Raw genomic sequence first — 248934 nt, 5'->3', positions numbered from 1 at the left:
GGGAAGTTCAAGAAAGTTTTTTTGTTTTGTTTTGTTTTCCTTTTTTGCATCCTGTCCTGTGGAACACAGCAGTGTGTAGTAGAAAGAACCAAATGGGCCTGTATTTATTTTTTTGCTGATTTGGTTTTTGGTGCTGGGATTGAACCCAGGGCCTTGTGCATGCTGCATAGGGCTGTACCATTGAGCTACACACAGACCTGGATCTGTATTTGAAGTGCAGCACTACTAGTTGTGCCACGTGATAGGCAACTGTGCACCTGTTTCAGGCACAACCTGACCACAGTTCAGAAGCACAGGCCAAGATGGGCAAAAAGAACCTGTCCTCTAAATATCAGCGATCTCTGCTGTGACAGCTAATTGTGCATCATCTGATCACAGGGATATAGAGCAGCATTCATTTTTGCACCTCCACTCTTTTGTTTCCATTGCAATGGCAATTGCACGAATGACTTTATTTTTTGGCAGCACTGGGATTTGAACTCAGGGTCTCACACTTGCTAGGCAGGTGCTGTTACCACTTGAGCCACTGTGCTAGCCTCTACTCACTCTTGCAACAACCTTCCATGCCAGCTAAAGTGACTTCCAGAGGATATGGAGTGCTAGTGCCCTTTGCTCCCCTTTCATTTTCTTTTCCTCTTTTTTGGGACTCAATAAATATTAAGAACATTCAAAAACAAATGCATATGTAGGGAATGTTAGAAACTGACTATGCATGCCCAGGGAAAGGCTCAAAGATGATACAAGGCCTTAAGTTTATACCTCAGAATGATTCTTGGCACACCTATGGGATCTCACTGTGTTGCCCAGTCTACTCTTGAACTTCTGGACTAGAGTGATCCTCCAGCCTTAGCCTTATAAGTAGCTAGAACTAGAAATGTATACCAATGCACTTGACTAAGCTATGTACTTTCTTCTGTCTTTTTTGGTGATACTGGTGTTTGAACTCAGGGTCTTGTACTTGCTAGGTAGGTACTCTACCACTGAGCCATGGCCCCCACCCTCCCTACAATTTTAAAAATAACGAACAGCATAACAGCAAAACTCTAAGGAAAGGAGAGACTCTAATTTTGAGAGTTACCACATTATTAGTTTCAAATGTCCAGTTTTCAACAAAAAGAATCACAAGTCGTGCCGGGGGCCGGTGGCTCACACCTGTAATCCTAGCTACTCAGGAGGCAGAGATCAGGAGGATCACAGTTTGAAGCCAACCCAGGCTGGTTCTGCGAGACCATATCTCAGAAAAACCCTTCACAAAAATATGGCTGGTGGAGTGACTCAAGATAAGGCCTTAGTTCAAGCCCCAGTATCAAAAAAAAAAAAAAAAAATCACAAGTCATACAAAGAAGGGAAGGGAAGGGAAGCTTGTTCCAAGGAAAAATAAAAAAAATATACTGAGGTTGTCCCTAAAAAAGACGACATGGCAGATCTACTAGACAAAGACTTTAAAATGTCTTTTTGTTGTACTGGGATTGAACTCAGGGCCTACACCTTGAGCCACTCCACCGGCCCTATTTTTCCGACGGGTCTTTTCAAGATACAGTCTCACAAACTGTTTGCCTGGGCTGACTTCAAACCTCAATCCTCCTGATCTTTGTCTCCTGAGTAGCTAGGATTACAGGTGTGAGCATCCCGCGCCTGGCTAAAAATGAGTGTCTTAAAGACAGCTCAAAAAACTAAAGGAAGATGTGAAGTCAAGAAAATGGTGTATGAATGGTGGTTATATCGATAAGGAAATAAACCAGGTAATTAAAATTAAAAAAAAAAGAAACACCTGTGAGAGTTGGCAGAGGCAGCCTGGACTGTACCCCGTGGTGTGGAGGTAAGTAGTAGCTCAGCACAATGATTGCAGCGTGCTCTTGCTGGGCACCTGTAGGCGATGCTGACATTGTGAATGGCTTCCCCTCTGGTCTGAAGTGAGTCTGGACCCCCACAGTTCCAATGTGTACCTGGGCCCCTTTTGACATGGAGCAGGAGGTTGAGTTGCTGAGCCAATGGCAGCCCACTGTGGATAATAAACCCATGTCCATCTTCGTTATGTCTCTGCTGTCGGGAAGCTGGGAATGCACACCTCCACCAGGCATTTAACACTTTCCCCAGAGCACAGATATGTTGAAGACCCATTTAGTCTCTGCAGAGGCACCCAGACAGAATGTGGTGAAGTGGGTTCACAGTTCAGTAATGTCTCGACCTGAGCCTGGTGGAGCTACTATCCCCAAGCAACTCCCACATCTTCCCAGATTTACTGTCGGGTGTCTCCCTCCCAACCAAAGATGATGACTTCCGAGAGCCCCAGATTATGCCCTTAGGAGAGCCTGATATTCCAGGAGTGAGAATCAAAGGATACTGCTCAGTGGACCACCAGTCTCAGCTTCCAGAGGAATCTTAATGATGCCCCACACTAGTGCCCCAACAGTGCCTTACCCTGTCCCTCAACAGTACCTTCCACTAGAGCAGCAACAATGCCTTCCACTGAGGCCCAGGCTATGCTCTCCTCTTTGGCTCAGCTGTTGCCTCCCCTCCTCCCAAGATCCCTATGACCTTGGGATGCTTTTAGTTGGTTCCCAGATACTGCTGACATTAGAATCCTAGAACTTATAAACCAGTCAGACTCCCAGGTATGCTCCTTCATACCTGTGCGGCTCACACCTGCTCTGCAGAGAACAAAAAATTCTAGGTCCTGGGAAAGGGGCACAGAAGAAGGAATGCCCAGTTTCAATGCCTTTTTTCTGCCAGTATAACTGGGAAAGCTTACACCAAGCATTTCCACCCTGTGAGTCACCAGAGCAAACACATAGGTGTGAAGTCCTATAGATGCTGGTATCTGTAGATACACACCAGATATCGACCACATAGGTGTGATGTGTGCAGCTGACAGTTCATGAGCTCTGACCATCTCAGGCAACACCAGTGGGTGTCAGTATCCCCAGAGCCTTACATCAGCATTGGACAGATGGATGGTCCTCTTGCCCCTCGCCTTTAGGTCCATCTCCTCTTACTCTCATTTTGGCTTCTCCACCCAGATCCTGGCTGCCTCTGACCAGTAGGTCTCTTTGGTAGGTGTCAGTTTAGATAGAGACAGGAAGATTAGGAAGCAGTGTTGAAGCCCAAATGAAGTTCTTAACACCATCATGGATTCCTCAAAACTCTCAAAAACTATCTCAGATGCCCTCCCTCTCTGGGGCTACCTACTACTGTCTCCCAGATGGGAGGATGGAACACAGAGACTGAGAGCTTTAAAAAAGTACTTTACTCTTGTCACTCTCCAGCTTCACCCTTTAGTGGGACTCCTTTGCTTGCCACATAAAATCCATGTCCTTGCCAGGCACCAGTGGCTCATGTCAGTAATCCTAGCTACTCAGTACTGAGATCAGGAGGATCATGGTTTGAAGCCAGCCCAGGCAAATAGTTGTTGAGGCCCTATCTTGAAAATACCCAACACCAAAAAAATAGGGGCTAGTGGAGTGGCTCAAGTGGTAAGAGTGCCTGCCTACCAAGCACAAGGCCCTGAATTCAAACCCCATTACTGAAAAAAAAAAAAAAAAAAAAGGAAACATTAGAGTTTTAGTAGAAGAATGACATTATAAATTTACATTGTTATTTATTTATTAGTGGTACTGGAGTTTGAGCTCAGGGCCTCATGTTTCCTAGGTAGGCACTCTACCACTTAAGCCACTTCACCAGCCCTTTTTTGTGTTGAGTATTTTCAAGATAGGGTCTGAAGAACTATTCGCCTAGGTTGGCTTCAGCCTGGTATCCTGATTTCTGCCTCCCAAGTAGCTAGGATTACAGGTATGAGTCACTGGTGCCCAACTTAAAAATTTACATTTTTTAAGGACTGTTTTGGAGTTTCTCAAAAAAGTTAAACAGAATTACCATATGACTCAACAAGTCTATTCATAGGTGTACACTAAAAAAAAAGTAAAACAGGTTCAGATAGTTGTATGCGAACGTTCATCCTTGTTCACAGTTGCCAAAAGTGCAAACAACTTAAATGTTCATCAACAGAACATCACGAATAAAAGGGAATAAAGTTCTGATATATGCTGTAATAGGGATGAACTTTACAGGCATTATGGTAAGTCAAAAGAGCCAGAAACAAAAGGACAAACATTATAATGAGTCTACTTATCCTGAAGTAGCTATAGTAGGCAAATTCATCTAGACAGAAACTAGATTAAAGGTTAAGAAGCCAGAAGGAAAGTGCAATTGGCAGTTGTTGCTTAATGGGTACAGAATTTCTTTTGGGGTGATGAAAAAGTTTTGAAAATAAGATAGTGGGCTGGTGGAATGACTCAAGTGGTAGAGTGCCTGCCTAGCAAGCATGAAGCCCTGAGTTCAAAGCCTAGTACTGCCAAATTAATCAATTAATTAATTAAATTTAAAAAAGAAAATAGTGATGATTGCAAAACACTGAGAATGTGGGTTGGGATATAGCTAAGTGTAGAGCATTTGCCTGGCACGTGCAAGATCCTGGGTTCAATCCCTAGCACTGAAGAAAAAAGCCAGGCTAAGTGGTGCACACCTATAATCCCATCCCTCAGGAGGCTAAGGCAAGAGAATTGAGAGTTTGACACCAACCTTGACTGCATAGTGAGACCCTATCAAAAAGAAAGAAAAGAAAGAAGAAAGGAAGGGATAGAGAAAGAAAAGAAAAACGAAATGAGATGAAACCAGAAAAAATTCAAGTTAAAAATCCTAAGGCCTGGTATGGTGGTGCACATCTGTAATCACATCCTTGAGAGGCGGAAGCAGAAAGGTCTTCAGTTTGACCCTGTCTCAAAAATCCAAAAAACAAACAAAATGAGGATCTTCCATTTGCCATCTGTGCACTCCATCCATAAGTCTGCTGACTTATGTTAACTGATTAACCGATTCCTAAGCCCTGTAGCTTCTGGCTAATGTGGCAATTACTCAGAGACTAAGAGAAGAGTGAGATCAGTATATTCCCCTGGCTTCCAACCTTCAGGTTGTGAGGGCTGCTGTATCCCTCGACAGGTCACAGCTGTGAGGCGACCCTCCCCACCAAGGTCTTCCTGGCTCTGTATTCTGGTAATGGCTCCCTTCCTCCACTCTTTCTCAGGGTAAAGTGGGCCTCTTAGGAGATGCATTTGCCTCTCCCTATACTAGTTTATTAATTTAATAGTTAAAGCTTTCCTCAAATTACCCAGTATGAGTGTGCTATCAGTTTCCTGCCTTAGACCATGGTGGTATGTGGGGCATAGTGGAGAGAGCAATGGAGGTAGGGTTTTGAAGTTTTGATAGATTAGATGGTGTGGCAGCCATAGTCCCTGGCTCTCAGGAAGGGGTTCTAATAAATTAAGGGACAGAAAACACACAGCCTAGAAAAAAACCACAAAATTCAGACTCAAGAATTACTAATCGTAGTAAAGATCAGCTACAGAATCAAGTTCCAAATCCATGAGAGGCAGGGAGGTCTGGGATGTAGCTTGGTGGTGAAGCTCTTGCCTAGCATGTGCACAGCCCTGGGTTTGATCCCAGCACCAAAAAAGAAAAGACAAAAAAAAAAAATAGAATCCATGAGCAGCAGGTAGATTCAAGGCATTAACCCATCTATTTTCCTGTCTTGGGGACAGAATGGACTCTCATAAGCTTTCATATATACAGGGGGAAGACTGGAGGAAACTGGCTAGTTTCCAATGAGAAATCAGAAACAGGTGTCCCAAAAAAGCAGTACAAATAGAGGTTCTTGAAAATGATCCCAGAAAACAGATCTAAAAAACTGGGCGAAGTGTCACAATTCACATAGTGACTTGCAATGCCTCAGTCTCCCAACCTGGTAATCTGGAGATACATAAGAACAGCAGGTCATGGAGGCATTCAGACCTCAGGGTTTATGAAGCAACAATGCCCTGTTACATCAGCAGCTGTCCTCCTGTACCCCCTTGTCTGAAGCCATAGACATAGCAGAAGCAGAGAGCGTTCTCTAGCACAGACTTATCCCATACATACCCCCAACTAGCACCCCATGTTCCCTCTTGTTGCTGAAGGCTCCCCTCCTACTGCTGAAAGACACACCCACTCACACATACACACACACACACACATCAAACTTAAATCTTTGAGAGGCAGCATCAGTAGTGGAGGTGTTGCCACACTTAGGGCTTTCTGAGTCACACTGAAAACGCTTGGAGTCCTGCCTGTCTGATTTCCCTTTGATTCAACCCAGAAAACTCTGATGAGGGTGTTTACTTCCATAAAATGATAGGTGCTCGGCCCCGGCCTGTCCTCTGGGGCCCACTAGTCACTTCAGCCTAGCCTTTCAGACTAAGGTCCCTTGAATAGGTGTGACCAGTACATTGTGTTTCTCATCATGCTGACTTAGTCTCACAGAGGCACGCACCTGCTCATCTGCCCTGTCTTATTTCCTTCTATTCTGTAAGGACCCAGACATTCATAGCTCTGGCTAGCCATATTATCTGGGACAGATAGCTTAACTTCTTTTTTTTTCTTTTGGCTGTACTGGGGCTTGAACTCAGGGCCTTCACCTTGAGCCACTCCACCAGCACTTTTTTGTGATGGGTATTTTCAAGATAGGGTCTTGTGAACTATTTGCCATGTCTGGCTTAGAACCACAATCCTCTTGATCTCTGCCTCCTGAGTAGCTAGGATTACAGGCAAGAGCCACCATTGCCCAGCTAGCTTAACTTCTTTATGCTTTGACTCATGAAATTCTTAGTCAATGCCTGGCACACAGCCAAACTCAGTAAGTAATCGATGTTATCATCATTCCTATTACATATATTATTTAACATGCCTGTGTGTGTGTGTGTGTGTGTGTGTGTGTGTAGTCCTGAGGATGGAACCCAGGGCCTGACACATGGTAGGCAAATGTTCTTCCACTGAGCTATACCACTGGTCCACTCCTAGATTTTTTCTTTTTTGTGGTACTGGGGCTTTAACTCAGGACCTACACCTTGAGCCACTCCACCAGTCCTTTTTTTGTGTGTACGTGATGGGTTGTTTGAGATAGGTTCTCACAAAGTATTTGCCTACCTACGATGGCTTCAAACTGCAGTCCTCCTGATCTCTGCCTCCTGAGTCACTGGGATTATAAGCGTGAGCCACTGGCGCCCAACCCCACTACTAGATTTAAAAAATACCAGTATGTTGATGTGCTTGGTACAACCCACTGTACTGAATGAGTCTAAGAAATGCCATTTCTCTTTCTCTTTTAAAAATTCTGGTTCTAAATAAAGGAAATACAAATTAAAACCACACTAAGATTCCACCTCACCCCTGTTAGAATAGCCATGATTAGCAACACCACCAACAGTAGGTGTTGGCGAGGATTCGGGGGGAAACAGGAACCCTCTTACACTGTTGGTGGGAATGTAAATTAGTACAACCACTCTGAAAAAAAATTTGGAGACTACTTAAAAAGCTAAACATTGATCTACCATTTGATCCAGCAATACCACTCTTGGGGATATACCCAGGTTACTCCAGAGGCACCTGCACACCCATGTTTATTGCGGCACTATTCGCAATAGCCAAGTTATGGAAACAGCCAAGATTCCCCACTACTGACGAATGGATTAAGAAAATGTGATAATAAAATGGAATTTTATGCAGCCATAAAGATGAACGAAATGTTATCATTCGCTGGTAAATGGATGGAATTGGAGAACATCATTCTGAGTGAGGTTAGCCTGGCCCAAAAGACCAAAAATCGTACATTATCCCTCATATGCGGACATTAGATCAAGGGCAAACACAACAAGGTGATTGAACTTTGATCACAACATTAAAGCGAGAACATACAAGGGAGATATGAGGATAGGTAAGACACCTAAAACAAATAGATAACATTTGTTGCCCTCAACTCAGAGAAACTAAAGCAGATACCTTAAAAGCAACTGAGACCAACAGGAGAAGGGGACCAGGAACTAGAGAAAAGGTTAGATCAAGAAGAATTAACCTAGAAGGTAACACACATGCACAGGAAATTAATGTGAGTCAACTCCCTGTATAGCTATCCTTATCTCAACCAGCAAAAACCCTTGTTCCTTCCTATTATTGCTTATACTCTCTCTTCAACAAAATTAGAGATAAGGGCAAAATAGTTTCTGCCGGGTAGCGAGGGGGTGGGGGGGAGAGGGAGGGAGTCGGGTGGGTAGTAAGGGAGGGGGTGGGGGCAAGGGGGAGAAATGACCCAAGCATTGTATGCACATATGAATAATAATAAAATAATAAAATAATAAAAAAAGTATGTAATAAAATAAAAAATAAATAAAAAAAATTCTGGTTCTAAATTCGGTTTATTTTATGCCAGTTTTATTTTAGTTATTTATATTTAAATAGGTAATATGTGTACCTAGAAAAATTCTATGACTTTTAAAAGGCCCACTCCTTTTCTCAAACACACAGCCCTCTTACCACTTTATTGCCATAGACTTCAAGAGTCTGCCTATCATGCGGTTATTCATGTTGCTCTTACTCTGACTGGCTCATTAGTTCTTTATGTGTGTGGGTTTTTTTCATTTATTTTGATGTGAATTCTTTTAGACCTGTTCATTTTTATCTTCCTTTCCCTTACTAAGGCTGTGATGAAATAAAAATTGCTCAATAAAAAAATTATGTTGCAAAAAAAAGAGACAGCCTATACAATAGATGCCCAATAATAGTTTTGTTTGGTTTTGTTTCTGTAAATATAATAGCTACTACAATATATCTTGGTGGGTTTTCAGGTCAGTTCTAATAGAGTTGCCAAATTTTTCCTCTTTTAAAAAAAATTCCCCTTCACCAGGCACTGGTGGCTCATGCCTGTAATCCTGGTTAGTTGGAAAGCCGAGATCAGGAGGACTGAAGTTCGAGTCTAGACCAGACAAATAGTCTGCAAGACCACAGCTCCAAAATAAACCTCCAGTTAAGTGAAATGAACTGGAGGTTGTGGCTCAAGTGGCCTGCTTTGCATGTAAGCCCGAGGTCAAACCCCAATCCTACCAAAAAAAAATTCCCCTTAAATCTATTGAGGTATAATTTTCATAAAATAAAATTCATCCTTCTTTTTTGGTGGTACTGGGGATTGAAGATAGAGTCTTGCTTTATGCTGGCCTGGACCATGATCCTCCCAGTCACACTTTCCAAACAGCTGGGATGACAGATGCAGGCCACTGTAGCCAGATAGTGTTTGAGATGGGGTCCCTCCAATTTTTTGCCCTCACTGGCCTCAAACAACAATTCTCCCAATTTCCACCTCCTGAGTAGCTAGGATTACAGATGTGAGCCATGATGCCTTGCTAAATTCATCTATTTTAGCTATTCATTTTAATAAACTTAGGTAATTGTATACTATCATGTAACCCTCACCACAATTAAGATATAAAATATTTCCACTGAATGTGGTGACATACGCCTATAACCCAGTACTAGCAAAACTAAGGTGAGAGGATTGAGAGTTCAAGGCCACCCTGGTTATATAATGAGACTTTAAATCAATCAGTCAATAATGTTTGCAATGTTCTAAAATGTTTCCTCTTGCCCCACTGAGGTCCAACCCCTCACCGACACCTAACTCTAAGCAGCCATTGACCTACATTTGCTTTTTCTAGAATTTCATATAAATGGAGTCATACAATGTATAGTCTTTTCTGTTCAATTCCTTTCACAGAAACCTTTAGGTTAAGGTTTTTGAGATTCATCCAGGTCTCATTTTTTTTATGCAGAGTAGTATTCTGTAGCAAAAATATTGTTCATTAATTTACCAATTACAGTAAATTTTGGGTTGTTTCCAGTTTGGGCCAGTTATAAATAATGCTACCATGAATATTTGCATATTGGTCTTTCTGTTTCTCTGTTGTCATTTGTTCTTAGGTAGATGTGCAAGAGTGGGATGCTAGTTAGACAGTAAATGCATGTTACCGTTGAGACACTACCAAGCTCCTCCTCAGCAATCCATATAATTTTTGCAATCTCTCCTACAATGTATTGGAATTCCAGTTTGCCTTATTCTTTTTTTTTAGGCAGTACTGGGTTTAAACACTGGGCTTTATCCTTGCTAGGCAGGCACTCTACTGCTTGAGCCATGCTTCCAGTCCCGTTATTCTTTTTAACAACTGGAATGTAACTTCTGGTTCAAAAGAACAAACAAACATGGCAAATGTTTAAATGTTAACAATTGGTGAATATGGATAAAGAGTAGATGGCCAGGTGCCAGTGACTCATGCTTGTAATTCTTGCTACTTGGGAGGCTGAGATCAGGAGGATCAAGTTTCGAGGCCAGCCTGGGCAACTGGTTCCCAAGACCCTATCTCCAAAATAACAAGAGCAAAATGGATTGGAGGTGTGGAGTATATGGATGTTCATTTCACTTTTTTTTTTCCAATTGACCGGGGTTTGAGCTCAGGGCTTTGCACTTGCAAAGCAGGCTCTCTACCATTTGAACTGTACCTCCAGACCATTTTGCTGTGGTTACTTTATTTTATTTACTTTTTTTGGTTTTTTGGCAGTACTGGAGTTTGAACTCAGAGCCTCATGTTTACTAGGCAGGTGTTTTAACCACTTGAGCTACTCTGCCAGCCCTTTTTTGTTATTTTCAAGATAGGGTCTCAAGAACTATTTGTGTGGGACTGGCTTCAAACCATGAAGTAACCATGATTTCTGCCTCCTTAGTAGCTAGGATTATAGGCATGAGTTTTCCAGTGCCAGCTTTTTATTTTTCTTTAAGTTAAAACTATTTCAAAATGCCAGGTGCTGGTGGCTGGAGACTATAATCTTAACTACTCAGGAGGCAGCGATTAGGAGCATTGCAGTTCAAAGCCTGCCCAGGCAAATAGTTCCTTGAGACCCTATCCCTGAAAAACCCTTCACAAAAATAGGTCTGGTGGAGTGGCTCAAGGTGTAGGCACTGAGTTCAAGCCCCAGTACCACAAATAAATAAATAAAATAATAAAATAGATTTCTTTTTTTTAAGGACCTTTGAATGAGATTTACTTATTTTGTGGTACTGGGCCTCATGCTTGCATGGCAGGCGCTCTACCACTTAAGCCCTTCACCAGCCCATAAAATAGATTTCTTTTTCTTTTTTTTGCAATATTAGGGTTTGAACTCAGGGCCTCACCTTGCGCCCCTCCACCAGCCCTATTTTTGTGAAGGGTTTTTCCGAGTTAGGGTATTAAGAACTATTTGCCTGGGCTGGCTTCGAAATGCAATGCTCCTAATCACTGCCTCCTGAGTAGCTAGGATTGTAGGTAGGCATGAACCATTGGTACCCAGCTAAAATAAATTTCTTATAAACAGCACGTAGTTAAGTTAGTTATATCTTGTTTTTTGATCCACTCTGACAGTCTCTTTCTTTAACTGGTACATTTAGACCATTGATTTTCAAAGTGATTATTGATATAGTTAAATTAATATCTACCATACTTGTTAGTGTTTTTATAGTAACATGCATGTAATATGTAACAAATATGTATCTTTTTTTTTGTGGTACTGGGGTTTAAACTCAGGGCCTACACCTTAGGCCACATTACCAGCCCTTTTTTGTGATTTTTTTTTTTTTTTTTGAGATAGGGTCTTGCACACTATTTCCCCAGGCTGGCTTTGAACCGAGATCCTCCTAATCTCTCCTCCTGAGTAGCTAGGATTACAGACATGAGCCACCAGCATCCAACAATGAGCAGTTTCTATGATTCAATTTTTCCTTCTTCCTAAACATTTCAGTGTTATATTTTTCTTTTTGGCAGGCTGGGGTTTGAACTCAGGGCTTTGTGCTTGCAGAGTAAGTGCTCTACCACTTAAGCCATACCTCCAGTGCATTTTGCGTTGTTACTTTAGAGATGAGGTCTCATCAGCTGAGCTCCTCCCAGTCTCTGCCTTCTAAGCTGCTAGAATTATAGGCATGAGCCACTGGCTCCCAGAAATCATACTTTTTTTTACTATTTTAGTGGTTGTCCTAGAATTTACAATGTATATTTATAACTAATCCAAGCCCAATTTCAAATAACAGTATACTGTTTCACAATTAGTGTACCTTATAATAACAAAACAATCATAATTATTCTTTCCCATCCCTATATCATTTATCATTCATTTACTTGTATATAAGCATACATAAGAATACAAATATGCTTATGTATATATACATACATGTAATCAAATACATTGTTCCTATTATTTTTTCTTTTTTCATTTTTATTAGTATATATATATGTATGTATACATATATGGCAGTACTGGAGTTTGATATTAGCATATATTAATTATACCAAAAAAGGGTTTCATTATGCTTTTTTTTTTTTTTGCAGTACTGGGGTTTAACCTCCTGTTTGCTAGGCAGGTACTCCACACTTGAGCCACTCCACCAGCCCCCATTATGATATTTTCATACATGTATATACCTATATTACTTTGAGCAAACTTATGTATTAGATCAAGAATAAAGAAAATTAAAAAAAAGAGAATAGGAATAAGAAAAGTAAAGCTTTCCACCACCTTCTAATAGTGACAAGCTGATGACTAAGCTTTTAACATATGGGTCTTTGAGGGATGTTTAAGATCCAAACTAAGCTGGGCGCTGGTGAATCAAGCCTGTGATTTCAGGCTACTTGGGAGACTGATATCAGGAGAATCATTGTTTGAGGCCAGCCTGACCAAATAGCTCCTGAGACCCCATCTCCAAAATAAGCAGAGCAAAACGGACTGGAGATGTGCCTGTTTTGCAAGCACCTGCTTTGCAAGTGCCTGTTTTGCAAGCATCTGCTTTGCAAGTGTGAAGCCCATTCAAACCCCAGTCCCACCAAAAGAAAAAAAGATCCCAACTCTAGTAGGCTCTTTTTCCCCCTCTCTCTTCCAAGAACGCAGTGGAAGTTTTCTTTGATCTGTACTGTAAGACTCTGGCTATAGGTAAAACTCACAAAAGCAAGAGGAATCATCTATGACCAGGTCCTCCTTGGATTTTTTTACTCTTATAGTTGTCCATGCCTAGCCTTGAGTTCAGGTATTCCTACCCTAGCAATGATTCTGACAAAGGTTTTTGCTCTGATGTACTGTGATTTTCTCTATTTCCCTGTCTGTCTCTACTTTTGGAGGATAGCAGTTTGCCTTTATGACCTCACTCCTGGTTTGTTTGTTTTTTTGCCATATGGGGTTTGAACTCAGGACCTTATGCTTGTCAGGCAGGTGCTCTACTACTAGAGCCTTACCCCCAATCCTTTTTGCTTTAGGTATTTTTAAAATTTGTCTTGCCTTTATGCCTGGGCAGACCTGGACTATAATCCTATTTAAGCTTCCCATGTAGCTGGGATGACAGGCGCACACCAATACACCCAGCTTTTTTTTTTTTTTTTAATTTGTTGAGAAGGTGACTTGTGAAATTTTTGCCTGGGCCAGACTCAAACCACATTCCTCCAAATCTCTGCCTCCTAAGTAGCTAGGATTACATGCATGAGCTATTGCTTCTGGTGTGAGCGATTCCTTCTTTCTCAGATCTAATAAGAGTTGGCTTGCTGGGAGCTGGTGACTCATGCCTGTAATCCTAGCTATGCAGAAGGCAGAGATCAGGAAGATCATGGTTTGAAGCCAGTCTGGGCAAATAGTTCCATGAGACCCTGTCTCAAAAAAACCCTTCACAAAAAATGGCTGGTGGAGTGGTTCAAGGTAGAGGCCCCAAGTTCAAGCCCCAGTACTGCAAAAAAAACAAAACAAAACAAAAAAACAGTTGACTTGATATTCTACTGTTGTTAAAGTTCTCAATAATTTTTGAACAAAAGGATTTCAATTTTAATTGTGCATGGATACCACAAATGATGTAGCCCATACATCATGGCCAGGAAGAAGCATAGGAACTTGATGGTAGCTTTAATACAAAGAGAAGTCAGTAAAAAGATGGAGAAAGAAAATGAGCCAGATTTTGCTACACTGAGTGTGAGCTGTCTGTAACTCGGTCAGCCAGGTAGAGAAGCCTAATGGGCAACTGGAAGTGTGAACAATATTGAAGGGAGCTGGGTGCTGGTGGTTCACACCTGTAATCCTAGCTACTCAAGAGGCAGAGATCAGGAGGATCACAGTTTGGGGTTCGAAGATAGCACAGGCAAATAGTCGCAAGAGCCTATCTCAAAAAATCCCTTCACAATAAAAAAAAAGAGCTGGTGGAGTGGCTCAAGGTGAAGTCCCTGAGTTCAAACCCCTGTACTACAAAAGAAAAAAAAATATATATATATATCGAAGGGAGTCAATATAGAAGAGGAATTAGTGAAAGTGACAGGGACAGTCATGAAAGTGAGAGAGAGCCAGAAGAGAGAGGAAGGGACAGGGACAGGACTTTAAAAGAATGTAAAGAACCAACAAAGGCCCAGGCAGAAATCTTGAAGAGAAACTGAGATGGCAAAAATATTGGTGAAAAGATGAATTTGAGTGTCAGAGTGATGGAGTTTCACTTTTGATATGAGAAAGTTAAACATATTGAAAAATAGATAGGCGACAACAAAATTCTAAGTACTCCCTATAGTACCATCTATCAATTCAAAAAGAACCACTCCACCAGCCCTTTATTGTGATGTGTTTTTTCGAAATAGAGTCTCATGAACTATTTGTCTGGGCTGGCTTCGAACTGCGATCCTCCTGATCTCTGCCTCCTGAGTAGTTAAGATTATAGGCATGAGCCACCAGTGCCCAACTTGACCCAGTCTCTTACCTAGTAATTTAACCCAGTGAAAAAACCCCTCAAAACATCTGTATGTATGAAAATACTTATGTCAGTGGACCTTAACATAATAAAGAAGTAGAATCAACACATTAACAGATGATTAAATTACTGAATGCCAGTATCATGAAAGAGTTTGTATTCACCAGAATATGAGGAAACATGAAACCATGCTTATGAAATAATATGAAAGAAAAGCAATATTCAAAACTATATCTACCCTATTACCTCTACTATCAAAAAACAATAATGTTCCTAAAGACTGAAGTAGAAAAGAAATACTATAATGTGAAATCAGTTGACCAGATGGGTGAGATTACAGGCAAAAACTTAGAAGTACGTTAAGTTTTCTCTCGTGAGGTCTTAAATTGAGGTCATAATATTTTGGATTGTCAGGCATCCAAATAATAATGTTTATTTATTTTGTTATTTTTTATTTTGTTTGTCTATTTACTTATTATTTATTTACTGCACTGATGTTTGAACTCAGGGCCTCTGTAAAGCCTCTACCACTTTATCTATGCCCAGTCCTTTTGCTTTTAGTTTTTCTTTCAGATAAACTTTTCTGGGACTACCCTGGAATGATGATGCTCCTACCTTGCCTCCCAAGTAGCTAGAATTACAGGCATGCATCCACACTTCTTCCTTCCTTCCTTCCTTCCTTTTCCTTTTTTTAATACTGGGGAATTGAACCCAAGGCCTCATGCATGCTAGGCAAGCTTGCTATCACTTGAGTCATGTTCCCGTTCCTTTTGTCTATTTTTATTTTTGAGATAAGGTCTCACTATGTTATTTAAGTTGGCCCTAAACTCCTGGGTTCAAGAGATCCCTCTTCCTCAGTCTTCCAAATACCTGTCATTACAGGTGCACACCACCACACCTGGCAATAATGCTTTTAATAACATAGGAAATACTCAAAATAAAATGTTAAGTTTTCAAATGTCGCATATGGAACTGTATGATCCCTTAAATGGAAAGAATATTTGTAAAGTTTTTGTAGAGAAAAAAATATGGACAAAAGTTATGTAGAAAAAGAAGATTGGATAGAGATGCATCAGAATGATAATTGTTTCTGGATGGTGGAATTTAAAAATTACTATTATTATTATTGTGAGGCTCGGGTTTGAACATAAGGCTTTCAACTTATAAAGCAGGCACTTGCAAAGCAGACAAATAGTTCGTGAGACTCTATTTCGAAAAAACACATCACAATAAAGAGCTGGTGGAGTGGTTCAGGGTATAGGCCCTGAGTTCAAACCCCAGTACTGAAAATAAAATAAAATACCCAAGTGTTACACTGAAACACATGTAGTATATAAGCTAGCCAAATTTAGAAATAAATTATTTTTCCAGGCATGGTAGCACACAACTGTCATCCCAACTACACAGGAAGTGTAGAGAAGGATTGTAGTTCAAGACTGGCCCTAGACTACTCAAGAGGCAGAGATCAGAGGGATCGTGGTTCGAAGCTAACCCTGGGCAACAAAAAAAAAAGGTCAAGTGGCTTAAGTGGTAAGAGAGCCTGCCTAGCAAGCATGAGACCCTGAGTTCAAACCCCAGTGTTGCCTTCAAAAAAAAAAGGACTGAGTCAAAACCAGTTGGCTCTTATTATGTATTAACTAAGTATGTCCATTTTCCTGGCCACTAGCCAAGTGTGAATGTGCCTGTTCCCTAAAGCTTTGACCAGCGTTAGGTATTTAATTTTTGCTTGGCTTAATAGCTGTTAATCAGGACCATACTATACATAGTCTTTAATTTGTGCTCCCTTAATTACTAAGGAAGTTGAGTCTTTAAAAAATATAAATGTTTATTGTTTGTATTTTTACTTAGGTGCCTGTTCAATCCAAGGCAACAAATATTTTTCGTGCCTACCATGTACCAAGTGGTGTGTTGGCCTGAAGGATGAGTGATATAATGAAAATGACTGCTTGGGATAAGATGGGAGAGCCAAGATAATATAGAAAATACATACTTTTATTTATTTATTTATTTTAGTGGTACTGGGTTTGAACTCAGGGCCTCATGCTTGCGATGCTCATTAGGTCAGTGTTCTATCCTTTGAGCCAACTCTGCCAGCCCTAATACATGGCTGTTGTACTACATAAGTGCAAGCACAATACTCACAGGCAGTTTGGGCAAAGTCCTCTCTTTGGGTGAAAGAAAAGGACAAGATGACCCTTCCCAAATGACTAAGCCTTTGTAGGACAATAGGCTTTAAAGACAACCAATGGGTAAGGTATGTCCAGGTGAGAAAAGTGATGTATGAGGAGAGGGAAGCAGATGTAGAGAGGAATATAGAATTAGGTATATAAAAGGTATAGAAGAATTGTATATAGAATTGTGAGTCTTCCATTATGGCTAATATGTGGAGTCAGAGGATTGAGGGATTGTAGAATGTTGTCTAGCAAAGAATGGTTGGAGCTAAACCGAGGAATCTGAACTTTCTGCTGAGAATTTGTTATCCTTAAAGAATGACATGATTAGGCTGGAGGCTTTGCCCAAGCAGAAGAGTGCCTACCTGGCAAGAGCAAAGCCCTAACTTCAAAACTCAGTACAACCAAAACAACAACAATAAAGGAATGTGAATTTTGTTCTTGATATTGTGTTTGAGACTGGTGGTAGCCCAGGTTGGCCTTGAACTCACCATCTTCCCATCTCAGGCTCCCAAGTACTAGGATTACAGGTATGCACCATGGTGCCTGACCTGATATGTGTATTTATTTACTTATTTACTGGTGGAACTGGGGTTTGAACTCAGGGTTTTAGGCCTGCTAGGCAGACACTCTTACCGTTTGAGTCACAATGTGTTTTAGAAAGACCTTTCTAGCTAGCCAGGAGTGGTGAGACCTTGTCAAAAAAAGAAAGGAAGGAAGGAAGAGAGAGAGAGAGAAAGAGAGAGAGAGAGAGAGAAAGAGAGAGAGAGAGAGAGAGAGAGAGAGAGAGAGAGAAGGGAGGAGGAAAGGGGAAAAAAATACCCAAAAGACCTTTCTGGCAACAGAGAGATAGATTTGGAGGCACTGGAACATATAAAATGAGCCATATTTGGGTTATCAAGTGTCAGAGATAGGACTCTGAATAAACTTTTTTTTTTTTTTTTTGTGGTACTGGAGTTCAAACTCAGGGCCTTCATCTTGAGCCATTCCACCAGCCCTATTTTTGTAATGGGTCTTTTTGAGATAGCGTCTCTTGAACTATCTGCCTGGGCTGGCTTTGAACTGTGATCCCCTGATCTCTGCCTCCTGAGTAGCTAGGATTACAGATGTGAGCACCAGTGCCCAGCAAATACACTTTTAATGTAATCTTCATATTAATCTTTTATCTGTCCTACTTAAAATTATATGCCCATTTCATGACTCTCCTTTAAAATTTTTTTAATTGTTGCAAAATATATATAATATAAAATTTCCCAACTTAACCACTTTTAAATATTCAGTTCAATAGTGCTAGGCACATCCACAGTGTTTTGCAACCATTCTCTAGATCATGGCTTTCCTTTTAACTTAATTGTGTTTTACTTAAAAGAAGTTGAAATTTGGGACTGGAGGTGAGGCTCAAGTAGTACAGCACCTGCTTTGCAAGTGCAAAGCCTTGAGTTCAAACCCCAGTACCATCAAAAAAAAAAAAGCTGAAATTTTAAAGTCACTTTTTGTTAATAATTACTGATGTTTGCTCAACACTTTATAATGTACAAAGCTCTTTAACATAAATGATTTCATTTGATCCTCATAAGCACCCTTCTGAGGTGGATATTATCTCTATTTTATAGGTGAGAAAGCCAAGGCCAAGAGATATTTAATGATGTCTTATCCAAGGTTACCTAGCTAGTAAGAGATAGAATGTTAATAGAGGCATTCTGATGACCATGTTGCTTTTAGAAGAAATACTAGTACTTTGTATTTTATAGAAGAATAAAATATGATTTCTAGGAGATTAGTTAAATGATGACTGGGAAGGACAGCCTATTTTTGAAGAAAATAATAAATTGTTTGGCATGTGTTTTGTTGAGGATGCTACCAGAATATATTGGTGGAGATGTCAATAGGCAGCTAAAACTGGGAGTCAAGCTGGGTATGGGGTTCACTCCTATAATCCTAGCTACTCAGGAGGTAGAGATCAGGAGGATCATGGTTCAAAGCCAGTCCGGGAAAATAGTTCATGAGACCCTACCTTGAAAAAAATCATCATACATACAAAAAAGGGCTGGTGTAGTAATTCAAGGTGTAGGCCCTGAGTTCAAATCCCAGTATCACAAAAAAAACCAAAAACCATAAAAAAAAACTTGGGAGACAGCTTGGGAGACAGAAGTGGACTGAGAAGGCACAGACATGGTAGGCAGCTACTTGGCACCAACAAATATAAGTAGCTAGCATTATATAAACTTCTAAAGCCAGGCCCTAAATTTCCCATCTTGCTCACGCCACCTCATGGTTACCATTTCTTCTTCTAGGCTGAGGCTTTCAGGAGAGCTAACTACCAGTAGAAAAAACCTGACAAAACAAAAGATTAAGTTTGCAATCATTTCCTTGGAGAAACAGAGTGTTACCCAGGTTTACAGTCTGAAGATTTCATCCGTTCAGTCATTCATGCAATGAATATTACCTGAGACCCACACTGTGCCCAGTGTTAGAAGACTGACATTGAACAAAGTAGACATATTCCATGCATTCATGGAGGTCAAGGATGAGAAGGGAAATTAGGCACTGATCAAAAAATAATCACAAAAACTACTAAGCAATTACAAACTCTCATTGGAGAAAGAAATACCATGCTATAAGAGCAGTTTATATACAACAGGGGCACCAGAACAAGTCTAAAGATTAAGGAAAGTTCCCTTTAGGAAATAATTCCTGGAGATTTTCCTTCTTCTTTCCCTCTTCCACACATACTTCCCCTAAGCCTCATCATTAAATTTCACAGGAAAGTCAATGCACTGTATCATATTTTCATTTGAGAGAAATTAAGACTGAGTACATTTTCTGTGTGCATTTCCCAACCTCCCATAATGATTCTATGTATCTAGTCTACAGTATCTGGTCATTGACATTATCTGACTTGAATACTGATCCCAATCTTGTTAGGTAGACGAGTATAACTACTTGTATTTTGCTGTTGAAGAGTGGGAGTCTCAGAGAGGTTAGGCTACTTGCTTAAAATTTCATGGTTAGTTAATGGGAGGGCTGGAACTTGAACTCAAGTCTCGTAGCACCTATATGGTTGTTATGGTTTGGATACTGCTTGAGTGTGTCCTCCAAAGGTTCATGTACTTGAAACTTTATCCCCAATGTAATGGTATCGAGGTGGTGGGGGCTTTAAAAGATGATTAGATAATGGGGCACCATCCTTGGAAGGAATTAATGTAGTTCTTATTATCATTAATGTGGTTCTAATGCAGGCCCCATAAAAGTGGGCTGTTATAAAAGAATGAAGCTGACCCCTTCCCCTTCTCTTGCTTCCTCCCTCATGGTATGATCACTCTAGATGTATTTAGGTCATGTGATGCCACCTACCATGTTATAGCACAACCAGGAGGCTCTAACCATAGGCCAACCAGATATGGTGGCCAGATCTTGGACTTTCTGCTTCCAAATCTGTGAGCTGAATAAGTCTTTTTTATTTATAAAGCACCCAGTCTCGGGCATTTTTTTATAGCAATAAAAATTCTGTGTAATACTCATTCTTTCACTTGTTCATTCACCCATCAAATGTGGTGATCAAGCTGGACACGGGCGGCTCACTCCTGGAATCCTAGCTACTCAGGAGGCAGAGATCAGGAGGATCGCAGTTCTAAGCCAGCATGGACAAACAGCTCATGAGACCCTATCTCAAAAATACCCATCACAGCTGGTGGAGTGGCTCAAGTGGTGGAGCACCTGCCTAGCAAGTGTGAGGCCCTGAGTTCAAACCCCAGTGCTGCCAAAAATAACAACAACAACAACAAAATACCCATCACAAAAAGGGCTGGCAGTGGCTCAAGGTGAAGGCACCAGTACCCCCCCCACACACACACACAAAACGTGGTGATTAGTGTAATGAGTGTCAGGTCATGGATGGAGCAGTCAGGAGTCACTGAAGGGTTTTAAGCAGGATAGCAGCAAAATCCAATTCAGGTTTTAGACAAAACCACCTTTTGGATGGTAGGAGAGGAAGTGTTAGTTTTCAAAGTATGGCCTGGGATTACCTAAGGGGCCCAAACCTCTGGACTTGATACTCATAAATCTAGTGATAAGCCAGATTTGGTAACTTTTTTTCTGATTCCCACAATAGAGAGAGGCACTGTGTTAAAGAAGGTGGCAGTACAGCTGTAGTAACCAGGTGAGAGGTAATCAGGTGCAGAAACTAAGGGATATACCTTAGCCATTTAAATGGCACAGATAGGACTGCCTACTCTACTCTTCCATTGACAGTTGACTGAAGTTCAGGAAATGGAGCTGGGATTCCTACCTGGATCCTCTGGCTCCAGAGACTGGGTTTTACTTATACATATATCTTGATTTAAATATTTTCTACTTGTTCTTCTTAGCACTTGTATTGCAAATTTCTACCTTATTTCAAACTGCCCTCAAGCCTTCTAGTTCTCCTTAACTTTCAGAAAGCCCTAGGAGAGAATAAGGGACAGCGAAGCAAGGTCTTAAAAGTTTTTAAACATTTCTTTCATTGGAACGAGATACACAGTTGAAGTAGATTTGATCAGCCAAGCATGCTTCGGGGAGCTGCACTGGATCTTCTGCTCTCCAAACCCTAGGTAGGAGGCCCCCAGGAAACCTTAGGACAATTAATTCCAGAAGCCCTGAGGGTGACCCCATTTTCCCTTGCAATGTTATTACGGGGCGCCAGACAGGGGCAGTTCAGGGATTCAGGAAACTATAAAGAAACTACAGCAACCACCTCCTCAAACATTTAACAACAACTTCAACAATAAAATTCATTCAAATTGATCTCCCTTCGCCCACAAGCACTGGCCCGAAGCTAGGAGGCAGAAGGGACTACAGGAGAAGCTCTTCATTGCCCAGCTTGGTTCTTCCTCAGCCCAGGCCTGGGTTTCCAAGGCCTCCGGAGACCTGGAAACTGACGCCCCCACCTCTGGATGTCCTTGGCACTAGGGGCCAAGTACTCCTCCACTTTTTCTTCATTGCCAGACAGGTGGAGATTAAAGCAATCTGAGGCAAAGGCTACGGCTGACAGTGCAGGGGAAGACTGACCGGCCAGGATACTGTGGAGCGAGAAGGGATTAAGGCAAGCAGGTGGCCGTGCAGGGGATTTAGGGGGCGTGGAATTGGGAAAGTGGGGCAGGGCGTGAGAGGCGCTTGGGGGAGGTGCCCCTGAAGATGATCAATCAGAGAGAAGAACGCGGCCCAGGGACAGGACAGAGGCGGATCTTAGCCAAGATTGGATAACAGCTGAGCACTGGGCGGGGGGCAGTGAGCTGTCTGAGCCCGTGTCTCAGGGATCCGCGTTATATACCGCAGTTGTGGGGCAGTGCGAGCCGGCGGGACTGCAGCGCACGTGATTGGATCCGAGGTCCTTCTGTCTTCCCAGGAGTTCTGTCTGTACTGGCTCTTTTCCGTCCCGTCCTGTGGGTCACTCCATCCTCGGTCCCCCAGCCTGTCGCCTAGCCCCTCCCAAACTCTGAACCTCGTCGTCTGCAGAAGGAAATGGTCACAGCCATGAATGCCTCAATCGAAATAGGGCATCTGGTCCAGCCATATAGCTTCGAGATGTTCCAGGACTTAAGGCCCTTTTTGGAGGAGTACTGGTGAGACCTGGTGAGGGGTGAAGGGTCCTGTCAAGAGCCAGACGCTGCCAACTGTTTTGTGGGAAGAGGGAAAAGGAGACAGAATGCCCCCATGATTTTCTTAAAGACAAAGGTACCGAGCTCCCCTGTACTGGCTCCACCTTACGTTGTCCAAGGTGCAGGTAGCGTGGCACCGCAAAGAGATCAGAGCAGGAAGAAAGAATGCAGAAATGAGAATATGGGGATATGTAGGGCGGGGGAGACAGAAGCAAAGGAAAAAAAGTGTAGAGAGAACTGATCACTGAGGAATGAGATTGATCTATTCCTAATTAGATAGCTCATCCCTGTCCTTTGTGGCTGTGTAAGCCTGCCTGCATGTGTACTCCTGCCTAGGAACAGCCTACTCTACACAGTTATCACGTTCCCTAAATGCCTCCATCGTCCCTGCTATGGAGAAGGAAACAGAAAGCAAGTTTTACCAAGCTTTCTGGAGACTTTCTGGCTTAGTCCTAAAACTCCTCAGAGGTGTTTGTGGGCTGACTTTGTGTTCCGATCAATTTGCTGTAACCCGAGCGGGCAGAGGCTGTTGCTACATTCCTCTTACACCATGGTTCTGATTAGTGTGGGCCAGATAATTGTCATCCACCCCCAACCTCACTGGAACGCAATCATCACAGAAATCTTAGCTCTAGCTTCTGCCTTGGGCTAGGTACTTTATACAGATTCACATTACCAGGAATATTGCTCCCTGCCACATACAAGGAAGGAAACTGAAATGTCACACAGGTAGTAAGTGGCAGAGCTGGAACTCCAACTTAGAGCATTCAGGTGGAGAAATGAGTGGGACATTTCTTTAAGCAGCACCCACCCATAAGTCCATCCTCTCTGCCTTCTCCCTGCCAGGGTAACCTCATTCCTCATAGTTCTGATCTACTTGCTGCTCATCATTGTGGGGCAGAACTACATGAAAGCACGGAAAGGCTTCAACCTACAGAGGCCTCTCACCCTCTGGTCCTTCGGCCTTGCAGTTTTCAGGTAAGACTTCCCCTGCCCTCCCTGTTCTTTAGTCCTTAGACTTCCACTTTATCCATTATAGTTTTCCAAAAACCTCAGCTGCATTGACTTCCAGCTTCTATCCTCTTCCATCTTACTGTTTCTGAGATCCCAGGCTGACCGTCTCTGCTCCATCTTTCTTGCACCCATGGAATCTGTACTTCAATAAATTTCTCCAGCATCTCATACTCTGGGCTCCTAATTCTTTTCGCCAAGACTGTCCAATGGCTTTCCAGTTGCTCATACACAGGTTTTCGTTCCCAAAATCTTTTGTTCTTCTCTATCCTCCCACTCATTTCTTCTCAGACTTTCACTTCATCCCAAGAATCCTGTTTTCAACTTTCAGTCCCACCTCCCTACAGTCTTTGATCTTTTCTCAACACTCCTCTCCTATAGAATACTGGTTGGATTTACCACACTGACCCCAGGGTCTTGGAAGCTGTGACCCATTCCCCTGGAAGGATGAGGAGGGAATGGAGTTCGAGACTTAACAACCTGGTCAGGCCAGAGGGAAGGATGGATTGGTGCCTGGGAATGACCTTACATCTTTCTCTGTCCCATTTCAGTATCCTGGGGACAGTGAGGATGTGGAGCTATATGGGAACCTTGCTACTAAGGGGGGGCCTGAAGCCAACTGTGTGCTTCACCACCTATGTCGATGATGCCATAGTTAAATTCTGGTCCTGTGTCTTTCTTCTCAGCAAGATCATTGAACTCGGTGAGTGATAAGGCTTTATCTCTCTGGTGCCCAGTGTATTGATCCCTTCTCATAGTCCTCCCCTCACCTATCACATGGAGAGTTCCTTTCCCACCCCTGGGTCCTTAACAACACATCTCACCCAAGTCCCTCTTCAAATTTTCTGCCAAAAATATTCCTCTCCCCACCATGAGAATTTCTCCTATGTCCCCCCCAAGTGCAGAGGGTGGTCCCAGCATATTGGGTGGTATGCCAGCTATGACTCCCCATCTCCCAGGAGACACGGTCTTCATCATCCTGCGTAAGCGGCCACTCATCTTTGTGCACTGGTATCACCACAGCACAGTGCTAGTGTTCACAAGCTTTGGATACAAGAACAAAGTGGCTTCAGGCGGCTGGTTCATGACCATGAACTTTGGTGTGCATTCCATCATGTACACCTACTACGCTCTGAAGGCTGCCAAAGTGAGGTGCCCCAGCATGCTCCCCATGCTCATCACCAGTCTGCAGATCCTGCAGATGGTTATGGGAACCATCTTTGGCATCCTCAGTTACATCTGGAGGCAGGAAAAAGGATGTCACACCACAATGGAACAGTTCTTCTGGTCATTTGTCTTGTATGCATCCTATTTCATCCTTTTTGCCCACTTCTTTCGCCAAACCTACATCAGGCCTAAGGTCAAAGCCAAGACCAAAAGCCAGTGAAGGGTTGGAGAGAAAGAAAGAGCCTTAGGCTCTCTCTTCCCCAAATCACTAAGGGACTACGCTTAGGTTTGGGAGAATGATTAGGGTCCCTTCCCTGTATGGTTTCCCCCATGGGAATGTGGCAGGAAGTTATGACAAAGAAGAAGTGTCACCCCTGGAAATGGGGATGTGGTCTGATACTTTGATGTTTCTGTCTCTGATGTGAAGACCAAGCAGGAGGTGGGAAGAGGGTAGGACTGAGGAGGGTTCCAAAGATATTTATATTTCTATCCAGAAATCTTTCTTCTTCTTGCTCTATTTTTAAAATTAAAGATGTCAACAAGATTTAGGGGACTTGGGGGTAGAGAGACAAGGGAGCTTCTGTGATGGGAGAAGGCTGCTGACTGTGGGGGTGCTGAGGGTGTGTGGAAGGATAGAGGCACACACAGACACTCAATAAGAATCCTAGGTCTGATAGGCACTTAATAAATGTCTGTTACAGATCAGAATTTTATTGCTGTTAGAGGCCCACGCGCCTCATAGAAACAATGAGAAACAGGTGCAGAAAGGCGGAGTAACTTAGCTAAAGTTATAGGCTTCCTAAGTTGCAAAATTGGTCCCTGCAAGTAAGGATTCGAGACGAGAACCTACCAGCTGTCCTCCCTGAGACCACCAGGTGGCGCCGCAGCACCAGCTTTGGCCGATGCAGTCAAGTAGCTGGTTCCCCAAGCTCCACGCCTTCGTGCACCCTTTTGCTTCAGGACTCCTGGCTTCCCCATCTTGGAGGATGGGAGTGAGTGGAACTGAGCCCTAGAAGCCTGGACCCTCACCTCGTGGCTGTACATCCAGCTTTCCTTTAGACAATGGGGGGAGAAGAATGAAAGAGGGTTCAACCGCAACTCTCAATCATCAGGCCTTTGACAGTCCGCGCATGTTTATTTCATTGATCTTTGAAAACCGGCTAAGGGGGTCTGGGGAAGGTGGGATGGGCCGAGGGTGAGTTGGCCCCCGGGGAGCTGGTCCCTGTTCCTGGCCTTAATCCCAGGGGGCCGGTCTGGGTGTAGGGCTCATGCCACCTCTCAGGGATGGGAAGGGAAGGCCGTCTTCTAAGCCTGCCGCCCCCCCAGCTGCCCAAACACCCCTCTCAGACCCTGGGGTGAGGGCAAGCCAGTCAAGACGACCCCAGTCCGGGGAGGTTGTGAAGTATTGCCCCGCCCTCGGGGATGATCCACGGGCCCGCCTCTCATACCGGCCGTTCCACAGCGTACTGGCAGGGACTCAGGTTGGCGGCCGGGGGTGGCCCGGGAACCGCAGGGTAGCTGAAAGAGGCGTGCTGTTTGGCTTTGAGCCGCAGGCTGGCCAGGCTCGAGTTACATGGGTCCCGATATACATAGGGGGACGAGGCGGCTGCAGCGGCTGCTGCGGCCGCCGAGGCGTAAGGGCAGGACACTGCCCCAGAGGACACGGCGGCCGGAGCCAGCCCCGGGGGTGCCCCTCCCAGGCCTTGTAAGGCCCCGGGCCCCGGCACAGTGCCCGGGGCAGCGGCGGCCGAGGGCACCATGGAGGCAGCGATGGAGCTGGGTGGCGAGAAGACGGGCTGCGAAGCTAAAGGCCCCACGTTGACCGAGTTGAAGGCGAACGGGAAGGTCTTGGCGGCGAGCGGCGGGGCGAGCGCCTTGGGTGGCCAGTTGCCATATGAGTATCCGGGGTACACCTCCTCGTAGGGCGGCACCAGCCCCCCGAGCGGCGCTGCGAAGCCGCCCTTGCACAGCTCAGCCTGCTGGCTGCGCTCGCGCTTCCGCCACTTGGCGCGCCGGTTCTTGAACCACACCTGCGGGCGTGGGAGAAAGGCGGTCAGGGCCCTGGGCAGGGCCCCGCGGGTTTGGGGACCTGTCAAAAGGCTAGTGATTGGGTCACCCAGACAGGAGTTCCAGCCCGGATCTGTACCATGCGGAGGATAAACGGTGTCTGGAGACAGGGGCCTGAGAACAGAAGCTTTGGGCGTCAGGTTGGAGTTGTCCACAAGGTGGGAGGTGACAGAGGGAGGGAGGGAGGGGCAGTAGCAAGGGGTCAAAGAGAAGTGAGGAGCGGAGTAAGAGACCAGGTCAGGGGCAAAGAATCACGAGCCGGGGACCAGAAGTTGGACGACACGGGGCTGCCCAGGAGTCAAGGGAGGCAGGTGTTGGGTCCGGGGTAGGGCAGACAGAGCAGAAGCGGGAGCTGCTGAGGGGCCCGGGGATGGAACCCCGGGCGCTTGAGGGCTGCGGGCTGGTCAAGGCCGTACCCGCACACGGGCCTCCGTGAGGTTGGTCCACACGGCGATCTCTTCGCGCGTGCTCATGTCAGGGTAGCGGTTCCTCTGGAAGGTTGCCTCCAATTCCTGCAGCTGTTGGCTGGTGAAGTGAGTGCGCTGCCGCCGCTGCTTCTTCTTCAGCGAGCCGTCCTCGGGGGAGCCACCCGGCAGCGAGGCCGAAGCCTTCTCTGAGTCTGGGGGCCAGGGTGAGGCAGGTCACAGAGCGCCCAGGCCTGTGCGGATTCTCCAGTTCAGGGGCCTCCTCAACATGCTCGGGCTCCCACCCACGTTGTATTCCCGGTCCCATCCCGGTTAGGGGCTGAACTGTTATCTCCTCCACCCCCAGAAGGGGACGCGCTCACCACTATGCTCTTGGCCCTTGCAGCCGTGATCTGGCAGCGGAGGGTGTGGGGTGCCTGCGTCTGACAGCGACAGGGCAGGGCTCCGGGCCTCTGCCTCGCTGAGCAGCCCGAACTCCATGGAGGGAGGGCTCTGGAGGGAAGGGAAGACGCAGACCGGGTTAATGCGGGTAAAATCACGGGATTATCCAGTCTCTAGTAGGATTTCCCCACAAATTCTCTGCCCCCTTTCTCAGTCACCGACATAAAGCTACCCGAAATGGGGGTGCCCTAGGATGGAACAGAGAAATAGCAGCCTAAGCGAAAGGTGTATTCTGCGAGGTATTTATATATATATATATATATAAAATTTAAAATTTATATATATATATATAAATACATATACATATACATATATACAAATATATACACACGACTTTGTTAACTGCTGGGCACCTAGAACTATGCCTGGAGCACAGTCGGTTTTGCACATTTATTGAATTAATTTTTAAAAGGCACACTACTGCCCAACTACATCACCTATACTACATCATAAAAACCTTGATTTCTCCTCACCTGAATGCTCAATATTCCCACGTGATCGTGTCTGTCAGTCAACCACACTGGAGACACAACCTCTGTTATTCATACCTTCCATGAGACACATGTTATTTTAAACCAGGTCTGATATTTCTCTCATAATCACTGCTAGCTGGGTGACGGTGGCTCACGCCTGTAATCTTAGCTATTTTCGGGAGGCTGAGATCAGGAGGATCAAGGTTCTAGGCCAGCTGGGGCAAATAGTTGGAGAGACCCCATCTCCAAAAACTAATCAGAGCAAAATGGACTGGAGGTGTGACTCAAGAGGTAGAGTGCCTTCTTTGCAAGCACAAAGTCCTGAGTTCAAACCCCAGTCCCACCAAAAAAAAAAAAAAATCACTATAATCACTGCTATCCCTTTCAGGTACTATGAACCTTAACCTCATTATTTCTCCCTTCATAGAATACATCAAGGTTAAATAAGTAATACAGGTTGAGTATCCTTTATCTGAAATGCTTGGAGCCAGAGTTGAGATTTCAATGTCTTGGACTTGGAAATATTTGCACTGATTCAGCAGCTGACACAGTCCTAATCTGAAAAATCTGAAACTCACAATACACAGAAAAAGGTTTTGAATTTCAGAGTATTTCAGATTTTGAACCTTGGGATTAGAGATGCTCAACCTGTATCACCCTTCTTCAGATGAGGAAACTGAATGAGATATGAAGTAATTGGTTAAAGTCATAGAGCTTGTAAGTGGTGAAACTAGGACCTGAGCTAGGTCTGTGGGATTCCTGAATGTGTTCTTTGGGACCCTCCTCAGAATCCCTCAGGGGATTCAGCTTGAACTCCAGCCTAGCCTTGCTTGGGTCTGCTTCAACTAAGGCAGTTCTGCTTTTGTCTGTTTTGTTTATAATTTCTGCAGAGATTTTGTTTGAATAAAGGGTTCCAGTATCAAAACCAAGTTTGAAAACCACAGGGCACCTTGGGCCCTATCTTACTCTCTTGTCCACCCAAAACACATCTCAAAATTCTATCAGTCACCCCTCCATCTATCTCATGCTTAGTTTTTATCAACCCATTCCAGGCAATAGGCTGGCCTGCCCTCCTTAATACTCCCTTCCTGTCAGTCCTCCCTGTCCCAAACTTAGCCTGACAGTGCCCAGGAGCCCATTTGGTCCCTCTTCAGGTTTCCCCTGCAGAGTCCTTTTCTGTTGGCTCTCCTGCAACTCTTCTGGTGGGAAGAAGGAAAGAGACACTACTGGGGCTCAAGACTCAGGATGTCTCTTGGTCAGAGAACAGAAGGAGGCTGGGGATAAAAGGATGGGTTAGGGAATTAGATAGGAGGGGTCTCTCTACCCCCAATAACCCCTCCCCATTAATGGGGACTTTAATGAAGGCTGCATGAAGTGGCATTAATGTAGTAGATTAACCTAGATTGAGATGTGTGTCACTTGGTTGCTCTGAATTTATTAGGAGCCTTTCTCAAGGAGGTGCAGATGGACAGGAGCCTCTGTTTGCACATAGTAATGCCCCTCCAACCAGCTCTGAGATCACAGCTGTGCCCTACCCTGAGCCGACTTGACAGAAGTCGAGGCAGGGGGTTAAGAAACAGTTCCCGCTCTCAAGGCAGAAGGGTCTCAACTTTGGACCTTTTACTGGGATTGGAGAGGCATGGCTGGAGGGAACCCAGGAAGGAAGGAGAGAAGTCAGGTCAGGACTTCTTTTTCTAGGTCTGAAGTCAGGAGCCAGGGCTTGGAGCTGGGAAACTTGGGCCCAACAATTCTCCACTGGAAGGGAGATGCCCTTGGGAAGGACCTGTGGCAGCCTTGACCAGCAGTTCTTCCCAAATAGCTGGGAAGATGAGGGAGGCTTAGAACTAAAAGATAGAAAAGAGGGTGCTCTGAAGTCTGCCCTTCAGACCTAAGATGACCTTGAAATTCAAACCATGCTTCTGACTTTTCCAGGGGCCACAGGAGCAATACAGAGGTGGGGAAAAGGGATAGTGGGAGTTGCCTGTGGGAAAAGCTAAGTCCCACCATTGCCATTCATCATTCAGTCTGTTTTGGCTCCAGACATCTAGTTTTCCAAACTCCCCTTGTCCCCCCCGCCCCAACATTCCATACTTGGGTCTTGATTTCATTCTCTATTTCAGCAGAGGAAGGCAGGGTGAGGAAGTTAAGGGCCAGGGTAAATGGCAAGGCTGAGAAAGCAGAGTTCAAGCTATGTGTTCTCAGAGACAGACAGACACAAGTGCAGACACACACATAGGCCCCCACTCAGACACAATGAGCACTTGGACTTGGAGCTAGAGGCACATAAATACACAACAAATACATACTCTCCCACACATATGCTTCTACATTCAGGCAGACAGACACATGCGGTCATACAGTCTCCTTTGTGACAGGGACAGCTGCCTGGGCTGTTTTGGAGCTAGCTGTTACCCCCTTCCTGTCCTCCATGGCCCCTCTGAACCTCTAGCTCTCAGTCTCAGGAGCTAAGAACTCTTCTGTGGGGGAGGAAGAGGCTGAGGGGGCCAGGGAATGTTCTACACTTAGTGGCTGTATATCCTGCTTGGCTGAGTGAGGAGAAGGCATGAGAATGCTGGATCTATAGTGGAGGTAACGAACAAGAATAGAAAGTGCCCAGGCTGTTCTTAGGACAATCATCTAGTATCGGCCAAAGGAATTAGGTTTGGAGTCAAAAGATCTAGGTACATGTCCTGGCTCCCCCACTTACTACCTGTGTGTCTTTGCCAAGTTACTTTCCCTCTCTGGGCATATTTCATATTTCCTCATCTCTAAAACAGAGATCATGATCCCTTCCTTACCCACCGTTAGTGTTTTTTTGTTTGTTTGTTATTGTTGTTTTTGAGATAAGGTCACATTATGTAGCCCAAGCTGACCTCAAATTCTTGATCTTCTTCCTTAGACTCCTGAATGCTGGAATGACAGGTGTGTACTATGACACCTGGCTCTGCCTTCAGAATTGTTACAAGGTTTGGATGCTACATAACATGTAAAAGTGAGTAGGGATAAAACTCCAAGTATGTGTTTTTAGTACTTTCTAGGAGCTGGACATTGAGTTAGGCACTGAGAATATAGTGGGGACCAAGTTCACCCTCACCCCTGCCCTTAATTGAGTGGTTCACCTCCCCAGGCTCTGTGTCTACCAGTGAAAAATTTCTTTGATGAATAAAGGTGAGCATGCTGTATTTCAGAGACAGATACAACACTGGTTTGAACAGTGGTCCCAGTCAATGTGGGAACAGCAAAATGGATATAGTAACCCTAGCTGGGAACCACTTTAGGGATCGGGTCTGATAAAAAGAAGACTGAAGCCTTGGGGCTTTTGGATGGAGTAGTAACAGCAGCGAGAGAAGGGCTCTGACTCCAAAACTTCAGAGAGAAGGAATGAGCAGTAAAGGCAGACAAGCAATGGAATAATGTAAGGGTGGGCATAGGTTTCCAGCCGCCTCTCTTCTCATCAGACTGGGCTAGTAAGGCAAAAGCTGGGGGCACCAAGCTGTTGTCTGAGCTGGAGACAGGCTGGCTGAGCATTAAGCTCCCCCAAAACTGCTGGAGGTCAGAAAGCTGGGGAGTTGGGACTGAGGCCAGGGACTTCATCTCACTCAGTGGACAGGGAGGGACAAGCAGTAGTGTGGAGGCTGCAGGATTGGTTAGTGTTGTTAGGAAACACCAGGCAGGCCCAAAACGCAACGTGATGGTGAATCTGGCTCTGAAAAGGGCTGCCTTTCTGATGTGCCCTGCTGAGGATGGGAGGCCCCACTGGTATCATGGTTTCAAGCCCAAGCCTAGGGAGAATAGAAAGCCTGCAGGTATTCTGTAATTCCAAAGTATAGGCTAGAATTAGAGTAAACCTATCATGGACCAGCAAGAACAAAATGTCCAGGACACATTAAAGCAGAGAACAGATCACAGGCCAGAGAGGGCACACTGGGGAGGCCATGGTTTCCAAGGACTACAACCTCATGGCAAGAAGAAAACTGGGGTCATGGGTCCCCAGTGAAATCCTAAAGCCAGAGAAATAGACCAAGGCCACAATGAGAGAATGTACAATAATTTGTGATGATAATACCTGAGGCAGGAAACACAACCTGGAATTTAAATGAGAGGAAACCTTTCTCTTGCAGGGGTTGAGTGCATAGGAAGCAAAGAGGGCTGGAGTTGTGATGTTGTGGCTCAGCTGCAGGCAACAAAGTTGGGAACAGGTAAAAATCAAGGCTCTAAACTAGTATGGAACCACCTTATAAACCTGAGATGGAAGTGAGACCTTTGGATAGACATAGCCTTCTATTCATCCAGGAAATTGAGCATCCAGGTCTCTGGTCTACTGAACTGTAGTGTGTGAATGGAAGCAAAAGAAGACACATTTGTCCATAGCACTAGGATAAAACCCCAAGACTGAGATGGAGGTAGCTATGATCTGATGTACTCAAGTTATCAAGGGGTGAATGAGGAGTCAGAAATAATTCTACATGCTTCTCAGGATCCCTCCCTGACTTCCTTCCTTCTTCAGGTATTAGGCACAAGATCCCAAAGAATGTTAAGGCATTAACTTGCCTATAATCTAGGGAGGCAAACAGAACATGGGATGGAAAAATGGAGTGCGTGGATCTGACTCTCAGATTGTAGGAAATCAGAGATGGGAGTCCATATAAGGTGGTGTCAAGTGTTGGGGCTCAGAGAATGTAAGTGCATGGCTGAAATAGGAGTTGAGGAGGCAGAGAAGGGGTGGGCATTCTAAATAATGCTGCAGTCTTGGGAGTGTTCAGAGGGAATGAGGAGCCTCACTTGGTCCATGTCTCAGCATGGGCAATGGGAGACCAGCAGAGAAAAATAGCTCAGACTGAGAGGGCCTCTGATGAAAGACAAGTGCAGGTTTGAATTTGATATTAGAATATCAATAGTCTGTATTAGAATGTCTATATTAGACTATATTAGAATGTCTTCAACTTTTCCATCAAAAATTTTCTAAGTGCAGGGCATGGTGGGGCACACCGGTAATCCCAGGTATATGGGAGGCTAAGGTAGAATAGCAAGTTTGAAGCCAGTTTGGGTTACATAGCAAGTTCCAGGTCAGTCTGGGTAACATAGTAAGACTCTGTCTCAACAGCAACAACAACAAATCCCTAAGATCAGTAAAAGAAAACTAGAGGCATGACCTGAAATGGTGACCATTAGTGTGAAATTTCTTTGAGATCTCTAGCTTAATTTTACTATTTATTTTTATTTTGTAGTGCTAGGAGTTAAACCCAAGGCCTATATGCTAGGAATCACTCTATCACTGAATTACATCTCCAGCCTCTCTAGCTTGATTTTAAAAAGTTAAGCAAATTTTGCAGCTCATTCTAGACTTTGGTTGCGCTAATTTTAACATAAAAGTGGACAGAGAGTGTGTGTGTGTGTGTGTGTGTGTGTGTGTGTGTGTGTGTGCATCCCCTCCCCTAGTCTTCATATAACATCCCCACACAGGGAAGATTGGCCCTGTTCAGTCAAATGGGTCATGCCCCTCACACTTCTATACTGCCCCCTCCCTCCCACACACACTGTGAGAAGCATTGCTCCAAACTGGAGGAGCAACCTGTTCACTATCTTCTTTTCCTTTTCCTTCCTATCACTCTTCTTATGGGTCTCATGAGTGTCAATGACCATGGACACTCTAGGCACCCTAAAGCTTGTAGGTAGGAGAGTGACCATAAAAAGTGGCATCTTTGTAAACTATTTGGCAGGAAAGGGGAAACTACAAATGAACTGGCAAGTATAAAGAAGACCCCTGGGCCAGGGTTGGTGGTACATGCCTATAATTCCAGCACTCAGATGGCTAAAGCAGGAGAATTTTTAGTTCAAGGTCAGCCTGGGCTATACAGTGAGACTCCCTGTCACAAACAAACAAATAACAAAAAGAAGGTTCTGGGAAAGGAAAGTAGGAAAGGAGAGGTGGAGAGAGTTTGTAAACCATTTATCTCTGTCTTTCCATAACTCTTTCACCTCACTATCTTCTTTTCCTTTTCCTTCCTATCACTATTCTTATGGGTCTCATGAGTGTCAATGACCATGGACACTCTAGGCACCCTAAAGCTCAGGCCCTAATGATCCGTTAGGTTATCTGCCATCTGCCTTCCCTGGACTCTAGCAGGTCTCATTGGGTAGAGTGAATGAAGAAGAAAAGATTAGACCTGGCCCCATCCATTCCTCTCTCACCAAACTCAGCTCCAGCCCCTCCCCTGCCCTCCTGAGCTCATATTCACATCCTTGAGTAGGAGGCAGGCAGAGTTCAGTTTGGAATATTTGGCCTGGTGGAGAAGTTTAGCACTTGGGGGAACTTCCTGAGTTTTTGGAGAGGGACAGGGGTAACGGCTAGAACCTGGAGCCTAGGGTAGGTGACCCATCTGTCCTTAAGAACCTTCTTGTGGCTGTGCACCAGTGGCTCATGCCTGTAATCCTAGCTACTCAGGAGGCAGATATCAGGAGAATCGTGGTTCAAAGCCAGCCTGGGTAATAGTTCGTGAGACCCTGTCTTGGAAAACCAAAAAACTCATTATAAAAATAGGGCTGGTAGAGTGGCTCAAGGTGTAGGCCCTGAGTTCAAACCCCAGATCCACACACACACACACCAAAAAAAAAAAAAAAAAAAAAAAGAAAAAACAACCTTCCTGTAGCTAGGTCAGAGATGTGATCAGGTTGCTCAAGATCAAACAGTGAGGACCTGCAGTTTGGGTAGAATAATAGCAATAAAGTTCTTCTGGGGCTTCTCCATTTGCAGAGGGCTTTCCTATACATGATTTCATTTAATTCACAACGACCTGCATAGCAGGAATGCCCTTCCCCACTTTATCTCTAAGAAGGCAGGAAATTGTCCAAAGTTACAAAGAATGAAGAGGTTCCAACCTGGTTCTGCTCTTTCCATGCCTGGCCCCCCTCCATCCCACACCCATTTGTGACTGGCATGCACTGATCTCTTGAGGCTTGAAAGATTCTGTTTCTACTTCCAGCCTCTACCACCCACCCTCTGGAAATGAGTTCTAGAAATTGTCTGCCCACTGTGTGCCAAAGAATGTTTCCCTGTTTATTCCATGCTTGCATTACTTCAGTTCTAAGAGGCCCCCTCATCTCAGGTTTCAGGATTTGGGGAGCAAGCAAGTCCTCACCTTATTTATGTCTTTCATTGTGTTGTAGATTTCCATCCTGTCCTTCCTGCTAAACTTTGAATTGCTCTACTCTGGCTCCTCCCCATTCTATCAACTATTCTCTGACCTTTTTTTTTTTTTTTTTTTGAGATAGGGTCTGTGTATATAGCCAGGCTGGCCTCTAACTTGAGATGCTTTTGCCTCAGCCTCCCAAGTGCTGGGATTACAGGTATGCCACACCTGGCTTTCTTTCTTCTTTCTGTGGTGTGGGGTATCAAATTTAGGGCCTTGCCAAGTGTTTTACAACTGAGCTTCACTCCCAACCCCACTCTCTGACCCTTCTGTAGGTCTATAGCATTCTCCTTAAGAGTCAGTGACCAGACATGCACTCAGCTACATGGCTTTATACAAGAGTAAAAGAAGGTTCTGGCTTTTGTTTCCAGTCATCTTTGTTATGATGCCATCCCTTTTCTGCCTTTTTGGCAGAAGCAGAACTTTTGGGTCCTCAGGGAACCATCTGTGATGCTTATTCCTTTCCTGACTCAGAATCCTTCATTTCATCCATAATTTCAGTGATTTTTCAAAGACAATGGGAGCACAAACCCTTAAAATGTATATTAAAATGTGATTAGGGGTGTTTGGGGGTGTGACTCTGTTTATCAAAACAGGGCAAAGGACAAATAAGGTTGAAAAACAATAATTTCCCAGCCTTTATCTAAACCAACCTTAGGATTGAGGAGTGGAGGTAGAAATGTGTATTGTATGTCACTCATGGGTGGGGGGTGAGAAAAGCTGAGACCCACTTGTTTAGATTACTCATGGCTGAGCACAATGCCTTGCATTTGCCCTCATGAAAACTCAGTCCCTGTTGGGTTGTCTTGTTCACTTGCACAGATTCAGAGTTCTCTCTCCTCTCTCATCTTCTGCTTAACTGGGCTCTAATTAGGGTTGGGGTCAGGGTGGGTGGTCATTGTATGGGCTCAGAGGAGTCAGGGCCCTCCCATAGCTACAGAGAAAGTAAACAGAGCAGTTGAGACATTCTCAACTAGATTTAGAGGACTATATAGGTGACATGTTGGACCCTAGAGTTCGGATTCCATGTGTCTCCTTTCCACCTTCTGTTAGCCACCAGATAGGGTGTTTGGAGGTGTGACTCTGTTTATCAAAACAGGGCAAAGGACAAATAAGGTTGAAAAACAATAATTTCCCAGCCTTTATCTAAACCAACCTTAGAATTGAGGAGTGGAGGTAGAAATGTGTATTGTATGTCACTCATGGGTGGGGGGTGAGAAAAGCTGAGACCCACTTGTTTAGATCACTCATGGCTGAGCACAATGCCTTGCATTTGTCCTCATGAAAATTCAGTCCCTGTTGGGTTGTCTTGTTCACTTGCACAGATTCAGAGTTCTCTCTCCTCTCTCATCTTTTGCTTAACTGGGTTCTAATTAGGGTTGGGGTCAGGGTGGGTGGTCATTGTATGGGCTCAGAGGAGTCAGGGCCCTCCCATAGCTACAGAGAAAGTAAACAGAGCAGCTGAGACATTCTCAACTAGATTTAGAGGACTATATAGGTGACATGTTGGACCCTAGAGTTCAGATTCCATGTGTCTCCTTTCCACCTTCTGTTAGCCACCAGGACCAAGCTGGGACTGGTGGGACCAAGGGAGCAAAAGAAAAAAAAAAAAAAAAGTAATGTATGTTTTGCTTTGCTAAGGGGCTGCAGTTTTCTTTTCTGGCAGGCTCCTGTCCCCTCAAGGAGCCTTGAGTCACCTGTCACCTAAACAAGGAGTCTTGGGGTGTCTGGCCAACAGTATTGGAATTAGGGGTTGACTGAGTTTGTGAGAGAACTGAGACTGTCAGGGCCGGTTCCGGCTCCTCAATGCCTCCCCTTTGCCCTTTGCTTTCTTTCCTGATCTTGATTCACTAGCAGTCAGCCTTCTCTCCTTAGATTTGGATTCTGGAAGTCCAGAGTGATGCTCTGATCTATTTTGATGAGAGGGGATGTCTCCCAGGGACACCCAGCCGCCAAGGCCAGTCTGCATCCTTTACTCTCACTCCTTGCTAGTACCCTCCCCCCCTCCCCGCAAGCAGGAGGAGCAGAAAACAAGTTTGCAAAGTGTGAGCTGGGATTTCAGGTGACCCACCGCAGCCGACCCCATCGCATACGCAGAAGCTGGGCAGGCGCTCTCGGGTAGATGGACATGCCACCCAGGCCAGGGACATTCTGTCCACCACTGCCGGAAACAGTGCCTGCTCCGGAGAGACCCGCTTTGCCACCCCGGACATTCTGTCCGCTCCAAGCCCCACAAAGCCGAGGACATTCTGTCCGATTCTGAGGCGGCCCCAGGTCGGATCCATCTAGACCCTGACACCCCAAGTAATACCCGCCTGCCTGTCCTGCCGCGCTGGGCTTCCAACCTTGGCCCTGGCACTCTCACAGCGGCCATCTGACCCAGTAGTTGCCGGGCTCTCACAACACAGGTCCTTTTCCAACCGCGGAGCAGCTGAGAAGAGAAGCGTGAGCGACCAGACGCACCCCTGCTCCCAGTCCCTGGAGTCGGCCTGAGCTCGGGCCGACTCGGGCATTGACAACTGCCCCCATGCTGGGCATGCAACCCCTTTTACTCCCTGGGCGCAGACCCTGTGCCCCCTGGATTCCAGGTCGCTTTCTGGTAATGGTTTCCTGTCCTGGTTTCATGTCTCTGGCTTCGCTCCGGATCCCCTGAGTTTTCCCTTCCGAGTCCCCCGGGTCCTTACCCTGAGTTTTCCTTTGCCCAAGTCATGGCTCCCGTGGGGTCTGTAGTACGCCCTTTCAGCCTCGACCTGTTCCCCAAGCACCGGAGTTCAACCACCCCAGGTTCCCTTTTAGGAGTCCCGGGACCAGCCATGGTCTCTTGGCCCCTTGAGCTCCTGTACCCCTCATGGTCAAGCACTCACAGTGCGTCCCGCAGCAGGCAGACTCCGGGTGGCGACGGCGGCAGTGGCTGTTTGGAGCGCAGGCAGGGGCCAGGGGCCAGGCACCCGGCCGGGGAGGGGGGCCACCCCCCTGCTCCCGGGCGGCCGCTCAGCTCTTGCGCTCCCAGACTCGCGGAGGGAGTGAGCCTCACCGTAGACTGCCACCCCCCAGCAGCTCCCATTCACTTTATGGCAGCCCAGGGCGCCCCCAGCCCGCAGCAGCCAGCCGAGCTCCTCAGGCCCCACCCCTTTCCAGCTGCGCTCCCCGGGCTCCTCCCTTTCCAGCTGTGAATTTTCAGGCTCCGCCTTCGGGGGTGGGGTCCAGAAGGCGGAACGCCAAAAACCCCGCCCACTAGCCAATTGGAAACGCTCCTCCAAAACTGGGCCACGCCCCTCCCCACGTGGCGAAGGCCGCGCTACTGCAAGAACATTTTAGCAGTGCAAAGCCAGCCAAAGTAAAGTGGTCGGCGTTAGCTCCAGAGAATCAAGGCCGGCCGACGCTTGTAGGGGCCGAGCCCTTATTCTGAGCAAAGTGGAGTAATACAAGGGGACAGGGGCTGCCTGGGCGCCAGGTGGGAAACGCGCACCCGGCAGCCGGGTTTTAGCGCTCAGACTTCGCTGCCGCTCAAGTTTCGCCAATTTTCCCCACTTGTCGCTGTCTGTCTCTCTGCCCTTTTGTCTTTGTTCCAATTCTACTACGTCTCGACTTTCTTCCTTCTTCCCTGCCGCTTCTGTTGTTTGCCACTCCTACATCCCCTACCCCCTGCCGCCACTTTGAAAAACTTTTTTCTCTTTCTCTGTACCCCCTTTTCCTCACATCTTTCTCTTCTCAGTTATCTACCCCTCACCCACATTTTCCTCCTCTTCTCCAAGGAAGGTAACTTCTTGGAGAGGGCAGAGTTTGGAATGAGACAAACCATAGTATTCTAACCCCACCCTCACTGAGTGACCGTGGACAAATAACTTACCTATCACATCTCTCCACACCCCAAATTAAAAAGGGATCTCCCGCTGGCTCTTTGGGTCGGGCTGGCTGTTTTACAAAAGCATGGGCCCATGACCTCTCATCTTATACCCTCAGTTTGCTCAGACTGTGCTCTTCCAGTTTCTGCAGGACTAGTTTCCCATAACAGATTCAGTCCTGTGGGCAAGTGTGACTTTGGTGCTTGCTGGTTAGGAATTTGCAAGGGGTAGTTCAGATGTCCAAGGAATACATAGAGTTAGGCTGGGTTGCTTGGGTGCCCTTGAGAGCCCTAAGCCCAGTCGCATAATATGCTTGTAAAGGCAAATCTGATCACTCACATCTTTGCTTAAAACTCTCAGGTCAACCTCCCTACTCAGGCATACTAGACTTTCAGGGCCTAACCTCGTTTTCATTTCTAATCTCCTAGTGTTTTCATAAACATTTCTGGCCTTTCCTGACAATAACCAATCTTTTTCTTGCCAACACCTACTCATCCTCCTAAGTTTCACTCAGTTCTTGTTCTCTGAGAAGCATTTCATGAACTCCTAGTTTAACAGATGTCTAGACTCTTGCTCCCCTGATCTCCTTGGGCATACCCTCTATTACTCACCCACCATATTAAAGAGATAAGTTTATATTTTGTACCCTATGACACTAAGATTTAGGAGAACAAGGACCATGTCTTCATTTTTTTGTTCCCAGGCAAAATGTAGAAATTCAGTATGTCATACTGAAATCTAAAAGCAAAGTGCTTTAAACTGGTAAGTTGGTTAGTAGTAATGCACAATTACAAGCTTTTAGGATGATGAATTTCTGGAGATATGTAGAAGTAGAGAAGGGAGAATAGGTAGTTTTGGCTGAGGATTTTCCAGTTAGCTGCCCAAGACCTCCCTGTCTGAGACAGGCCCAGAATACCAAACCCCAGTTTTCAAATGAAGAGAGAAATGGCTCAGAGGTACTATGGAAAGAGGTGCTATGGTAGAATATCTTCTTACTCGATTAAGACCAACAAGGACCCCAATGTGCAGGTGCAGATTGCTCTTGAGGGGTTCTTCAGGTTTGATGTTAGGTTGAGGAGTTCTTCAAATTAGAGGATTATAATATATGGAGGGCCTTTGGATGCTTTTTTTTTTTTTTTTTTGGTATTGGGGTTTGAACTCAAGGTGAATGCCTCACCTTGAGGCATTCCACCAGCCCTTTTCTGTGTTGGGTATTTTCGAGATAGGTTCTCATGGACTATTTGCCTGGGGCTGGCTTTGAACTGAGATCCTCCTGATCTCTGTCTCCTGAGTAGGTAGGATTACAGGCATGAGCCAACAGTGCCTAGCTGGATGCCTGGTTTTGAGATCACATTTCTATGAAGTTAGGTATGGAGCTTTTCTGGACCTGAGTCATCCATAAGTGGGAGGAAGTGTGGAGACTATTGGTATCTTTTCTCACTGCCTCCCAGCAGCCTCATTCCAGGTCTGCAGGGGATACTTGGGTTCTATTCAGCAGACAGGCTGGGAATTCCACTCAACCTGCAAGCAGAAAATCCATTCTCCAGTCCTTTTCCTACACACTGTCGCTTCTAGATAATGCTGAGTATCTTAGCAACCTCTGTCATCACTTATAAGGGAAAAAGTCAACTAGGTTTGGGGATAGCAGAGTGAAAACTGATGGGTATTCAACACTGAGTCCTCTTAGCATTTCTCAGGTAAACAGGAAAAGCGTCAGTTTCCTGTCAATGGTGATATGGACTAACCGTTGTGATTAGCTTTTTCCCTGATTGGTAAGGCGTGTCCAAGTTTTGATTATGAGGAGCAGAGCTGGGAATCATAGCCTGATAGACTAAGTATGAGAGGGAGTTAGAGTGAAAAAAAGAACTGAAATGTGTGTTTGTGTTTGTGTGTGTGTGTGTGTGTGTGTGTGTGTATACACACGTCTGTATTTGTTTCTCTCTGCTCTGCTATTAACTAGCTCTGCGAGCATGAGACCAGCTCAACTCTCCGCTCTAGCATTCAGTTTCCTGCTCTGTAAAATGGAGAGACTTTAATTAGATATCCAAGGATTTTGCCACCTCCCATTTTCCCTATTTCTGAATGGTAGGAATGGGGTAGAAGACACAGAAACGAGCCAGACACACCACAAACGAGGAAGACCGATTGGAGGGCGTGGAATAAGTTGCCTGACAGTTTTTAGAATGAAGGGGCTGTAGCACTTTCTCGAAAGGGAGTGATTCCTTAACTTGAATAGTCTTGGCCCAGGTGACTTTGATAGGATGTAGTCAGGGGAGTAGGGTCGCCCGCTCAAGCTCTCAAAACGGGCCCCGCCCCCTTTCCAGCAAATCGTAGTGTTTCTCCCCATAATGCTTAGCAGCCACTGCCAAACTGCGCGCTGCAACCGAACTCTATCTAATTCCACCTCTCCAACCGCACAGCACAACTTTTTATTTTTATTGGCTTTTATATCTGTCACTCAGAAAACCCTCGTATCCGTTGGTTGTCTCCAAACCTTTTCTTTCCCTAGTAATCTCGCCTCTTTAAATCCTACCCTCCTCCTAGAGCCAAGTCTCTTTCTTCGATTGGATATCTGGAATGCCACTTCTCGTGGTACCAAGCTATGATTGGCTCTGCGCGGCAGGGCTCGCGCAGTTACCAGGCAGCGGGCTAGACTGAGGCTAGTTACCACGTCAGTGAGCTGACAGGGAAGGTAGCCGGCTCCACCGCGTTTCCCGGTCTACTCATCCCAGCCAACTGTGCGGCCCCACCCTGACTTCAGCGTCAACTTCCAGAAAACAGGCTCCTTCCCTACTCCCACCTGCCACCAAAGCCGGGAGAACCGCTGGGAGACGCCTTCGGGGCCCAGGTTGGACATGAGCAGCGGCTGCCGGTCCTGGGACTAGGCCCCGCCATTTTGAATCCGCTGACAGGTCAGCGAAGGCTCTTCCTAGAGTTCCAGCGTCGTGAAAGCTGCCCTGACATCGCGATAGGGAATAAAGGGGAAGAGTCCTTAAGTTGGGCGACGCGGGGTGGGCTAAGGGCTCAGGGCGCTGGAATCAGAAGAGGGAAGTGCGAGAGGGAACTGGGAGGCGTGCAGGGGGCAAAGGTCGGGCCCCTGTCGCAGAAGGGGCGATTTTAGCTCTGACTTGGGATCCTTGGCGGGTGCTTGAATCCTTCTTCCTGTTCTCCCAGGCCTAATCTAGCCTTCAGCAAATCTTTTCCAGAGCTTTCTGCATCCTAAAGGGTGCAGTCCTCAAAAGCTGAAAGCAAAGCTAAGGAGCGTTTTGTGTACTTTTAAAGGTTGTTTTTCAGACCTTAGATACGAATCTCTCCAGATTCTGTAAAGTTCCACTTGTATGTGAGTAGCTCGTAATACAGCTGAACTGCTTAGCAAATCCTGAAGGTTGAAAACAGTGCAACCTAGACTCAGGTAGTCATCAGATGGAAGAGTTGAGGCCTCAGCCTGGGGAACTGCGTTATAGAAGACTTTCCTTGTTCAGGGCAACTCAGCTGCCACTCTGGGTCTACGTGTAAACACTGCACTCATCTTTCTGGCCAGTTTCTTCCTTTACGTAGTCTTTTTACAGGTACTCCCTTCTAGTGTATGTTTTGGGTTGGCATTTTCCTCTAAGTCTTTTCACTCACTTAAAGAGATTAGGCTCAATCACAAGGAAGCCACTCTATTATGAAACATTTGACTGAGAGCAAAGAGGTATTTAAATACCAGGAAGTTTGGTACTGGTGGCCTATTATTTTTAGTAGGTTAAAAAAAAAAAAAAGTCAGGACTGATGTTCTGCCCAGTTGTGGTAGGGTCAGGGTAGCAGAGTGAATGATGGAGCATCACCCCAAAGAATGTATGGTTATGGCACAGTGATAACCTTTGATAAATTGCTGTGTTGTAAAACCATAAAAGTCCATGCAAGGTAAAGGGTACTTTTAGAAATGAGGAGTGGTGTAGTGATTTTTAATACACAACACAGAAACTTGTATGTCTTTATTTCAAGCACTAGGCCTTGTGGAAGATATAAATGGATAGGTCTGCTTTGGAACCTCTCACTTTATTTTTTGTTGTTGTTAGAGTTTGTGTGTGTGTGTGTGTGTGTGTGTGGTACTGGTTGAACTCAGAGCCTACCTTGAGCCGCTCCACAAACCCTTTTTTGTGATGGGTTTTTTTGAGATAGGGCCTGTTTGCCCAGGTTGGCTTTGAACTGCTATCCTCCTGATTTCTGCCTCCAGAATAGCTGGGATTACAGGTGTAAACCATCAGTGCCTGGTGGTGGTTTTTTTTTTTTTTTTGTAGTACTGGGGCTTGAACTCAGGACCTTCACCTTGAGCCACTACACCAGCCCTACTTTTTTGTGAAGGGTTTTTGAACCACAATCCTCCTGATCTCTACCTCCTGATTAGCTAGGATTACATTCTTGTTTTTTAAGACAAGGACTCACTATGTTGCTCAGGCTGGCCTCAAATATGTAGCTCTGGCTGACTTCAAAACTTGAGATCTTCCTGCTTCAGCTTCCCTAATAATGGGATTACAGTGTGCAGCACCACATTCTGCTCTGTACTTCTTAAAAGTAGCCGCATATGCAATGCATGGTGATAAACACCTTTAGTCCCTCACTCAGGAGGATCCTGAGTTCAAGACCAGCCTGGTCTTGAAGCAAGACCCTGAAGAAAAAAAAAAAGTAGGAAGTAGTAGCATATGTGTGTAGCATCCTAGTTAGAACCTGTAATAGGTTTAAAAGCAAGATGAGCCTCATGCCTTTCAGCAGGTATTGGGCACTAAATAAATGTTATTGTACCTAGAATTAATTTTAGTATGTGATCAGGCCTTTTGAACCTAATTCTGGCCCTGGCAGTCAGGAACACTTTGCGCTTTTGCATGATGAAGTACTAACAAGGAGGATCCATAGCTACTAGTGTTGGGAGGGGAAAATTATGTAGGATGATAGAATGTTTGAACTTAGTTTCTCCTACCTAATTCTCTTTGTCCTCCTGAAGATGTATTTGTATATGCATATATTTATATTGGGAGAAGGGGTAAATCAATGGTTAACTTTATTGATTTAAAATAAGTTGGATTGGAATGGTACAAAAACTGCATTTTTTAACTTGCTTATCTAAGTTGCAGAATTTCCAAAAAGATAGCTGAAATTGGCAAATGAAATGACATAGTTAGTGCAGAAAATTCCCAGGTTTGATGGGCCTGATTATACATCTAGGCCATTGCCCTGTTGAGTTGCTATACTTTGCATAATAAGCAATTGGGGCATCTAAGAAAATCCCTTTCTTACTTAAAAATCCCTTTCTTACTTACTTTGGGGCTGGAGGTATAGCTTAGTGATGGAGTGTTTGATTAGCATATGCTAGGCCCTGGGTTTGATCCCCAGCACTGGGGGAAGAGGGGGGAGTCTTTTTTTAGATAGGAATAATTTTCTAGAGAGGAATAATTCCCATCCACTAACAAATGAGAAAATTTGTCTTTCCTTTAAGACTTGTCAAGTTTGTTTTTAATGGTGGCCGTAGGCATGCTGTGCATTCCTATCTTGATAGTGGTGCTTGTTGGCACAGTGAGGGAACTCAGGTTGTAGAAACATCTTCTCAGTATCTGGGCATAAGTCCCAGTTTCAGCTCCAGTTCTTAGAGTTCCACTACTATTTCACTTCCCTATGTTCCAGAAGTCAGGGGTGACTGCCACTTTTAAATAATAACTTCATTGATAGACTATTTATACTGGCTTCTGTGGGCAGCTTGAGAGGAGACACTTTTATTTATAGGGTACTCTCTGGAATGATCATCCTAGTCTTTGTATGACACTTCTAATTGATTGATCACACTCTTTCCCTGTGTTTCAGTGTGACTGATTAGAATGATTCTGCTGTTAGGGTCATAGTGGCATTGAGTTAAAGCGAGGAGAGATTCTTTTTACTTCAGGTTGGAAGAGTTGTGTAAATGTAATAGACTGTTGTTCATCTTTATTCCTCTTTTTCTACATTTACGTATATTCAACTGCAGTATTTATTTATTTGAGACAGGGTCTTGCTAGGTAGGTTAGACTCCCTTATCCTCCTGTCTTAGTCCCCCAAATGCTAAGATTACAGGTGTATATCACCATACCTGGCAGTTATTTAATTAAATGAAAGCATAATAGAGCAGTGTGCTGCTTTGGAGCCCCAATAGTAGTGGAAGTGATCATAGAAGTTTTAATGATTTATTCCAATAGTAATGGAAGTGATCATAGAAGCAATAATAGTACAAATGACCATAGAAGTATGATGACAAATTGCATAAACAAGTGTTACAAATTCAGATAGTAAGTTTCAGGCAGGTAATGTAAATAAGTGAAGTGAGTCAGCTGGGAATGTATAGGATACAGTGGAGTCTGGGTATACTGGAGAACCCGTCTTCTTTTTAAAGGGGGCAGCTGCTCCTTATTTAGCAGATTGTTACTGTTTGAGAATGTGAGTACAGTAAGACCAGTCTTCCTAGTTTTCAGTAGATGACCCCTGGTAAGATGGACAGGCTTTGAGATTTAAACACATGCATAACCACATTGACTTTATTTTTTGTCCTACTCTGCCAACTGTCACCCTATACCTTGGGTGCTCTGAGTGGTTGAAAGATGAGTGAGAGAGAAGCTTTGTTTCATTTTTCATCTGTAAGCTGACAAAGGGACTGTATAGTTCTGGATAGTTTCAGAATCTCCATGGAGGAAAGAGATGGCATGGCAGAGCTTTGGTATACTGGTCACCTGAGTAGCAGGTTTGGGAGGATTTTCTAGTTGTGCCTTGTTAGGACACCAGCTTTTTTCCTTGTTTGACCTACTCCACCCTTTGAGTAAATTTCTTGTGTGTGGTAAGTTTAATAGTTCAGTAATTCTTTGTCACTCACAGTAGAGATCAAAACTATGTTTTTTTTTTTTTTTTTTGTCTGCTCTGGAAATGTTATAATCTTTGCATCTTTTTTGTGTCTCTGGGTTATTCAAGGGATTGAGTAAATTTAAACCTTGGAAGAGTTTATTGAGGCCATTCAGTTCCCTGGTACCATCTACCCTCTTAGAAATCCCATCAGAGTTTACTTGGTTTGTACAACTCTATACCGGACACAAAAGCATTATGAAAAAGAAAAAAACAAAAACCAAAAACACCCTGAGGCTTTATCTTTGGAGAAACTTTGTCAGACAAGAAGGTTTTTGCTTTTTTTGTGGTGTTGGGGATGTAACCCAGGGCCTTACTGCATGCTAGACAAGCACATTAAGCTATGTCCCCAACCTTGGAGACATCTATTTGCTAGTTGAGTAAGGACAACTTTTTTTTTTTTAATGGTGGGGCTGGAGTTTGAACTCAGGGCTTTGCTAGGCAGGCTCTCTTACCACTTGAGCTACTCTGTCAACCCTTGAACTCAAGGCTTTGTACTTGCAAAGCAGATGCTCTAACACTTAAGCCACATTTCCAGTCTATGTTAGTCTTAATGTTAGTTAATTCTTTTGTACATTCGGTATTTATTGATAATTTTTCTTACTGTGTCTCAGGTATTGGGTATAAAAAGGTAAATGGCCTCTTTCCTTGGGATGCTCATAAACTTGTGGTAGAGATAGACTAAAAAAATAAATAAATTGGCATAAAATTTTTTTTGAGACAAGATCTCAATATATGTAGCCCAGGCTGTCCTTGAATCCATGATTCTCCTAACTCAGCCTCCTGAATGCTTGCATTATAGATTTGTACCACCATGCTCAGCTGAGATGTGTTTAAATAGAGCTATGTACAAGTGTTTAGGGTTAATGAAAAAGGGATGCTAATATGGTGTGGGAAAATGAGTTAGCTAAGGAAGACTTTAGAGAGCAAGTGTTACCCTAAAAACAGCTAACATTGAATAGGTTTTAATAATATGCCAGGGGCCATGCAAGGTGCTTTGCAGGCTTTTTATTTAGGCCTCACAACTAACTGATGAGCTACTATCTTCATTTTACAATGGAGAACTATAAACCAAGATTCATATAGGTTAAGAAACTGGCTAAGTGATAGAGTGCTCACCTAGCATATGGGAGGCCCTGGTTTAGAGTCCTGGTTTTGGAAAAAAAAAAACCAAACAAACCCAAAAAAACTTCCTATGGTTATATAGATAGAAACAGGACTGGAAATCAGGTCTGTCTTGACTCAAACCTGGTCCTTTTTTTTTTTTTTTAATGAGACTGGGGTTTGAATTTAGAGCTTTGTACTTGCAAAAGCAGGTACTCTACCACTTGAGCCATACTTCCAGTTTATTTTGCTCTGGTTACTTTAGAAGAGTTTTGAAAACTGTTTGCCCAGGCTGGCCTCAAACCTCGATCCTCTCAATCTTAGATCTCAGCCTCCCCAGGAGTTAGGATTACAGGTGTCAACTACAGCAGCTGGCTCAAAAAGAAAATTTTCAGCTGGACATGGTGGTACAGTCTGTAAATCCCCTACACTAGGAAACTGAGGCACCAGGATAGAAAATTCAAGGTCTACCTGGGCTGAGGGGTGAGACCCTATCTCTAAAAACAAACAAAAAATCAAAACAGAACATGACCAAAACTGAGGCTGCACGTAAGTATGCTCTTCCCTCTGGCCTCAGACTGTGAACTTCCTACCTATAGCCTCTGGAGTAGCTGGAATCACAGGCATGGACCACTGCACCTGACCCTCTTCTTATATTTCTGACTATTTGAATCCTGTCATCGGTTGCCTTTCTAGATCCTTTGACAGAAGTAATTTTCTTTACTTCACTATTGCAATGCTGTATACCACACTCTTATTAGAGATTTTTATGTGTTGGTGTGCATATGTCTGTGTTTTTATCTAATGCTAGATTAAAATTCCTTTTGGAATTCTAGTGGGTAGGTAGGGATAATTCTGTATGATTCTGCCTAGTTTGTGTAACATATGCTAAGTAATGTCTGATTAAAGTGAAGTTTGTCAATGGCTTGAATTACTGCTTTTAATCATTGGCACACAGATGATACAGCTATTTTTTTAAAGAGCATATTCATTTAAAAAAATCAGTTAATTAAAATTTAAAAAATAGGTAATAGATAATACATGGTTGTGACACAAAATTCAAAAGGTACAAAAGAATATGCAGAGAAAGTAAGTCTTCTACTGTCCCCTGTTCTCAGTCACCTCGTTCCCCAGTCATCCAGTTTCTTTCCCTGGAGGCAAACTCTGTTAGCAGTTTTTTGTTTTGTTTTGTTTTGTTTTTTTGGTGGGACTGGAGTTTGAACTCAGAGCTTTGCACTTGCAAAGCAGGCACTCTATTGCTTGAACCACACCTCCAGTTTTTTTTGCAGTACTGGGGCTTGAACTCAGGGCCTTCACTTGAGCCACTCCACCAGCCCTTTTTTGTGAAGGGTTTTCGAGATAGGGTCTCTTGGAACTATTTGCCTGGGCTGGTTTCAAACTGAGATCTTCCTGATTTCTGTCCCCTGAATAGCTGGTATTACAGGTGTGAGCCACCAGTCCCTGGCTCTAGCAGTTTTTGACACAGGTTCTTTCTGTGTAGCTCAGGCTGGTCTTGAACTTGAAATCCTCATGCTTCAGCCAATTGAGTGCCGGAATCATAACTACGTACCAACATGCCAGGCTTTATTAATAACTTCTTACAAATCATTCCAGAAGCCTACGTAATTCTTGCCTATATAATTTAAGAAAGGAGAGATACAATGACAGATTTTATCTTTTCTGATGCTTTTAAAATTTATTTTCTAATTTTTGATCTCCTCTTCCTCAGAAGAGAATACTGTCGTACTTTCTCATTATTGAACATTCTCAGAAGGGAACATTGTTGTGTTTCTAGAGTGTTTGGAGAACATAATCTTTTGGTGAACTTAGTCTGTTCTTTTAAATTGTTACTAATATAAATGTTGTCTTGTGTGGAATTCCCTTGTGAATTGGGGGGAGATGTGGGCCTGCACAAAATTTATAGCAGTTCTTTTTTTTTTTATTGTAGTGTTTCATACTTTATACTTTCTAGAGGGTTCCATCTTAAGCAAAATATGCAAATTGAGCTATTTTTAGGGTACTCCCCCCCCATCTCCAGCTGGATGTGTTTGTTTCTTTTAGACCCCACTAACCTGTATAAATGCCTCAAGGGTAGAAATTATATCTTATCGCTTATCATTACTAATGTTTAATTATGTTAATAATACAGTAATACATTCTCTTTAAAAAAATAAAAACATTACAGATAAGGCTAAAGTATCCTCTGACTAAATCCTGATTTCATAGCACCTTCTCTGGAGAGAACTATAATTATGAGTTTGGGTACATCTTCTCAGACTCTTTATTTAATATTTACTTGTCTATATATGTATTTGTATAAATGTACTTATCAACATGGGTGACTCATGCAGTTTCTCAAGGAAAAGGCCAAATTACACAAGAATATATACAATATGAGTTACATATAAAAACATAGAGGATAATACTAGATATTGTGTAAAGATATATATATATGTACATTTATATGAAATAAAAGTATAAAGAAACATCAGATTTAATAAACATCAGATTTACAATAGTAGGAATTATGGGTGGAAGGGGAGAATGTGATTGGGAAGCATACACAGAGCATCTTCAGTTGTACCATTAATCTGGGTACTGGCTATTATATTACTCTATATCTTCTTATATCTTAAGTATTATATATTTAAAGAACAAATTTAATATTTTGTGTAGTGAGGGTTGGTTTGTTTTTACATAAAAGATAACATTTATTCATATACTATAATTTTTTCATTCTGCAGTATCTGAAAGATGCCTTGTGCATAGTAGGTACTTAATTAGTAAATATTTCTGGAGTTTTTTTCTTCCATGTCCTCCTGATGGCTTCCTTTTTTTTTTTCCGGTACTGGGGTTTGACCTCAGGGCCTACATGTTAAGCCACTTCACCAGCCCTTTTTTTTTTGCAATGGGTTCTTTGAGATAGGGTCTCTCAGACTTTGTCTGGGCTGGCTTCAAACTGAGATCCTCCTGATCTCTGCCTTCCGAGTAGCTAGGTGCCACAAGTGCCCAGCTCTGATAGCTTTCTTGTTTTTACTTTCCTTGAGCCTGTTTGTCTTACTATGTGTCCCTCCTTACTTTCCCCCCCTTTCTATTTTAACAAGTTTTGCCTTTCTGAGGAGTGTTTCTGAATAATGAAAAGTGATAAGGTTGGTATTATGTACGCCAAGGATTTTATCTCTGCCAAGAAGAAATTCTATTTTTTACTGTTTTCACCTGAGGAAATAAAAGTGCTGTTCTAGGCAGCAGAGAAAATTCTGTAGTCATTCATTTGGGAGCACTTAAAATACCAAAATAGTATTTTATCTTCATTTCAGAGATTCACAGAGCAGCTTTAAGAAACATCTACTTTGCTGGGCATGGTGACCACACCTGTAATTCCAGCTACGTGGGAGGTGGAGATAGGAGGATTGCTGTTGGAGACTAGCTAGGCAAAATGTTATGGAGACCCTATCTCAAAAGCAAGCTGGAGACTGCATGGTTCAAGAGGTCGTATGTTTGCCTAGCAAGCTGGAGGCCTTGAGTTCAACCCTAGTAACTGCCAAAAGAAAAAAAAAAAACCCATCAACTTTTAGTTTTCCAGTCTTCTTAGTAGAGATTTCCTGCTATAAATAAGTAAAACGGGCTGGAGGTGTGGCTGGAGCAGTAGAGTGTCTGCTTTGTGACTGCTTGCTTTGCAAGTGTGTAAGCCATTAGTTCAAAGCCCATTCTCCCTTCCCCCCCCAAAAAAAAGGTGAGCATGAGTTTTTAGAACTTTACAAAGGTTGTATCATTGTCATTGTCCAGTTTTTCTGGAGCTGACTTGGCAGAATGGATGAAGTCTTTAAGTTGACATTGAAACTGGTTCTGAACCCAGGTTTTTTTTTTTTTTTGGTGATCCTGGGAATTGAGTGTAGAGAAATCACTTGCTAGCCAAGCATTCTAGCATCTGAACTATGTCCTCCAGCCTTTTCTTTTTTTCCTTCGGTATTGGTGTTTGAACTCAGGGCCTTACGCTTCCTAGGCAGGCGTGCTACCACTTAAGCCACTCTGCCTTTTTTTATTTTGTTTTTAAGATAGGGTCTTGCTAACTTTGAAAGGCCTGGACTGGCCTTCAAATCAAGGGCCTCCAACTGGAGGTACTGCCTCTGCCTCCTGAGGAGCTGGGACTACAAGTACAAACCACCACACTTGGCTGAGGGGCTGTTTTTCTTAATAACCTTTATTCTTTTATTTTAACTTGACCCGTCATTATTACTTTACTGAGTAGATTTTTTCAAAAGGAAGATTTGAAATACTGTTTTTAAGTCTTTTTTTTTTTTTTTTTTTTTGTGGCAGTACTGGGGTTTGAACTCAGGGCTTCATGCTTGAGCCATTCCACCTGCCCCTGAGATACTGTTTTTAACAAACTATTATCACAAATATATCTTTCATTAGTTACTTTTACACTGCTAGGACAAAATACCTGGTAGATACTTAAAAGGAGGAAAGATTTAATTAACTCATGGTTTAGAGGTGTCAGTCCATAGTCCTTGACTCTGCTGATTCTGGGCCCATGGTGAGGCCCATGATAGTGATGGGAGTATGTGGCATTGGCTATTCACCTCATGGAGGACAGGAAGCAGAGAGAAGGAATATAGGAAGGGGCCAGGCAAGCTGCAGCCCCCAAGATACATCCCCAGTGACCTACTTCCTACAACTAGGCTCTACCTCCTACCTTTCACCACTTCCCAATAATGCCAGCATATGAATCCGTCAAGGTATTAATCCATTGGTCAGTTCAGAGCCCTCAGGATCCAAAAACTTCTCTAAGCCCATCTGCTGGCAACCAAGCCCCCAGTATATGAGCCTGCGGGGAACATTTCATATTCAGGCCATAAACTACCTATAAACCTAAAAGCATTGTAAGTTCAATTGACTTTGAAGCATCTGTCATGCTTGCCCAAGAGTTTTGAGGTGCCTTTGAGATATTTTCTGGATTGTTGAGTTTTGAGTTTTATTTTTTATTTATTTTATTTTTTTTGGTGGTGGGACTGGGGTTTTGAGCTCAGTGTTTTGTACTTGCAAAGCAGGCACTCTACCGCTTGAGCCATACTTCCAGCCCATTTTGCTCTGGTTATTTTGGAAGTGGAATCTCTCTAACTATTCATCTGGGCTAGCCTTGAACTGTGATCCTCCTGATCTCAGTGTGTAAGCTGTAACTCATCTGGCAAGTTTTATCTTGAGTTACTCCAGAGACTTCTAGGGGAGCCAGGTAGTTTGGATTCATAATATAAGATGTACTCTATCATCAAGATGGAAAAATCTTGGTACTGAAAAGTAACTTTTCTAACCTTAGATTAAGCATGGGTTATGCTGTGGATAACCAAATAGTAACCAGTCTTTTAACTGTCTTGATAGGTTTGCCAAGATGATAGATAAGAATATTTACATCATTCAAGGGGAGATTAACATTGTGGTTGGAGCTATCAAACGAAATGCCCGATGGAGTACCCATATACCACAGGTAAGTGGGGAATGGGAGGATAGCCCAGTTTCTGAGTTGTAATAGCTGTTCTTGTTATTTGGTTAAAACAGTAATCAAGATTCCAGTGATAATGGGAATAGAAATTCATAGTCATTGCTGGTATCAAGCATACTTCTGTTTTATTCTAACTAACATCAAATTTATAAGCTTTTTCCCTGTGGGACCCAAAAGATGACACTGTTCTTGTCTACTTTATTATTATTATTTTTTTGTGGTACTGGAGTTTGAACTCAGAGCTTCACACTTGCTAGGCAGGTGCTCTACCACTTGAGCCACTCCTCCAGTCCTTTTTGCTTTATTTAGTTTTCAGATAGAGTCTTGTGTTTTTGTCTAGGCTGGCCTCAGACCCTGATCCTTCTACCTATACTTCTCATATAGTTGGAATTATAGGCATTTACTACCACACCCAACTTGTTTGTTGAGATTGGCCTCACCAATTTTTTGCTTCTGCTGGCCTCAAACAGTAATCTTTGTTTCCTTGTAGTCTTTGCTTCCAAGTAACTGGGATTACAGACATACACATCTTCTCCATATTTTTATAGACAACTTAAGCTGATACTTGGAACCACTTTAGTATGCCTAAAAATGTCAGAAAGATTCCTTATCTTCTGATTCCATAGGGCTGTATATAATTAGCTATCAAATTCATTTAAAGTAGTTATTGATTGGTAGACTATGGCTTGGTGATGGTACTCCTTATGGTGGGGGACTGCTAGTGTGGTTTCAGCAAACATGTACATATAGAGGTCATATTTTTTTTGGCAGCACTGGGGTTTGAACTCAGGGCCTACAACTTGAGCCACTCCACCAGCCCTTTTTTTTTGTAATGGGTTTTTTTGAGATAGGGTTTCTCGAACTATTTACCTGGGCTGGCTTTGAACCAATCTGCCTCCTGAGTAGCTAGGATTACAAGTGTGAGCCAGAGGTGCCTGGCTGAGCAGGCCATATCTTGCCAGTCAGATGAATAAGAAGTTACTGTACTCGCTTAGGCAGCACGTACACTAAAACTGGAATGATACAGAGAAGATTAGTATGGCCCCTGTGCAAAGACGACATGCAAATTCTTGAAGCGTTTCATATTTAAAAAGAAAAAACCTTACCTGTTAAAAAGTTGACTTTTTTGTTGCACTTGTATGTTCAAAGATTTTTTTTTTTGTAGATCTATGTAAACAGTTTTTGGCATATTTACAAAAATAAGTTTAGAACTTTCCAACTTAGTTTATGTATATAAATATACTTGGTGAGTTGTTTGAAATTTTCTCATGTTTGTAAAAATGGATTAAGGGGCTGGCTGGGTGGCTCCAGTGGTAGAGCACCTGCCTAACAAGAATGAGGCCCTGAGTATTGCCAAAAAAAGAAAAAAGAAATAAAAAATAAATGATCACATCATTATGTGATCACATATGTGTAATGAGAATGAAGGAGAGGAGACAGAATAATGCACATATAAAGGGCTGGCAATCTGTAGTAGCTTGAGTTTTGTGGTCATGATGTAGATTAGCACTAAAGGATTCACTATTTTGGCTAAGCCCAGAGACACTATGAAATAAGAGATTAAGGAACAAGAAAATATGAAGCATGGTTGAGTTTCCTTTCTTTGTAAGGAAGACTTACTGCATTTTCTGGTTGGATTCAAAAAAAGAGTCATTGATCTATCCTTTGTTCTGTTTTTTTAGTTTTGGCCCAATAATAATTTTTTTTTTTTTTTTTGGTGGCACTGGTTTTTGAACTCAGGGCCTCATACTTGATAAGCAGGTGCTTTTACCACCTGAGCTACTCTGCCAGCCCTTTTTTTGTGATGGGTTCTTTTGAGATAAGGTCTGGAGAACTGTTTGCCTGGGCTGGCTTGAAACCACAATTCTCCTGATCTCTGTCTCCTGAATAGCTAGGATTATAGACATGAACCATTGGTTCCTGGCTAATGATTTTTTTTTCCAGAACTGGAATTTGAACTCATTCTATACTTTGAGCTACACTGACAGCCCTTTTTTTGTGATGGGGTTTTTTGGAAATACGGTGTTGAACTATTTGTCCTTCTGATCTCTGCCTCCTGAGTAGCTAGTGTTATAGATGTGAATCACCAACACCCGGCTAATGATTTTTTTTTTTAACCTGTGTGTTGTATTCTATAGGATGAAGAACGGGACCCTCTGCTGCATAGTTTCAGTCATCTAAAGGAAGTTTTAAACAGTATAACAGGTAAGTCTCCATGTGTAGGTAGGGTTACTTATTTATCCTGGTTAAAAAAAAATATGTATTTGACTTATTGCAGGGGTAGGTAAACTTTTATGTAAAGAACCATATGGTAAATATTTTAGGTTCTGTGGATCATATGTAACTGTGCAATTACTCAACTCTGCCTTTGTTGCTCAAAAGCAGCCATAGGTAATACATAATGAAACAGCAATATATATATTTAAAAAAAAAAAAAATCTTCAAGCCAGATTTGGCCCGTGGTTGTAGTTTGTCAGTCCCTGGTTTATTGCATTGCTTTCTGTCTTACTAATCTTTCAATCTTCCTGTGTTCCCAGAATCTTTTATCCTTTTGTTTTCCTAATCATAATAACTTTATGTAATACTCACGTTTAGAATTTCCAAAAGCACTTTCGCATTTATTGCCCTTGATAAATTTTACACAAAAGTGTGAAGGAGGCATGGCAAGGATGAAAGAAAATGAGGCTCAGAAAGGTTTAAAGTGATTTAGCTGAGATCATACTGATCCTGAGAGGTGGAGTCAGAATTAGAATTCAGGCATCTGACTCCTGGTTTTAATAATATGCTTCCCCTGTTCTGTATTGCTTCTGTACACACAATTAGAAGAGAATGTATATGCAAAATTGTGTGTGTGTGTGTGTGTGTGTGTGTGTGTGTGTGTGTGTGTGAAGGAGGAAGATCTCAACGCCTTTGTTTTTCAAGTAGATGTAGACTGAAAGGGAAAGTCTCAGAGCTGTTTTCCTGTGTTGCCTATAAAGTGCTCTTGTGATGTAATCCTAGAATGCTGTAATCCTATGACATATCTCAGATAATAATTGAATGTTATTTAGGCTTCTACAAACTAAACAACAAGCAAAAAAGTTGTCTCCATTAATGATAAATGTGGAAGAAGATCTAGAGAAAGATTCTTTTTACTTTCCTAAACATGGAATGAAGGTATCTAAGGATTTCCTACATGTTTTCTGTAAAGGAACAAATTTCACTCAATTGAGAAAGTTTTGGAAATGTTAGCAGGAAGCATCATGTATAGAGGAGGTGATAGCTAGTTACCAGGGCTGATGCTGCTACTACCTGGAGTGTTTTAGTATCAGTGACTTGGCTGCTTCAGAAAGTTGGCTTACTTACACAGTTTTTTTTTTTTTTTGTTAATAGATAAAGCTTATATATCCTAATTAGAAAGAAAATACAGTGAATGGAGATTTATAATTCTTTTTGATGGGGTAGAGTGTAGAGAACTATCTTTATATGAGACATAAGAGGATTAAATGAGTTGTTTTTTTTTTTAAAGTTTATATAATTGGAAACACTTGGTAAATACTTTGTACACAGTGAGAGATTGTTATTGTAGGTACTTGTTAACACCTCAAAATGGCTGAGATTACTCTGGAGAAGTCTTTGTAGGCTTTTTGGGCACCCTACAGACCTTGAGAAGCTGAGATGGTGCTGCTGTCTTGACATAGTCAAATTTCCTGCCTGCTATCCAGTCTAAATTCCACTTCTGTTTCCTCTATCTTGACGTCCCAAAATTTCATCTGTGGTAAGTGATGTAGTCCAAGACGTGGAGTCTTTTTGGAACACACACTTTTAGTTAGTATTTGCTTTAACTACATGATGACTTTTAAGAGCTATATAGTTGAACCTGTTTCCTAATTTTCTTATGTCCTTGAATCCAGGCAGACTATCTGCTACCTGGAGTTAATAAACCAGAATGTGTTGAGAAGCCAGTTTTGTCAGTGATACTAGCAATTTAGCAGGGTATTGCTAAGCTTTTCCTCTGGAGTGAGAAAGAAGGTAGTATGTAGTGTTTTCTAAGGCCAACAGCTATGGCAGATATTGAAATGGTGCCTGCCAAGGTTGCCCCATTCTTCTTAAGTTTTAGCAGATTACCTGCCTTAGAATGACAGAGTGGACCCAATATAGAGCATTTCATGGTTTTCAGATTGGGTCTGACCCACCACAGTGCTGGCTCCCAGGAGCAGGTTTATGGGTCAGCTGCTCCTGTGGTCCTGGACTCTGCAGTCCATGACCAATTTTTTATTTCTTTTACAGAAACAAACAGATTTTTCTGATTGGCAGTGTCAGGAGGACTACTTTCTGGAAGCCTGTAGGCAGCTGGGAAAGGGTTTTGAACTTGAAGAGAAAAACTGAAGGGATTGTGTCTGTGTTATGGAACTAGTTATGGTGTACCACTTAGATTGGAAGGGGGAATAGCAGGAATTCTAGGACTTCTACCCAGGAAACTCATGAAACTGAGTTGGACTTGGTCCCTTTACTACAAAGACTGTGCATTTTTCTAGGCTATCTGCTGGCTTGGTTGGTAAGAACATTTTTGTTGGAAATGGGTAGCTGTTTGGATTTTGTCAGTAAACCAAAATGATTTATTTTCCTTTTCTCATAAATAGAGCATCTGCTGCATGTTAAGCACTACCTACTTCTTATACTAGGAGCATTATCTAATAAGTCCATTGTCTCTATAAGGTTGGCTAAATCCATACTAGTTATTCTTACAGATATGCCTTTGGAGCACACTTGCAATAGTATTTGCCCAAACTGCATGATGACTTCATGCCTTATAGCATTTAGAATAACAGAATATTCTAGTACCAATCTAAAGAGAAGGTTGCACTTGGAAGAAAAAAGGTGTCAAAGGTCAAAGTTTGGATCAGGTGTGATAGTACATGTCTGTAATCCCAGGTATTTGGGAGGTAGAGGTAGGAGGATCATGAATTTGAGTCCAGTCCTGACAAAGTTATTGGGAGCCTATCTTAAAAAAAAAAAAAAAAAATTAAAAACTCAAAGAAGGCTGGGGTGTAGCTCAAGAGATAGAGTGCTTGCCTAGTAAGTGTGAGATCATGGGTTCAATCCCCAGTACTGTAAAAAAAAAAAAAAGAGAGAGCAATCAATTCTCTTTTTTTTTGATTGCTCTCTCTCTCTCTCTCTTTTTTTTTTTTTGCAGTGCTTGGGTTTGGACTCAGGGCCTACACCTTGAGCTACTTCACCAGCCCTTTTTTGTGATGGGTTTTTTTTTTTTTTTTGAGATAGGGTATTGAAAATGATTTGCCCAGGCTGGCTTCGAACTGCAGTCCTCCTGATCTTTGTCCCCTGAGTAGCTAGGATTAATGGCATGAGCCACCAGTGTCTGGCTCCCCTCATTTGTTCTTTGGGTACTCTTAGGAATCCCTTTAGGAGGTTATTCTTAAGGAGTTAAAAAAGATGTGTGGTTTCTAGGGCTGTGAAGGGTACAGGATTTCTTTTGGGCGTAAGGAAAATGTTCTAGAATTAGTAGTGATGGTTGCACAACTTTGTAAATATACAAGAAAGCACTGAATTATATACCTTACAAGGGCAATTTTATGGTATATGAATTATAGTTCAAAATTTTTTTTTTTTTTTTAATGTGTCAGGGTCTCCCTGTGTTGCCTAGGCTGGCTTTGAGTTTCTGAATTCAAGGAATCCTCCTGTTTTACTTAGTTTCTTGAGTAGATGGGATGGCTATAGGTATGCACCACTGCACCCAGCTTTATAGTTCAATATTTTTTTGTTGTTTTTGTTTGTTTCTTTTGAGACAGGACCTCACTGTGTAACCCAGATGACTCTGATCCAGAATCCATAATGTAGCCCAGGCAGGCCTCCTTACAGTTCAGTTTTTTTAAAAAGCAAATGTGGGCTGCAAAATAATAGATTCATAGTTCTTTGGATTTAGAACTCTGGAGGGAAGTCTTTCAGTGCAGTTGCTGCTGAGCTTTGGACCCATTGCCCAGAAAAGGCAGCATAAGGCTCAGTTCAGCCTCTTGGCCTGGTTTGTTCTTTTATGTCTCTCTCATTAACTCAAGGAAGCACATGGCTTTTATATTTAAATTTATTCAAGCTGTAATCTTTGACATTTGAGTTAGCTTTTAGTACAGTTTTGCATTTATAGTAATATATATTATGTATTTTCTCTATCCCCAAAGAATCCGTTTTAATCTTTTCCGGATGCAAATTTCAGGCTGTCTTGTCCCATCTCCCCTCTCTTGCTCTCTTTCCCCTCCCCCTATGGAGTGTGTTTGATCAGGTGTGGCAGGAATATCCACTGTCAAGCTGCGCCCTTTATATTAGTCAATATTATCCTTCTCCCCCCTCCCTGTCTGTCTGCCCCTTTGGGCTTTCCCAGTTGATTTATAATTTTGGAATTCTCATCGGAGTCTGTAATACAGTTTGTTCATTATTTAACCAAAACCTGTTTAATGAGCAGAGAGAGGCAATGTAAATGTTAGGCATGTTGCAGTGATGTACCTTTGTGCTTCTCAGAACGGGTGGGTAGTTAACTCTGTGCTGCCTGCAGGATTGGGGTGTCCTGGGCTTAGGGGCAAAAGGGCCACTTCCTCTCCCTTACATCTGCCCAAGCCCTGCATGGCTTTAGATTACAAAGATACATTTCCTTTCATTCTTATAGTAATCTTGTGGGGCTCTTACATATTGGCATTATGTTCAGTCTCAAAAGAGACCCAGTGGTAAATGTCTGTGATATGGAATAGGGGCATAGAAGGGAAGGTAAAATATCAGAACACTTGATACTAGTCTTGTTTTAGGTTGAAAAGAGAACACAATTTAGAAAAATGATTCTAGCTGACATAGTGCATGGTTAGTTTGTTCCTAAATAGATAAGTCCTTGCAAGCCTTAGTACTTCCATTCAGTATAGCTTTATGGAATGGGCTTTAGCCAGTTGTGATTTGTGGTATTTGGTTGTACTCATTTGCTTCCAGATTTAGGCTGTCTTTGTCCTTGGTCTTTAAACTTAGATTTTCACAAAGAGACACTTCTAAAAATTTTTTTGGTTTATAGCAGGAAGAAAGGAACAGTCTAAAAGTATCACAGCCAAAATCTTCTGTTATTGGATCACCTTTTTTTTCCTTTTCATGGCCCTAGGGTTATGGCCTTGTTCCTGCTAGGAAACTGCTCTACCACTAAGCCACATCAGAATCAGAAGCCCTTTGTTTTTAAAGACAAAGTCTCACTATGTAACTCAGGCTGGCCTTGAACTTGCTAAATTGCTCAGGCTGGCTTGCACTCATGATCCTCTTGCCTGTACCTCTCAAGTGCTGAGATTACAGGTACATGCCACTTAACTGAGATCACTGTTTTTTTTTTTGGTGGAACTGGGGTTTGAACTCAGAGCCTCACACTTGCTAGGTAGGTGCTTTACCACTTGAGCCATTCTGCCAGTCCTGTTGTTTGTGTTGGGCATTTTTGAGATAGGGTCTCTCGAACTATTTGCCTGGGCTGGCTTTGAACCTTAATCCTCCTGATCTCTGCCTCCTGAGTAGCTAGGATTACAGGCATGAGCCACCATGGGCTTTTGAGGTAAGTACTCATATTAACTGTGGACCTGTTCTAGCTTTTTGGAACTCTTCTTCTTGGGATTCTCCAAGATTTGGATTTCTTCTGGTCTTGGGTTATTGAGTTTTGCTAACCAGTGTTTGTTGAATTTTTGCTGTGTGCTAGGCGTTTTCCTTATCAGGTATGGAATGGATAACAGTGAGTAAGACCAATCTGCTATGATCTTTTCTTAGTCCCACTCTTTCCTTTGCATTACAAAAAGCCAAGGAAATGAATAAAAATGATAACTTATATGTTTTTTGTTTTTTTCTTATGTAAAGCTGTTATAGCTAGAATTTAGATATTTCCAAAGACATCAGTGAGTTGCATAGAATAATTCTGAGGGATTGGATATTTCTTTACTGAGCTTATTGGGACAGTAAGAAATGATATGTTTGAGTTTAAGAGGGAGGAACAGGTGCCAGGAGAAAGTGAATGTGTTAGGAGTTTATTTAAATATAGTTTGTCTTGGACAAACACACCTGTAGGATACACAGTCTGTCTCAAGCTTTGTGAATTCAGAATCTGAGCTAGGAGGTTTGAGTCCATCTGACCTCCAGAGGTTTTCAGAGAACATTTATTTTTTTTTTTTTTTTTTTTTTTTTTTTTTTTTTTATTTTTATTTTATTATTCATATGTGCATACAAGGCTTGGTTCATTTCTCCCCCCTGCCCCCACCCCCTCCCTTACCACCCACTCCACCCCCTCCCGCTCCCCCCCTCAATACCCAGCAGAAACTATTTTGCCCTTATCTCTAATTTTGTTGTAGAGAGAGTATAAGCAATAATAGGAAGGAACAAGGGGTTTTGCTGGTTGAGATAAGGATAGCTATACAGGGCATTGACTCACATTGATTTCCTGTGTGTGGGTGTTACCTTCTAGGTTAATTCTTTTTGATCTAACCTTTTCTCTAGTTCCTGGTCCCCTTTTCCTATTGGCCTCAGTTGCTTTAAGGTATCTGCTTTAGTTTCTCTGCGTTAAGGGCAACTAATGCTAGCTAGTTTTTTAGGTGTCTTACCTATCCTCACCCCTCCCTTGTGTGCTCTCGCTTTTATCATGTGCTCATAGTCCAATCCCCTTGTTGTGTTTGCCCTTGATCTAATGTCCACATATGAGGGAGAACATACGATTTTTGGTCTTTTGAGCCAGGCTAACCTCACTCAGAATGATGTTCTCCAATTCCATCCATTTACCAGCGAATGATAACATTTCGTTCTTCTTCATGGCTGCATAAAATTCCATTGTGTATAGATACCACATTTTCTTAATCCATTCGTCAGTGCTGGGACATCTTGGCTGTTTCCATAACTTGGCTATTGTGAATAGTGCCGCAATAAACATGGATGTGCAGGTGCCTCTGGAGTAACAGTCTTTTGGGTATATCCCCAAGAGTGGTATTGCTGGATCAAATGGTAGATCGATGTCCATCTTTTTAAGTAGCCTCCAAATTTTTTTCCAGAGTGGTTGTACTAGTCTACATTCCCACCAACAGTGTAAGAGGGTTCCTTTTTCCCCGCATCCTCGCCAACACCTGTTGTTGGTGGTGTTGCTGATGATGGCTATTCTAACAGGGGTGAGGTGGAATCTTAGTGTGGTTTTAATTTGCATTTCCTTTATTGCTAGAGATGGTGAGCATTTTTTCATGTGCTTTTTGGCCATTTGAATTTCTTCTTTTGAGAAAGTTCTGTTTAGTTCACATGCCCATTTCTTTATTGGTTCATTAGTTTTGGGAGAATTTAGTTTTTTAAGTTCCCTGTATATTCTGGTTATCAGTCCTTTGTCTGATGTATAATTGGCAAATATTTTCTCCCACTCTGTGGGTGTTCTTCAGAGAACATTTAAACAGCGTCTGGAAGGCAACCTGGGAAGAACTATGACTTAACAACTGTCTGGCCTAGGCCTCTTTGAAATAGCTGCCTAAATAGAATCAAAACGAATGCCTCAGATTTCAAGCTTCATTTGGAATATGGGGGAGGTGTAGGAAAGGAGATTTTAGGAGTCACTGTCAGGAAAGATTGAGTAGGAGGACATTATATACCTGTAGCCCCAGCACTTGGGAGACTGAGGAAGGAGGATCACAAGTTCAAAGCTAGGATGAGCTATATAGTAAGGTGGAGGCCAGCCTGGGATACATAGTAAGACCCTGTTTCAAACAAAAAAGAAAGAGTACATTATATTAAAAATTTTTGCTGTAGTCATAATCTCTTATATTGATTAAATGCATATTTTCACTTTTTCTATAGGAGTCTATTTTTTGGGGAGTAGTAAAAGTAATATTATTAATTAGCATGTGAAGAAAGATGAATCTTAGTTTTATTATAATTCAAAAAAAGTAAAAAAGGACATAGAAAATAGACACCTCTATAAATTGGTTCAGCCTTTCCTTTCCCAACATTTAGCCCTTTACATGAATTTGTCTGCCAAAATTTGTCATACTTGGTTCTTTTGGTCTTCTCTTTGGCCTTAAATAATTCACAAGTTCAATTCCAAGTGGGGCCTTCACCAATGATCTCTAAACCCTCTTTATTTGACAATTCTAAATCAGAAAATGTTTTCCAAGCATTTTTTTTTTTTTTGTATTCAAGATTAGAAAATGAAGACTCTTTAGAGTCTCAGCAAAGGGTCAGGGGCAGTGTAGCAGTGTGGTCTGTGGTAGGTGTTTAGAGTTTCTAGTGTTTCTGTCATTGCCTTTGTCCTTGTTAGTACAGTTAACCTCTTGTGGCTTGAAACTTCTCTCTGGGTATATGCCCAACTTGCTATGACAGCAATCAGTTGAGTAAAAAGAGGGAAAGCCAGCTGCTGTTTTGTTTTTAACAAGGAGGCAGGAAGAGTCCCTTTCTTCTTTTACACCCACTCAAACTCAGGGTAAATGCCAAAAAGGTTTCAGAGGAAGCCAAATGCTTGAAATCCAGTATGTAGTTTTGAGTAGGAAAGATAGTGAAGTTTGTCTCAGCCTTGCTACTCATTAGCTACCTCTCTATGCTCATAGATGCTTAATTACTCCAGTTTCTGAAGTGATACTGGACGAATACGTGTGTGTGTGTGTGTGTGTGTGTGTGTGTGTGTGTGTGTGTGTGTGTTTCTTCCTGGCATCCATTAGAAGATAGTCAGATATAGAGCAAAATGCAAATTAGGTCATTTCAGCTTAGATCACCTCATTAAGAAAATGTAGTAGATGGAGAACAGAGACTACCTTATGTTCTCAGTTTTGCTTCAGGAAATTAGGAGATAAAATGCCTGTTATCAGTTTTGGGACATTTGTTCTTTTCCTTTGTTCTTTGTAGATATTTTAGGACTTAGATGGACAAGCACTCCTGGTCTCCTCTTAGCTGGCTTCTTATTGCATGTCACTTCTGTAACACCAGCCTTCTATTACTATTGTTACCACTGTATGTTGAGTTATGAAGAACTGCCACATGTGCACAGATCACAACTGACCTTTCCTTGTTCCACGCTTATTGAGCAATTACTTGCTGGTTTGTGGAACTCACATTATTGACTTGAGTTTCTGGCCCATTATTTAGTGGGGGCATCCAGGAAGTGGCCTAATAGACTGTACATCAGAGGGCAATAAATTGGCATTTGATTTGGTGGAAAGGCAGAGCCAGATGTAGTGTGGGAGCAAGTTTTCTGTAGTCAGCCATGCAGCTTGCTTCCAGGTGTCCTGGAAAGCAGCTTGAGAACTGGAGGCAAAGGGTAGTTGGGGATATTAATTGGTGAGGAAAAGGATCAAAAGGACTTCGTTGTTATCTGTGTTGGGCCCTGGATTAGGAAAAATCCTTTAGAAGTAGAGACAAATAAAATTTCCCTTATATCGGTGGGAATTTTTCCACCGATTATCTTTTTGTTTGTTTGTTTTAAAGTAAAGTAATTAATTGGCAAAAAAGTATAAAACTTGGGAGACTTTTTTTAGTGGGACTGGGATTTGAACTCAGAGCTTCATGCTTGCAAAGCAGGTGCTCTATCACTTGAGCCACACCCTCAGTCCATTTTGCTCTGGTTATTTTGGAGATGGGGTCTTGCGAACTACTTGCCTGGGCTGTCCTAGAAAAGTGATCCAAACTTGGGAGATTCTTAACAAGTGGTGTGGAATAAAAATAAAAAAATCTCATTTCACATGAGTTTTTCATGAAGGTTTATTTTATTTTTTATTTTTATTTTTGGTGGGACTGGGGTTTGAATATAGATCTTCACATTTGCAAAGCAGGCACTTTACTGCTTGAGTAACACATTCAGTCCATTTCACCCTGGTTATTTTTGAGATGGGGTCTCTCGAGAACTATTTCCTCGGGCTGATCTTGAATGGTGATCCTCTCAATCTCAGCTTTTCAAGTAGCTAGGATTACAGATGTGAGCTACTGGTGCTCGGTTGAAGGTTCATTTTTCTCTTTGGGTACACAATAGGTTTAAGAACATTCGCAACAGATTGACTAAATAGAGACTTGAGATGGTATGTCACTGTAATCCCCACTGTGACTAGAGTGATATTTTTCAAATTTCAGGTTGCTTTCCTTTAGTGAATTATATCACATTAATGGGTTATGTGGTATCTCCCCCCTCCTCTAATTTTTTTTATGAAAAGTTTCAAATGTTTCAGAAATTGAAAGAATACCAGTGACTAGCCACATTCCACACTTGGAGTAAAAATTATTTACATGTTGCCATATTTGCTTTATCTATATGTATGTACTATGTTTTTCATGATCTGTTTGAAAATAAGTTGCAGACATATTGACATTTTACCCCTAGAAAATTCAGCATTTGTCCTAAATGAGGATGGGCTCCTAATAATTATTGTACCATGTATTATATCTAAGAAGCTTACCACTAAGTTGCCAATATTAGTCCATGTCAGAAGCTTCCCATTTGTCCCTCAAGTGTATTTTATAGCTATACTTAGTTTTGCAAACTGAAATCTAAGCAAAATTTTTATTGCATTAGGTCATATGTTTCTTTAGACTTTTAAAATCCATCACAACTTTCTCTATCCTTTTTTTCTCCTGGCTTAACTTTTTGCAGTGCTGGGGTTTGAACTCAGAGCCTCATGCTTGCTGAGCAGGTGTTCTATCACTTGAGCCTCACCCCGAGCCAGGTATTGACTTTTTGAAGAGAATAGGCATTTATCTTTAGAATGTTCTACATTCTAGGTTTTTCTGTTTTCTTGTGGTATCATTTAACTTGTTCCTCCATTCCACATATTTCTATATACTAGAAGTTAGGATTAAAGGCTTAATTCTATTCAGATTAAACATTTTTGCCAAGAGTACTTTCATAGGTTACATTGTGTACCCATTTCTCCACACAAGGCACATTCTGTCAGGTTGTTCAGTTATTGGTGATGTTGTTTCATTGTTAAATTTCATTTACTTGCTTCTGGTAGTGCTGTTGTATTTTCTCATTTTCAAATACATTAATTTTCCTCTTTTTAATTAGTAAGTAATACATAAAGTAATAATATGAATATCCTTTTCTCTAATAGGCTTTTGCATAATGGTCATCCACTAAAAAACCTTTGTCTGAATCATTTATTTCACCAGGCATCACAGAATGATGATTTTCTAATTCTGTGATTCACTGTAAATTTACTAGCTGACATACTCTGAAAAGAACTGCTTTCTCTCTCTTTTTTCTTTTGGCAGTACTGGAATTTGAACTCAAGGCCTCATATTTGCTAGGCAGGTGCTCTACCATTTGAGCCACTCTGCCAGCTCTTTTTTGTATTGGGTTTTTTCAAGATAGGAGCTCATGAACTGTTTGCCCAGGCTGGCTTTGAACTACTATTCTCCTAATCTCTGCCTCCTGAGTAGCTAGGATTACAGGTGTGAGCCATTGGTGCCTGCCTTACTTTTTCTCTTCAGCAGGAGGATAAACCACACTTTCTCCTGAAAGTCATGGTAAACACTTAACTCTTTTCCTTTAATTGTAAATTTTCAGAGTAGGAAGTTGTTGTTAATGACCATTAGTGGTGGCAACTATGTATTGCTCCCCTATTTGTGGATTGATACATATTTATACATATGTAAGTATTCAAGGTTTTACAATTAATTACATAAATTGTCATTATTACTTTTAGTGGTCAAATTGTTCTAAGTTTGGCCAGTGAGAGTGCCTTCAAATTTTGTTCTTTTCATACGACCCTTTGAGTACTTCATTGCTTTCTGGTAGAAGCAACCAGCATTGAGGGGAGGAGGGGGGCGCAGAATAAAATGGGAGATACTAGTGCATCACACATAGTAAGTAGTGTTTTGTGACACTTTTGTTTCAGTTAGAAGCTTATAAACTGTCTTTCTGTTGGTCATGGTAAAAAAAAGTTTGAAAGCCTGGTAGAGAGAGCTTGTGATTTACTCCTATACCAACACTGACTTGAATTTGTCTCTCTGCAGTGTTATTTCTTGGGCAGGGAATCAAAAAGAGTGTTAATTCAGGGTGCCTCTCCTACCATTTTCTTGGCATTCTGTGAAGGACTCTGTGAGGTGCCATAGCCCCTTGACTTCTGGGAACCAGTGGGGTATTATATCTGAGTTTCATGTCTATCAACTTTGCTTTCAGTAAAGCAGTTCTATATAAATGGTTTCTAGATAATGGAGTTTTGTAAGAAGAGATTAATTTGAACCTATTTAAGTCATTGCAATTCTAGAGAATGTTAGCATAAATATTCTTCCCCAAGGAAATAAATATTGTGGATGTAATTATGACTGATTAGTCATTTTATACCTTATACCTCATTCCTTTTTTGTGACGTTAAACTAGATGCCTAACATGTCATGTTAGACATGCCATCTTTTTGAGTCTTTTTGGTGGGTTGAAGAAAGAATCACTTGTAATGGGAAAAGTACAAAATAACATCTTCTCTAGGAACTTTTCTCTTAGCAGAAGTTGATTGTGTGTGTGTGTGTTGTATATATTACATGTATATTAACTCAACAAATACTTCTTGAGTATTAACTATGTGCTAGAAATTGAGCTAGGTACTAGGGATCTGGTTTTCAAGGGGATTGACACATTTCCTGTTCTCATAAAGTTTATGGTCTAGTGGGTTGGTGATTTGAGAAGCTCTGGAATTTGAGTGGACAACTGGGCACTGGTTTGAAGTCTGCCCAGCTTCCACATTTGACCCCAGGAAATTGTAAATCCTGGTTTGTGGAAAGAGGTTTTAGTATGGTTAGGAAAAAAGAAGTGGTGGTGTCTGAATAGCTGTGGTGATGGGATGCATTTGTGTTATGAATCCCTCTATTCTAGCCCTAACAGACTGGCAGTGACCACAGAAATACTGTTTGTATGACATCTTCGTCAGCTGCTTTAGGACCTTTGATGTCTTAGAGTTGATTAATCTTAGAGTTGATTAATCCTTTTATATTGGCCTTTGATTAATCAGTCTGTGTATCTCAGAACTGAACTAACTATAATTGTACCATAGGATAAGTTATCTATGTCTAATTATCTTTTCTAATAAAATTCAACTTTGCATTTGGGTCTCTCAGCCTTGGACTTCTGACACAGTTGTTATGATTTTGAAGTCTAGGTCACAAAACAAAGATTTTAGGAACTATTTAGTTAAGGTGCTAAAACAATGAGGAAAGCCTTTTTCTCCAGTCAGGGTCTAATAGTTCCAGCTACAAAATAGCATGTGTTTTTTAGTAGCAACATATTGTTGTTACTAAAAAGGGTCTCAAGTGAGGAAAGCCCAAGGGTCTTACAAAACCCCTGTAATGTTTGACAGGATTTGACTCCATATTTAGCAGAAGAACATTACATCATGTTTTTGTCTTTTGAATCCCAGAGAAAGCACATACAAATAGCCTTTGGGAATCTTGGATCTCAGAGAGGATGCCCCCTTCCTTAGAGAAAGTATTCTTAAGATTTTCAAGGTTAGAAAGGGGAAGCAAGATAGTAAAGTAGCTTAATAGTGGTTAAGCTTTTTCTAAAAGAGAAAGTTGTGCTGGACATGGTGGCACATACACCATAATCCCCAGCTCTTGGGGAGTGGAGGCAGGAGGATTGCAAGTTCAAGGTCAGGCTGGTCTACATAGTGAGACCCTGTCTCAGAAAAAAAATAAAATTGCTGGATGTAGTGGTTTATAATTCTAGCTACTTGGAAAGCAGAAATCAGGAGGATCATGTTTTGAGGCTAGCTGGGGCAAAAAGTTAGTGAGACTCCATCTCAACAAATAAGCCAGGTATAGTGATACACATGCACCTGTCATCCCAGCTACATGGGAAGCATAAATAGGAGGATTGCTTGCGGTTTAGGCTGCCCCTGAAGAAAACACGAGATCCTAGTCCCAAAATAAATAAAGCAAAAAAAGAGCTGGTGATATGGTTTAAGTGGTAGAGCCCCTAGCAAGTGTGAAAAATAAATGAATAAATAAATAAGAAAGTTGTAGCGGATGTTGGAGTAAAAATGTGTTCCACAAAATACATTTTGTGATCTGTCATTTGCTTAATAATTTATTGTGTTCTGAATTTAAACTGTAGTTCTTCTCCTTTGCCTTTTTTCTGACATGAGTCTACGTTCAGCGTGTATTATTAATACCTAATTTAGACAAATACTTTTTGTGATCAAGGCCTAGTGACTTTGGCAGAGAATTCTAGTTCCTTCTGGCCTGGGAAGAGGATTCTTGGTTCAGTCCACCTGGACAGGAGCATTATAGGTAAAGTTGTCAAGGGAAAATGGACTTCTGTTGTCAGAATCCAAATAGGGCTCATTAATCTTCCCAGTTGAGCCCCAAATTAGTATCTTAGCCAGTCTTATTTCAGGGGTTTTAAAGACTCATTCTGTTCTCTGGAAAATGAGCAGTGACTGCCTTTGGTAGAACTGTTTTGTATTTAGGAAATGGGGATGGAGAGGGGAGTGGGAAGGGTGGGGGTGAGGATTACCAGGGTCCTAAGTGATCCTAGATAGACTGCAGGCTCATTAGTCAGCAAAACAAAACTGGGTTTGTGCATGCACAACCCAGAAAGAGAATGGGAAGAATAATAGTCTTTCTCCAAAAGCTCCAAAGAGAAGTATATAATTGACTTGCTTCCCTACCAGAGGTTGTTGTCTAGAATGTAAATTCATCTCCATTTTCCTAATTATTGTCAGGACATTTAACCAGCTTGACTAATAGTGAATTTTTGTGTGTTTGTGGGACTGTGGTTTTGAACTCTGGGCTTTGCTGCTTGCAAAGCAGGTACTCTACCACTTGAGCCATACCTCCAGTCTGTTTTGCTGTGGCTATTTTTGCAGATGAGTCTTGTGAATGGTCTGCCTGTGCTGGCCTTGAATTGTGATCCTCCTGATCAGAGTCTCCCAGATAGGTATGATGACAGGCATGAGCCACCAGTGCCTGGCTATAGTGATTTTTTTTTTATTCTGAAATAAGTTCACTACAAAAAAGTTGCAAGTGGGCTGGAGGTGTGGCTCAAGTGGTAGAGTGCCTTCCTAACAAGCACGAAACCCTGAGTTCAAACCCCAATACTGCAAATAATAATAATAACAATTGCAAGAATAATACAGAGGTTCCCATATGCCCTTTTCTACTTGTTTTTATTATTCTCTTTTTCACTATGTGTATATTATATGTAATTATGCAGTATTTTTTTCTAAATCATTTGAGAATGTTACATGTATCACAAACTTTTATCCCTAATACTTTAGTGTACATTTCCTAAGAACAAGGATTCTTTTACATAATCTAAGTATAGTTATCAGAGTCAAGAAATTTAATATTGATATAGTAATTTCTCATTCATATTCTAATTTTATCACTTGTCCAAAAATAAAGATTTTAGTATCAGGTTTCTTTAGTCTTCTTTAATTGCCTTTCTTGTTCTTCATGACATTGGCATTTTTTTTTTGTAACTGTAGGCCAGTTTTTTCTGTCTATATATTCTAGTCTTCCTTTCTTCTTTCCTTCCCTCTTTTCTCTCTCTCTTTTTTTGGTGGGACTGGGGTTTGAACTCAGGGCTTCACGTTTGCAAAACAGGCCCTCTACTGCTTGAGACATATCTCCAGTCCTTCCTTTCTATCTGTCAGTCTGTCTGTCTATCTATCTATCTATCTATCTATCTATCTATCTATTTTCTTATTTGGGGCTTGTCCAGTATTCCTGTCTGGCATGAATCTACATGCCACTACTGATACACTGTCCTTCTCAGGGCATCATGACCATAGGTGCTGTTCATTTTGATCACCTGGACAAGTGTTATGTGGTTTCTTTACTACATAGATACTATTTTTCCCTAGTAAATTCCTCATTAAATCCCTCCCCCATTTATCATAATGTGTGTTTTTTTTTTTTTTTGGCAGTGCTGGGGTTTGAACTCAGGGCATGCAGTCTAATACTTGAGCCACACCCCCAGCCTCTTTTGCTTTAGTTATTTTTTGAATAGGATCTTGTGATTTTTCTTGGGTCATTATAGGTGCATTTCCCTCTATTTACGCCTTCCGTGTTGCTGGGAAGACAGTTATGTATCCCCAAACCCAGCTATTGGTCGTGATGGGGGAGGGAGGGTCTCACTTTTTGCTCAGGCTGACCTTGAACCTCAATCATCCTGATCTCTGCCTCCTGAGTAACTGGGATTACAGGCATGAGACACCATGCCCTGCCCATTGATGAGTCTTGCTTGAAAGAATTTCAGGTTGTAGTGCTGGTAAATTTTTTTTTTTTTTTTTTTTTTTTTTTTTTTGCAATCTACAAAGCAAGTGCTGGTAAATTTTGAGTGTTGCTTAAAATGTTTTTTCTTTATCCTCCTGCCTTAGCTTCCCAAGTCCTGAATTACAGACATATGCCACCATTCCTGGTTGTGATGCTGATTAAAAAAAAAAAAAAGTTTGAGCCAGGCATGAGATGGCTCATGCCTATAATCCTGGCTACTCAGGAGGTAGAGATCAGAGGATCGAGGTTCGAAGCCAGCCCAGGAAAAATATTCTTGAGACCCTATCTCAAAAAAAACCTATCACAAAAAAGGGCTGGTGGAGTGCATCAAGGTGTAGGCCCTGAGTTCAAACCCTAGTACTGCCAAAAAAAAAATCTAGTGACTAAAAAGAATTTTGAAAATTAGAAAAAAGATTGGCTCAATGAACCTTGACTAGAGGCTTGGTAGTTTCCTAGAACATGGTGGCATCACTCAGTAGGATTTATTCTTATCCAGCCAACAGCATGAGTGCTTTTACTGTAAGCTAGACTGACAATAGCTATATGAAACTGATTCTCTCTCTCTCCCCTTTTTTTTTTTTTTTTGTGGGGGGATGGTGCTGGATATTAAACCAAGGGCCTCACACACATGCTAAGGACACATGTGTTCTAGTGAGCTACATTCTTATGCATTTCTTTTAAAATTTGGGATTTGCTATGAATTCGTCATCCTATTTCACATTTTGTTCTCAATCATTTTAAAAGCTTAATTGAGTTCATTAAGAACTTCAGGCTTTTAAAAGTTTGTAAGGTTTGGAAATGCCCATTGTCCAGAAGCTTTAAGAGAAATAGAAAAACATTTCCCTATTCTCTCACTATCACCCTTTTCTCTCCTTCCTTCCATCCTGTTTCTTTTCATTTTTCCTTTTGCCTTTGCTTCTTTTCATGCCTTTGAAGGATCTGATCAATATGTATGACTAATCCTCTTTAGAAAAGACAGAGAAAAAGAAGTATTGCTCTTGAGTTTCAGGTTCTTTGCTGTTATTACTGTCTTTGCTGTTATTATATTGTTATTATCACTGGTTAGTGATATGACCACTACTAATATAGCATTACAGCTGTTGGTTATGTTTTGTTGATTGAGCCTTGCCCATGATCTAAAAACAGAGATAAGTGGAGCAAAGTAACTAGAGAGGCAGAATGGAATAACAATTAGAAAGGGAAGAAGAAAAGAACTTGGTATGGGAAGGTAGGAGGGAGAGAAGGACCAAGCATAGGAAAATAGGAGTCAGCTCTAAAATTTTCCTTTACCATGTCCAGTGTTTTGGTCTTCCCCTTCAGTAGAGAGTGCTATGAAGTAGAATGAGTGGGGTGAATGAAACAGTCCCATCCTTTACTGCTTGGATCTACATGCTTAGAATTGAAGGGTTTACCCTGCAATACAGGTGACTTGATAGACTGATCCTAGTAGGTTAGGATGGAAGATGATATTAAGTGATGTTTTTTGGCTGGCTAGGATTAACAGAATTATTTTTAACCCCCCATTTCAATCTCTTCATTGTTCAAGGCTTCTCTACCAGCTATCATGAGAGCATTCAAAATTAGCAGCTGTATAAAATGAAGTACCTCTTGTCTCCCCAGTCACTTCCAAAATAAACAGGGAGTAATACTGTCCATATTTTGTCTTATTTTAGTCTGAAGGCTAGCAGTAGAGGAAGCATGGATTAGTGTGTAGTGATTTCTAGGCTCTGCCCTCTGGACAGATTCCCCTCTGAGTACTCCAGCTGAGTGACAGGACCATGTGGCAGGAGTGCAGCTGGAAGTATATCACTGGCAGATTTGGGCTGGGTAAATATAGCAGGAGCAGGATGTCAGTGTGGGAGATGGATTGTTCTGGGAAAGGAAGTGTTGTCTTTCGTCTGAGAAACAGTTTCCTGTACTTCTGGGACTTTTGCTTTCTTCTTCTTCTTTTTTTCTTTCTCCTCGCTCCCCCCAGCCCAAGGCAGAACAGGAGTTGGCAGGGATTGGGCATACTTGGTGAATTCTATCTCTGAGTGTCTGTTCCTACCTTTAAAGTTGGGAGTAGAAATCAGATCTATTTCAACCAGTTATATTCATTCTTTACATTTACTTTTTTGCAATGTCAAAGCACTTACCTGCTGAGAACCTCTTTTTAAAAAGTAACCATTCTTTAAGTAAAACTTAGGTTGAGAGGCAAAAATAATTGTACATAGAAAATTAACATTACTGAAAGTCAGACATGAGGCACCAGCTGGCAGGAAACAGCTGGGATGTTTCTGGGGGCTAGACTCTTCCACCTCAGAACTTAACTCTTCAATCTCTGTTTGTTATCTGACCTACTAAAATTGTTGCTTACCCACCAACACTCTGTATAAAAGATAAAATCTACTCAATTATCTGCTATTTATGACTGATTAGAATGTTAAAGTTTACAAAGTAGTTTTGCATTTTTAAAATTCTGTTTTTGGTACTGGGGTTTGAACTCAGGGTCTTGCATTTAAAATTTTTTAATAGACTTTTATTTTAGAATAGATTTAGACTTACAGAAAAATTGGAAAGTAATTCTCATAATGCCCCATACCCAGTTTCCCCTATTATTAACATCTCATATTAGTATGACACACTTGTCTATTTTTGAGATAGGATATTGCTTTGTGGCCTAATTTGGCGTTGTACTTGGTGTATAGCCCAGGCTGGCTTTGAACTTGCAATCCTCCTACCTCAGCCTCCTGTTGGAATTATGGACATTTGCCTCCATAGTTGGCTCATTTGTCACACTTAATGAAATAACTTTGATGCATTACTTTTTTTTTTTTTTTGTTACACTGGGTGGGGGTACATTGAGGCATTTACAAATGTTTTTACAGTATGTAAAATATATTATGCTTGAATTCACTCCCTCCACCATTCTCTTTTATCCTCCCCCATACATTGCTGTTAATTAAAGTCCATGCTTTATTTGCATTTCTTTGGCTTTAACCTAGTGCCCTTTTTCTCTTCTAGGATCCCATGTAACATTTGGTTGTCATATTTTCTTTGACTCCTCTTGGCTGCAACATTTTGCCTGTGTTTTTCCATTTAGATTTCACAATATCTACAAAGTAGACTTTTTTTTTTTTTTTTTTTTTACTTTTTTGGTGGTATTGGTAGTTGAACTTAGTCTCTTGCTTACTAAGCAACTTCTCTACCACTTGAGCCATACTCCTATTCCTTTTTAGTTTTGTTTAGTTTTCCTCTCCTCCCCTCCCCTCCCCTCCCGTCCCCTCCCTTCCCCTCTCCTCTTCTCTCCTCTCCTCTTGCCCAGGCCAGCCTTGGACTATGATCCTCCTACCTCCACCTCCCAAGAGGCTAGGATTACAGATGTGCACTACCATACTGACTTCTTTTACCCAGGCTGTCCTCAAACCACAATATTCCTATCTCTACCTCCCAAGTAGAGACTGTACCTTTTTGAGTATCCTCCTTTTACAGGTAAAAGTCAGGCTCCAAAAGGGTTAACTAACATGTTTAGTAAAATCTTCTGTTAAAATGTGGTAGTGATTTGGGTGTAAGCAATGTGATAACTTATTTGTTTACTTTTTATGTAGATGAGGGCAGAACTAGAACTGAGCTTCAGATGGGCTATTTGCAGAAGAACATGAGACAAGTTGAATATACCTTGTCCCTGGACCCTTCTGTATTACTAGATGCAAATTAATATTATTGGTTTAATCATAATTCTATAGGGAAGACTTTTTTTATTTGTGATTCTACTGCTTACAGAGAATCCTGGCTGACTGTCCATTTGACCTTGTTCTCTGACAACAGACTTCAGGCTACTTTCTGGTTCATGTTGGAGAGCAGCTTCAGTAGAGAGGCCTGCTGAGAGCATAGCATACACATTAACACAGTCAGACTGTTCCCAGCATGTGTGGATATAACTAGCTGGGAACAAGGCACATGAAATTGTAGTTTTAGTGTCAAATTGGGCAGGCTGAAGTTCTGGCTAGAGTTGGGAGACTCACTGAACTACAGTGCTGAGAGGTAGTAGAAAAAATTTAAAATCTAGAAGACATGGCAATAACTAACTATGAATACCCTAGCCAGAGGGATGAGTGAGGGGGGAGATGGAAAGAGAGGTAAAGTGGTATGTTACTGGTGATCTTACGTATTATTATTATTATTATTTTTATTTTTGAGACAGGATATTACTTTGTAGCCCAGGCTGGCCTCAAACTTGTGATTCTCCTGCCTCAGCCTCCTGAGTACTAGGATTACAGGTGTGTACCAATACACTTAGCAGTTCTACATATTAGTGAAACAGTATTTCAAGGTGATGGAAACTGATGGTACAAATCATTATATCTTAAGGGAAGGAATAGCACATCTTGCTAGAGAAGTAGTCATAAAGATTGTTCTTGTATCCTAAAAGGTAACTTGTAAAGTGCTCTCTCACAAGCTGACAGAGGGTAAGCAGTTTATTGATCTCATTAAAATCACTTTAAAACAGTGTATATTTTTAACTAAAAAATAAAAATGGTAAAGGGAATGATTCTTATTATATTAGCGCTATGAGCATTGATGCAGGTTTAGGACCTTTTGGTAGTGAGTTACTATTGCCCTTTTGATTAATTCTGAGACTGGGAGAGGCCTGACTTTTTCTCCAAAAGAAGGCTGTGGAAATAACAATAAATAAAATGATGAGAAAGAATTTCAGGAAACTTGTATATATTATGTATCTTCATGTCATCATGGAGTTGGGAGGGGAGATGGGGAGAAATTATAAACCACCAATTATAGGAGTCTTGAAGGGTATGGGTGAGTGAGGCTTTCTGCTCGTAGGTTATTGATGGGAGCAAAGGTGACAATAGATATTAAACACCACAGGATGGGCCTCCTACTCTGCAAATGCTTTTGCCTCAGCAATTTGAAAGAGAAAATGTGAAAGACAAAGTGTCAGTATAAAGAATGACTATTCAAAGTGCTCCTGTGGGAAAATCTTGTCTGTTAGTGTGATTTAATCTCTCCGTAGATAGGAGGAAAACTTGGGAGAGAATCTGTTTTTCAGAATATAATACAGGAGACAGTGAAATACTTGTATCTCCAGAGAATTCTGAATTGAGTCATAATGGAGGATGTGGAAATTCCTTACTAAGGTTTTGTATAATGTGAAATCTTTATGAGAAGTAGTCTCCAAGAGGAGTTTGAAGAAACTAAGATTCAGTAAGCCTCCAGGGGGAGTACTGACAGAGATGGTTCACAGACATGCTTCAGGGCAACCAGTTTGTTAAATTGAAAGCTACCAGGTATATTTCCCTTTGGCAAGAATCCAAAGTAGGGCTGGAGGTATATGTCGAGTAGTAGAGCCACCTGCCTTGCAGGCATAAAGCTCTGAGTGCAAACCCCAGTACCAGACACCCAAAAGTCTATGGTCTGGCAGAGTGCCTGAAGTGGTGGAGAGACTGCCTTGCAAGTGCAAAACCCTGAATTCAAACCCCAGTAATGCCCAAAAAAAAAAGAATCCAACATGGATTGAGGTGAGTGCTTATCTCTACACAAACTATAAAGGAGATAGTTCAGGCTTTAACTAGAACTTGTGCATGGTTTCCCAGAAGGGAAGCTCATATCCTTTAAAGTGTTTTAGAAATTATAGATAAGAAAATCTTTAATTTTCAGAAACTTTTTTTTTTTTACAGTATTGTGGTTTGAACTCAGGGACTACATCTTGAGCCACTCTGCCAGCCCATTTTTGTAAAGGGTTTTTTCAAGATAGGGTTTCACAAACTATTTGCCCAGACTGGCTTCGAACCTCCATCCTCCTGGTCTCTGCATCCTGAGTAGCTAGGATTACAGGTGTGAGCCACTGGCGGTTCCACAAACTTTTTAAAGAAATTGAGGTGAGGGTTGAGGGCATGGTTCAAGTGATAAAGGGCCTGCCTAGCAAGTGCAAGGCCCAGAGTTCAAGGGAAATTAATTTATTTATTTTTGCAGTGCTGGGGATCAAACCCAGGACCTTGTGCATGTTAGGCACTAGCTCTACCACTGAATCACATCCCCAGTTGAGGGTTTTTTTTTTTTCAGTTTTAAACATCAAAACCCAGGGCCTTATATACACCCTAAGGAAGCACTGTAACACCAAACTGTAACCCATCCCTGAGGTAAAATTGATAAAATGTAAAATTAATCATTTTAAAGTGACATTTAGTATATTCACAGTGTTGTACAACCACCATTTCTATCTAGGTCTAAAATATTTTTATTACCCCAAAAGGAAATCCTGTGCCATTAAGTGGTTGCTCCCCAGTTTCCCTCTCCTGCAACTTCTGGTAACCACTAATCTATACTTTTATCTCTGTGGATTTATGTATTTTGGGTATTTGTGTCTGGCTTCTTTCATTTAACGTAATGTTTTTTAGGCTCTTCCATGCTATAACATAAATCAGTATTTAATTCTTTTTTTTGTTTGGCAATACTGGGGGGGATTGAACTCAGGACACGTGTGTGTTTGTGTTACCTGTTTTCAGTTCTTTTGGATATATACTTAGGAATAGAATTGCTGGGTCACATGATAATTGTATGTTAAACTCCTCAAGGAACTGCCAAATGGCTTTCTTTGGCAGCTGAGACATTTTACATTCACATAAGCAACAAACAAGGATTCCATTTCTCCACATTCTCACCAATACTTGTTTTTCCTTCCTTCCTTCCTTCCTTTCTTCCTTCATTCCTCCCTCCCTCCCTCCCTCCCTCCCTCCCTTCCTTCCTTCCTTTCTTATCTCTTCAAAAGTTTTTGAGACTAGATGGGACTTTGGATAATAAAGCTCCGTCCAATTCTAATGGATCTCCTGGCGTGCATCTCTCCTGAAATAATTGGATGGCTCTTTGGGGCCAAGTAAGTTATTAAGGTTTTAGCTTTTGTGCCAAAGAAAGACTTTTCTTCCAAAATTTACAGCAAGTATTTTGATCATAGCTGATACGCATGCCTACACAGGATTGAATCTGATTTACCAAAAGAAGCTTGTCACATTGGGTTTTGGGAGTACATAGTATTTCTGGTTTCGTTTGCCATCAGAATCCTGGACCAGGCAATGAGTTAGGTCTTGCTGACTACATGGGAGACTCAGTTTGCTTACCAATTGCCAGTTTATTTGCCTGCTTGCAGAATAACCTTTCGAAGAGGGGTTAACTTTAATTCCTGATAAGTGACTGGTTCTTTTTAAGGTACTATATTTCAATTATTACTACTTTGCGTGTGTGTGTGTGTGTGTGTGTGTATGTGTGTGTGTGGTGTGTGTTGCTAGGAATTAAACCAGGGTTTAGCACTTCCAGTGCACTCACACTATCACCAATCTACACTCCCAGCCCTTTCACTACTACTTATAATGACATTATATAAAGATAGTAAAACTCTGATGTTTCCATTTCCTTGCTATGTGTCAGGGTGGTTTTTTATTTTGATGTCTTCTGCATCAAACTGCTAACTTCTCTTCTGTTCTTATCATTCTTTTTTTAGCCCATCAGTTTCTACTTCTTGCACTTATATATTTTGTGATTTGTCTTATAGTGGTCATGCAATTAATGTTTTAATGTCTTCTAAATTTATTTTTCTTTTGTGGAAATTATTTTATTCTTATGAAAGGAGAAGGTTGATTTTGGGAATCTAGGACACTGGAACTTCTAGTCCTCTTAATCTAGAAATACAGATTTCCTTTTTTTTCTTGACACTTTCTCCAGTTTATCTATTGAGTGATAGATTTTTCTAACTTCTGGAAAAATTAATGTATTTGTTGTGTAGTCTTCCTGAAAATATTGTAAATCAATATGTTTTAGTGTTTATTGCTACCATCAGTTGCTTTTTTGTTGTTAAATAAGTTTGACCAAGTTTCAAAGTAAACAGTTAATTGTAGTTTCTGCTGTGCCCTTCAACGTACCAGTCTGTACTGGTGTTGGGTTTGCACATGCATCCTAACCATTTAATCAAAGTCAGGTTTTGAATAAGGCTTTATAGTCAGGTGTGGTGAATGACAGGTATGTCTGGATTTGGTCTTGAGAGATTTGGGGATGGAAAAGCATGAGGTGTGTGGGTTTTGGTTTTTTTGTTTTTTTTTTTTTTTTTCTTTCTCCTTTCTCTTCCCATAATGTACTGTGGTCTGTGATAGGTTGAGTTGTAACATTCATTAAACCACTCCTCACATTCCCTGTTTTTAGAGCTTATTAGGATGACTTTGATTTAGTTATTTGAAACCAAAAAGGCAGTTTGTGGAGTCTGGTCTGGAGATATGTAGCAGTAATATATCAGAGATCAGACTTAGGTCCCAGTGGGATTATTCCTCGGGATTTATTTGCCTGGGAGTACACACAGGAGCCAAATGGTATGTATGGAAAGCTTTGCTGGAATGCAAATTGGACACATTTTGTTGGGACCTGTAGGGGATTTTCACTGCTTCATAATTTTTCAAAGGTTTGTTATATATCAGACAGTCACTGCCTCTTCTTTAAATCTTTAAATCCCCCCTCTTTTTCCTGTTGTAAAGGTCAGATTTTTTTTGACAACTGTGTGCAGGAACAAGATTTGCTAAATCCCTTCATTTTTATTCATACAAATATCGGAATTCAGTGAGCATCAGTTATCCCAGCATTTACAGGTAAGGAAAACTTAGGGAGAATCTTGTGAATCTCAGCTTAGTGCCAGGCATATATCTCTGGGGATAAATCTGCTGCCTCAATTTTAACTCTTAACTGCTCTAATAAGAGACAGCACAGTGACTTCCTTGCATGTGAAACCTATCCTAAACAAATCTCATGTCTTTGACTATAGAATAGGTAATATAATTAGTGTGAGGGGACTGTGTTGGACTCTTCTGATGGGGTCTTTTTGACTGTGACAATAAATATTGGAAGAGATGGACAATTCTTTCCTTCCAATGAAGCCACTTCTTGGGCCTTATTTAGCTTTTTGTGGTGTTCTTAGGCAAGAATCGCTTTTAATTTGAAGATGATTCTTTCTCATTCAATAATAGATGAAATAATAATATTATCATATGGTACAGATCCTATGAAACTTGTTTAGTTTGATATTATGTTGTCGTGTTATCTATTTCTTTGTAACAAACTGTCCCCAAATGTGGTAGCCTAATTTTTTAGGCTAATTTGTTTTGACCCACAGTTTCTGAGGGTCAAGGATCTGGGAGCTGCTTAGCTAGTGGTTTTTGCTTAGGATCTCTCAAGATGTCAGCCAGGGAAACAGTCATTTGAAGGCCTGACTGAGCTGGAGGATTCATTTTCAAGCTTACGCATATGGCTGTTCCTCACAGTGCCGACCTCTCAGTAAGGTTGCTTACAACACGGAAGCTGGTTTGCCCCTAAGCAAATGATCTAAAAAAGACAAAGACTCCTTCCTTCTTTTCTTTCCTTCATTCCTCCCTCCCTCCATCCCTCCCTCCCTCCTTCCTTCCTTCCTTCCTCCCTTCCTTATTTCCTTCTTTTTCCTTTCCTCCCTCCCTCCCTCCCTTCCCACTCCCTTTTCTCTTCTCTTCTCTTCTTTTTTTTTCTGGTGCTGGAGATTGAACCAAGGGCATTGTACATGCAAAATTCACTGAATTACATCCCCAGCCCAGAAGCCATATTTTCTTTCCTGACCCAACCTCAAGAGTAACATACCATCCCTTTTCACATACTATATGGGTCACACAGACCAACAATCTGGGAGGGGATTTCATAAAGTGGTTGGAAGTCATCTTGGAGGCTGGTCTTACAGGAAAATCAATGGAAATTTTCAGATGTTTCCTGGGATTTTTTTTTTGCATTACTGGGGTTTGAACTCAGAGCCTCGTACTTGTTAGGCAGTCACTCCACCACTTGAGCCACTCCACTAGTCCTGTTTTGTGTTGGTTTTTTTTTTTCCAGATAAGGGTATTGAGAACTATTTGCCTGGACTGGCTTTGAACCATAATCCTCCTGATCTCTGCCTCCCAAGTAACAAGGAGTACAGGCATGAACCGCCAGCACCTGACTTTACTGCAATTTTAAAGATTAATATATTTTTATGGATTATTTTTAATCTGAAATATTCTATTCTCATTCAGCCCTCTTTCCCTGCCTTCTCCCAAACTTTCATGTCTCTGAAATTTTCCAGGGTATATGTAGCAAATATGTGCATGAGTATTGCTTCATCATGTCAGTCTCTTCTTTTTCTCTCTTACAATCTCAGTCTCAAACACTAACAAAAACCCTTTTCAGAGCTGGTTGCCAGTGCCTCATGCCTGTAATCCAACTACTAGGGAGGCTAAGATCGAGAGGATCATGGCTGAAGGCCAGCCCTGGCAAATAGTTCTTGAGACCCCATCTTTAAAATAACCAGAACAAACTGGACTGGAGGTGTGGTTCATGTAGTAGAGCACCTACTTTGCAAATTCGAATCCAAGTTCAAACTCCAGGCCCACCAAAAAAAACAGTAAACCTTCAATTGGATTTAGATCACCCTTTATGTTTTCTCAACCCATTTCTCATTATTCGTCTAAAATTTGGTACTAATAAACTAACCTGAACAGAATTATGGGGCCACTATTGTTCTTTCAGATGAGATTATATAACAAATGAGTTCTTTTTAGCTATTACGCAGGAGCTCTAAAATGGAAATAAAGGCCTGATGTCAAGGTTTTTATTTTGGTGGTACTGGGAATTGAACTTAGTGCATCTTGTGCTGAGGAGGCACTTTACTACCTGAGTAAGTAAAGGCACGCACTTTATTGCCTGAGCCATTCTGCCAGCCTTTTTTGCATTGATTACTTTTGATATAGAATCTTGCTTTAAACTCATGCCTGCTTGAACCATTATCTTCCTATTTGTGCTTCCTGCATACCTGGGATAATAGATGTGTGCCACTGTGCCCTGCCATTGGCTGAGATGCTGACTCCTGAACTTTTTGCCCCGGGTGACCTGGAATCATGATCCTTTTGATCTTTGCCTCCCAAGTAGCTAGGATTACAGGCATGAGCTGTGGTGCCTGGCAAATTACCTTTTTAAAAATTTTTTTGAAGTACTGGAGTTTGAACTCAGGGCTTTGTGCTTGCTAGGTAGGTGCTCTACCATTTTAGCCAAATCTCCAGCCCTTTTGTTCTTGTTATTTTTTTGAGATAGAGTCTCACTTTTTGCCTGGGCCACCCTGGATATGATCTTCCTATTTTAGGTTTCCCACTATAGCTGAGATGACAGGTGCCTGCCACTGCACCCAGCTATTGGTTGAGATGGGGTCTTGCAAACTTTTTTGACCCAGGCTGGCCTGGAACCAATCTCAGCATCCTATCCAGTTGCTGTTCTTTTTTGGTGTGCATGTGTGTGTGTGTGTGTGTGTGTGTTTTCACGCTGGGTCTCGCTATGTAGCCCAGGCTAGCCTTGAACTTGCAATCCTCTTGCCTCAGTCTCCTGAGTGCTGGGTTTACTGCTGTGTACCATCACACCTAGCTTATTCTTCACTTTTCTAGGTCTAGCAGGTCACAGTGAGAAGGAATACACAGGTAGGTCATGAAGCTAACTTGAGGGACAGTGTCCTGCCTCTATATTGTTAATCATTCTAGCTATGCAGTTACATAAATGTCTTTTACTTTTTTCCTAGAACTTGGTACTTCCCTAACTCTGTGCCTAACAACAGAAATCCCTGTTGTGAGAATGAAGTTCTTCAGTTCTTGAGATAGAGAATCAATTTATCTTCTCAAAAATTCCAGAGCATCTTTGGCTTCTTAGGAAGTAGCCTAAAGCAGTGAACAAAGTTTGGCTTCATTCCTGTTGAACACTGACTGGCCCAGTAAAGAATTAATCCATACCTGGGAAAAAAATCACTGGGTGCTTCTTTTTCTTAGGCTGTACAGAACTAGAAGAGAGCCATAATTGTGCTGAACTCTATAGAATAAAAGTAACAAACTATTGCTATAAATAAAAAAAGCAAGCAAATGAACAAAAAATCTTTAGACCATAAAATCATTGTTGGATTTTTATCATATATAAACATTTTAATAGTTTAATCAATATACCATTTCTGTCTCTTTTATTTATTTAGCATATTTTCCTATGAATTTACCCATATATTTATCTTTAATGATAATATAAAACATATTGAATTAAAATATCACCTTAACTATTCTTTAAAAAATTTGTAATAGTGCAACTTTGTCTTTGAATTTATAACAGTGTTTTTATTTGTAATTATTTTCATGAACTAATAGTTCCACTTGTAGGATGACTGTATTTAAAGCTGTGCCACATCCTATATTGAGTTTTCTATTCAGTTTTGCTAATTTAATTCACAATATGATGCCTCTATAATTTGTTTTATATTTCTTTAATTACTAGCATCTTCTCAAGTGTTTTACTAGTTGGGCTTTTCCTATCCTATGTGACTTAGCTGTTCCTATCTCTTGATGACTAATTTGACAGACCCTAGATAGTATCCATTCAGATTTATATCTAGTCTTTTTTTTCTTTTTAAGGTTACTAGAGTTTGAACTTAGGACCTTGCACTTGCTAGGCAGGCACTCTGCCACTTGAGCCCTACTCCCAGCCCTGGGAGTTCTTTTTTATTAGGTTCTTTTTTATTTGGATAATGCTTTTTGTCTTTTCATACTTACTGACAATATTTTTTTTTCTATTACTTTGGGCTATTTCCGTCCTAGGTAGTTATTTTTGTTCCTTTCAGAGAGGTGCTTATGCACCTAGTTTATTGGTGTAAGAAGTATAGAAATGAGAGGTCCTAGATGAGTCTTTGGCTCACTGTATGCATGGGAGCAGTGAGTGTGGAGAGTAGGTAATCCAAGATGTAAGGAGGGGAGATGAGGACAAGGCTGACACCAGCCCTATAAATACCTTAAGGTCTAGCTTTGTACTTTGAAATAGGAATTAGGTCACTTTTATTGTCTTCTCCAAGTTATTTACTGGCTGTCCATGGTGAATAGGCATTACAACTTTTGGAGAAAATGTTACTGTTTTCAGTTCTCAGAAAAGTGAGAAGTGCTGATATTGATAAGCTTTGCCTCTTGTCATTTGTGTAACAGTGAGATGAGCAGGTGGAAAGTCTTGAGTGCAGGGACTTGTTTAACTAGAGATAATATCCTGCTTCCTGAATAAGAAGGTGGAATTCTAAATAGTGAAAGGACCTCCCTGCATCCCTTTGCCATGGCACCATGCCACAGATCAACTGACCACATGAAAGGGAAGCCTATGACCTAGGAATTGTTACTCTCCTTACCATTGACAAAGGTCCTCTCAAAGTGCTATTGTAGGCTGCCATGGCCATTTGTTATTGGACTTTGTGCTAAGAATTAGAGACCCAGCTTCCTAGAACCTCTCTAAGGTGCTAGGTTCTAATATTCTTTTTTTTTTTTGGGCTTTCTGTTTCCTTCTCTAAACAAAAAATTAAGAAAACTAAATAGGGCTGGTGGAGTAGTACAGCCCCTGCCTAGCAAGTGTGAGGCCGAGTTCAAACCCCAGTGCTGCCTTAAAAAAAAAACAACAAAAGACCTCATAAAGCTGAGCACTGGTGGCTCACACCTATAATCCTAGCTACTCAGGAGGCAGAGATCAGGAGGATCATAGTTCAGAGGCAGCCTGGGCAAATAGTTTGTGAGACCCTATCTTCAAAAAAAAAAAAACCAACTCATCACAAAAATAGGTCTAATGGAGTGGCTCAAGGTGTAGACCCTGAGTTCAAACTCCAGTACCTAAAAAAAAAAAAGAAAATTTAACCAAATGATTGTTAAAGTCTATAATGATCTGTTATGATATGTTATGTTAAAGTCTGTAGAGGTCTGTTGTCCTCTCACACAAGTTTGGAAATACTTTCAAAGGGATTCCATTCCATATGAGTGTCATTACAATTGTAAGGAAATTTTAATGCTGGCATATTACAGAACATGATTTAAAGAAAAGAATATACACAATCCTTCTGTGCATTTTGAGATACTCTACTTTCACAATTTCCCTTTGTCTTTCTGTTGTCCAGGTTGAGCATCGTGATTCGGAAAATCTGAAATCAAGAATGCTCTGAAACCCAAAAGTTTTTGAGTAATGTCACAAGTAGAAAGTTCCATATCTGACTTCATGTGATAGGTTACAGTCAAAATTTATAAAATTATTAAAAATATTGTATAAACTTGCCTTTAGTCTATGTATAGAAGGTATATATGAGACATAAAATGAATTTTGTGTTTAGATTTATATCCCATCCCTAAGAAACCTTATTGCATAAATGCATATATTCCAAAATCTGAAAAAATTTGTAACACTTCTGGCCTCAAACATTTTACTCAACCTGTAATAACATTTGTTTCAAAATATTCTTACAGTTACTCTTGAAAAACTAATTTATTGCTATAAAAATAAATAAAATACAGCATATATCAAGCAATATGCATCTATGGACCAGCCCAAAATTTTAGATTGATCTTCAGTTTGTGATTCCTGACTCTGTTCTAGACAACTTGTCTTACAGAAGAAACTAAAGCACTGAGAGCTCATGATTTTTTTTTTCTCCACTGTACTGGGGCTTGAACTCAAGGCCTTCATCTTAAGCCACTCTACCAGCCCTACTTTTGTGAAGGGTTTTTTTCAAGATAGGGTCTTGTGAACTTTTTGCCTGGGCTGGCTTCGAACCACAATCCTCCTGATCTCTGCCTCCTGGGTAGTTAGGATTACAGGCGTGAGCCACTGACACCTGGCGAGAGCTCATGATTTGACCAGGGTCATATAGTTTACTAGTTGGAAAAGCTAGAACTTAGGTCTCTTGATTCTCTATCCATTGCTGCTGTTTATGAGAAAATTGCTTATCTGACTTAAATAGAAAAAAAGATTATGGTTTTGCCTGGCAGTTTTCTTCTCTTTCCTAACCTTATTTTTAAAATTTTTATTTAGTTGGTGCTTGGGGTTAAACCCAAGGCCTTGTGAATGCCAAGCTTTTCCTGTACCATTGGATAGATATTTGGGTTCTCTCTTCTTGAAAGGTGATTAGGGATAAGAATTCAGCCTTAAAATCTGATGAAATCCAGGCTTTGGAATGGTTATATTTCTTTAGATGATAAGGAATTGTAGAGCTTAGATAAGTTAAAAGCATAAAACCTAAACTGAGAAAGTACTGGAAAAATGAATTACTTGGTTTTATTTGGTCCCCTAGTGAGATTTCACTGCTGTTAATTAAGTGTGTTGACTTAAACTTTTGTTTAACAATTTTCACAAGTTCAAAGCACTAAGCGAGTACAAACTTACCAACTGTGCAGAATGGTTGCTAAGTAGCTATAACAGAGCCTTTGTAAAATGCTTTCCTGTATAGCTGTTATTAGGTTTTGTTCCTAGGTCCAGACTGGGAAATAAGGATTTGACTAATTTTTTTTTTTAAACATTTGTTTTATTTGCATACTTAATTTAAAAGTCTAATGTGTTAGTCACTTTCTGTCACTGTGGCAAAATACCTGAGAGAAATAAAGAGGAAAGTTTAGCTTTCATTTTCACTATTCAGTCCATGGTTGCTTGGCTTTATTGTTTCATGGGGCAGGGTGGGGGTGAGTGGCAGGGACAGCTGCTTACCTCATGGCAGCCAGGAAGCAGAGTGAGGAAAGGGCTAGGGACAAGATGAACTCTCCCAGTGACCTCCTTTCTCCAAGTAGGCTTTAGCTCCGAATAGGCCGTTCAGTTCAGGACATTCCAGATCCTGAACTGACTTTCAAAGAGCTGTTTCTGTACTGGTAAAAGTGCACACAGTAGTATGAATGGGGGAGAGGATTTGTAGAAAGCACCAGAAGCATCTATTTTGCAGATAGATTTGAACATTTTTTCCATTATCATTATTCCAGTTTATTCTTTTCCTTTTTACCTTCCTGTCTTACTCCTATTTATTCATTTTTAAAAAATATTTTTCCAGTCAGACCAAAGAGAGGTAGAAGGGAAAGAAATGATTTTTCTTTCTCTCTGTCTCTCTCCCCTTCCTCCCTCTCTCTTTTTTTTTTTTTTTCTCTTTTGCAGTTCTGGGGTTTGAACTCAGGGCCTCATGCTTGCTGGGCAGGTGCTTTACCATTTGAGCCACATCTCCAGACCCCCCCCCTTTTGGGGCAGCTTGGGGTTTTGAACTCAGGGCTTCAGGCTTACTAGGCAGGCACTCTCACTACTTGAGCCACTCTGCGAGCTCTCCCTCTCTTTACCTCTTTCCTCTCTCCTTCTCTCTTTCTTTCTCTCCCTCTTCCTTTCTCTCTACAGGTTTTGGTTTTGTATTATGTTGCCTAGGCTGGTCTTGTACTCTTGATTCTCCTGCCTCAGCCTGCCAAGAAACAAATTACAGAGTGAGCCACCATGCCCATTGTTTTTGAATTTCTTTAGGCAGAGATTTGGAGTTCTTCTGGACTTTCATAATTCTTTTGAAGCATATCCTGTTTTCCTAAAGAACCCTGACTTATCAAATGGCACAGAAGTCAAGCCTCTTGTATCTTTCTTTCTCTCATATGTCAAAAATTATTAGAGCAGATACCATTTTGAAACTGATGTGGTTTCCTAGAATGGAAGAGTTGAAGCCAGTACTTCTAAAAATATATTCTAGGCCCAGTGTGGTGGCATATGCCTTTAATCTAAGCACTTGGGAGGCTGAGGCATGAGAATTCCAGAATATAAGGCCAGTCTGAGCTACACTGAGAAGCCCTGTCTCAAACAAAAAAAACAACAACAACAAAAAAACCCCAAGAAAACCATCATTTACAACAAACATTCTAGATGTTGACTAGTAAAGATTTTGCTCTTATTGATGCAGTGTTCTAGACTAGATACATAGGTTCCATTCCTAAGTCCTGATTTTGATTTTAAAAATTAAATAGAAAGTTAAAGCTATTAACTAAAATTGTGTTATTTTATTCCTGTATTTACTATCTATAGTTTATTTACAGATCCAGTCACACAGTTTAGCATCATGTTATATAATAATCTTGATGCTTTTTTTACGAAATTGTCTTTTCACTCATCAGGAATCAAACCTTCCAATATCTTTCAGAGTGTAATAAATACTAACTTGTCTATTTAGCAGGCATTTGGTTTTTGGCAAGACTTTATTGGTCTTATTCAATATAGATGGTAATAATATTATGTGTTAGGAACTTCATGTATGTATCTATCATCTTATTTCATTCTCCCAAGAATATTTTGAGATAATACTACCCACATTTTATAGAAGAGGAGTCTTTTTTTTTTGGTAGTACTGGGGTTTGAACTTAGGACCTCACATTTGCTAGGCAGGTGCTCTACCACTTGAGCCACTTTACCAGCCCATTTTATAGAAGAGGAAGCAGAGGTTCCAAAGAGTGACAAACTTGTATAAGATAACATACTTACTAAGTACAGAATGGCAATTCTAAATGCAGACCTGATTCAACAGTTATAGCTCTTGCTCTTGCCTCCATATCATATTCCCTTGAGAGCTTGGAATGACTGATAGGAAATTCATTTGTTCTGTTGTTCTAAAAGAGCTCTTAATGTTTAAATCAGACCTCTGTCCCTCTCTTCTAAGAGCAAGGATAATAAAAGCAGTATTGTGGGTTCTAAAATCATGCAGACCTTGTTTTCTTTTTTTTTTTTCATTTTTCTTTTATTATTCATATGTGCATACAAGGCTTGGTTCATTTCTCCCCCCTGCCCCCACCCCCTCCCTTACCACCCACTCCGCCCCCTCCCTCTCCCCCCCCTCAATACCCAGCAGAAATTATTTTGCCCTTATCTCTAATTTTGTTGTAGAGAGAGTATAAGCAATAATAGGAAGGAACAAGGGGTTTTGCTGGTTGAGATAAGGATAGCTATACAGGGCATTGACTCAGATTGATTTCCTGTGCGTGGGTGTTACCTTCTAGGTTAATTCTTTTTGATCTAACCTTTTCTCTAGTTCCTGGTCCCCTTTTCCTATTGGCCTCAGTTGCTTTAAGGTATCTGCTTTAGTTTCTCTGTGTTAAGGGCAACAAATGCTAGCTAGTTTTTTAGGTGTCTTACCTATCCTCACCCCTCCCTTGTGTGCTCTCGCTTTTATCATGTGCTCATAGTCCAATCCCCTTGTTGTGTTTGCCCTTGATCTAATGTCCACATATGAGGGAGAACATACGATTTTTTGTTTTTTGAGCCAGGCTAACCTCACTCAGAATGATGTTCTCCAATTCCATCCATTTACCAGCGAATGATAACATTTCGTTCTTCTTCATGGCTGCATAAAATTCCATTGTGTATAGATACCACATTTTCTTAATCCATTCGTCAGTGCTGGGGCATCTTGGCTGTTTCCATAACTTGGCTATTGTGAATAGTGCCACAATAAACATGGGTGTGCAGGTACCTCTGGAGTAACAGTCTTTTGGGTATATCCCCAAGAGTGGTATTGCTGGATCAAATGGTAGATCCATGTCTAGCTTTTTAAGTAGCCTCCAAATTTTTTTCCAGAGTGGTTGTACTAGTCTACATTCCCACTAACAGTGTAAGAGGGTTCCTTTTTCCCCACATCCTCGCCAACACCTGTTGTTGGTGGTGTTGCTGATGATGGCTATTCTAACAGGGGTGAGGTGGAAGCAGACCTTGTTTTCAATGCTGTTCCCAATTAAATGACCTCTGGCACGTTACTTAGCCTTTCTGAGTCTCAGGTACCTTATCTGTAAAACAGGGAATAATACTTAGCAATAAGAAGGAATGAACTGTTACTATAGCCTAAATGTGAATGGTTGTAGCTATATGGCATTTTGAAAAACTCAAAACTATAGAGACAGGGAACAGAGCATAACTGCTAGGAGTTAGAGGTAGAGAAAAGATGTGACTACCAAGGGACAGTATGAGGGAATTTTTGAAGTGATGAAACAGCTCTGTATCGTCATTATGGTGGTGGTGGTTATATGACTTTGTATATGTGTTAAAACTCATGGAAAATGTGCCCTACCCCCTCCCAATTTGCTGTATTTAATTTAAAAACGAAAGAAAGTCAGTGAGCACAATAGCTCATGCCTACAGTTCCAGCTACTTAGTAGCCTGAGGTAGGAGGATCATTTGAGCTCAGGAGTTTGAGAACAGCATGGGCAACATAGTGAGACCCTATCTATCTATCTAAATAAACAAACAAATAAATAAATAAAATGTCAAAATGGGGACACTCATGGTCACTTAGAAAATATGATAATGCAAATAGAATATTTATCATAGTTTCTATTTGGTATGTAGTACATAATAAATAAGTGATTGTTATTTTTATAATAATTTTGACATTGATATTAAAAGTATGAAATTAGATATAATTACATCCATTGAAAGGAAGATACAATAACTTTCACACTCATCTACATGGGTATAGTCAGTAAGCAGTGAAAAAAAAATGAATAACTGTGAGTCAGATGGAGTGTGTTTTCACATGACTTGGCAAAGGCCTTTTGAGGTCTTCTGGTAGATTATGCTTAGTATTTCTGGAGTATCTTGCAGTTGGTTTCTTGCCTGGATGCATATATAGTTCCTTTGATAATATTATCAACAAAATAGTTTTGGTCTCAGACACTGTAGCTTCTTTCATTGGCTTCAGATTAGATCTATAATTTGGACTGAGAAAATTGATCAAAGAGGGAGCTGGAAGTGGTTTTCATACTTGGATCATGGTAACCAGTCTGTATAACAGCTGTGGCTTCCAGAGCCATTTCTTTCTGCCAGCCATAGTCTCTTGATTAGACAGTGACAGCAGTAGGTCAAACATTATTCAAGAGCTAAAAAAAAAAAAAGTTAAGGTTAGAGTAGCATTGTAGTTGTACCAGCAATGAAAAAGAGACTCTAAGGTAAAACCTTGACCTTTCTGTCAAGTAGAGTGGTTGTCTTGTATGCAGTGTCAGAACCTGAATCAAAACAAGTTGAATTAAATGATAAAAATATTCTAACCTTACCATACCTACTATGCTAGCTGGCACTTACCAGTCTGTGAATTAGTTTTTTTTTTTTTGGCATTGGGTATTCAACTCATGAATTACTTTCATTTTAGCCAATGGCACTGGAATTTAGGAAGCAGGAAGAAAAAAAGAATACTTAAGAGTTCCTTGCAAGGAGCCTTAGTTTAGAAATGGCTTAAATTTTTCTCGATTTCTTTATAGTAATAACACTAAATTTCAAGCAAAGCTTTTGTTATTTGATTTGCATATTAGCTTGTCTTACTATACACAGAATGGCTAAGTCATTGATTACTATAAGAAATAGCATTTTTTTCTTGCTATGAGGAGATAATACCAAAATGACTAGCCTTTTGGTATTTTGACTTTGTTTTGTTTATTTAGTTCTCTGATAGTTATGCTAAGAGTAATTAGTTAAGAGACTATAAATGTATTCTTATATAAATATTTTAAAATATAAGATAATCGTATTATAAGTTATTATACTGGCTGGGTGAGGTGGCTCACTTCTGTAATCCCACCTACTTGGAAGGCAGAGATCGGGAGACTCTCAGTTTGAAGACAGCCCAGGCAAAAAGTTAGCGAGATCTTCATCACAATCAATAAGCTAGGCATGGTGGTATATGCCTATGATCCCAGCTACATAGGAGTTCATAGGTAGGTATGGGAAGCCATGGGTAGGAGGATCTCAGTCTGAGGCCAGCCCCAGGCCAAAAAAAAAAATTGAGAGACCCTACCTGAAAAATAACTAAAGCAAAATAGGCCTGGGGCCATGGCTAAAGTGTTAGAATACCTGTCTAGCAAGCATGAGATCCTGAGTTTAAACCCAGGTACCACCCCCCTCCCCCCGCCAGAAAAAAAAAAGAGTTCTTATACTTAGTTGTGGAACTCTAAGTATAGTTAAAAAATTAAGTTGTACATTTCAAAGGTATATGAATTATATCTCAATATTAGCAAAAATGCCATATCAAAAAATTATTCTGGGACTGGCAGAGTGGCTCAAGTAGTAAGAGCCCCAGCCTAGCAAACATAAGACCCTAAGTTCAAACCCCAGTACTGCCAAAAAAAAATTATTTTGATCTATAACCTTCTAATGGAAGGGTTGAACTAAGAACTTTTCAAAATGGTGCTACTGGCACTTAGGGCCTAAGATTATATTCAAATGATGGATTGTGGAGTAGTTAATGATGTTTCTGAGAATTCATCTGATAAGCAAATGACCATTTTTGTACTTAAGATGTAGACATTGGTAATTTTTGGAAGGTTAAAGGGCATCACTTAGTCTCAAACAGTGTTTACCTGCTGAGAAGATACTTAGCAGTATCTAGAGACAGTTTTGATTGTCACAACTCAGGGAGAGGTCAGGAAGTTTGCTGCTTTACCTCCTGTGACAAAGAATTATTTGGCTGAAACAATCATTAGTATCAAGACTATAAAGTTAAAACCTGTGTTTTGATTTTTTCTTTTTCTTTCTTTTTTCCTTCCTTCCTTCCTTAATTCCTTTCTCCCTCCCTTCTGCCTTTCTTTTTTTTTTTTTTTTAGAACTGGGGATTGAACCCAGAGCCTCAAACATGATAGGCAAGCATTCTTCCACTTGAGCCATGTGGAAGTATTAAAAGACATTTAATAAATTGAGCCATGCCCCCAGCCCTTTTTGTTTATATGTTTGCTTTTTGTTTTTGAGATAGGATCTTACTAACTATGCCTGGGTTGCTTCAAACCAGTGATCCTTCTGACTTCACCTTCCAAGTAGCTGGGATTAGAAACATGTGCCACCATACCTGGTACCTATGCTTCCTTTTAAGAGTTTGATAGTTTTAATTTTTCCATTTAGGTTTTAATCATTTTGAGTTAACTTTTATATATAGTATGAGATATGTCCAATTTTATTCTTTTGTGTGTGAATATCTAGTTGTCCCAGTGTCATTTGTTGAAAAAACTGTTCTGTTCTTTCCTTATTGAATAGTCTTGGTATCCTTGTCAAAATCAACTGTCCATAAATAACCCTGTGTGAAATTGATTTTGTCTATACAGACTTCTCCTAGAAAAGCCTTATACATCTTCCCTGAGGTCTTGGAAAATGTTGGTAACACTTTGTATCTACCTAAAGAATAACTCAGGTTGTTTCCACGTGGATACTACTATACCTGAATGAGAACAGGTTAAAGATTCGGGTATCTGTTTCTGTACCTCCTTCAGTTTTATACTTAGGCAGCTCACACCATGCAGTATTGGGTACCCAGGCATTAAAACTGTGAAAGCCCCCAATGATTAATTCATTCAGCTCTATACTGAGCATCTGAATTCTGTAGCATTATTATTGTTTCATGATACCTTTTTTTTAATCACAATACATTTTAATATACAAAGCAAATACTCTGATATTTAGCCTTTTTTCAAAAATTTTCTTAGCTATTCCTTAATGTTTTATATACATCATTTTATATAATTCTCAAAAAAGCTCTGAGGTGTAAGGTAGGATTTTTTTTCTTCATTTTACAGGTGTGGATACTGAGGCTTGAGAAGTTTATTTCCTGTGGTCATATTAGAACCGAGATATGAATTTAGGTCTATTTGACTTCAAAGCCACTGCATTTAGAGAGCACATAATGAGGTCTCCATTTTCATGTATAATTGAGTTCTTCTAATAGGAATAAAATAATTGCAAACTGTATCCAAACAGAAAAATGTTACATATGAGGTTTATATTTAAGCCAATGTATACTTAGGAGGAGAATCTTAAACTATATTTAAGATTCATTGATTTTCATACTGTACATTCTGATCTAGAAGGGGGATATAGGCTATTCTCTGAATGCTTACTTGCTTTATAGCTAAAGAAGTCCTCACACCTGTAATCCTAGCTACTCAGGAGGCATAGGTCAGGATGATATTGGTTTGAAGCTAGTCTGGGCAAATAGTTTGTGAGACCCTGTCTCAAAAAACTCATCACAAAAAGGGCTGGTGAGTGGCTCAAGTGGTAAGAGCCCCGGCCTGGCAAGCATGAGGCCCTGAGTTCAAACCTCATGTGACCAAAAAAAAAAAAGTCCCCACAATCATGGTCCTCATCCTACAGGACTTTTAGAAAACAAAATATAGCATGTCTAGACCTTAAATACTGTATGATTCTCGTTGTAGTCAGGATCTGTTTTTACTTTTAATTTTTTAACTTGAAAAATTTTAGGACTGGGGGTAGAGTGTTGTGAGCCCCTAGTTGATCACCAGTACTACAAAATTTAAAAAACTTGGGTTAGTAGAATGGCTCAAGTGGTAGAGTTCCTGCTTAGCAAGCTTGAAGCCCTGAGTTCAAACCCTAATACTGAAATAAATAAATAAAAGTTTAACAAAGCTGAAATTCATGGAGGGACGAAATAAAAAAGAGCTTTTCAGTCTTGGAATATTATAATTCACATTGGAATTAGGTGTAAGAAAAAATTCTCTATGTGATCATAAGTAAATTATAAAATTTTATATGAGACTAGTTCAAGAAGGATCAAGATCAGGCATTCTGATCTGGGAACAAATAAAGGACTTCAAGAGATTATTGAACCCCTGAAATTATATGCAGAATTATGTGTATATGTATACACACACAGATGTAGAGAAGATTCATATCTTAGCAGACTCTCAAAGGGAGCTATTATGTTGTAAATCTTTATAAGCTTGGGCAAGTAGCTTAAGCTTTCTGTGCTTCATTTTCTTTCACCTATGAAGTGATGCAGCTATCCTGTTACCTCTTGGGTTCCGTCTACCATTGGTGTTATGATTTCCCTTTCTCTATGAATTGGAGTTCTAGGTTCTGTATACCTGAGCAAGTGTTGGCTTGATACTTGGTACCTCAGGGAAGTAATATTGAGAGATACCACTCTACTTCCAATTCTGATCAAATATCTATCTTTATTATCTATAGAAATAGAAGTTCTTTCAACTGTGTATATCTCCTAGAGTCTTTTCAATAAAAATTTATTAAATGTCTTTTATATGCCAGACATTTTTGGGTGCTTTGTGGAATACAAATATATTCACATTTGATGAGTGTCAGATAGTGTTCTGAACAGGTAAAGGGAGAACATCTCTGTCAAAAGATAGAGGTAGGACAATCTAGGGTTTGGGGAAGACCAAGGAATTCAGTGAGAGAGAAAGGTAACTATGTAGGTTGGTTTCATATTTTGAAGGGCCTTAAACACCAACTGAGGAGGGTCACTAGGTATACTTAAAAGGTAACTAACAAGACATCTGAAGGATTGAAATATAGACTTGGCTTTGCCAAGGTAGATATGTAATTTAACCTCTCAAGTTCAGTTTCATTACATTACACTCAGCCCCCCACACACATACACAAACAAATGGAATGGGAAGTGGGCTGGATGAGCGTTTATTTCCTTGCAGCTCTAAATCATCAAAGATGTCTGAACATGGGATTTTCACCAGCACAGTTATTGTTGTAATGTTCTACCACTCAGATACTTATTAATGCTACTTCTTCCAATCCTTTGAGATTGATCTGAGAGTGACAGTGTCTTTAGATTGATTGTTCCTAATGTGACCGAGAAGTTAGCCATCATTATCATTAACTTAAGTTGTTGAGAATATGGGAGCTGCCAGATAGCTATTTTTAAATTAAATCTGAAGCTGGTTTTGTTTCCTCATGTTATGTCACTGACCTGCAAGCTGGGCCATGTGTCCAGAGTGTGGGCAACAGGTAAGTGCTGACATTTTGATGGCCACATCGTATTTCAGGGATGAGAAGGCCTGTAATGACCATGGAAGCTAGCCAAGAATCTCCTTGCCATGTACAAATGTTTAGCTAACATTAAGCTATAAATTATTCAAAAGGTAGAAAAGGATTCTATTCAAAGGCTATTTAGAATTTCCACTTGAGTCCTGTGTACTATATGGACTTTTGTCTCAGGGAAAGTACTGCCTTCTTTTTTCCTCTTTCTCTACACTCTTGTTTCTGTTATATTGGGAAGATAATTTTTAGCTCTTATTGGGATCTGGACTTGAGTGCTTCCTACTAGTCTTAGATGCCAAGGGCCTCAGAATGACAGAATCAGAAATTGAAACTGCTGTTTAAAAATCAGAATTCAAGCTTGATTTGATTTTTTTTTTATCCAGAGAATTATAGAGACATGTATGAAAACAGCAAACTTTTGATTTTTGAAAGGTTTAGAGGATCTAGGGGTGTAGCTTAGTATTAGAGGACTTGCCTAGGTTTGATCCCCAGCTGAAAAAAAGGAAAAAAAAAAAAAAAAAGCCAGGTGTGGTAGTATATGCCTGCAATTCCAACACTCAGGAGACTGAGGCAGGAAGATTGAGAGTTCAAGGCCAGCCAGGTCTACATAGTGTGACCCTGTCTCAAAAAAATAACAAAACAAAGCAGAATACTGTGTAGTATTTGATCTTACCAATTTAATATTTGAAATAGTCTTCATCTGAGAACAACATATTAAATGGAGTTTGGGAACTAGAACTAGGAGATAGAAGAGGAGCTTGCTCTGTGCTCTGTCCTTTCCATGCATTGACCTAGTATTATAGTACTTCCAGAAATAGTAGACCTCTTGGGGAAACTGAAAAAAAAAAAAAAAACAAAAGGTTCCTGTAAGAACTTACGTAAATCAATAGAAAAATTTGCAAAAGATTCGAATACCTCATAATAGAGGGTATTTAAATAATCAGTAAATATAAAAAAAGGTGCTTAACTTCATTAGTAATTATAGAAATTCAAAACCACTGTGGAATAGCACATGTAGAGCAGAATGACTAATATGAATAAGATATTACCAAATGAGAGCAAGATGTGGGTGGGGCAACTGAAACTCTTAGACCCTGAGAGTGAGTTTGTAAATTAGAAAACTGGCTACTTTTACTAGATTTGATATGCCTAAACCTTTTCAACCAGTAATTCTATATCTAGAGATATGTTCAATAGGAATTCATACATGTGTCCACCAAAAGTATGAAAATGTTTATCAGCAGTTCTGTTCATAGAAGCTGAAAGAGAGGAAACTACTAAAATTTCTATCAGAAGTAAAATAGATAAGTAAAATGCAGTTTAGTCTCAAAATGGAATACTGTACGGCAATGAGAATTAGTGAACTAAAACATGTTACACCATGGATAAATTTTTCCATTGAGTGAAAACAACCCAACACAAAGGTGCCCAAACTGTATGATACTATTTATATAAAGTTTGGAGGTGGGAATGTAGCTCAGTGGTAGAAGGCTTGCCTCACATGCTTAAGGCCCCAGGTTCAATCCCCAGCACTACAAAAGAAAAAAAAAAAAAAAAGTTGGGTGCAGTAGCTTATACCTGTAAATCCTAGCTACCTGGGAGGCAGAGATCAGGAAGATCACTGTTCAGGACCAGCCTGGGCAAAAAGTTAGCAAGACCCCCCCACCCCCCGCACCATCTTAATCAATAAAAACTGGGTATGGTGACATATACCTGTCATCACAGGTATTCAGGAAGCATAAATGGGAGAATGGCAGTCTAGGCCAGCCTGGGGATAAACACATGACTCTATTTGGGAGCTCAGGCATGGTGAAAGTGGTAGAGTGTCTGTATACCAAATTCAAGGCCTTGAGTTCAAGCCCTTCCCCTGAAAAATAACATTTATATATAAAGTTCAGTCAAACCTATTCAGTGGTATTAGAAGCCAGAATAATAATTTTCTTTGGAGGCATTACAACAGGAAGAAGTCATGATTGGGATCTAGATATATAGGTCCTGGATACATGGTAGTTAAATTTGTGAAAATTCATTGAGTGTATACTTAGGATGTTATATACTTCAACTTAAAAGTTACTAAAAATGATGAGGGAAAGGCTTAAATTTGTGGATGCTGAGCAATCAGTAAGGCTCAGTTACTAGCTAAATAACTTACTTTCCCTTAGAGCACTTCCTGTAATTTATCTACTTCCCATAACTGATGAACAGATCTTGTGTACTATATTTGTTCAGATGCTGGTTTTATGGGGTTTGTTTTTGTGTATTTGCTTTCATGTTTTTGAAATTTTGGGGTCTTCCTAGTTAAAATTTTTGTTTTTCCTTGTTTGTCCATCTGGAACTTAATTTTCATTATTAGTTGTGGGATGAAAAGCAAGATTTTGTTTTCCTGTTCTCCTGAATTTTCTCCTTATTCTGTATCTGTTCTTATAAAATTTTAATTCTCAGAAGCTAGTTCAGTGATGCTGAATTAGTCTTAGAAATTGTTTTTAATGCTAGTTTCATTTATTCTGTGTTTGTATGTTATAGAAAAATCTCATATTATGGTTCTTGGTTTATATTTGTATAATTTAGGAAAAATATGACCAACTGTATTTCACATTCCTATAGCCTCATCTTTTCAACTTGAGATGTACTAGATACTTGGAACTAGAAGAGACCTGTGGATAGTTGTGGGATTTACGTAGTTTGTAGTTAGTAGATGTGATGAATTGGAAATAGAATAGATAGTATACATATATTTCTCATTCAAATCTAGTCTGTTTTTATTGTTTGATGTCAAAGGACAATCAGTAGCTAGAAAGGCAAAACAATCTTGACAGGATGAAAAAAGTTGTACATTGTGTTTTTAATTGACTAAGAGGAGGTTATTTTTCAAACTAGCTTCCTGAGATGAAATTGAAGCTATATATCTGCTTGCTTGTTCTTAGGCCTTATTTGGTTTTCCAGATCTTTCCTATTAAGTTAATCTTTCCTATTAATTAGTTTTGCCTGTCTGCTATGTCTGTATTGCCTGAGATTCCTATGAATTTGTATTAGGTTTCTCTGTTAGATCATTCTACTATTGGCATCCCCCCAAGTAGAGGCATGAATATACACTAGTATTCCAGTGATTACAGTGAGTTTTAGCTGGGACTGTTAGAAGACCTAGCAGCATTAGCCTAGGAGAGATTTGAAATTTACACATAACTATGGGAAGTTGTTCAATTTGTGGCCTGTATACTAAGATTATTCTTTACCAACCCCAAGTCACATTTGTAGCAGAGATTGAGGAAGAGGTTGTTATTAGAGGTGACATGAGCAGTGGGGCAGTGGCAAAGAGGCCATGTTGCTTTTGCTAAATATACATCTCTGACAGTTGGATAATAGGTTCCAGGAAGTTCAATGGAAAATTAAAACAAAGCAACATTTATAGCTGATTGAACTTGAAAAGCCATTTTGGTATTGAATGGCAAATATGTGGACTTCAGCATTCCTGGAGCCTGATGCATCCTGCTGGATGGTCCTATCCTGTGTACATGATGGCCTGGGGATTCAGCAGTGTGTGGGATACTTTCCTTTAGAGGGTATGTTGAAGAAAGAAAGTTTGCTGCCAGAAGTCCCCTTCCCATACAGTTATATAACACAAGCTCTGCATATCCGGAGAGCATCTTCGCTCTTATGGTTTGAGAACTTAATTTGTTAGAAGGATGAGAATGTCTGGCAAGAGCTCTTAAGTACTATAAATACTTCTAGTCACTTTGTATTGGGGCTGAAACTCTAAGCAGATTTCTGGGGTATACACACATGATCTTAGCATGGTAACACTTCTGATTAATATCCAGAGTTGTCCTAAGGCTCCTGATTTGATCCTTAAGTTAGGACAAGTCTGCTATGATGAGAGGGAGTTGGACTCTACATGTGAGATGGTTAATTTCCTTAGAACCAGGAAAGATGCTTTGGAGGGTGGAGGTGGGGGACTGGCTGGAAGGGTAAGGAAGTGTCCAGGAGATGTAGGTAGAGAGAATTAAGTCTTTTCCAACTATCAAAAAAAAAAAAAAAAAAAGTGCTGCATGTTCCCATCTTTTCTCTCAAATATGCTACTATTTCTATGGTCTTGTGGGCATCTAGGCTCAGATGTCTGGTGGTACCTTAGGATTATGATTTGGTAAGGTGATGAGAAAGCCCTTTTTCCTAACCCCTCAGTCCCTTCAGGACTTCATGCAAACCAGCCTGTCAAGAAAACATGAATTGTGGTTATAGGCCTAATCTCTTCTGTTCTCACTCAAGTGAATTGCCTTTGTTAGCTGTAGAATCAGTCATTTCTGCACCCTATAAATTTTCCCACCATTGAAGTACTCCATTGGAACTGAGGGCATACAGATTTCCTGACTTCACCAAGCATTTCCCCAGAAAACATGAGAGGTTTTCTTCCTTTATCTCTTAGCCAAAAAACAAAGATCCAGCTTTGACAATTTATGCAGTTCTTTTTTTTTTACTTCAGAAGAACCATATGGGACTGGTGGAGTGGCTCAAGTTGTAGAGCGCCTGCCTGGCAAACACAAGGCCCTGAGTTCAAACCCCAGTACCACCAACAAAAGAAAAAAAAAAAAAAAAAGAACCATAGTATGGTGGAATGTTTATAACGAACAAAAATGTTAATTCTTTCTCTGCAATTGGGTTGAGGGATAATCTGCTTACTTCTCTTCTGTACATCTCTAGCTATGGCAGCTCTGTGCTTGGGTTGCTTGGCAAGCATCTATTAATTTTGGATAACCTGAAACTAGGCCCTTGGTTTGCTTATATTTTAATGCTAGAGAAATTTAGCTTTCAGTTCAAGAACTTTTGTTGGTAGATGCCTAACTGTTCTAGCAGACAGTCACATTTATTTCAAGGGAATCTTGATGCTCCCTGTTTAGGCTAAAGGGTCTTAGCTAGAAGAAACCCACACTTTGGTAGTCCTAAAACTAGTGCTACAGGTAAAAGCAGTATTTTTCAGTTTTCACTTCTCCAGTAGATACACTCTGCTCATGTATCTGTGTTCCTGGTATTTTCCTGAAGTGCCTGTGAGTCACTAGGAAGAAACACAGTCTTCTTGTGAATTGAGTTTAATTGTAGTTTATTGCTTTCTATGTCTGCATATTGTACTGACACTATGAGTTTGCTTCTAAACCAGTTAAGTCCAAGCTGTGCCTTGTTCTGTGAAATTAGGACCAAACTATTAGGAAAGGTTGGCTCCTGTGGTATCTTATATATCCAATTCTTTCTAGCATGTGCTCACTTTGGCAGGACCAAGAAAGTAGCTCTGAATGTGAATTCCAGAGAGGTCCAGTGCTGACTTAGTATCTTATGGGTGCTACTGAAGAGGAATTGTACAGTGAGCAAAGGTTTCTTTTTTTCTTTTTGGTGATACTGGTGTTTGAACTTAGGGCCTTTATGTTTGCTAGGCAGGCACTCTACCTCTTGAGCCATGCCTCCAGCCCAAGATTTCTTGACTTGAAAGCATATTCCATGTTGTATCTGGGAGACCAGGCTAATTTACCAACTTTAAGAAAGTAACAAGAAGCTTTATGTTCTTCTGAGTATACACAAGTTCATACTGCAATTAGTACTCTTCTTTTCCTGAAATAAGAAAATTATTTATGAGGTGAGGGTTCTTATGTGAAAGAAAACAAAACCAGCCATTGTGTGTGCCTGTAAAATTCCTGTGCCATCTTAGTGGTATGGGTTACAGGAGAAGATGGAGGGGTTAGCTGGCCCTCCCTTACCAGGGCTCAGCTGCCCCAAAATACTTGTGATATTGTGGGTTATTTATGAGCTTGTCTGGACTGGGATTCACTACCCTACATTCTGGTAAGTGAAGATTTGCAGGCAGAATGTAGAAGCCCTCATTAATCTTCCTGGTCTTGTTGAGGATTTCTTCCCGACTGGAGCTCCTGTTGGAGAATGGATTGGCCTTTTGCACTGAACTCCAATGGCTCAGATTAATATTAATCCCTTTAATGCTGCAGTTCATGATATAGTCATTAGGTGACTTGGAACTAATCCTATCCACCTAACTAGTGTGATTTATTAAATACACATAGAGATCCAGTCTGAATACAGCTAGGCAGAATCAGCAGCAAGTAAATACCTCTGTGTATTTGTATTAATGCTGGTTGATTGGGGCACAATTATAGGCTGGCTAGGGAGAAACAAGGGTAAAAGAAGGCTGAACTCTCTTAACGGTATTTGCCCACCCCTACCCTTTAATTTAGGTAGCAGAAACTATAAAAACTCTTGAGAGTTTGTATTAGGAATAAGGATTGTAAATAATTCAGTTCTGTGCATGAAAATTCAAAGAAGAAAAAAAAAAAGAAACTACATAAGCACTTGAAATTTTTAAGACATATGCCCAAATTAAGGAGGAAGAAATCCTTTAAGCATGCCAATTGTTTGAATGGCTTTCCTCCTATACTTTTTCTTCCTTTGAGGTATTTTGCTGTTGTTTGTTTTTTTGCTTTGTTTTTTGTTTTTTATGTTTTGTTTTTTGACACAGGGTTTTGCTACATAGCCCAGGCTGGCCTCAAACTTGTGATCCTCCCGACTCTGGCTCCTGAGTGTTAAGATTACAGACATGCTGCACCAAGCCCAGCCTTCCTTTAACTTTTTTTTTTTTTTTTTTTTTGGTACTGGGGTTTGAACTCAGGATGTCACACTTTCTAGGCAGGCGCTCTACCATTTGAGCTACTCTACCAGCCCCTTTTCTTTAACTTTTAAAGTAACTTAAAGCTGGGTTTGGTGATACATACCTGTAATCCCAGCATTTCCAGCACTCAAAAGGCTAAGGCAGAAGGATTATGAGTTCAAGGCCAGCCTACATAGGAAGACTGCCTCAAAAACCAAACCAAACCAAACCAAACAAAAAAACAACTTGAATAAACTTTTGTTTGGCGATCTTAGTCAGTAGACACCTTAGACCAGGGACTTGTCACAGTGGTCTTTCTCCTCTTCTGGTTTCAAGGACTAAATTTTCCTTTTTGAAAGAGGCCAGGAAGTAGAGCAACCAAGCCAGCATATAACAGTTCTCTTCTCTGATATCCTTGCCCAAGCCAGCAGAAGCATAATTTCTTTTGTAAATAATTGAGGTTTATCATTTTCCTTTCTCAAACCTCCTTTTCTTCCCCCTCTTTGCTCTTTCAGCAGAGATGGCATTAATATGGAAAACATCTACCTAGCTGGCTTCGTTTAATCAGGCAAGTCTGACATTTGTGAAACCTCTCATTAACATTTTCCCCAAAGAGCACAAAATGGCCTCCCCTCCAAATACAGCCACCTCAAAGTTTAGGCTGCTTTCCATCATCATTGGCAGGCAGTGCTTAGAGATGTTACTTCTCTAAACTCTCACTCCTGGCCAACAGCCACTGGTCACATATGCAGGGACCTTCTGTTCAGGTGCTGCCCTATTCCTTGTAAACATTGCTTTTTACCAATTTTTCTGGAAATGACAAGAAATCTTTTTTTTTTTTTTTTTTGACACAAAATCTTTGACAGGAATACTGGGGTGTAGATTTCTTCAGCACCTTCGCATGACCTTTTTCAACTAGTGCAGAAATATTAGTTGAGTGCAACCATATTCATGCTGTTCAACTAGATATTGACTATAACAGAAAAGCAAAGAAGCCTTGTCCCTCTCTGCCTTCCAAAAGCTTATAGATCACAATGAACTATAAACTAGAATATGCTATAACAATAGCATTTTATGGAAATACCAAGAAAGAAGAGATTAATTCTGATAGTAAGAAATCAAGGATGGGAGAAAGGGGGGAGAGGGTGGGGGAGGGGGGCAGGGGGTTGAAATGACCCAAATAATGTATGCACATGTGAATAAAAAAAACCAATAATAATAAAAAAATTTAAAAAAAAAGAATTCAAGGATAGATTTCTTTGTTGAATTGAAAAAGTGAGCAGTGGAAGAGCCAGGCCTAGACTTGGGAAATTCTTTATTTTTGATAATGCTTTCAAAGACCTGTATATCCTAAGCCAGTGGATAAGAACTAACCCAAAATAGGAATGTTGCCACATTATAGTGGCAATAGTGCTTCCTACTTTTACTACAAGGAGTGGTAATAATCTTCATTGGGAGTGGTAATCTTCATTGCTTTACTCCTCCATTTTCTTTTGATTCCTTTCATCTTCTTGTTTCAAAGTGACATACCAATTTCACATCAAGACAAGGACAATAGTTTGGTCCCTTTTCACTTCTGTGTTTAGATTATACTCAATATGAAATTCATCTCTATTCTCCTTCACTCTGGCCTTTGGCCTCTCTAGTTTTTTACTAAGTACCATTTAGGTAAAGATATGTCCTGCCTTTACTTCTTGGTAAATTCATTTGTTGTCTTTCTCTTACCCTTTCTTCATGCCCTCTCATCACAATATTAGTGGCTACTCAACAAGTATATTATGGACAGAACCAGCATTTAGGTCTCATGTGAGCCACAGACTTAAACTGTGAGGCTGGGCATGTAGCTTGGTGGTAGAGCAAGTGCTTAGCATATGTAAGGCCCTGGGTTCAATCCCTAGCATCACATCAAAACAAAAAACATCAAACTATAACAGTTTTAGCCAGGCATGGTGATGTGCCTATAGCCCGAGCTATTTGGAAGGCTGAGACAGAAGAAGTTGAGCTCAGAGTTCAGGGCCAGCCTGGGTGGACATAGTGAGACTATATCTTTTTTTTTTTTCCTCCAAAAAAAAAAGCAAAAAACATTATTTAACAAGTAGAAACTCTTGGTGTGCCTAATAGAAATGATAGTCACTGAATTTCAGAGCTATAAAATCATTTCCAGTCCTATTCTTTTAGATAATTTGAAATTTGACCATGCCATACAAGTTAGTGTAGTCTATAGGCAAGGGCTATGGGTTATTCATCTCTGTATCTCCAGTGGCTAGCATGGTGCCAGGCCCACTAGATATGCAAAGTAATGTTTGTTAAAGGAGAAAATGAGGGATTTCAGCCCAGAAAGGCAGTAGTGAATCAATGCATTTTTAGTGACTATTTTAAACTTTTTAATAGAAAATTATTATAAAAAAATCATTTTCCCTATTCAGCGATAGATTAAATATTCATATTAAATTTGTGGAAGTGAGTTTTATTAAAACTTAATGATAATATTCTGTCAGATTCTGACTTAGGCTGCCCAATGCCCTCTTTTTCTAACTAAAAAATATTTAAAGTAATATTAAATAAATATAATATTGAATATGGAAAATTTAGGAAAATACAGAAGAATGTAGAGATGGAAATAAAAAACACCATAGTCCAGTCACCTGGAGTTGAACTATTTTATCTTTTTTTATGCATGTAAACACAGCCAAATGGGGATTATAGTTTACACATTTTTCTTTTTTTTTTTTTGAGATAGGGTCTCACTATGTAGCCCTGGCTGGCTTCAAACTTGCAGTCTTGCCTCAGCCTCCCAAATGGTGGAATTACAGGCATGTATCACCCCACCTGGCTACATTTTTGACTTTTGCTTTTTTTATTTTATCATATGTTGTGGGCATTTTTCCACATTATTACACATTCTCAGAAAATAATATCTAAATATATCTAAAGGTAATACTTATTGCATGACTGTTTCAAAATTTATTTAGTTTTCTATAATTGGTTATTTGGACTATTTGCAGTTTTTCAATATTATACCAATATAGTATAAATATTTTTGTTCATACTTTTATTCTTTGAATAAATTCATTATTATTTATTATTATTAGTAGTAATATTAGTGATGGCAGTACTGGGGTATAAATTCAGGACTTCATGCTTGCTAAGCAGGCACTCTACCACTTGAGCCACACCTTTAGCCTTCCTTTTATTTTGTTTCTATTTAGTTAATACGTGTACATAATTTTAAAAAGTCAAATAGACAGGTGCTCTACCACTTGAGCCACTCTGCCAAGCCCAAAGCACTCTTGAACTCAAACCCCAGTACCACCAAAAAAACCCCAAACAAAAGAATAAAAACAAATAGTGCTGCAAAGCACCTCTCCCTCCTTTAAGGTCTTCCTCCTAAATTTTTTTTTTTTTTTTTTTGATGGTACCTGGGATTGAACCTGGGGCCTATAGGCAAATGCCCTACCACTTAAACTCTTTAAACTCTTTAAGCTATTTATTCAGTTTTTTACTTTTCTACTTTTAAATATTATGCTGTTGCTGTCTTTTTTAAAAATGGAATTTTTACACTTTAAGAATTATCATCTTTTGAACCTCACAGCCCCATTTCCTTCCCTTCCCCCTCCCAATATAATTATCTCCCATTTGGTTAAACTAGTTCTCAGCTTTTGTCTTAAGATTATTTATTTATTTATTATTTTAGAAACAAAAGATTGATTTGGAAGGCACATTACAACTTGAGAGGTAAGGTAAGTAGTTGGAATAAGGACCAATTGCCCAAACAGTTATAGTATGTACACCTCCAGGGGTGGGGTAGGCAGTTCAAGTAAAGATTGACTTCTGCCTTGTTAAGATCTTAAGTATTATTGCCAAGTCAAAATTTCCCCTCTCTTTAAAAATATGCTTAGTTTTCTATGTTACCATCAGGGAAAAGTACTTTTTCAAACTCTCTGCATACTATTTTTTCACATGATCAAACACATAGCTCTTCTATTCCATTTGTACCTCTTCCTTCTTAGGGCCTGCCGTCCTCTTATTCAATTCTGCATTGATTACTGTCTAGACTTCAGGTATAACTCATTCTAGAACTCCCTTCAATTTTTTTTTGGCTCTCAGTGGTTTACTCTCTCATCTTATGTTAAAAAACAAACAAAAAAAACCCATAAAATTCCAGTAGTTCCTGTGATATGATACCTGGGATATAAGTTTTTTAGACCCTGCATATTTGAAACTTTTTTTTTTGGTGGGACAGGTTTGAACTCAGAACTTCACACTTGCAAAGCAGGTGCTGTCCTGCTTGAGCCACACCATTTTACCCTGGTTATTTTGGAGATGGGATCTTATGAACTGTTTGCCTGGGCTGGCCTTAAACTGAGATTCTCCTCATCTCAAGCTCCCAAACAGATAATATTACAGTCATGAGCCACCCCACCCAGTTGAAGCTGTACACTATTCTGATTAAAGGTTTGATAGGATACAGAACTATAGTTTGGAAATAATTTTTATTCAGACTTTGATGACTTTTCTTTTTTGTCTTATTTCTATTCTTGGTCTTGAGAAGTTTGATGCCATATTGGATTTTAGGCCTTTGTGTTCATACTGTTCATACTTTGCAATCTCTAGTGTTCTAAAACACTTTGTATGGGTTTCTCTTTAGTAATTGTACTAGTTTTTAAGGTCCTTTTGATCTAAGAAAATCATAGTTTGACTTGGAGAAGTGATCTTATATTAGTTGTTTAATAATTTACCCCCTCCTGCATTTTTTTCCTATTCTCTTAACTAGTACCCCTGTTTTCTTTCCCATGTTTCACCCTCATCTTCTGCCTACATTTCAAGTTTATTTCTCACTGTTTTTCTCTCTGAAGGCACTTTAGAGAATCTAAATCTTGTCAGCTCTTCTCTGCCTTTTTAGCTCTGCTTGTATTTCTCTTGTCTTTTGCTAAGAACCTGTTGACGTCTCATTCACTGTTTTTTCTTCACCCCAGAACTTTGTGCTATATTCCAGTTTTTTCTTCCTTCCTTCCTTCCTTCCCCCTTCCTTCCTTCCTTCATTCTTTCTTTCCTCCCTCCCTCCCTCTCTCCCTCCTTCTCTCTCTCTCTCTTTCAATACTGGGTATTGAATTCAGGACCTTATGCTTACTAGGCAATCACTCTACTCCCAGCCCTTTTATTATGTATGTATGTATGTTCATATGTTTGCACTTGTTTATTTATTGGCAGTACTGGGCTTTGAACTCAGGGCTTCATGCTTGCTAGGTAGGCACTTGAGCCACTCCACCAGTCCTCATTTTGTTCTTGATATAGGGTCTTGCTAACTTTGCTCAGGCTGGCCTCCACCTGATAATCCTCCTTCCTCTGCCTTTTGAGTAGTCAAAATTATAGGTGTTATTATTACTCCTGGCTTGTATTTAACTCTTGAATGCACTTAGCACTTTGTACTTCTTCCTAACACTTGCCACAGTTATTATCAGTTAATTAGTTATATTTTTTCCCTTTCCAAATGACTTTCTGTCCCACTACACAGGAAACTCCATAAGGGCAGGGATTTTATTACATCATTCAACACATTTCTATTATCTAGCCTGGTGACTGGCACAAACTTGTTAACCATAAATATTTAGTGAGTGAATTAGTTAGCACCATCCTTTAACCAAGTAGAATTAAATAAGGATTTAACTTTTTCTCCTCATAATTAACGTATTTTTATTGAATAGGTTATTAACTATTGAATAGGTAATTAACCTATTGTTTTGAATACTCATATAGTCCTACCTATTCTCTTACTAGTAGTATATTAGTTTTATACCGTATTTTAAAATGATACTACATACTTTTCTGGCTATTCTCATCTTATTCTTTCACATGTAGTATGGTTAGTCAAGTTGTTTTTGAAAGTCCTATTGGGATTATGACTTGAAAACATAAAATATATATATATATATATGTAAATTTGATGTCTTTTTTTTTTTGGTGGGATTGATGTCTGAACTCAGGGCTTCATGCTTGCATAGCAGGCACTTTACTGCCTGAGCCAAACCTCCAGTCCATTTTGCTCTGGTTATTTTAGAGGTGGGATCTCATGATCTTTTTGTCCAGGCTGAGCTTGAAACATGATCCTCCCGATCTCAGCCTCCCAAGTAGCTAGGATTATAAGCATGAGCCACTGGTACCCAGCTAGGATTGATAACTTTATAATACATTTGGTCCCTTTATTCATGGCTTCTCCATTTAGTCAAAACTTCATTTGTGAAGTTTGTAAGTTCTTCCTTCCTGTTTATGTCCATTTCTTGTTAAGTTTATTCTTAGATATATTTTATTTTTTAATAGATAATGGAAATAGAATATACTCCATTACAAATTCTTTTTTTTTTTTTTTTTTTTTTGCAATACTGAGGCTTGAACTCAGGGCCTACACCTTGAGCCACTCCACCAGCCCTTTTTTTGTGATGGGGGTTTTCGAGATAGGGTCTTGATGGCTTCAAACCGTGAACTGCGATCCTCCTGATCTCTGCCTCCTGAGTAGCTAGGATTATAGGTGTGAGCCACTGACACCTGGCATAAATTATTTTTTTAAATCCTGGAGGTGTGGCTCAAGTAGAAAGGTGCCTGCTTTGCAAGTGTGAAGCCCTGAGTTCAAAAGCCAGTACCACCAAAAAAAAAATTCTCTTTTTTAATGAAAAAAATTTTTTGAGATGGGGTCTTGCTGTGTTGCCCAGGCTATTCTCAAACTGTGGGCTCAGATGATCCTTCTGCCTTGGCTTCCTGAGTAGCAGGGACTACAAGCCTGTGCCACTTGCACCCAGCCAAATTCCTTTTATCTTAACTAAAAATGGGTAGATTTTTCCTGTATTCCTTAATACAGTTTATTTATGCTCAGGAACAAAGACCTAGTAGGTTTGTTTTTAATAAAAATCAGCAGTTTCAGTTATCTATTACTACATAATATATCACTCCAAAACTTTGTGGCTTAAAACAACCATTTTATTATGTCTCACAATTCCCTTGATTTTGGAGGACTTAGCTGAGCAGTTCTTCTCATGGTCTCACTTGGGGTTTCTCTTGCAATTATAGCTAGCTTTTGCTATGGCTTTGATATCTGGTACCAAGTGGCTTCTTTTGACATGATGCCTCAGTCTCCAGAGGTTTTTCTTATACCCTCTGTCTCCTACAGTGTAGCTTAGACTTTGGACATGGCAATCTGCACCTCCAAAATTGAAAAACAGAAGCTTCAAGTCCTTTTTAGTGTCTCGGCATGAAATCCTATTTCCTCTACATTCTGCCTATCAAAATAGTCACAGGCTAGATTCAGGGGGAAGAGATAAAACTATCTCTTCGTGGAGAGGTAGGATATGTGAGGGGATGCATCACATGAGATTCTTTGATTGTATTTGTTGATTTGTCCTTGCCTTCTTCCTTTACTTCTTTCTTTTATTCCACGTAGCTACCTTAGACTCTCATATAGACTAACTTCCTACAAGCATTTTTTATCAGTCAACTTCTAGTATCAAATAGCTGTATTCATTGTCATGAACAAAAATTTGGTTGAAGAGGGTAACAAAAAAAAAATTAATGTTTCCTTCTTATTTGTTCTCCTGGGTGAGGCATAACTCTTATGGACAGAAATACAGAGTTCATGTGAGGATGAAATACCAGACAAGGAGACAGGTGTAAATGGCCCTTGTTCTGATTCTGCCTACTCTCCAGGAAGGTCAGCCTCCCCCTCTCATTCCCAGAAGTCCACCCTCTTTCTTTATTATGGTTGCAGGAAAAGCTTCCTCCTATACTAGTCCAAGTAGAAATGAAAGTGTATTATTCCTTTTCTTTTTTCACATAGTACATCTTTCTACTCTGGGTTTGCTAACCTCTGGGTTAAATGTGCACCAGGCAAAGATGTACAGTCTTCTTTCCTTCCTCTCCCTCAGTTTAGTCTGAAGGAAGGCAGCAGGTGCTGGAATGCATAAATGATGGGGGTAGCAGACTGGAGAGGGAATGAGTCTTTTCTCACACACTATGGATGTTGCTCAACCAAATGGGTGTGAAATTTAGTCAGAGCCACAGCATGTGTTTCAATTTTCCAAGGATTTTCCTCTTCCTAATGGTAGGTTTAACCCTTTCTTATATGTAATGAGAAGGGGTACCCAAGAACATGAAATGAGTAATGTGTAAGAAGGAGAAAATGCTAGAATTTAACAAGGCTCCTCCAACTTATTTCCTGCTAAATGGCAGTAGAAGAAGCATAGACTTTGGAATTTGGTAGACTGGGGTTCATATCCAATCGCTAGCAAACTTGGCTTATAGAGTTCTCATAAGGACTAAATTAGGTGATGTGTACAAGATGCCTAATACAGTGCATACCTTGCACATAAGTACATACTTGATTCATGTTTGTTTTCTTCTCCAATCTTTCCTCTGGATTTTGGGAATATCTATTTTTTAAATCCATGTTAATTGGATTTTCTGTGTTAGCAGCTTTTTATATCTTAGATTTGTTGCTTTTCTCCCTGAATCTAACTATAAGTGTGTTAGAAGAGAGGAATTACTTTACATGATATGCAGAATCCCTTTGGAAGTCCTTATTAAGTCAAATGACAGGTAGGTCTCGGTACAAGTACTGAGGAGGACCACAAGGCTTGCCTTCCCCATCCAATCCTGAAGGCCACATGAATGAATTCTAAAATCATGGAGTGTTAACAACTAAAGTGAGGGTAGGGTAGGCATGGTGGTACATGCCTGTAATCCCAGATACTCAGGAGAGGGAGGCAGGATGATCGTGGGTTGATACCAGCCTAGGCAAAGTTCGTGAAACCCTATCTCAAAAACAAAACGTAGCTATGTGCCAGTGGCTCACACCTGTAAATCCTACCTGCATGGAGAGCTAAGATCAGAAGGATTGCAGTTCCAGACCAGACCAGGCCAGGCAAAAAGTTAGCAAGACCCCCACCTCAACCAATAGCTTGGTGATGTGTGCCTGTCCTCCCAAGCTACTCGGGAGGCTGAGATTGGGAGGATTGTGGTTCCAGGCCAGCCCAGGCAAAAAATTTTGCAAGACCCCACCTCAACAGAAAAAAGCTGGGCATGGTGGTACATACCTGTTATTCCAGCTATAGTGGGAAGCATAAAATAGGATGATCTCCAAGGTAATCTATGCAGAAAGGTATGGAGCCATGGATCAAGTGAAAGAGTGTCTGCCTAGCAAGCATGAAGTGAAGCCCTGAGTTCAAACCCCAGTACCGACAAAAAAACAAAAACAAAACAAAAGGCTGGAGAGAGGTGTGGTTCAAGTGTTAGAGTAGAGCAAGCATGAAGCCCTGGATTCAATCACCAGCACTAGGGTAGAAACAAAGATCTAAAAAGAAGCATATAGGTCACCTTCTACATTTTATAGGGAAAGAACTGTGTGTCAGAGAATGTCATGTGTAAGGCCTTATGACAGAGTCATAGCAGCTCTAGAACTAGAGCTCTGATTTGTCTTTTACTGTGGTTATAATTTAGTTTTCTTCTGGACTCTTAAGTACTCTTCACCTATCTATTGTTACATATGAACATACTGGTAAGTAACGCTGTTGAAAATTTGTCAGTGCCACTTTTTTGAGGAACAAGGCCTCAGTAAGGTTATTATAAGTTACTCTTGAAAATCTCTTATTTCTCCAAAGGTTGTCCAAGGGACACTGAGATGTTTCTTTTGTTCTCTTTTTTTTTTTAATGCCAAGTAGGGGAGGCTCCCCCAAACCCCTCCCCCCGCCTTTTTTTTTGGTGGTGCTGAGAATTGAACTGAGGGCTTTATGCACACTAGACAAAAGTGTTCTACCACCTAGCTATCCCCAGCTCTCTTTTTGTTTTTTCTTGCAGTATGAATTTTATACAATGAAATGTATAAAATTGAGATGTTCTGTTGATAAATTTTGGTAATTGTATAAGCTATGCAACCACTATTTAAAAAAAAAAAAGATACAGTTGGGCATGCTGGTGTGGGCCTGTAATTTCAGCATTTGGGAGGCTGAGGCAGGAAGACTGCAAGTTCAGGGACAGCATAGGCTTCACAGGGCGTTGAAGACCAGTGTGTTTACATAGTGAGACCTCAAAAACATTCAAAAAAAGGTACAGATCATTTTCATCAACCTCAAAAGTTCCCTTATATCCCCTTTCGCTCACCCTCCAACACACACACAAAACCACTTTCTATCACCATAGATTAGTTTTGTTTCTAGGCTTTATATAAATGGAATCATACAGGATGTATTCTTTTGCGTACAACTTTTTTAAGCTTAGCGTATTTTTGGGATTCATCTATGCTGTGGCATGTATCAGTATTTTTTTCTGTTTTGTTTTTCTGAGCCATATTCAACTGTATGGATGTAACAAAAGAAAATGTATCAATTCTCTGATCGAAAGGCATTTGGATCGGTTCTAGTTTGTGGCCATTATTACTATAAATAGTCCTGATATGAGTCTTCTTATGAACTTATTTTAGTTTCTATTGGATAAATACCTAAGAGTAAAATTGGTGGGTCATAAGATAACATGTATTTAACTTTAAAAGAAATAGTTCTTCATTGTCACTATACCCCCCAGTTCTGTCTTTTCCTTCTGTAAAGGAGCTAGGCTCTTTAAGTTGAAGATTTGACAGGAAAGAAGAAACCATGTCATCAGGGTCCCTGTTGCCAGAGCACAGAGGCCTGAATTGGACACTTAAAAAGCTGAAACAGGTGTTTGAAACCCTACTCCAGCTTCTCTATTTGGTGCCAACCCCCTGAGAGGCTGAGGCTCAGCCAGGAGAATTCAGGGCTAATCAAGTGGGGCTGGATTAGAGACTTTTACAGTTCATAGCTATATAATAGTGTGTGTGTAGATACACACACACACACACACACACACACACACACAGTGGCCCATTATGTTTGAAGCAGGTAAGTGAACATTTTTATGCTTTTTTTTTTTTTCCTATACTGGAGATTGAACTCAGTGCCTTCACCTTGAGTTAGTCCACCAGCACTTTTTTGTGATTTTTTTTTTTTTCAGATAGGGTCTCACAAACTATTTGCCCAGGGTTGGCTTTGAACTGCAATCCTCCTGATCTGCTTCCTAAGTAGCTAGGATTACAGGCATGAGCCACCAGCACTGGGCTTTTTTTATGCTTCTTGAGTGTAGGGTAGTTAGGCTATGTGTCTCTACCCTTGTTTCATACTTGTGCCTTTCTTTTCTCCTCAAAGGTATGTACAGCCAGGCACAGTGGTGCACCCCTGTAATCCTAGCTGCTCAGGAGGTGGAGATCAGGAGGATTGCCATTTCAGGTTAGCCAGGGCAAAAAGTTCTAGAGACCACATCTCAAAAAATAAAAAGCTGAGCATGGTGGTGTGTGCCTGTCGTCCCAGCTATGCAAGTGTAAATAGGAGAATTGTGGATCAGGCCACCCAGGCATAAATGTGAGACCCTATCTAAAAAATGACAAAAGTAAAAAGAGCTGGGGGTGTGGCTCCAGTGATAGAGTGCATGACTAGCAAGCACAAGGCTTTAAGTTCAAACACCAGTACAAAAAAAAAAGCCAAAAACCTGTGTACAGAGGAGTCAGCACTCCTCTTAGTAAAGTTAATATTGCCAAGGGCCTTTAGCCAGGTAATATTTGGTATTCTGTGTATCAAATGTTATAAGTTATACTCTTGTAAATACTTTCTGCATATTTTTGATACCTCTATCTTTTTTTTTTTTTTTTTTTTGGTACTGGGGCTTGAACGTAGGGCCTTCACCTTGAGCCACTGCACCAGCCCTATTTTTGTGATGGGTTTTTCGAGATAGGATCTTGTGGAACTGTTTGCCTGGACTGACTTCGAACCACGATCCTCCTGATCTCTGCCTCCTCAGTAGCTAGAATTACAGGCGTGAGGCATGGGTGCCCAGCTGATACCTTTATCTTGTGTAGGCCTTAGGTAACTAATTCTTTTTGTGCCAGAGATTAAAGCAGGAAACTGAAGGTTATGGTGTGAGTTCCCAAAGCCAAATGACTTAATGTCCCACAGCAGTGGTTTCTCTAGTATGCTTAATGGAGTTGAAATTGATAGGACTTTTTTTTTTTTCTTTTGGTGGTACTGAGGTTTGAACTCAGGGTCTATACCTTAAGCCACTCCACGTGCCTTTTTTGTGAAGGATTTTTTTTTTTTTTTTTTTGAGATAGGGTCTCTCCAACTATTGGCCTGGGCTGGCTTCAAGATCCTCCTGATCTCCGCCTCCTGAGTAGCTGGTGGCATGAGCCACCAGTGCCCGGCTGATAAAAGGACTTTTAAAGGACTGCTTGAACTGAAGATTTAAAAACAATGGCTTCCAATTCCAAATTTTTTCTGATATTGATTAGAAGAGAGCAAAGAGAGAAGAAATAGGCATAGGCTCTTCATGCTAGGTTGGCTTTTCTACAAACTCTTGAGGAGAAAGGACATTTCTTTTTATCTTTGTTTTTTTCTTTTCTTTTTAGAGCGCTTGTGAGGCAGGCACTCTACCATTTGAGCCTCATCTTTAGTTGATAATTTCCACTTTTTTTCTTTTGGCAGTACTGGGATTTGAACCCAGGGCCTAGAGCTTGCTAGTAAGGCACTCTACCACTTCAACTTCATCCCCAGCCCTTTTTTGCTTTAGTTATTTTTCAGTGAGGGTCTTGTGCTTTTTGCCTGGGGCAGGCCTCAGACTGAGATCCTCCTACATAAGACTCCAGTTACACCTGACTTGTTCATTGAGATAAGTCTTCCTAATGTTTTGCCTGGGCTGGCCTCAAAATATGATCTTCCCAATCTCTGCCTCCCAAATACCAGTTAACTTGGAGAGATGGCCATTCTCTTAAATCTGCTCTGGATATCTTCAGACTTCAGTCTAGGGAAATAGGGCCTGATACTGATCTGCATCATGTGGATACTGTCCTGGTGGGAACTAGATTCAAAGAGATTCAAAGGCTAAGGTTCTATCACTTATCTTTTTTTCCCTTTAAAGTAAGATAGATTTTTTGATACACCTATCCATAAATTTGAACACATGTATGGATTTGTGCAACTACCACAAACAGAATATAGAATAGTTTCATCACCACCAGAAAACTCCCTCTGCCCTCCCCCATTTTGTTTTTAACTTTTTACTTTGGTGGGACTGGGGTTTGAACTCAGGACTTCACACTGGCAAAGCAGGTACTCTACTGATTGAGCCACACCTCTGGTCCATTTTGCTCTGGTTATTTTGGAGATGGAGGTCTTGAGGAACTATGTGCTTTGGCTGACTTTGAACCAAGATCCTCCCAATCTCAGTTTCCCAAATAACTAAGAGCCACTGGTGCCCAGCTGCCCTCACATTATTGTCATGCCCTTCTCCCACTGTTAATCCCTGTCAGCTACTGATCTATCCTCCTTCGCGATGGTTTTATCAAGAAGCTCATGTGGGGCCTGGAGGTGTGGCTCAAGTGGCAGAGGGGCCTGCTTTGCAAGCATGAAGCCCTAAGTTCAAAGTCCAGTCCCACCCCCACTCCCCACAAAAAAAGATACTAAGAAACTTACGTGAAAAGAATCATATAGTGGGTAACCTTCTGAGACTGGCTTCTTTTACTCAACATGAAGCCTTTAAGGTTTGCCCTAGTGGCCAGGCACCAGTGGTTCATGCCTATAACCCTCGCTATTCAGGAGGCAGAGATCAGGAGGATCTATCTCAAGACCCTATCTCAAACAAAACAAAACAAAACAAAACAAAACAAAAAATCACAAAAAAAGGGTTGTCATGGCTCAAGTGGTAAGAGCACCTTCCTAGCAAGTGTGAGGTCCTGAGTTCAAACCCCAGTGCTGCCAAAAAAAAAGATTTGTTCAAGCAGAGCTGGGTGCCAGTGGCCTAATGCCTGTAATCCTAGCTACTAGGGAGGATAGAGGTCCCAAGCCAGCCCAGAAAAATAGTCCCAAGACCTATCTCCCAAACAAACAGAGCAAAATGGACCAGGGGTGTGGCTCAATCAGTAGAGTACCTGCTTTGCTAGTGTGAAGTCCTGAGTTCAAACACCAGTCCTACCCAAAAAAAAAAAAAAAAATTTGTCCAAGCTTTTGCTTATATTTATACCATGGTTTATCTGTTCACTGCTTGAAGGACATTGGGTTCTCTAGTTTGGGATGGTTATGAATAGACCTAGTTGAATTGTTTTCTAACTGTTTAAAAACTTTTTTAAAAATTTAATTAATTTATTTTTTGTGGTACTGGTGTTTGAACTCAAGGCCTACACTTTGAGTCACTCCACTAGCCCTTTTTTGTGATTTTTTTTTTTTTTTAGATAGGGTTTGGAGAACTCTTTGCCCAGGACTGGCTTTGAACCATATCCTTCTGATCTCTGACTCCTGAATAGCTAGTATTACAAGCATTAGCCCCTGGTGCCTAGCTAAAAATGACTATAATCACATCTATTCTTTATTCAAGTACTCTGACTGGTGCTTTACCCCTTGAACCATACCTCCAGCCCTGTTTTTTTTATTTTTTTGAGTCAAGGTCTCACCATTTGGCCCAGTCTGGCCTCAAACTTATGATCTACCTTCCTTCGTTTTCTGCTTATGCTGGGATTACAGGTATGAGCATCATCTGGCCTTTTCAGACATTTTTATTTTTGGTGAAGTCCAATTATGTTTAGGTAAAATGTCTAAATTCACTTTGCCTAATACCACAATAATTTTCCCTGATATTTTCTTCTAAAAGATTTATAGATTTATGTTTTTCATCTATGATGTATCTTGAATTAATGCCGATGAAAGTGTGAGGTTCAGATGAAGTTTCTTTTTGTATATGATGTCCTACTTGTCAACATTTCTCATTGAGTTATCTTTGTACTTTTGTCAAAAATTATTTGGTCATATTTGTGTGAGTCTCTTCTAAGTTCTTGATTTTTTTCTATATGTCTACTACTCTGGAGGAGTTTGAACTCAGGGCTTTGTGCTTACTAAGCAGGCTCTCTACTGTTTGAGCCAAGACCTTTTTGCTCTGGTTATTTTTTTAGGTAGGATCTCATGTTTTGTTTATTTTTTTTTTGTTTTTCTTTTTGTGGTACTGATGTTTGAACTCAGGGCCTACACCTTGAGCCACTCCACCAGTCCTTTTTTGCGAAGGATTTTTTCGAGATAGAGTCTCTTGAACTATTTGCCCAGGGCTGACTTGGAACCACAATCCTCCTGATCTCTGCCTCCTGAGTAGGTAGGATTACAGGCATGAGCCACCGGTGCTCAGTTTAGGATCTCGTTTTTGCCCAAACTGACCTGGACTGCAGTCCTCCTGTTCATGCTTCCCAAGGTAGCTGGGATGACAGGCACATGCCACCACACTTGGCATTTTCTGTTGAGATGGATTCTCACAAATTCTGGGCTGTCCTCGAACCGAGATCCTCTGTATCTCAGCCTCCCAAGCAGCTAGAATTATAGGCATGAGCCTTTGGCACCCGGCTCCACACTGTTTTTTATTAATACAGATATATGTCTTTTTGTTTTGTTCTGTGGGACTGGAATTTGAACTCAGGGTCTTGTGCTTGCTAGGCAAGTACTCTACCACTTAAACCACACCTCCAGCCCTTTTTGTTTTTAATTATTTTTTTAATAGGGTCTTATGCTTTTTTCTCGGGCTGGCCTTGGTTTGTAATCTTCCCTATTTATGCCTTCTTCATAGCTGAGATTACAGGCATGTACCATCACACTTGGCTTGTTTATGAGATAGCATCTCTATAATTTTTTTGCTCAAGCTGTCCTTGAATTACTATCCTCCTAGCTCCACCTTCCAAGTAGCTTGAATTATAGGTGTAAGCCACTGCATCCAACTTTCCCTCTTTCCTTCCTTCCTTTCTTTTCTTTCTTTCTTATTAGTGTGTTTTCCCCAACTTTATTTTTCTTTTCCAGTATCTGTGTTCAAGTTCTTTTGCCTTTCTGTTTCAATATTAAGATAACCTTATCTATATTTCAAATAATATTGTTGGTAGTTGAAAGGAATTGCTTTGAGTTTGTGGATGAGTTTGGGGAGAAATGGCATTTTTGCTATGTTGTACCTACTGATCTATGAGCATGGCAGGTTTCTCCATGTTGTATCTTCTTGATTTCTTTTTTCAACATATTACAGTGTTCATCAGACAGGTTCTATGTATATTTTCTTAGATTTATACTTAAGTGTATAATTTTATTTAGAGGGTTTATAATTGGTATTGTGTTTTAATTTCCATTTCCGTGTATTCATTATTAGCATACAGAGACAAAACTGGTTTTTGTGTGTTGACCTTGTACCCTGTGATCATACTAAATTTATTCTGAGAGTTTTTTGTCCTTAGGTTCTTTGGGGATATGTGTGTGTGCATGCATGCATATATATGTATATGGAAATCTGCAAAAAGTTTTCTTTCTTTCTAATTTACATGCCTTTTATTTCCTTTTGTTTTTATAAAATTGGCTAGGATTGTAGTTTTATGAAAGGTGGACATTTTGCCTTGTTCCCAATTTTAGGTTGAATAGACTCAGTGTTTCATACTATAAAGTATGATGCTAGCCATCAATTTTTTTTGGCAGATATTCATTATCATGAACGAATGTTATCAAATACCTTTTCTACATCAATTGATATGAACGTGTGGTTTGATCATGTTGATATGTTAGAATGATTGGTTTTAGATAATGAATCAGTCTTGTTTTCCTGAGAAAACTAAGCCTCATGTATACTGTTTTTATACATTGCTAGATTTGATTTGCTAATGTGCCTTTTAATTGAAAAAGCCCAGTGTGGCATTGAGAGGCTTTGCTGTGGCAAGAGTGATATCATACAGAGGCTTAGACAAACTTCCATAAGGAATTCTCTAGAAGGTCTTAATATAGCCCTCATATAGTATACAATTGAGTCAATAGATGAGAGATAGTCTCACTCCTACCAATAGCCAGACATATGATACACAAACTTCTCATCTGTCAAATTAGGAAGTTGGAACCTATGGCTGTTAAGATAATTCATTCCAGTGATTCCATGAGTCAAGGCTTTGTAGAAACTTACTAGTAGAAAACTAGAAGGTATAGATATTTTAAATGAGGAACCTTCACTGTCATCTTCACTCCCTCACTCCTCAAGAAAAGGGATCATAGTATATACAACTAACTTTCCCAAGACAATTTCTTCTAGGCAGAAATAGAGGTTTACTCTCTAGGTTCAACTGCTGATTGCCAAAAGCATTAGAGAAGCTCTGACAGTAACACCTCTTACAGCTGCAACCTGTGCTCCTAGTAGGGAATCAGAAAGAACAGTTATGATTTAAGGGGTACCTCTTTGAACACGTGCAATTTTTTTTTCTTTCCTTTCCTGTGTGTGTGTGTGTGTGTGTGTGGTACTGGGGTTTGAACTCAGCCTACACCTTGAACCACTACACCAGCCCTTTTTTGTGATAGGTTTTTTTCAGCATAGGGTCTCGCAAACTATTTGCCTGGGCAGCTTTGAACCGAGATCCTCCTGATCTCTGCCTCCTGAGTAGCTAGGATTATAGGTGTGAGCCATCAACACCTGCTTAGACACATACAATTAAAAAACAAACAAACTGGAATTTCAGTTCATAATCCGGGTGAGATACTCAGATGGACCTTTAAACTAGTACTTCTCAAACTATGGTAAAAGGTCAGTTCTTTTTTTTTTTTTTTTCTTTATGCCAGTCCATTGTAGATCCATTATTTTAAATAATGCAATAAAATTAAATACTAGAAAAAATTAATTAAAAAGATAAGTAATTTTTTTTTACTAGAACCAACATACATGATATTACTCTATCAAGAGGTATTAGTTGGCTTTCTTGAAATTTCTCTATATATATCTCATTGTATATCAAGCAATAATTTGTGTACTGCACTGGTTTGTTTATTATACTTTGAACAATAGTACTCTAGAATAAATAAAAAAATAAATAAGTGATTTTTGACTGACCATTCCAGAAAGTACTCCAGATCCTAAGATATTATAGCCAAAATAGGCCTCCTTAAAAATAATTTATGAATGAAGTAACTGAGATTTAGGGAGATTATATAATTTGTATGACATGAAGCCAGTTAGTGGTGCCAGGATTAGAAATTTAGGATACTAGGTAAAATCACGGGCTTTATTTTTTTTGTTGTTGTTGTTTTTGTTTTTTCCAATCACAGGCTTTAGAGTAGGATTTAAATCCCATTTCAGCAACTTACTAGCCTTGTAATTTTTTTACTTAACTTCTCTAAGACTCCTTTTTATCACCTATAAGATGAGTGTTAGAGAATTAAAATAAGCCGAGTATGGTAGTACATGCCTATAATCCTAGCACTGGGGAGGCTGAGGCAAAAGGATCTCAAGTCAAGGCCAGCCTGGACTACATAGTAAGACTCTGTCTCAAAAGAAAAGAAATGACAACAGCTAACAGTAATTAAACATATACTATATAACAGGCTCCATGTTAAGCAATTTACATATATTATTTCATTTAATATATGAAATAAAGTGTACAATAAGTATAATTAAGATATTATTCTGGGGGGGTGGAGGTGAGGTAGCACAAACAAAAAGATAAAATAAAAGGAGAAAGAAAAAAAAATTATTCTAGCCAGGAACGGGTGGCTCACACCCGTAATCCTAGCTACTCAGGAGACAGAGATCAGGAGGATTGTGGTTCAAAGCCAGCCTGGGCAAATAGTTCTCAAGACCCTATCTCAAAAAAAATACATCACAAAAAAAGAGCTGGGTGGAGTGGCTCAAGGTGTAGGCCCTGAGTTCAAGCCCCAGTACCACAAAAAAGGAAAAAAAATTATATTCTAGTTTTTAGCTCTGTAGACCCTTAGTCCAGTGTTCTTTATATTGTTAAACAGTTTATTATTTATTTATTTATTTATTTATTTTTTTTTTTGGTGTCACTGGGGTTTGAACTCAGGACTTTGTGCTTGCTAAGCAGGCGCCCCAACACTTCAACTATTCCTCCAGTCCAACAGTTTATTTCTTTCTTTTTTTTTTAATTTTTATTTTTTTATTATTCACATGTGCATACAATGCTTGGGTCATTTCTCCCCGCTGTCCCCACCCTCTCCCTTACCACCCACTCCACCCCCCCCCTCAATACCCGGCAAAAACTATTTTGCCCTTATCTCTCATTTTGTTGAAGAGACAGTATAAGCAATAATAGGAAGGAACAAGGGTTTTTGCTAGTTGAGATAAGGATACCTATACAGGGAGCTGACTCACATTAATTTCCTGGGAATGTGTGTTACCTTCTAGGTTAATTCTTTTTGATCTAACCTTTTTCTAGTTCTGGTCCCCTTCTGCTATTGGCCTCAGTTGCTTTTAAGGTAGCTGCTTTAGTTTCTTTGCGTTGAGGGCAACAAATGCTAGCTAATTTTTTAGGTGTCTTACCTATCCTCATATCTCCCTTGTGTGCACTCGCTTTTATCTTGTGATCAAAGTTCAGTCCCCTTGTTGTGTTTGCCCTTGATCTAATGTCCACATATGAGGGAGAACATACAATTTTTGGTCTTTTGGGCCAGGCTAACCTCACTCAGAATGATGTTCCCCAATTCCATCCATTTACCAGTGAATGATAACATTTTGTTCTTCTTCATGGCTGCATAAAATTCCATTGTGTATAGATACCACATTTTCTTGATGCATTCATCAGTAGTGGGGCATCTTGGCTGTTTCCATAACTTGGCTATTGTGAATAGTGTTGCAATAAACATGGGTGTGCAGGTGCCTCTGGAGTAACCTGTGTCACATTCTTTTGGGTATATCCCCAAGAGTGGTATTGCTGGATCAAATGGTAGATCAATGTTTAGCTTTTTAAGTAGCCTGCAAATTTTTTTCCAGAGTGGTTGTACTAGTTTACATTCCCACCAACAGTGTAAGAGGGTTCCTGTTTCCCTGCATCCTCGCCAACACTGTTGTTGGTGGTGTTGCTAATGATGGCTATTCTAACAGAGGTGAGGTGGAATCTTAGTGTAGTTTTAATTTGCATTTCCTTTATTGCTAGAGATGGTGAACATTTTTTCATGTGTTTTTTGGCCATTTGAATTTCTTCTTTTGAGAAAGTTCTGTTTAGTTCACTTGCCCATTTCTTTATTGGTTCATTAGTTTTGGGAGAATTTAGTTTTTTAAGTTCCCTATATATTCTGGTTATCAGTCCTTTGTCTGATGTGTAGCTGGCAAATATTTTCTCCCACTCTGTGGGTGTTCTCTTCAGTTTAGAGACCAGTTCTTTTTTTTTTTCTTTTATTATTCATATGTGCATACAAGGCTTGGTTCATTTCTCCCCCCTGCTCCCACCCCCTCCCTTACCACCCACTCCACCCCCTCTCTCTCGCCCCCACCCCCTCAATACCCAGCAGAAACTATTTTGCCCTTATTTCTAATTTTGTTGTAGAGAGAGTATAAGCAATAACAGGAAGGGACAAGGGTTTTTGCTGGTTGAGATAAGCATAGCTATACAGGGTATTGACTCACATTGATTTCCTGTGCGTGGGTGTTACCTTCTAGGTTAATTCTTTTTGATCTAACCTTTTCTCTATTACCTGTTCCCCTTTTCCTTTTGGCCTCAGTTGCATTTAAGGTATCTGCTTTAGTTTCTCTGCGTTAAGGGCAACAAATGTTAGCTAATTTTTTAGGTGTCTTACCTATCCTCACCCCTCCCTTGTGTGCTCTCGCTTTTATCATGTGCTCATAGTCTAATCCCATTGTTGTGTTTGCCCTTGATCTAATGTCCACATATAAGGGAGAACATATGATTTTTGGTCTTTTGGGCCAGGCTAACCTCACTCAGAATGATGTTCTCCAATTCCATCCATTTACCAGCGAATGATAACATTTCGTTCTTCTTCATGGCTGCATAAAATTCCATTGTGTATAGATACCACATTTTCTTAATCTATTCATCTGTGGTAGGGCATCTTGGCTGTTTCCATAACTTGGCTATTGTGAATAGTGCCGCAATAAACATGGGTGTGCAGGTGCCTCTGGAGTAACCTGTGTCACAGTCTTTTGGGTATATCCCCAAGAGTGGTATTGCTGGATCACATGGTAGATCGATGTAGAGACCAGTTCTTTTGATGAGCAGAAGCTTTTTAGTTTTATGAGGTTCCATTTATCTATGCTATCTCTTAGTTGCTGTGCTGCTGGGGTTTCGTTGAGAAAGTTCTTACCTATACCTACTAACTCCAGAGTATTTCCTCCTCTTTCCTATATCAACTTTAGAGTTTGTGGTCTGATATTAAGATCCTTGATCCATTTTGAGTTAATATTGGTGTAGGGTGATATACATGGATCTAGTTTCAGTTTTTTTCAGACTGCTAACCAGTTTTCCCAGCAGTTTTTGTTGAAGAGGCTGCTTTTTCTCCATCGTATATTTTTAGTGCCTTTGTCAAAGACAAGTTGGTTATAGTTGTGTGGCTTTATATATGGGTCCTCTATTCTGATGCTGCTCATAGTAAGCAGGCTGAGTAGTTTCACAACCAAGGAGACATCTGACACCCCAGCCAAGCAGCCAGAATTCCCATTCTGGAAGGCACAAACAGTCCAGTAAACAAAGAGTACAGATTAGGTAGAGGGGTGCTTGAAGGTGACAGGTTCATGTTGTAGGATTGGGTTAAAAACAAATACAAGGAGGGGAAATGCAACCCTCACTGGAGAATCAACCCTTGTTGGAGGGGAGGGGGGAGTCTTCCTAAAATCCAGGGCCAATTTCTGGTCAGTCAGTGCCAAATTACAACAGTTACAATTAGAATTAATACTATTTCTGAAGAATCTTAAATATGTCTTCAACCCAAGGTAAAGTGAGTCCCACTGGAGATGTTTTGGTGGTATTCTGCTCATCGCTTGCTCGATACCAGTGGGCAGGGAGCTCAACTCCCTATATTATGACAAGAAAACAGAGAAGTTCCAAATTGGCCCAACATCAATCTGAGAATCTTCCAAAGTCCCCCAAGTCTCCTGCCTTCTCAAATAATGAATGACCTGACCACAGGTGGAGGATGAATCCTGACACTGTTTTGTCTTTTCATGTCAAAGCTGTCACCCTTTTCAAATAATCAGTCAAAGGCCTTAACGTGTGGCCTCAAGCATTGCCTTTGGACAAAAGAAAACACTCTCAGCTTTCTGTCCTAGCAGCCACTGTCCTCCCTGGAGTCTATGTTCTCCAGCCTGCAGCAGCCTTTTCTCATTTGGCTAGCATTGGGCTGGCACATTCCTGATCCAAAATGCACACATAAGCTGCTTTCTCTGGTAGTGAAACTCTTCACTCCTGAGTGACTCTTATCAGGGGCAGTTGGGCATTCTCAATTGGATTACGCTGACAAGGAAAAAGTACTGTGATATATTATTTCAACACCATTTGGCTTTAGAAATGCCTGTCTCGACCCTTTTGCCCTCAGACTTGGCTTCTATACCCTTCTTGCTTCCTAGAGGGTCACCATCCTGCTCTTCAGTCTAACTCTTCATCCTGCAAATATTGGCCTGTGTTCCTGGAGACAGACTATCATCATTCACAAAATGGATCACATATAACAAACTAATAAATCTGAGCATGATAAAAACAGAAGTCTGGATCATTTATCCTTCTTGATTTGTATCCAGAGGTATGAGGCAAAATTTTTTGGACACAAAACCCTTTTGGTTTTTCTGTCTATACTAGCACATCCTATTTTAGGAGAAAGTTTTAGGCACTCATTCTTTTCTGACTATGCTATATCCAGGAATATATTTCTTGTAAAAGTCAGAGATTGAGAACAATCTACAAGTGGAATTTCTGAAATACTGTAAGTTCAGTAGGAAGGAGCTGTGGTTTTTTTGGTCACTAGATAATATCAAATAGTGGTCCAAAGGATAAGAAAAACTACGTGAAACTTGGTAGAGCAAGTGCAAGACTGAGTTAAAACCCCAGTACCGCAAAAAAAAAAAAGAAAAAAACTCATTCTCCCTAGATATCTGATAAAAAAAGGTTCAAGATGATCAAGAAAGAAAATGGTGTCTGGCATGCATATGTGCTCTTGAATTACTTGTCAAGGACCTTGATCATTTCTCTGTCCTTATAGCAGCTCAGTTACTCCGAAGAGGGAAAATAGTAGGATGATGTATTTTTCGAGGTTTGAAATCCCTGACAGCGTATGGAGTCAATAACAGGCTGCTTTCAGTAAATGTTTGGTCCAAAAGTACTCATTTTTTTTTTACTCTCTCTTCCTTGTTAAGTGGGGCCACCCTGGTTTGCCTGAAGGCAGATTTAGCCTCTACTTTAAAAAGTATGTGCTTAAAGATAACATACCCATAGAAAAATAGTTTCTTACATGACTTTGTTCAATATGATACATGAATCCTTATCCAGACAGGAATGAGGGTCCTACCTTGAACATTCCTGCTAAACAATCTGTTTATCTTGCTGCTAGGAGCTTCTATCTAATCCTATTTCATTGCCCAGGAAAACAACCTTAATTTGCCCCAGACATCAGCAACAGCTACCTAAATTATTAAACATAATTATCAAGCCAGGTGCATTTGTACACACCTATAATCACAGCAACTCAGGGTGAGGTGGAAGGATCCATTCAGCCCAGGAGTTTGAGGCTAGCAACATAGTAAAACCCCATCTCAAAACTAAACCAATGTAATTATCATATGTACATTATTTTATTCTCCCAAAACTCTGAAAAATGTTATCACTGTCTCCATTTTTACAAGTAAGGAAACCAAGACTCTGAAAGGATAAGTGACTTTACCTAAGGTCATATAGTAAGTGGAAGAGATAGAATTTGAACCAGATCTTGTTAAATTCAAACCCAAAGCTGACTTTTTGTTTGTTTTTTGTGGTGGTTGTTCTGGGGGTTTGAACTTAGGTCTTCGAGACTGCAAAGCAGACACTCTACCACTTGAACTACACCTCCAATCCAAAGCCTGATGCTCTTAAACATTGAATTATACTCTTACATCTTACATGCTATACCAAGCTTTTGCCATAACTGTATGGCTAAAATGTCAAATAAGAATTTTAAACTTGACTATCCTAGAATTTAAGTTTCTTCACCTTTCCTACCCCTAACTAGTGACTTAATCACTAGTTGGTTATTAATATTGTTGGCTACTGATTGTGGTACTACCACTCGAATTCAGTTAGGTTTGCCTAGTTTTGCTCCTAATCCAAGAGGGAGAGTGAGGCCCCTTTAACAAGGGCAGCAGGGTTAAATGAGGTCCATAGGGACTGGCCTCAAACATGCACAGAAGCCTAAGGACAGAGTGATCCATCTGTTTTACAGAAAGTTTGATGCATATCAACATTAGTTCTCTTGCTTCTAGAGGAAATTGGCACATATTGAAAAGAAAGCAATTAGGTTATTACATACAGGCAAACCAGAGCTGCTATAGTCCTTCAGTGTGCCTTACTGTTTTCTATATGCACTATACATGCACTATACATGACCAAGCTCAAACTTAAGCAGGCAGTTTGAAAGCCCAGGAGAAATTAAAAACTTTTGCTGCTGTGCTTTACAACAGAATAATTCATCCTAGCTCTATACATCCATTATACTTAGCGCAGCTTTTTCAATCCAAATTCCTTTTATAGTCTAATAAAAATTTTTCATTGTCCAATGGCAACAAGAAGAGAAGATAATTATAGGTTTATTATCAATTACCACTCCATCAGGTCTTCTCTAGGGGCCTTGATGGGGAAAAAGAGGAAATATAAAAGAAAATTACAAATTGACATTAGCAAAGGCTATAGATGATGAACAAGCCTGAAAGGTCAGTAGCGAAAGCTACTGAAGAAGAATGAGAGGATACCCAAACAGATTCAATTACAGAACTGCTAAGTGACCTCTTCCTTAAGCTTGTACAACCCTACTTATTCACTTTTCTTCAACAGCCAGAAATGGTTACTACAATAGCATATCCTAAATTCTTAGTGACACCAAGACTGCGGAATCTTTTTGTTTTTGTTTTTTCTTTTATGTGTGTGAGGAGTCTTAATTCTGCTTCAGCCACCCTTATGCTAATAGACTCAAGAACTTTATGATAAGGGATACTTCCCATTTTACCTGTGGGGGGAAAAAAGACATAAAAATGTAACAAATGGGGCTGGGGTGTAACTAAAGCAGTAGAGTGTCTACCTAGCAAGTACGAAGCCCTTGAGTGCAAACTCCCAGTATCACCAAAAAAAAAAAAAAAAAGTAAGAGGTGGAGCTAACACAAGTACTCTAACCACTTGCAACTGCTGTTTCTAAAGACATGTCTATTAGGTAAAAGTAAATAGAGTTCATACAGTGTTTGTATACTGAGAAGTCACACCTTATATACTCTGAAAAGTGCCCAGAAATCAAGGAAGCTGAATCTGAACCCAATCCTGAATTGGTTGGGAAAAACAACTCCACAAAACAAGTAACAGAAGCTGGATCCAGTCAACATCTGTTGTCCCAGCAATAGCTGCCTATCTGTCTGCCTCGTTTTATCCCAACTATACACTTAATACAAAAGTTGCATTATTCTGGGAAAGCTGCGTTCCAACCCAGAGTATAGAGTTAATGTTTTTTATAGCCACATGCCTTCTTGCGATGACAGTGATTTTATAATAAAATACTTTATGTTCAATCAACTTACAAATAATGGATGTTCCCATTACATGGGATTTAAAGCATACACAATTTAGAAAGACCCAAGCTGGGCACCAGTGGCTCACATTTGTAATCCTAGCTACTCAAGAGGCAGAGATCAAGATTGCTGTTAGAAGCCAGCCTGAGGCAAGTAGTTTGAGAGAACCTATCTCGAAAAAACCTTTCACAAAAAAGGACTGGTGGAGTGGCTCAAGGTGTAAGCCCTGAGCTCAAGCCCCAGTAGGGCAAAAAAAAAAAAAAAGGACCCAGAAAGTAACAAGGGTGATTCCTAGATTCATAGAAAGGAGAGACCCAATGAAGAATCCTCTTTCACTCCTAAAGAAGTTCTACGGAAGCCAGGCATTGTGGTTCATGCCTTTAATCCCAGCAGTCAGGAGGCTGAGGCAGGAGGATCATGTGTTCTAGGCTACCCTGGGCTACACAGTGAGACCTTAACTCAAAAAAAACCAAAGAGAAGTTCTAATGAAAATAACGTATCTAAATAAACATTGATTTCAACAAATGGTATTAGAACAATATGATATCCATATGTAAATAAATGAACCTTAATCTAATACAAAAATTAAAATGGATTATAGATCTAAATGGAAAAAAAATGTAAAACTGTAAACCTTTGAGAAGAAAACAGGCTAGGTGCTGGTGGCTCATGCCTGTTATCCTAGTAACTCAGGAGGCAAAGATCAGGAGGATCATAGTTTGAAGCCAGCCAGGGCAAATAGTTTGTGAGACCCTGTTTCAAAAATACCCAACACAAAAAAGGGCTAATGGAATGGCTCAAGTGGTAGAGCACCTGCCTAAAAAGCATGAGGCTCTGAGTTCAAACCCCTATACCACCAAAAACGAAAAGGAGGAGGAAGAAGAACAAAAAAACAGGGAAAAAAATATAATTGCTGCCAGTCATGGTACTGCATGCTTATAATCTGGGCTACATAGTGGGACCCTGTCATTAAAAAAACAACAAAAAATTACTGTGTCCTGTGATAGGCAGAGTGCAAGAGTGATTTTAAACATTACACTAAAATACAATTCACAAAATAAATATTGGTAAATTGGACTTAATCAAAAGCAAAAATGTCTGCTCTATGGAAGACACTGTTAAAAGAATGAAAAGGCTAAGCTTCAGGTTGGGAGAAATATCTGTAAATAATTGTATCACCAGTAAAGGACTTGAATGCAGGATAGATTAAAAAGTCTTTAAACTCAACAGTAAGAAAACAAGCAATTCAATTAAAAACTGGACAAAAAGACTTGGACAGACACATTACCCAAAAGGATGTGTAGATGGCAGATAAGTACATGAAAAAATGTTCAGCATCATTAGCCATATGGAAATGCACATTTAAACCACATGGAGATACCATTATCTACCTCCTTGAATGGCTTATATTAAAATACTGAAAACACCAAGGACTGGAGATGATGTGGAGAAACTAGAATTCTTATTTCTAAATTTCTGGGAATGCAAAATGGTATATCCAGAAAATAGTTTAGCAGTAAAGCCATAAATGCCACTCCTGGGTACATACCCTAGAGAAATGAAAACCTGTGTTCACTCAAAAACCCATATCAAATGTTTATAATAGTCTATTCATAATTGTTTCAAACTGGAGAATCCAAATGTCCTTCAGCCACTGAATGGATAAAGAAACTATGGTGAATACAAGCAATGGAATGCTACTCAGCAGTAAAAAGGAGCAAGCTACTGATATATACAAGAGCTTGGAGGAATCTTAAAGGTATCATGCTGAGTGAAAGAAGCCAGCCTCACAAGTTTCCATACTGTATGCTTCCTTTCATATGAGCTTCTTGATAAAACCATGTGAAGGAGAATAGATCAATAGTTAGCAGTGGGGGAAAAAGTGTGACTATAATGGGAGGGCAAAGGGAGTTTTCTGGGGTGATGAAACTTTTTTTGATTTTTGGTTTTGTTATTGGTGATACTGGAGTTAGGCACTCTATCACTTGAGCCATCCCCCCAGTCCTTTTAGCTTTGGTTATTTTTGAGATAGAATCTCACTTTTATGCCCTGGCCAGCCTGGATGGTGATCCTCCTATTTAATGCTTCCTGCCATAGCTGGGATAATGTGGTTGCCATGACACCTAGCTTTTTTCTGTTGGGATGAGGGTCTCACAAACTTTTCTCCAGGCTGGCCTGGAACTATGATCCTCTTGATCTCAGCCTCCCACCTAGTTTAGGATGACAGGCATGTGCCACTGCACCCAGTTATTTGTTAAGATGAAAGTGGTGTCTTACAAACTATTTGCAACCCCAGGCTAGAGTCTCAAACCTCAGTCCTCCAGATCTCAGCCTCCTGAGTACCTAGGGTTACAGGCATGAGCCACTGGTGCCTGGCTAAACATTACCATTTTTTAAATGGCAGACCAAATGGTACATATGCTAAAGCAGCAAGACTAGATGACTTTAAAATTTTTAATATACTTTAAAAAAATATTTCATTCAATACATTCATTGCTTCCATCTCAACCCACCCCCACCCCCGCCCCAGGTTTCTCTAGGTTTTTTTCTGCAAATTGTACATCTCTGGGTGGACACAGTGCGGGGAATGAGAAGCAGATTTTATACAGCTGATGTGATCACTGTACAGGCAAGCTTGGAAAATGCTACCCAATCTACCAATTAATTAAAGCATTAATCTGAGAAGCAGTCAGGCCCAGGGAGTGTTTACCCAGAGAGGGGGGTAATAGGAATTGAGTAGGAAGCTCCCTGCATTTGCATGAAAATGAAGGTGCTTAGGAAACACAGCTTATTTTGTCTGTAAAGATGGGACAGTCTGATCAAATCCCTAAATATTTCTGGCCTATTTAGGTAGCCTAAAACAGAACTGGCTCTGAAAGATGAAAGCACAGCAGAGTCTAGAAAAAACAAATTAAACCCTGGGTAGAGTAGGTTAGAGAGGAAGCCCATGGTAGTATGATTTTGTTGACTTGGAATGAAATCTAAATTCAGGAGTATGTGCTGGCAATTAGGAAGGTAGATGTTACAAGTTTTGGAACCATGTCAACTGGATTCAAACCCCAGCTCTGCATATTAGTTGTGTGATTGGCTGTCAATTACATTATCTTATCTGAGCCTTATTTTTTGCATCTGTAAAATAAAGATTATAATGCCCCTTCATTTCTGGGCAGTTAGCTTTCAGCTTTCTCTAGGCGGGAAGGAGGCTGAGAGTGGTTAGGAACTTCCAAGATTACAGACTCCCTCTATTAGTCACACTGTTCACTGTTCATTTTAGGCTTATTTTTCAGCAAGAGACTATAACAGGTTTCCCCTCACCCTCCTGGATTGTATGTACTCTTTTCTCTAAGTGAAGTGACCTTGACCATCCCAGCAAAGGACATAAAAACTAGAACCTGTCTTGAGATTTCTTTGGCTATGTTAGATGTACCCAAAATGAAGTTTACCTGAAAATGTATGGTGAAATGGACATGGAAAATTGACTCATAATATTTGATATTAAGGAACTATTATTAATCTTTTAAAACTGTGATAAAGGGCTGGGGATGTAGCTCAGTGGTAGAGCACTTGCTTAGCATGTGCAAGGCTCTGGACTTGATCCCAAGCACTGCAAAAATAAAACAAAAACACCATCTGTTAAAAAAAAAAAAAAGATGTGTGTGTGTATGTGTGTGTGTGTGTGTGTGTGTGTGTGTGTGTGTGTGTATCTTACCATTTTAGCTATTTTACTGTTAGTTTTTTAAAATATTGTGCTTTTTAAAAAACCTCAGTCTTTTAGAACTTTTTCTTTTAGAAATTTTTACAGATAAAATCTTAATGTCTTGGACTTAATTTGTAGTAATCCAGAGGGAGAAAGATTGACCCAGCCATGAAGACCTCTAGGCTGAAGCTACAGACAAGAAGAACTTTTTTCAAGAGGTTAGCTTTTTGCTAGATATGGTGTCTTTTCATTTCTGTTTTTGTTTTTTCCTTGCAGAACTCTCAGAGATCGAGCCAAATGTGTTCCTTCGTCCATTTCTGGAAGTGATTCGCTCTGAAGATACCACTGGTCCTATCACTGGCCTGGCACTCACCTCTGTCAATAAGTTCCTGTCCTATGCACTCATAGGTAAGAGCTTAGGTGGTGCTGAATGACTTCATTCCCTGCCTTTTCTAGATTGCTTGGATCTTAAGCAACTAGCTGGTAGTAAAGAGAAATTTTCCCCAGCCTTCTCTTTCCTTATAGAAGACTTGTGCTAATTAACAGGGCTGTGCTTAGAGGGAAGGGTGGAGAGGAGAGGAGGTTCCCCTAGGACTCTAGTTTCTCTACTTATTCTTTGAAGGAGAGAGTTAAGGGTGTGGTACTCTTGGAGGTTTATTTTACCTTGTTTTTCAAGTTAAATCTTTCAAATATGATGCATGTTATTGTGAGAAGACTAACAGTAAAGAGGTGTCTGAAAGGAAATGTAATTCTCTCTCCACTGTCTTTCTCAGTACTCCAACCTCTTCCTTAGGTAAATAATGTTAATGGCCTGGTTTGATTCTTTCTATACCTTTTAGACAGCCTACTTTGAATCTTTTTATTTAATTTTATTTTGGCAGCACTGGGGTTTAAACTCAGCCCCTAGCACTTTTTTGCTTTTGGCATTTTTCAGATAGGGTTTGGCTTTTGCTGGGGGCCCCAGCCTCAGACCCCAGTCCTCTACCTATGCCTTCTGTGTAACTGAAATCACAGAGGCATGCCACCATGCCCGACATGTTTGTTTAGAAGGGGTTTTCTTAACTTTTTGCCCAGGCTGGCCTCGAACTGTTATCCTCCAGGTCTCTGCTTCCCAAGTAGCTGGGATTATAGGTATGAGCCACTGTACCTGGCCTGGTTTGAAACTTTTCTATACCTTTTTTTTTTTTTTTTTTTTTTTTTTTTTTGTGGTACTGGGGTTTGAACTAAGGGCCTATACCTTGAGCCATGTCACCAGCCCTTTTTAGTGATGGTTTTTTTTTCGAGGTGGGGGGGGTCTCGAGAACTATTTGTCCAGGTGACACTTTAAACTGATCCTCCTGATCTCTGCCTTCTGAGTAGCTAGAATTATAGGCGTGAGCCAGTGGTGCCTATCCCTTTTTTTGCAAGTATATATATATGAAGTACTATTCCCCCCACACACACCCTGTTTTTTGAGACAGAGTCTTACTCTGTAGCCTAGTCTTTATTCTCTTGCGGCAGCCTCCCAAGTGCTGGGATTGCAGGGACTATCACTCCTTTTTAAAAAGAAAAAGAGGATTATGTGCTATATATTTTCTTTTTTTTAACTTAATAGTGTTAACTTAGATATACATGATATAATTAGCCACCTAATTTATTCTTTTTTATTGTGGCAAAGTATATATAATATAAATTTTGCCCTTTTAATCATTTTTAGGTAAGATACTGCAGTGGCACAATGTTGTGCAGCCATTCCCACCATCTATTTCCCAGACTTCTCATTACCTCCAATGGCAGCTCTTCCCATTAAATAGTAACTCCCTGTTCTATACTTCCCTTACTCTGTCATATGATTGTTTTCTTTTTGTTATCTGTATAATTGCCATAGAATAACAGATATAACATAATTCATTTAATCATTCTTTTATTATTTAATATTTACATTATTTCCTGTTGAAGGTATTATAAATAATTTTGAAATAAATGTCCTTATTCACAGGTCTTTATTTACTAATTTTTCTTGTGTCTGGAATAATTCTGAACTTGGAATTTCTGGTGTAAAGACTACCTGAATCTCACATATTTATAGGTCCTACCAGGTTGCTTTCCCAAAAGATTACATCATTTACACTTCTGCCTGCAATATTTGAGCATTTCCATTTTCCCATCCTGTCATCAGTACTGAATATTATCAGTTTTCTTTTTTGTGTGCCTTGAGCATTTTGTTGCTTTTATTTCCTTAAGGCTGAATATTTGAATTTCTTTTTCCCTTATCTCTTTTTTATTGAATTGCTTTTGTTTTTCTTACCATTTTTAGAAGCTCTTTATATAGTAGAGATAGTAACCCATTTTCTATATAATTATAAATCTTTGCTCCCAATCTAGGCCAGATATTTCACCCAATCTATAGTTAATTTTTTTTCCTCCTGCAGTTCTGGGGATCTATCCCAGGGCCTTGTGTATGTTAATACAAGTGCTCTACCATTGAGCTTATGAATTTGTTTATGGTATCTTTTTTTGGATTCTTGTTTTAGTTGGTTTTGTCACTCAGTTCCTAAGTTCCTTTTCCTCTATTACCAACCCATGTGAAAGGATGAGGAACATGGAAATCAGGCAGCTTTGTTTCTAAGTAGGGAGACAAGGAAAGATGAGACTCAGACTACAGTGAGTCAGAAAAGCAAACGGCTTTCAGTTCAGGACAAAAAAAACCCTTTACCTTTTCTAGAAAGTTTGATTTGCTTAGCATTCAGGATCCTGAACAGCCTTGGGTGACAGCCAGGTTCTGAATATAGGTGCATTAGCCTCTCCAGGCACACTAGTCCCAGCTTCATACTTTCACTAAATGAAATCGGTCCCAACCACTTCCAGCCTTGTCCTGAGCACCACCTGCAGGTCATATGTCTTCACAGCCCCCAGCAGCTGCCCTTCTTGTCTCTTAGTATTTCTCTCTCCCCTTCCTGGACTTGGCAGAGAGACTGGTCATTAGAAAACTCAGGCCAGCTGGTCATTGGAGTTTCCTGTGGTGGGAAAGGAGAATGCTGGAGGTGGTGATTGCAGTAGGCATGAGAAAAGGGCAGGAAGGAGTGTATGAAAGCCAGAAAGCAAACGAGATGAGGATGGCAAATATCCCTGAAGCTCACTCTAGAGTGGCCAGAAAAGGAGAACAATCTGAGGAAGGGGTCTTGGGAAAGACAAGGTCTACTAAATGAGCTCAAGCCAAACAAGCCTTTGTTGATGTTGCCCACCTAGAAGAAACTTCCTGGTCCCCCAACCTCTCAATCCTATAACCCAAGGCTTCTTTGATTATTTTAGGTATTACTCTAAGTAAACTGGCCTTTGGTTTAGTTCCACACAAATGCCAGACCAGAATTTGTGCCCAGCTTGTTGGCAGGACCTGTGGTTCTAAAGACCAGTCACTATTACCTGCCTTTTTAGAAAATGAACTTTGCTACTTTGTTCAAGCTCAAGGGATAAGAACACAAAGATACCAAGAGATTACTGAGAGAGGGAAAGAAATGGGCCCTCCAGAGCCTTGTGATGGGAGCAAAACTGCTACCCATTCATTGAGCTCTCACATGTCACACAACACTGAGAAGGACCTGGCTTTCTTGTGTGGGCCCTGGAAACTTGAATCAGAACTATCAGGCTGGGCTCTGAGAAAAGGTTTAGTAAGAGTCAGAGAGTATAGGATTTTCTGTGTTGATTAGGAGAGACATGACTAGTTAGGGTGATAGAAGGAGGAGCTGGGCCACCCCAATTATGCAATGTATCATGAAACTGGCTTCTCTCTACATAACCTCTAACACAATCTTTCCTCGTCATCAGTAAAGAGATGCTTGTAAGTAGGGTAAAGAGAGTCTTTGATGAGGTGTCAGAGACTCCTAACAAAGACAGAAGAGAAAGATGAAAACACAATTAATGAAAGTCTTCTGGCTTGTGGTTGCAAGAAAAATGCTCAGGTTTCTCAGCTACCCCATGAGCTTAAGGATCAGGAACTCCATTAATTCAGGTACCAAGAAAGGGAAAATGACAAGAATGCCTTCTGACTCCTACCATTTCAAACTAGAAGGTGCTCCTATATTATACCATGCCACCTTAGGAGCAACTTTATCACTTGCAGAGCTTTATCATGTGTTTGCCTTTCTCTCTTACTTTACTTTCAGGACTAAACAACATGGAAAGGATCCTTCAGAGCAAATCTGGTGCTAGAACCAGCAATCCAGGCAGTTCTGCAGGACCCTTGTAGGCCTTGATGGAGGCAACTTTTTGAGTTATTCCTTGTGGCTGTTTGACACAGGAATAAAAGCAGAATTCACCAATTACAGCATTTATCTTCACTTCCAGTATAGTCCTGGTTATCTGACTTCTAACTTCTCCCCTTGTCTTATTCATAGCTGAAATCCTCCATCCCCAACAAACAGCCTCCTGTCCTGTTTTGTTTGTCTCTTTTTCTGTCCTAAAGCCTGGTTAGTTAAGCTGATCGATGTCATATTGTATAAAATAAGAATGAAACCAAAGAGGCCTCTTCTGTGCTATAATGTGGCACCCAGATAGGATATTGGTGGCAGTGACCATCCATTTCCTCCCCTGCTTCCCTTCCTAAGTTGTACCTGAACACACATCTACAAAAACAACCAGAGACAGAAGTTGTATTAAAAAATAAAAAGAAAAAGGCTAGAACTTTGGCATTCAAAGCTCTGACCCTTTTTGGCACTCATATTTCCAGGCCCTTTTTCCTCTGTGAAATGAGTAGCTTAGTACCAATGATTCCCAAGGTATAGTTCTCTGATAAGCAACATTAACTTCACCTGCCATCATCTTAGAACTGCAAATCCTCAGGCCCTACTATAGAACTATAAAAATTAAAAACTCTGGAAGTGGACCTAGTAGTATGTATATTTAATGAGCATTCCAGGTAATTTTGATACATGTTTAAATTTGAGAAGCACTGTTTTTTTACCCAGTGGAATTGTGCTGAAGAGCTTGTTAAAGCCAGTCATGGGGAAAAAAAATCTTAGGTAGCTCAAGGAGTCATAGGTAAAAGCACTGGAAAGGAGAAAGCTAAAGTCTTAAAGCAATCTGTGGACAGGCTGTCTTCTTTTTCTCTTTCCTTTCCATTATCATTTAATTTGTCCTCTTTTTGCTGAAGCAGATCCCACTCATGAGGGCACAGCAGAGGGCATGGAGAACATGGCAGATGCAGTCACCCATGCCCGTTTTGTGGGCACAGATCCTGCCAGCGATGAGGTTGTCCTGATGAAAATCCTTCAGGTAAGAGGGAGGCAAAGAGCAATTAGGCTAATGACCAAGGGCTGGTGCTTCTGGCTCTACTTATCTGAGTGTTCTCAGTCTCCTGGCAGCATGAAGCTATGTTTTGACTACAGTGGGGCTTAGGGACTGACTTTGTTTCCAGACAAGCAGCTCCAGTACCCATAGCAAAAGCTTTTTCTTAGGAAAATAATTAAGAACTTTAAATGAATTGATAACAAACACCGGAAGCCCTTAATACATTTGTACCTCTGGCAGACTATCTGTACCATCTATCTGTTAGGTTCATGATCTAGAGCTGGAATGAATTCTGAATTATGTCAGGGTTGTGGAGAGTGAAGCAGCAGTTCCCAAGTCAAGCTCCTGAGAGGAGATCCCCTAGCAGGCTGAAGTCAGATCAGCATTCTTGCTAACCTCTTTAAAACTCACCCCTGAATTCGGGCATGATTGTACATGCCTGTTATCCCAGCACTCGGGATACTGAGGTAGGAAGATCACTATTTCAAGGCTAGCAAGACCCTGTCTCAAAAAAAAAAAAAAAAAAAAGAGAGAGAGAGAGAAAACCATCACCCCTGAGCTTGGAATGAAGCTCAGTGATAGAGTACGTACCTAGCATGCTTGAGACCCTGGGTTAAATCCCCAACACCATGAAAAAAAGTACTGAGTATTTCCCTAGGAATCTGAAGGAACACAAGGTGGCTCTTATCCCTTCAGGTAAACTTCACCCAACCTAATTGATCACATTGTCTCCTCTTTCTTCCTTAAAGGTTCTACGGACTTTGTTGCTAACTCCAGTGGGTGCCCATCTAACCAATGAATCTGTATGTGAGATTATGCAGTCTTGCTTTAGGATCTGCTTTGAGATGAGGCTCAGTGGTAAGTGCTTAAATACTGACTACCATTCCTGGGGCCACTATCTGAGTATGTATATAGGACACTGTCTTAGAACACCAGAGAGACAGAAATTCAGGACTTCTCCATTGGCTACTTGTGAAGCCTTAGGAATCTAGAAGTCTCTGTACTAGGCTATTTGTTGTAAAGGTAGAATAGAGATCTAAGCCCATTATGCCGGGGCAGGAGTGGGGATGAATCCCTGTCTTACTCAGCCTCAGCACCAAATCTCCCTCCTTTGGGATTTCTGGGATTGACACCAGCCTGCAAACCCAGCCAACCCATTACCGCTCCCCCAACTTTTTTTTCTTCTCTGACTCAGTAGTGCCATCTAGTGGTCCAGTGAAGTTATGGCTGCCAGGCTGAGCTGGAGCTGGTTTTAATAAGTTTGGCATAATCCTTGGTAAACAAGGTTTGGAGGGGAGTCTGCTCTGAGAAGTCTCCAGATAATAGCACAGCAAGTAATGACACCTGTGTTATTTGTTTTTGCCTGTGCAGAGTTATTGAGAAAATCCGCAGAGCACACTCTCGTAGACATGGTGCAGCTGCTCTTCACAAGGTAAACCTGCTGCTGTTTGCTTCAGCCCGGCTGCCCAGGCCTCTTGAGTCTGCCTGCTTCCACACAGCCACTTCAGGGACCTGGCCAACCCCACAGCCACATCAGAACTACTGGGATTATGGAAGGGGGTAGTTCTCTGGACCCCAGGGTACCAAGCAAGGGAGAAGGAGGAGGGAGACGGCTTGGCCTCGGGGGAGGCAGAGGGTTATTTAATCTAGGCTGACAGACCTCATTCTGCTTCCAAACTTGTGTCTGTTTCTGTGCAGGTAGCATCTGGGAAAGAGAACCCAGAGAAGAAGTCAAACTTAGGGAGCTCTGAGCTTCCAGAGCTCAGCCTGATTTCTGTGAAAGAAGGCCAAAGCTAGGGTGACCAATGATCATGAGAACTGATCTGCTGTCCCTCATCTCGGTTTGCCTGGACTGTCCTGTTTTTAGCACTTAAAGTTCCATGTCCTGGCAAACCCCTCAGTCCTAAGCAAAACAAGATGGTTGATTTACCTAAGTGAAGTCTTCAGCCTCACCTAAGTCTAAAAGGCTTTTTCCTTTCAGATCTGTAAATAATAATCTTTATTATCTAAAAACTAGACTGCCCTTGAACCCTACAGAAAATACTTCCTTACTCCTTAAGCTCAAATTTCCTGACTTCAGAACCTCCACCTGCTTTAGGGTTTTTGTTTTGTTTTGTTTTCCTTGTGGGTCTGAGGATTGAACCCAGGGCCTCAAGCATGCTAAACCAAGGCACTACCACTGAGCTATATCCCCAGCCCCTCAATCTGCTTTTTGCCTCTTACTGTATGCCAATCTCCTGGGGTTTTTTTTTTTTTTTTCTGGTGCTGGGTCTTGAACTCAGGTCCTGCACCTTGAGCCACACCACCAGCCTTTTTTGTGTTGGGTTTTTTCAACATAGGTCTCATGAACTCTTTGCCCAGGCTGGCTTCGAACTGCGATCCTCCTCATCTCTGCTTCCTGAGTAGCTAGGATTACAGGCAAGAGCACCTGGCTCTCCTGGGGTTTTGATAGATTGCCCTCTCCCCATCTCTGAGCGTTTAGCAGTACATTGCAAGGATGAAAAGAGCCTCCATACTCCAAGGGCACTTTAGTCACCTTGCTCTGGTAACTGCCAGAACATGGTATTGACCATGTCATACATCCCCCAATTCCTGTAGCTCTTTAATGAAGCTCTAAAAAGTGTGAAATTAGCCTTCTTCTCTTAACTATCTTTCCTTAACAGACAGGGATGCTGTGGCCCAGGGCATCTTTGTGTGTGGTTTCCATAGTAGAAGACATTTGTCATTATCCCTTAATGATAGTCTATGGGGTTCTCTATCTTATAGGTTACCTCAGTTTAAAGAAGAACCCAAGAGCTACGTGGGGACCAACATGAAGAAGGTAGGATCTCAGAACTGATTTGTCATCCCTTGTCCAAACCTTAACCTGTGAACTTCAGTGCTTATGAGGTACCCTTGCTTAGTAGCAAAGACAAGCTTTTTGCCCAGACGGATCTGCTTGGAATCTAGAAATAGTTCTCTTTAGTGAGAAATTTGTTCTCCCAGACACCTCTCTTTCTCTAACTTTCCTTTCTGGCCTTTGTTAACCTACCACATAAGCTGGTGAACCAGTCCTTTATGGAAACTAAGTGAGGCCCATTAGACTGGGCTAAAAATATATGTTGGCAAAGGTAAAAGTCTGGTCATCCCCTCAAGTCCTAGAGAGGCTATGTCCCAGTTCCTACCCTAATGCTGGATAAGACTGGGCTCATTGTTCCTTTAGTCTCCATTGAAGAGATAAATCAAGCTGGACTCCAGATCAAAGGGTTCTCAAACTGGTAAAAAAAAAAAAAAAAAAAATGGTGGTCAAAAAAATGGCCTTTTTATATCTTGAACTGAAGTCCTGAACTTCACAGGCCTCTGAAGAGGATTCTGCTTGCTGCCCTAAGAGGTTCTATTCATGGCAATGATCCTTGGCTATTTGGTGTATCCACATGACTTTCCCTTGTCCCCTGCCATTCATCCCCATTCCTGCCCTGTGCCCTGTTGGCGTGTATCTGAGTTTATTTCACTCTGTTTAAATCGTGCGTTTGCCTGTCTTTCACAGATTTCTCCATGTCTCCTCAACAAACTGGAGCTAAGTAGTGGGGAGCAGACCAAAGCCCTGAACCAGTTAGAGAGGGTACTACTCTTTAAGAACCTCAAGGTCTCTCTCCCTCTCCCTCTCCTTTTCCCCTTTTTATTTAATTCTTTACATGTTTATTTTTTTAATGTAATACCTGGGAACCATTTCCATTGCACAACTTACCTCTCCTTAGTAACACAGCTTGGCTTTGGAAGAGTTGCATTTGTTTGTAGCTTTGCAGTGCTGGGAATTCTCCTGGGACCTCTGGTTGCCTAGAGGCAGAAGAAGAGCTTAGAGAGCCTGGGTCCTGCTGTCTTCTTGTGGGGAGGCTTAAGATCCACCATTTCTGGGGAAATTACAGGGACCTTCAAGCACGACCCTTCCCTCTTCTACCCTCTCCCTGCCTCAGAGCTTTCAGAGAGTGTAAGCACAGTCCTAGAGTCAATCTGGATACCTGGGCTGGGTTGGTGGGAAAGGTAGTCCATCTAGTGAGGGCCTTTTATTTCCTGGTTACTACTACAGGGATCATTCCAAGGTTTAGAATTCTAGATTGATAGAAAGAAACCAGGTGCCAGGATAGCCAGGACATTGAGAATACTCTGGGATCGTCAAAGATGCCCTCTATCCTTTAAAAGTCAAGATATAGAGGAATTAAAGGGAAGAGTCCAAACTTCCTTATTTTAGGAAGACAAGAGAGAGAAAGGGGTAGGGAGTGTCTAACTATCCATCACAAGAGCATGCATGCTAGAGATGTGGTTGTAGACATCCAGGTCATTGAAGACAAAAGTACCCTGTATGTCCTGCTAGCTAGATAGTCCATAGGCCTGTGTCCTTTTTGAATGCATTGTCTGGAGTTTCCTTTGTGTATTTGCATAGTCTCAAATTGCAGCTCTCTTCAGTGGCTCAGCATGTTGCCATGAGTATTAACCTAGGACCATGCTCTTTTTTTTTAAGTTTCTGCTGTCTTTGGCATAGAATTATTCAGACAAGGTAGTATAGGGTTTCATAAACATCCATTGTCTACCTTGTACCTTAGGGCCTAAGAACAGAGGGTATAGCTACACTTTAAAAGCTAAGGTTTTTGTGAGAACTGACACGCTCTCAGCCCCTACTTCAGTCAGAAGCCCAAGAACAGTCATTGAAATGACTACGTTGGAGCTAGCTCTGCAGACGATAGGGAGGAGAAACAGGAAAAGATTGACCGTAGTATGGAATAAATGTCAATGATTGTTATTCTCAGTGGAAATAGGACTGAAATGTGGTAGTCTTCTGGAGAGAAAGACTAGCTCATAAAAGTGGATTCAGTTGTAAGTATTTTTTGGAATTCAGTGACTGACCAAAAAAGCCAGGAGGTTTTTGATTTGCCTGACTGATCTCCTCGGTTTCTTTGTCCTTCTATGTCTGGCTCTCTGTTCTCCCAGATTATGTTTTACCCTGGACTTGATCTAGCTGAGCTCCAGTGGTTCCTGTTTAGCCACAGGCCTCAAACACTTGAAGCTCAGTTCTAGGTGTAGGACTGCAGACACTGTGGATATAGAAAAACAAGAAATCTTGAAGCCATTAAGAAGTGGGGGAAAGGCTCAGCTTTTGGGCCCCTCTCCTTTACTGGAAGGACCAATGAATAAGGAAGGAAGAATTATGTGGTTTCTAAGTAAGGAAATCAAAGGCTGCCCAGCTCTGAGAATTTGGAGGAGCTTAAGGAAAGTAGCCTATCCACAAATGTCAGAAGGAATTGAACAAGTTCCTTAAAATTGCATCTAGAAAGAGCAACAGTGATACTCACGAGGCAGAGATCAGGAGGATCATGGTTTGAGGCCATCTGGGCAAAAATTTAGTGAGACCCAATCTCAGTCAGTAAGCTGGTGTAATGGCATGCATCTGTGATCCCAACTTCTGTGGAGGCCATTGATAAGAGGATCATGGTCTGACTTACCTGAAAAATAATTAAAGCCTAAAATAGAGCTGGGGGTGTGACTTAAGTGGTAGAGTGCCTGCCTAGCAAATTCAAGGCCCTGAATTTAAACCCCAGTACTTAAAAAAAAAAACAAAACAGTGAGAAGGATAAGAAGTCCCATTTGTATGCTAAAATTGGGAACAGCAGAACAGAACAGCAGCAAGACATGACCCTCCATCCATGACTCCACAAATAAACTGAGATGTCACTTCTTTCCTAACTCTAAGGAATTAAGCTTTTGACCAATTTGATGCAGAAATTTTGGAGAGAGTAAAGAATGTATTTATGACGTAAGCCCAGTTCATGAAGCAGTAAGAAAGCTAAAAGTCTAAACAGAAAGGAGTAAGTACTTTCAGCTGGATAAGAACTAGGAGTAGGAAGCTGCTGTGCAGAATAGTTGAGGAGGAAAGCCCAGGAATCCTTGGGTTTATAGATTTGCAGCTCCTGGCAAAAGAGCCCCTGCTCTTACCCTTTCTGCCAGAGAATCATGCATCATGATAGGACACAGGATTGCCTGTCTAATGTAACAAATAAGGACACATGGGAGCAGAGCAATAATAGTAATAGCTGGCTGTATGAATAACCAGGCCAAAATCATAATGTCATCTTCCACATGGAGGCTGCCATGCTACCATGAAAATGGTAAATGTAGAAGCTAGATTAGAGTGTAAGAATGTAGTCTGGTGGCCTAGATTCTTACTTTAGCACAGATGTGGGGTATAAACCGTTGAGGCTAGAAGGACTAAGTGAAGAGAGATTTCTAGGATAGACTCTTTGTTTGAATACCCTTTGGTTGAGTGCTAATGAAATGTGATATTTCCAGCTGAAAATGAGAGCAGGAGGCATGAGTGATTCATCCAAGTGGAAGAAACAGAAGAGATCCCCCCGGCCTCCACGTCATATGACCAAAGTATCACCAAGTTCAGAGCTTCCCACCCCAAATGGAACTACCTTATCATCTAACCTCACTGGTGAGTACCCTAGGCTGCTTCCTCTAGTTAGAATGGATAGGGAAAAAGGTTCCTTTCTTTCTCAGGGATTTTTGAAATGGAAAACTGATGGGCTTTGGTCTTTCTGCTGAGAGCAAATAAGGGAAACTCCTGGTCAAATCAGACTGTGACCATTCAACAGCCCTGCAGTAACTTAAGGTTATTCTCCTTTCAGAGGGACTCTCACTACTGTAGGACAAGCATGTTCAGACATGAGTATGCAGTCTGAGAAGCACAGCCCCTGGTACTATATAGGGTATGTTTTACCCATAAAGACTTCTCCTTCAAGTTTCACTTACTTTTCTTGGTAGGTGGCATGCCCTTCATTGATGTGCCCACACCCATCTCCTCTGCAAGTTCAGAAGCTGCCTCAGCAGTGGTTAGCCCCTCTATAGACAGTGGCCTGGAATTCTCCTCTCAGACCGCCTCTAAGGAGGACCTCACTGACCTGGAACAACCTGGCTCTCCAAGGGAAAGCACAGCTGCAGAACCTGGGAGCAGTGAGCTAGGGGTCTCTGATCAACCTGATCACCAGGTATGGCTTTGATTTTTTTTTTTTTTCCTTCTACTGTGACTTTTAGATCTTGTATCCAGGCCTTGACTTAAAAGATTGGGATAGGGGGTTCTTCCCTTTTTCCCAGAATTAGTTCTGCTTTCCAGAAAACCTACAGTAGGACTCACTGTGCGAGCTCATGGGATTTATCAAGTTATGCATACAGGTAGTATCTGGAAAAGGGGAGGGAACTGGCCATGGCTTTTCTGGAAAGTAATGATCCAAATAAGCCTGTTGAGAGCCTCTGTATCTGTAGGGTTCTAGTCACTATAGATTAGTGATATCTTAGGAGATGTTTTCTGAGTCCTTCATCCTACTCCTATCCTGAGCCATCTTGCAGTGATTCATAAACAACTGAACTGACCCTACCCCAATAGTCCTTTGAGACTGGAGAATAGGGACTTGAGGGGAGTAAGTTCTGAGTTGTTCTTACCTTATCCCTACATCTACATTCTACATCTGCCTGCTACTGATCATAGCAGGAAGGGGCCCATGTGGAAAAGGCCCAGTCAGCATCGGTGGAATCCATCCCTGAAGTATTAGAGGAGTGCACATCCCCTGCTGATCACTCTGACTCTGCCTCTGTCCATGATATGGATTACGTCAATCCCCGGGGCGTGCGCTTTACACAGTCCTCCCAGAAAGAAGGTGGGTACTCTCTGGAAGACTTTGCTTATTTGCCTCCACCATCCTACCCTCTAAGCTGCCTGAGCCTAAAACCAGCTTGTATCAAGGTGACTATTGACTGTGAGTATTACTTCTAGGCCATTTTCTAGGCAGGTAATGTAATCAAGCTATAGAACTATTGGCATGGATGGTAGCCCTTCCCTAACTTACACAGTTTGGTGGGCAAAATGAAGTGAAAGGGAAGAATAGAAAGCTTAGGAATTTTAACAAAAAGGATGGGTTCTTGATTCTGATTTCCTCTAGTGAGACTAGTTTTCTCGCCTTCCTGGTGTGTAGTAGTGAGGGATCCCTTTCCTTGAAGAGAGTTTTCCTTGAAGAAAATTCCTGAAATTATCTTGGATAATGCAGGGCTCGCTGGGCTGAGCCAGGAGACTGGTTGTTTCTTAGCAGTCCTGCTCTTCTCCTTGCTTTCCCAGGCACAGCTTTGGTTCCCTATGGTCTTCCCTGCATCCGAGAGCTCTTCCGTTTCCTTATCTCCCTCACCAATCCACACGACCGCCACAACTCAGAGGTTATGATCCACATGGGACTTCATTTGCTAACAGTGGCCCTTGAGTCGGCCCCTGTGGCCCAATGCCAGACTCTCCTGGGCCTGATCAAGGATGAGATGTGCCGCCACTTATTCCAGGTAAGACCAGATTGCTCAGAGTTCCTGGCCGTTTTTCAGGGCCTCTCAAGGACCAGAGTTGTGCAGGAAAGAAGGGTTGGCTGATTGTGCAGAGTATAGATTCTAAGACAGTACCTACCCCAAGAATTCTGGTACCTGAGAGAAATATAGGAATGGGTAGATACAAAGTTCCCTCAAAGCATAGGCCCTCTGGCAATTTCAACAGTTTGCTCCCTTGCCTTTCTATTGGCTGAGTCATAGTCAGCTTCAGAAACTTCATGGCCTACCCTCTGTTCTCCAGCTACTCAGCGTAGAGCGGGTGAACCTTTATGCTGCTTCCCTGCGAGTATGCTTCCTACTGTTTGAGAGCATGCGGGAGCACCTCAAATTCCAATTGGAGGTAAGTTTCTTGATCTTGGAAGAAAAAGAAAAAACAAAAACACAGCTATATGGCATCTTTAGTGGAGCCAGCTCTGTCATGCTTCAGGGATGAGATTTATAGACTTTCTGTAGGAGAGTGCTTTAGCTTCCATAGTTTGTTTCGTTGATTGGCCTCTGTAGTAGAAAAGTTTGAAAGAGCCCAGAGAAAGCTGGCTGACTATAAAGTGGGAGAGACCAAATATGAGGATTGGTAGGTAAGATCACCATCAATGGGAATAGCTCTTTTGCCTACCAGTTCCTCTTGCAAGTAAAGCCAGCACTACTACTAAATTGCAACAAGGAGTTCTAGCCAGGCGTTGGTGTCTCACACTTGTAATCCTAGCTACTCAAGAGGCAGAGATCAGGAGGATCAAGGTTCAAAACCAGCCCAGGCAAATAGTTCACAAGACCCTATCTCGAAAATACCCAATACAAAAAAAGGGCTGATAGAGTGGCTCGACTGGTAGAGCGCCTGCCTAGCAAACGTGAAGTCCTGAGTTCAAACCCCAGTACTGTCCCCCCAAAAAACCAAAAAGGAACTCTAAATAGGACTAAGTTAGGTTCATGTAAAGGAAAAGAGGCAACTTCTTTGGGATTAGGCATAAGGAAGAGAGCCTTGCCCCAAAATGGAGAGAAAAAAGGGGGTGTTTTTAGGAGTGGAGATCCTTTAGATACCTTTAGATGTCTCTTAATGCATGCTTCCTAGCTGGGCTTCTGCTTCCTGTTTAATGTTCTTCCCATCCAATTTTCTCTTCCTATTGTGAATTTTTCTCCCTCAAATGGCAATTGCTGGGTTTATTACCAGATGTACATCAAAAAGCTCATGGAGATCATCACTGTGGAAAATCCCAAGATGCCTTATGAAATGAAGGAAATGGCACTGGAGGCCATTGTGCAGCTCTGGCGCATCCCCAGTTTTGTGACTGAGCTTTACATCAATTATGATTGTGACTACTACTGTTCCAACCTCTTTGAGGACCTCACTAAACTGCTATCCAAGGTGCTGAACTATTACTGGCATCTAGAAAGAAGGCTGTTATACGTGGTATAGTGAGAATGCTACATACAGGGAAGGGAACACTTCAGAGAAGACGAAAGTCTTTTTGTAAGGGTCTCCCATGTACTAATCAGGCTCAACCCTGCTTGACCTCTGAGATCAGACAAGATTGGGTGCATTCAGGATGGAATGGCAGTAGACAATTTTGTAAGGGTAATGGAGAAGTCATAGGTTTGGAATTTTTAGAAAAATAACCAGTTAAAGTGTTCTCCTAACCTCAAGGCTAATAGATGTTTTTACTTTTCAGAATGCCTTCCCTGTATCTGGTCAACTTTATACAACACACCTACTGTCTCTTGATGCCCTTTTGACAGTGATTGACAGCACTGAAGCCCACTGCCAGGCCAAAGTTCTCAACAGCCTCACCCAGCAAGAGAAGAAAGAAGCAGCCAGACCCAGCTATGAGGCAGTAGATGGTACCCGAGAAGCTAGCAATAGTGAGAGGCATTTCTTTCCCTCAATCACTCACTCACTCCCTTTCTTCCTTCCCTCCCTCCCGTTTTTCCTCCCTCCTTTTTTGGCATCTCCTTCTTTGATGATCCCAGAGTTCTGTGCTTATCATTCTCTACTTACTGAGTCACTTCTCCTGTCCTTATATCACTTCTCCTGGGATGCTCCCAATTCTGTGTTTCTGAATTTGGTTGTTTGAATCATAGGCCACACAGGCAAATTAGCAGGACTCATGGACTTTTCTCTTTTCCCTTCTCCTCAGTTTGGTGTTTTTACAGAATTTTTATTTCTTTATGACAAGAGAACAGAAATTAAAGGATATAGGACTCTTTCCCTACAAGCTCCATTGCCCTGCTTTTTCCCATCCCCAATAACTGCCTCCACTTTAATTGTAATTGTCTCCATCTCCTCCTCCAGATTGAGTTTGCAGAAAATCAGGGAAAATAACTAGTTTTTTGTTTTGGTTTGGTTTTTATTTTGTGGGGGGAAGTACTGGGGTTTGAACTCAGGGCCTTGCACTTGCTAGGCAGATGCACTACCACTTGAGCCATGCCCCCAGCTCTGTAGTCTCTTTGTTAAATTACAGAATGTAATGTTTGGCCATCCTGGGACAGTGACTACTTACCTTTGCTTGAGTTTGTCCTTTCAGGGCTGGTGCCCTGTATGAGAGTATACAGATCTTCTTGACTTGGACTGACCTCTCTCCTGCAGCTCTCCTTGGCTTTCTACCATAAGTCTTCACATGTCTTTTTCTCTTTCCAGCTGAGAGAGCAGCCAGTGATGGGAAAGCTGTAGGCATGACCCCAGATGCTCCAGGCCTGAATCTGCCAGGTGGAGGACGGCTATCAGCTGAACATGGAAAGGCAGGATGCAGTGATATGGAGGAAGCTGGTGACTCTGAGGGTGAGTATTGGATGTCCATACCCATAAGCCCCCTCAGCTAGAGGGTCTGGTTAGAAACAGAAGGAGGCAGCAGAGCAGCCTAGTGCTGTACCTGAGAAAGCCTTGGCAGTTCACCTTGGCTTCAAACTCAGAGAGGAAAGAAAACATCTGGAGCCCCAGAAGATAGGACTTCCAAAGGGTAGGAGACTGGTGAGGACAAGAAAATTGCTGAGGTTCCTCATTTTCACTCGGGAGTATGTCAGTGACCTTCCAAAAGTCATTGTCCTGATAAAAAGAGGTCTTATGGGCATTTTCCTTCTCTTCTTTTTCCTAGCTGACAAAAAATTTACCCGGAAGCCACCTCGATTTTCCTGTCTCCTGCCAGATCCACGGGAACTAACTGAAATTAAAAACAAAAAAAAGGTACATGCATACATTGCCCAGAGTTCACCCTGTGCTCACCCGTCTGCGAGTCCTTTGAAGGGTTTCTGTCCTAGAGGATAAGGATAAGGAAAATTTTAGCAGCTTATTGCACCAGTCTCCTAAGGCTACTCTGTGGGCTTGCTGGAACTTCAGCAACTTCTCAGTCTCCTTTGAAGGCCTTCCCTTATATAGTTGAGCAATGCTATTCATTGCCCCAGGGCAAGTGCCACTCCACCTGACAGCCAGGTGTTACTGGTGGTGGTGACAGGAGCCCTGGAAACTGGTTTTGCGTGGATTATCAGAGGCCATTTATCAGCTCCACTATGGTGATTTGCAATGAAAGGAAATTTATTCTGGTACTTTAGTAAAGTTCAAGTAACTATTCATACTTTTAGTTTTCTTAACACAAAGAAAAGTTTCCATTTAACCCTTTCTTCCTCTTATTGCTAGCCTAAATGACTTTGGCTTATGCATGCCATTGATTGCAGGGCTGTGACTGGACATACGGGAGCAGAGTGATCATCACAGCTAGTCCATCTTGTTTTTCAAACACAGGGCCTTAAGAACCAGGCAACCAAACAACAAAGGAGATCCCAAGCCAAGCTTTAGACAATATACTGTCAACAGATGCCAGGAATGAGTATAAAACTGAAGAGAAGAATTCTCTTCCTGTCCTTTTCCTTGATTTTCAAGTTAGAGAATTGGCTGTCCCATGCATTTTGAGCACTCAGAAAAGGAGTGGCAAGGAGATCCTGAGCCACTTATAATGAAACCAGAAGATAGGGAGAACTAGAGCCAGTATGACCCAGTCTTAGTTATGGAGTCACTTAAGAACCACATCCTAGGCGCCTGTTAGGTGGCCTGCTATAGGCTATGCTGGATTCTGGCCTGGTCTTGTCTGATTTAGGAGCAGCTTCTGACACCTAGTCTTTCCTTTCCAGCTACTAATCACTGGCACAGAGCAGTTCAACCAGAAACCAAAGAAGGGTATCCAGTTTCTGCAAGAGAAAGGCCTCCTCACCATCCCAATGGACAACACAGAGGTAGCCCAGTGGCTTCGAGAGAATCCTCGGCTAGACAAGAAAATGATTGGCGAGTTTGTGAGTGACCGCAAAAACATTGACCTGTTGGAGAGTTTTGTAAGGTGAGAAAGCTGTAAGAAATATAAGGACTGGGACTGTAGTATAGCTCAGAGGTAGAGTGCTCATCTAGCGTATAGGAAGCCCTGGAGCTGGAGATTTACAGCTCCATAAAAAAAAGTAAAGAAAGAGGTAAATAATAAATAAGTAAATAAATAAATGTCTAAGAGTTACATCCCTTCTTAAAAGCAGTCTCAGTTGGTTCCTGCTAATGACCAGCTCACATACTCTGTCTCTTCCCATCATTTCTATCTGTTGGGCCTGAAAGGGATTCCAGTGAGATAGCTTTGGGAATCCTCTGTTCTGCATGGATAGCATTACAGAGGTGGATGGAGCAGGAGTCTGGGGATGAGGTTTCTAGGCAAGTATCTGCCTAGTACTAAGGTCAGGGTTTTTTTGTTTTGTTTTTTAAGAGATGACCAAGAGATAACCACCCCTTTACTAGAGCCCTCAACCTCCTCCATTCCAGTAAGAAAAAGTTAAGAGGACTGTGGCCCAATCTGTATAGTTTCCATATCTCCAGCCTCTTTATTTTACTTCCTTTTCCTTTAGCACCTTCAGTTTTCAGGGTCTGCGGCTTGATGAAGCTCTCCGCCTGTACCTGGAAGCCTTCCGTTTGCCTGGGGAAGCACCAGTCATTCACAGGTTGCTGGAGGCATTCACAGAGCACTGGAGGGTGAGTCTTATTGGCAGAGGCTGAGCCCAGGATCCCAGATCAATTTGAGGGCTTCTGTTGACCTACCTGCTGTCTTCTAAGAAGGCTATGTGTGCCAGGTGCCAGTAGCTCACATCTGAAATCCTAGGAGGCTAAGATCAGGAGGATCGAGGTTCAAAGCCAGCCCAGGCAAATGGTTTGCAAGAACCCATCTCCAAAATAATCAGATCAAAATGGACTGGAGGTGTGTCTCAAGTGATAGAGCATTTGCTTTGCAAGTGCGAACCCTTGAGCCCTACCAAAAAAAAAAAAAAAAAAAAAAAAAAAATGGTGAGAACGACATCAGTGAGCTTTCCATGAGACCAGCTTCTTTTAAGTTGGCAAGAGCTTGCCAACTTTCTAAGTGATATCTCCCCTCTGTACCAGCATTGACTTGTGGGTTAGTAGTGAGAGTTTAATTGACTAGAGACAGGTATTGACACAGGTGGGATCTTTGCTTTTTTCAGAATTGTAATGGCTCCCCATTTGCCAATAGTGATGCCTGCTTTGCCCTGGCCTATGCTGTCATCATGCTTAACACTGACCAGCACAACCACAATGTTCGCAAACAGAATGCACCTATGACCCTGGAGGTAAGCTTGGGTTCCAGCCAAGGCAGAGAAGATTGCACAGCTTTGGAGACAGTATGAAGGACATGGGGTTTCTAGAGGACCTGGTGGACAAAGTTCTGTGCAAGGAATCAGGGAGGGCTGGCCAAGAGGAACTGAGTTGGGAAGGTGGGTTCTTTTACTTAGCTGTTTCCTAAGTCCTATTTATCACAGACCCAGAAGTTCCTTGGGTGGGCTTCAGCACTGATACAAGGAGGAAAAAATCTTACTTGCCTGTCTCTAGGAGTTTCGCAAAAACCTGAAAGGTGTGAATGGAGGAAAGGATTTTGAGCAAGATATCCTGGAGGACATGTACCATGCCATCAAGTGAGTGTATATGGAGAACAGTGCACCATCTCTGTTAAGGAGAGGTATACTGCCTCCTTTCCTACTTTTTATAGTCACATTAGACTGCAGTGACTCACATGCCCTGGATTTAGCCTTGGGACTTAGTTGGGTGACCCACCCTCTGCCAACTCATTTCTTCCTTAGAGAGAAACTGAACAATATTGGGACTTCACTGCTCTAAGCCAGGGTCTGAACTGCCCCTCTTATTTTTTCTCTTTTGTGGGGGGGTTAGGGTTGTTGGTGAGGATTGAACCCAGGGCTTCTCACTTGCTAAACACATGTTCTACTACTGAGCTATACATCCCTAGCCCAAACTACTCTTTTTTTTCCCCCCATTTTTTTAAAATTAGTATCTGTTGTACAGGAGGGATTCACTGTGACAATTCCAAATAGTCTTATATTGTACATTGGTTAGATCACCCCCACCATCTCTCCCTCTTATTTCCTTCCCCGTCCCACTTAAAGCAATTGTGAGAGGTTTCTTTGTTCTTTTTCATACAGGTATATGAAGTCCCTCAACCATATACTCTCACTTTAATCTCCTTCATTCACCCTCCCCTCTCCCACAAGTACCCGCCCCCCCCCCACACTATACCTATTTTACAGTCCTGTCTTTCATTTAAGTCAATGTTCAAAGGGGATTCTCCATGTATCCCCACTGTGCAAAATGACTGCTCTTAAATGAGATATCATGGTAGCATTTCCTGAACCTAAAGCAACTGGATTTTCCTGTCTAGCTTACAAGATGCTTTTTCTGGATGATAAAGAAGTCAAGATGGGCACTGGAGGGTGAGGCTTGAGTCAGAGGTCAGAGATGGAACACTTAGTTCTTTCTTGTAAATCAGAAAAAAGTAAAATTGTTTTATCTTCTCAACACTCAGGAAGAATATGAGGCCTTTACTACATACAGAACTTAGGTCCCACTTAAAAACAGGATTTGTGTGGAGGGAGGGCTGGGTCTTTTGGCAGTACTGGGGTTTGAACACAGGGCATCATGCTTGCTAAGGCAGATGCTCTACCACTTGAGCCATAACTCCAGCCTTTTTTTGCTTTTGGTTATTTTTCGGATGGCTCTTGTATTTTTGCCTAGAGCAGGCCAGCAACTATGATCCTCTTACTTCTGCCTTCCATGTAGCTGGGACCACAGGCATGTGGCCCCAAAGATAGGGTTTTGAGATTATGGGACATTTCCTTTCTTTCTCCCTGGTTCCACACTGGTAGGTGGGAAACAGATCACTGAAAACAGATCACTGAATTTCAGCTTTTTTGTGTGTGTTTTGGTTTTAGTTTTGGTGGGATTGGGGTTTGAACTCAACATTGTGCTTACAAAGCAGGCGCTCTACCAGTTGAGCCACACCTCCAGCCCATTTTGCTCTGGATATTGTGGAGATGGAGTCTTGCAACTATTTATCCTGGCTTGGTCTTGAACTTCAGTTCTTCAGATCTCAGTCTCCCAAGTATCTAGGATTATAGGAATGAACCAGTGACCAGTTTGAGCTTCATTTTTGATGATCTCATATTAATGGAAGAATGCCTGTATGGGTGCAGCCGCTTCTCTAGTTTGGAACCAGTCAAGTTTCACAGGAGTACACCAACTCTTTCCTTACCTTCTGACAGGAATGAGGAGATTGTGATGCCTGAGGAGCAGACAGGCTTGGTTCGTGAGAACTATGTGTGGAATGTGCTACTTCATCGAGGTGCCACCCCCGAGGGAATATTCCTACGTGTGCCTCCTGGCAGCTATGATCTTGACCTCTTCACTATGACCTGGGGTCCCACTATTGCTGCTCTTTCTTATGTTTTTGACAAAAGCCTTGAGGAAACAATCATCCAGAAAGCCATCTCAGGCTTCAGGTAGCCCAGCTTTGGTCTTCACCTCCTCCCACCTCTCTAAACTAACATGGTCAACTCCATGCCTCTTTGACTTCTGCTCTTACTTCCTTAGAATGGGGTTCTTCCTGAGTTTGGGGAGGGAAGCCAAAACTTAAGGAAATCTCCAGTCTTTTTTTTTTTTTTTTTTGGTGGTACTAGGGTTTGAACTCAGGGCCTATACCTTGAGCCACTCCACCAGCCCTTTTTTTGTGAAGTGTTTTTCTGAGATAGGGTCTCGCAAACTATTTGCTTGGGTCTGGCTTTGAACCTCCATCCTCCTGCACTCTGCCTCCTGAGTAGCTAGGATTACAGGCATGAGCCACCAGTGCCCTGCTGAAATCTCAGTCTTAAACAGACTCAAGTGAAAGGTTTCTTCCTGGGACTATTGGGGAAGAGCCCCATGCAATCCCTCAGGGACTTGGAAGGGCTACCTGGCCTTCCAGTGACTCTCTTTCTGGGATGGGGTGATATTACAGGAAGTGTGCCATGATCTCCGCCCACTATGGCCTCAGCGATGTGTTTGACAATCTCATCATCTCTCTGTGCAAATTCACAGCTCTCAGCAATGAGGTAAGTAGGGGCAGGAACTGTACTTGAAGTTCCAAGTAGGCCCTCTTTTAGCCATGAATCTAACTGTATCTGCACCTAACCCCTTGACTACACCAGAGCTTAGGCAGGGCTTTCACACTCTAGAATGAGAATAGTCACCACTACCCACCCACTTCCCCCACCAAAAGAAAGAAGAAAAAGAAGAGAGAAAATACAGAGACAGAGAGAACAGTCACCTTACATAATGGGATGGGAGAGGAGATACTAGACTGAGGAAGATCTTAACCAGGTTAGCCCTTCTCATCAGTATTATGGGGGATTGAAGCAAACCAGCCAAAGGACTCTCAGGGAACCATAGGCAGAGAGACCTGAGACAGTATTCTTTCCAAACATTAGCCAAGCCCTGAGCCTCTTTTCATCCTCTTCTCCAGTCTATTGAGAACCTGCCCAGTGTATTTGGAAGCAACCCTAAAGCCCACATTGCAGCCAAGACAGTATTCCATTTGGCCCATCGTCATGGTGACATCCTGCGGGAGGGCTGGAAGAATATCATGGAGGCCATGCTACAGCTCTTTCGAGCCCAGCTGCTGCCCAAGGCTATGGTAGAGGTAATTCTTGATAGGCGAGTCAACATTAACAAGGCAAGAGCCCTAGAATTTTGTGATGTCTACATATAAAATTGGTTTAGAGTAGCACTGGGCCTGATACCTGCCAGTGCTCACCAAGAACCTCTCAAATGTAATATCACATATCTTGTGTGGGAGGGTGGTATTGGGGGGGTAACCTGTAAAGAAAGGCTAAGTAGAAGCCACTGCCAGTCATTACTTAGAGGGGCACAATAGTGTAAGGGCAAAGGGCTACAGGGAGAAGTCCAAAGAACTTTGCTTGAGGGGCAAGAAATGCAAAGGACATATGGAAAGAAATCATTATTACTATTTTTAAAGGCACTGGGAGTTGAACTTAGGGCCTCGTACTTACTAGGCAGACATTCTACCACTGGAGCCACTCTGCCAGCCCTGGAATGAAATTATTCTTGACCTACTTTTACAGGTAGAAGATTTTGTAGATCCCAATGGCAAGATCTCTCTACAGAGAGAAGAGACACCATCAAACCGGTAAGGGCCTACCAGAAGCTGAGAACCTTGGGTAGGAAGGGTCAGAACTTTGGAGCTCACCAGAACATGTACCCTTTTCCTACAGAGGAGAGTCAACAGTACTGAGCTTTGTGAGCTGGCTGACATTAAGTGGTCCTGAGCAGTCTAGTGTGCGGGGTCCATCCACTGAGAACCAAGAGGCCAAGAGATTGGCTTTGGAATGTATCAAGGTAACTGCCTGTCCACCCCTGGTGAGAAAGCCTAGACCACTCCCTACTGGAAAGATATGCAGCCCTGTGAGTTAAAGAATAGCACTGTCTATTCTTTATGATCTGTCATCATCTCTCATCATGACCTGGATGACTCTGACCTCCCTCCTTGGCTCCTGGGGATATTTTCTTTCTTTTATCGGAGACATCATCTCTCTTATGCACCTCTAGCATTGTGACCCAGAAAAGATGATCACAGAAAGCAAGTTCCTCCAGCTGGAGTCCCTGCAGGAGCTCATGAAGGTACTGAATAAGAAAAGGAAATAGATAGGACAGTTGGCTGGGTCTAGGAGTGGGGAACAGGGGCAGTAGTGTGTGCCTTGATTTCAGCTACTTTCCTGCTGCTGTTCCCCCTCCAGGCTCTGGTGTCAGTGACACCAGATGAAGAGACATATGATGAGGAAGATGCTGCTTTCTGTCTGGAGATGCTACTGAGGATTGTACTGGAGAACAGGTAGGAGAGGACAGGTGAGGGCAATCTTTAGACAGACCCCATAATGGGCCAAAAGAATGAAAGTCATCTTGCTGAAAGGCGTCTAGAAGCAAGAAGTACATAAAACTGTAGGCATTAGGGGAGATGCCTGCTCACTATACTGATCTGCTTAGAGTATGATACCAATGACTCATTGGTATTATTTAAGAGACTTATTGCCCAATAGACGCTCCTAGCTGAGACTGTCCTCATCCCTTATGTTCTCTGTAGGGACCGTGTAGGCTGTGTATGGCAGACTGTTCGAGACCATCTATACCACCTCTGTGTCCAAGCACAAGATTTCTGTTTCCTTGTGGAGCGGGCAGTGGTAGGGCTGTTACGCCTAGCCATTCGTCTGCTCCGGAGAGAAGAGATGAGTGGCCAGGTAAGCAGAGTGCATCTGGGAGGGTGGGCGGGTATGCAAGGGACTGAAGCCACATTGTCAGCTGTGAATATGGCCTAAGACAGTGAGTACATGTAGTCCTCCACATCATAAGTCCAGTGACCAGCCACGGGGCTAGTCCAGTCTAACATATGGAATTAGGGCTGAGCCTGAAATAACCTCAGGCATGAAGCTAGTGCCCTGAACCTTGGTAGTTTCCTCTGAGCCTTTGTAGGGTTGGACTGCTCCTGCCTTTTATCTGGTTTCAGATTCCTAAGCATAAGGTCTTTTGGCTCAACTACAAAAATCAACCAGCACTGAACTAATAAGTAAGTTCAACACAGTCACAGGGCATAAGATCAGTACATAAAAATTAATCACAATTCCACATGCTAACAATGAACATATGGAAGCTTTAAGGACCAGGCATGGTGGCACACAACTATAATACCAGGTACTTGGAAGGTGTAGATCAGGATAATCACAGTTCAAGATCAGCATGGGCAAAAAGTTAGTGAGACCCCCAACAAACCAAGCATGGCGTTTCATACCTGTAATCTCAGCTACTGGGATGCACAGGTAGTAGAATCTTGGTCCAAGGCTAGCCCCAGGCAAAAAAACCCATGAGACCTTATCTGAAAAATAACTAAAACAAAAAAAAGGGGTATGGCCCAAGTGATAGAGCACCTGCCTAGCAAGAGCAAGAGTTCAAATCCCCAGTACCACCAGGAAAAATGCAATACCATTTATAAGTGCTCCAAATAAAATGTGCAATACTTAGATATACACCTTACAAAATTTGTATAACATTTGTATCCTGAAAATTAATACGAATCAAAGATACAAATAAATCACATTTTCATGGATTAGAAGACTCAACATAGAATAAAGATGTCAATTCTCCCCATATTAATCTACAAGTGTAACAAATAGCCCAGCAAGTTTTTTTGTAGATATAGATAAGCTTATCCTAAAATTTACATACAAAGGCACAGGCCATAGAATAGCCAAACATTTTTACAAAAAATTAAATGGGACCTCGAGGTATGCTCAAGTGGTGGAGCACCTGCCTAGCAAGTATGAAGCCCTGAATTCAAACCCCAGTACTGCCAAAATAAATTAATTAATTAAGTGGGAGGAATCACTCTGGCTGATACTAAACTATAGCTACAGTTTTAAGATTATGAATTGATAGGTGTCCTGTAATCCTAGCAGGAGGCGGAGATCAGGAGAATTGCAGTTCAAGGCCAATCCAAGCAAATACCCAACACAACAGGGCTGGAAGCATGACTCAAGTGGTAGAGCACCTACCTAGCAAGCGAGCGGCCCTGGGTTCAAACCCCAGTACCACCACCACCAAAAAAAAAAAGATTATGTAGTATTGGTGGAAGAATAGATACATAGGTCAATGGAACAGAACCGAACCTAGAAACAGACTCGCAAATACGCTTAACTGGTTTTTTTGAAACAGGGTTTTACTTTGTGGCCCCAGGCTGGCTTCAAATTCTGCATGTAGCCTCAAACTTGCAATCCTCCTGCCTCAGTCTCCCATGTGCTGGGATTATTATAGACACATACCGTCATGTCCAGTGTAACTGATTTTTGACCAAGATATGAAAACAATTCAATGGAAGAAGGATAGCCTTTTCAACAAGAGTCCTGGAGTGATTCAAATTCACAGGAGTTTAAAACAAATGAACCTTGAGTTAAAAACCTCATACCACTGGGCACCCGTGGCTGGCGCCTGTGGCTCACATCTGTAATCCTAGTTACTCGGGAAGCAGAGATCAGGAGGATTGTCGTTTGAAGCCAGCCTGGGCCAATAGTTTGTGAGACCCTATCTCGAAAAAACCCATCACAAGGAAGGGCTGGTGGAGTGGTTCAAGGTGTAGGCCTAAGTTCAAACCCCGATACCACAAAAACAAAAACTTCATACCTTGTAGAAAAATTGATTCAAATAGATCATGAATTTAAATATATACTGTAAAAACCATAAAAACTAGTAGAAAATCTTTAGAATCTATAACTAAGGAGGATTTTTTGGTTTTTGGTTTTTTTTTTGGCAGTACTTGGGGTTGAACACTGGACCATGTGCTTACTAGGGAAGTATTTTTCCACTTGAGCCATTCCACCAGCTCAAGTTTTTAGACTTGACAGTAAAGCACAGACTATAAGAGGAAAAAATTGATAAATTGAACTTAATATTAAAAACTCGCTCTATGAGAACCTGTTTGAAGAGTGAAAAGAAATTATAGACCAGTAGCAAATATTTGCAAATCACATATTTGAAAAAAGACTATTATCAAAACAGAATGGACATTTCACCACAGAAGATATACAGATGGCCAATCATTCAGCACCATTAGCCATCAGGGAAATGTAAATTAAAACCATGATGAGGTACTACTGTACCCTTAACAGAGTGGGTAAAGTAAAAACTGTGATAATACCAAATGCTGGCAAGGATGCAAAGAAACTGGATTATTCATACATTGCTGGTGAGAATAAAAGATACTATAGCTACTCTGTTGGCAGTTTCTTATAAAACTAAACACGCAATTACTATACAACCCAGCAATTGAACTCTTGAGCATTTATCCCAGAAAAAAATGAAAGCTTATCTTGTTATTAAAAAAAAAAAAAAAAGACTGGACCCTCCTAGTTACATGCCTATAATCTCAGCTACTCTGGAAGCAAAGATCAGAAAGATCAAGGTTCCAGACCAGCCTAGCATAAAGTTAGTATGATCCCATCTCATTCATTAAGCCAAAACATGGTAGCATGTACCTGTGACCCCAGCTACGTGATAGGTCAAAGGTAGGAGATCATGGTCTGAGGCCAGCCCCAGGCAAAAACTCAAGACCCTATCTAAAAAGTAACATAAAAGCAAAAATGGCTAGAGGTATGGCTCAAGTGTCAAGATCTCAAGACCACATGAATGTTCATAGAAGCTTTATTCATAGTAGCCAAAAACTGGATCAGTTCAGATTACTTGCAATACGTGAATAAACTATGGTATACATATACCATGGAATACTATTCAGCAGTTTAAAAGAACAGACTATTGATGCATCTCCAGGGAATTATAGTGAGTAAAAGGCCAATCTCCAAAGATTATATACTATATAATAACATTTATATGACTTTTTTTTTTTTTGGTGGTACTGGAGTTTGAACTCAAGGCCTTGTATGTGCTAGGCAGGTGCTCTACCACTTGAGCTACTCTGCCAGCCCTTTTTTGTGTTGGATATTTTCAAGATAGGGTCTCATAAACCATTTGCTTGGGCTGGCCTCAAATCACAAATCCACCTGATCTCTGTCTCTTGAGTAGCTGTGATTAAAGGTACAAACTGCCAGCACTCAGCCTGTATGTAGGACATTTTTGACCTCACAAAATTTTAGAAGTTGAGGCTAGATTGCAAGGGGTTAGGAATAGGTCAGGGAAAAGGAGGAAATACGATTATAAAAGGGCAGCAGCAAGGGTTCCATGGTGTAGGAACTGTTCATTGTCTTGACTTGTAGGTTCACAAACCTACACAGGTGGTAAAATTGGTACTAGATACATACATATATGAATACAGGTAAAGTTAAGAGAAATCCAAATAAGATCAATATCAGTATCCTGATTATGATATTGTACTTACTTTTGGATAATGTTACCATTAGAATAAGCTGGGCAAAGTGTATAAGGGACCTCCTTGTATTATTTCTTACAATTGCATATGAGCCTAATTAACTCAATAAATATTTCAATGTAAAAAAATGAAGATGGGCCAAGGGTGCAGCTCAGTGGTAGAGCACTTGCCTAGCATGTGCAAGGTAGTGGGTTTGATCCCTAGCACCACACCAAAAAAAAAAAAAAGAGGAAAAGACAAGACCAGCACCATTGTCTCAAGTTGGGTCTTAGCCAAACTCCTCACTGACCTAAAAAGACGATGGGGAAGGGGACTAGTCAGAAAAATATATACCCACTCCCCACTTCCTGCTCCCCACCCCCACTCCAGGTCCTTCTCTCCCTGCGCATCTTACTACTGATGAAGCCCAGTGTGCTGTCCAGAGTCAGCCACCAGGTTGCATATGGGCTCCATGAACTCCTTAAGACCAACGCAGCCAACATCCACTTGGGTGATGACTGGGCCACACTCTTCACTCTCTTAGAATGCATTGGCTCAGGCATGAAGCCTCCAGCTGCTCTACAGGCCACAGCCAGAGCTGACGCACCTGATGCTGGTAAGCTCTTTCCCAGAGAAACTCTCACTGGCAGATAAGTAGCTATGGCCCAGGAGCCAGAACATGAAAACAAAACACAGGTTATTGCATTGAGCAGATTAAACATGCCTGGCTTCTGCCATTTGCTTCTAGATCTTCTAGTGCCTGTTGGCCAGTGCCCACAGTTAAATAGCATGAAAGCAAGTAGGCAATGCAGAATGCTATGAAGTCAAGCTTCCTACTATCGTGAAGGCATGCTTCCCCAGAAACTATGTCCTTGTTGCCACCCCCTTTCCCTAACAGCTGCTACTAGATGCTATCAGGAGCCCAAATTAGCCTGCTTCCCTATTTGGTCAAGAGAGAAGCTATCCAGATCTCAGCCCTCTGGTGACCAGGCTGAAAATAAGCCAGACCAGACAGAGAGGAGGCCAGGCCTCAGCACCTTTCTTCCAAGAGTCTAAATTATCCTTTGCCCCAATGTCCCATCCCTACCTGGACTCTTCTCTTCTCCCTGCCTGTCTTAGGGGCCCAGTCAGACAGCGAGCTCCCATCCTATCATCAAAATGATGTTAGCCTGGACCGGGGATACACTTCTGACTCAGAGGTCTACACTGACCATGGCAGGCCTGGCAAGATACACCGATCAGCCACAGATGCTGATGTGGTCAACAGTGGTTGGTTAATGGTGAGTGAGTGGGTGGGTGGCTGGTGGGTCGTCCCTCCTGGGCCTGTAACAGAAATTCCTGGTTCTCTGAGAGGACATTCCTGGGCCCCCATTTTGTATCCTATGTACTTTACAGGTGGGGAAGGATGACATTGATAACTCCAAGCCAGGGCCAGGACCCAGCCGACCAGGCCCTTCACCCCTGGTCAATCAGTATAGTCTAACAGTGGGGCTGGACCTTGGGCCACATGACACAAAGTCCCTGCTTAAGTGTGTTGAATCACTGTCCTTCATTGTTCGAGATGCTGCCCACATCACCCCTGACAACTTTGAGCTCTGTGTCAAGACTCTCCGCATCTTTGTGGAGGCCAGTCTGAATGGTGGTAGGTCACCTGATGAAGGAGCAGTTGGGGGGGTGGCCATGTGGTTATATGGTGGGGAGGTGGAGAAGGGCAGGACATTTTTGCCTGTGGCTGTGGAAATGTGAGCTTGGTCCGGCTCTGTTCAGGATGCAAGTCCCAAGAAAAACGTGGCAAGAGTCACAAATATGACAGCAAAGGGAACCGCTTCAAGAAAAAATCCAAGGAGGGCTCAATGCTTCGGAGGCCTCGAACCTCCAGCCAACATGCCACTCGGGGTGGGCATAGTGATGACGATGAAGATGAAGGTGTGCCTGCCAGCTATCATACGGTGTCTTTACAGGTCAGTCAGGACGTAAGTATGGCACCCTTTACTTTCTCTCCTCCCCTGTCCCTGAGACTAGGAGCCTGGGCAGGGCCAGGGAAAGCCAGGACTACTAAGAGGAAAGGCCCGTATGTTCTGCCCTAAGCCCTCAACCACTACCTGCACAGAATTCCCCTTATCCAAGTCCATTTGTAAATCTTTGCTTAATTTATTTTAAAATTAAGATTTGTTTATTTTTTGGATAGGTAATATATGTACATGGTACATATACATATACAAAAGGGTAAACTAACAAAAGTAAGTTTCCATCCCATTCCTGTCTCCAGCCATTAAGTTCCCCTAACTAGAGACAATCACATCACCAGTTATCCTTCCATCACAGTCTATCTTTCCAGAGTTATTGTGTGTTTATTCAAGGCATATAAAATTGATTTTATGAATTGACTTTATATAACTAAATGGAGAAACAGGCCAGGTGTAGTGATTAATGCTTGTAATCTCAGCTATGCAGAGATTGGGAGGATCTCAGTTTAAGGCCAGCCTGGGCAAAAACTTAATGAAACCCCCATCTCAACCACTAAGCTACGTGGGGTGCCACACAGCTGAAGTCTCCACTACATAAGAGGTATAAGTAGGTGGATAATGGTCTGAGGCTGGCCTCAGGCAAAAATGCAAGACCCTATCCAAAAACTAAAATCATAAAGGGCGGGGGACACGACTCAAGTGGTAGAGCACCTGCCTAGCAAGCATGAGGCCCTTATTTCAAATCCAGTACTGCCCAAAAAATGGAGAAACAGTTGTCTTAAGTAGAATATCCTTAGAAAAAAAAATGATGGAAAAAAAAAAAAAAAGTATTAGCCTGGTGCTGTGGCACCTGACTAATACCCAGCACCAGGGAGGCTGAGGCAGGAGGATTATAAATTTGAGACCAACTTGGACTACATAGTTAGACCTGGTATCAAAAAAAAAAAAAGGATTAGATCTGGCCAGACACTACTGCCCATGAAAGTCTCTGAACCTGCGATTTGCTTTGTTTTTAAATAAGATTAACAAAATTAATTAAATGCATTAGTTAATTAAGTTTTTAAAGAGGCTTTTTGTATGAGAAGATATGAAATAGAATTGAAAAGTACGTTTCTTGCTATAATGTTGTTTAATCTTAATCCACATCTAAAGTCTCTACCATGAGCAACTCCTGATTTTGAGAAATACAGCCAGGATCAGGGCAACCAGCTCATCAAGTCAAGGCAAAGGGAGCAGCAAGATGGGTGGAGCATGACATGACTGATGCTGGAAGCCCTTTGATAATTCAGGGACAGTGGCCAGGGAGTGGGGAAGAGACCCACCAGACTTAATCCCACTCATGTACTGTCCTCTCCTATGATTCCAGTTGCTAGACCTGATGCACACCTTGCATACTCGGGCAGCCTCTATCTACAGCTCATGGGCAGAGGAGCAGCGCCACTTGGAGACAGGTGGTCAGAAGATTGAAGCTGATTCACGCACCCTCTGGGCCCATTGCTGGTGCCCTTTACTACAGGGTAAACCTGCAGGAGGAGGCAGGGTAGGGCAGAGGTAATGCTGGAGCTTGGGGAACACCAGGACCAAATACCTGAGTGATCCTCAACCTGTTCTTGCTCTCAGGTATTGCCTGCCTGTGCTGTGACGCCCGGCGCCAGGTGCGGATGCAGGCACTGACCTATCTGCAGCGAGCACTACTGGTACATGACCTGCAAAAGCTAGATGCCCTGGAATGGGAGTCCTGTTTTAACAAGGTAGGACTTCATACTGGTCTTAAGATAATGTTCAGAACCAAAGGCAGGGAGAGCCAGGAAGCCTGAAGAGCCCCTAATGTCTGTCCTTAGCCTGCATCAGACTTTCCCTGCTCCTCCCAACCTCCCTAGCTCCATCTTCCTTGAGCAAGATTGCCCAACTGATCCTGCTAAGGTGACATTGGATATTTACCTATCAGGTGCTGTTTCCTCTACTAACAAAGCTGTTAGAGAACATCAGCCCAGCAGATGTGGGTGGAATGGAGGAGACCCGGATGAGAGCTTCCACACTGCTCTCAAAGGTACTGCTCGCCATCCTACATCTACCTACTCTCCCAACCCCTGCCTTTCCCCAAGGAGGAAAGCCAGGGTTTCTGGTGGGACCTAGAGATAGAATGTAGGTGCTCAGGACCCCTGGCTATGGAGACTCTGCAGGACCCAGGGACTTTGGGGAATTCTGGATTTTCAGAGCAATCTCTGATCTAAGATTCCCATGCAAGGTGGGGCAAGGTTGCCTCCCAGCCTTGGAAAGGGATACAGAAGGTTCCAACACCACCCTTGGCTGAAAGGGGCTGGTGTGTCCTAGGTCTTTCTGCAGCACCTGTCTCCACTGCTGTCACTCTCCACCTTTGCTGCCCTTTGGCTCACCATCCTTGACTTCATGGACAAGTACATGCATGCAGGCTCCAGTGATTTACTGGTATGTTCTACCTTAGCTTGACTCTCACTGGCCACTTCCTTTCACATCTGTTGGCAGACTTGCTGTCTCCCCCTTGGCATCTGCCTCCCTCATGCCTCTTTTCTGTTCTCATGGTCCTGCTGCCACCTACAGTCAGAGGCCATCCCTGAATCTCTGAAGAACATGCTCCTGGTGATGGACACAGCAGAGATTTTCCACAATGCAGATGCACGAGGAGGTGGCCCCTCTGCCCTCTGGGAAATCACCTGGGAGCGCATTGATTGCTTTCTGCCACACCTGCGCGATGAACTCTTCAAGCAGACTGTCATCCAGGGTAGGGGGCCTGGCCCAGCCTTAAAAGAATCCTCGAAGCTGAATTTGTTCTGTGACTTGAGGGGTGGGAAAACCAGTGGGTAGAAAGACCCAGGGGTAGCTAGGATCCTGCTGGAAAGAAAGCACTAAGAATTGCCATTTGGATTCTCTGCCTGCCCTAGACCCTATTCCAACGGAGCATCATAGCCAAAAACCTCTGGCCTCAGCCCACCTGACTTCTGCTGCTGGTGACCCCAGAATACCTGGTCATCCACCTCCCCCAGAGATACTCTCAGAGCTGGGGGCCTGTGGTGAGTTTCTCCAAGCTGAACTGCTGGGCGTTGGCCAAGAAGAAGGAGGCCTAAAAGGATGTCCAGGGTAGCTTGGGATTGCAACTAAGCATGGGTTAGAAGGCAGGGAAAAGAGTCAACAGAAGAATCCTGTTTGCCTGCTTTTCCTGTGAGAAATAGCAAGGCCAAATAAGCTATGATGAATACTGCTTGAGATTTTCAGGCTACCTTTAGAGTCTAGTAAAATCCAGACCAAATTTAACCTGATGAGGGGTACAGTGAAAGAGGTGAAGAGTTATAATAAGGTGGCTGAACTTTGGGATGAGTTTTGAGGGGAGACTCCCAATGTTTTAGCCCAGGAAAAGAATTGGGAAGAACAGAGATTTGGTATACCAGCTGGGGAATGTGAGAGTTGTTCATACCAACAACAAGTCTGATTGCAGGCATCTTACTTTCCTTACAGACTTGGAGAATCCTGAGGGCCTCCGAGCCACCACCAGCAGCTCCCCTGGGTCACCAGTGGCCTCTAACCCCAGCAGCCTGAGTCCTACCCCAGATGGTCCTCCCCCTCTGACCCAGTCCCCACTAATCCTGCAGCCCTTGGCCTCCCCACTACAGGTGGGCGTGCCACCCATGACTCTGCCCATCATCCTCAACCCTGCGCTTATCGAGGCCACCTCTCCTGTGCCTCTCCTGGCCACACCCCGACCCACAGACCCCATACCCACCTCCGAGGTCAACTAAGGCAGGTCCCTCAGAGATCAGGACCAATACTTCCCACCAGGCAATCCCAGGCCCACCTTCCAGCTGTCCCAGGAGCGATGAACTCTTCATGTTCAATCTGAGCTGCTTTTGCTGCCATTGGATAGGGAAAAGAACTTTCATAGCCCCTGCTGGGACCCACTTCAGACTGCTGGACCTTATTCCTCTACTCTCCATTCCTGAGGGTCCAACCTGAGAGTTCACTCAGGTACCACCTGCAGCCTCTGCCTCCAGCCTGGCAGCTTTGGGGAGGCATCGCTGTGCCCACCCTGCAGTGCCTGCCTTATACCCCTCCTGCCAGGTCAGGTGTTGAGAGCAAAACCCAACCACTCTGCACTTTGTTTCCCTCTCTCACCCCACACCCATCAGCCCTGGGCCACTTCCTCCAATTCTTCTATTAAATAGTTGATAGGTTTGGAGAATTGCTTGGCACTGTGGAGGATGGGCAGGTGGGGATGGGTGGGGGAACTGCCCCACAGGAGCATGTACATACAATAAACGATGACAGTAGACTTTTTATGATGTAATAAAGGTCTTAGTACCAACATCATTGCCTATCCCTCTGGTTTCCTTCTTGAGCTTATGGGTCAGGGTACCATGTTATTGGGATGTTCCAAGGCTTGGGTATTGGGTTGAACAGAGACAAAGTGAGACTGAACTTACACCAGTGAGGCCTGACATACATGGCCCTCAGCTACCAGCCAGATGACAGGACTGGAGTGACTGGGGTCAAGATTTCTTCACCACTGTTGCTATCCCACCACTGCCGTAGCAGTACACCCTCATCAAGTAGAGGCATGCCAGGGGCTTGGGTAGCTCTATACCTGCTCCACAACAAACATGGGCAGGCTTGGAGCTAGAGAGCACAAGGAACCCTAGTAACTGAAGAGGTGGGTCATCTTGCCCACAGCTACAATCATGTTTCTGAGCCCAGCGAGTCATTCTGATCTCAAACTGCAATGGGACAATTTTTCCCTGCCCCACAACCTCTTTTCACCCCAGTCTTTGCAGTGTGACTGGAGGACCTCTCCCCTTCTTGCTCTTCACATCAGGGTTAAGACAGGAGTGTGCATAGGGCAGACAGTGTGGCCGTGCAGTGCCGAGGCAGGGTGGGGGATCCAAAATACTGTGCTATGGAGTTGGGGATGTAGCCCAGTGGTAAAGCACTTACCTACCATGCATGACTGCCTGAATTCCATTCCCAACAGTGCAGAAACAAACAATGCTATGTTAAGCTTTCCCAAGAGAAGTCGTTAGACCATCTTGACTCCCTGTGCAATGATGCCTGCCCTGCCTGGGTATAATGGTAGAAAGTGGGACCTGTGATATGACCAGCTGGTCTCGTTCATGGAGACTTGGGGCACTCACCCTTGGCTTTTGAGGCCCAGCTGTCTGTACAGTCCTTAGCACCCTTGCTTCCCTTTACTCAGTACTTCCACACTGCCAGGAGTTTGGACCTCTGTAAGTACCTTGCTCAGGTGCCAAAAAGGGTGCCTCAGAAATGGGAATTTCCTGTTTTGAGAAAAAACTGGTGAAAACTGGACTAGTTTCACTCTCTTCCCTTTCTTCTTGCCTAGACCATGCCTGGTCTCTACACTAACCAAAAACCTAAGGTCAGTGGGCTCTATGGGTGAGTGTGGAAAAGTCTGAATCTACAATTAGCTGAAGACTCCGGCCCTTGACTCAGCTTCAGTGTGTTCTCCGATCTGAGACCCACAAGCTCTGCCTTTAAAGTTTCCACATGTTTCTCTGTGAGGGAAAGAGTATTGGCTGAGACAAAGTCTGAAGGTCAGCCTATGAACAAAAGAATGACAACTCTATGCCCCTCAATTAGTCAACTTAGGAAGAAAACTGAAGCAACTACATACAATCCAACTCCCTGCTGGAAAGCAAAGAAAAACATTCACCAGATATCTCAGTCTATTATAAAAGAGTTGATACATGTAGGGTTTTCTTTTTGTTTTTGTTTCTTTGGGGGTTTTTTTGTTTTTTTTGTTTTTGGTGGGACTGGGATTTGAACTTAGGGTTTCACACTTAAGCTCTACTACTTAAGCCACACCTCCAGTTGTTGATAATGTTGCTTTGAAGGCAAAGGCAGCTCATGAAAGGAGCTCATACTTCAATTCTGATGAACAAGGAGGAAGGACTTGGTGAAGCAGAAGTGATGAGATCTTGGGGAAAGCAGTAGCACAATCTGAAGGGAAATGCTAGTCTTTATTAAAGAAGCTGAACTTTCACCAGGCACCTGTGACTCAATGCCTGTAAGCCTAGCTATTCAGGAGGCAGAGATCAGGAGTACTGCAGTTCGAAGCCAGCCTGGACAAATAGTTTGCAACACCAAAAAAAAAAAAAAATCACAAAAAAAGGCAGGGGTGGGGTGGGGTGGGGTGGGGCAGGGTTGGTGAAGTGCTTAAGGAATAGGCCCTGAGTTCAAACTCCAGTACTGCAAAAAAAAAAAAAGCTGGAGTTTCTCTTTTAGAGCTTAATGTGTAAGAAACAAATTTTTTTGAGTAAATGTATGTGTGTGGCATTTCTGTAACTTATTCTTAAGCCCCACAGACATAACTTACACATTACGCAAGTCTTTTAACCCCAACAAAACACATCTTCAGTATCTTAACTCTTCTCCCTTTTATTGCTTTCTCCTGCCTTTTTTCTTGATTTTTTTATTATTATTACTTTTGAGATTTTTGCCTTTGGTATGATCTTATTTGATTTATTTATTTTTACTTAATAAATATTTCAACTTTCTAAGCTGGGTTTAATTTTTTTTAATTTTTATTAGCATATTATTTTGGTACTGAGAGCACACTGTGACATTTACCAAAGCGTTTACAATATATCTTAATTAGATTTAACCCCTCCAGGAAATGCTGGTCTTAATGCCTCCCACCAGAACTCTAGGAGAACAGATTTTTTAAAATCCAGAGGAAAGCTGGATATGGCTACATGACCTAAGACCCTCACAAGGAGAACTAACATTGCTAGAGTGCCTGTGTATGTCAGTATTAAGTATATTGCTCAAACATCCTGTTAGAAGTACTTTTTTTCCTCCTCTGGATGAGGCAACGGGTCAGAGAGACCAAGGCATAGAAATAAGGGAATTGGGAAACAAACCCAGGTCCAGCTCACTCTACACCTCATGTTCTTTCCTATTTTTCTTCCATTTGAAAGTGGTAGTGCAGAAACCCTCCAGAACTAAACAGATTTTCCCTAGATTATCGTGAGAAATACAAGGGTGAGCAACCAAAGAAACAGGCTATCACCTTGTGATCTCAGGGTTTAGTGGGAGTCCATGAAAACTGGAGATGTACACGAGAGAACGTGAATTTTCTGTGCATGAGATGAGATAGGAAGATGAATTAATTACAGAATGAGCTATAATAGGCACACACCCCACATGTGCCCCACCCCATGCTAGAAACAATACACATGGTTATTAGAGCATGGGTATTCATCTTTGTCAGGGCTTCCTGGTTGGAAGATGTGTGGCTGAGGGGAAGCAGAATTGCTTGGACCTGGAGAAGGAGCTTGAAATCAAGTATTGATCACCCCCCTCTTCACTCTGCTTCTGGATTTTCTTGGTTCTCCTCCACTCACTGGCCATATGCCTTCTTCTGTACCTTTTGTTGACTCCTTATCTCTGAATATTAAAATGCCCCAGGGCTTGGTCCTTCAGTACTCAAATCTTTTCTCTGTACTGGGTGATGTTATCCATTGGCAAAACTTCAAATATCACCTATTACACTGACTTAATGCCCAACTCCAACTTTTCATGGCCAACTGACCTCTCCTTTAACTCAGACTCATCCACCAGTCCCTCTAGATCTTCACTTGTATGACTCATAGGCATCTCAAATATAACAAATTTAAACCAACTTTTTTATTACCCCCTACAAATCTGCTTCTTCCCCAGTCTGCCCCACATCACTAGAGAACAACTCCATTCTTCCAAGGTCATACACCAAAAACTTCCTCTTTTCTCGTATACTGCATCCAGTCCCCTGAAAATCTTGATGCTTCTACCTATAACTCTATCTAGAATGTCACTACTTCCCAACATCCTTAGCCACTATCACCCAAATCTAAGCCACTACTTATAGGACTGCTGGTCTCCCTCCTTCACCTTTGTTCCCTACACTATGAACCCTTTTAAAACCATCATGCTATTTGAGTTCTACTGTCCAAACCCCTACAATACTTTCCATCTTGTTCAGAAGAAAATCCAGAGTTCTTGTTCCCTACCCCTCACCCCTCTGCCACCTCAGTGCTGGGAATCAAACCCAGGATCTCATGCATGCTGTACAGGCTCTCTACCTCTGAGCTATATCCCTAACCTCAAAGTTCTTCTTTATTTCACCTACCTAACCTTGCTGTTCCTCAAGTACGCCAAACACACTCATGGGACCTCCTCATGCTCATCCCCTACCTGAAATACTCTTCCCCCAGATAGGACGCGTGACCTCACCCTCACTTCTTTCAAGTCACGTTCAAATGTTACCTCTTTGGTGAGGTCTTTCCTTGACTGAGAGCTAGAAAACCCTTGTCATGCTACTTAATTTTTTTCAGAAGCACTTATTACCAATTAACATATGATTGCTTAACTTTTGCCAGCAAGCAGATAGTTTTCCAAAATAGGCCCTCTTTGTTTATTTATTTATTTATTTATTTATTTATTTATTTTTGTGGTATTGGGGTTTGAACTCAGGGCCTCACTCTTGATAAGCAGGTGCCCTACTACCTGAGCCACTCTACCAGCCCTGTTTTGTGTTGAGTATTTTTGAGACAGGGTCTCTCAAATTAATTGCCTGGGACGGCTTTGAACCACAATCCTAGCTAGGATTACAGGCATGAGCCATAGGTGCTGGGCTAAGGCCCTCTATTGGTGAATGAACAGAAAAAATTTTTGGTGTATACTCTCTGGCCCCAGCATCATGCTATGGCTGGGTATAGAAGCAAAGATTGTATTTAAGTTAAAAATCAGTGGGAAAGTGCTTGCTTCGGCAGCATATATACTAAAATTGGAACGATACAGAGAAGATTAGCAAGGCCCCTGTGCAAGGATGACATGCAAATTCATGAAGCATTCCATATTTTGCAGTTTCTTGTTGTCTACCTCCCCCCGACCACCAAAAAAAAAACCAAAACATCAGTTGGAAAAAAAAGTTTCTTTTTTTGGGGAGGTACTGGGGTTTGAACTCAGGTACTCATGCTTGCTAGGCTGGAGCTCTACCATTTGAGTCACTCCGCCAGCCCTGTCTTATATTGGGTATTTTTGAGATAAGGTCTCATGAACTATTTGCCCCAGCTTGCTTCCCACTGTGGTCCTTCTCCTGATCTCTGCCTCTGGAGTAGCTAGGATTACAGGCATGAACCACTGGTGTCCAGCTAATGAAGAAGTTTCTTAATCCCAGACAGATGTGGCTATAGCAACTGACAATCAATATTTAGAATTAGCTGAAAGCTCCACGCTGCCATGTGCTGGGAATTGTTGGGGCAGACACACTTTATATATTTGAAATTTTTTATGATAAGAGATTTCAATCTTCAGATAAATTACAGTTCAGAAACTTGAAACTACAATAGCTCAGCTGTTGTGGACTCTGGGAGAAATCTTGCTAGTTTCAAGCCAGTTTATGAGCAGTTGGAAAGGACAGCCATGAACAGCAGCAACTAGCACAGGTTCACTAAATTGAAATATTCCAGACTAATCTTATTCCATTTAACTTCAGGGTTCAGAATCTGATTTACCGCCAAGTCCCAGTGGCTCACATCTGTAATCCTAGCTACTCAAGAGGCAGAAATCAGGAGGATCTCGGTTCAAAGCCCGCTCAGACAAAGAGATCATGAGACTCAATCTTGAAAAAACCCTTCACAAAAAAAGACTGGTAGAGTGGCTTAAGGTGTAGGCCCTGAGTTCAAACCCTAGTATCACATGCACACAAAAATTGATTTACCAGAGAAACAGTACACAAAATGTCTAGATTTTAGCAAATCATTGATTGGCAGCATCTCATGATATTTACTGGAGAGATCCACCAAAAAGTGGAAAGGCCTGCTTTGTTTTATACAGTATTAGGGGAAAGAGCGTCATCCTAGAATCAAGAGACTGAATATGAATCTTGGCTCTGTCCCTTTCTAGCTATATGTCTGGCTATGTTAATCCTCTCTGAGCCTTAACTTCTTTGCCAATAATTGTAAAGGTAACACAAATGAGCACCCCTAAACAAAAATCCATGGAATTTCAGATTTTGGAGCATTTCAGATTTTCATATAGTCTACAAAAATACTCTAAAATTCAAAAATTTTTCAACATCTGAAACATTTCTGGTCTCGGTTAAGGCATACTCAACCTGTATTTACTTTTTTTTTTTTTGGTTGGTGGTATTAGGGTTTAAACTCATGAACTCAGTACTCAATGCTTGCTAGGCAGATGCTCTGCCACTGGACCTCCAGCCGTGTAATTGTGTTCTAAAAAAGGCCTGGGGCAAGTTGCAGGAGAGACTGAAATAGCCTGTGTTCCACCACAAGTCTAAGCGAGGAGGACTCCAGAAATGGAGGTCACTTGTGCACCTCCTAAAGAGAAACTCTACCAACCAAGAGAGGTCCAGCCACGGAGTTAATGCTTGCTGAATTCCTATCCTGACCTTGTTGCCACTAGAAGAGCTCAAATGGAAGTTGGGAAGAGGCGATTTTCAGGTGTTTTGTTTGGGGTTTTTCTTGCTGTCTTCTTGTAGTTCCGGGGATAAATCGCAGGAACTCCAACAGGCAAAGCACACACTCTACCAGTGAGTTACACCCACAGTCATGAGGCGATTTTCTACACTGGCAAGAGTTTATTTAGACTTGGACGCCTTTTCAGTTCTAATGTTCCAGATGTTCCTGGTGGATGAATGCGTCTCCTAGGCAACACCTTTTCCTTCCCCACCGTAGAACTCAGGTCAGCCTGAAAACCTGATGAGCTGTGAACCTACCGCTTACACTGTTGTAATAGATGGTCTCTTCCAGATGCCTTTAGACTAAGCAGGAGACGAGGGGACCCCAAGGGCCAGTACGGAGTCTTCCTGTGGCTTCAGAGAGTCCGCCAGATGGCGATCTGGGACTGAACGCAAGATCAACTTCCTTCCTCTTCCCCTAACTTCCGAGCAGTGGGGCTCGGCTGGGTCCTGCAGGCTGCCCCCTGGGGTTCCCCAGCTTCAGAGGTAGCCAAGCACTAGTCGCAGCAAAAGCCGAACAGCAGCGAGGGCTCCCACCCGGAAGGACAAGCCTGGGCGGGTGAAGAGACCGGGGCCGGGGCTCTCGGCTAGGAGTGGGGCTTGGGGCTCGGGACTCTGCCAGTGGTCCCCTCCCCTCGGGCGGGTCCAGCGGACAGAGCTCCCGCTGGGTGGAACCTCATTCCCGCTGCCGGCCCAGTGCAAACCTTTCTCCTCTAAGGGGCGCGGTTGCGTCGCTCCCGGTTGGCTACGCAAGTCCCGGAGTTAAACTTTTAGCCAATGAAAAAGGGAATGGGGAGTGACGCACGGAGACGTCACGGGAATTCCCCCCACCCGGGGGCCGAAAAGGGGCTTTCCCGGCTGAAGTCTTGATAGCTGAAGAGGTGTCTCGACCCGTCCGAGGAGAGTCGGGTCCGGAAAGAAGCCGGAACCGGAGTCGCCGCCACGGTGAGTGGCCGAGTTCAGACCCCTGGGTGGCCGGGACACTAAGGGAGGTTAGGTGACTGAACCAGGGGCTGGAGAACTGCAGACGCACACATCCAGACAGCCCGCACACCAATAAGACACACTGGTACACGTCGACATCTTTGTTCAAAGACACGCGGACTCGTATGTACACCTGCACTTACGCCGGCGTGTGCACAACAGCGTTCCAAGTAACCGAACACGCACACACATGCAACAGGCCGACGTGCTCACCTGTACACCACTGCCAGGACATACTCCACGCACAAACTCCAAAATACGCTTTACCGTGTCCTTACGCATCCGGCTGTGCATCGACAAGTACCCACACTGCGAAGCTTAAGGACTCACCTGTGTAGACAAATGCTCACTTGCACACGTACGTTGACACCTTGCACACACATGCTCCCAAACACTAGGGCTGGAACACTCGCGTACCTGTGATGAGAGACACGCGTATTACACACGGTCGTGGGACTGGGGTCCGGGGCGTGCAGGGGCCGGAACAGGTGCAGCGTGGGAATACGAGCAGCTAAGATGTTTGGGGAGAGAGAGAAGAGCCTATCCCAAGGAGGAGACGCCTTTCCCGTACCCCCCCCCACCCGCGGCCTAGAGTCACGTTCTCGGGGCAGAACCCCTGGGGCCCCACTGGGAAGAGCCCCCGCCTACAGGCCATTCGAAAAGGAGGCCGTCCGAAAGCAGGAATGTCCCCCCAAAAGCCCCAGGGGTGAATCAGCCGTGGCCTCCCTCCTGGCAGAAAATCCCAAATTTGCTCCAGGCCGGGGTAGAGGAGGGGGGTGAGTGGCCGACCTGGCCTGGCCTGTGAGCCTCCCCGGCCGTGAAAGGCCCTCCCTCCTTGGCACCAGCCCGGAAGGGAGAAGGGGTACCAACCCTCCCCACAGGGTCTTCCCTGGTTCTGGAAGCTCCTCTGCCAGAGAACAGACGGCAGCCGGCACCCGCAGGCCGACGAGAGTCTCCCACCCCTCCCGCCGCGGGGGCGGGGACAAGGCGTCATTTCCAGGCCCGCCCCCTCCGGCCCCGCCTCCCCCTGGTATTTTCGGGACTTTCCTAAACTGTTCTAACTTTCTGCCCCTTCCCGGGCCTAGCCCAGCTCCGGATTTCGACCTCCACCGGATCTTACCCGCCACACCCGGACGGGCAGCCAGAGGAGATCGGACCCTCTCTCAAACCTGGGTCCCCCTCTGTCCCCCACCCTTGTCCTGATCTGTTCCCCCCTCCGCCCCGCCACTCCTCCCCCACACACCTTAGGCGGGCGCCTAAAACGCTAAGAAGTCGAATCAGGGCTGAAGACACCAGACAGAGCCGGGCCTAGCCCAGAGACATGGACAGTTGCTACAACCCAGTGAGTCACGCTGCCTGACCCTGAAGGTGGCCGGTGCCCCTTGTGTCTGTCTGCCGGAGCCCCCTCTGCACTCTTACTCCTGTTATGTACTCAGAATTATCTCAGCCTGCCTGTCGGTCTGTCCTGTACGCAAACTGCTTTTGAAAGGAGCTTTCTTGTGGGCCTAAGGAGTGACTACTGAGGACTTGGAGTTGGGAGGTGGAGGGCTCTGGGGTGGCTCATATCAGCTGCCTCCTCCAACCTGTCTCCAAACCAGGGTCTGGACGGCATCACTGAATATGATGACTTCAAATTCAACCCCTCCATTGTGGAGTCCAAGGATCCAGCCCCAGACACAGGTAAGTCCCCTAACCTCACCTTGTCTTGGAGGAGAAGCGCAAGCATATACCCTCTGCCCAGAGGATGGGCTCAGAGAGTCTGGCTCAGTAAAACTCCCTCTGTCTCTAGCTGATGGCCCCTACCTGGTGATTGTAGAGCAGCCTAAGCAGGTGAGTGAGCAAAAGGGATGGTGTGAAATGGCTTCAGCTTTGGGGGCAAGTGGGGTAGTTGTAGCTGGGTGGCCATGGGGACAGCTACTGGATTGGATAGTTGTGGGCTGTTGATCATAGTGGAGTGGTGGTGGTTCAGGGCAGACACTATTGGTCATTGTAGTCACTGCTGGCTAGGGGTGCGGCTGCTGGGGTGCTCTCCTGATCACAATGTCACTGTGCCATTCCATTTTCAGCGAGGCTTCCGATTTCGATATGGCTGTGAAGGCCCCTCCCATGGAGGCCTGCCAGGTGCCTCCAGTGAGAAGGGCCGGAAGACCTATCCCACTGTCAAGGTGAGCCAGAATGGGGCTGGAAGGTAGGTTAAGGGATAGTGTGTTCAGGGGCACTGCTGACAACCCCTTGCCCCTCTCAGATCTGTAACTACGAGGGACCAGCCAAGATCGAAGTGGACCTGGTAACACACAGCGACCCACCTCGTGCTCATGCCCACAGCCTGGTGGGAAAGCAATGTTCGGAGCTAGGGGTCTGCGCCGTGTCTGTGGGGCCCAAGGACATGACTGCCCAGTAGGTGTCCCCTAGCCCTTTCCCCAACTGGGATGCCCCCTCATTACCTGCCAGTCCTAAGCCCATCCATTTGTATGCTTAGCATCTAATAAAGGGGAGATATTTAGTTTGGCCCTTAGTATAAACTAGAATAGCTTCCTTGCAGGATAGGACTGGGTTGAGCTTGGCAGTGGGGTGTTTGTCTCAGGAGACAAGCTGCAGGGTAAAGGCTGCTGATTCCGTCCCCCTCCTCAGATTTAATAACCTGGGTGTTCTGCATGTGACCAAGAAGAACATGATGGAGATTATGATACAAAAACTTCAAAGACAGCGGCTTCGCTCCAGGCCCCAGGGCCTTACAGGTATGGGGGCATGGAGAGTCATGGGAGGTGCTCATGGAAGGAGCATGGAGGAGGAGCCCAGGACTGCACATGTGCTCACCACTCAGAGGCTGAGCGACGAGAGCTGGAACAGGAGGCCAAAGAACTGAAGAAAGTAATGGATCTGAGTATTGTGCGGCTGCGCTTCTCTGCTTTCCTTCGAGCCAGTGATGGTTCCTTTTCCCTGCCCCTGAAGCCTGTTATCTCCCAGCCCATCCATGACAGCAGTGAGTATCCTAAGCAGCCCAGGGGGATAGGGGTAAGTAGCAGAGGGAGGATGAGAGGCACTCTCAAGCTGTGGTCAGATAGGGCTGGATTTGAACCTGGCCTTAGCACACATGAGTTGAGTGGTCTGAAGCAGTCTGAGTACTGCTTCTGTCTTTGGTAATTGAGGATACTAGTGCTTCCTGCACTTCCTTAAGTTGTTGATAAATGAATGACCACAGAGCCCCCAACTCCATCCGTATGCCATGCCATTGTTTCATCTGATCAACCTTGTACCATCTCCCACCCAAGAGTCTCCAGGGGCCTCAAACCTAAAGATTTCCCGAATGGACAAGACAGCGGGCTCTGTGCGAGGTGGAGATGAAGTTTATCTGCTTTGTGACAAGGTGCAGAAAGGTGAGGCTGGAGCCCAGGCTGGAAAGGAGGGATGCTGAGTGTAAGACTAGGGGCCAAGGCAGCTCTAGAATAAATGGACCTGGAGATTCCACCAGGAGCTGTGACCAAGCTTCACTCTTGCCTGTAGACGATATTGAGGTTCGCTTCTATGAGGATGATGAGAATGGATGGCAGGCCTTTGGGGACTTCTCTCCCACAGATGTTCATAAACAGGTACTCAGGGACCAGGGTCCAGGCTGGGGCTGGACTAGGCAAAGGCCTCACTGACACCTTATCACTCCCTCACCCGCTAGTATGCCATTGTGTTCCGCACACCCCCCTATCACAAGATGAAGATTGAGCGTCCTGTAACCGTGTTCCTGCAACTGAAACGCAAGCGTGGTGGGGATGTCTCTGACTCCAAACAGTTCACCTATTACCCTCTGGTGGAAGGTGGGACCGGGTTGAGAAGGGGCGGGGAGGCGTGGGAAGGAGGGGCTGGAGGTGCCCAGGGTAGTGGTAGTGACTTCTTGGAGCCAGCTTGAAGGCTGCAAGAAGAGCACCTCAGGCAAGATACATGAAATGGGATTTTAACATCCCTTTCCTCTGCCCCCAGACAAGGAGGAGGTGCAGCGGAAGCGGAGGAAGGTCTTGCCCACCTTCTCCCAGCACTTCGGGGGTGGCTCCCACATGGGAGGAGGCTCTGGGGGCTCGGCTGGGGGTTTTGGAGGAGCTGGAGGAGGTGAGGGGGTGTGGATGGCTGGAAGATGGGTGGAGGAGGATGTAAGGGTAATGGGAAGAGAAGTTGGGGGAGAAATCTGGGAGAGTCCTGGCTGGTGTCCGCTCCCCACAGCCCTGCCCATACCTACAGGTGGCAGCCTCGGCTTTTTCCCCCCCTTGGCCTACAGCCCCTACCAGTCCGGCACGGCCCCAATGGGCTGCTATCCGGGCGGCGGGGGTGGGGCGCAGATGGCAGCCGAGGCGCCAGGCGTGGATGCTGGAGAGGAAGCATCGGAGCCGAGCGCGCCTCCCGGGAACCCCCAAAGTGAGCCACAGGCCCCAGACGCGTTGCAGCAAGGTACGGCCCCCGGAATGCGCGTGGGCGGGACGCCGGACCAGGAACCTACCCCGCACCCACACCCTGTTTCGCCTCCAGCTCAAGAGTACAACGCGCGCCTGTTCGGCCTGGCGCAGCGCAGCGCCCGAGCCTTGCTTGACTACGGCGTCACAGCGGATGCGCGCGCGCTGTTGGCGGGACAGCGCCACCTGCTGACGGCGCAGGACGAGAACGGAGACACGTAGGCGGTGGGCGGGTGGAGACAGCTTTGCTAGGGCTGGGGGTCCCACAGCGCTTCATACAAGGCTGAGGGGTTGGGCAGGCAAGGGATGTGGAGTTGGATAACCAGGTAGCAAGTCTGACATCGCTATTTTCTAGTTCTTTTCAAGATACTTAATCTCTCCAAACTTCAGGCTTGTCGACTGTTGAAAGGGGCACAATAGCAACTACCTTAAAAGGTGCACGGAAGGATTAGGTTCTGGTACAGCAATGCCCTTGGAGACATTTTAGGACCAACAGGCTGCAGTGAGGGGAAACTGAGGTAGTGGGGTTTTGAGGATGGCTGGGCTTACTAGACCAGTCTCATTCCCCACCCCACAGGCCACTGCACCTGGCCATCATCCATGGGCAGACCAGTGTCATTGAGCAGATAGTCCATGTCATCTACCATGCCCAGTACCTTGGTGTCGCCAACCTCACCAACCACCTGCACCAGGTGAGGGGCAGCCAGTAGTGAGGGGGAAAGGATTGGGAGGGAGTCCTAAGCTGGGGTACGCCTGGTTCATCCTACCATCTTCCCCAGACACCTCTGCACCTGGCAGTGATCACTGGGCAGACAAGGGTGGTGAGCTTCCTGCTACAGGTGGGTGCAGACCCCGCACTGCTGGATCGACATGGAGACTCAGCCATGCACCTGGCGCTGCGGGCAGGTGCTGGAGCTCAAGACCTGTTGCGTGCCCTACTGTGCAGTGGAGCTTCTGCTGTGACCCAAATGTTGCACATGCCTGACTTTGAGGGTAAATTCCCTACCTCCTCTAGGCCAGGGGTGGAGACCCTAGAGGGTGTCTGGTGAGTGGACATGAACTGTTGAGGTTGAAAGGTCAGGGCTGGTCTAGGGGCCAACTTGGGGTTATAGCTGTAGACTGAATGTGCTGTATGTATCCCTAGGACTATACCCAGTCCACCTGGCAGTTCGTGCTCGAAGCCCTGAGTGCCTGGATTTGCTGGTGGACAGTGGGGCTGAAGTGGAGGCTGCAGAACGGCAGGGGGGCCGAACAGCCCTGCATCTAGCCACAGAGATGGAGGAGCTGGGGTTGGTCACCCATCTGGTCACCAAGGTAGGGATAGGGGTTGTGGAAAGGGTGGGCCAAGGATTTGGGAGTGGGGGCTAGAATAAAGAAGAGCATGCTGGGGTTATCCACTCCCTTGCACCCCACAGCTCCATGCCAATGTGAATGCCCGCACCTTTGCTGGAAACACACCTCTACACCTGGCAGCCGGACTGGGATCCCCGACCCTCACCCGCCTCCTTCTAAAGGCTGGTCAGTCTCACCGTTAGAGGCATATGAATAGGATGGGGAGGAAAGGAGGTGTCTCCCAGTCCCCCCACTTTGCAGTCCCTAAAGTGGGCCCTTAATGCCCCCTCATTGACTGCTTCCCACCCCCAGGTGCTGACATTCATGCAGAGAACGAGGAGCCCCTGTGCCCACTGCCCTCACCTCCAACCTCAGAGAGTGACTCAGACTCTGAGGGGCCTGAGAGGGACACCCAAAGCAGCTTCCGGGGCCACACACCTCTTGACCTCACTCACAGCACCAAGGTGAGGCGACCAGCCTGGCAGTAGATGTACCAGGGCACCAGGCACCTCCTAGGCTTGGGGTTGGGGGACTTAAGGATAGCTGGGCTTAAGGACTAGGATGGGAGGTAGTCAAAGCTGTCTCCCCAGGTGAAGACCTTGCTGCTAAATGCTGCTCAGAACACCGTGGAGCCTCCCCTGACACCGCCCAGCCCTGCAGGTGAGGTAGCATGAGGCATTTCCAGGTCCCAGATCCCTCTTCATGGACATCTCCTCCTCCTCCACGACCTCTGCCAGGGGCACTCCCTTTCTCCATCCCTGTCTCCCATCCATTGCCCCAGTCACTTGTCTGCCTTGTCTGGTCAGGTTACCAAGGAGAAAGTTGGTGTGTATCCCGGTATCTTTGTTTCCACTTCTGGAGGAAACTGACATGTCTATATATGTCTCCTCAGGACCAGGGCTGTCACTTGGGGAAGCAGCTCTGCAGAACCTGGAGGAGCTACTAGACAGACCAGAAGCCCAGGGCAGCTGGGCAGAACTGGCAGAGCGTCTAGGGCTGCGCAGTTTGGTGGATACATACAGGAAGACAGCCTCGCCTAGTGGCAGCCTTCTGCGCAGTTATAAGGTGGGATGGCCTGTACCCTGCCCAGCCCCAGCTGCCTTACCTATCTTACAGCCCCAGTGCTTCTTTGCCCCAGGTTTCCCAACCCTACATGCTAAGCATCTCTCAGACCTCCTGCCTCTTCCTTCTCCTCAGCTGGCTGGTGGAGACTTGGCGGGTCTGCTGGATGCACTGGCTGACATGGGTCTAGACGAAGGAGTGAGACTGCTGAGAGGTCCTGAGACCCGAGACAAGCTGCCCAGTACAACAGGTAAAGGGGGCCAACCTGGAAGGTGGCTCTGAGCCCAGGGGTGGAAGGCTTGAGGCCTTCACTCTCCCGTTCCTTTCCTATGTCTCCCCAGCAGAGGTGAAAGAAGACAGTGCATATGGGAGCCAGTCAGTGGAGCAGGAGACAGAAAAACTGGGTCCACCTCCTGAGCCACCAGGAGGGCTCTGCCACGGGCACCCCCAACCTCAGGTGCACTGAGCTACTGCCCATCTTCAGCCCTCTTCCTGGACCCCTCTGTACAGCATCCTTACCTACTCCAAATCTTATTTAACACCTAATGCCCACATCTCAGCTGGGGCGAATAAAGGATTCTCATGGGAAGTGGAAATCCCACCTCCTAATTTATGGCAGCCCCCAATATGACTCTTGTCCCTGGAACCAGCTTCTAACCCTGGCCCTCAAGTGGAGAGTACAGGAGGAGGCCCAGGCGGCAATTCAGAGCAGTTTTAATGGGAGTGGATGTTGTACAAAGGGCAGGGCCCACTGTGGGAGGGAAAGCAGGCCGTGCCGCCCCAGCCTATGGATGGAGCCTCAACGTGGATGCCCTTCCTCCACCTCTAGAGAGAAGTGAGCCCTTGGGGAGAAGGAGGGAAACCAGCTCAGCCCCAACTCCTGGTCTCTGAGCCAGGTCCCAGGCTGGAGGGGGTTGCTGGTGTCAGGGTGGGGGTGGTCTCAGCAGAAAGCAGAAATGTCATCAGGCCTCCCCGACAAAAAAAAAAGAAAAAAAAAAAAAGCATCAAAAGTTCAAGGGCACCGGCCCCTCCCTCCCCCACCCACCCTGTAGGAAAAGTGCAAAACATTATCACAAAGGGGGTCTCGGAAAGGCCCTTAGCCTAGGCTCCTGAGACCCATGCCCAGCCCTGCCCTGCCCCGGACACCGCGTCCGGCGCGGTCGGGCCCTGGACTGGGAGGCCCTCATTGGTGGCCCAAGACCATCTGGGCTCAGGCAGGGCCATGTCATCATGCAGGTGCCCAGAAGACACCACCCCCATGCTCCCACTTCCCCCTTAGGGCTTCCGCCGGGCACTGCCTGCCCCAGGATGAGGCTCTGAGCCATGACGTGGAGCTCGGGGCTGGCTGGCAGAGTTGGGCTGCAGGGAAGGACTGGAGTGAGGCAGAGGGAGTCCATCTTCCGTGCTCCCAGCCTGGGTCAGGGCTGCCTCTATGGCATCCAGCTCTTCGCTGGCCACCTTCAGCTTGAACCGGAGCAGTGCTGCATAAGTGCCATAGCGGGATTTCTGAGGCAGAGGGCCAGGAACCATGAGAGCCTGCTCTCCTTCCCTGGCCCATCCCACCCCATGGCCTGGCTAGGAGATGGCAGGTTCTGCCAGATGATACCTGGCAGGCTGGTGGCTCTCTCTGGGCTCTCAGGACTACCTATGGTAACAGCTAATCTTTCCTGAACCTTTTTTATCAAAGCTGGAAACACAGAATACTTGGCATGTCACTCTGACCCTGGTGGGTATAAAATGTTAGCTTTGTTCCCCAGAAAACTAAGGCTCAGAGACATGAAGCAACCTGCCCAAGGTCACCCAGCTGGTTGCCCTCTTAAGAGCCATGCCCTTGGTCCCACTCTCCAGTGCCTTGTGAGAGATACCAAGGTGCCAGGGAGGGAGGCTCACCTCAAATTCCAGGTAGGCCTCCTTCTGCCGCTGTTCGTCAGCCTCCTTGCCTCGGGCCTTCTTCCCCAGCTGAGTGGCCCTGTGCTCACGCAACTCGCTTGCCATGGCCTTTAGCTTGGCCTCGTGGGTCCGCACCTGCTCCTCCTAGCAGCCAGGGGAAGCCTGTTCAGTATCATTAGTTTACCTCGTCTTTGTGCAAATTTTAACATGATGCCCCCTTGGATAAGCAAAGCACCATGTTTGGGTTCCCATCTCAGTTGAGTAGGGGCTGGATTTCAGCCTCTGTTTGCTCCTCATGGCCAGTATGGATACAGTGGACAGCTACCTAATATAAGCACAGCCTGGAGTGCCTGGGCCTACCTCACTCTATCCTACTGTCACCAGGTGGACCCAGGGAGCTGGGGCTACCTGGGAGAGGCGGGTGGCAGCGCTGGGCAGCAGGGGGCGGCTGAACTTCTTCTGGGAACTAACAGCAGCTGGAAAGGGGGGCGCAGAGAACATGGCAGCCACCACATTTATACGAGTGATCCAAGACTGCATCTGCTCCAGGCTCCTGGGGAGACAGTACATTTCCTTGGGACCCGGGCCCAAGGTTCCTGTCCAGGTTCTAGGTGTGGCCTGAGAAGGAAGGAGGCAATCCAGGGAGGAGGGGAGGAATAAAGATGGGAGGTGGGGTGCAAGGTCTGGGATGGGCTGGAGGAAGGCACTCACGGAGCCTGGAAAAGGAAGACCCGCCAGTCAGCAGTGCGCAGGTAGAAGACATGTGGTCTCTTGCTGTAGTCACTGGCACGGGTGGCCAGGGCATGGTGGATGCTGATGGCGTTCTTCAGCTCCGCCTCTGAAAGAGCCTTCCCAGGCTGGTACTCCTCCTGCAGGGGTGCCCATCTTGTCCTGCCCTAGTCCTGGCCTGGCCCAGCCCCAGCCACCACTCCCTGCTCCCAAGCCAGCACAGTGCCCACCCCTCAGCCTGGCCCGCACCTTCTGCAGATAGAGAATCATGCCCTTGAGGATCCCGTTGAAGCTCTTCCAGCCCCGCTTGCCCCGAGGAGCTAGGGGAAGGAAGGCATGTCAGGGGCCTGGAGCAGGCCCCTTCCCATCCATCCCCCAGACCCCCACCCAGCCACGTACTCTTCCTGCAGTCAGGGTCTGCGTGCACCTTTCGCACCAGAGCCCCGTGCTTGTAGATGGCGGCCCCAGGCTCGGGAGTCAGGTCCAGGAAAGGGCTGGAGCCGCTGCCACTGCCCCCGCTGACCCTCTTGATGACCTTGGGGTTGGGGTCGGCCAACTCAGACAGAGAGCGCCTCAGCTCCTCCTCGTCTCTGCAGGTGTGATCGCCTCAGAGGGGGCTGGCCATGGAGCCACACCCCCCTCAGCCCTAGTTTCTGCACCCTCCCACCCCGAAAGCCCCTCCAGTGTTTTGGGAGCTGCTGGGGGGGGTCCCCTCAACCTGAAGCTCTGCCACCACAGAGCAAGACTCCTCAAGGCAGCACATCTCCACCCTCAGATTATAGATCTCGGAGTAGGTCCACAACTGGGCCTTCCTCCTCTAGGGTGGAACCTTCCCCATCCTCTCCATTTCTCCCACCCGCCTCCAGCTCTCACACCCTTCTCCAGCAGGACAGACACGTCTGACTCAGTTCTGTCTTTAACCACACCTAACACCAGATTTTGCTCATAGTTTTGTTGCCTAAATGGTGGCAAAAAGAAAAGATGGCTTCCTAAGGCCCACCCCCCACCCCCAAACATTTTAACCTGCAGGCTCTGTCAGATAAAACAGATTCTAAGCCAGCCAGGTGCAGGTGGCTCACATCAATAATCCTAGCTACATGGGAGGCTGAGACCAGGAAGATCACAGTTCAGGCCAATCCAGGCAAATAGTTGACGAGACCCCCATCTCCAAAATAACCAGAGCAAAATGGACTGGAGTTGTAGCTCAAGTGGTAGAGTGCCTGCTTTGCAAATTCAAAGCCCTAAGTTTAAACTCCAGTCCCACCCAAAAAAAAAAATAAAAAAAGAGAGATTCTGTCTTACCATTCCTTTGTTAAAGAACCTGCAGTAGCTCCCTATTGCCTTCCATATGTACTCATTACATCTTAACCAACACTCATATTCTCCATTCCAGCCAGATCTGCCTCCTCATTTTCCCTATTCCACATCACCTTTGCTTCCAAGTATCAGCCTTCTCTTTTCTCTCCCCAAATGCTTCCCCTCCCTTCAAGGCTTGCGTCAGCCCCCAATCCTCGCCTGATCTCCCCCTGCATCCTCATCCTGAGCTCTGCCCCCCTGAGGTCTCTCCTCACAACTCAGAGCACCTAGCCAAACTGAGCAGATAGCATCAAATACAAGTGACTCACTGATGTGCAGGTGAGGGATCTACCCTCAGAGCCCCAAGCCAAAACCGGACTTTCTCACTCAGACTGGACTCTTCCAAGACCTTTGGGTCTGGTTCTACTGGGGGCTGCCAAGAAGGGACAACAACATGGCTCCTTGTCTGTAACATCTGGGCTCCTTAGGACTTGAGTGGGCCTCCTGTGTTACTGGTCAGGGCTACATTTCTAGAAACATCTGCTTTCCCCCTGGACTGCCAGGAACCTCCTCCTATGTCTCAGCATTCCTCCTCCCTGCCCCAACCCAGCTTGTCATAACAATCCAGCCAGAAACAAGACAGACCCCAAGTCCAGGCAGGCATCTCCAAAGAAGGAAGTGAGGCAGCCTCATGCCTCTCAGAGCCTCTCACCCACCTTCACTTGCACCCACAGCCCGACTGTCAGGGCCCAGCCCAGCTCTCTTGGCCTCCCCAGGCAGCCCCTTCCTCATACCCCATCCCTAACCCCACCTCACGGCCCCAGGACTCACATGGCCCACTGCAACTTTTCATTCTTGATGGAGCTGTACAAGGCCTGGGGAGGAACAAATCATGGGGTTGTGGGTCAATCCTGGGGGGAGGCACAGTCAGTACCCCAACATCAGAGCTCAGAGCCCTCCCTCCCAATTTAGAAGAAGAGACAGAGGGGGCAGCAGGGCATAATGACCACAAACACAGTCTCTGGAATGCAGAGTACCAGGACCCAGGCCCAGCTCCACCACTGCTGCCACCATAGCTGCATGACTTTGGGCAGATAGCCATGAAGAGGAACAAACATAGCAACACCGCAAGCGGTTAGCCGGGGGAACCCTGGCACACAGCTGATGCATAGTAACTGGTAGCTGCTATTATTATCCTTGTTATTAAGGGGCTCTCCTGTTCAGAGCCTGATGAGAGAAGCACAGCCCTGAAGGAAATGGGAAAAGGCAGCCCAAGAAACCATCCTTCCCCCAGCCATGTGGCCTGTTTCCACAGGACAAACCCACACGTGGCACATGGGGAAACCGAGGCTCTATGATGGGGGAACTCACCCTCAGCTCTTTCCTTGGCTAACAGAACATACTCATGGATCCCAACCCCAGGACAAGGTGAAGCCTTCTTCCAATCCAGTCTGTACCACTCTTGTGCACTTGCACACTTCATGTTGCTGGGGAGTGAAAGCTAGTCCCAAGCCATAGTTGAAGCTTCTAATCCCTGCCTACCCCAAACCTTGAGCTCCTGACCCAGTCATTTCCCTTCTACAGAAACATTCAGGGGCTTGGGGTAATCAGAGGAGGGAATGGCCTCCAGGAGTGGTGAAAAGGACCCTCTCTTCCTGGGGGTTGCCTGGAATATGGGTCCATGGCAGCAATTCCAACTGTGGGGGCGCTTCCTCCATCCTGTCTGTGAGTGGGTGTGTCCCCAGCATGTGCGTGTTTTGCTGTGTAGCGTATGATGCTGCCTGCGTGTGAGCTTGGTGAAGTGGTGACGTCGGTGCCTTCCCCATGCTGGAACACAAGGCCCCTCCCTTACTCCTCCAACACACGACAGGCTCTAACCCTCACTGCCCACATCCATGCCCAGCCAAAAAGGCTAGCCAGGCGTCTTATGCCCACACACCCTGCCTGGAGGTGGGTGACCCCCACATCCTCCACCCCCAAAGCACCGCACATTCCGGGATAATCAACACGCAGCATGTTCCCCCACACCTGGCCCAAACTCAGTACTCATCAGACCCTGAACCCTCAACTCCCTAACTCTCTGGCCAGGACGCTGAAGTAGCCAACAAGATCCAACCTGCAACCCTGGTCTCCAGCCTTCCAGTTCGGCCCCTACCCTACAAGACCTCCTTTGCCCAACAGCCACATCTTCCTGCCTTCGAAGGTCCTGTGAACCCCATCAACAAGCACCACATCCGGCTCCCACCTAAAAACCCCTCTTCACTCCTGTGTACTCAGTGGGTGATGATGCCCACCTCTGGCTGCTCAGGAGCTCTGTCAAAGTTGCCCCTCCCCCTCCCCAATTCGTCCCAACAAAGCCCTCCTCGGCTCGGGCCACCCTTGGCGCCTCCCTCAAGCCGCCCCCTCGGTTGCCCCCAGCCTGGCGTGGGCCGCGGCCCCCACGCCCTCACCGCCTTTTTCTTCTTGCGGCTCTGCAGGCGGCTGACCACCAGGTCGGTGTAGAGCACCGGCTTGAGACTGCGGGAGCGCTGCGGCCATCCGTAGCACAGGGTCTCCGCGCCGCGGTGGGTGCGCCCGTAGCGCACGGAGCACAGCGAGCGCGAGCGCAGCCGCCCGGCGCTGCTGTGGATGCTGTTAACGCCGATCATACTGGCCCGGCCGGCGCGCCGCGGCCCCCGGCCATGCCCCCGCCCGCCCTCGGCCCCCGGACCTCCCGGACGGCCGGCGGACGGCTCCCCCGACAGCCGGCTCGAGCGCCCGGCCCGAGCCCGGCGGCTCCACCGACGCACGGAGCGCGGCGGCGGCGGCGGCGCTGTCGGCTCCACAGCTTGGCTAGGAAGAGGGGGCGCCGACGGGGAGGGAGGGCGAGAACTGGGGGCGGGGACCGCGCAAAATGGAGGCGCCCGAGCGTCAGGGGGCCCTCGGCGCCGCCGCTAGGAGGGGCCGGGAGGCCAGCGGGGGCGCATGCGTGGGGGCTGCAGGGGGAGACGCTGGCCTGCGCGTCGCGAGCGCGGAGCCGGCGCGGCGAAGGCGGGCTGCCGGGAGGGTCTGGAGCTCCTCCGCATTGCGAGGTAGTGAGTGGATAGGTAGACCTCCACCTTTTCCACTGAGGCTGGCGGGGCAGGCATGGAAACAACTGTGGAACAGCCCTGGCTTCGTTCAACCCACCCGCAGATACCCCAACGCCCATGTATGCGTCCCAACTCGCGGTTACACACCCCAGTTCAGACACATACCCAACTAGGTAGAAGCACCAATTCACAGACACGACAAATTCACATGTACACCTCCAAATTTACCATCTTGAACTTAGTAACATATACCCCCTACTCAGGCAGGTTTCACAAATCAGACACAATTTACACCTCAACACACACAAACATCCCAAATCATACAGACCACTTCATTCACAGACATGCTACCATACACACACAACTGAAGCATACACCCCAACTCATTGACACCTCAACTCACAATGGATGCCCCCACTCAAATACATCCCAAAACTTGGAAGCTCAACACATCCCAAGATCAGAAACACCGTAGGACATGTCCTGTGCAATCACACGTATGTAGTAGCCCAGACAGTCCTCTGTCCCATCCTATGGATTTCCTCGAGTCCAGGCCTCCCAGGAGTGAACCCATGAGATATGGACTCTCCCTTCTCCCACCACACGTCGTTTTGAGTTTCTGATTGCTCAAGTGCTGGCACCTAGGCACAAGGCCATCTCCCGAGGGAGCCACAAGCATAGTGTCTAGCCGGTTTTGCACCCTTGCTGCGATACCTTGGAAAAGCCTTTGCTCCTCTCCCACCCAACCACTCTACCTCCCGTTCCCTCCAGGGTCTTTGAGGCTGTACAGGCTGGGATGGGAGCCGTGTGTCTGTGTCCCCCCTCCCGGCTTCAGTGCATACTGGAGAAGAGGAACTGATGAAAGCATATGCAGAGTGCACGGCTGCCTGCTCACGTGTTTTCCAGAGCCGGCTCCCCACCCCCGCCGAGCTCGCGGCTGCGATTGCACACGTGTGCGCATGTTCCAGGAGAGCCTGCGTGTGGGGGCTGGGCGAGGGGGCGGTTCCCAGGCTGAGTCACGCGAGTCCAGGCTCCTGCGGCAGTAGCCAGACTGAAGAGTCCCAGCGGTCCCATCCCTCTGACTCCACCACGGACCGCGGGGGATGTGGGGGGGGTCCTCAGTCTTACCCCCTCCAGAGACTCCTACCATACCCCGCCCCCCACCTTGAGCAGCTCCTTGGGGAAGTCGCCGCCGTCGTTGAGGCCCTCCAGGTTTCCGATGAAGTCCCCGCAGGTCATGCGTTTCCCAATGTTCTGAGAGAGAAACAGAGGCTTGTGAGCTTAAGAAACACTCCCTTGAAGACTCGGGACAGGGACCTGTTTTCGGGCTTCCACCTGCCTCATACACACACATACTCACGTGACCATGGAGATCTGTGTTGAGTAGCATGAGGGCGCAGGTCAGCGTGTGGGCGCCGTCTAGGGAAGAAGTTATGTCAGTTCCAGCCACCTCCTAGGGCCTCTTCCCACAGCTATCCTCCCCAGCCACCCAGGTCATCACCCCCTTCTTCTCAGGACCGCCCTTTGGCCCACAACCACACCTTCTTGAGATCTGAACTCCCTTAGTGATCCCTCCCAATCACTCCTCTTTCAGCAGATCCTCAGCAAGGACCTCCCTGTCTTCCCTTTCCTGAATCCCTGAGGTACAGAGAGCTACTCCCTGCTTGTTCTCAACACACATGCCTGTACACACTAAACACACATATACAGACCAGGACAAGTCCCATTGAAACCAAGCACTGTCCTGTACATGTTATGTGAACAACTACATCCAAACACACCTGCCACCTGCCTCTTCACAACACCCTTGACCCTGCTACAGGTGTAGCTCCACATAGATACAGCCACGTCAGCACTGTGTGCACATGCATGTTCACATGCCTACAAATGTACATTCATTTCCTCCTGCATATACACATGCTTCATGCACACAGGCAGTGCCCAACCCATCTGCCTACAGGGACATCCCTGCTCCCATCCTCCTCACCTTCTGAGGACAGAGCTTCAGGATTGCACTGGAAATATCTCTGGGAGAAATGGGCCAGCACGCGCTCCCGTTCCTGGGTCTCACCCATTAAGGCCAGTTCCTTCAGAAACACCCTGGGGAGGGGGAAGATGGAGAGTGTCACTCCCACCCAGGCAGTCCCAGCCCTTGGTCATGCCCAGCCAGCTATGGAAGGGTGATATCAAGACAACTGAATGGAGGCACAGGGGCTATAGGAAGCTGGAACCCAGCACACCAAGCCTGGAGACTGCAGACTGTCCTCAAAGGGCTCAACACCCACCTGAGAGCCTGGTCCAGAGTCATGCCAGTGAAGACAAAGAACTTGAGGTACTCGCCAGCCACTAGTTTGCTGAAGTCATTGCTGTGGGAGGGTAGAAAGACAGGTGGGGTCTCAAGGGAAAGTGTCAAGGGGCCAGCTGGGAGCTACCTAGAGACCTAGGGAGCATTAGATGGAGAGGATGTGGAAGTGCTGTCCCCAGGATGCTTTCCCTTGCCCCCATCCTCAGTCCCAGTCCAGTGGCTTTACTTCTTGCCCAGGTGCCGGGCCACATCAGCCTTCCTGAAGCCGTCCAGTCGGTACAGCCTCTTGGCTAGACGCTGTGCAGCCTCCAGATCAGCTTTCTGCCCATTGGACAAGGTATCTGTGCTTCCCAGGGCCAGCCGCTCTGTGCTGTCCAGCTCTGAGTCTGAGTCAGACACCAGCTGGCTCAGAGGTGGTTCACTGCCAGGGTAGAACACAGGTTTGGAGTTGAGGCAGAGCCCTCTGGAGTCCTCCAGACTCTTCCTCTGCCTCCAGACCCAGAAGACAAAGAAGGGGAGAGGGACATAGAAAAGGCATTTCCCTTTGTCCAGGGAAGACTGGATAGATTTCTCTCCATCAGCCTTCTCCATTATTACCATCTTTCTGTGGAAGTCCTGCCTCAAATCTAATTCACATCCATCTTGTTGCTGTGGGAGGTCTGGCTGCTTCCCTAAAGCTCCCAGGAGCCAAAATTTGCTATTAGACATTGATTTCCCTATATTCACACTGGCCCTTTCCAGAACATAGTCCTCTGACTCTGAGAATATGGGCACAGGTGAGATAGACAGGCTTCATGAAGGGAGAGTGAAGGGTTAGGCAAAGATTTGAGGGCAGTAGGGACACCCTCCTCTCAAGTCTTTCCTCCTCCCACCTTTAAGAGAGAGGAGCTTTTCCTTGGTGACTCCCTTCTGCCCACAAAGAAATGGGCTCTGGGGTTAAGGTGTTTGGGGGTCAGGGTGCACCCCTTCATTCTCTTTCTCTTCCTCCCTTCTCTTCCCACCCCAGCTGCTCTACTCGCAAAGCCACCTGTCACCCCAGAGACAGAGGCCGGAAACTCCTGGTTGCTAGGCAACCCTGTCTCCCTGGCCACCCCCCTCCTGTTGCCATGGCTTCCATGACTGAGAGGGTAGCCGGCAGAGGGGGGAGCAGAAAGGTTAGGCTCTGAAAGGACTTAACTGGAGCAGTGTGAGAGACTCCTGATTTGGAGGGGGGGCAGTGATGATAAGGGCCCTGGCTGCTGCTTTGGCAAAGCCTCCAGGCTGGGTGGGGATGAGAAACTCCACCTTTCTCTCCTCAGGAGAGAAAGAGGATGTTCTCTGGGGATTCTTCAATCCTGAATCATAGTTTCTCCAATCACTGGGTCTGAGCCCAGGGGGTAACTGCAAGGGGCCAATGGAAATAGTCCTCCAAATGGGAAAATAGACATCTGCTAACCACCCCACTCGGGTCAGGAATATAAACTACTTCCTCATACTGGGGATCTGTCCCTTAATCAACTAGTCCTAGGGATCTTAGGGCTAGGGCTGAGGGGCCAAAGAAATTACTCACCTGCCAAAGGGTGCTGTCCCCAGCCCAAGGCTGTCCTCTGAGTGGCAAGGACTAGAGGGCTCCCTCCCTAGGGCCAGGTTGGCTCTGGTCTCTGCCTCCTCCTCCTCCTCCCCTCTCTGTGTCCAAGGACCATCAGCAGCAGAGCTGGTACCAGAATCCAGTTCAAGAGGGACAAGTGGGGCAGCAGCAGGTGGGTCAGGCCTGGGGGCTGGAGGTTGGGGAGGCAGCTCAAAGGTGAAAAAAGGGCTTTGGGTTGGGCCAGGTGAGGCCAGGGCCTCCAGGGAAGCGAGGCTGGTGTAGGAGGTGCCTTTGGCCCGATGTGACTCTAGGATGGCTTCAAACACACAACTGAAAGAGTCAGGCCCATCAGCAGAGGGGCTGGTCCCAGGCAGAAAGGGCACAGGAGACTTGAGAGGCCTGGAGAGAGGCATCTGGCTCCCTGGACTGCAAGAGGCAGGGAGAATGTCTGATCAGGGTCAAGTCTTGGGCAGAATTTCATTGAACTCTTCTTGCTGACTCTGGGAAGGGGGTCACCACCCCCTTTTTATAAGGCCAAATCCTAAGAAAAGGAGCCACTGGATGCAGGGCCCAAGAAATTCAGTGTCTCTGTAGCATCCCAGTCTTACCGTCACCAGCACCCAATCCCCCTCCCTCTCTCACTGCTAATCTCCCTTTCTCCTCCTTTCCCCTGATCCTCTTCCCTCCTGCCATCCCATTTCTATTTCTGGCAACATCTTAGGAGAAGATGAGGCTCCAAGCTGCAGTGGGGTGTGAGACAGAAAGGAAAGCCCCCACACTCCCCACTCCTGCCAGGACCCAGGATCTGACTGATGCTCCTGTGTCCCTGGGCTGGATTCTGTACTCTGGCCTCTCACTCTGACTCCTGTTCTTCTACAGCCCTGACTCTGTCTATTTGGCCCTGACCTTCCTGGGATCTTGTTAATGCCTCATATTCCCAGTGCTCTGCCAGACTTCAAGCCTCTGTCTGGAACCTTCTACTCTCCACACTGCCCTGTCACCATAACCAGTGAAGTCCTGACCCCCTGACCCTGCCCTCATCTCTATCCCAGTTTCTTTGACCCCAGTTCTGCTGCTGGGTCAGTGGGAAGGAGAAGCCACTTTCCTCTCCCAGCCCTCCACTTACCGGGCCCCCTCTGAGGCCTCAAACACCTCGTCATCCACATCCTCTTCCCCTCCTGCCTCATCCTCATTGCCACTGACCAGGCTGGAATGTGGGCCAGAGCATGGGCCAGGACGTGGGGCAGGTGGGCGGGCAGTGCCAGGAGGGCCCTCAGAGCTAGGCTGACTCTCGATGGCCGAGTCAGCCTCCTCCCGCTCAGCCAGCACCTCATCGATGTCAGTCTCGCGGTAGCACCTCAGGGGCACTGTGTCCAGGTCGGTCTCAGAGTACTTGGCTGCTCGCCACACAGCCACCCCAGAGCCCTGCCCAGAGCCTACCCCACGTGGAGATGGGGGGGCCTGCTCTGGGGGCTTAGCACCTGTAGTATATGCATAGGCATCCAGGTCAGGAAGTTATCCATGTTGGCCCCCTGTCCTGATCCTGCTCAGAACTCATATTGGCAGGAAGTTCTCTCACTGTCTAGCCACCATTCTTCCTGCCACAACCTTCACTTGATCCTGATGCCAACGGAACTCATTTCAAACCCAACTTTTTGTCAGTTTTGAGAAGCCTGAAAAAGACCAGCTTCTCTTCTACTACAAGGAGTGACCCCTAATATCCTGCCATGCCCTCCCTCCACCAACCAACTTCCTCCAGGTGTCCAGCTCAGTCCCTATCCAGTCCCCAGCATGACACAGATGGGAAGATTGAGGGCTGGAGGGTCTTTGGCTGACTTAGGAGCCAGGAAAGGATAGGGGAAATTTAGAAGGAAGCCTCCCTACCATTCCTCAGTTGCTGTGGGGAAAGCCCTGCCCTCTTCCCCTGGCCTCAGTCCCCCAAGTCTTACCTGAGCTGGGGGGGTCCAAGGAGCCATAGAAGAATTCCCATTTGGCTCGAGCAATTCTCTGGGCATGAGAGGAGACTTCCCGTGGGGAGGACCAGGTGTCCCCCTGAGCCAAGGAGGGAGAGAGAGGCACAGGCACCCGAAATAAAGCCAGATACACAAGGACATAAGAATATGGGAAAGAAACAGAAATAAAAACACACAAGAGCAGAGATGGAGGTGCAGAGACACAGGGACAAACATGAAGGGTAAGAAAGAGATTTAGGACATCAAAGGTTTCGGAGTGGACAGGAGAGAAGCCTAAGTCTGACGGGGAGCTAAGCCTTGTCCCTTCATTAGGGCACAGGGCTCCAAGGAACCCAACTCAGGCTGCATACCTGGTTCAGGAATCCAGTGTCAGCAGGTCCTCGGAATAGTGTGGCCAGGTGCTCAGGGGGACCCCCCAGCCCATTGGGTAGAGAGGAGTAAAGGCCATCTGCCCCCACCTGGGGTGGGACTGGTGGCCCTCGTAAGGGTTCCCGGCTACCAGAAAGGGCAGAGCCTCCTCCAGCTGGGAGTGGGTCTGATGTGGATGCCTCTAGCCGCAACTTCCGGTTGGAGCTGGGCCCAAAGCCTGGGGTAGGCCTGGGAGGAGAAACCCCACCCAGGTCCCAGCTCCGACTCAAACCTCCAGGAGCAGGTAGCCCATTCAGTGGCCTCACACTGGCCTTCTCCACAAAGCGGAAGATGACCACAGAGCTCCGGGCCCCTGGTGGGGGCTGCTCAGTGGGTGAAGAGGGTGCCCATGGTGAGGGAGTAACACGGGGTGAAGGGGGGCCACGCAGAGGTGTACAGGGTGCGGTCACACGTCCCAGTTCCCGGCCTCGAGAACCTGGACCTGCCACTCGTCGAAGCAGAGAGCCTGTGCTGCCATACATGCTGGCTGGGGGACTTTGGGGCACTGGGCCTTCTGGGAGCCAGCGGCGAGGACATCGTGGTGGGGAGATGGCACAGTCACCTTCCGAGCAGAAGCGCATGGCACCCTGGGCCATGCTGGGGCTGGGGGGTCAGGCTGGGGGGGCAGGGATGGCGAGGCCAGGTGGGGAGTGAGAGGGCTGCATGCTCTTCAGACAGGCCTGAAAGAGAGGAAGGGGAGCAGGGGGTAAAGTGCCAGAGAGTTGGATGGGCAGAACAGCAGAGATGGAGGGGAAAGCTGGATGGAGCCCCTGAGCTCTAAGGACCTGGCCCTGGCTGGGAATATGCCATCACTGATCCTACCCATGGGGGCTGCTTCCATGGAGGCCTGAGGAGAAAGGGATTGTCCACCCTAGTGGACCCCTGGCTCCTCTCCTTCTATCTGGGGATCCTGAGCATCGTCCTAGGAGGAGAGAGGGAGCTAGTTCAGAAGTTCAGTGAGCTGAGTCCCTGTGGCAATTTGGAGCTACTTCTGGTGTGGGAGAGGCTGGTACCCCACCCTCTGAATCAAGAGTGTTAGCCAACCATCATTATCATACAGCCCTGGATCCTCTATAGTCCCTTTATGGGGCCCTCTTGCTCAGGGAGGGGAAACTCAGGCCTCTTGGAAGGAGAGGGAGGAAGAACAGGGGTTATATAGGGACAATGAAGGGCTGAGAGGCACTGGGTAGAGGTGAGGAGAGATGCCTGAACAGAGGCCTCTACCCCCAATACACACCAATACACAGATGCTGAATGGGAAAGAGACATTCTTTCTCCACACAGGTACAGATGCACACACACAAACACAGACACACATGCACTCATACACATTTATAAGGACAACTATATCAGTACACAGTTGAACACATTCATAGGTAACACCCTCCAGTACACACAGACACAGATACACACACATACTGCTCAAAGACACACCCTCATACACTCTCACAGTCATAACAAATATGTGTGTAATGCAAAGGCACATGCTTGCTTTACACACACACACACACACACACACACACACACACCCCATCACCCAAGCAGTAACATACAAAGAGGTACCCAAATATATACGCAGACTCTCATCTTCCAATGCACACAGAGACAGGTGTATCAGACACAGAGGCTACTGGTCACAATCACATACAAATACAGATGCACATTTACACACACTCAAGCAGGGACATACACCCTCCCCTCCCCCCAACCCACCACCAGGTCTGGGAGAGTGGGTTAATTAAGACTGCACCACAGCCCTCTCCTCTCCTCCTCTCCGCAGGGGTACAACAGATCTCCTCCAGCCCTGGAGGGTAATGAGGCCTCTGGTGGCAATGCGGGGTGGAGCCAGAGATGAGGAGCAGTAACCCTGCCAGGCAGCTTCTTGCAGTTTAACAGGGGCCCTGCTCATTACCTGTGCAGAATCACCTCAGTACTCACCGCTGCTCTTCCGGAGCTGCAACGGAGGAGAGGCAAAGTGGCTGGGCCCTGCTCAGCTGTGAAGGCAGCGCGGCTCCAGCTTGCTCCAGGCCCGCCCGCCTCTCAGTCCCTCCTCCAACAACCCCCCCCCCCCGCCGCCCGCCACGCTCAGGCAACGCTAATCCCCCACCTCCCTCCTCTTTCAGAGCCCTGAGTCCCAGGGCTTGCCAACCCCCTCTTCTCTAGGTCCCGGCTGGGTTCTCCCGCCAATCTAGTACCCGCCCAGACAAGGGGGAGCACATAAGGAACCCCTGGTTCTGTTCCCCAGATCCTCACATGCCCCAGCCCATTCCTGTCCAGGTTCCTCTCGCCCACTGCATCCTGAACCACACGTAGGGCCCAGCTGCACACGCGTGTCCCGCTCCAGACCCCACGCGTGTCCCTAGGAGTCTGCCACATGACCTGTTACATGCCACACGCGCTCCCGCCTCCACGAGCACGCGGCCGCGCAAACACACAGTACGGGTGTAGACCGGACCCGCCCCCTAAATCCAGGAGACCAACTATGGAAGGCACATCAAGAGAACACCGTCTTGAACCTTTCCGGGTTCTGAGTCTCAGAACCAGGAGACCTAATGCTGATCGCCCACCCTGGGTGCAGCAGGAGGAATAAATCAGACTTCAGGAAGAAGTTGCTGCTGCCTGAGTTAGTTGTCCCGTCCGTCCAGGGGCAAAAGGTTAGATGGGATGACCCCGAGGCTGGAGGGGACAGGCAATCCCGTGACCGTAGCCAGGGTAGAAGGGGTCCGGCTATTTTAAGAAAGCGCCACACCGAGTTACTATGGCAACTACTCTTCTTCGGAAGGCCAGGACTCAAGGTGATGACCTCATAAGTAAGAAGGGGTCAGAACGGGCGGTCAGGGGGTACGAGGAAGTGCGAGGCGGGGGCGCGCGGGGCTCACCGCGGGGAGGGGCGGCGCGAGTTCCGCGTGGTGCTGAAGGGGACAGCGCCAGATTTGCCGTACTGCGCAGGCGCGGAGGCGCGAACAAAGAGGGGAGGGGGAGGAGGCGCGCGGCCGGAGGTGGTGCGCGCCCACATGGCTTTGCAGACACTAGTCCTTGCTAACCCTTCCCCAAGCAGGCTGAGGAAGAGTAAACGAGCACTGATCCTGATCAAAGCGCTTCCTCCCCAGGGCCTCGGTTTACCTATCTTTAAAATGGAGTAATAGCACAGACCTGCCCACCTTCCAGAGATGCCCAAAGCCCTAATGAGATAAAGGATAGAAAGTAGTGGCTGAAGCGATTGCACACACGGAAGGAAAGCACATCCACGAGTAATGGCAGCGGCTCTCGCGTCCTTCACATTTCCCAATACCCACTCCTTGGATGATGAAGGAAAACTGTCCAGGGGCTCCCCTGGGGCTGGGGCTGGGGCGCGGTGAAAGGGAAGCACAGTAGCTAAATTCAGAGCTCTGGGGCGTCACTGCTTCATGGCGAGCCCAGCCTTAGATCCTACAATTTACCTAAGACTAGCCAAGAAGCAGTACCACTGGTGGGTTGAACAGAGCACACGTCTCAGTATTCTGCACCTCTGGATATATAGTCCTTAACGCCCTCTACATCTCTCTCCTCAAGAAAAAATTCAGCCTACAGTGTCCGGAAGTGGAAGGGGATAGATAGTTCTGTACTTCACAATTAACCAGAAATGAGAGGACTGAGTAAGTTTGCTTGATGAAAAGAAAAATCCTAACTTCACTCCGTTTGTTCGTTCTTCTACCAATTACTTATTGAGCACCTACTGCATGCCAGTTTCCATTTTTCAAAGTCGCTAAAAGCGACCATTAATAGAACAGAAAGGTCCTTGGTAACCTAGGAGTCTTGGTTCCGCCCCTTCTGCCTTTGGCCTTGCCAGCTACTCCCACCATTTCACTCAGAGGCAACTACTGGCCCACAGCGAAGACAGAAACCAGTCTTCGCTCACCGCTTCTCCAGCCTCGGGCTTCGAGAAGGCCAGGTTTAATGTTATATCATTGGTGTGTTCTGCTTCAGTTTCGGGGTCCATGCGGATAGCTTTAGATAGGCGTCTCAGTGAGACGGCACTCGATTGAATCGGTCTGTCTCTACAGCCCAAGTAGGCGGGCTCACCGCAGTAGCTCCAAGCCCAAAGCGTGATCTTGTTGCGCACGCGCAGTACATAGCCGATGGAGCCACCAATGGAGCCGTCCGGAGGGGAGCAAGAACCCGGAGCCGTCAGGTACCGAGCATTGGAGGGGCCGAGGGAGGGAGGAGAGACTCCCGGGGAAGGGAGCTGAGCCCAGGCTGGGCCTAGGGGCCCCTCTTCGGAGCCGCCCCGGCAGAAGCATAACGGAGGCAGACTCGCATGTAACAGCGGCCCGGGGACGCCAACTCCCCTTTACCCTCAGGCTCCTGGACCTGCCGTGGGAAGACGTGCTGCTCCCACACGTCTTGAACCGGGTCCCGCTGCGTCAGCTGCTTCGGCTGCAGCGCGTTAGCCGGGCCTTCCGGGCGCTAGTGCAGCTGCACCTGGCTGGGTTGCGCCGCTTCGACGCCACTCAGGTGAGCTGGAGACCGGAGCCCCGCCCCGTCTGGGTACCACCGCAGCCCCTCCTCCAGTCCAGCCCCCAGCTCCACGTAAACCCTTCCCGACCCCCGAGTGCCGCCAGGGCTGCTGGCGAAGTGATCCACGCAGCGTGGAGTACTCCCACAGGGCGAGTACTGGGTAACGACTTAGCGGGAGCGTGGAGTCTCTCCTGGGAGGGCAGGTGGCAAACCCCAAGGTAGGTGACTGCTAGGAAAAGAACTCTAGTGAATGAGTAGGGTCAGTCCCGCCCCTGGGACTGGTTGAGTCCGAGTGTCCTCCCCGCCCGCAGGTGGGCCCGCAGATCCCACGGGCCGCATTCGCTCAGCTACTTCGGGACGCTGAGGGGCTGCAGGAGCTGGCGCTGGCTCCGTGTCACGAATGGCTATCGGACGAGGACCTGGTGCCTGTGCTGGCACGGAATCCGCAACTGCGGAGCGCGGTACTGGCCGGCTGCGGGCAACTGAGCCGCCGTGCGCTTGGAGCGCTGGCTGAGGGCTGTCCCCGGCTGCAGCGCCTGTCGCTCGCGCACTGTGACTGGGTGGACGGGTTGGCGCTGCGTGGCCTGGCTGACCGCTGCCCAGCCCTGGAGGAGCTGGACCTCACCGCCTGCCGCCAGCTCAAGGACGAGGCCATCGTGTACCTGGCACAGAGGCGCGGCGCTGGCCTCCGCAGCCTCTCGTTGGCAGTTAACGCCAACGTTGGGGATACTGCGGTCCAGGAGTTGGCTCGGAACTGCCCACAACTCGAGCACCTCGACCTTACCGGCTGCCTCCGCGTGGGAAGCGATGGCGTCAGGTGCCTGGGCCTGGGGGGAAGGTGGGGTGGGAGGAGGGGAATCATTCAGCCTCTGCGGTTTCCTAGGAACAGGCTGTAGTCCTGAAAGGCCCGGCTGGGGTTCTGGACCTTCCTGCTAACCTCGGCACCCCGATTGTGAAGAGAAAGGCCTCTAGGATTATTTAAGTCAGAGAACCCAGTTTAAAAAACTTTTGAACCAGTATTTACATATTGGGAGCGTTCGCATAGAAAATCGATTTCTGGCATTTCTTCAACAAGGGGGAAATCCTGAATCCAGGGCGGAGCTGAGGAGAATGAAAGCCTCCAGCTCACTGAAGGCCTGCCAATGTTTGATCCCATTCAGGCCTCTTCCCTTAGGTCCGGAGGACAGAGTATGCCCCAAGCTGGAGGGAGATTTTGAATTTCCTGAGTGGGCCGGGCCCCACCAAGGGTATGCGGGCCTCTTCTCCCTAGCCTCACCCCGCTCCTCCCTCAGGACATTGGCTGAGTACTGCCCGGCCCTGCGGTCTCTGCGGGTGCGGCACTGCCACCACGTGGCCGAGCCTAGCCTGAGCCGCTTGCGGAAGCGCGGCGTGGATATCGACGTGGAGCCGCCCCTGCACCAGGCCCTGGTGCTGCTGCAGGACATGGCAGGCTTCGCACCCTTTGTCAATCTGCAGGTCTGACTGATCCTCCAGTCGGTGGAAGCACAGCTGGACTGTGTGACTGGGGCCTGGCACTGAGTTGTACAAAAACAGAACTGTGGAGACCTCTAGGGAGAGGCCAGTGCCCTGTCCCACCATGAAACTTCAAATAAACAGCTTTTTACCCTCTCTTATCTGGTACTGCCCTGTTGGAGATGGGATATGAGGGTGGTGAGGGAGGGTCAAACAGGCATAGAATCCCAGCCCTGAGACAGAAATGACCAGAATGCACGCATACCTTCCTTGGGCCAGCTTTACTGTGCCCATGGAGGCAGCTCCAAGAGTAAGTTAACACTATGGAGCAGGGAAGTAGAGAAGGGATTAAGAAGGGTACAGGAGTAAGGAAGGCCCCTGTGTCAGGGAACAGGGCTCCTGCATCCCTCTGAGATCTGAAAGGCTGGGGCAGAGTCCAGCGAGTGCCTCAGTGGAAGCGGTACTTCCTGGCCGGCTTGAGGTTGATGTATGTGGCCTTCATCTCCTCAGCCTCAGGGTTCCGCACATCTTTGAATCGCTCCCCTTTGGTGCTCACTACCTGGTTGTCGATGTATCGGATCAGCTTCTTGGGGGCCTGTCAAGCAATCAGACAGTGAGCCACAGAAGCCAGGAACCACCCCTGCCTCCCCAGCCACACACTCTCATCCAACCCTCTTACCTCCTTGGGAACCATAGGTCGGTGAATTTTCTGATCCTCTGCGCTATCCACCATCATGTACCTGCCAAAAACTGGTTGGATGAAGTTCCTGCCATCCTGGAAAGACCCTCTGTGGCCCAGCCTGCCCCGGCCCGGCCCAGCCCAGCCCAGCCCAGCCTAGACTCACTTCTGAAGGATGAAGGACTTCAACTCATCCTTCTGGGGACCTCGGAGGCGCCTGGGCAGGTCCTGCAGAGAGGGGAGACCTAGGTTAGACCCAATGGTACTAGCAAGGGAAATAGATGGTTATAGGGAGGGGTGGGGGCTAACACCAAGGTAGACCATAGTTGAGCCTATAAGGCTGTGAGAGCATACCTGATTAGGGCCATCCCAGCCTGGAGGCCCATCTTCTTTGCCTTCTACTAGCATCTGCACAGCTTCTTCTAAGTCTCCCCGAGCTTTAGCCAGCACCCACTGGGCCTGCTCCACTGAACAGGTGGGGAACACCTCCAGGAGCACATCCACCCCTGGCAGCAGCTCTTCCTCGGTGCCAGCTGCCTGTGGGTATAAACATTGATAAGAGGCCACATTTCTTCCTTTCCTACTCCCAAGTTCCCTCATCAGTGCCCTCCTCTACCAGTACCTCATCTTGGGTGTCCCCAGCAGCAGAAGCAGGAGACCTTGTCTCTTCGTTGAGTGTTTCAGGCCGCTGCAAGGACTCTGGGGAAATGGGCACCTGACCTTGGACACAGGAGCTCTGTGGGTGCAGGTTCTCTTAAAGAGGCAGAGAGGGCATCAGGCTTGCCAGGGTTTTAGGGGGTGAGTTATGAATCCCCCAAGTGCCAGAGTCCCAGATTTACCTTTGTTCCTGGTATCACTCAGCTGCACTGACAGCTTCTGCATCATGTCCCCTACTGTACTCCTGAAAGGACAAAAAGTGGGGTGAGAGGAACACTCTGCCCACACTACCCCCCAACCAGCAGCCCTCTCTCTTGTTAGTCCCAGCCAGGCCCCACCTGGGGATGTGGGCGAAGCCAGGCACATAGGCCTCCATCATCTCAGTGAAGGCCTCCATATCAAAGTTCTCCTCTGATGGGCCTGAGGGGCCCAGGTCCTCCAGGACCCCAAGCACATAGGAGAAGATGACCTCATCCAAGCCACTGCAGAAAGGGGATAGGACAAGTGCTGAGTAGGACACTGGATACTTCCAGTACTCCCACCTAGCTTGAGAGTTCAGCCCTTAGCTGGAGTCCATGAGTCAGACCTCAGTCCTTGAGACCAGACAGTATCCCCACCTCTACTCCCTCAGTTTTGGTTTTCCATCTGTCCAATAAAGGTAACAGGGACAATATGAGAGGCAAGGCCATCTCAGCAAATCAAAATCAGCCCTCTTCACCTCAGGAACAGAAACTGAGGAGTTTCTGCCCATCTTTCCTTCAGCCAGGGTCCAGAGTACTGCCTGGAACCCTGGGCCTGGCATTGGGCCTTCTGGGGGAGCCGCCCTTACCTGAGGTCAGCCTCTGGGAGGTGCGCCTGGACAAAGGAAAGGAGGGCTGCACTGACGATCCTCTCCAATTCCATGTTTTCTCCTCTTCTGAAGGAACACAAGACAGAGGATTTCCAGGCTGTCTTCTGCCAGCCTCCACCCACTGGACCTGGGGGCAGAAGCTCCTCCTTCCCTGTCTGGGGTGGAGCCACCTGTTGATGTTGCTCTCCCAGATCTCCCAAGCAGACCCTGCTCCCTCTACCACCCACCTCCACCTCCTCCAGCTCGACATAGGGCAAAGCACTCTCTCCAGAGGGAAGTGCCCCCTCCCCACTTCTCTCCCTCCATCCCATTCCCAAGACCCTGTAGCAAGAAGCTGAGGTCTTGGGGTCACATGCCTCCTGGCTGAGGAATCTCATCACTGAGAGAGCCATTTGGCCCCCAAGTCCAATCACAAGGGGCCCTATTGTCCAGTCTCCTGCCCCTCCCAAAGAGCAGAGCTCAGGACTAAGCACAGCCCTTTCTCCACCCAGAACAGGACACCCACCCTCTGCACAAAAGGGCTTTTCTGGCTTTGGGACTTAGAGGGAAGGGCAAGTCTTGCATGGATTCTCTCCTGCCCAATCCTTGCCCTTTCAGCAGCCTGAGCTGTCTGCAGGACTTTCGGCCTCCTTCCCCAGCCTGCCTCTCCAACCTCACCATTCCTTCCTCACTCCACTCCTGCCCACAGCCTTCTTGCCGTTCTTCAGATCTGCTAGCAGTCTTCCTGCCTGCACCTTGCAGACATCCACAAGGCTCATGCCCTCACTTCCTCCAGGCACAGTTCAAATGGCACCTCAGAAAGATCTTTCCTGACTAAGCTAGCTAAAGTAGGTGTTCCCCACACTCTAACCTTATTTTATGCTTATTTGCCTAACGTCTGTTTTCTATAGAATGTAAATTCCAAGAGTGGGGAGTACTCTGTCTTGTTCACTGGTGTAAACCTAGCATCTAAGAAAAACACCTGTACTTGGCAGGTGCTAGGTAAGTATTTGTTGATTTATTTCAACCCCATATGTATAATTTTGACTCCCCAACATCTATATTTGGCAGTCAGGAATGCACACATGGTAAAGAATGGCTGTAGAGCATAGGTCCAAATATCAGCTCATACTGTCATTTGGAAGACTCAGAGTCACCTCAAATTCCACCCACCCCAAACTCATATCCTTCCCATCTGTGCACATCCCCCCTTTCCAAGTATACATCTCCTTCTATTTCATCAGCTGACACCACTCACTCAAATGCAAAACCTGGAACTTGCCCTCTCTCACCCCTCCCTGCAGCCAACCAATCACCAAGTCCTATCAATTACATTCCCTATATTCTCCATACTAACCACTCCCCCTTCCGTCTGTCTTCTGTTTCCAACACCTCTACCAACACTTCTCAGGCTAAGGTCACCAGTTACATTTTTTAGGTTTTTGGTCTACTAACCATATGAAATTACCAGTCTTGTTTGGTTTTGAGCTACCAAATTGGGGAGTTCTTTCTTGTGGTTTCATCTAATATTTGCTCTTTTAGCAGCACCAACTATGGCTTCTGAGACATCACACCTTCCGGTGTCCTACCGCAATGGCTATTTCTTTCCAGGCTCCCTTTGACCCTTTCTCTGCTGCCCTCTTCAGGCTCAAGGTGGCTGCTCTTTTCTCCTCACTGTGATGCTTTCTTTCTGAAGATCTCATCTGGGTCCACATCTTTATGCACCAACTCTATGGTCCCAATTCCCAAATGTCTAATCCTCTAGTCCAATCTCGCTGAGCTACAAACTTATATAGGTATACGATGCAATGTGGACGTCTTACAGGAACCTCACACTTTATGTGTCCCAAAGTGACATTCTCCCAAGGTTTTTACTCTTCCAGGGCCACTGTCCCTAAATGCCTGTCTTCTAGCCACACAACTATGCCTGCCTCAGGAATACTCCCTCAGCCAGTCACCAAGCCCTAACCATTCTTTTTTTGTACAAAGTACTAGAATTTGAACCTAGGGCCTCGGCTTGATGGCAATCACTCTACCTGTTGAGCTACACACTCAGCCTAAGCCCTGACCATTCTCTCTCAACACACGTACTTATTTCTCTACTTCCACTCTGCTCTATCTCTTGCCTGCAAGAGCTTCCTAACCCATCTCTCTGCTACCACCTTTCTCACAGCAACCTATTCTTTACACCTTAGCTGTGTGATCTTTACAAAAGTACACACTTTCTCCTGCTTAAAGTCTATTAGTGCTTTCCCACTACCCTTTCAATAAGCCCAGAATCTTTTTGTAGCCTGTACCCCTGCCTAATCTCTCCAACCTCATCCTGCACCATACCCTCCCTGGATCACCCCCTCCACCCTGGCTTGCTCTCCGTTTGCCAACATTCAAGTCGTAACCATCTAGAACTAGTCTAGTCAACTTCATCTTACACTCTCATTGCAGACTGCACTTTTCTTTATTTAGCAGGACTTATCACAGCTATGGCTAACAAATCATTTGGACAATACTTAATATTGTTTCATGGAGGCTGTGAGTACACACCTGGCTTATTCACCAATGCACACTCAGCATCCACCATGAAGTAAGCATTCAAAAAATAGTCACTCTCCACAGATGAAGAAAGTGAAGCTCAATTGGATGACGTTCCCAGAACCACCTGGGTTGATTGTGTTAATCAAGGTTTAAGTTTAGGGCTGGGGATGTAGCTCAGTAGTAGAGTGCTTCCTAGTATGCACAAGGCCCTGGGTTTCACCCCTAGCAAGACACACACACAAACACAAAGATTTAAGTCCAAGTTACCAGTGTCATTCCAGGGGAAACTCTGGGAATGGGGGAAATCAAGCCTTCATGTAGGTTGGGACCATCTACGATCAGTTGCCTGGTCCCCCGAGTGATAACACAGAATTGCTGTGATAGCACAGGGCTTGCTTTGGAAAGCAGGACTGAATAACCCCAGTACCCCAGGGAAATGCTCACCTGCTGCTTCCAAACCTTAGCCATAGGCCCTAAGGGAGGAGCAGAACTATTCAGTCTAAGTGTACCAGATTCCATCTTGCAGCTCTCTCTGAGTCCCCCGACTCCCAACCCTGCCTAACACCAAGAGGGCAGCCCACTCCAGAAACCTACACCATCTTCAAAGCCTGGCTGCTGTCAGTAGCCTGTCCACTTTTACTGGGACAAAGACCCATGACTGCTGCATGAAAGCCCAGTTTCTAGGAAAGAAGCTTCTCAGGGATGTGTGTGATATCTTTGGATTTCAAACCAAGGTGTGGGAACTAGGGAGTTGTCACTTGGAAACTCCTCACTGTCCTCAAAGAACAAGTCTTGGTGGCATGGCTCAAGCACAGAGTGCCTGCCCAGCAAGCACAAACCCCAGTACTGACAAAAACAACAAACAACAACAAAAAACCCAAAAGTTTTTCTCCCCTGAGCTTTTGTACTGGCTTGTATGATCCCTCCTCCTGTTTTCAGACTGTCTAAACTTCACCCAGGCTTCAAAGCTTGACACATTTCTCATTCTACCCTCCCTCATCCTTTAGCTTTTCTTGGCATGTCCTTCCTTCCGGAGGCTCCTTCTGTTTTCTCTACAGTTCTTGAGCTGGGGAGAATTTGGACTACTGAATCAGTTTCCTAAGTCGAAGCCTGAGCAGCCAGCCCTCTCCAGTCTCATGATTTCCATAATTCCAGATACAGCCACAAAACCCCATTACACCTTTGGGATTCCAAATCAGGCATCACAGGGTTAGTGATGCCTATGAAACAGGACTGTCATCCTGCTTAAATACCTCTAATGATAATTTAAAAAACAGCATTTACAAACTGTTTTCCAGGCATTGTTGAAAGTATTTTACATATATTAACTTCCCTAATCCTCCCAATAACTCCAAAATACGGATACTAACAGTATTCCCATTATACCTGAAAGGAAATGGAGGCACTGAAAGATTAAATAACTTGACTGCCCAGCATCAGACAGTAGATTAAGATTCACACACCTGCAGTCTGGCTCCAGAAGCCTTACTGTTAACTACCACACAAACTCTCATGATGCCAATAGATTAGCCCAGATCTGTGTGATGATTCTTTCCTGCCTGGCCGGTTGTGTTGCCTCTTCAGAATCTTTGCTGACACCATTCTCCCTGCTCAGAACATCTTGCCTTCTGCTTCTCCAAATCCCATTCTGCAAGACTCACTTGCTCTTGCAGCCAACCCTGACTACTCCCATCTTCACTGCCCCCAGCTGCCTCAAGGGCGCTCAAGGGCCAGGCACAGGTCTGCACCGTCTAGATGCTTTAACGGACCCTCTGGACAAGTTAGACTGGATTAAGAAGTACCATGCTGCTCGCTTGGAGTGGGAGGCGCTCACAGTGGATGGAGAGCAGGCCATGTGGGAAGAGGAATCTTGGGAACCGGTGTGGAAGGAGTCTTGGGGTACTCGGGGTGCAGCAAAAGGTATAGCATAGAGGTCTTCACTACTTCTCCCAGCCCCTATAATTATGCCCTGCTCCTAGAGTCCTCGAGCCATAAATGAAAGCCCTAGAAAATACCATTTTTCCCTGATCCCCAAGTCAGGCCTTAGAGGCACCCAAGGGCATTGAGGGGAACATGGGATCCTGCCATCTGAAGTCAGGCAGGAGCACAAACCCAGGTAGGTGGAGCACAGGAAGTGGGATCGCGATGATGGCGGACCCTTGAAGCAAAAGCTTCCTAAATCCGCTAGCGAGGCACCCGTAAGCATCCAGAATAGTGGGCCGGAGAGCACAGGGATGCGGTTGCGGCCATGGGGGGGGGGGGGCGGTGGTCACATGACAAGGCAGGCCTGAGCAAACTAGAATGTGCCTTGATACAGGCCATGGCAAGAACCAGAGATGGGGGTCTGGCGGGGCCCGGTGGGGGGGTACCGTGGGGAACACACCGGAACGGTCCCAGGGTTAGCGCTCTCCGCGACTCTCCTAGCCCTGGACTGGGGCTGGAGGGGAAATCACCTGCTCTGTCGGGCGCCGCCGGCGACTTGTCCCGCGCGGTGCAGCTCTCATCCCTCAGCCCCACCAACGAGATCAAAGGCGGGGCCCAGAGCGGTCTCTTCCAGAAGCACCTTGGTGGCCATTTTTGAAAAGGGCAAGTTGCCCACAACAGGGCGGGGCTTCTGTGCCCATTCTCAAGTGTCCTAGGGCTTTGAACTGACTCCCGTGGCGGCCATTTTTGTTGCGGGTAGGGACGCGTGACGCGTGTGGTCCCGCCAGTGGGTGGAGTCTCAGTCGCCAGGAATGTATCCTCGCCTGTTCGTTCTTGCGCGTCAGAGGTCCCGAACCTTTTGGTCCTTCTCTCTGAAAGAACGTAGGGTCTTCCTGTCTGCTTTATTTCCTCGCCCCTATGATCTCCATCCTGAAGCCCTATAGATTTCTTCCTTGCTTCTCCGTGCCTTTCCTGCCTTTCCACACACTCTGTCACTCCCTGGTTGGATCTGGTAACACCTGCTGCAAGACCCAATGACCTTCCCCAAATCCCAGCGTCTCCCCTTTGTGGTCGTTCCAGCTTCAAGCCATGTCACCCATCAACTTTTCGGGCTGACTTCCTCATACTGTCCCTTTTTCATTCCCTTAGCAGCGATGTTTCTCCTAGATTACGGGTGGGTTACAGGATCTTGGGAAGGGGATGTGCAACCGGTGCCCCAGGTGAGAATTGACCTGAGCTCAGATCAAGGGTGTTCTGCAGACCCCCTCCACCCCCAGTGCTCTCATGCCCATGTTGGCGGGGCTGATAACCTAGACAGGACAACTGCATGCTAGAACCCAGCAAGGCCTCAGCTTCCTGTTTCAGTTCCTGCTGTCTCAGCTTCCCTGGACTGCCCTGGGGAAGCCCACAGCCATCCCTTCCAGGGAACCCCAAAATGGGTCAAGAGGAGAAAAGTCCCCTTCAAGGGCAAATTAGCCCATCCACCGTAATCAGCAGGAATGAGCCCCCTTTCAGTGCTAGTTTCCTTGTAGGATGTGGGGGACCCAGAAGCTGTCACTACCTTCTGGAAAATCACATCAACCTCTCCTCTCTCCTAGAGACTGAGGCAATGACAAGATATGGAGAAAAGGGGTTATTCCTCCATCTTCTACTTGTATCCCTCACCACAAGCTCCCTCCTCCCCAGCAGGGTCTTTGGGTTTCCTGGGAACAGGTCCTTGGCTGCTGAGGGAGGGGAGGGAGGAGGGGAGGGACCCATTTGGCATCGCTTCTCCCATATAAGCACTGCTACTGCCAGCGTGGCGCTGCTGGGGTTAATGAGGGGTGGGTAACATTCACTTTGAACTCTGGCCAGGCAGGCTCCTGGGAAGGGGCTGATGGTCTCCCCCATCAGCTCCAGGCCTCTGCCAGCCCTCCCCTCTGGTCTCCTTTCCTCCTCCTCCCCTGTCCATTGCACAATACTGATGACTCTTCTGTACTTACTACTCCCATTCCCGGAACTTTCATGTTTCCTCAGTAAAACTGCCCCTACTTCTGGCTCAAGACCCCTTCAGCCATTCCTAAGACTCTGCTATCCTCTTTCTCCGTCTCCTGTTTCTTGAATGACAGCCAGTATATCAGGGTGTCAGGAAGAACTTCCTGAGCTTTCAGGGAAGGATGATGGGAAAGAAGTGAGGGGACGGGACGGGAGGGGGAGCCCCTCTATTGCCAGCTCAAACTCTGGGAAGACCCAACTCTTGCAGCAATGGTCAGGTTCTGGAGTCTGAGGACAGAAGGTGGGCTGAGAAGAACCACCACAGACACAAATTGTAAGGGAGGGACTCCAGAGAACCCCTGCTCTGCTGGGAATTCCACAGCTGCCTGGACCTTATTTTTCTGGTGCCCCCAAGATGGGAGAGACTCCACCTGCCCTTTTAGTGCTACTTGAATCCACACCAGGGGTTTGAGGTGGAGTGCTCCCTTCTGTCCCACATTCCCTTGAATGACTTTTGCAGCTTTGGCGCCAGTGCAGGCTTCTGGGCTGACAAGCTGGGAGCCTGTGCTGAACTCCCATGGCACATCAATCCCCCACTGTCTTGCCTCAGAATGAAGAATTGGATTTGAATTCAGCATCAGGACAGATGTTTCAGACATTAAGAGTAGAGAAAGAACCAGGGGGATGGTCTTTAGGGGGCTGGTCTTCAGGGGTCTGAGAGGGGCACAGTCACTGAGATGAGGAAGAGGGGACACTGGGAAGAATGGGGGAGGGGTCCCGCTCTGGCTTGTGGTCAGAAAGGGCTCTCCCGGGCAGGGTGCCTGGCCCTCCCACACCTTCCTCCTTTCTCAGAAGAGCAAGCATGGGCGGGGGCGGGGGCGCCGGGGTGGGTGGGGGCCTATTTAAGGAGCTCCACACAGAGCATTATTGCAGATCCAGCCCCAGAAGCATCAGAAAGGAAGTGTGATGGGTAAGTGCTGCCTCCTTCTCTGGATTCCACAGGTCTGGGGGTGGGGTGACCTGAGACTGCAGCTTGGTTTTTCCTACAGGAATAGGATGCAGCTCTGGCCCGGAGTGAAGACAGCACTCAGCCCTCCAATTAACTCTCCAGAAAATGAAAGTGTGTTTCAGAGAACTCTTTCTCTTCCACTCAGCTGTCCCCAACACTTAGAGTTTCATTCAAGTGGGAGAGTTTTCAGGGAGCTGGCACTCCTGAGCTCTTATGTTGGGGATCCCCTTTGACTCAGGAAGCCCTTCAGTCTGCAGAGAGATGCTCTTGTCTCTTTCTCAGACCATCACCCTTCCAGCCCCATATCGGCCCCACTAGGAACACATCTGAGTGAGACATGACAGGACTGACAGCAATATCCAGCCTCTAGAGGATGCAGTCCATGCCCTATTCTAGTTCCTGATGGAATTTAGGGAGCTCTTGTCCATTTCCCTAGTTATGGGCCCCCATTTTCAGCTCCAAGCTCAGTCTCTTCTCTCAACCTCCTCGCCATAGGAAGTATCTTGAGATCCTAGGTTCCATCCTGGTCCTCAACTTGCTCGTTTTGAGAATGGGGAAAACTTCACAGAAGACAGTATGGGAAGGCTGTGTTCAGATTGAGAGAATGTTGGCCACCTGGCTCTGAGAACTGAATTCCATAGGCTGTGAGCTTTAGCAAATGCCCTAGGAACTCAGTTCTGGTGCCCGGCTGTGCTGCTTCGTCAATGCCAAGACCATGGGGAAACTGATAGCTCTGGCTCATAGCATCCCAACCAGGCAGTCTTCTTTTTTTAAGCGGTGCTGGGTCTTGAACTCAGGGCCTTCACCTTGAGCCACTCCACCAACCCTTTTTTTGTGAAGGGGTTTTCAAGATAGTGTCTCACAGAATTATTTGCTCAGGCTGGCTTCAAACCACTATCCTCCTGATCTCTGCCTCCTAAATTGCTAGGATTACAGGCATGAGCCACCAGCACCCAGCCCAGCCAGGCACTCTTGCAGGCACCATCCTGCCCACTGGTCAACCCTTTTAATAACTTTTACTTGGGCTACTCTTCTGCTCCAAGACTTCAGTGACTCCTCAAATCTCTTTACTGTCAAAGTCTTCCATTGTATAACCTCTGATTTTCCATTGTTGCCTACTGCTTCCTGCTCCTGCCGCCAGGCTTTTACTCCTGCAGCCCCCTCCTCAGCTCTTCTTGGGACACCTCTTTCCCAGCATTGTACATCCTTCAAAACCTCTCTCAGATGCCTGTTTAAGAAGCCTCTCCCAATACTCCAAAAGTGCACAAATTCCTCACACTCCTCCTCCTCAGTGAGGCTGGATTCACGAGCCCCCTACCTTGGTAGTATCTAGCTCAGTAAATGTTGATAAACGTTCCTTGCATTTTGTTGCATGTGTCTCATGTATGAACAGGCAGTTTGACCTAGAGGTTAAGGCCAATCAGACACATTCTCTGCATGTAACCTGAGTAAGTTGTTAACTGTATGGGCCTCGTTGCCTCATGTATGAGTAAAAATAATAATTTTATTCAAATCAAAGTTTTGGGAGCATTAAGTTTAATGAGTTGGTAGTTCCTGCACAGGGCTTTAGCACAATACCTGGCACATAGTGAGTTCTCAGTGAGTATGGGAAGCTGCAATCCTTATTCTACTCTCTTAAGTAGAATGAGAGCTAGCCAAAGGTAAGTGTAGTTGTACGGTAGGTGGGGCTTGAAATGGATTGGTCAGCCTTCCTGAGTGAGGGGCTCCAGACCTGATGGGGGCAAGACCAGAAAGAGGCCAGGGCTTGGTGGCCCAGGCTGTTCTGGAAGCTAGGAGCTTTGTATTCCTACCTACTGTGACTGAGTGTGTGTGAATCACAAACACTCTCTGTGACCTTGGATTCCTGGCAGAATGTAAATTACAGGGGTTGGAGCAGATGAACAGCAAAGTCCCTGGAAGCCCAGATGTTTTATGAGTTCTGTGCTTCTAATGGTTAAGTTCAAAGAAAAGATCAGACAAGAAAGCATTCAGGTTCCCCACAAGCTTCACATCCATAGAGCTGGGAATGAGGTGGGATGCTGGACTGGACTGGGTGGAGCACCTCTTTCTAGGTGCTTTGTAAAATCTTCAGTGAGGGGCCCTCCTTCCTCTCTAAACTAGGGATAGGGTAGACTTGTGTGCAGCCAGGGGCCTTTCCAGGGGATAAGTGGAAGTCACAGGATGAGACATCTGAAAGCACTATGTGTCCTCAGAGATGGGGGAAGCAGAAGGATTTCAAGCATCTGGACCCAAGAAAACAGAAAGGGAAGGGAATACAGACTACATCTTATGTTGGTGTGGAGTTCACCATTTATTTGAAACCTGCATTGTTTCAAAAAGGGATTTGAGAAGGCCTTTTACCAGCAATAGACAATTCTGAAGTTTAAAAAATAAAATCAGTGACATAGGTATATAGTATATTTTTAAAATCTCCTTTTTACATATTACCACTAGTAAATATACTTACTTTTTGCAATGAAATAATCTATTTCCTTTTCACCCAAATCCCCTCCATCATTTTCTTTTTTAAAATAGTATTGGGAATGGGACCTAGGGCCTTGGATATGCTAGGTAAGAGCTCTTCCATTGAGATACATACATCTCCAGCCTTTTTTCCTAAAAAAAAAAAAAAATTATTTTGAGATAGGGTCTTGATAAGTTGCTCAGGCTAGCCCCAACCTTGCAATCCTTCTGCCTCAGCCTCTTGAGTAACTGGGATTATATGTATGTACTACCAAGCCTGGCTCATTTCCAATTTTTTACTTGTATTGTTTTCACACTCTTGTCTAATATGTAGCACCTTTTTAATGTGGATTTTGATCCAGAAATTCAATTTATTAGTAGTAGTATTTTTATTCCTAGTTAGAAATTATTTCAAACCTGGATAAGGATATAGCTCTTGCCTACCATGTGAGAGGTTTTATCCTCAACATGGAAAATAAATCAAACTTAGCCAGGCACTGGTTGTTCATGCCTGTAATCCTAGCTACTCAGGAGGAAGAGATCAGAAGAATCATGGTTCAAAGGCAGCCAAGGCAATAGTTCATTAGACCCTATCATGAAAACACCCTTCACCAAAAGGGCTGATAGAATGGCTCAAGGTGTAGGCCCAGAGTTCAAACCCCAATAACATAAATAAATAAATAACAAATATCCTGTTTTTTATCTTTTTTTTTTTTTTTTTTGCAATACTAGGGCTTGAACTCAGGCCTCACGCTTGCTAGGAAGGCACTCTACCACTTGAGCCACTCCACCAGCTCTTATGAATTCCATTAGATTTAGTATATACAAATGATTCTCACCTGAGTCAATTATTACTGTCATTCCTTCTACTATAAGAGCTTTCCCTTAAAATTTGTTTATTTAGTTATTATTAGTATGGACTTGCAGATTGTTATTTTTATTCAATGTGTTATAATCTGCTATTATTATTTTTTTGTAGTACTGGGACTTGAGCTCAGGGCTTCAACTTGCTAGGCAGGTGATCTACCACTTGGGATACTCTGTCAGCCCTTTTTTTTGTTGCTTGTTTTCTAGATAGAGTTTTGCCCAGGGTTGACCTTGAACCAGCTATCATTTGTTTTGATGCTTATATTGTCTAGCCAGTGGAAGTCCCTTCAAGCTAGCTTCTTTTGGCATATATATATTTTTGGGGGGGTGAATGAGATTGGACTTTTTGTTTTTCTTTTCTTTTTTTATTGTTGTGCTGGGTGGAGGTACACTGTGGCATTTACAAAAATTCTTACAATAGATTAACTATATCATACTTGAATTTACCCCTTCTACCATTCTCCTTTGTCCCCCCTCATTCTTGGAACAGTTTCAGCAGGTATCATCATTTTTCCATTCACATATATGTGTACACAGTATTTGTACTATATTCATCCTCTCCCACACTTTCCTCCTCTCCCCTCTTTTTTCTGGTGGTACTGGGATTTGAACTCAAGGCTTCATGCTTACTAGGCAGGAGCTCTACCACTTGAGTCATTCTGCCAGCCACATTTTTTTTCTTTAAAAAACTATTTTTAATACTTTGGGGTACATACCACAGGGAAAAGAAAAACACTGGGAAAAGGTAACCCCCTCATCCCCAAGTGTGGTCCAGGGGGATCAATGCTACCTGAGGCCTGAGGAGAAGGAAGCACAAATGGGACCCGCTGCAGACTCAGGGCAAAGGGAAGGCCATCGCTGCTGGGACCTGTGCCACTGCAGGAGGAACCTCAAGCATGGTTGGACCTGCTCCAGGCACACAGGCAAGAGGGTTGGACACAAAGCCACATGGGTTTCTCCTTCTTGTTTGCCTTTTGCTTCTGCTGCATGGTCTCTGAGATGCTCCCTCTACTTGCTGGCAGCAGCAAAAGGCCCATCATCTTGGCACTTCCCCATATCCAAGTCACTCTGTGATGGCAGCAGCTCAGGCTCCTGCCTGCCTCCATTGTGTCCTCTTGTTCTGGTCTCCTTTTGGCATTTTTGAACAGTCCTTTATTTTCTAGAGTAAGTTGTTCTAGCCTCATCTTGTACCTTCCCTGCCCTCACCCTGGAATCAGCCATGTCAAATAAACCTAAATTGAGAAATTAGTCAGTTAAAAAATGGCAGTGTTATAAAACACAAAGTACACTTTAGAAAATGTTTCAGGCCAAAGGAAACTAAAGTGACATGGAGTTGAGAATAGCATTAAGAAAGAACTGGACACTGTGCTTGTTGCTACTAGGGTGTCATTGTTTAATGATTCAGTATCTAAGACTTTAGATTCTACAACTTATCATTTGTATTTTGGAACAAAGATGCCTATTCAAGGACATTTATTTTCTCATTACCCTACTTCCAAATAAAAGCAAGCCATTTCTTCTTTCTTTTTCTTTTTTTTTTGGTAGTACTGGGGTTTGAACTCAGGGCTTCCTGCTTGCTAGGTAGGCATTCTTACCTCTTGAGCCACTCCACTCCACCAAGCACAAGCCATTTCTTCTTTAGTCAGTATTGCTTCAAAGCCTCCTAACTTCTCTATTTCCACAATGGCCACTCTAGAATCTCTTTTTCACACAGCAGCCAGAATGATAATTTAAAAACCTGATCATGGGCTGAGATGTAGCTCAGTGGTAAAACACTTGCCCAGCATATGTGAGGCCATGGGTTCAATTCCCAGCATGAAAAAAGACAAAAAAAAAAAAGTGTAAAAATATGATGATTCTCACCTGCACATAACCCTCCACCCTCTTAAGAACAGAATCCAAAATTCTCAACATGACTTCAAGGGCCTGACAGGATCTGGCTTCATCTTTACCCTCACTTTGCTACCACTTTCCTGCTGACTCACAGGACAAGGATATTCAACCAGTGCTTGGTGCCAAGGCTCATGCCTGTAATTCTAGATACTAGGGAGGCAGATATTGGGAAGATTGGGTTTCGAAGCCAGGCTGGGCAAATTGTTCCTGAGATCCTATCTTGAGAAAACCCATCACACACACTCACACACACACACACAAAAGAACTGGTGGAGTGACTCCTGGTTTGAACTTAAGAGGCCATCACTACCGCAAATAACAACAACAACAAAAAACCACAGCTACAGAATCATTGTGACTGCTTGTCTCCACCAGGTACTCCAATGACTTGCAAAGGTTTTTATTAGGTCTCCATTAAGATGAAGAGGGTTGCCTCTTCAGAAAAGCCTTCTTGAGCTCTCACCTACCACATAGCAGTAGCTGACATGACATCACACATTCACCCATTTGCTTATTGTTGGTTCTAATCTATGTTATACCTCTAATGTAAGCTCCATGAGGACAGAGACTTGTTTGGTTTTCTGTGGTAGTCCCAGTGCCTAGCTTATTGTGGGCTCTCAGGCCTGATGAGTAAATGAAGACAACTTTTATTCCTTAGGTCTTGTGTAACACCATGCCTTTTGCCTGTCTTCCCCCTCCGTTTCCCCCTTCTCTTTGCATGGTTAGCTTCTTTGCATTTTTTTTTTTCTGTTGTTGGTTGTTGTTTATTTTGGTGGTGCTGGAGTTTGAACTCAGGGCCTCACACTTGCTAAACAGGTGCTCTACCACTTAAGACACTCCCTCAGCCAGTTTCTTTGCATTTTTTAGGTCTCAGCTTAAATGTCACATCCTCAGAGAAGCTTTCCCCAATTACCTTATTCTAAATTAAGTTCTGCTACCTTACTTCCATCTTTTACCTCAGCTTTTTTTTTTTTTTTAAGTGGGACTGGGGTTTGAACTCAGGGCTTTGTGCCTACCTCAGCTTCTTATTCCTGCTATATAGTACTTGTAACAGCTTCTCTTTATCTACTTGCCTCTTGCCTCATCTCCATGTCTCCCCACTAAAATTTAAGGCTTATGAGGCCAGGGACTGTCATTGCTGCTTCATTCACTACTATATCCTCTGGAGCTGTAACAGCTACTGGCAAACAACAGACCCTCAGGAAATTTGTTGGGCCAGTGTGGTGGCTCATGCCTGTAATCACAGCTACTCAGGAGGCTGAGGTAGGAGGACTGCCACCCAAGGGAAAGGATCTAGGAACAAAATTCTGAGACACTACCTGAAAAATACCTAAAAGCAAAAAGTTGGAGTGAGGCTCAAGTGGTAATTCCTTTTATGTAACTAATACTATGTGCATTCAAAAAATAGAGCCCCAGTGATCTTTAGGGGGTGAGGGAAATCAGAAAAGACTAACTTCCTACCTATGTTATGTATTTCTGTGTTGCAAGCTGTTTTTTAAAAAACTAACATGTGAACACTCAATACATCCCAGGCAATGTAGAAACACTTGGTAAGATTTCATGGCATCACCAATAACCTTACAGGGTAGGTCCTAGTACCATCATCCCCATTTGAGTCAGGGGCTTTAAGTGACTCACCCAATCATACAACAAACCCATCACACTATACCACCTCCGCGTGTTTTAATTAAAAAAAAAAAGGAAAGAAGATGACACCCGGGGTAATAAGAGTTCAGGATCCAGTGTTCTATAAAAGGAGCTGAGCAAATTTGACTCTGAGCTACCTGGAAACCAGGGAAAAGAGAAAAATATGCTGAGTTATGAGGTCCTAGGTGATTCAAAGATAAACCACACACACCCCCCTCCTCACATGTGTGTAAGGCTTCCATTATACAGATGGCAAAACACCCACTTTCCAAACATAAAAATGACCTCGCAGCGTATACTGGACTTCGCTCATTTATTTACTTTTCTCTCTGAGCTGGGGATTGTTATGATTCCCTCATCTTGGCCGTGTGCGGAGATGGGAGGTACTCTGGTAGAAAGAAGAAAGGAAGGGAAACTTGGGGCTTACTGTATATCAGGCCTTTTAGGGAAAGAAGCTGGGAGTGAGTCAGGACACACAGTCCAGACCCTTCTTCCACCTCAAGATCACTTTTAGATGGAAGAGCAGAACACCCAAGATGTCTTCCGCACTTTCTCGACCTTCCAGCATGGTCCCGCAATACCGCGAGAGAAATCTGGGCGTGGGATCACGAGGCAGTCACAAGAAAAAGCCGGGTGCGAGCGTTCGCGCACAGGACAGGAGGGCCGCGCGGGGCTCCTGTTCTCCAGACCGAGCGCAGGGCGCAGCGGCGCGCTCAACCCAGGCCTTTCTTCTTGGGGCGACCGCGCCCCTCGGCTTTCGGGGCCGGGCCGCTATTGCCGCTGTCTGGCCGGCGCACTACGCGCCTCTCCATCCGGTACTCGGGCTCACCGACGCGCGGCTCCGCCTGCAGCAAGAACTCTCCGTGGCGGCGGGTTACGCGCACGTCGGTGCGCGGGTACGTGCCGTACGCGCGCCTCAGTTCCCGACGCACGAAGTCCGGCAGCCGCAGGCGCGGCGGGCCCTGCGCGCGCTCCACGCGGCCCCAACGCAGCTGGACCTGTAGGCTGCCGCCTTCGGGCCATGGCGTCCAGCTGTCGGCCGCGGGCGCAGTCGGCTGCGACGGCTCCCGGACGCTGGCGGCGGGGAAGGGCGAGCTGAGGGCCGCGGTGTGGGCCGGCGTCGGGAAAACCCACCAGGGCGGTGCGGCCAGGGGCGCTCCCGCGATATGGAAGCAGTGGTATTCCCGAGGGGTTGCCCACTCGCAAGCGCCTAGCCCTGCCGGCCGGTTGCAAAAGTTGTGGGCCTGGATGGGCGGCAGCAGCAGAGGGGAGGCCAGGTAGGTGTAGGTGAGGGACTGCAGCGGAGGCCAGACGTCCTCCCCGCGCGCCAGGCAGCCGTACGAGTACATGGTCTGAACCTCAAGCGGCGGGCATTTTTACCGGGGCCTCGTCCTGGTCCAGACCTGTGGCCGAGGGGATACAGACTTCATTTTTACCCCTACCTGTTGCCGAGTCCTGGGCTCTGCCTCTTGACAGGGTCCCTGAGTTCCTGCTTCACAGCTTTGAACAAGCTCCCTAAATCAGGCGTTCAGCTTCCCACTTCCTCTCGCTGCTCCTGACCCCAGGGCTGGGCCCAAACCTAAGGTCTTTTTAAGCCCTCAGCCTTTAGCATGCTTTTCCCAGGAGCTCCCCACTCACTTGCTTCCTTCAGCCTGGTGGAGCTTGTCCCCAGGATTTGGGGGAGTCAGAGGGGTCCAGGACGGGCTCCTCAACAGCACTTTTCAATTGCACCGCTGCCCTCCATACCCTGCCTCAGCCACACCTCCTGGTTACCAGGCAAAGGGAAACACCTTGAGCTGGCCAGGAGCCAGCCAGTCTACCTACCCTAGTGAGTCTAGGGTCATTGTGGCCCCATACTAGAGGCCTGAGCTCACAGGTGCACTCCAGAACATTGAAGGCTTCCTGACTCCTTGGCAATTAAGTGAGCTCCCCTTCCCCACACTCCCATGAGGGTTACCCTAACATTTGTGGGAAGCTCCTGCACATCTGACGCTGAATCAAGTTGGTTGTGAGCATCCAATATCAAGTTTATATCATGTATCAACCCTCAAACAATGGTACTAACATTATCCTCCATTTACATAGCAAGAAGCTGTAAATACAGAATAAACATTCATTGCTGGACACAGTGACTCATGCGTTTGAATCTCAGCTACCCTGAGATTGGAAGGATGGAGGTTTGAGGCCAGTCTGGGCAAAAAGTTATCAAGACCCCTTTTCAACCAATAATCAGGGTATGGTGGTGCATGTCTGTAATTCCAGATACATGGGAGGCCATACGGCAGGAAGATGGTGTTCAGAAGGCCAGCAAAAATGCAAGACTGAGAAATAAATAAAGCAAAAAGGGCTGGGGGCATGGCTGAAGTGATAAATAGATTGCCCAGACTGACACAGCTAGTTGTGGTAAGGGCCAGGAGCTCATGCTTACAATATTAGTCTTGCTAATTGTGCTGGCTGGGGTTTCTTTCAGACTACCTCTTAGTCCTCTCCCTCTAGAATATTATGTAAGCACTTGTAATTCTTCATGGCCACGTCAAGCTCAGAGTGATAGTCTCATTTAATAGCTAAGGTACCAGAGGCTCAGTAAAAGTAGGTTACATTCCCAGAATTCCACAGCCTGTAAGTAGCACAGTGTGATTTGATGTATTTTGATGGGACTGGGATTTAAACTCAGTTTCATGCTTGCAAAGCAGGCATTCTACTGCTTTAGGCATGCCTCCGGTCCATTTTGCTCTGGTTAATTTGGAGATGGGAATCTTGTGAACTTTTTGCCCAGTCTTGCCTCAAACTGTGATCCTTCCAATCTCAGCCTCCCAAGTAGCTAGGATTACAGGCACGAACCACCAGCGCCTGGCTCCACAGTGGGATTTGAACCCAGCCCAAGTGATGCCAAAGCCCAGAAGCCACTTGTGTGAAGCCAGAAAGATTGCTTCATCCAGAAGGGGGTGAGCACCAGTTCCCTTTAGTAGTGAGTCCCAACCGTCCACCTATTTCTCAAGTGCGCAAGTGGTCTTTACAGATGATTGCTTCTCTCCCTCTTCTATTTAAGCACTGTTTTCAGCAGTTCCCACCGTATCCTTCAGAACCCTCTGAGAAGGGCTCTCATGCTCTCCCTAGTGATGTCATATCAGCCTGAGTTCCTTAACCAAGTCTAACTTGGACCAGTGACTTAGTGAGGACAGTGGCAGGGGTCAGGCTCTGGGTAGAGAAAGGGACTTGGCTAAGGTCACATTTGGAATCTTAATTACTCCCTACTCCAAGCTCCATGAGTATGCATTGCCCTCTGTCCACTCTAAGGGCTGGTCCCAGGACACAGTGGCCTCTGGGGGTAGGCAGAATAAAGCCAATCCCCTCCCCAAAGGTGTCTATAATCTCATCCCTGGGAACCTGTGAATATGCAATATTACTTTTCAAGGGGGAATTAATATTACTAATTAGCTGACCTTACAATAAGCAGGTTTTCCTGGATCATCTGTGAACCCAGTGTAATCACAGGGTCCTTAAATGTGGAAGGAGGACGTCACAGAGGTAGGCTGATGCCATCTGAGAAAGACTTGCTCATCCATTGCTGACTTTGAAGATGGAAGGTGTTACAAGCAAGAAATCTGGGTAGCCACTGGAGGCTAGAAAGACAAGATAATGGATTCCACCCTAAAGCCTCCAGAAAGGAACACAGTCATGCATCGTGTTGATTTCAGCCAGTGAGATCCATTTCACACTTCCAGCCTCTAGAACTGTAAGATAATAAAATAAATTTATTGTTTTAAATTTTTCAGTTTGGTAATTTGTTACAACACCAATAGGAAACAAATACCTCCTCACACCTAATTATATAACTTTTTTCCTTCCTTAATGTCCCAGCACCTGAGGAGTATCCAAGGTTACCCATGGACAGAACTTACCCCAATCTGGAGATGAATGACAGGCCCCATGGGACTGGCCAGATTTTCATCTGTTCCCACTCCCCCAAGAGTGATCCAATCACAGCTGGATAGGGAGTAGGCCACATAAGACCAAGTTCAGTTTGAACTTGGCTCTTACATACTTGCTGAAGACCTGGTTGCTAGTCTGGGGAGGGAGTTTTCGGGTAAAATAAGAAAACTAGGGGTCAAGCTGTGAGTCTCATTTTTCATTCTCCCTGATTCCAGAAACAACCTCCAGGTTTTTTTGGGTCCCACACTTTACCTATTCTCAGTAAAGTGGTTCTGGGAAGTTGACTTCCTTTCTTAAATTTTGGCTGAGTTAGGGCTGAGCCAATCAGTACTGCCATCCATCTGGCCATAATTATTGGTTTGGGATAGCCAAGTGGGCCAATGGTGCATTAAGCCTAGGAGTTTGTTCTTTTGTCCAGTGGAAGGACACACTTTCTTTCCCCAGGACAGAAATCTGGAAGAGAGTCTGGGGGGAATGCCTGACTGAGTATGGCACTACAGTAGAGAAAGAAATTACATTTTGATACCAGTGTGTGAGTCATTGCCTTTAAAGTTACCCAGGCCATGCTTGGTACTGTAGAGATTGGAAGGACTGCAGTTCAAGGCCAGCCCTGGCAAAGAGCAAGACCCTATCTGAAAAATAACCCAAAGTGGGGCTGTGGCTCAAGTGGTAGAGCGCTTATCTAGCAAGCACAACACCCTGGGTTCAATCCCCAGTACTGAAAAAAAAAATTGCTGGATGTTGGCAGCTCATATCTGTAATCCTAGCTACAGGATTAGCTAGGAGGCTGAGATTGGGAAGATCAAGGTTCAAGCTCAGGCAAATAATTCGTGAGACCTCATCTTCAAAATAATCAGAACAAAATGGGGTAGAGGTGTGCTGAAGTGGTAAAACTCCTGCTTTGTAAGTGTGAAGCTCTGAGTTCAAATTCCAGTCCCACACACACACACACAAAACCTAAAGCAAAATGTTACCCAGACAATACATTCCTTTTTCAAGCTTGTTTGAGTGATATTTATTGTTTGTATCAATGATTCACACCTGAGTATCCCCTCCCCCAGCATCTTATTATGAAACATTAACAAATACAGCAATCTGAGTAGTTTTTGATCAGGGAAACTTGTGATACAAAGCTCAATAGTGGGCAAAGTAAAAGACTGGCAAGAGGGAGGCTGGAAGCTTGGCACAGAGGAAGTTTTCATGTCAGGAAAACTGACAACCAAACCATAGCAAGGGATGGAAAAGAGGTAGATGGAGGAGGGATTCACTTGGGCTTGACCCCAGACAGATGCCTTAATGAAGGGGGTAGGATAGAGGATGAATGCATGTTGTGTCTGGCTTGGCTCCCTGGTGGGTAGTCAAGGCATTCTTGAAGATAGAAAGCACTGGAGGAGACTGGAAACTGGATTGCTGAGTTCAGTTGGGACATTCAGGGAACTAACCACCTGGCTCTTATATTCAGGCTGCAGGTGGGAGGTGTGGGATAGCCAAGAAGGGAAAGGTAGTAGATGAAGTTATCAGAGCAGTTGCTACTTGTATCTGTCTCTTCTTGTCCATATCACATAATTGATAACATGGGTGTTGATTGTTGTGTCCCAGAGATTGCTAACAGATAGCAATCTTGGTTGGGTATTTTGTTGTTTGTTTTTCCCAAGATACTGGTCTTGCTATGTTGTCCAGGCTGGTCTCAAATTCCCGGTCTTAAATGATCCTCCCATTTCATCCTCCTGAGTAGCTTGGACTGTAGGTACATACCACTGGCTTAATCTTGTTTTTGAAATCTCTTACCCCATATAGTCTATGGCCTTGCATGAACTGAAAGTTTAAATAAGTAAGAGTGTCTTAGCTCAGTTGTTCTTTTCTTTTTCTTTTTCTTTTCTTGCCCCATGTCTCCCATTCACAATCCAGACCAGGTACAGAACCTGAGGTGTATATAAGGTAGGTTTACTTTGCCTCCTCTTTCTATACAGTCAGTGTTAGAACATAGCCTGTGTAAGCACTGGGAGGCCTGCTCTTGCTATAACAAAATGCCTGAATGTAGGTGGGTGACTTATAAAGAATAGAGGTTTATTTAGCTCATAGTTCTGGAGGCTGGGAAGTCCAAGAACATAGCATTGGCATATGGTGAGGGCCTTTCTCCTGCATCATAACATGGTGGAGGACATTGCATGGCAAAACAGAGCAAGCATGCTATCATCAGATTTCTCTTCCTCTAAAGCTACTAATGTAGCTGTGTGCCAGTGGCTACACTATAATCCTAGCTACCTGGGAGGCTGAGGTTGTAAGCATTGAGGTTTGAGGCCAGCACAGGCAAATAGTTTGTGAGAACATATTTTCAAAATAAGCAGAGCAAAATGAACTGGAGGTGTGGCTTAAGAGGTAGAGCATCTGCTTTGCAAGTGCAAAGCCCTGAGTTCAAATCCCAGTCCCACAAAAAATAACTAGTAAAGCCACTAATGTCATCATGGGAGCCCTACCTTTATAACCTCACCTAATCCTAATTACCTTCCAAATGCCCAGCCCCAAATACCATTAACATGAATTTAGGGATTAAGTTTCCAGCACATGAACTATTAGGGGACACTTCAAATCATAACACAGTGGCTGAGGAGTAGAGCAATGTGACTTAAGGAGTAGAGCATTTGCCTAGCATGTGCAAGGCTCTGGGTTCAATCTCCAGTACCAAAATAACCCCCCACCCAAACAACAAAGAATTGAAGATGGGAACTGAGGAACACTTGCTTCATCTTAGAAGCTCAGGGAGAAAGTACGCCAGTGAAGGAGAATGAGTTGTTAGAGAGTAGGAGAACATGGTAGAGCCTAGATCAGAAAGGTAGGAAACCAAGGGAGGAGAGGATTTTAGGAATGGAGAGTGTTTCTGTACCTGTCTGTCCCAGGTCAGGGGACTTGAGTAAGATAGGCCATAGGGCCTCCAGTGGCACTCCAAGTTCCTCCCAGTGAGTTCTGTTCTTGGCAACTAAGAAGGGAAATCAAAGACAATCACTCAACCCAACCCTAATGCTGACAAAATGGTAACTAATTACATTGTCTCTAAAATCAGAAGGCCTCAGAGTGTAACCATGAGGAATTAAGTGCTACATGAAGGAATTAAGTGCTACATGAAGGACCAAAGTTCTTTCCTCTGGGTTCACAGCCAGGACTGTCCCTTGTCAGTCCCCATTTCACCGTTTTCCCACTGGACTTCCAGGGAGGGCTAAGGAAAGAGTCAGGATTTACTTGGAAATGAGGTGGAGGAGCGGGGGAAAATTCCCTTAGCAGATTTGCAAAGGGCTGAATGCGGAATGCTGAATTTTGACTCTCTGTTCTCATAGTCAGAAAAGCATAGATGGGCTGGGCACTAGTGGTTCATGCCTATAATCCTAGCTACTCTACTCAGGAGTCAGAGATCAGGAGTCAGAAATCAGGAGTCAGAGATCAGGAGTCAGAGATCAGCTGGCTCAAAGCCAGCTGGGGCTAATAGTTTGCAAGACCCTATCTCAAAAAAAACTCTTCACAGGAAAAAAAAAAAAAAAGAGCTGGTGGAGTGGCTCAAGGTGAAGGTCCTGAGTTCAAGCCTCAGTACCACACACACAAAAAAAAACATAGATGGAGAGGTGGGGGAGTGAAAGAGAAATGGACATCTTCTAGTCAGGAGGGTATTCTAGAGTAGAAGGAGTTTCAGCAATTGCTTAAGTCTAGAAAAGTGTGTGTGTGTGTGTGTGTGTGGCTTAGGCAGGATGTATAAATTTAGCTTTACATGCCTGTAGCCATCTTGACTCCTAACCATCATGATTGCCCCAGAGTAACCCTAGTCAGTTTTCCCTGCATAGTTTCCCAGCAAGTTATAAACAGACAAAACCACTAGAGTGGTATGTGGAAATTTACAACCAGATCCTGGTGCCAGTAATATGCCTAACTCTTTGATGCTAGCTTAAGATAAACTAGGGATATTGTGGCTAGGATGAAGTCATTTTTGCCCTAACCAATAAATATGCCCTTCCTTGTGACACAAATTGTCCAGGACCATGCTTCCATCAGTAAGTCCTGGAATAAATTGCATTCTGCAGTCTTGGATCCATCTGCCTCTCTTTCTTCCAGCTAACCACACCTAGGGACTGCTCTTACTACACTAGAACTAGGTTGTTCCCAAGTAGGGGACACAGAAGGTCAGAATGAAATTGGAGTTTTGGACCCAAGGCTCAAACTCCTGAGATTCCATATGCTAGGTCCCGCCACATGACCCTAAATGCCAAATAGGCATGGTGAAGGAGGAGAAAGGAGATTTATTACATGGTTTGGGACATACCATGGGAAGAGGCAGAGTAAGCACTCAGCCCATCTTCAGCCATCTCTGGGGTACAGACACAAGCTATAGATTTGAGTAGACAAAGATCTGGGGGCAGGGAACAAAGGTATGCATAGTTAAATAGTCCCAGTCACAGGTGTTGGTCATTATCTCAGTTCTTGTTCTGGGAGAGGTTCTGCAATTGTTATCTGGATTCATTGTCAATTGGGAGGTGATCCATTCTGATGTTATGTGCCAATTTGGAGTGTTTCGGGCTGGTGTCAAGGGTCCTTGCCTTCACAGGCCAGAGAACTGGCTCATGAGGCAGCTGATTGACTTGTGAGGCAAAGTGGGTATATGAAGTAGCATTTATTAGAGAGAAAGGAAAGGCTACAGCTAGAGCAGTGCAGCAGAGCCTGGAAACTTCACCACTGCTCAGGTGAAGGCTGGGGGTTTTATGAATGTTTTAACTCTGGGTTAGGTGGGCTCTTTTCATTGGCCATGGATTCTCAGGCTTTCTTAGATGAACTGGTTTGTTTGTCCCTTATTGGGGTTTGGGGGGAAACAATCTTAAGAGCATTTTGCTCATCAGCCCTGTGGCAGATCTATCAGACCCTGTATCTCCTCTTCAGGATGCAGGAATGCAGATCTGTAACTCCTCAGGATGCAGGAATCATAGTGCTCTCCATGGAAGAAGGGATATTCAATCATCTGCCTTAGGTCTCCAGACCCAACAAGTCCCCCCTCTGAGATAAGTACCCAACTGCTATTCGGGAGAAGGATGATAACTCGTGTAACTGCCTCATGCTGACATGGGGTGATGGAGGAATAGGGCTGGTGGTACTTGTCTCAGGGGTTGACCCATGTAGTCTCCAGGGACCCCCAATAGAACAGGATGGAAGGCTTATGTGTAAGCAGCAGTGAATATTCCTTGACTAAGAGCTGGAGTTTGATCTGTTGGACCTGTTGAGATATAAGTCTGGAGAAAGCATTTATTATGCAAGGCCCAAATAGGAGTATTAGAAGGAGCATAAAAAGGGGTCTTGTGAGGGCTGCATATCTAGGGATCCAGATTCTGCAAAATTCTGTAACTCCCAAGAAAGCTCTAAGCTGCTTTATGGTCTGGGGGAATGGGAAATGGAGGATTAGGTCGATCTGCTCATGACTCAGGGAGCAAGTCTGTCCCTTTAAGATCATACCTAGGGAGGTGACCTGAGGGAGGCATAATTGAGCCTTTTCCTTAGAGACTTTGTATCCCCAGGAGGCCAGAAAAATTAAAAGGGACTCAGTTGCCCTGGAGATGAGGGGCTCTGTGACTCCACACAGAAGTAAGTCATCAACATATTGAAGAAGGGTAGCCTCTGGGTAGTGCCAATCCAATAAGTCTCTGGTTAGAGCCTGTCCAAAAAGATGAGGGCTGTCTCTAAAGCCTTGTGGCAAAATGTCCAAGTTAGTTGTTGTGAAGGGTTAATGGGGTCTTCAAAGGCAAACAGAGGCTGACTATCAGGATGCAGAGGAATGCAAAAGAAAGCATCCTTTAAATCTAGTACAGAGTAATATTGGGCTTTTGAGGGTATTTGAGCCAATAGAGTATAAGGATTGGGAACAATTGGGTGGAGGGGAATGACTGCTTCATTAATGAACTGGAGGTACAGACAGCAACAATAGGAGTATTGTAGGGGCTGAAGCAACTAATTAGTAGCCCTTGTTTTTTTTAAGGAATTTATGATAGGTAGGAGGCCTGGTCATCCTCAGGCTTGAGGGAATACTGTTTTTGATGTAGAAACTGGGGAGGATCTTTGAGATTTATTTGAATTGGGAAGGCCATTTTGGCTCACCCTGCAGTCATTCCATCAGTCCACACTGTGGGATCTGCTTGTTCCTGAAGAGAAAAGCAGCAGAGATAGTTACCTGGCGGGGAGTAGAATTTGAGCCTTTAATTGAGATGGTAAATCCTGTCCCAGAAGGGGCACTGGAGTTTCAGGGACTATGAGAAAAGAGTGACAGAAGTGGAGGTCTCCCCAAGAGCAGGCCAGAGGCCAAGTAAAATAACACTCTAGGGACTGGCCAAATACGGCCCGAACTATAACCTTGTTATTGGACCAGGGACTGGGAGAGAATGGTAAGACAGAGAAACGGGCTCTACTGTCTAGGAGGAAAATGACCTTTCGTTTCTCTATTATGGCTATGCAAGGCTCCTCAACATTGATACTAAGAAATGGAGCCTGGACAGGAGGACCTGGGACCCATCAATCAATAGGATGTGACTCCCCACATTCCATCTGGAGATGGGGGCACTTAGACCTCCAGTGGTTACCTTTGCAGAGAGGGCAGGGCCCCGGTGGGGACTCAGGCTGTCCCCCTTTTGGGCATTCTCTGTGAAAGTGCCCCTCTATCTGCAATGGTAGCGAGCTCAGTGTATAGGCCCCCATCAGGTAGTGCATTCCCTGAGAGCAGTGATTAGGTCATGGTGTCTTTTATCCTTTTCTTTCTTTTTAGTGACATCCCAATTATAGTATACAGACATGTCTAGTTGCATTAGTTGGTCCAATGATTTTTCTCTTTCAGCCACAGACTTTTGGAGTTTTCTATGGATATCTGGGGCTGATTGAGTTAGAAATTTATCTTTGAGAAAAATCTCTCCCACCTGTGACTCTGGGTCTACTGTGGTATGCTTTCTGATAGTGTCTTTAAGATGCTGTAGAAAGGTAAGGGGGTGTTCATCAGGTACTACAGTCATCTGGGAATAGTTTAGAGGTTGACTTTGGCCCTTTTTAGCCCTTCCACCATAAGATGGATAAAGTGTGTCAGCACCATTCATCCTTCTCACCATTTTGATCCCAATGTGGATCTGCCAAGGAGACTGCCTGTGCCCCTGTGGGTATGGTATAGGCATATTCATTCCCTCATTTCCAGGTGCCATGGGTATGGGGCTCATTGAAGATGGAAATCATCTCCAACCTCAGTAACTTGGGCTAGGACCTATTGCTTTTCTAATGAGGAAAGAGTCTGGTCTAGTAGAAGCATAATATCCTTCCATGCCAATTCAAAGGTTTGGATCACAGAGATAAAGGCTTGGATGTATTGCTCTGGGGCATCAGTATAGCTACCCAGATCTTTTTAAATCTCTCTTAGATCTGATAACTGGAAGGGGACGTAGACTTTCCCTCTTTCTACCACTGCCTGTTGAAGGGGGAAACATCTATTAGGAGGTTATGAATATTGGGGTGGCTTAGAAGGTAGGGAGCAGGTGGAGCAGTAGGGACAGGGGACTTGTCATCAGTAAGAGTCTTTTCTGGTCCTCCTTCCCCACATTTATTCTGTAGCTTAAAAAGAATGGCCAGTGTTTGAGTATCTAGATAGCAATTATGGAGCCATTCTGGGTGGTCTCAGAGATAAAAGAAAAGCTGTATATAGGGGACCTTAGTCCACTTTTCCTCCCATTTACAGAAATGTCTACAAGTGGTTTTTTTTTTTTTTCCTTGGTGGTACTGGGGTTTGAACTCAGAGCCTCACACTTACTAGGCAGACACTCTACCATTGAGCCACTCCTCCAGCCCTTACAGAAATGTCTAATTGGAGTATGGTATTATAATTTAAGGAACCCTCTGAAGGCCACTTCTCTTGGTCACCCAAGGGATATTGAGGTCAGGCCTCAGTACAAAGAAAGATGAGGTTTTTTTTTTTTTTTTTTCTTGAGATTAATAGGTTCAAGGTCCTTCCAACATTTCAGTAGACAGGCCAGCAGAGACCACTTGCATACTGAGGCTGGAAGACTAGAACGGGCAGGTCCCTGCTACAAGAACTTGTCAGACTCTCCTTTTGTTGGCATCCTGTCTGGGGATCAGACCTAACTAATGAGAGCAGGCATCCGTCTCATGACTTCCTTCCACCATCCATGACCAGGAAAAAGGAAATGACTGGTCAGAATAGGCCACCTTACTGATGCAGTGAGAGAAAAACTCCAGGATCCTGCCTTTTAGCCCAAAGCAGGCAGCCTCTTTCTTTAACAAAGGGATGCATCATCTGCAGAGGTGCCTGTCAGGTTAGAGATAGGCACTCAGAGGGGATCCCGGGGCAATCACAGTGCCACAAGGGATGACTAGTGTTAATATTTGGAGGAAAAATTTTTTTATGCTGAGGCCAAAAGTATAGGAAATTTTAAATCAGAAGTTTACAGACCATAGTAATGCCCATTTTTGCTGTTCCCAGAGGTTACATTAGTGCTTTTTGGGACTATAACCTTGAGATAAGAATTAGCTCCAAGGACTGGGTCGATCAGGCTTGAGGTGTGAGGTGGGACTGGGAGGAGCACCTGCACAAAGCACTGCTGCCCCCTCATCCCTTTTTTGTGGGGGAGTGGTGGCAGACCACAATTGCTTCCTGTGTATGGCCAGTGGCTTTGGATGCATTCCTGGCCCTCTCTATGGATTGCCTTAGCTATGGGAGGCGTTACTGCTGTGCCCAGGGGCTGGCAGCCCTGTGCACACATGTGCCTGTTTGTTTTCCCTCCTCTCCTTGTGGGGGTGGAGTTAGGGTGTGTGTGTGGCACAGCCGCAGTTTTCTGCAGGTACGTAGCAGCTGATTTAAAGTTGCTGTGGACCAAGGGGCATGACAAACTAGATGTGGGAGTAAGTTAAGAAAGTCATAAGGTACCATGGTACGAGTTTTTCATGGGAGGCCAGGGTCCCAGTAAGCACAGGAAGGGTTAGGCAGACAGAGATGAAGGACAAGGTGGCTGGACTGGGGAGGGAGTGTGTGAGTAAAAGTATGTCTGCTGCTTCTAGTGGGAACAGAAGGGGTGTCCTGACATTTTGGGTAAGGGAGGGGAAGGCAGAGCCTGGAGGCAGGACACACGCCTGAGGGATTAATGATGATGTGTGCTTCCAGGTCATTCCCACTAAGTGATACTGGAACAGTGTCAGGCACATGAAATCTTTACTCTTGGGTCACTGCCTCTGCCAGAAGGGGTATTTGACAGGTGGGAAAAGACGAAAAATCATTAGGTACCAAAATCAATCAGGTCTCCTTCAACATAGCATAAGGTGTACCTGAATAAACCCTGGGCTCAGTCTCAGCCCACAGGGAGGTGATAGAGTAATAATGTCACCATTTTGTGAATTGGCCAAAATGGCAGCCCCACCTCTTAACAGAAATTCCCATGCTCTAAGACAGCCCCACCCCTACCAGAAACTACTGTGCATGCGCTAACTTCCTTAACCCCCCCCTTCTATAAAAGCCATGCCTGCCCCAGAGTCTGTGCTGCACCATCTTTCCCTGGCCAGCCTGGCAGTTCGAGCCTGCCATTAAACTTTGCTCTTGGACATGAGACTTTTCTCATGAGCTTTCTTTGTGAGCAGCATTTTTCCTAACATTTGGTGCCGTGACTCGGATCGGGTGCGCTCCTGGAACTGACCTTGCTCTTCCGGCTACTTCCACCCCATCCCACTCTCTCTTTCTCACTCAGCTCCCATTCTCTTCCTCTGGGATCTGAGCTGCTTTGCCGGAACCCCCGATCCTAGAAAGCACCACTCCCTCACTTGCTCACAGGGAATTTCCTCTCCCCCAGTGTGCCTCCAATTGCCATACACCAATGGCCAATCTTCCCTCAAGGTCCTCTCTCAGTGAGTCCTCCTCACATGCAGAGCCAAAATCTCTCTCTCATTTCCTTGAAATCCTAGCGCTAGGTCTTGACTCACTCCCGTCCCTGGGAACCAGGTTCCCTAGGACTGTGGACCCCCATGGTGAAGATGTTCCCTCTGGGTACTCTACATCTCTTGCTCTCTCTCCTGAGGACCTGATATTTTGGGGATGCCCACCATATCTCTCCTCAGGTCAGGCCTCACCATGGTAGATGGACCATCCAAAATTCCTTCAGACTCCTCATTGGGATATCTTCTGGCCAATCTTGGACCCCTGTGCCTCATGCCTGATCTTAAGCCCCAAAATCTCATTTTTCTCTGTAATCAGGCCTGGCCCCAATACCCATTAGACAATGCCTCCAAATGGCCACTTAAAGGCACTTTCAATACCAATATTTTAAGGGATTTATACAATTTCTGTGAGTGTGCTGGTAAACGGAAGGAAATACCCTATGCCCAATCCTTTTCCTATCTCCACACCAAACCCTCCCTCTGTAATTCCTGTTCCCCTGTGCAGGTTTCATTAGCCTCTAAACCAGCTTCTAAATGAACAAAATCCTCTCCTGAACCTCCTCCTTCCCCATGTAAGCAGACTTCTTGCGCTGCTCATGCTGCTTGTCTCTTCCTATCTTCCTGAGGGACTTTCCCGTCATGGTGTCAAACCAGCCACTCCTTGCCAACCCTGGCCTCATGGCAATTCCAGCTCTGGGGAGCTCATGCTCCCTCCCTGTGGGCTGAGACCAAGCCTGGGGTTTATTTGGGTATGCCTCATGCTACGTTGGGGGAGTCCTGTTTGATTATGGCATCTGATGACTGCTTCTCTTTCCCCCCTCTATCTAATGCCCCTTTTTCCTGAGACAGCGACCAGAGAGTGGAGGTTTCCTGTTGCTGAAAGTGTTCCAGTACCAGTCAATGGGAGCGACCTAGAGGGACAGGTGATGGCTAATCCCTCAGGCGTGTGTCATGCCTCCAGGCTCTGCCTTCCCCTCCCTCACCTAAGATGTCAGGACACCTTTTCTGCTTCCTCCATGGTCTCACCACATGTCCTTTGTCTCTGTCTGCCTTCCCTTCCCTGGGCTTACTTGGACCCTGCCTCCCATGAAAAACTTGTAACATGGTACCTTATGACTTAAATTATTCCAACTAGTTTGCCAACTAGTTTGCTTTTTAAGGCAAAAGCGCTTAAAAAAAAAAAAACTGTGGCTGCCACACTCACGCGCTAACTCCACCCCCACAAGGGGAGGAGGGAAAGTAAATAGGCATGCTCGTGCACAGCGGGAATGCCTGCCATAGCTAAGAGAATGCATAGGCCAACCAAACACACATCCTAGGCCACCAGCTGCACACGGTGGTGGCTGCAGCCTGCTTCCACTTTCTCTAGAATAAATGCGTGCAGAGTACACAGGAATGGGGGAGAGGTGACAGGCCGCATGATCAGGCCTAGGGAGTAAGGCTTGCTTGTCCTGGGTGTGTGTGGAGGGGGACGGTGCCTTGCGCATGCCCTGACCCAGCCCTTGTAAGCCAATTGTTAGCTCAGGGTTAGATCCCAGAAATAGCAAACTGGACACTTCTGTGGTCTCTAAACTTCTCATTTAAAATTTTCTATTCTTTTGGCCTCAGCACAAATTTTCCCTCCAAATATTAACACTAGTTGTCCCATATGGTACCGTTATTGGCCCGGGATGCCCTCTGAATGCCCTTCTCTAACTTTACAGACGACTTATTCCTTTGTTAAAAAAGTAGCCTTTACTAAAGAGGCAGGCTGCAGTTAACTAAAAGACAGGATCCTAGCATTTTGTTCTTTCTAGATGGGACCTGTACATTCCAGTCTTCTGGCTTGTAGATGTTTGGAAGCTTTGTATGCCTTGGGTGACCAAGAGAAGTGGCCTTCACAGGGTTCCTTAAATTATAATACCATACTCCAACTTAGACCTTTTCTATAAAAGGGAAAAAAGTAAACTGAGGTCCCCTATACAAATTTTCTTTCATCTCAGATTGGCTCCACAATTGCTATTTAGATACTCAAACACTGGCCATTCTTTGTAAGCCACAGGATAAACATGGAAAGGAGGACCAGAAAAGCCCCTTATCAATGACAAGGCCCACCCTACTGCTCCACCCTCTGCCCTACCTTCTAAGCCACCCCAATATTCAGAGCCTCCTAATGGGTGCTTCCTGCTTCAATAGGTAATGGTAGGAAGAGGGCAAGTCTATGTCCCCTTCCGGCTATCAGATCTAAGGGAAATTAAAAAACATCTGGACAGCTATACTGATGCCCAGACAAATACATTCAAGCCTTTATCTCTGTGATCCAAACCTCTCAATTGACATGAAAGGATATTATGCTTCTACTAGAAAATATATAGACTCTTTTCTCATTAGAAAAGCAATGGGTTCAGGCCCAGGCCACTCAGGTTGGAAATGATTACCAGTTACAATAAGCCCCAATACTAGTGGCACCTGGAAATGAGGGAATAAATGTGCCTACCTTCAGGGGTACAGGCAGTCACCTTGACAGATTGACACAAAAAGGGGCTGGTGATATGGCTCAAGCAGTAAAGTGCTGCTTTGCAGGCATAAAGTCCTGGGTTCAAGCCCCAGCACAGCCAAAGGAAAGAGAAAAAAATATTTGGGGATAAGGACGTAGGTCAGTGGGAGAATGTCTGCCCAGCATGTGCAAGGTCCTGGGTTCAATTCCCCAGCATTGTTAAATAAAAAAAAAAAGTGGTGAGGAGGATAAATGGTGCCAATGTCACTTACTCCACCTCATAGTAGAAGGGCTAAAAAAGACCAAAGTCAAACCTCTAAACTATTTTCAGGTGACTGTAGTACAGCAAGTCCCTGAAGAAAACCCCCCTACCTTTCTGCAGCATCTTAAGGATGCTATCAGAAAGCATACCACAGGGGACCCAGAGTCACAGGTGGGAGAGATTCTCCTCAAAGATAAATTTCTAACACAGTCAGCCATAGATATTCATTAAAAACAAAAACAACAACAAAAAAACCTCAAAGTCTGTGGCTGAAGGAGAAAAGTCATTGGATCAACTAATACAACTAGCCATGTCTGTACACTACAACCAGGACATTACTAACAGAGAGAAAGATAAGAAACATCATGACCTCATTGCTGCCCCCACCCGATGCAGGCCTGTATCCTGAACTTGCTACCATGGTGGACAGGAGGCCTTAAACGGACAGACTCACTCCCTGAGTTTCCCTCTCCCCCATACCATAAGGCAGCTTAGAGCTTTCTTGGGAGTTACAGGATTTTGCAGAATCTGTATCCCTAGATATGCAGTCCGTTAGCAGACACCTCATATGCTCCTTCTAATAAGCTTGCCTTCAACAGACCCTGCTCCTCTGGCTGACTATCTACCTTATCTTAACCTTCTCAGGGAACATCTCAGAGAGCATACAGACCAGATCCTGCCCCACCCTATAACAATTTCTGTTAAACCAGGGGATCTTTTTCTCCTAAAGGATCTTCTACCCTCTCCATTGGGACTTTGGTGGACCAGCTCTCATCTGGTCATTCTCACAACACCCACTGCTGTCAAGCTCAATGGGATCCCCCAGTGGTGGCACCTCTCAAGGATCCATTAGAAAAATGGAAAAGGGAGGTGGAGGACTCTTGGAATCCTCTAGGGAACAACATTTCACAGTGGTTCTCCTGGCTAATGCCCATCGTAATGCCTATGTTTCTTTCTCTCCTATTCTTAAGCTTTCTCCCTAGTATCATAACCAGTTGTACCTCTAGGGATATCAACTTCTCCAAAACCGTCCAGAGGACTGCTATGAGGGCCCCCACCAGGATGCGGGAGTCTGAGGATCTTGTCCCATATAACATCCCCTGCCAGCAGGAAGCAGCTAAGAGGCCAATGCTTCATCCCAATTCCCGATCCTCAGTCCCTACCCCCATCATTATTAAAGAAAAAATGGGGGAATGATAGAGTAATAATGTCACCATTTTGTGAATTGGCCAAAATGGCAGCCCCACCCCTTAACAGAAATTCCCATGCTCTAAGACAGCCCCACCCCTACCAGAAACTACCGTGCATGCGCTAACTTCTTTAACCTCCCCCTTCTATAAAAGCCACGCCTGCCCCAGAGTCTGTGCTGTGCCATCATTCCCCGGCCAGCCTGGCGGTTCAAGCCTGCCATTAAACTTTGCTCTTGGATGTGAGACTTTTCTCCTGAGCTTTCTTTGTGAGCGGCATTTTTCCTAACAGAAGGGAGCAAAAGCATCCCCAGAGCTGGAATCACCATGAAGCCAAAGTTGGCTGGGAGCTGTTGGTTTGATACCATGATAGGAAAGTCCCTCAGGAAGATAGGAACAGAGACAAACAGAGTGAGCAGTGCAAGGAAGTCTGTTTTTGGCTAGTCCTCAGCAGGGGGTTTCCCCCAGCAGGAGCATCCAGCAGGGTGCTGGAGACTCAAAGTTGTACCTTAGGCATGCCCCTTGAAGGTTTGGTGCTCAAGTCATACTGACCTTGGTACAGGAGAGATGTCCCTTCATGGTCACCAAAATGTTTCATGCCAATTTGACGTGTTGTGGGCCAGTGTCGAGGGTCCTTGCCTTCACAGGCCAGAGAACTGGCTTGTGAGGCAGCTGATTGACTTGTGAGCCAAAGTGGGTATATGAAGTAGGATTTATTAGAGAGAAAGGAAAGGCTACAGCTAGAGCAGTGCAGCAGAGCCCGGAAACTGGTAGCTCCCTGCTCAGGTAAAGGCTGGAGTTTTTGTGGACATTTTAACTCTGGTTAGGTGGGTTCTTTTCATTGGCCATGGATTCGTGGGCTTTCTTAGATGAACTAGTCTGTTTGCCCCCTATTGGGGGAGGGGAGACAATCTTAAGAGCATTTTGCTCATCAGCCCTGTGGCAGATCTATCAGACCCTGTATCTCCTCTTCAGGATGCAGGAATGCAGGTTAATAACTCCTTCTTGGGATGCAGGAATCATAGTGCTCTCCATGGAGAATGGGATACTCACTCATCTGCCTTAGGTCTCCAGACTCAACACTGAGGAAGGTCTACTGTTGAGGATAGTTTCTGTCCCTTGTCATGAAGATATTATCTTCTATCTTTCCTGTAATTCAAGGTGAATGTGAAGAAAATGGCTTAGAGCAAAGACAGATACAAAAATAGAGGACAGAGGCCATGCTTTTCTCTTGCTATTAGTTAATTTGTGGGTCCAAGAGGGAGCCAGTCCTTTTCAGGAAAAGCAGTTTGAGTGCTTCTTACAAGTGTCTGAGGGGAGGGAGTGGAGAAGGAGGGAAATGAGACAGGCAGGTAGATCATGGTGCTGGGATAAGGCTCAGGGGCTGCTTGGGCCTTTCCAGGAAGTGGTAGACACAAGGCTCCTGTACTGGACCATTTGCTGAAAGTGAACTCTTTGCTACTTTTTCTGGAAAGAGGAAGGGTACAATATTCCTGTTGTAGGAAGATTGTTGACAACAGGTCAACAGTTTACAAAACTTTTACACTCATTTTTAATTTAACACCCAGAAAATCCCTGTAAGGCATGAAACAGAAGTTAACAAAAGGAAGGGCCCTTAGCAAAGAAGTGGTGGAGCAGGAGACCAAGTTCCAGTTTTCTCAGAGGCCAAAATCTGTGTTCCTTGCTCTATATTCTAGGGCAGGGAAACTGTACAGATCTAGAGTATGTGCTGTTTGATTGCTTAGAAACCTACCCAGGTTTGCAGACTAGTTGGGGAAAGACCTGGAACATTCTCCACAGACTAGACTGAGCCATACAGATTTATTATGAGGGCCTGGGAAAGAATGGAAGAGGAAAAACTCCAGTTCTGGGACTTAGGAGGGCCAACTTGCTTGGGCGTCCTGCTTGTGATGTGAAAGTCACTACATTTCTCAGAATCTCAGTTTTCTCATCTGCAAATGGGAGTAATAGGATCTATCTCCTAGGTATACTATGAGGACTCAACAAGAAAATGCACTCCACCAGCGCTATTTTTGTGAAGGGTTTTTCAAGATAGAGTCTCACGAACTATTTGCCGGGGCTGGATTCGAACCATGGTCCTCCTGATTTCTGCCTCCTGAATAGCTAGGATTACAGGCGTGAGCCACCAGCGACAGGCTTGCAGTGGAATTCTTAACGCAGTGCAGGATGCGTAGTATGAGCTTGTTGAACTGTACAGTTGCCAGTTAAGGTCCTGTGCCTGCGTCCCCACTCCCCTGTTCTGGCTCTTGAGGTCTGACACCCTCAAGTCCGCTCCGTGGCGAGTTTACAATCCAGCATCCGGGATTCCCACGTTGTGCCACTGACACCTGCACATCTGCCCAGCTGTGCATCCAGGGCGACCACACGGCTTGAGGGATGATGCTGAAGTGTTCTCGTCCTCGGAATTAAACAGAAAAGGACCAGGGAGGAGGGAGGGGAGCTTCCCAAAAAGAAATTTGATTTGAGCTGAATGACATTAACCCTTGGTGGAGGTGAAAGAGAAGGGATGAGCGGGTCAGGAATCCAGGCATCCTGCCTCTCTATTTGCTGGTGTCCACTTTCCTTTTGGTCCCTAAGGGCAAACGCCCATGACTAACATGGCGGCGGCAGCCTCAGGAGCCGTCACCTGCCAGAGCTGCGGACCCGGAGCCGCATGGAGCCAATCGCCAGGCGAGGGCGGAGGGACAGACCTGGGAAGCCCCGGCGGCATGTGCGCAGGCGCACTGTCTCGCACCTGGCTCCCGGCGGCAGCGGACTCAGACTTCGCCTGCCAGGATTTCGGTGAGAGGCTGGTCCGCGACTGGGGCACTGGGGCAGGAGCGGGCCGGAGTGGGAGTGTCAAGCTGACACAAGGACAAACCCAAGGGGGACGGGAATGCTTTCCTCTCTTGGAATCATGGGAATTGGACTGTTCTACGGGAGTCCTTAGGTGATCAGGTTGTGAATTGTAATGTTCTGGGGTCAGGAGGAGTTGGGTTCAAGGGGCAAAGGTGTAATCCTTGCCGAACGGCTCTGTGGGGGTAAAGAAAAGGGGATGTCATGGGCCAGACAGCTGCCTGGGGATCTGGGGTCCCAGGATGCAATGAACCAGGCCGGGCTCCATTCATTGACATAATGGCCCTTAACCCCGGGTGGCGCAGTAGAACCACTTAGGAAGCTTTAAAAAAAAAAAATGTTGCTGGGACTCACCTGCAGATTTCGATTTTAGTGGTCTGGGGTGAGGCCTGAGCTTCGGTATTCGTGAACAGCTCCTCAGGTAATTTTAAAGTGGAGATGGGCTGGAGAAACACTACAGGTGTTTCAGAGCAGCTCTTGAATAAATATCTCCTGGGTTGATTCCCAGTTCCTCTGTGGCTTGGACAGGGCCCCAGATCCTGGTGGAGAGAAGCTGCTAACCCTCCTCTACTACCCTAATGACCTGTTGGGGAGGGAGAAGGTCCCTCCCCGATAAGGTGAAAGCTCATTTCCAGCCTGAGGAGGAGGATGGGATCATTAGTATTTGGGATAGAAAGTAAGGCTCCCCACCCCAACATGCCCACTTGGGCTGGACCCTACTGTGGGGAGACTGATCAAGGAGACAAGACAAGATTCCGGAGTGTAAAACAGAAACAATTGAGAGGTCAGCTGCTTGCTGAGAAAATAACATGCCTAATATTTGTTTCACAATACGACTTACACTTTCATCTATTCATTTGCTATCCCTAAGGACAGGCAGGAAGTGAAAATTTTTTTTTCCACTTCACAGATGCGGGAATAAACGCAGCTAGTTAGCTGAAGTTCAGACTTGACCCAGGGCTTTCCAATGCCAAATTATGCTTATTAGTAGCTTTTCCCCTGGGCAATAACTACTTCTACAGTCTTAAGCTCTGAAGGGAATAGGAAACACTCACCCTCCTGATGCCCCTCATTACAGTTTGGCATTCTTGGTTTCCTCTCCCAATTCCATCAGCACTCCTCCACACCCCCACTTGGCATAGGTTGGTTCAGAAATTGGGAAGATGCTAGGGCCAGAGGCATGTTTCAAGTGGTAGACTGCAAGGGCCTGAGTTCAAAACCCCCAGTACAGCAACAATAACAAATCAGGAAGATTCTTCTGTTTGCATTTCTTTCTAGTTCTGTATCTCCCAGAAACCTGGTGGGGTGAAGAGGAGAGAGAGTTTTTGTAAGATGCCAGAGGGCTCCTTCCAGACAGATCTGATTCTGTCACTTCTCACTCTCCTAATGTCCCTATCCTGTTGTCCTCAGGTTAGGCTCTTGGGTGAGACTTACAAAACGTCTCCTAGTCTGGCCCGTTTTCACCTCCGTCTTCCAACTCTTTCTGTTTTTCTTTTTTCCTTATGGTATGGGCTTTGGACTCAGGGCCTCTTGCTTGCTAGGCAGGTACTCTACCACTGTGCTAGCCCTTTTTCGTGTTGGGTATTTTTGAGATAGAGTCTTGAGAACTGTTTGCCTGGGTGGGCTTGCTTCAAACTTTGATCCTCCTGATCTCTGCCTCCTGAGTAGCTAGGATTATAGGCATGAGCTACCGGTGCCTGGCTGTTTTTTTTTTTTTTTTTTTTGTGGTACTGGGGTTTGAACTCAGGGCCTCATACTTAGAAGGCAGGTGTTTTACCACTTGAGCCATGCTTCTAGCCCTTGGTGTTTTTTTTTTTGTTTGTTTGTTTGTTTTTTTGCTTTTAGCCCTTTTTTCTTTCTTTCTTTTTTTTTTTTGTGGTACTGGGGCTTGAACTCAGGGCCCTCACCTTGAGCCACTCCGCCAGCCCTTTATTTTTGAGATAGGGTCTCACAAACTATTTGCCCAGGATGGCTTCGAACTTCGATCCTCCTGATCTCTGCCACCTGAGTAGCTAGGATTGCAGGCGTGAGCAATCCTGATAGGATCTTGCTTTGATGCCCTGGCTGACTTGCATCAGTATCTTCCTTTCCACATATCTGGAATGACAGGCTCAAGCCACCACACCTAGCTTTTATTGGTCAAGATGGAGTCACATGAACTTTTTGTGCTGATCTCCACCTCCAGAGTAGCTAGGATTACAGGTATGAGCCACTGCTCCTGCTTGTTTCTATATTTTGTTTTTGTTTTTCTTAGCAGGTGCTGTACACTCATGAAAGTTTAATAAATGTTATTCTTTGCTGTTATCAATATTCCTCTCTGTACATTGTTGCCTGGCTTTACAGATGTTACTCAGAGGAACACTTTCTGCTTCCCTGGTGGCCTCTTTCTTGGACTCCCACAGTCAAGGTTGGGAGAACGGGGGGGATTTTCCTATGGCAGCTGTTCCTAGGGTTTCAGACACCCATATTGGCTTTTCAGGGGCAAATCCACCTAGCAGTATTAATTGAGTGCTTGCTGTGTGGAGGCAGGGATAGAAATCAGGGGTGAGACTGACCTAGCTCTGCCCTTGAGGAAGCTTGTGGGCTGGAGGAGGGTAAGGAAGGCATTTGAATGCTGGATACTGGGGCCAAGGGATTCCCAAAAGGAAGAGAATACATCATTAGGTGAATTTCAAGGCTTGTGACATTTGCCTGGGCCTTTGATGAGTAGGATTTGGTAAGATTGTGGAAGAGGGGCACATGGTGAAGTGAGAAATGCTGAGATTTTTTGTCAAAACCGATTTTGACTCTAGTACCTAATATCTCTGACCCTGGGTGATCCTAGGCCAATTAGTCTTCAGAGCATTGGTTTCTTCTGTAAAGTGTGGATGGAGTAGTAACTGAGTTGTGGGGATTTGTGATGATGAGTGTGAAAGCCAGGCATGCCTTAAATACTTGAGAAAAAGCCTATAGTCACATCTAGGGTATCAAGGATGGAAAGCACTGTATGAATCAAAGTGTGGAGGTGGCATTTAAAAAAGAATTTGGGGGATGGCAGACAAGAAGGGCTGGGCTGTTGCAGCCAGCGAGAGGCATCCGCATTGGGTGCTATCATGTATATCTCAGAGGGGTCCCTGACTGGTCTTGAAAGGTCATGAAACCAGTAGCTGGGCACGAAACCAGTATACCAGTAATGGTGTATGCCTGTGATCCCAGCACTCAGGAGGCTGAGGCAGGAGGATTGAGAGTTTGAGGCCAGCCTGGGCTACATTGAGTTCCATGCTAGCCTGGACTGAACATTGAGACCCTGCCTCAAGCAAATAAAGTCATGAAACCAAACTTCAGAGATATGAAACCAAATAATAGCTACTGTTTACTGAGTCTTCTGTGTGCCAGGCACTATTCTTGGTGCTTCATGTTCCTTTTGTATTGCAGCCCCACTGCTAGCTAAGAAGTTGGCATTAACATCCCCATTGGCCCAGGGAGAGGGAGTGGTTGGCCCAAGGCCACCAATTGGGACAATTTCAAGCAGGGATAGACTAGGGGGCCTCCTTCAGACTCTTGTGCACATGCCTATGGGGCAGTAAGGAGGGTTGCAGGTTACAGGTTATAGAATATGCAGCTTATGCAACTGGGCAGTGTGGGCCCTGAGCTGTTCTTTCTTGAGAGAAGCAGTCACTGTTCTCTACTGGGGTGATTAAGGGTGAGGAAGCAAATGGGGGAAGGCTGTTTGTTGATGGAGGAGTGGGATCTGGAGGAGAAATGCTGAAAACCATCCCTGTGTCCTCCTTTCCAGAGCTTCTTCACCTGGACAGGTAGCTTTACCTCCAACTGAGGTCTGTGGTGGGGGTTTGTCTCTGGCATTGCCTGAGTTCTGTCTCCTTTCACACTCTCATCTGACTCCCTCCTGTCCTCTCTTTTTTCCTTACGTGGGGAAGGGGCTTGCTCATGCTCTGCTTTGTTTTAAAGGGCTACTTTGTGAGTACCTTCCATGTGAGGGCATGGTGCTCTGGGGTTCCCAGACATCAGTTTAATCCTCTCTGTATTCCTATCCAGATAAATTTATTGCCCTGTTTTGCAGATTAGGAACCCAAGGCTCAGAAGGGCAGGCCCTAGGTATAGGAGAAATTTTGGACTGGGTGCTGGTTCCTGAAGGATGGGGAATGCTAGTGAGGTGGTGTTTCCCATGGGAGGATTGAGCAAGAACAAAGGAGAGGGAGTCTGGGTGGGGAGAAGGCAGATTGCAGAGTCTTTGTAGGCAGGGTGGGGAGAGGCACCATATGCCAGGCAGCCAGAGCCATGCGGGCTCATGGGGCAATGACAGGTACTACTGCTTCTGTTGGACTGGGGTGGGCGGAGGGGAAATAGGATTTGGCCCTGTGTGGGAATGTGTGCACCACATCTAAAACCATGGGCAGGATTGGGGTGAGGGCCAAGGGCTCTGTGAGGATCAGCTCTTCAGTTTCCTCACCATAAATGATAAAAACTGGATGGCTTAAAGCAACTCTGCATTTTGGTTCTGGAGGGCACAAGTTTGAAATCAAGGCCTTGGCAGGGCCATGTTTTCTCTCGAGGGTCTAGGGAAGAATCTGCCCTTCCCTCTTCTAGCTTCTGGTGGCTGCTGGCATTCTTTGGCTTGTAGCTGCATCACTCCAACTGCAGGAAGATGAAGGCAGCTTCATCCTCACAAGACTGTCTTCTGTATCCAAATTTCCCTCTCCTTATCAGGGTACCAGTCTTTAGGCCTACCCTAATTCAGTATAACTTCATTTTAGTTTTGTTATGACTGCACAGATCCTATTTCTAAATGTGGTCATATTCATAGACTCAAGAGTTAGGGACTTCAGGGTTTTTTTTTTTTTTTTTTGTGGTATTGGGGTTTGAACTCAGGGCCTATACTTTGAGCCACCCCACCAACCCTTTTTTTATAATAAGGTCTCAACTGAACTATTTGTCTGGGTTGGCTTCAATCTATCTGATCTCTGCTGCCTGAGTAGCTAGGATTACAGGTGTCAGCTACTTGGAGTTGCTCTTCTATAAAAGTCATGGTGGCTCACGCCTGTATTCCTAGCTATGAGGGAGGCAGAGATCAGGAGGCTTGTGATTCAAAGCGAGTCCATGCAGACAGTTCCTGAGACTCTATCTTGAAAATACATAAAATAGAGCTGGTGGAGTGACTGAAGTGGTAGTGCACTTGCCTAGCACGCATGAGGTCCTGACTTCAAACCCCAATACTGCCAGAAAAAAAAAAATCACAATAAAACTATAAACTTTGTAGGGATTTGGCAAAGATAATGACACCACCAATGTCCATTTATTGAGCACTTCTTGTGAGCTACCTCATTTAGTCTTTACCTTCTTTTACAGAGTCAGCATAATCATCTCCTTTAACTTTTACAGAAAAGGAAGCTAAGACTTGGACTAACTTCCCTAAGGTTACACTGCAGGTACATTGTGTGCCCCAGCACATGACCTGGCCCAGTCCTTGTTGGACACCTGCCCTCTCCTTCCATGGGCCTTACCAGTTTCCTCTAGTAACTCCAAGAATGGTGGTATCTACCTTGGCATTGGCACTGTTTCCGCTGTCCTGCATTGGCAATTGCTCAGCTTTGTTTTGTTTTACATGCAATCTCTCCCAATGGAAATGAGGTTTTTTTTTTTTCCTTCAGTGCTGGGGATTGAAGCCAGAGCCTAAGCAAGTGCTCTACCACCGAACCATACTCCCTGCTTAGAAATGAGTTTTTAAAGGACTCAGAGGACTAGGGTTAGGGAGTCGGGTTGGCTCTGATCCTTGCTGTTAACTTCTGTGTCTTCCTCCTCAGGGACAAGAATGGCGAGACTGCCTGTGGCCACTAGCTCTCCTCAGTGCTCCTGGGGCTGAGGCTGGGGCTGGCAACCATGAGGTTGGCCTGGCCCCAGGTTTGGCTGTTGGGCCTGCCCACAGCTGTGGTCTATGGCTCCCTGGCCCTCTTCACCTCCATCCTGCACAACGTATTCCTGCTCTACTATGTGGACACTTTTGTCTCAGTGTACAAGATCAACAAAACAGCCTTCTGGGTTGGAGAGGTAGGGCCAGTGGTGGGTAGCAGCCCTGGCAGAGACAGGATGCACAGACTTCCAGGCAGATGGCAGGTGCTGGGTCCTGCACAGTTAGGGTTGTGGGGTAATACAGAGACTGAGACTCAGACAGAGAAGCTGGTAGAGGCCTTGACTTCTCCTCCTGGCCCCTGTCTTACATGTTCACTGTACTATATGGTCACATTTAATGTACTACAGTCACTTGTACTATGCTAACTGGATTTACTTCCCAGTTGCTATGGGTAGCCAGAGTTTGTTGGCTACAGTGGCCAGGAGAGTGCTCTCACAGAGGCACTGACATGAACAAAGGTTTATAGGCAGGGAAGCAGGAACATCTTGGGATGGTGTGCCAGCTGGGTGGGGGAGGCCCTGATGAGACTGCCTGCAGCCCATCTGCCCATCTCCCTTTGCCTGCAGACGGTGTTTCTCCTCTGGAACAGCCTCAATGACCCCCTCTTCGGCTGGCTCAGTGACCGCCAGTTCCTCAGCTCCCAGCCCCGGTTTGTATCTTGGGGACAGCTCATAACTGCTCCAGTCCCACCCCTCTGCTCCCCAGAACTAGAGGACCACTGCCCCTGTTTTGGGTGGGGAAAAAGAGGGAGGCCAGTTGAGGTGTTGAGTATGGACCCACTCCCTTCTGGAGGGCTGGAGCAGGCTCTGCCCTAGTTGAAGAATTAGCCTTGGGCAGTCATGGCCTTGCTCACCAAGGAAGAGATTGACCCCTGCTTGGCTTGTCTGGCTCCTCAGGACCCATTACTGCTCCCAACCCTGAGAAGTGGTGACAGGAGCTGGGGGCCAAGGGGACAGTGCACCCACTGGTGAGCTGAGCTTCCCGCAGTGGCTCTGGACTGGGGACTTGCAGTATATCCTGGTGTGAAGCCTACTCTTTGGCCCCCATTCCTCTTCTGGCACCTGGGCAGGGGAATCAGGGCCTGCCAAACAACACTTTACAACTGCCTCCTTTCCCTGGCAGGTCGGGTGCTGGGCTCTCCTCAAGGGCCGTGGTGCTGGCACGGGTACGGGCACTGGGCTGGCATGGGCCATTGCTGGCACTGTCGTTCCTGGCATTCTGGGTGCCCTGGGCCCCAGCTGGCCTGCAGTTCTTGCTGTGCCTGTGCCTCTATGATGGCTTCCTGACACTTGTGGACCTACACCATCATGCCTTGCTGGCTGACCTGGCCCTCTCAGCCCATGATCGCACTCACCTCAACTTCTACTGCTCCCTCTTTAGTGCGGCTGGCTCCCTCTCTGTCTTTGCCTCCTATGCCTTTTGGAACAAGGAAGATTTCTCCTCCTTCCGTGCCTTCTGTGTAGTGCTGGCTGCCGGCTCTGGGCTGGGCTTTCTGGGGGCCACGCAACTGCTGAGGCAGCGGGTTGAGGCTGCCAGAAGGGACCCAGGGTGCTCATCCCTGGCCATGGATGGTGGGTGAGTGGCCAACCTTGGCTCTCCAGGATCTGAGTCTAATTGCAATACTGGGTCTCCTGGCCCATGGGTGGCTGTCCTGGGGTGGGGGCTGACTCTGACCCATCCCTGGAAGTCCTCAACTCCCTTCTGTCCTGCAGCCTGTGTGGAGAGGAGCTGTTAGTGGGCAGTGAGGAAACAGGCAACATCACCTTGGGTCAGTACCTCCGGCAGCTGGCACGCCACCAAAACTTCCTGTGGTTCGTGGGTATGGACCTGGTGCAGGTATGGGGAGCAGTCCCCTCTCCCCATGGCTGGGCTATGCTTCACTCATGGGGTCTGATGCCTGAAGAGCTGGGAACTCAGGAGGCCTTCTGGGTGACTGATGACAGAAACCAAACTTGGGAAGTTATGAGACCTATGTTCTTGGACCTTCTGAACTCCTTGGTCCCTCTCTTAGGCAGGTCTCAGCTCTTCTGGGCAGTCCTGTCCTCACCTGTGAGGAGTGAAAGAGAGATGCCCCTATGGGAACTATGTGAAAATCTTTTTTAAAATACCCAAGTGCAGCTGGGTGCCAGTGGCTCATGCCTGTAATCCTGGCTACTCAGGAGGCAGAGATCAGGAGGATCACAGTTTGAAGCCAACTTAGGCAAATAGTTCATGAGACCCTATCTTGAAAAAACCCATCACAATAAAGGGCTGGTGGAGTGGCTCAAAGTGTAGGCCCTGAGTTCAAACCCCAGTACTGAAAATAAAATACCTAAGTGCTACACTGAAACACATGTAGTATATAGGCTTGCCAAATTTAGAAATAAAGTATTTTTCCAGGCATTATGGCACACATCTGTCATCCCAACTGCACAGGAGGTGTAGGTAGAAGGACTGTGGTTCAAGACTAGCCCTGGGCAAAAACTCAAGACCCTATCTGAAAAATAACTAAAGCCAAAAGGACTGGGGTGTGGCTACCTAGCAAGTGCAAGGCCATGAATTCAAATCCCAGTACCACTAAAAAAAGAAAGAAAAACAATTATTTTTATGTCATGAAACTTGTTTTACTGAGGTATTTTCAATTAAAAAGAAGAAAGTTACTCTAAATATTATTTTACTATGGCTTCTAAACTTTTAGCAAAATTAGAAAAACAGTAGGAATGTGGATTTAGGTTTGTTCCATGTTTAGGGGTGTGGGGACAAAGCACTTGCTCTTGCTCTGAGGACCAGGGGCTGTGTGCTCCCCTGTTGTCTTGGTGCCCTGTTCCAGGCCCCTCCTCACTGTCCTGTTGGCTTGCAGGTGTTTCACTGCCACTTCAACAGCAACTTCTTTCCCCTCTTTCTGGAGCATCTGTTGTTGGACCAGATCTCCCTCTCCACCGGCTCCTTCCTGTTGGGTGAGTGGGTCAGAGGCTGTGCCCAGAACTCCTGGCCCAGTTGCAGGCATAGTTACCTCAGTAGAGGGCCCAGGTGGCAGAGGGCAGGGATTAATCTGAAAGCTGGTTGCACCTCAAGCCCCAGCTCCTTCCCTGAGGTGGAGTTTGGGGGGAGTGGGCAGGGTTTCCCTCAGGTTGGTCCTCTTGGTGATGGTACCACCCAGAGGCAAGGAGATGCAATGACTGACTAGCAGCAAGCACCACAGTCTAACAGACCTAGGTGTGTCTTGACTGCTCATTCATTGGCTGGATGGCTATGGGTATGTTATTTCATCTTTTGGAGGCTCCCTTTCTTATTTGTAGAATAAGGATAAATAAAAGTACAATTGGACCTCCATATCTGAAAGTTCCACCTCCATGGATTCAACCATTGAAAACATTAGGAAAAAATCCTGTGTCTGCACTGAACATGTACAGTCTTTTTTTTTTGTCATTGTCCCATAAACAATATGATATAACAACTGTTTATTACATGGTATTAGGTATTATAAATAATAAAGAGATGATTTTAAGTATATGGGAGGATGTGCATAGGTTATATGAAAATACTATGACTTTTTTGTTACTGGTTATTTTTTTAAACATTTTTATTAGCATATAATAGTTGTGGACAGGGTTTCATTGTGACATTTCCATATAAGTTTACAATGTACCTTTGCATTCAGGTTCATTCTCATCGTTCTCCATCGCCTTCAGGTTTTAACGTTCCATCTTCATACATACATATAAAGTACATTGACCATATTTACCCTCTTTTACCCTCTCCACTCACTGTCCCGTTACTCATGCCTTCCTCCTAACAGGACCTGCTTTACATTCCTGTCCTTCCTTGTTTAAGTGTATGTTCATTGTTCAAAGAGGTTTTGCCATGTTTTTTTATTTGTGAATACACTGTACTTTAATTAGTTGAGCCCCCTCTATTACCCTTCCTTACCCTTTTCCTTCTATCCCATATTGTTCAAAAGCTTTCAACACATTTCATTGTGGGTTCTGGGATTTGCACTTGCTAGGCAGGTGCTCTACTACTTGAGCCATACCCCTAGCCCTACTATGCCATTTTATATAAGAGATTTGAGGATCTGTGGGAGAATCCTGGAACTGATCCCCACAAATAACAAGGGTCTATTTACTCACCTTAAGGTCATGCAAAGGTTAAATTAAAGTGTGTGAAGCTCTTAGCACAGAGCCCAGGACATTGTCATTGTGCAATTAATGTATACTGTGATTCTGGCGATTCTGATTGTTGTGATGTCTGTCATTGATCACTGTTGGGGCTGTGGCAAACCCTCCAACAAGGCGGGGCCCTCTTTCCCTCCTAGGCATCTCCTATGTCGCTCCCCATCTCAACAACCTTTACTTCTTGCCCCTGTGCCGACGATGGGGTGTCTATGCTGTGGTGCAGGGGCTCTTCCTGCTCAAGCTGGGCCTTAGCCTGCTCATGCTGTTGGCTGGCCCAGACCACCCTGGCCTCCTGTGCTTCTTCATTGCCAGGTATGCCCCTGCCCACCCTTGCCCCCACCCCTCTGTTCCACCCCCTTCCTTTTTTTTTTTTGTGGTACTAGGGTTTCAACTCAGGGCCTTGCACTTGCTAGGCAGGTGCTCTACTGCTTGAGCCATGCTTTAGTCTCTACCCCTTCACTCTGTCACTCTCCCTGCTGGCAGCAACCGTGTCTTCACTGAGGGCACCTGTAAGCTGCTGACCCTAGTGGTCACTGACCTAGTGGATGAAGACCTGGTGCTGAACCATCGCAAACAGGCAGCCTCGGCGCTTCTCTTTGGCATGGTTGCTTTGGTGACCAAACCAGGCCAAACCTTTGCCCCACTGCTGGGCACCTGGCTGCTCTGCTTCTATACAGGTGAGGCTCTGGATGCACAGCTTACCTGCCACACCAGCTGACAAGCTTGGCTCAGGATCTAGAGGGAGAGAGAATAGTTTCTGACTGGGCCTGGGCTCACCCCTCGTCAGCCTAACCCCACAGGGCTAAAGGGATGGGTCTCAGATTCCTCTATGTGTTCATTAGTTCATTCATTCAATCATCAAATCAGTGTACAGACCTGTCTGTGGGCTCTGCTCCAAGCACTGGGTGGTAACAATGAATAAGACAGATGAGGTCTTTGCAGTTGCAGAGTTTAGTCAGGGGGAGGGGCAGGGTTAGCAATCAGCAACAAAAACAAGAAAGTATCAGGTAGGGTGAGTGCCGTGATAAAACAGATGTAAGACAGTGTCACTGGGAAGCCACTTAGAGCAGTTGGGGAAGGCCTCTCCAAGGTGACTTCCTGGGTGAGGACTGAACAGCAAGTGTTTGGACTGGAAAAGATGTCAGCAAATTGCAGGCAGGGGGGACAGCAAGTGCCAAAGCCCCAGGTGAAAAGGGCTTTGTAGATTGGGGCAGGGTCTGGATTTTATTTTCACAGCACAGGGAAGCTATGGGAACGTTTGAGCAGGAAAGTGACTTGGTTTGACTGATGTTTTGAAAAGTTTGTTCTGGCTGCCCTTTGGAGGACAGATCAGATCACGGGTGTTGGGAGGCAAACAGGAGCTAATTGGGAGATTGTGGCAGAAGCCATGGAGGCCTGGTCCGGGATGGTGGTAGTTGAGGGGAGACAAAGGATTGAGTGTTGGGAGAGAAGTTAACCAAAGAACTTGGGCAAACTTGGAGGTTTTGGTCTTTTGGGTGGATGGTGGTGCCATTCATGGGATGGGAAGAATGGAGGAGTAGGTTTGGGGCAGGCATTAAGAGATGTAGTTGCCTGTAATTCCAGCTATTCAGAAGAATGAGGCAGGATTGCCAGACTGAGGCTAGCCAACATAGTGAGACCCTATGTTTGTTTTGTTTTTAAAACTAAAAAACAAAACAAAAACGTGTGGTAGCATTTGAGATGTCTCCCCATGGGCTTTGTAGGGGAAACTGGGCTGACCCATTCTTTCTGTGTTCTCCTGTCCTAGGTCATGACATTTTCCAGCAGCCCCCAATGACCCCTATGGGAAGTATCCAGCCCTGGCCAGAGCCGCCGGCTCCGGCCCCGGCACAGGCCCCGACACTCCGCCAGGGCTGCTTCTACCTGCTGGTGCTGGTGCCTATCACCTGCGCACTGCTGCAGCTCTTCACCTGGTCCCAGTTCACACTGCACGGGAGACGCCTGCACACGATCAAGGCCCAGCGCCAGAACCTAGCGCAGGCCCATACCCCAGACATTAAGACCGTGTGAAAGGTGTGGCAAGGCCACTCCACTGAGGTCACTGCCCCAGCTGCAGGCAGGAGCCACTTTGCCGGCCAGTGACCGCCTTTGCCTTCCTTGGGTGCAGCCTGGAGGACATGGTGGGTGGGAGCTCCTGGGGTTGAGCCAGAGGAGTGTCCCTGAGGTCTGTCCCTCTTTAGGTGTCTGGCTCAGCTTGGGCAAGCGCTGGGCTGTATGTGCTCAGGGACCTGCCTCACCTACAGGACAGGGAGGGAAAAAAAGGCCGGTTTGGATGGGACTGCGCATGGTGTCACATACACTGTGCTGTGGGACCTGGAGACCTGGAGACCTGGCCCGCTTCCTGGCTGGGACAGGCTACTCTGGTGGGTTCATGAACCACTTTTGATACTGTGACTACTCCTCTTTTGTCTAGTCAGGGGAAGCTGAGTTTAAGTGCCACCCACCCCTCCTTCTATCCTTCTAGTGATTTTCAGAACTCTGAAGAGGCTCATTTCATTACAGATTGATTAAAGCCACTCATTCCTATTCCTCAGGTCTGTGCTGTGTGTATGTGTATGAGATGCATGGGGGTGTGTGTGGGGTAAAGACAGAGGTGGGTGAGTTAGGACTGAGAGCATTTTCTGGAGTGGTGGCCACCTGTATCAAACTGTTGTGGTACCAAGACTGGCTGTGTGGGCACCGGGGCCAGCTGACCAGTGCATTTCCCACACACCACTGCTGGATACAGCTGTCAGAGGAGCCTTTGCTAGGCCACAGACTCTTAGCCTAAGAATCACCTGAGTTTTATTCCACAAGAACAAAACCACTTGGTGGTTCTGGGCTGTGCCCTCAGTATGAAAACTTTTGTAGGTGGTTTTATCTTGCAACTGAGATTGAAAGCCACTGCTGTAGGCCAGCGTGTCTCATCTGAGCCTTGGTACAAGACAGTGGGGGCTGGACAGTTCTGTTGTGGGTGTTTAGTGGCATCCTTGGCCTTTATCTAGTAGATGATAGTAGCATCCCTACCTCCAGTCGTGATAACCGAAT

General features: G+C 44.5%; 9 protein-coding genes, 1 long non-coding RNA gene, 2 other non-coding genes and 2 pseudogenes across 41 annotated transcripts; 8 read left to right on the top strand and 6 right to left on the bottom strand.

Annotated features, from left to right (window-relative positions):
* Nucleotides 1-21985: 21985 nt before the first annotated feature.
* On the top strand, nt 21986-25754 carry Elovl3 (ELOVL fatty acid elongase 3). Of its 3 annotated transcripts, none has more exons than XM_020171220.2 (4): nt 21986-22415; nt 23298-23429; nt 24014-24165; nt 24422-25754. In XM_020171220.2, exons 1-4 carry the CDS (start codon nt 22315-22317, stop codon nt 24847-24849), a joined length of 813 nt encoding a protein of 270 aa, XP_020026809.1. In that variant the 5' UTR covers nt 21986-22314; the 3' UTR covers nt 24850-25754. The 3 variants fall into 3 exon arrangements, with proteins under 3 accessions (XP_020026809.1, XP_073934545.1, XP_073934544.1); XM_074078444.1 differs by having other exon boundaries at nt 22389-22527; XM_074078443.1 differs by lacking the exon at nt 21986-22415 and adding an exon at nt 23015-23180.
* Nucleotides 25306-38347, bottom strand: Pitx3 (paired like homeodomain 3). 4 transcript variants are annotated; one of them, XM_074078439.1, is made up of 5 exons: nt 38090-38347; nt 27484-27613; nt 27113-27315; nt 26078-26659; nt 25306-25682 (listed from the first exon to the last, which is right to left on the bottom strand). In XM_074078439.1, the coding sequence occupies exons 2-5, from the start codon at nt 27599-27601 to the stop codon at nt 25476-25478; spliced, it is 1110 nt and encodes a 369-aa protein (XP_073934540.1). In that variant the 5' UTR covers nt 27602-27613; nt 38090-38347; the 3' UTR covers nt 25306-25475. The 4 variants fall into 4 exon arrangements, with proteins under 4 accessions (XP_073934540.1, XP_073934541.1, XP_073934543.1 ...); XM_074078440.1 differs by lacking the exon at nt 38090-38347 and adding an exon at nt 37910-38082; XM_074078442.1 differs by lacking the exon at nt 38090-38347 and having other exon boundaries at nt 27113-27354; nt 27484-27604.
* Nucleotides 38348-41710: 3363 nt separating this feature from the next.
* Nucleotides 41711-165506, top strand: Gbf1 (golgi brefeldin A resistant guanine nucleotide exchange factor 1). Of its 9 annotated transcripts, XM_074078432.1 has the most exons (41): nt 41711-41982; nt 52454-52559; nt 54713-54779; nt 131606-131737; nt 136461-136579; nt 137344-137452; nt 137966-138026; nt 139361-139415; nt 140121-140219; nt 142916-143063; nt 143393-143616; nt 144117-144282; nt 144738-144949; nt 145230-145328; nt 146154-146348; nt 146653-146842; nt 147618-147758; nt 148072-148160; nt 149102-149304; nt 149852-149975; nt 150461-150586; nt 150846-150928; nt 152567-152803; nt 153298-153391; nt 153802-153978; nt 154421-154485; nt 154571-154694; nt 154905-154976; nt 155093-155187; nt 155437-155590; nt 159592-159817; nt 160321-160481; nt 160597-160843; nt 160969-161174; nt 162535-162685; nt 162789-162919; nt 163117-163218; nt 163503-163616; nt 163749-163929; nt 164090-164218; nt 164661-165506. In XM_074078432.1, the coding sequence occupies exons 2-41, from the start codon at nt 52464-52466 to the stop codon at nt 164939-164941; spliced, it is 5685 nt and encodes a 1894-aa protein (XP_073934533.1). In that variant the 5' UTR covers nt 41711-41982; nt 52454-52463; the 3' UTR covers nt 164942-165506. The 9 variants fall into 9 exon arrangements, with proteins under 9 accessions (XP_073934533.1, XP_020026806.2, XP_020026805.2 ...); XM_020171217.2 differs by lacking the exon at nt 140121-140219; XM_020171216.2 differs by lacking the exon at nt 140121-140219 and having other exon boundaries at nt 144114-144282.
* Nucleotides 53558-53664, top strand: LOC141425178 (U6 spliceosomal RNA). Its single transcript, XR_012450269.1, has one exon. It is a non-coding gene; the product is annotated as a U6 spliceosomal RNA (small nuclear RNA).
* LOC141425112 (U2 spliceosomal RNA) lies at nt 96036-96248 on the top strand (annotated as a pseudogene).
* LOC109691304 (uncharacterized) lies at nt 159567-173724 on the bottom strand. The gene is made up of 2 exons (XR_002212866.2): nt 173530-173724; nt 159567-173076 (listed from the first exon to the last, which is right to left on the bottom strand). It is a non-coding gene; the product is annotated as an uncharacterized lncRNA (long non-coding RNA).
* LOC141425143 (U6 spliceosomal RNA) lies at nt 169951-170057 on the top strand. The gene has a single exon (XR_012450235.1). It is a non-coding gene; the product is annotated as a U6 spliceosomal RNA (small nuclear RNA).
* On the top strand, nt 171909-180102 carry Nfkb2 (nuclear factor kappa B subunit 2). Of its 5 annotated transcripts, none has more exons than XM_020171212.2 (23): nt 171909-172620; nt 173908-174001; nt 174258-174339; nt 174449-174489; nt 174726-174824; nt 174905-175056; nt 175291-175397; nt 175484-175642; nt 175932-176036; nt 176164-176249; nt 176330-176468; nt 176632-176757; nt 176887-177093; nt 177172-177313; nt 177673-177787; nt 177875-178088; nt 178240-178409; nt 178511-178613; nt 178740-178891; nt 179018-179087; nt 179320-179492; nt 179625-179739; nt 179831-180102. In XM_020171212.2, the coding sequence occupies exons 2-23, from the start codon at nt 173981-173983 to the stop codon at nt 179953-179955; spliced, it is 2703 nt and encodes a 900-aa protein (XP_020026801.1). In that variant the 5' UTR covers nt 171909-172620; nt 173908-173980; the 3' UTR covers nt 179956-180102. The 5 variants fall into 5 exon arrangements, with proteins under 5 accessions (XP_020026801.1, XP_073934536.1, XP_020026802.1 ...); XM_020171213.2 differs by having other exon boundaries at nt 171911-172620; nt 179834-180102; XM_074078435.1 differs by lacking the exon at nt 176632-176757.
* Nucleotides 180103-180186: 84 nt separating this feature from the next.
* On the bottom strand, nt 180187-194821 carry Psd (pleckstrin and Sec7 domain containing). 4 transcript variants are annotated; one of them, XM_020171206.2, is made up of 17 exons: nt 194667-194819; nt 192671-193408; nt 192297-192399; nt 191474-191828; nt 190330-190773; nt 189007-189201; nt 188761-188841; nt 188463-188575; nt 187836-187894; nt 187640-187729; nt 184236-184279; nt 182508-182698; nt 182358-182428; nt 182091-182248; nt 181788-181932; nt 181380-181523; nt 180187-180995 (listed from the first exon to the last, which is right to left on the bottom strand). In XM_020171206.2, the coding sequence occupies exons 2-17, from the start codon at nt 193322-193324 to the stop codon at nt 180765-180767; spliced, it is 3078 nt and encodes a 1025-aa protein (XP_020026795.2). In that variant the 5' UTR covers nt 193325-193408; nt 194667-194819; the 3' UTR covers nt 180187-180764. The 4 variants fall into 4 exon arrangements, 2 of the variants coding, with proteins under 2 accessions (XP_020026795.2, XP_073934534.1); XM_074078433.1 differs by having other exon boundaries at nt 180816-180970; XR_012449645.1 differs by lacking the exons at nt 180187-180995; nt 181380-181523; nt 182358-182428 and having other exon boundaries at nt 181793-181932; nt 194667-194821.
* Nucleotides 194822-195363: 542 nt separating this feature from the next.
* On the top strand, nt 195364-198856 carry Fbxl15 (F-box and leucine rich repeat protein 15). Its single transcript, XM_020171202.2, has 5 exons — nt 195364-195382; nt 196772-196899; nt 197069-197222; nt 197537-198042; nt 198518-198856. Exons 2-5 carry the CDS (start codon nt 196847-196849, stop codon nt 198705-198707), a joined length of 903 nt encoding a protein of 300 aa, XP_020026791.1. The 5' UTR covers nt 195364-195382; nt 196772-196846; the 3' UTR covers nt 198708-198856.
* Nucleotides 198857-198960: 104 nt separating this feature from the next.
* Cuedc2 (CUE domain containing 2) lies at nt 198961-206004 on the bottom strand. 4 transcript variants are annotated; one of them, XM_020171205.2, is made up of 9 exons: nt 205849-206004; nt 200864-200950; nt 200373-200516; nt 200217-200278; nt 200000-200130; nt 199732-199914; nt 199544-199605; nt 199378-199438; nt 198961-199293 (listed from the first exon to the last, which is right to left on the bottom strand). In XM_020171205.2, the coding sequence occupies exons 2-9, from the start codon at nt 200935-200937 to the stop codon at nt 199147-199149; spliced, it is 864 nt and encodes a 287-aa protein (XP_020026794.1). In that variant the 5' UTR covers nt 200938-200950; nt 205849-206004; the 3' UTR covers nt 198961-199146. The 4 variants fall into 4 exon arrangements, with proteins under 4 accessions (XP_020026794.1, XP_073934538.1, XP_073934539.1 ...); XM_074078437.1 differs by having other exon boundaries at nt 200864-201039; nt 205849-205992; XM_074078438.1 differs by having other exon boundaries at nt 200864-201039; nt 205779-205958.
* A 6105-nt stretch (nt 206005-212109) lies between these two features.
* Nucleotides 212110-216938, bottom strand: C7H10orf95 (chromosome 7 C10orf95 homolog). 3 transcript variants are annotated; one of them, XR_012449643.1, is made up of 2 exons: nt 215599-216918; nt 212110-212863 (listed from the first exon to the last, which is right to left on the bottom strand). XR_012449643.1 is itself a non-coding variant. In XM_074078426.1 (2 exons), exon 2 carries the CDS (start codon nt 216518-216520, stop codon nt 215885-215887), a length of 636 nt encoding a protein of 211 aa, XP_073934527.1. In that variant the 5' UTR covers nt 216521-216574; nt 216810-216938; the 3' UTR covers nt 215466-215884. The 3 variants fall into 3 exon arrangements, 1 of the variants encoding a protein (XP_073934527.1); XR_012449644.1 differs by lacking the exon at nt 212110-212863 and adding an exon at nt 213270-215308; XM_074078426.1 differs by lacking the exon at nt 212110-212863 and having other exon boundaries at nt 215466-216574; nt 216810-216938.
* Nucleotides 216939-220988: 4050 nt separating this feature from the next.
* On the bottom strand, nt 220989-221113 carry LOC141425358 (small nucleolar RNA SNORA51; annotated as a pseudogene).
* A 14534-nt stretch (nt 221114-235647) lies between these two features.
* Nucleotides 235648-248436, top strand: Mfsd13a (major facilitator superfamily domain containing 13A). 5 transcript variants are annotated; one of them, XM_020171198.2, is made up of 9 exons: nt 235648-235770; nt 241626-241869; nt 242299-242381; nt 242855-243307; nt 243445-243568; nt 244572-244668; nt 246027-246198; nt 246370-246563; nt 247655-248436. In XM_020171198.2, the coding sequence occupies exons 2-9, from the start codon at nt 241702-241704 to the stop codon at nt 247915-247917; spliced, it is 1554 nt and encodes a 517-aa protein (XP_020026787.1). In that variant the 5' UTR covers nt 235648-235770; nt 241626-241701; the 3' UTR covers nt 247918-248436. The 5 variants fall into 5 exon arrangements, with proteins under 5 accessions (XP_020026787.1, XP_073934524.1, XP_073934523.1 ...); XM_074078423.1 differs by lacking the exon at nt 235648-235770 and adding an exon at nt 239082-239506; XM_074078422.1 differs by lacking the exon at nt 235648-235770 and adding an exon at nt 239082-239639.
* Nucleotides 248437-248934: the final 498 nt, after the last annotated feature.

This window comes from Castor canadensis, chromosome 7, assembly GCF_047511655.1.
Source record: "Castor canadensis chromosome 7, mCasCan1.hap1v2, whole genome shotgun sequence".
NCBI classification, from domain to species: Eukaryota; Metazoa; Chordata; class Mammalia; order Rodentia; family Castoridae; genus Castor; species Castor canadensis.
Note: the sequence above shows the minus strand (reverse complement) of the source record. Positions and strands in the feature narration are given on the sequence as shown.

What these genes read in the sequence shown, in the direction of transcription:
- Psd (XM_020171206.2), bottom strand. Translation starts at nt 193,324, where the DNA reads ATGGCCCAGGGTGCCATGCGCTTCTGCTCGGAAGGTGACTGTGCCATC. An exon ending in GGGACAGCACCCTTTGGCAG is followed by an intron (nt 189,202 to 190,329) that starts GTGAGTAATTTC and finishes CTACCCTGGCAG; the next exon opens with TGAACCACCTCTGAGCCAGC. An exon ending in GCCCGGCACCTGGGCAAGAA is followed by an intron (nt 188,842 to 189,006) that starts GTAAAGCCACTG and finishes ACCCTCCCACAG; the next exon opens with CAATGACTTCAGCAAACTAG.
- Nfkb2 (XM_020171212.2), top strand. Translation starts at nt 173,981, where the DNA reads ATGGACAGTTGCTACAACCCA. An exon ending in GGATCCAGCCCCAGACACAG is followed by an intron (nt 174,340 to 174,448) that starts GTAAGTCCCCTA and finishes CTCTGTCTCTAG; the next exon opens with CTGATGGCCCCTACCTGGTG. An exon ending in GCCTTCTGCGCAGTTATAAG is followed by an intron (nt 179,493 to 179,624) that starts GTGGGATGGCCT and finishes CCTTCTCCTCAG; the next exon opens with CTGGCTGGTGGAGACTTGGC.
- C7H10orf95 (XM_074078426.1), bottom strand. Translation starts at nt 216,520, where the DNA reads ATGTACTCGTACGGCTGCCTGGCGCGCGGGGAGGACGTCTGGCCTCCG.
- Mfsd13a (XM_020171198.2), top strand. Translation starts at nt 241,702, where the DNA reads ATGAGGTTGGCCTGGCCCCAGGTTTGGCTGTTGGGCCTGCCCACAGCT. An exon ending in TTCCTCAGCTCCCAGCCCCG is followed by an intron (nt 242,382 to 242,854) that starts GTTTGTATCTTG and finishes TTTCCCTGGCAG; the next exon opens with GTCGGGTGCTGGGCTCTCCT. An exon ending in TGGGTATGGACCTGGTGCAG is followed by an intron (nt 243,569 to 244,571) that starts GTATGGGGAGCA and finishes GTTGGCTTGCAG; the next exon opens with GTGTTTCACTGCCACTTCAA.
- Gbf1 (XM_074078432.1), top strand. Translation starts at nt 52,464, where the DNA reads ATGATAGATAAGAATATTTACATCATTCAAGGGGAGATTAACATTGTG. An exon ending in TCCTGATGAAAATCCTTCAG is followed by an intron (nt 136,580 to 137,343) that starts GTAAGAGGGAGG and finishes TCTTCCTTAAAG; the next exon opens with GTTCTACGGACTTTGTTGCT. An exon ending in GGAAGCTGGTGACTCTGAGG is followed by an intron (nt 147,759 to 148,071) that starts GTGAGTATTGGA and finishes TCTTTTTCCTAG; the next exon opens with CTGACAAAAAATTTACCCGG.
- Cuedc2 (XM_074078437.1), bottom strand. Translation starts at nt 205,899, where the DNA reads ATGAGAGCTGCACCGCGCGGGACAAGTCGCCGGCGGCGCCCGACAGAG. An exon ending in GGCGGCGCCCGACAGAGCAG is followed by an intron (nt 201,040 to 205,848) that starts GTGATTTCCCCT and finishes GCTCCACCCCAG; the next exon opens with ACAGGGAAGGAGGAGCTTCT. An exon ending in CTCCCAGAGGCTGACCTCAG is followed by an intron (nt 200,517 to 200,863) that starts GTAAGGGCGGCT and finishes CCCTTTCTGCAG; the next exon opens with TGGCTTGGATGAGGTCATCT.
- Fbxl15 (XM_020171202.2), top strand. Translation starts at nt 196,847, where the DNA reads ATGGAGCCACCAATGGAGCCGTCCGGAGGGGAGCAAGAACCCGGAGCC. An exon ending in GCCGCTTCGACGCCACTCAG is followed by an intron (nt 197,223 to 197,536) that starts GTGAGCTGGAGA and finishes CCCCGCCCGCAG; the next exon opens with GTGGGCCCGCAGATCCCACG. An exon ending in GTGGGAAGCGATGGCGTCAG is followed by an intron (nt 198,043 to 198,517) that starts GTGCCTGGGCCT and finishes CTCCTCCCTCAG; the next exon opens with GACATTGGCTGAGTACTGCC.
- Elovl3 (XM_020171220.2), top strand. Translation starts at nt 22,315, where the DNA reads ATGGTCACAGCCATGAATGCCTCAATCGAAATAGGGCATCTGGTCCAG. An exon ending in CCCTTTTTGGAGGAGTACTG is followed by an intron (nt 22,416 to 23,297) that starts GTGAGACCTGGT and finishes TCTCCCTGCCAG; the next exon opens with GGTAACCTCATTCCTCATAG. An exon ending in CAGCAAGATCATTGAACTCG is followed by an intron (nt 24,166 to 24,421) that starts GTGAGTGATAAG and finishes CCCATCTCCCAG; the next exon opens with GAGACACGGTCTTCATCATC.
- Pitx3 (XM_074078439.1), bottom strand. Translation starts at nt 27,601, where the DNA reads ATGGAGTTCGGGCTGCTCAGCGAGGCAGAGGCCCGGAGCCCTGCCCTG. An exon ending in TCACGGAGGCCCGTGTGCGG is followed by an intron (nt 26,660 to 27,112) that starts GTACGGCCTTGA and finishes CCACGCCCGCAG; the next exon opens with GTGTGGTTCAAGAACCGGCG. An exon ending in AGTACGCTGTGGAACGGCCG is followed by an intron (nt 25,683 to 26,077) that starts GTATGAGAGGCG and finishes CATTGTCTAAAG; the next exon opens with GAAAGCTGGATGTACAGCCA.